At 33.9% G+C, this 263,333-nt stretch overlaps 28 protein-coding genes and 2 long non-coding RNA genes across 64 annotated transcripts; 10 read left to right on the top strand and 20 right to left on the bottom strand.

Annotated features, from left to right (window-relative positions):
• Positions 1–6,667: 6,667 nt before the first annotated feature.
• LOC148237239 (uncharacterized) lies at positions 6,668–19,595 on the bottom strand. The gene is made up of 2 exons (XM_088205448.1): positions 19,373–19,595; positions 6,668–7,259 (listed from the first exon to the last, which is right to left on the bottom strand). Exons 1-2 carry the CDS (start codon positions 19,493–19,495, stop codon positions 6,765–6,767), a joined length of 618 nt encoding a protein of 205 aa, XP_088061574.1. The 5' UTR covers positions 19,496–19,595; the 3' UTR covers positions 6,668–6,764.
• A 1,861-nt stretch (positions 19,596–21,456) lies between these two features.
• On the bottom strand, positions 21,457–29,490 carry Rga (CCR4-NOT transcription complex subunit regena). 3 transcript variants are annotated; one of them, XM_088205445.1, is made up of 8 exons: positions 29,331–29,470; positions 28,956–29,240; positions 27,890–28,052; positions 27,374–27,649; positions 27,096–27,300; positions 26,961–27,023; positions 26,859–26,892; positions 21,457–23,490 (listed from the first exon to the last, which is right to left on the bottom strand). In XM_088205445.1, exons 1-7 carry the CDS (start codon positions 29,331–29,333, stop codon positions 26,889–26,891), a joined length of 999 nt encoding a protein of 332 aa, XP_088061571.1. In that variant the 5' UTR covers positions 29,334–29,470; the 3' UTR covers positions 21,457–23,490; positions 26,859–26,888. The 3 variants fall into 3 exon arrangements, with proteins under 3 accessions (XP_088061571.1, XP_088061569.1, XP_088061570.1); XM_088205443.1 differs by having other exon boundaries at positions 26,859–27,023; positions 29,331–29,490; XM_088205444.1 differs by having other exon boundaries at positions 26,859–27,023; positions 27,905–28,052.
• Positions 29,491–30,962: 1,472 nt separating this feature from the next.
• On the top strand, positions 30,963–32,777 carry Vha26 (V-type proton ATPase subunit Vha26). Its single transcript, XM_088204853.1, has 5 exons — positions 30,963–31,120; positions 31,221–31,396; positions 31,458–31,626; positions 31,698–31,892; positions 31,964–32,777. Exons 1-5 carry the CDS (start codon positions 31,088–31,090, stop codon positions 32,069–32,071), a joined length of 681 nt encoding a protein of 226 aa, XP_088060979.1. The 5' UTR covers positions 30,963–31,087; the 3' UTR covers positions 32,072–32,777.
• A 6,340-nt stretch (positions 32,778–39,117) lies between these two features.
• On the top strand, positions 39,118–74,710 carry unc79 (UNC-79 domain-containing protein). Of its 4 annotated transcripts, none has more exons than XM_088205034.1 (44): positions 39,118–39,398; positions 39,464–39,583; positions 41,284–41,445; positions 41,506–41,676; positions 41,743–41,835; positions 42,589–42,774; positions 42,883–43,115; positions 43,176–43,390; positions 43,479–43,732; positions 43,798–43,987; positions 44,186–44,438; positions 45,679–45,835; positions 45,964–46,109; positions 46,179–46,400; positions 48,224–48,403; positions 54,136–54,575; positions 54,772–54,954; positions 55,373–55,529; positions 55,595–55,796; positions 57,362–57,556; positions 58,378–58,593; positions 60,398–60,677; positions 60,799–61,030; positions 61,096–61,234; positions 61,337–61,629; positions 63,115–63,315; positions 65,192–65,392; positions 66,141–66,313; positions 66,380–66,477; positions 66,540–66,740; positions 67,082–67,375; positions 67,459–67,549; positions 67,611–67,744; positions 68,858–69,082; positions 70,741–70,879; positions 70,959–71,113; positions 71,187–71,527; positions 72,294–72,522; positions 72,587–72,750; positions 72,809–72,984; positions 73,131–73,311; positions 73,426–73,650; positions 74,251–74,373; positions 74,433–74,710. In XM_088205034.1, exons 1-44 carry the CDS (start codon positions 39,344–39,346, stop codon positions 74,652–74,654), a joined length of 8,547 nt encoding a protein of 2,848 aa, XP_088061160.1. In that variant the 5' UTR covers positions 39,118–39,343; the 3' UTR covers positions 74,655–74,710. The 4 variants fall into 4 exon arrangements, with proteins under 4 accessions (XP_088061160.1, XP_088061161.1, XP_088061162.1 ...); XM_088205035.1 differs by having other exon boundaries at positions 39,210–39,398; positions 58,378–58,449; XM_088205036.1 differs by lacking the exon at positions 48,224–48,403 and having other exon boundaries at positions 39,210–39,398; positions 58,378–58,449.
• Positions 74,711–76,259: 1,549 nt separating this feature from the next.
• LOC148237235 (tyrosyl-DNA phosphodiesterase 1-like) lies at positions 76,260–82,381 on the bottom strand. The gene is made up of 11 exons (XM_088205735.1): positions 82,265–82,381; positions 81,158–82,196; positions 80,938–81,090; positions 80,773–80,875; positions 80,586–80,705; positions 80,434–80,529; positions 80,196–80,366; positions 77,180–77,348; positions 76,924–77,114; positions 76,645–76,855; positions 76,260–76,549 (listed from the first exon to the last, which is right to left on the bottom strand). The coding sequence occupies exons 2-11, from the start codon at positions 81,366–81,368 to the stop codon at positions 76,421–76,423; spliced, it is 1,554 nt and encodes a 517-aa protein (XP_088061861.1). The 5' UTR covers positions 81,369–82,196; positions 82,265–82,381; the 3' UTR covers positions 76,260–76,420.
• A 1,665-nt stretch (positions 82,382–84,046) lies between these two features.
• LOC148237234 (tyrosyl-DNA phosphodiesterase 1-like) lies at positions 84,047–88,144 on the bottom strand. Its single transcript, XM_088181796.1, has 10 exons — positions 87,931–88,144; positions 87,245–87,380; positions 85,981–86,083; positions 85,788–85,910; positions 85,630–85,725; positions 85,394–85,564; positions 85,160–85,328; positions 84,905–85,095; positions 84,625–84,835; positions 84,047–84,367 (listed from the first exon to the last, which is right to left on the bottom strand). The coding sequence occupies exons 2-10, from the start codon at positions 87,345–87,347 to the stop codon at positions 84,242–84,244; spliced, it is 1,293 nt and encodes a 430-aa protein (XP_088037922.1). The 5' UTR covers positions 87,348–87,380; positions 87,931–88,144; the 3' UTR covers positions 84,047–84,241.
• A 3,195-nt stretch (positions 88,145–91,339) lies between these two features.
• Positions 91,340–105,164, bottom strand: LOC148237233 (tyrosyl-DNA phosphodiesterase 1-like). Of its 18 annotated transcripts, none has more exons than XR_015808929.1 (24): positions 105,100–105,164; positions 103,662–103,883; positions 103,449–103,584; positions 102,476–102,578; positions 102,282–102,407; positions 102,125–102,220; positions 101,889–102,059; positions 101,655–101,823; positions 101,400–101,590; positions 101,121–101,331; positions 100,714–100,819; positions 98,622–98,759; positions 98,456–98,558; positions 98,265–98,384; positions 98,102–98,197; positions 97,865–98,035; positions 96,656–96,824; positions 96,406–96,593; positions 96,131–96,338; positions 94,280–94,360; positions 92,024–92,121; positions 91,810–91,959; positions 91,639–91,741; positions 91,340–91,466 (listed from the first exon to the last, which is right to left on the bottom strand). XR_015808929.1 is itself a non-coding variant. In XM_088181788.1 (22 exons), the coding sequence occupies exons 5-22, from the start codon at positions 103,549–103,551 to the stop codon at positions 95,833–95,835; spliced, it is 2,616 nt and encodes an 871-aa protein (XP_088037914.1). In that variant the 5' UTR covers positions 103,552–103,584; positions 103,662–103,699; positions 103,797–103,883; positions 104,422–104,505; positions 105,100–105,164; the 3' UTR covers positions 95,702–95,832. The 18 variants fall into 18 exon arrangements, 9 of the variants coding, with proteins under 9 accessions (XP_088037920.1, XP_088037918.1, XP_088037914.1 ...); XR_015808927.1 differs by having other exon boundaries at positions 92,024–92,109; XR_015808930.1 differs by having other exon boundaries at positions 92,024–92,109; positions 103,449–103,581.
• A 1,267-nt stretch (positions 105,165–106,431) lies between these two features.
• On the bottom strand, positions 106,432–111,635 carry gkt (tyrosyl-DNA phosphodiesterase glaikit). The gene is made up of 12 exons (XM_088181795.1): positions 111,467–111,635; positions 109,457–109,567; positions 109,105–109,386; positions 108,860–109,042; positions 108,694–108,796; positions 108,024–108,146; positions 107,867–107,962; positions 107,632–107,802; positions 107,398–107,566; positions 107,061–107,263; positions 106,785–106,995; positions 106,432–106,623 (listed from the first exon to the last, which is right to left on the bottom strand). Exons 1-12 carry the CDS (start codon positions 111,609–111,611, stop codon positions 106,501–106,503), a joined length of 1,920 nt encoding a protein of 639 aa, XP_088037921.1. The 5' UTR covers positions 111,612–111,635; the 3' UTR covers positions 106,432–106,500.
• Positions 111,636–115,138: 3,503 nt separating this feature from the next.
• On the top strand, positions 115,139–121,218 carry SAK (polo like kinase SAK). 3 transcript variants are annotated; one of them, XM_088205866.1, is made up of 11 exons: positions 115,139–115,276; positions 115,346–115,620; positions 115,695–115,839; positions 115,898–115,990; positions 116,055–116,198; positions 116,265–116,467; positions 116,689–117,026; positions 117,096–117,283; positions 117,346–117,595; positions 120,618–120,946; positions 121,009–121,218. In XM_088205866.1, exons 1-11 carry the CDS (start codon positions 115,241–115,243, stop codon positions 121,096–121,098), a joined length of 2,091 nt encoding a protein of 696 aa, XP_088061992.1. In that variant the 5' UTR covers positions 115,139–115,240; the 3' UTR covers positions 121,099–121,218. The 3 variants fall into 3 exon arrangements, with proteins under 3 accessions (XP_088061992.1, XP_088061993.1, XP_088061994.1); XM_088205867.1 differs by lacking the exons at positions 120,618–120,946; positions 121,009–121,218 and adding an exon at positions 118,071–118,948; XM_088205868.1 differs by lacking the exons at positions 115,139–115,276; positions 115,346–115,620 and having other exon boundaries at positions 115,703–115,839; positions 115,885–115,990.
• Positions 121,219–121,925: 707 nt separating this feature from the next.
• On the bottom strand, positions 121,926–125,383 carry M6 (neuronal membrane glycoprotein M6). Of its 2 annotated transcripts, none has more exons than XM_088205870.1 (6): positions 125,286–125,383; positions 124,675–124,834; positions 123,865–124,024; positions 123,213–123,363; positions 122,994–123,142; positions 121,926–122,927 (listed from the first exon to the last, which is right to left on the bottom strand). In XM_088205870.1, exons 1-6 carry the CDS (start codon positions 125,287–125,289, stop codon positions 122,796–122,798), a joined length of 756 nt encoding a protein of 251 aa, XP_088061996.1. In that variant the 5' UTR covers positions 125,290–125,383; the 3' UTR covers positions 121,926–122,795. The 2 variants fall into 2 exon arrangements, with proteins under 2 accessions (XP_088061996.1, XP_088061995.1); XM_088205869.1 differs by lacking the exon at positions 125,286–125,383 and adding an exon at positions 124,909–125,202.
• Positions 125,384–127,602: 2,219 nt separating this feature from the next.
• Positions 127,603–128,374, top strand: mRpL21 (mitochondrial ribosomal protein L21). The gene is made up of 2 exons (XM_088205983.1): positions 127,603–127,750; positions 127,816–128,374. The coding sequence occupies exons 1-2, from the start codon at positions 127,696–127,698 to the stop codon at positions 128,322–128,324; spliced, it is 564 nt and encodes a 187-aa protein (XP_088062109.1). The 5' UTR covers positions 127,603–127,695; the 3' UTR covers positions 128,325–128,374.
• Positions 128,363–129,768, bottom strand: ix (mediator complex subunit intersex). The gene is made up of 4 exons (XM_088205982.1): positions 129,528–129,768; positions 129,409–129,470; positions 129,250–129,334; positions 128,363–128,623 (listed from the first exon to the last, which is right to left on the bottom strand). Exons 1-4 carry the CDS (start codon positions 129,726–129,728, stop codon positions 128,399–128,401), a joined length of 573 nt encoding a protein of 190 aa, XP_088062108.1. The 5' UTR covers positions 129,729–129,768; the 3' UTR covers positions 128,363–128,398.
• Positions 129,769–131,505: 1,737 nt separating this feature from the next.
• On the bottom strand, positions 131,506–135,923 carry LOC148237227 (uncharacterized). Its single transcript, XM_088205454.1, has 6 exons — positions 135,785–135,923; positions 132,522–132,749; positions 132,272–132,462; positions 131,929–132,057; positions 131,738–131,869; positions 131,506–131,673 (listed from the first exon to the last, which is right to left on the bottom strand). Exons 2-6 carry the CDS (start codon positions 132,745–132,747, stop codon positions 131,590–131,592), a joined length of 762 nt encoding a protein of 253 aa, XP_088061580.1. The 5' UTR covers positions 132,748–132,749; positions 135,785–135,923; the 3' UTR covers positions 131,506–131,589.
• Positions 135,924–137,764: 1,841 nt separating this feature from the next.
• LOC148237226 (uncharacterized) lies at positions 137,765–141,314 on the bottom strand. Its single transcript, XM_088206113.1, has 3 exons — positions 141,063–141,314; positions 138,084–138,287; positions 137,765–137,998 (listed from the first exon to the last, which is right to left on the bottom strand). Exons 1-3 carry the CDS (start codon positions 141,138–141,140, stop codon positions 137,924–137,926), a joined length of 357 nt encoding a protein of 118 aa, XP_088062239.1. The 5' UTR covers positions 141,141–141,314; the 3' UTR covers positions 137,765–137,923.
• Positions 141,315–142,931: 1,617 nt separating this feature from the next.
• On the bottom strand, positions 142,932–154,280 carry LOC148237225 (uncharacterized). 3 transcript variants are annotated; one of them, XM_088206110.1, is made up of 6 exons: positions 153,950–154,031; positions 152,674–152,753; positions 147,456–147,639; positions 146,489–146,871; positions 143,746–143,919; positions 142,932–143,679 (listed from the first exon to the last, which is right to left on the bottom strand). In XM_088206110.1, the coding sequence occupies exons 2-6, from the start codon at positions 152,746–152,748 to the stop codon at positions 143,578–143,580; spliced, it is 918 nt and encodes a 305-aa protein (XP_088062236.1). In that variant the 5' UTR covers positions 152,749–152,753; positions 153,950–154,031; the 3' UTR covers positions 142,932–143,577. The 3 variants fall into 3 exon arrangements, with proteins under 3 accessions (XP_088062236.1, XP_088062238.1, XP_088062237.1); XM_088206112.1 differs by having other exon boundaries at positions 146,651–146,871; XM_088206111.1 differs by lacking the exon at positions 153,950–154,031 and adding an exon at positions 154,199–154,280 and having other exon boundaries at positions 143,332–143,679.
• An 806-nt stretch (positions 154,281–155,086) lies between these two features.
• LOC148237224 (uncharacterized) lies at positions 155,087–173,885 on the bottom strand. Of its 2 annotated transcripts, none has more exons than XM_088205878.1 (4): positions 173,826–173,885; positions 158,186–158,305; positions 155,819–155,985; positions 155,087–155,565 (listed from the first exon to the last, which is right to left on the bottom strand). In XM_088205878.1, the coding sequence occupies exons 2-4, from the start codon at positions 158,303–158,305 to the stop codon at positions 155,547–155,549; spliced, it is 306 nt and encodes a 101-aa protein (XP_088062004.1). In that variant the 5' UTR covers positions 173,826–173,885; the 3' UTR covers positions 155,087–155,546. The 2 variants fall into 2 exon arrangements, with proteins under 2 accessions (XP_088062004.1, XP_088062003.1); XM_088205877.1 differs by having other exon boundaries at positions 155,929–155,985.
• Positions 173,886–183,280: 9,395 nt separating this feature from the next.
• Positions 183,281–186,709, bottom strand: LOC148237223 (N-acetylglucosamine-6-sulfatase-like). The gene is made up of 10 exons (XM_088205874.1): positions 186,564–186,709; positions 186,093–186,390; positions 185,969–186,028; positions 185,705–185,911; positions 184,779–184,934; positions 184,531–184,707; positions 184,269–184,470; positions 183,855–184,201; positions 183,535–183,651; positions 183,281–183,467 (listed from the first exon to the last, which is right to left on the bottom strand). Exons 2-10 carry the CDS (start codon positions 186,222–186,224, stop codon positions 183,312–183,314), a joined length of 1,554 nt encoding a protein of 517 aa, XP_088062000.1. The 5' UTR covers positions 186,225–186,390; positions 186,564–186,709; the 3' UTR covers positions 183,281–183,311.
• Positions 186,710–189,957: 3,248 nt separating this feature from the next.
• LOC148237222 (cysteine-rich hydrophobic domain-containing protein 2) lies at positions 189,958–190,826 on the top strand. The gene is made up of 2 exons (XM_088205876.1): positions 189,958–190,206; positions 190,271–190,826. The coding sequence occupies exons 1-2, from the start codon at positions 190,055–190,057 to the stop codon at positions 190,647–190,649; spliced, it is 531 nt and encodes a 176-aa protein (XP_088062002.1). The 5' UTR covers positions 189,958–190,054; the 3' UTR covers positions 190,650–190,826.
• A 4,449-nt stretch (positions 190,827–195,275) lies between these two features.
• On the bottom strand, positions 195,276–197,809 carry l(3)05822 (SH3 domain-containing lethal (3) 05822). The gene is made up of 3 exons (XM_088205873.1): positions 197,274–197,809; positions 195,939–196,121; positions 195,276–195,876 (listed from the first exon to the last, which is right to left on the bottom strand). The coding sequence occupies exons 1-3, from the start codon at positions 197,760–197,762 to the stop codon at positions 195,550–195,552; spliced, it is 999 nt and encodes a 332-aa protein (XP_088061999.1). The 5' UTR covers positions 197,763–197,809; the 3' UTR covers positions 195,276–195,549.
• A 3,481-nt stretch (positions 197,810–201,290) lies between these two features.
• On the top strand, positions 201,291–204,427 carry RpS27 (ribosomal protein S27). The gene is made up of 3 exons (XM_088205872.1): positions 201,291–201,367; positions 201,532–201,751; positions 204,227–204,427. Exons 1-3 carry the CDS (start codon positions 201,362–201,364, stop codon positions 204,253–204,255), a joined length of 255 nt encoding a protein of 84 aa, XP_088061998.1. The 5' UTR covers positions 201,291–201,361; the 3' UTR covers positions 204,256–204,427.
• LOC148237220 (uncharacterized) lies at positions 202,527–203,554 on the top strand. Its single transcript, XR_015812707.1, has 2 exons — positions 202,527–202,617; positions 203,368–203,554. It is a non-coding gene; the product is annotated as an uncharacterized LOC148237220 (long non-coding RNA).
• On the bottom strand, positions 204,418–205,284 carry Rfk (Riboflavin kinase). Its single transcript, XM_088205871.1, has 3 exons — positions 205,005–205,284; positions 204,782–204,933; positions 204,418–204,721 (listed from the first exon to the last, which is right to left on the bottom strand). The coding sequence occupies exons 1-3, from the start codon at positions 205,096–205,098 to the stop codon at positions 204,515–204,517; spliced, it is 453 nt and encodes a 150-aa protein (XP_088061997.1). The 5' UTR covers positions 205,099–205,284; the 3' UTR covers positions 204,418–204,514.
• A 2,493-nt stretch (positions 205,285–207,777) lies between these two features.
• On the bottom strand, positions 207,778–211,404 carry LOC148237217 (uncharacterized). Its single transcript, XR_015812638.1, has 2 exons — positions 210,527–211,404; positions 207,778–210,451 (listed from the first exon to the last, which is right to left on the bottom strand). It is a non-coding gene; the product is annotated as an uncharacterized LOC148237217 (long non-coding RNA).
• Positions 207,806–217,912, top strand: LOC148237216 (uncharacterized). Of its 4 annotated transcripts, none has more exons than XM_088205508.1 (7): positions 207,806–208,286; positions 211,620–211,726; positions 211,792–212,116; positions 212,191–212,421; positions 212,488–212,738; positions 215,427–215,547; positions 215,613–217,912. In XM_088205508.1, exons 1-6 carry the CDS (start codon positions 207,828–207,830, stop codon positions 215,542–215,544), a joined length of 1,491 nt encoding a protein of 496 aa, XP_088061634.1. In that variant the 5' UTR covers positions 207,806–207,827; the 3' UTR covers positions 215,545–215,547; positions 215,613–217,912. The 4 variants fall into 4 exon arrangements, with proteins under 4 accessions (XP_088061634.1, XP_088061635.1, XP_088061632.1 ...); XM_088205509.1 differs by having other exon boundaries at positions 215,595–217,912; XM_088205506.1 differs by having other exon boundaries at positions 212,191–212,738.
• LOC148237215 (uncharacterized) lies at positions 215,562–220,128 on the bottom strand. Its single transcript, XM_088205511.1, has 3 exons — positions 219,910–220,128; positions 216,223–216,371; positions 215,562–215,824 (listed from the first exon to the last, which is right to left on the bottom strand). The coding sequence occupies exons 1-3, from the start codon at positions 220,089–220,091 to the stop codon at positions 215,604–215,606; spliced, it is 552 nt and encodes a 183-aa protein (XP_088061637.1). The 5' UTR covers positions 220,092–220,128; the 3' UTR covers positions 215,562–215,603.
• A 7,238-nt stretch (positions 220,129–227,366) lies between these two features.
• LOC148237214 (uncharacterized) lies at positions 227,367–232,631 on the top strand. Its single transcript, XM_088205505.1, has 9 exons — positions 227,367–227,450; positions 227,568–227,651; positions 227,719–227,814; positions 227,878–229,043; positions 229,103–229,424; positions 229,825–229,997; positions 230,059–230,250; positions 231,696–231,959; positions 232,022–232,631. The coding sequence occupies exons 1-9, from the start codon at positions 227,396–227,398 to the stop codon at positions 232,394–232,396; spliced, it is 2,727 nt and encodes a 908-aa protein (XP_088061631.1). The 5' UTR covers positions 227,367–227,395; the 3' UTR covers positions 232,397–232,631.
• A 1,869-nt stretch (positions 232,632–234,500) lies between these two features.
• LOC148237213 (protein Abitram) lies at positions 234,501–238,452 on the bottom strand. The gene is made up of 2 exons (XM_088205512.1): positions 238,242–238,452; positions 234,501–235,026 (listed from the first exon to the last, which is right to left on the bottom strand). The coding sequence occupies exons 1-2, from the start codon at positions 238,292–238,294 to the stop codon at positions 234,537–234,539; spliced, it is 543 nt and encodes a 180-aa protein (XP_088061638.1). The 5' UTR covers positions 238,295–238,452; the 3' UTR covers positions 234,501–234,536.
• Positions 238,453–239,626: 1,174 nt separating this feature from the next.
• Syx13 (syntaxin 13) lies at positions 239,627–241,648 on the bottom strand. Its single transcript, XM_088205510.1, has 5 exons — positions 241,424–241,648; positions 241,186–241,351; positions 240,833–240,958; positions 240,629–240,767; positions 239,627–240,564 (listed from the first exon to the last, which is right to left on the bottom strand). Exons 1-5 carry the CDS (start codon positions 241,624–241,626, stop codon positions 240,386–240,388), a joined length of 813 nt encoding a protein of 270 aa, XP_088061636.1. The 5' UTR covers positions 241,627–241,648; the 3' UTR covers positions 239,627–240,385.
• A 1,706-nt stretch (positions 241,649–243,354) lies between these two features.
• Positions 243,355–248,124, top strand: LOC148237211 (transcription factor E2F7-like). The gene is made up of 2 exons (XM_088205719.1): positions 243,355–243,972; positions 246,674–248,124. The coding sequence occupies exons 1-2, from the start codon at positions 243,469–243,471 to the stop codon at positions 247,148–247,150; spliced, it is 981 nt and encodes a 326-aa protein (XP_088061845.1). The 5' UTR covers positions 243,355–243,468; the 3' UTR covers positions 247,151–248,124.
• Positions 248,125–250,126: 2,002 nt separating this feature from the next.
• LOC148237210 (uncharacterized) lies at positions 250,127–261,966 on the bottom strand. 4 transcript variants are annotated; one of them, XM_088205730.1, is made up of 7 exons: positions 261,861–261,966; positions 257,387–257,528; positions 257,217–257,321; positions 256,865–257,125; positions 256,310–256,530; positions 254,398–254,482; positions 250,127–250,563 (listed from the first exon to the last, which is right to left on the bottom strand). In XM_088205730.1, the coding sequence occupies exons 2-7, from the start codon at positions 257,516–257,518 to the stop codon at positions 250,327–250,329; spliced, it is 1,041 nt and encodes a 346-aa protein (XP_088061856.1). In that variant the 5' UTR covers positions 257,519–257,528; positions 261,861–261,966; the 3' UTR covers positions 250,127–250,326. The 4 variants fall into 4 exon arrangements, with proteins under 4 accessions (XP_088061856.1, XP_088061858.1, XP_088061857.1 ...); XM_088205732.1 differs by having other exon boundaries at positions 256,871–257,125; XM_088205731.1 differs by lacking the exon at positions 261,861–261,966 and adding an exon at positions 261,838–261,856.
• Between the last annotated feature and the right edge of the window lie 1,367 nt (positions 261,967–263,333).

Here is a 263,333-nt window from a genome sequence, read left to right as displayed (position 1 = left end):
AAAAACTGTTTTATCAGTTTTTTAAAATATCCGCTGTATATATTTATCGGGGTTCTCTTTCTTGAAACTCACGCAGTACATTGCCATGGCTAAAAATGATCATTCATCAACAATTGAGAGAAACAAGACAATATAGTGTAGACCCCTGAGAATCTTTCACGGAACATCATCCCTCCGCCAGCTTCTCCACCACTGCTCGGAGAAAATGATACTCGCCTATCATAGTAACTCGCAATATACGTAATATAATTTAATAAATTATTACCAGTTTCCACCTGCGTCTTACTGGGTACCAAGTCACACCCCTTAAAGTTAATCTTAAATTTTGATTATTATTATAACATTTTTAACTAGTTGACGTCTATAAAAACGGACAATTAAATGTTGCATACATATTGATTAGGACTTTTTGACGTCGGCCTTTATAAAATGAATGGCAAATTTCGGATGTAATGAACAAATAAAAATTGCTGTATACACAGATTCAATGCGGGCTAAATTTTTACCCTCTGATTTGTGCATTGTTATTCACTGACAAAGTTTATTTTTATAACATATATTATGACGTATTGAATATCCTGATGACATCTTCTAGCGGGTCTTAATTGCCTTTATCCATTATTGAAAGCGGCATTTTTGTCTAAACTCGTTCGAAAGGATCGTCATAAAACTTAATAGTAGTGTCATGTAATAAAATTAAACCCTCGCGTAATTTTAAACATTTTTTTTCTATTGTCTTGCCTTTTATGAAATTATTTTTTTATTATTTTAAGTTAAATATCATAAGTTTTAATTAGAAAGATCCCTAGCTAAAGAGAGTTTGGCTCTATGTGGTCAAGTCAAAATCATTTGGAAACAGAGATTTTGTTAGTTAGTCTATTTATTAAAAAAAATACGATCCATTGTTACGTGAATGTGTTCTGAAAATCAATTAGGGAAAGAATTTTGCAAAATCATTTATGAAGTGTAATTATTACAAAGTAGGGATTATATTGATAAGAATACTACTCGATAGCTAAAGGGATTGTCGGGTACATCAACTGAACCACTTATCTATTTATAATTGGACGGAAGGATTAACGTATATCATCATTAAAAGGACCAGTTCCATTCGCTATAAAAGTATTATTTACCGTTGATGAAAAAAGTGGGATTCTGCATTAAAAATTATTATTACGATTATTTTATTATTTCAAGTTAAATATCATAAGTTTTAAGAACTAATAATATAAGTTTGTTACTGGTGTAGTAATTTGAATCATAATAATTCTACATTTTAATTGATATATTGAATAGTAATGAAAATTTAATTTTATAAAAGTAACGTAAAACTCTGTAGTAATGGAAATAGGCCATTTAGGCAAGACAATGGAAAAAAGTTTTTAGAAGTTATGCAAGGGATTAATTTTATTTCATGTCACTACTATTACGTTTTATAAAGAGAGAAGTTTTGAATAATGGAAAAATGTAATTAAATCTAAATATTAAAAAAACAATCACTGACAACCGCTAACTTTTGCTCACCTCCCTGAAAAATAGCTAAAATGACGTCCATTTAAAAAGAATGCTTTAAAATGAGACCGATGGCTAGATCACAAGACTTTCACCAATTGCGAGTACCGGGCGTAAAATAAAATCAATACTATTGACTAACCGTTAAAAATTTGATAGATGTGCTTACTGGAAAGTTGCTCTTGCATGCGGTACTTAAAACAATACTCTCTCTTAGGTAGCAGTTTTTTCAAAATAAGTGCTTTCCTAAGTACACTCGTTGACGCGATTCGAGAGAATCATATCCCAGCATAGCTTGTAAAAATTTTGGAATAAATATAAAATAGATAATATATGCACTGGTATCTGAGTAACTTATTCTGTTCCATTTTTACTAACCAGATCAAAGCAAAATCCTCGAGATGATTATACAAGGCTCACAGTGGCCTCAAGCTTCTCAATTGATTTTGTAGGGTTTATTGCATATATTTTTTCATACGATAATGGAATATGTAGTCCTCTTGAAATAAAACACCCAAATCGGTTACAACTTCTGTGTGATAAAGTACATTATTATCCATTTTATAAACAGTTTTAAGTGACATTTTTGCTTTAGAATTGAATTGAATTGCTAAATGGTTTTTATAATACTCGGTGAAATCTATTTTAAGTTAAAACGGTGAAAAATAGGCACAAAGTGTTCAAATATTGAACATATTGAGAACGATTTAAAAACGATAATAGTATCCCCAGAGAGCCTGCGCCCCTTTAGAGGTACCGCGCTACCATAATACCTTTTACTTTGAACAAGGAATAAAAAACTTTATTTTTTCCCAAGATTAAATAAATAATATATATTTAAATACTACCTTAAAAAATGTTTCTATGTAAACAAATTAACTACCGAGGGTATATCTTCAGCTCGAAAAGTGTGTTAATTTACATCAAAATAGCTGCTTAGTTTTGTAAATAACGTGTGAGTTGTGTAGGATTTTTACGTAGTAAAGCTAAAAATAGCTAAAAGTCACGCAATATTATGCATTACGTATTTTCAGTTAAGTTTCATTGACTTGCTAATTTATGAAATTTGAAGTTTTCGTCACATTTCTTGATAATATAATCAAATTGACGCTTGTTTTTTTATTCATATTGACATATAAAACGTCATAAGTGCTAAATCATCAAGAAAAATTCTTTTTCCTGTATTTTCCGCTTGAGGCGCTGATGAGATAATTAGTTAGCTTGTTTTTTGCTGCAGTGACGTCGCGCGGTTAAAAATATTTACAATATTTTAGTTAAAACTAATATGTTGCAAATAAATTAATTTGTAAAAAAACATACATTATAATTTGCAATATTTTTTGCCTGCCTTTCAACCAAATCCGTAAATTGCCAAACTTCAAAGGTGTCCGTCTTAATATGTGACTTGAATTTATTGACTATTTACAATATCTCAATGATTAAAAGTACTACAGAACTTCCTCTGCCCATATATGCGTTTCTTAAACCAGTAAAAGCTAACGCTGGCGTAAATTGAATTTGCACAAAATTCCATTTATATAAACGTGTTTACAAATGTCTATTCAACTTTGTAACTTTGTATGGTATTCTTAGTATATCTGCATCTAAATTGATGTGATGATCTACCTACGCCATGCATTTTCCAAAAGATGGTTTTTCTGTAAAATTTGTTCAATATTGTAAGACATCACAGGTGGCAGAATCATTTATAGCTGCGTGTTTTAATATAATTCTAGTAGAGAGCAGCTTTTATTATGTTGCAGCTGCGCTACGAAATTCTGTTTTAGGCGATCTTTTTTTTGTATGAAATGTTTTTGATTCGTTATAAATGTATTGCTTAACATATTTCAACATGACAAATAATCAATGTTTCATTCTTGCTTGTGAAGTCATAATCCTCGTATATAAAAACACATGAGTTATGGACTCACTTCTCCAGTCTTAATAAAAATACAAACACAGGCACAATACTAATATTTTTATCAGTTTATATTATCATTTTCATCAATATTGTTTTTACCTTTTTTATCCCATATAATTATTTTTCAGGTAGATTATGTCAATGCTGTTTGTCGATCGACCTCCTCTCACATCGACTCCAGGACTTTTTGCATTGACGGCGAATCCGCATTTGTGCGCAAACTCAGTGTAAAAAATTGAATTCCTGTATATTTTCGCTTTCGGTCCAAATATTTTGCTTAAACCAATTATTTTAGCCGAAATTGACCCAAAAATAACGCTCAAAACTCATCACATGCCCCTGAAGTTTTATCGCGTCAAATGACATTGGCATTCGAGACTGTTTTTGCAGGCGTTTGATTCGCCGGGCTCAACGTGCGCAGACAAGCGTGTCCAATTCCCGTTTCGTGTTTATGTTTTAAATAAAAACACTTTTTTTAATTAAGCCATGGAGCAAAAGAAAAAATGCGATATACGTAAAAAATGTGACTGAGAATTGACTTAAAAAAATCATGTGCAAACTAGTTTGACTACTAGATGCGAATGAACTAAACACATTGTGGAATTTCACACATTTAAATTAATATATAAACAATAGCTCAGAATATATTTATTAGTAGGTTTATTTAATTAGAGGTGAATATTTTATTTTATAATAAATGTGGAGTCGCTTAACCCAGATATGCCCACTGTCCTATGGGTAGGTCACTAAAATCGTGCCATTGTTTTTTACAATTATGACGTTTTTATTACTTTTACATGAGTCAAAACGGGAATGAACTCATAAAAAGGGTCTAATAATAACTGCTAAGCAATAAAAACCGGAATATTGTTAAGTCTAGTGTTGTTTGTCGTCTGGTGAAGTTGTGCTGCTTTTTTTTAATTTGAAAAGAGCATAATTTAACAATGTTTTTAGTATAATTATTGATAATTTAAAAAATGTTATTTTATGTATTTTTATCTTTATTATTTATTTATGATTTTGTATAATAAAACTTAATTTCAAAACTACTAAAATTTTCTAAATTAATATTAATATTAAAATAAATTTAGAATCATCTAAACAATATCAACAAATAATATATATTTTTTTACTTACAATATTTTAAATTATCAATAAAAACATTTGCACTACCAAAACATAAAAAAAGCAGATTAAAAATAAAACGAACGTAGTTCAAATACGACCTCCGTAAATTATTATAGGTTAGTCACGTGCGACTCAATTTTCGAAGCTGCTATTGTTATATCAATAAAGTTGGTAGACCCAAATTGAGGTGGGTGGACTAGTTTTATTTATAATAAGGACTAGCAAAAATATAATTTAACTTATAGGCGCTAGTGAATTTATATACTGCTCTAAAATGTCTATGAAACTCAATTTGACAGTTGCAAAACGTCCATTTTCTGTTCAAACCCATACCTAACCTACACGAATTATGCAAACTCAACTTGACCTAATGAAAATTCTCAAACTAATTATAGTTTTGCATCTTTTATTAGGAAATCATCACTTCTCAGAAGTGAAAAATTCACGTCAAAAGCAATAAAATCGGAACGCTTCCACTGCACTTGCTTATTTGGAATGCAATTACTTAAAAATTATTAGCGAAAAAGTGATTGAGAACCCCTGAATGCAGATAACCACACGCCAACACAATCTGACGAATAATTAACGAGACGGGCGTGTTTGTTGAAGATAAAAATAAATCGTCTGAAATAGTTTGCGAGGGGCTCGGCTCGCAAATCCAATGCGCGTTACTTCATACATTTTTTGGCGATTATATTTTTAATTAGAGGTATAATACGACAATGTTTTCAATCTATGCGTTTCGTTTCTCACGCGATACCTTTGTTAATTCATCGTAATAATTTAGGATATTTTTTCATATTTGTTTATTTTTAACTGTTTCGTCAATGATCTTTGCCCCCTCGTAACTTTAATCTTAAATTTAGTTATTAAACTTATTTTATTATGCGTGATATTGTGTTGATTAGAAAAGTACGTAACAAGTACGCGTAGATTTTATTATTTGTTTTTAAGTGATATTGTATAACATGTTACAAGAGGAACAGAAGGGGAGCTCATACATATTTTCTTTTGAAAAAATGTTATCAAAACTTTTAATTAATAAAAGCTAATTAATCGATATGAAAAATAAAGAAAGAATTTAATCGTAATCAACACGCAATCCACATAAATATGATGCGAGACTCATAAAACCACATATAACTCATGAACGAATTCCTTAGCGTGAGATAATTTTAGTTGTATAAAATTGTATCGTGTTCAAATACTGTAATCCTATCCTATATATCCCGAAAAATTATTCTATTGACACTATTGTTATATATTATAACTCTTTGCTTTCGTAAGTTCAACGAACCCTCATACGCGTTTTGATCCAGCAAGTCTTTTTATGGACTAAGACGATGGACACCCCTTTTCTTACATCTAATTAGCATAATCATATAATTAGGGGAATGTCCTTTGTTCGTCAGCATTCCTACTAATTACTACAAACCATACGGTCAGTCATCCATCTGACGACCCCCCTAAATACCGATTTTCATCGAGTACCCGCGAATATATAACACTATGTATACTGTTTATCAAAAGCATTCATTATACTCTACCATAAAATATTTTAATTTACATATAACATACACTTTAGGTAGAAGCAAAGCTTTGACACTAAACTTTATCTTTCTCCGGAGATGTACACACAGCGTACATGTGTAAATGTGTGAAAATATAAAAAAATAACATTTATTTATTATAATAAAAGTTCTGAAAACGAGTAAAATTAAAAAGCATTGTGCATCAGTACACACTCGTCCTGAGCGACTGCTCTCGAGTTACTGACCTTGACGCCCGGCGCAGAGGCCTCTAGTCATCGACCAGGGAGTTTAAATTCTCGTTTTTTTACAATTAAATAAAATTTTGCATAACTTATGTAAAATTTAAAATAATACAATAGTTAATTTATAAATTTATTTAAAAGCACAAAATCAGTTTAAAAATATATTTTTTAATTTTATTCGCATTTTTAATATTACATAAGTTTTTCACATCTTTGCCATGTTACACCACTTTTTTTTGCTAAGGAAAATTGACGTTTTTGCTAATGATATGCATTTCTGCGAAATACTCGAATTAACTTCAGATGATATTTAATTTTAATAAAAAAATTAAACCGTGCAATGAAATACTGCAGTTGTAAAATCTGAGGATAATATGATATTTCCAAATATAAATTCAAACTCAAAGTAAAGTATTGATAAGCATTAGTTTATATTTTTCTAAAAATGAATACTAATATCGATAATCTAGAATAAAAATACTCACTCCAAACGTGCACACTCCAACCTCCTTTTTCATGCTTTGCTTCAACTGAATTGTTCTGTAGATGAAGATCATCTGGTGGTACGTCAGTTTCTGGCAGCGTTCTCCATCTTTTGAGCAACTCTTTAGTCCTGTCTTTGGTCTTGTCGCAAGCGTGTCTCCAATTCGTAAAGTATTTCCTAGAAGTTTTGGGCGAAGTGTGAATTCCATCTGAAGAGTCCTTCGAGTGCTCCTTGGCCAGTTTTTCTTTGCTCGGCTTGTCTGAGATGTCCACCGTATTCGAAGCGAATCTAACGTCCTTTTCAGGTTTTTGTGGACATTTAATAGAACTGGCCATCGCCTCTTCGCTCTTCGACTTGGAGACGGTCGATAGGGCTCCCGGTTTCTTGCCGTTGTCCTTCGGGGCCGGTTTGCCCCTAGGCGGCTCCTTAGACTCCATGTCCTGAAAGAGATCGATTAAATATTAAGCGTAGGGATTGGATTATTTCGTTGTTGCGCGTTAATTGGGTTAATGGGGTTGAATAATGTAAACTCTGACTCGCCCCATGGGCGCGACCGTAATGACCGAATCGCAGTGAAAATTAAATTTTCATAGCATCGACTATTCCGATGTTGGAATTCTTGATGTGAGATAAATTATTGATATAATATCTCGCTTTGTGCATTATAATGCGTCTTGAGACGACTTCTCTCAGAAAATGTCGCGAAAAACATATAATTTATAGCAGGCCTTAAAATATTCACATCGTGTTTATTATCAATTACTTGCTTAACGAGTGTTTCGCAATATGATCATTTTTTAAAATAAATTTTGACTTGACAAACGAGCGATGTCTTGCAAAACGAGCAATGCGTATTGTATCGCTTTCTTCTCAACTGAGCCAATGATTCTTCTCTCTTTATCTCTCGCTGAGGGATTGTAAAATGGTCCTCTTTAATATGCAAAGAGAACATTTATCCCGAAATAAAAACCTGCAAGTGTGCTAATGCAAGCGGTTATTTCTCCCTATCATAAAAAGAGGCCGGTAGGTGCAGCGGCGCGGCACGGTCATTTCTCTTTTACATAACAGAATTATTGAGAACTTTTAGGTATCATTAGACTTGCCAGAGATAAAGCAAATGTATTCCTTTTATGTTGTGTTACGTCGTGCATATCGTACAGAAATATCGGTTTAAAAAAATATTTCATTTTGTAATACCGAAGGGCAATTTTTGCCCCAATGCCAGTATTAGCGTTATCGCTACTACAGGTATTGCAATCCCTACTTAGAACTATGAAATGACGATGCTCATTGTAAGACATTAACCCAAGTATTTTTATCGGAGTAGGATATCAAAGTAGAATAATATTATACTTTTTAGTTTAAGAGGGCCGAAATATCGGCTCGCTCTACATATGCGAAAAATCACAGGCCGATATTTCGGCGCATATTTTTAAAATTTAATTTAACATATACGATATTTCTGTATACATGTCAACATAAAATAAATATATCTGATTTATCTTAGGCCAATCTAACGGTACCTAGCAGTTCCCAGTTATAGAACAGAGAAATGACCGCGCTTTTTATGATAGGGGTGGCTGGCGAAGTGAAATCAAAAGCAGGTATTGCATACACGAAATTATTTCTTATATTTGTACATTTGTATATCCATTCAGACACATTTTAACCCAAATACTCCATAGAATATGCTTTACTGAACGTTGGTGTTAAGTATTAGCAATAAGTGTCTCAATAATTATTTTTAAATCAAAAACGTATTGGATAAAATTGCGCAAAATATGTTTTTTTTAAAAAAAAAACTTCTTTATTGAAAAATATTCTTAACAGATTCTTATGCTTGCACTACACTCTGGAAGTTGTCAGAATCGAAGTTCAACTGAAGTCGGCCACAAATTTCATATGCCGTCCGGACGGCGGGCGTGAATGACGTACGCACGGCGGCTGCTGTCATGTACAGCTGGCATATTTGCGCGTGATCGAAAATTGTGCCAAATAATCGCAATTTTTAAATTGTCATATTAATAAAATTACGCTACTGATAATTATAAAAGTTTGTGTGGCCACTCACCAATACAATATCATTGAAAACTTTTCGGTCGTAAATATTCAATTTATGCAAAATCTTTGTCGGCTTTTGCAAAATGCCATAAGGCATAAAAATGATACTTCAGAATACGAACACTACATCTTGCAGCGCTCGACATGCGTGTTAACCATAGGACGCCTACGCGCATACTGAAATTGAACCGAGCTACTCGTTCTATCTCAGTTTGCGAAAAACCATATCATTATCTCTCTCACTCTCATCACTTAACACGCGAGAGAGCGAAAGGGGAAGTATCTCACCGCTCGCGCTCGAAAGAGCTGCTCCGACTTTGGTCCGTTTGCCGACAATGTTCGGAAGCGCTCGAAGCTGGCCATGTCGATTGAACTACCCCCACTTTACCTCCCGTTCTCGGTAACCTCGGACAACTTCCGAGAGATTTTAGACCGAAGTAACCCACTATATTCTCCGTCCATGGCCAACGTTGGCCGACTTCCAGAGAGTATAGTGCAGGCATCATGAACCATTTAAAAAAAATTCACCTTGCAATACATTCAATGACAAAAAATACATGTCCAAAATTCAGAACGTTTTGATTTTAAAGAATAGTTTATTGATTTTAAAGTCCAATCCTAATCGCAGTACAATTAACGATTCAATTCATTTAAGGATGACGTAGATATTAAATCAATTGCAAGTAAATTTTCAGAGCTATTTCATTTTGATAATTTGGCTATTGAAAATTAAATTATGACTTTGCGATGTGATATTTCATTAAAAGACAAATCATTGAATAAAGATTGTTACAAATATTTTTGCAATTAAAGAAGAAGATGCTTTGAATATTTGAATTCATGTTTTGTGTCCCCATATTTGTGGGAATCAGCATTTTATTATCTTGATATGATAAAAAATCGAATGAGCCTGACAAACAATCACACAAAATATTATTTAAGATAAGCTTTATCAAATTATTCTTCCGATTTTGATGTGTCAGAAGAAATGAAATATACCAAAATTTGTATTGTATTAGAATAGATAAAATATGCAAATAGATGCTAAATTGTAGATTTCAGTTTTTTTAAGCCCAATTAATTTTACGATAAGAAAAAATAATAACCTACAACAGCAACTCATTTTATTACGTTACAGTTTTAATACAACCACTGGGTCTTTGTCTATTTTTAATGGTTGAAGTAAATTAAAAAGTGAATAGCCAACATTAGTAAACGTAGCACTGAAAGTACCACAGCCCTTTACAACACAGGATCAACTGTTAACTAAACAAAAAGCAAATTGTGAAATAGCCTGCAGCTCGAATACAACTAATGTGCAACGTATTAAATTTAAAATTCACAATATAAAAGTGTTTTGTATTAATAAAAAGTAAATTTATAATTATTAATATTTTTGTTTTGGTATTGCATTTTCTATCTGAGTTATAAACACAACTTTTGGTTGGTAAAAAAATATAATAAATTTATTATTAAAATTTGTGTTGTAAGCATAAAAAAATATTTTTTAGATTTATTATCAGTCTTAATAATAGAATATTAAAAATAGAAGAAATAAAATAACGAATGGATGACAGACAGCAAAATGACAATTGACACTATCTCATTAATGTGTGAAGTTGACAAAATAAAATATCATTATATATGTATGTTTTTAATGTCAAAATGTAATATGTATATATCAAGCGTAAGTTCAAACCTTTCTGAAGGGACAAAGTTTATTAATTATAAATGGAGAGACGTTAATATAATATCATATATACTATATAGTTTGATACAGCTATAGTAATTATACTGATTCGAATTATTTCGTAGATATATTTCGTACATACAAAAAGGATTTTTTAACTTAGGTAAATTTATTTTGCCAAAACACTAGGAAAAAATCTTTTATCATGACCATCATAGTATTTACAAATACGCACAATATAAAATTATTCAAAGTTGTGCAAGAATAAATAGTCCACCAAGGAAGCCATAAAAACCATGACAGAATAATCTGATGAAAAATAGTTCTATTTTTACAATACAATTGTATGTTTTTTAATAACTCACTGAAAAGCAAATGAATATTTGTTATTTTAAAATATTTGAATATTAAATTTTCGAGTGTATTATAATTAAAAATAGAACAAAACAATAAAAAATATTAATGTTTGCTTGAAAATATTTTATTTCTAATTATTTTATTTATTCACTTTTTTATTTATTTATTTATTTATTTCTAATTATTTTATTTATATTTATTCACGTTTCTCGCTACACGCGACTTTTGAAAGCGTAGTTATTAATTATTCTTAACGTCTTCCTATAAAATATACATACGTTTAACTTATGTCTTGTGATGTGAAAAGTTGTTCTATAGGTGGAAATCAAAAATTTACGTGTCACAGTGAAATCAATTCTGAGAAATCGTATCATACAATTGTACGTATTATAAACCTAGTATAAAATTATTATTCTTCTATTGTAACTGAGTCAATATCAGTAGCAAAATGTCAATTTAGTTTGACCGAGTTTGAAATTGGATCGGAACTCGATTAGTCTGTTTATTCGCATGTTGTATGGAAAATGTACATTCATACAGTATAAAATGTTATATGGTATTTTCGCTTTGATTACAGCTCGAAACCTGTATAACTAATTAAAGCTTTTAGCGAGCATTGCATGCTGTTGCGAATTTCGACAATAAAATCTCCATTAAACTTGCCATTTATATTATTAATAATACAGTGTTTTCAAAATTACATTAAAATATTATTAGCTAAAATGTGTTGATAATTATTAGGTTGAATGCAAAAATAATATCGCGACAATTAATCAGATCGTAAAAATATGTATGTAATTTTATGGATTTTAACGGTTTTGATATATTTAGAGGCCACCGCTTTTATTGACTCAATATAAATACCAACATCTATGTATCGCTAATTTTTGAATCGTGATGTAGCTAAGTATAAATTACAAAAGTACATAAATTATTTTTATTTTAAATTATTTTTCGTCGCCGTGGTTCAGCGTAATAAAGTCTTGAAGTTGTCCAAATCTCTAAATTGTGTCAGTTCGGCGTAAGATCCACTGGATTCGAGTTCAGGACTGAACCTAGAAGCGAAGTGGAATAAAAATGATTTTTTATACTGCAATGACACGATAACTTCCGTAGTTTTAATCCCAGCTCTGATAAATATCACGCCTAAATTTGTTTGTTGTCTATATTGACGAATATAAAATAATTTTAAAAATCTAAATTATAATATATTTTTTCAAATGGTACATAAAAAATTGAAAATTTGTAACTCTGACAAAAAATCATAGAGAAAGTTTTTTACTATACATATATATATATATATATATATATATATATATATTAAAATAATATAAAAATCAATTTTATTATTTTAGACCCATCTCATTTCACATTTGTATGAAAAAAACTGATTAAAAAAATATATTGCATATAAATATAGTTCTTTTTTATGTATCCCATTTTCCCCCATTAACTACAGCATGATTATTTTACATTTGCAACTAACTCCGTAATAGTTTCGGACGAAAATATAAAAGGTTGTTTCGTCGGGTATATATGTATATAATATTTATTAAACCTGTTGAGTTCATATGTGGAAATGTTTATGAATGATAAATCGCCATTGCATATTTAACACTCACCAACCAACCGCTCAGACGTTCTAGACTGTTTTATAGTTTAGAGCTGTTCAAATAAACGTCACAATGTAAATAAACAATCGTCATATAGCTTTTTATCGAAATTTAGCACAAGTTACATTAGCGCTAATTGTATTTTCTGTGTAAAGTGCGTTAACTTGTGACGATTGTTTTTTTAGCTAAGCCCTTTTCTGTTTGCGTTTAAATTATTCGCCAACCCTTTGTAGGTAGGTAATCTAAAATTCCACTTAATTTAGTTACAAATTCACGGTTGTTTTTTCACACGGAACCCGCAGCTTCGAATGAAAAAAATTGGGTCAGGACCTCCGTAATTATTCACGAAAGTTCCAATATAGAGCCTTCGCCCGTTTCGACTGCGGTTTACATTTTTCAACTCTCTTCGAACAATTATGTTAAATTTAGTCAAGATGCGTACGTAAATGTACAGTTTGAGGTACGTTCGGTTGATATTTGAGCACCGCATCAATATTTAGCGAAAATGGAGATGAGGCTTAGGCTCTTTGGGACATGTGCCAGGAGGTTCATGAATACTGCATCAGTTTCTCCCCGTCGCGTCGTTTCCCTCCTGTCCTCCTGCATGTTGCGAGTACGTTTTGTCGATACAATTCCACCTGAACACGATCAAAACCGTATTTGGGACAAGTTTTATAGATTTCGAATCAAGTTCTCGATGACTGTGAATTTGACCACAAATATAAGATAATTCAATTTACACGCAACATAAATTTCTTTACAATAACGTATATTTTTTAGCACATGTCAAAATATTTTGTATGATTTATTAATAGCTCAAAATTAATTCTCTACATTATATTATGTGTAATAAGAGACTTGAATGAGAAGGTTGAATATGTTCCGACACACAATGTGAGAAATTCGTAGTAATGAACACATTATTCGAATTTCTAAAGCGAAGATTGTATACTTCAAGTCACCAAAATGCGGCCACGACAATTTGCTACTTAGGCATTTAATTGACTACATACGAAATTGTTTTCGTTCAGTGTAAACATATCTGAAGCGTACCTCAATTTGGATCATTAGCAGCAATTTTTGTTGTAAAGGTTGCGCTTGAAAATATGTGAGAAAAAGCAATGAAATTTTCGTGTTTTGTGGCTAAAAATGTATGATTTTGCAACCAAAATAGATACCGAAAAAGCTAGTAACAGCTTACATATATAAATAATATTATATATATATATATATATATATAGATACAGTGGCGTAGCTAGAGTATGTGCCACCCAGGGCGATCCTTAAAATTGCCGCCCCCCCCCCCACATACATTTTTGCAGGGTCATAAAATCAGCATTTCTTAAAATAATAAATTGGTTATTATTAAGCTCATGTTATTTGTATTTATATATGTTTTAGTACATTCAGGGTTGAGAACCACACTAGACGATCCCATCGCGAATATGCCGCCCCCAAGCAAGTGCCGCCCGGGGCGGCCCCCCCCCCCCATAGCTACGCCACTGTATAGAGAGAGATAAATACAGATGCTGCTATCAGACGGTGGAGTTGAAATGACAGGTCTATGTAGTCTGAACGTCTTTGCGGGAGTGTCAAGTTGAATTATTGTCGGCTGTGATTTGTCAATATGTGTTTTTGTAATAATGCTGAACGATCCGCTGTTATGTTACGTCTCGGTGACCGGATTACTTAATGCGCAATAAAAAATTCCATACAATTTCTGAACATATGTAATTGTTTTATTGTCAAATATATTTTACATTTAATTTAAGTAAAATTTGGTTTAATTATAGAAAATATAAATTACTAATATTGTAAAATATTTTTAAATTAAAATCATATTAACATCTGTTACATATACAGACATTGTTTTTTATATATCTATGTACATATATTACCGTATTGTTAATGTATAATATATACATACATGTGTTCATTAATCAACTATGATTACAATTTTTGCTGTTTCAAATTTTCACTGTGAGTAATTTTTATTTGCGCAATAATCACCGAACCGAATGATAACATTTCATCTCAGAAAAATACAACTTCCCTGAATCTACAGCGAAAAAAAATCAATAATCAAAATAGTTTCGTTATTTAATGAATTTAATCAATAATTAAAAAAAATATATGTAATTAAAAAAACATCAATTTAATTCCAAGATTGTATGAAATTTAATTTGATTAATAATCACTTACATATATATTGTTATAATCTCATTAAAAATGTAAGTGTTCCAGAATAAGACTCGACTTATTTCTGGAGATAATTCATAATCAGATGCCATGTACACTCGGTGTACATCACAGTAATTTTATTTGAAAAAATATCTATTTCAATTAATAAATATATTTTATTACATATATTCAAATGGTTGCCAAATGAGTCATTAAGTTTTTGCATTATTAATTTTCAACATTTTCTAGTTAAGCTGATAGATATTTTACATATCTTCAAGTTTATTAATAAGATAATAATCAGTTCGGAGAATATATTTTTCAAGTGTATGTTGCAACATTAACCCTGCGTTTATAAATTAACAATTACTATAAAAACGTCCGGACGAGCGTTTTTGCTACTACTCAGAGGTATACATATCCGAGTACATTAATTTTAAAAATTCCCGCGGGTCTTTCAAAGGGCGAAAAAGAAAGTAACCCTTTTACGACTCAATAGCGTTCATATTTCATTCGCCGAGTGCTCCAGAATACGGCGCGCTGTGAAATTTTAATAATTCTATCGTTAAACGTTAAATGTATAATGTGAGTATAAAAAAATATTTAGTCAATAAAATGAATTATTTTTTTAATTTGGAGTGTATGCGAATAATCCTTAACAATACCTGCTTCGAGGATGAGGTACAACGTGCTTTTATAAAAGAGCCGGACAGCTGGATCATAATCCTCCTTAGGATTATGATCCAGCTGTCGAGAATAAACCTAACATGTAGTTCCAGCAGCATAGAGCCGCTGCACATCAGTCAGAGACAATTGAGTTTCTTCATGAACAACTCATTTTAAGAAATTCAGATTTTGCTTGGCCTCCCACGCCATTGACTCAAGCAGAAATAAAAAACTTGGGAGACAATATTCGCAAGCAAGACAATGGAATGATACATTATTTCATACATAGCTCTTATAAATCTCAGTTGAGCCGTCCTGCATAATAAATTATACATTATACCATTTTTGAGAGGAAATTCTAAAACTTTTTCTACATTTGTATGAGGTGGGCTTTTTAACATTTGAAAGTTAGTCCATGGGGTAATCGAAATTCGCCAGATAATGTATATTTCGAATGTAGCTCCCATTTTTATTAAGTTTGCAAACCATCTACATAAATCAATAACACTGATTTATATCTCAATCAAAAAGCTATTTATTTTAGCCAAATAGTGATACAAGAAAAAATCAAGTTTATTTTTATCGGTAATATTATTTCCTTATAACAATAAGTTAATTTCATTGCACATTGTAAAAATATGTGCCAGATACACAACACTCATCTACCATGAATAATAGTTCTAGATAAATATATAACGTAAAAATACCAATTACTAACTACGTTTAAAAAGCCTCAATAGCCTATTTATTCTACGGGCTATCTCGGTCGATACTAGGCGTAACTCCGCTTGATACGAGTTCAGTTTAACTCTCGTTTTTTTCCAAGTCGGAAGAGAAATGTCATGGTCTGACTAGTGAAAGTTCCAAATGGAAGATCCCGTTTGACCGAAAATTCCCGATTGAATGCTAGAAAATGCCATTTGCCCTTCCTCTTTTTGATCGTCTGCCATGATTCGAGGAAGAAACAGACCATTATTTTTATAAACTATTAAATATCTAATAATTTTCTTTGCGTAATGATGATTATTAAAAAAATTGTCAATTTGCGCATTACACCTTCGTATTGGCACTGACTGTATCGTTTGTCAGGTTTAATTGCAAAGTGCGCTCTGATTCGCTCGTTAATAAATACTTGTTCTTCGATAGTAGTAAAATAAATAAAGAAATTATTTTTATAAACTTTTAGTGAGTCCTTGCGAATAGATTTGTCGCGACGATCTGGGGGGTCTCGACAGATAAATAATTAAAAATAATAATGAGCAGAATTAAACTTTATAAAATTAAATTTATTACTGCTGCAGCTTAAAAAATTAATTTATTTGCATATTTTAACACAGCACATCAATATTCTGGGTTGAGTTTGAAATATCTTCACTAATCCCTTGATTTACACGGTAGATACATTCCAGATTATATCGCGTAAATCTAAGCATATAACGATTGTACTAAAGCGATCGAATAGTATTCACGTGAATTTTTCAATTGTACTTTTTAACTTAAAACACACTGCATGGGCAGTGGGAGAGGTTCCCGGTGTAGGTTAAGTGCAAGAAGTGTGATTAATCCATGCGATTGTACTTAGCCGCGCTACAAATTATGTTTGATTTGAAGTACATGTACATACAAAAGTTTTTTCCTAACCGCGTAAAACAATCTATAAGTGTACTTTAATCTGTATTATTATTTTATTACTATCCATATGTATAATATATACTCGCAAATATAATTATGAATACCATTATTAGTGGTATTATATTTTTGATCAGGTATCAATTAATTATTTTTGAGTTTTTGTTATGCATTTTAAGTATAATATTTCTCGGATAAGTTGATAAAATATTTTTTTAAACATTCATTATGATCAAACAGTGTGATCAGGTTGAGAATGAGAGTTCATTTTTGGTATTTTGATGAGAATTACCTTGATTGTCGCGGGAAGGCCGTTTTATCGGGCTTCGAAGGACCAGCGAAACACTTTTATTTAATCTTATCTACATGTTTATTAACAAATAGACTCATCCTGTATCCAAACTTTATCAGCACAATAGACCAGTGTCAGATCTTGTGGTTTTTATATTTCTATCGTGACTGGCAGATCGTAATTAGTAATTATTATATAATTATATTAGGTTCTCCCAGATTTTAAGAATCTCACGGATCCATATCGTGATGATAAATAAAATCGAATCAAGTTTTATATATTAGGTATAATAAATATTCGAATAAAGAGCTACTTAAGCTTGTAAAGAATATAATATATATTAATATGTGAATCGATGAGATACCACTATAAAGGCGAAGCGACACTAATAAATTAAATCATGGTCTAGTCTTTTGGGATTCAAAGTATTAATATGTATAGTTGTAAGAGAATATAATACCACGAGATATATTACGTGAGAACATATTGCAGTTGTCACTATTCATGAAAACTGCTTACCACTTTATAGTAATGTTTTTCTCCATATATAATTTCAGTTACAATTTTCTGTTCCCTGATTCGAAAAAATATATAGTAATACGTTTTTGCTCAATTCCAGTTAATTTATTGTAAATATTTTATTTTTGTAAGCTATTTTCACATACAACGTAAATGTAAATTTGCCAAATATAAATATTGCGATATATAGTGAAATTTCAGTATTTTTTTCCACTTGCGTAATTGTACGCAAATCCTCATATTTTGATAAGACGTTTATTTTTACTCACTAAATATAAATAACAACGCACATATTATCGCGCAAACATATTTTTATATCTCAACACATGATTATTATTTAGTTCAAAGTAGAGTTGCCAGAAATATTTGTGTCTACTATCCACTTGTTTAGAAATTAATATGGTTATATATATACATATATACAGTGAGTGGCGATTTAATTGGTTAGCCATGATTAAGGTGGTAGTCTGGCAACACTGACATAGCAGCAGCGACAGCAAGCATTTATTTGGCGAGTACGACAGCCGGCGGTGCCTGGCCCGCCGGCCTCATTACAATCATTCGCAACATAACATGTAAATATAAATTGTAATAAAATCCACTGAAGCAGAAAATCTATAGTCCCCCCCCCCCCCACTCTAATAAAAATGTTATGTTATTTTTAATATAAAAGTAATACATTTTAGAACTATATATTTTATAACGAGTAAGGAATCTTTATTTTATCTATCAATATTGAATCTAATTAAATTTATTCCTCGATAAAAATATTACTAACTTAAAAAAGGGCTCGACATAAAAAGTTTTAGAATCACTGCTTACAATCAACGTATGTTGAAATTTGCCTAATATATCTGAAACATGGAATATCAAAAGAAAATACAGAATCGAACGTGTGCGTCTTAATGGGAAGGATTCATAAAAGATGCATAGAAACGACACATTCAAGTTGTTCTAGCCCCTGTTTCTTTTATACAAAGGGTTCCAAGAGCCCCACAAAATTAACGATGGAGTTTCGGTGAGCAGTCGCCAGAGTTCAACACTATCTTTGAGACGACTAGTGGTCTATGTCATGTAAACTAAGGTATTTTTGCATAATTATTATTAATTTAGCAGCTCGTAGCAATACTGTAGTCACGTTATTTTATATTTCGTTTTATTTCACTTATGGCTTCGATCCATGAAGAGCCAAATGAAGTAGTCTTTAAAACATTTTTAACTCTTGATGAACAGCCAAATTACAGAGTTTATCTTCACAGGAAAACTGGTATTTAATTAGATAGTTTTATTTAAATCACCACTTGAGTAGCACTGGTCTAAGAAATTTTATAACTATTTTCTATAAAAAATATCAGTGTTAGTTATTTCACATTATTATTTTTTTAAAACAATTTACATAAAATATATTTTTAATGATTTTTGGAGTTAGGGAATTGATATTTTATCACCACTGAGTTGACAGCATTCCCAAAAAGTTATACTACCACTGGTTTAGTAGAACTAATACGAAGTTTATTTCCTATGTATGAATTTCGCGATACATACCTTTTTGCCGTGTTTCAGACACGTACGCCCTGCGAAGGCTGTAAAGCCGAACTGTTGATCCTGAGGGGGTAGTAGGCCACTCACCCTCGACTCGGGGAGGGACACATACACTCCCTTCCACATCCTCCCGCGGCGTGTAACTTTTATGATTGCACAAATATATTATGTATACATCTTCACGAATTGCTTGAATATATTTTGTGCACAAATTTGAGCGACGTCGACCTTTAAACGTATAAATAATTAAAAACTTAACGTAATATGTGTTCGCTGGATATTTAAATTTACAGTTGTAGATGATTACATTTTTTGTCGCAAGTAACAAAAAAATTACAATACGATCAGGTAATGGATCGTTTCTGTTGCGTAAAAATGCATCTGCAATCTTTGAAATTTGAAAAAAAATTGCACATCTAAACCGAATTTCAACAATTGTCCCTTCTCATAAGTCAAAAATCCACGTCAAAAGCAGTAAAATTGTGCCGTCGCCGTCGCAATGGGAACGTCCGATGCCGTGCGCTCCCAATTTTTTATAAATAAAAATTTAACTTAATTATTTTTGTTGTTTTCTATATTATATACATTTTTATATGGGCAAAACGAAGGTCATTGTGAAAAAAACATCTTGAGAAAAATTTGATATCTGTCAACTCTGTCAGTACTTCTTCCGCTTATATTCCCCTGAGAGATGAATAGGCTTAGTTTTTATTTGGAACTTGACCTAATGAAAGCTCTAAAACTTTAATTAGGTTAGGTTTGGGTTTGAACAGCAAATGGACGTTTCGCACCTGTCAAAGTGAATCTCATCGACATTTTAGAGCAGCATATAATTTCACTAGCGTATATTAGCAATTAAATTATATTTTCGCTAGTATAAATATATGTATATACTGGTGAAAATGTATTTGAATCTAACTAGTGAATATACAACTATTATAAAAAAAATACGAATTTGCTGCAAGTTGTTTATAAAAATCAACTCAATCGTTTTTAGTTGAATAAATATTCTACTCGATTTGTAGAACTTGAAGATAAAATTATAATTCAGATATAATAAGACATTAAAAAATAATTTTGCTACCGTGTAACGCTTCTACGCATCCTGGTGATCAATGAAAGATTTTGCGTACCATTTATCGTCGTCGTTCAGGTAATATTATTATATTTATTGACAATACGATTACTTAATAATAATAAATTAATAAACAGCAATTGACTGAAATCAAAAATTTACTAAGAGATTTAAGCTGGTGATATGAGAATAAGTTGACGTGAAACGGGAAAAAATACTGATCCGACAACTCACTGAACTCAGGCCATAAAGTGTTTTGAATTTCTGGATACGAATAATCATTTTAAAAAAATATGATGACCAGGCGTTTCAGAGGATGTATGATGTAAGACTTGACATACTGTATTTAAATTTTTAATTATGAAGGATTGAGTTCCTACTGGATTACTACTATACAACAAACCTTAAAGATTGGTAACTATTATGCTGCTGAGGAATTCGGATCTGTTCAAATTCGAAAATTAAATGAAATTGATTGTAAATAAAATAAACCACAAAATACTAGATTAGCTGGAGTGTTAATCTGACATTTTTGTAAATTTCTGTCTTCAAAAGTCAAGTCACTCCACAGAACTAGAATTGTCTGGAGATGAATGCTTTTTTCGTGCTCAATTTTATGTTGCAATGCCACAAGCGTAACATCTAATACGCATCTTAACACCAGTTGATAATAATAAAAATAAAACATCGTCTATGGTAGCTTTTTGAAAGATACGCATAATTTCATCTTCCCAGTAACATCTTAAATCACCTCATGAACGTCATCGCTTTGTTAAATAACAGTTTTTGGGTAAAAATATCTCTCAAGTAGAAGTAAACAATCTTATCAGTTCTCATAGTCGTTTTGTTAAGTGTATTCTTTGTAATTAACATTATCGTTAAAATTTTAAATATGATTATTATTATAGCAAAGTATCGCTGGTCTAATCGGTGTGTTAAAATGTTTGTCGGACTTGAGTCAAAATTAGGCGAAACAAATATAACAAAGGAAGAAATCTCAATAAAACAACAGTTTCTTCCTGACTTCAGTTTATTACATACATCCTGCGATTAGACCTCTAATCAAAAAAATTTCAAATCAGAAGTTCTACTTATAGATCTATTTAAAAAAAATATATATAAGAAAAAAAAGGGTCGAACGGCGGCGGTGCTGCGAGCAAATCGGCCATAAAGTATTTCATGGAATGAATCGGCCCGCCGCTGCGCACCGAGCGCCGCGAAAAGAAAACAAATAGTAACTCAACCTTCGTACGACTTCATATATTACAATGTTCGTTCATTTTTTGTACAAAAATGATATAACAATTTGACATACTCTCTGTACACACGTCTCCGAACCGGAGAAAAACGCATAGCCGCTCCGTAGCCCCGCGCGGCCGCTCCTCGCGCTCCGCGTCCACCCGATCATAATCTCTAAAATAAGTCCAGCAACGTCTCTCACTAATAGATTAAGTCACAATTTCACCGAATAAATAAACAGAGTTAATATCAACGTCGTCACTTTACCACTCGCGATCGGATATGAACTGATCCGCGGGAATGTTAACAGCAACGTCAGATTATTCATAACGAACCAGCATCACAAAAGGATAACACATTAAAAATACACAAATCAGATTCCAGATCTGAGTCGGAAATAATCAGATTTCTTTTGATATATATGTATATACGTCTATAAAAGCCATTCGATCGACGTTTCGCAAACGTCGCCGATACGTTGATACAGGACGGTCGATATTCGCAAACGTTTGACGTTACAAAGTTGTCTTATCGGCTATAATTATCGTCGATTGTTTGCTAGAGGTAGAAATGCCAGGTACAATTTGAAAAGACTCCGAATGTATCGCTAATCCGGTGATAAAATAAATTATCAACCTACGTCCGTCCCTATCGATTGATAAATATTGTTAAAAATCATCTTTCGAATGAAAGAGAAAATATATTTGATATATAACCAAAGAAATAATAAACGGTGTCGGAACTATGTTAAAAAATGTGGAAGAATTAAGAATCAAATGATAATAAGCTTTAAAAGCATTCGGCTAATTTGACTATTAATGTTAAAAATAAATCATGATTTAACGTCTAGTTTTGAATTTTACAATAACTCGAGGAAGAAAGTTTAATTTTCAGGGACGGACGAAAATTGAATATTTTCACACAATCGCTCGGAGGATCTTTGAGCGAAAACAATTATTACGATCCTTCGTTTAGAGCGAACCATAAGCGCCGTTTCAAATCAATCAACATCTCTTACAAATCACAAAAAAATTATACAATATTATCACCGTTCTTTCAATTGGTCAGTGTTGTTTTCGAGACGTAAAAGTATTACAAACAATCGATTTTAAAAAAAATATATATAAAAAACTTATCACCTTATGCGATCAATTTAGAAATTGAAAACTAACTAAGTCATAACATTTAAAACAAGTCAGTCAATCGTCACAAAAAATACTTTTTTTTCATATATATCAATATATATATAATATATGTATGTACACATAAAATTACAATACAATGTAACATTATTATTTTACATTATACATATTGCGTGAATCTTCCGAGTTCTTCAGGTAACGGAGTATCTTCCGATCGCTGTATTAAGAGTACGCACGACACAAAAACGTCTCCAATGGCTTTTATGAGATCTATACCGGCAGACCAGTCGCGAACTATTTTTCTTTCCCAATAACAACACATAAACTAAGTGTAGGAACTACACGATCGTCGAGAGTCGACGCGGCGCACTATAAAACGACCCATCGTCTTCGTTACGACAAACTGTATCACAATAACGCAACGGCCGGGGCTCGGGCGGCGCTGGGGAGGGGGCTACGCGTGGAAGTGCGGAGGCATCTGCGGCCTCCCCTCCAACTTGCTGTAATCTAGATGGAACTCCTTTGCGATTTTGCGCCAACTGTGCGCATCGAAGTAATAGTACGTGCCCCGCTCGTACGTGCTCGTCTTTTCCAACTGAGTGATACCTGGAGCTTGCGTGATCCACACCTTTTCTTCGGTGTGATATCGCCACTCTCGATTATATCTATAAAAAGAAACGACACATTGGTTAACTTCAAAATTCAATAGTAGTAAATTGCATAATTTTAGGTTGCTGCATAAGACGTTAAACAAAGTACCTCATAAATTGATTCCAAAGACCCAAAAAATATTAAATTGTAAATACATAAAACACGAAAACCGTTTATGAAGAAATACAAATTTGGTATAATTTTTTTTACATGTTACGCTGAAAATCCGTGAAATAGGCAAAAAAAATTGCCTAATTCATGAAAAATGAAAGCATACTGCCTTATTGGTGAATTAAGCAAATTATCTGCAAAATCCATGCATTAAGTCAATGAAATAGTAGCGCTCCGGTAGTGCTTTTTGGAACTAAGCTAAGGATGTCATTTTTGACAGTTGCAAAACGTCACGTTTATTGAGGAGTCCAATTTCTTTTTGCTCCTGTAGTGTATGAATAGTATTGTGGTTAAAAATAGTGGTCCATGTAGCATATTGACAGATATATTGTAATTTAATGAAATAAAATAATTATTAAATATAATAACAAGCGTTGGTAAGAACAGTGAACACCCCATGAATAACTCAGCATTGAATCATGGGGTGTACACTGTTCTGACCAATGCTCGCTCGCACTTAAACTGTCCAAAACACTTGTTAATAAAATTTATAGTTCATTTTTGGCAATATAAGTGAAGATGAATGTCACTACAGTTAATGATAGATTTATTCTTATGTAATGAAATGACACCTGGTCTAATTATGAAAAACTCCACTGAAGCGCTATTATTTACTTTTCTCAATGCACAAAATAAGCAAAACAATTCCTGCCTAATTCATGAATAAAGCAATCAACTTTCAATCATATTTATATATATATATATATATATATATATATATATATATATATATATATATATATATATATATATATATATATATATATATCTAACAAGGTTCTTTGTAAAATGGAACACTGAAGTACAGTCTGAAGTATTCTTACAAATTATTATGAAGGACAAAATCAAGGAACATCATTGGGTTGGAAAAGGGAGCTTTTCTTAGTTAAAGAACCTTAGAAATTGAATGAGGATTCAAGTGCCAAGCTGAAAACATTAAAAAAATATTGTATAGATAGTACCACATAAAATTGTCGTTTTTCAGTCAGTTATGTGCAATATTTTACGGTTTCTGATACTTTAAATAAAAAAGGCATTATCCCTTTAATTTTTTTTAAATATGAAGTTAATTTAACTATTGTATATATTTTTTAACACTCAACAGAATGACATCATAACAGTCAGAAACATAAAACGATCCACTAACCAGAGAACAATACAATTACGGTTTGAAAAACTTCGTTCAGGAAATACGAAACTCCAAAATGAGCCTCGAAAACAACCCAAGACTGTTGTTAACAAAGAACAATTAACACTTGACCAACGGGTCGTTTTTCGGAACAGACAGTTCCACGAAAAGTTTGCGCAACACAGAGATATAACAAAACAATATGATAACTTTTGAATTAAAAAACAAGCATTTATCAAATGTTCTGAATTGTATTGGTATAAATGTTAAAATTATTTTATCAATGGTTTTTAATGTGGGTCGCATGAGATCAAAATTAAAATTATGAAATATGTTTTATTTTTAGTATAAAACAATGTTTACAAAGAAACTAAATATCTTGAAACTATTATATATAAAAATAAAATAAAATGCCAGTTTTCAGCATAAATTGATATAATGCTTTGATTTTGTTTCCATGAAAAATGTAATGTATCCGCATTGAACATGAACTAAAGTAAAATTCAACTTTAGTATGATATAAAAGTACCATGTCGCATGTTTTTATGAATCTTTAATGTTCCAATACATTTCTCTGAACAAAGAATAAAACAAATCGTTCCAAATAAAATTTGGTTAGAACTTTAGCATATTTCAGCCTTCCATGGGTTAAAATTTTTATGTTTATAGGTTTGTCACGCCTTAATAATTTACAATCAAATTATACTAGCATTTTGTGTTTAAACAGAGCTCTTAAGCAGTCCTTCACATGGAAGACATTAGAGCCAATAAAATTAAAATTATGCATTGCATAAACATTAATTCATATATGTTGGCACAAAACGCTTTAGTTTTTGCGGGTAGATACTACCAAGCCTGTCATTAAACATCATAAGTCGTAAAAGGTAGTCACTACCTGTCCCATGAATTACCAGCAACAGACAAAGCGGGTAGACTATTTCTCGACCCGTTGGTAGTGTTAAGGACCACGGTAGAAACTAATCTGCAACAACGATTTGAGCTAGGAGTTGACGTAATGATTGTCACACCACCCCGCTGCGATAGGAAAGGTGAAAAAGTTAGACATGTAGGTACTTAGGAAATTTGTATTTTGTGAATTCTCATCTCAAAAATCAGCAAATTTCTCGAGAAAATTGTCACGTCTTTTTTTGTCAAAAATTAAATTTGCACAAATATTTTTAATTGTTTTACAATGGTTGCATTTTTTATGGGTTATTGGGTTTTTGAGTTATTTTTAAAAAGTACCGTAACCGGGAAGTGGTTAAATACTCGAAATGATGAAATTTTTTAATCGAATCGATATTTGTAATGAAAGGTGGATGTTGTATGTCAAGAAAAAGGATTTGGACCAAGCTGACATTATAAAAAAATTGATGGTGGACAGCTAAAGGATTCTTCATTCCTTTTTTAAAACATGGCGAATAATACTGTTGTGAAATTGATATTATGTATAAAAAATTAAGAGAATTCATAAAAATGGATCAATATTATTACACGACAACACTTGACCGGATACATCCAAAATCACAATTAGCAAATCAAATTCTCTAAATTATGAAATTTTGCCGCATCCTCCTTATTCACCAGATTTCTCACCGACGGAGTATCCTTTTCCGTAACTTGAAACAATTCTTATGAAATAAACAGCATATTTAATTTAGAATATATCGCGTTTTTATTTTCACCTACAGATTTGGCAATTATATGTGGTACAACCTGATATTTCTGCAACATTCTTAGAGGTCTTCTGTTGAAGTTGAAAAAATATCTTGCCAAGATTTGAAGAAATTGTGTGGTGTTTTGCTATAATGGTAACCCACAGTAGTAGCACATCCAGAAAAAGTTCCTGCATATATTCATCATCAACTCCCAATCCCGCTGCTCGTCTAAGATGTAATATCGCTTAAAAATCTATAGCTTTTTATTGAAAAACAAATAGGGGAAGAAACCGAGAGATACACAAAATAAAAAAAACATGGAATCACTGATGCCACAATATAGTAATTGAACTCGGAAGTACAAATACTGATTTGCGACAAGGTAACGCGGCTTATGCAGCAACCTAATACTACGATCACTTACAATTCGGAAGCGGCCGCTAACTGCAGAATATCACCTACAAAACAGTAAAATAAATAAAATAGAAGATCCTCTTTATATCGACTCATTTTCAACGGCGCTAACTTTTCTCTGATGGACATGTTTATCATATACTCGGGAGGGACGTGATAATCTATGTCTTGAGGCCTGAGGCGGAAGAAAAGCGCATTAGAGTTGCAATTCCAAGTCGGATTGGATCGATCAATATTCGAATACTACCTGCAAGGTACTTCCGACCACGGACCGGCGAACGTCAGGTACAAGTTGTCCGGGGAGTTTAAATTCAGACCTAGAGTCGTGAGATCTTGACCTAACGCGAGCGACACCAGCTCGGGCTCGGACTCGGCCGCTCTTATGAACGTCAGCAGGCCGATTATTCCGTACTGATTCGGAACCATCGTCGGCGGTATGTTGGTCACCTCTCCTGGAAGAGATTAGATTAAAAATTGTTAATAAAAATTGTCGATACGTATATTGAAAAATAACAGCGGCTTTACCGTCGGGCGACGTCTGCACTCCTTGTCGAGTCTTATCGTTTATGATGTCGGAGATCAGAGGCTGCTGCAGCACGGGGATAGGAGCCGTCGGCGCCATGTTGATGTTGTTGACCGTCTCCAACACGGGCAAGCACGATCCGATGGGGGCTATCGTTCCGCCGCCTATTACGCCCACTCCGGGCGCGTTTCCTCCGCTGGTACCCGGCAACGCGGGAAAGTCCTCCGAGGACATGGTGAACTCGTTCTGTTCGGCGGTAGGTTGTTTCACCATCCCGACTGAAAATCAGATCGGACGGTTACGCCTTCGCTCTCGTTCTTAGCTCCGTCGACGAACAGTGACAAATACGTTACAAACGATAGAAGGTGACACGAAAGACGTAACGAACGAAACACACTGTGTAGTGTTTAATTACTGAGAGTGCGTTTCAATGCGGTATATTGTTTATCGTCGAGCGGAAACGACGGCAATATACTATTTGATAGTGTCGGAGGACAGTGTATACACGAGATAATTACCGTAAGGTTTAGAACCTGGTGGTGGTATGTGATGATGAGGCTGTTCTCCGTGTCCTCTGGCAGTCAGCGACGGAAACTCGCTGGGGTCCAAGAGGGGAGGCGCGCCGTCTCCGTCGCTCGTCCGACCCATCGTCGAACCCGATAGGGCGCCTCTCGCGGATGCCTAAATTGAAACGTCTGTTTATACAAGCGAAAAGAACTACACATGACTCAAAATCTATTTCTTATTTTCTTTATATTTTTGAGAACGGTACGACATTGTCTGTTATCTGTTATATATGGGCTTCGAATAGCATCTCGTTTGGGGTCAAACTAATCGCTACAGAACGATTATAAACATTGGGAAATGTCTAAAAATAAAAATATTACAAATTTCGTAAATAACTGATACAATTCTGGAACTATGTATAATATAATTATTTATAGCTTAACAGCTAATATGTTACAAATTATTACACATAGATCAGTCACTGTAAATAATTTCGTATTTTTCAGGTTAGAATTTAAATCAAACCGTACCGGTCAGAATTTATATTTAATGGTAAGATAGATTTAATAAGGTTGTATTGTCGCCGCTCTGTCGTTATTCCCACTTCGTTTGGCGCTCTGAATACCTTCGCGTCAGGAAAGTCAATTGGGTGGGGGGGGGGGAGGTAGATAGGGGCAGTTGCTTCTACATGATATTACTCATATTTCTTATGAGAATATTAGTCAGTATATTCAAACCGAAGTTTGGTCAATAGGAGGGCACAAAAACAATTATCACTTCTCAGAAGTGAAAAATTCACATCAAAAGCAATAAAATGGTTATTTTATTGCTTTTGATGTGAGTTTTTCACTTCTGAGAAAGGATAATTGTTTTTTACGCTCTCCTATTGGGCAAAATTTGAGATATGCTTCATTCGAGCCATAATATGTTGATAACGAACGGTAGATAGACATCGACGGTACTATTTTAATGCTTTTGACATGGGCCAGAAAAATCCATGTCATTTAATGAAATGGAAATATTAAAAAATGATTACTGATATTTTGAAAATAAATAGTTTATTGTAACCATTTGTACCATAGGGTTGGTGGAGGGCAGCATGGAAGAGGGTACGAGCGACCGCCTGTCGCCGAAAGCCCTCTGCGTGTAGAGCGCCGCCCTAGCCGGGGGCAGAAGAGGCGCGGAAGGGGGCGGCAACGAGGGCGGGGGCGCCGCCACCACTCCGCCCCCGCCGAACCCCGTTCCGCCCCCTCCCCCGCCCACCGAGCCGCCGCCGGAGCGTCCGCCGACGCCGACTCCGCCGCCGACCCCTCCGCCGCCGATGCTGCGCGGAGCTTGCTGGAAGTTCAAGTTTGCCATAACCTGCAACCAATCTGATCTGCTTGATCTGCTCTCGGATCGATCTCCATCGTTCATCGTCCACTGTCCACCGTCCACCTTCCGATCGCTCACCATAGGACGCGCGCGCTGTCACTGACACTCTCAAGGGCGCGTCAAAGACTCCGTCCCCATTCCGACCCGAAGCGCCGACTAGCGGCCGAAAGGGGCGAGGGCGCTGCTGCGGGGACGCCGAAGCGGACGCGAAACCTAGCCGCACGCACCGCCGTCTTATGCGCGCGCAAGCCTACCAACGCTACTGCGGCCCACTTAGCTCTTGGAAGCTAACCGACGAGCTAACGAACCTTGCGCAATTATTCTCTTATTCTCCCCCATTTCCATACTACTGATCATAACGATACAAATATCAAGAGCTTAACCTAACAAAAATAAATTCTATTTCATTTTATAATATTTTTCTACCATCAAAATTGTATACTCGGTAGACAATATTATCGCAAATGAGTAACCTTAATTATTTAATATGTTGTGATCTGACTAACGCTTGTTCACATGCCTACATACTATATGTGAATCTAATATTCAATAACATTTTATACTAGCGGATTCGACAATGCTTCGCTACTGCTAAATTTGATTATAATATTATATATATTAATTAAACAATTAAAATGACATTAATTCAATCGTGTGAAATAATTCATTTTTTTCTTTTTTCTTTTCAATATTGTTATTTAACAAGACACTTTCAATCGAAACATCAGAAAAAATACAAAAACCTTAAAGTGAAAACTATACAAGACATTTAGGAAACTAAATTGTACAAAGGCTAAAAAATCATTATTAGAAGGTGAATTTATAAAAGATTGCATCTTAGATACTGCACAGCTGCAGACAAAAAGAACCTTTTTGAATGCCTAAGTTTATCTGAGAAAAGTATTACAATATGTATCAATAATATTTAATAAAATAAATCATTTTAATTATGAAAAATGGTTGAAACGTTGGATTATTACGCATTATTTTTCTTATAAAAAAGCGATGATATCAGCGATACTGTTCAACTTGCAATATTAATAAGAGGAATAAACGATAAATTTGAAATATTTTAAGAGGTGTTTCGGATTCAGATACATAATAGCTTTCAATACCTATAAGTAAGTATATAAGAAAGTATTTCATATACCTCCTATCGATAGATTTAGTATAAAAAAGTGTAATTGAACGACAGTAAAACGTTTATTTGCCTACGCCATTTGTGTCAGCGATAGAATTATTCGTGAAGATTTTTTCCCCCGAAGATCTTCCTAGATAGTACTCGTAATATTGAACGAAGACGTACTACGTGTAACTTTTGCTCTAGTAATAAAATTACCCGTGTAACGTGTTTTGTTTGACACAGAGCTGTGTTTCAAATGCATAAAGTAATAAAATAGACTACTTTAAGTAATTAAGGTTTAATATTTATAGATAAGCTTTTTATCATTCGTAAAGAAAAAATGTAAAAAAATATATTGTGTTTTATTGCGAACATTTGAGAAACTCCACGTGCTTAACGTCATCGTATGTGAGTACATTAGCAATGACAAAAATGCACAGCACGGCCTAGTTAACGCGAAAGCCATACTAAAACACTAAGTAAGCTATCATAATATTTTATGTATTTATTATAATTAATTAGAAGAAATGAAAAATATTGTAAAAAGTGGACGTTTTACGCAGTGTTAAGACCTTCGCGATCGAAGCGAGTGTCATATGATCTGCGATCAGTCCCGTGACAGCGGAACCAGACTCCCATCGCCGCAGTCGCTTTCGTCGCTTAGCAGCGTCTTCGCCCATTTCCTCGACGAGAACAACAACCGGCCTTCGCCATGGCTCTCAGCGACGCCGACGTCCAGAAGCAGGTCAGTGATCGTCGCCGCGCCGCACCCTCGTCTCTTCGACTTGATCGATTTTCGTATCGTCCAACCAGTTACATCACATCTTATTATTATTCGCTTTCAGATCAAGCACATGATGGCCTTCATCGAACAAGAGGCCAACGAGAAGGCCGAAGAGATCGACGCCAAGGCCGAGGAAGAATTCAACATCGAAAAGGGCCGTCTCGTTCAACAGCAGCGGCTCAAGATCATGGAGTACTACGAGAAGAAAGAGAAACAAGTAGAACTCCAAAAGAAGATGTGAGTTTTACAGTCGTATTCTCTTTGAAAAACAAAAATAATCGCTTTATACCTTTGACAGTCAATCTTCGTACATGTTGAACCAAGCTCGTTTGAAAGTGTTGCGCGTCCGAGAGGAGCACGTGCGATCGGTGCTGGACGGCGCTCGCCACAAACTCTCGAGCGCCGCTACGAACCCCGAAAAGTACGGCACACTCCTTCAGGCTCTGATCGTTCAAGCCTTGTTCCAGGTAATCAATCCTACGTTATTCAATCTTATGTTTATTATCGATTATCATATCGTTTTACTTTTTCCGTTCAGCTGATGGAGAGTCAGGTTTTGATCATCTGCCGAGCCTCGGATGCGCCTCTAGTCGGCGGCCTCTTGCAAGGAGCCAGCGAGCAGTACAAGCAGCAGACTCATCGCGATTGTCATCTCAAGCTGGACGTTGAACAGACTTTGCCGGCCGACAGCTGCGGAGGAGTCGAGCTTTTGTCGGCGAGAGGTCGCATCAAGGTACATATATACACTCGGAGACTTGTCACAAATCTGTCTACTTAACTTTTCAATTTCATTTATTATTTCAGATCTCCAACACTTTGGAGTCTCGATTGGAGATGGTCGCCGAGCAGCTCGTTCCGGAAGTACGCTCAGCTCTATTCGGACGCAATCCCAACCGCAAATTTACCGATTAAACGAACAATAAAAAAACATCCCACACATCATCAGTATTTTCGTTCGTTAATAATTCACTGTTTGCAGTTTTAGCCGTTAGCCAAATCACAGTTAAACGTTAAAACGCATCAAATCACTAACTGTACATAATTTTTGCCCTAGAATATAATTTATTTCAATAACGCTCGGGACGTCTCGATCTTTGTTCGATAACGCCGTTTTAATGTAAATTGTTGAAATATTTATTGTATGTAAATCACGTTATAACATTCCTATATTGTAATTGTTAAAAGTAAAAAAATATATAGTTGTGCTTGTAAAATGTTTTAAAAGTACCGCAACGGTACGCTATATATAGCGTTTAGTAAATCTGAAGTTGTTTTGCGTACAATTGACCATTTAAATCTCTCGCGACGGTCGAACCGGAAAGTAAAACAGCAGCATCTCGTCTCGTAGACACCAAAGTGTGTCAACGATCGTTGTTGAACGCGTAAGCCTCGTTATGTCCGCGAGGACTGCACACGCTTCTTCTCTTTGATCATTTTGCTGACTGCGAGGCGATGTTTTATTTTTTTGTTCGTCGCCGTTGTTCATCGATGCGATCGGTCATTTTATGGCGCAACGTAAACTTCAGCTTTGGCTTTGATGTTAAATTTATAACAAATTGCTCTTGTTTGAAATTGTTGTAAATATGTAGTAATCAAAAATAAAGTTTAAAGATTTAAAGTGTTATTTTATTTATTTATTAAATATGGAAACACTACGTTAAAACTACAGAATAGAAGAAATTAGTTCTATGGTTAAAAGCAGAAATAATTAATATACTAACCAATTGTAGGTTCATGAATCAGTCGGATGTGTTCTTATGTTTCATGTAGTCAAAAGTTTAAGACTAGCACCTACAACGATGTTCATAGTCTGGAATCCCCCCTTATTTATTTTAACTATTAAAAAGATTGTTATCCAATTAAAAATAGACCATTTTCTGTAATAATATTATGGCATGTTTTTTTAGAATCGCCTTTTCTAATTCTAAGCAGAGAGCCGTAAAAGGGGCAAGCATGATCAATCCAGTTAAACTGTTAAATATACGATGGCGAGCTTCGACTTTCAATTTTTTTCTATGTACATTTGAAACTAGATAAATCACAATCTGAAGAATTTTTGTTTCTTATTGGACTGTTTACACGCTAAAAATAAATATCTCTTGTTAAGATGAGGCAGAAAAAAGAACCAATTGCCAGTCTTTAAGTAAAAGTAATAGAAGGCTTACGGCAACAGAAATTTGCTCTGAGTAATGTTGAAAATATCAGTGTCAACCATTCAACGTCGATTACGGGTAGCAAAACTTGATGGAAGCATTGTTAACAAAAAGCTTTTGTTAAGACGAGAAAATAAAAAGAAGTGGTACGACTGGACTATAAGGCGTCGAAATTGAACACTGGAAGATAGGTGCAAAGTTTTATGGTCTGACGAATCAAAATTTGAAATGTTTAGTCAAATCGGAGTGTATTTGTTGGACAAACAGTCAGCGAAAAAATGAGTCCAAACCATATTGTGCAAACTATAAGGCAAAGTGAATGTTAAGTTATGGTGTGGGGCTATTTCTCAGCAGTGGAAGTTAAAAACCTCGTAAAAATAAATGGGACTTGAAAAAATTAAAGCAATTTTAACATAGCAAGTGCTCCCTATGAGCAGATATTTAAACAGTCCATGTTTTATACACGTTTTCAATATTTTTTTGTATAAACAAAAAAATATTGAAAAATATGATTTGGCCACACCAGTCGCCAAATTTAGACGATGAGTTTGATCAGAAAATTCGCCAGCACTCGCTAAATTCCCAAAACGCCCTATAGGAACAATTACAGAGTAAGTGAGCTAACATATCAACTTGAAAAAAATAGTTATTAAAATACAGAAAATAGTTAAAACTGTGTTATCCAATAAGAGTAAATTTTTAGATGAAAAGTCAATTAAATGATTCTTTGCTTCAAAAATATTATTTAAAATTGTAATTTTATGTTTAATGATAAATATATATTTGATCTTTCATATAATCTTGTTTTTTTTTATAATTTATATTTAGAATATCAACAAAAAATAGTTTGGTTTTAAATTTATTCCAGAAAAATACATCAGAAATGACTGCGGGCTTTTAAATTATTTTAAACCGAATTTTGGTCAATAGGAAAGCACAAAAAACAATTATCCCTTCTCAGAAGTCAAAAATCCACGTCAAAAGCAATAAAATCGTGCCGTATATTGCTCTATAGTTGGTCTGCACTTCAATATTACACATATGATAGCTAGCCTTACAGATATTACTACGGATTTTTGATATAAAAAAAGTATTGGCCAAAGTATATTTAAACCGAATTTTGGTTAATAGGAGGGCCCAAAAACAATTATCAGTGATTTTACGATTGGCTTAGAGTTAAAGTGGCATTATGAGAAATGTTACATCAGATAGAAATAAGAAATCATTATTTACCTCAGCGTATTCATCAAAATTAAGCAATTATTTATGTAATGTAAAATTTGGAGATAAAGAAAAACAATCACCAATAGATAAAGCAGTCTTTGCTTACCATACATAATCAAACCTTTCAATCAATATTTCAGATTGAAATGTAATTTTTCTGATTCTTATGGGAAATTTTGGAATAATATAGCAATAAATTAATTATTAAAAGAAGTTCATAGTTCAGAAAAGTATTTATTTAAGTAAATGTGAATATTTGTATATTTTTAAATGTTAATTAATGTTAGGGTTGTTTTAGATTTTACACCTTTTATTGATCTCTTTTATTATTATTTGTGAAATAAATAAAATTGAGAATAAAAAAAAAAAATCTTGAGAAGGTAGGACCTATATATTTCTGGGGCGAGAAGTTTTAAGTTCGCCACGTCCCACATTATACTATATGTACATCATCTAGTCACTTTATAGTTAATGCATATTGAGCTAATGTTGCAAAGGAAGATTCACAACAAATCAATTTATTAGGGCGTGATAATACCTGTGGGGAGAACACGAAGTTATGTCTTTAATATTGTGGGTGTCGATTTATTTGATAGTCGCGAGCTAGTTGACACACTGGCAACACTGTCTAACATAGTGGTGGTGAAAGCAACACTAAGCTTGACGACAGCCGGTGGCGCCTCTCCGACCGGCCCCGTAACATTCAATAACAACCATGTAATCATTTTAAAACTACAATAAATACTATGCGGTCACCATCACTATCTATTAGCCAAAATCTCTTACTTGTAAATATCGTATACGTATTTAGTCACTTAATAATTACATCAAAAAAATTTTACAACATTTTTTTTTACATTTTCTAGATCTACTTGTCCGGCGGAATTTTATTACAGCTTATGCGGACGTGTTAAGCAGAAATGCTTCCGGCAATGACTTTGGAATGGTGTTTGAATATGCATGGAAATTTTGTATGTGCATTGCCAAAGTTTGCGATAAGATGTCGAGGATGCTCGGCATTGTTATGCGGAGCGCGTGTCATTTTAACAATTGATGTGCAATTCGCGTTCTGTACGATACGTCAGTTCGTAGTGTCTTCGAATATGACATTCTTAAAATATTTATTATACGCTGATCTATGTTTTACAATTTTATGTGGAATTATAATTTATAATGCTATCGAAAAATCTGTCCAGATAGATTTATATCCATCTAATTAATATGAAGATAATATATAATAAAAATAAATATGCAATAAAAATTCATTATTTAGAACAATAAATGAATCGCTTTAATTTATGTGATTTGATACACAATAGTTTGGTTTACCTATGCATGTAATTTAAATTTCTGCTAAAACATAGATCGAACACCTATACTAATCCGGCCCTGTATGAGTGAATTATGTCCGTATATGTGTTACACCAATATTGACTCGGTGTTATGGTGTTGAACATGTGTTTGTGTACACAATAAAAAGAATGTGTGAGAATACACGCAAACCCTATTCGCAAAATTAGGGTTGCGTGTGTAAGTCAGAGATTTTCAAGGATGACGTAATAAAAAAAGTTTTCAATGTGACGCGCAACCATATTAAAAAAACATTTTATGAGAAAATATTATTAAATTTCCCGTTACACTGCCAGATGTAATGAAATGTTATTTATTTCGAGAACATATATTTTTATATAATATAAGTTTTTTCATGATAGCGTTTGTTAAAAACGATCTATGAGAATTTAGTACTTAGTATCTAAAATGGCATTAAATGTCCATAAATGTTGTTAATTATATTCCCTAACATATGGCTTTTTCAGATCCATTCATAAAATAATCGGTCAAATAATCTATGCACGATTGCATTGATTTACTACTTAAATTTATATATTATAAGATGTTATACCAAGTTATGAAGAGTGTGAGAAATGATAAATGGCAAAGCTCTTGGGACAACGTTAAAGCTTCATGCTTAATCACGTGATCAAAAGATTAATTACTAAGCGAAATAAGAGCGTTTTGTACTTAAACATGATTTAATGGCTTAGATCATCATGACTCTTTGAAAGTAAAATTATCCGATTATATTTTCCACCTTGACGTTGAAGCTAAAAACATGTCTCAGTGGTCTCTAATCGCGTGTACGCGGTCGCATGTACGCTCTCCAACTAATTTGAAAAAATCAGCAATACTGTTTAAAAATGTTCATGTTGAAATTGTTTTAAACAGTATTGCACAGTATAACTAATAGGAGAGCGCAAAAGACAATTATCTCTTCTCAGAAGTCAAAAATCCACGTCAAAAACAGTACATAAATTGTGCCGTCGCCGTCGCAGTGAAAACGCTCGGTTATTTAGCGTGCATATTAAGACTTTTTACTGCAATATTACAACTTATAATAAGTGAAAATTTAATAAAGCATATCTAAACTGAATTTTGACCAATAGGAGAGCGCAAAACGCTCGTTACCGAGCATTCCCACAGCGACCACGCCGACACGATTTTATTGCTTTTGACATGAATTTTTGACTTCTGAGAAGTGATAATTGTTTTTGCGCCCTCGTATTGATCAAAATTCGGTTTGAATACACTTTGACCAATACTCTCATATTAGAAGTCCATAGTAATATCGGTAAGGATAGCTATCATATTTTTAAAACATTCTGTAACGTCAAAGTGCAGACAAACGAGAAATATTTTGAACTTGACCTAATGAAAGTTTTGAAACTATAATTAGTTTTAGAATTTTATTTCTTTTGAGTCCGAGGTTACAAGGAAAATGGATTCAAATTAATGAAAATTGCAGCTGGGGAATTATCAGCAGCCCTTGAAACACCTATATCATTTCTTAAATTGATTGCAGACGGCGAAAAGTAAAGAAACAATTCGTTTATGAAAGTAGTGATTAACCTGTACATAATATTGAAAAAATTGAATACGTTAATTGTATAGTGGACAAGGCAATCAACGAAATTGAAGTTAGATTTGATAACCTGAAATATCATAGATCATTTTTTTTAAATTTTTGAACATCGTCAATGGTTTAATAAATGTTTCGCCAGGTGTATTGTTGGAAAATTGTAAAAAAAATAAAAACCAAACTCACCTATAATGAATCATCGAATGTTGATGCTGTTGACCTCTGTGAAGAATTAAAGCTACTCTGGAGATTGGTTAAGCCACATTCTTCACCTAAAACTAACAATTGACGATTAGAATTTAAAAGAGATATATCCCAACTGCAATTCGAATACAAGAAATTGTCAATGATTTTGCAAAAATAAACGCAAGAAAAGTTCAATTTCTAAATTTAAATAACATCTTATATATAATTGTTCTAAGCCGCTTCCGGACGCGCACAACTTTAAATGAAACATTCTCCGTTCAATCATCTAGGTATGATCAAAAAATACGGTGAATGAATTTTTATAGCAGCAACTGCTAACGCTACATCCATTTGAAGTAATAAATCCGATAGCCTGATCCATTGAGATAGTCAGTGTCGAGTTTAAACAAGTTGTGCTATTCAGTCGGCTTCCAGAGCCGGAAGGCCGGTTTCACACGTGCCGGATGGATTCGCCCGGTGCCGTGTAGTGGGGGTGGTGTTGTATGGGCTAATACTGACTGATTTCGACCAACGCGTAAGCATTAATTTTTGTTTCAAGTTGCAAAAAAGCTCATGAAATGTTAAAATCAGCAAAATTACCTGCTAATAATATTAGCGCACCACCGAATGGCTGTTCGATCCAATTCAATTGATATTTGTGCGACGATCAATATTTTGTCGTCATGGTTGCGTTGCTATGCAGCAACAACAACAACAAAACAATCACAATTAATATTAAACAATGGAATATCAAAAAATATATTATTTAATCAAATGTGCTTTCGAAATCAGAGCTCAGCTTCGCGTGACTGGCTAAAGGGTTTGTGTTTTATTCAATTTATTGATGAAATAATACATTTATGACTGTTCCTTTATATATTAATGGACCGAAATTACAACCATAATGAAATCCCGACATGGCAATGTATTCAGACGATTCGTTTTGCTCATACATATATTGACATCGATTTGAAAAAAATAATCAATTTGTGGAAAACCCTGAAGCTATTAATTTTTTTAGAATTCAAGAATGATAAACTTTTTCAAAAAACAGTGTCTTGATTGCTTAACTAAGATTTTTCGTCACAAAATTGGAAATAAGCAGCGGACTCGTTTCTACTGATCTCGATATACGAAAACTATGACAACTAGCAATGAAGTATCTTTCCATATGGTTTGAAGCATACTTATGCATTATGATTTCTAATACTTGTGATGATATATCGACACCGGCCTATATTTTTTACCATAGATTTGTTTCCATTTTAATCGAGGAATTTTTTAAAGCATACCAGCTGGAGTGAAATCAGACCTTACCGATTTTTCACTTTCAATTTTCCAAAACCATACTGGTCGATAGTTTCATAAATTGTGAAACTATCTATCGTTATATCATACGTCCTAGTTAGTGTATTTTTTCAAATAGTTTTCTATAATGTAATACGTTTTTATTCTAGTTTGCCACCACTGACCTACGTACACTCGGCGTGACACAATTCGTCTAGGAGCTACAAGTGGTTTTCAGATGGCAGTATTGATTTTCCACGCGCATGTCTCGTTTTCCCGTCTCGCTCCCGGATGCTGGGATGAGCGCGAAAGCACCATCCGATATCGACCCCCTCGAGGGCGCTAGTGTGCGTTCGCGTGTGGATAGGAAGCGACTATTTTCACTTTATTGGCCAGTGCCGGCAGGCCGTTATATAAATGCAAGGCAGTTTCAAGATTCAGCTCATAAACATGGGCACGAGGGCGGCGGCTTGTGAGCGCACGACCTAACCTAACCTACAAAAACGCTACCTTCGCTTACTTATCTCTTTGTTTCAGTCACGGCAAAAATTCGTAGTCTTCACGACTGCCAGCTGAGGCTGCTTCATGGCATACAACCGCTACCTTCGGGGATAGACATCGCCAATACTGTCAAATACTTCTCGCAGACTTTACTGAGTGAGTACCAATCGATAAGTAGTTAATATACGAGATGACCCAAAACAAATTATCATTTTTTTATTTTTTATATTTAATTTAAAACCACAACGAAAAGCATTTTTGATACTTTCAGATATGTCAATATCTATAATACTTTCCGAAAAATAATAGCTGTAATAAATATATAAACTTACAACTAAGCAATGATTCGCGGCCCGGTATCGATCGTTAAGAAAATACAAACTCTAAATAAATATGAAACATAATCTCGTATCCGTTGATGAATCAACACAAAACTATACTTATAACTCCTGACCTAACCTAGCAATATATGTATATTACGTTCACAAAGTTTGAGAAACTGTCGAATGAGGTAGCTGTGACGCAATACGTTTTGATTGCGTCGGAGACAGCATGTCGATTTAAATACACGGTGATTGTTCTGATGAATATATACACAAATACTCACATATATAATTGCAACTATTTAGAATTTTATCGATAAGCATAAATATATTTTTACGTCGTATTTATTGAACGTAATCTCGTGTAAAAAAATAAAAGAGGTTTCCTAACTTTCGTGTAAGGAGTATTTATTTCGATTTATGTTAAATATTATTCTACAATAATATCAATTAGGTTTACGTACAGTTTGTATATCTTAGTCATTGTGCACATCCTCTTTCCGAAGCGGGTTGAACTCTGTACTGTGTTGACTTCGAGTTGACTAGGGTGACGTGAAGAGGGAAGCGGCTGTTTCTTTGATCTTCTCTATCTGCTGTTAGTCTGTCTCCTCTTAAAAGCTCTTAGTTGAAGTTCTTAGTCCTTTACATTCGAGGAGCAATATTTTACACATGGCACCTCCAGAAGAAGATTTAGGGTTCGCCAATTTTTTTTGCGTCGTTTGATACATTTTCAAACCGCAATTAATATTGCACTTTATGATGCAAATCCTCTTGAGATTTGTAATCAAATATTAAACATTAAAAAATCTTAAATGATGTTCCTTATTTTAAACTAGAAATTATCAAGTTATCCCTCAAAGAAAATCTGAAAAAAAACAGTCGAATCGTAACATTGACTATTAGCAGCCTGGCAAACAAAGTTAAACTAAATGCTTACGAGGTCTATATTTATAAAAAAAACATATTAAGAAATCTACCTATAAATTATATGAATATATTTTTAAAAAAAATATTTGATTGTGTATCCATAATACCATGATTTTTTTTTCATGACGCATTGGAGTAACCTGTTATGTCTTGATGGTCCCAATTTAAATAAATAAATAAGTGCAAAAAACCCAAATTATTTGCGATAGAAATAAAACATGTCATATTTATTTATACTAAATAGAATGATTTTAATTTTAAATGAAAAAAATTATATCTGCGCGGCATAATGAAATATATATTATTTGTTATAATATTATTATAAATAAATTATAAAACAAAAGAAACAACATATAAACAACAAATATTACAGCAAGACATCATTCTCGGTTTGATTGCTTATAAGAAAAATTGCATTGTATATTGAAATTTGCAGGTATTATTGAATTTTTATGAACTAGAGTTATGATTGCGTGAATCTGTCAGGTCTGGAGCTAACGCTTCTCAAACTTTTTGTATTTTTATACTTAAAAAAATGGTTCACAATACAATTTAGTGGTGAGTTTCGTTATTTAAAAATCTGTAAATCGATCTAAAAAATTCCAGCTGTCCTGAAAGATGTTCCAAGTTCGCCCCTGGAGATGTTACGTAATCCTGAAAACGATCAAGCCCGGATGAACCTGTATCCAAACCTAGACTATAAAGGATTATATAACGCAATATCTCAACTAGTAGACGTAGCATCTTTAGTTCAATATGGAGTTCAAGGTATGTATTATAATATTGATTTTACGATTCTTTATAATTACATTTACCTTTATATTTCAGCTTTCGGTCAAGCGATCTTACAATGCTTGGGTTGTTTACTTCCTTTCTTAGAATACGACATGATCGATAATTTACCTTATTTAGCAGCGTCGTGCGTGGGAGTCTTACCAGTGGCGTTACATCAAGACATAATTAATTTATTATGCTTTTATATTCTACCCTTTACAATAAGTATGAAAATAATTTTCATCGATTTACTCTTGTTTTATATTTGTTACATCTTGTAATATTATTCAGCTCGACATTACGAAGGAGAAGAAGAAGAATCTCAAGCTTCGCAATCTGTAGCAGCAGTTATTATGATGGTATTTCAATATTCGAGTAATCCAGGTACAATACAATTTAGAATTTTGAATCAGTTTTTGTACAATATCCTTTGTCGTCGACGTACTTTATTTTAGAGTATGTTATTGCTATTTTATTATATACTGCTGTATACGTCACACAGTCTTGTATAGTATTTATGAAATTTGTAAGGTTTATGGCATCTAAAACAAGGGTCAGAAAACTGGGAATAGATTTTACATATTCAAACTCTTTAAAATATCAAAGTATGCGCTATAATATAATGGTCTACCGTTGAGTTGAAGAGCTGCGAAATATGACAGTTTATGGTGCTCCTATTGCTTCGCCTTCTCTTGTAATAATTCGACGGCGTCTTCAGTTCGAAAAAAACTTATTTCGAATGTCAAGCTTTTAAAGCAGGTGGAGTGTAAATTACTTTGCTATCGAATTAAATGACAAAGCATTATATTTATTATGTCTGTTCTTGAAGAATACTATATAAGTCGTTATTATTAGACTGAGCACTCGACATGATATTCATTACTTGCAGAAAAGCATCGATCAGAAGTCTTGAAATGTTCAGTTACTAAAAGTGTTGAGGACATTGTGAGTGACACCAATAGACAATTTAATAGAAAATTACTTTACTTAAATATTTCTGATCTCGCCCTTTATAAGAACAGTTTTGCAACCCCTGATCTAAAACATTGAAACATTAAGTTGATGAAGCTATATGAGCTTCATAGCTCAATGTTCAGAAATATTTTGATTATTATCTATTGCAATTATTTGTTACAGCTCATCATTGTCAGCTTTTAGAATGTCTTATGACAATGAAACAGCAAGTAGTTAAGGACGTGTTATGCGTAATTGCATATGGAACGGCAGGAGCTCGCGCTTCAGCAGCCAAGTTACTCTTCTACCACTGGCCAGCGTTTAACGCAAATCTATTCGATAGAAAAGGGTTACTTTGTAAATTTTCAAGTAAGTATCCAGTTCTCGGGAGCAAATATAATTAGCGATATAATCGGTGTGAACATGAAACATATTTTTGAAGACTAATTTTTAAAGCAACCTTATCATTATCTTTAGATGACTTAACGCCCTTCGTATGCCAACGAGACATGTGTCCAAATTCTGGAAACGCAGAAGCTGCTAAAGTATGTTACGATCATTGCATCAGCGTAACGTTTGCGTCCGATTCGCCACCACCTTTATATCTGTGCATAGAATGTGCCAACGAGATTCACAGAGAGCATCCGAATCAGAGATTTTTCGATATTCTGCATCCCATGCAGCAAGTTTCGATGGTTTGCGAAAACAAGGTATTGCTATAAAAAAATATGCACTTATGAGTCAACACTATATTAATATTATTTTTCAAGAACTGTCGAGCCACCGATAAGTCTGCATTTTCAATATGCTTCTCCAGCGAATGCGCCAGCTATAATGGAAATCATCCGATTCGATATTGTCAGCAATGCCATGCCAATCGACACAACACCAGAAGAGGAGGCGATCATGTCGTTCATAGAAGTCTGCCTCCTGCTTGGCAGATGGACAGTGAGCGGCAGACTTATTTGGTCGAGGCCATTGTCAGGTTAAATATTTTTTTACTAAGCAAACCTTTGTTCTTCTTCTCTAAAAACGCTTTCTCATCACTGTAAATAATTATCATTTAATTCTAGTCTTTTAAAAGAAGCTAAACCTTTGAACGTCGAAGCCGGACAGAAAGAATCGAACGATTCTCCTAAACCTAACATTACTATCAACATGCCGACTGATAACATCTCGGTCGAAGAAAGGCAACTTTTAGGAAGATATGGAGTTTGGTTATTAGTCGGATTATGCACGCCAAGTCAAGATACACCCGTGGATATATTGGGACGACTGATATCCATGTTGTTCCATTGGTTCCATGTCACCGCTTATTCGTACGACGGTAAGCTTAAATAATTTATTAATAAGTTATTTATTTTGCTACATAACTGTATGTTTAACCTGCAGGTCAAGTTGAGAGCACAATAGAAAAACTAAAAACTGATCACGTGTGCGTCTGGTTGAGAGATATTTGCAAAACCCATTACAAAGTTTTAGTATCTTGCCTACTACCGCATCCGCCTGAATACGCTAGAGTCGGAGGACATTGGGATACGCTTGCTTCTCGTACTTCTCATCTTAAAGATGGATTGAACAGGTTATTAATAACTATTACAAACCATGCTACATTCGAGGTATTCCTCTTATTGATGACGTTACGCGCGGGCGGTTTGGCTAAGTAAAATAGTAGATGTTCAAGCAAACGTTGATGTTGTAAAATATGCAGCCCCGCATCTAAAATTTTCATATCGGTTCCGAACATTATATGCTTTTACAAAAATTGCTCAAATTTTAGATTATTCTGTCTCGTGCCGTATGAGATAATAACTACTGAAATATGGGACTATATAATGCCTCACTGGATGGAGGCCATAACCAATGACGTACCAGAGAAAGAACTGCCGGAGTTAAAGATGATTTTGAGCAAAATTTTAGATCCGGATATGAGTCCGTTGGGTTTCGATGTTAAAAAGATGTACCATTTCGTTGCAATTCGATTCGAGAAAACTTCAGCCCGCGTACAGCTCCAAGCGCTGCATTGGTTACAGGTATTTTCTAATTTAATATACTTATTGAAAGGTTCAGACGAATCATTATTTTAAGTAATGTATCGTATGCTAATAGATATTATTTATATCAATACGATTGTTTAAGTAGCAAGTTGGGTAGAATTCTGACGTCTAGCCACTAGACCATTGAAACCTATCCAATCAGCATTATTATTGTCAAAGACAATCTGAAGGGTAAAATCCACCACGTTCTGTAGTAAAAAAAAACATAGAAAGGTGATCTAATATGAACGATATGCGGTCGGTAAGATAATGTGTTAGTCGCAGTGGCGTAGCTAGGGTATGTGTCGCCCGGGACAATCCTTAAAATTGCCGCCGCCCCCCATACATTTTTTTTGCAAAGTCATAAAATCAGCATTTCTTAAAGTAATAAATTGATTATTGTTAAGCTCTCGCTATTCGTAGATTTACATAAATTTTAGTATATTCAGGGTTAAGAACCACATTAGACGATTCCATCGCGAATATGCCACCCCCAAGCAAGTGCCGCCCGGGGCGGCCCACCCCCTCCGCCCCACCATAGCTACGCCACTGGTTAGTCGTGTCTATATTGTGTAAATAGTTCAATAGCGTTGTTCAGGAACAATTACAATGCATGTATTAAGCGCTGATTAAAATCATCGAACTTCCAAGTCCAAACATAGCATCAAAATCGCATCGGTTTAGTTCGCGTCATTATAAATAGGGATAATTTTATTTTTATATTTTATGCGCGCATTTTTATTAACTTTTTTTAAAATATCGCGACTCACTTTGAGGCTTATCTCGTTTCATTAGTCCGCTTACGCCGAGCAAAGTTGTTATACATGTACGTTCCAACTACTTCATTGTTATTCCGACACTCGCAGCGCACGGACGTCTTTAAATTGTTATCGTTATAGATACGTAAATGATAACAATTGATGAATTATTAATTTTGATAGCTATTTCAACATAAAACAAAATAGTAACATTTCTAGTTTCTCTAAATTTGCTTAAAATATATTATAAAGGAGTAATGATAAGTATATTGAACGCATCTTGTACTTAAGAGCAAATTGGTGGTGAACTCAAAGTTGTTATTTCTTTTTCTATTACGAATAATGACGAAATGAATAGACCTCAAAGTGACTCTGTTAAAAGAAACGGAGTATAGTCGTATTCCCTTTATATGTACATATATTCTGACAACTACAAAATCTAAAAATAAAGACACTTAATAAGCCTTGTCATTTTTCAGATACTATCATTGCTTGAAATTATAATACCACTAACTCAACTTTTCGACATGTTCGAATCGGGGGTTCGAGTAATGAAAATTAGTAATTTGGATGAAAAGAAACACTCCAAACATTCGTCCAAAAATGGAAGTGACATTCATAGAACCGGTTCAATATGTAAGTTTTGATTTATAGCTTTTTTATTCAATGATTTGCGAGCTACATTGTCACACGTATGATCAAAGATCGCGCAGTTATCGGTAGATTTGATTACTAATATATATGTACGATCAATTTAAACATAGCTCCTGTCGTCGAGGATGAATCGAGCACTTCAGGATTGTCCGATAATGAAGCTCCAACCTCACGACAGAATACGACGGAGTTCGAAACCGACGGCGAACATAACCTCACTTGCTGTATTTTGATGTTGGATATACTTTTAAAACAGGTTCGGAGATCGGAGCTGTAAAATGATGCGTTTTATTACTTCTAAGCTAAATTGCGTATTTTTTTATAGATGGAGCTCCAAATGTTTGACCAAAACACCACTAGTGGGTGGGTTTCTAAATCTGCCAGTCAGTTACTGGGTCGTACTCTTAGCGTTTTGAGAGAAGGAACTTGCTCTGGAGGTTGCTCGATTCCCGATTGCTCGGCGTGTGAAGCTGCAATCATGTGGCATCAGTTGGCTGTTAGAATTGTGAAGATGATGGCTCCAAATACTCCAGCTCATCCTCCAGACGTAAGCATTTTATGATTCCTACATATACATAAATTACATAATACATCAATTTATATAGTGAATAAGAGATTAAATATACGAGGCCTGGCTATTAATGCATTGAAACAATTCTTAAAATATTATATTTAATGTCATATCAGTTACGTGATTATACAAAATTATCATTCTTCCTTCAATAGCCATATCTCGTAGACCTAAAGATAATAAAAGATTTTGTTGAACTGATGCTTATTATTTAATGTTATCATCCAATATAGTGAGTTTCAATTGGACGTTGCAGTTTGTATTTGGATTTAATATTTGCCGATGTTCCATATTCGTACTTTTTTCTTCGACAGAAAAACTATGCAATTTATCCAGTAATATGCTTTGGTTATTTAAAACTATGCTCCCACATTATAGAAGTTATAATATAGGGCTATAACATATCCGCATTATAAATTAAAAAATAACCCTGAATATCAAAAGTATGTGTTAATTATGCAAGATTCATTCGATGCGCCTAAATGGCACATAGTCTCTAGCTTCTTATTATAATTTCTAACCTAAAAATATTGATGTTGTTCAATGAAATTTTTAACAATTTTCATTTATATTGATATGGATGGTTAAGATTTAAAAAATAAGAATATTACCTCTAATGAAAATTGTCAAAATGGCTCATTCATTGCAATCGTTAGATTAATTTGCATTTTTGTGTTGACCCCTTTAATGTTTTATGTTTCCGTTTTTTACTACCTCATAGTATATTAGTTAAAGTTGAAATGTCGACGGGTTGTGCTAACTCACGGGTCTCCTATAACCGGAGAACCCATCGTCAAACAATATCGATGTGGACTGATCTGTGAAACTTTCATGTTTGCATGTGTATGAGAGCATTGAATATGATTTCCATTGACTGATGCAAACGCATGAATATATAATTATCTACTATGTTATAATATGTGTTTGAGGTATTCGTTTCTGTGATTATAAAACTCCTCTATGACTTCTCTACGACTGTATCTTGTCTGATTCTTGAAAATCTTCTGCGATTTCACATGCATAATAAAACACTGAAATACTTCTGCGATCTAGTATAGTTTTCGAATGGTTTTATAGATATCTTTTAGTGGAAAATAGTAAGTAATATAGTATTCTGTTATACTGTAATTTAAAAAATATATTGCGGACGTCATTTGACCAAAATAATAACACTTTACCGCTGAATCAATTTTTTTTGCAACTATTTTGTCACCAGTTTTTATGCAAATTCACTTTAGTAATACAAAAATAATAATGTATTGTTTTCGATTGTATTGAATTTAATAAGATTTTTTCGAGCAGTTTCGAGCAAAAAATAATGTGTTATGAATGAAATATGATTAATTCACAACACATGATTTAATTTAAAAAATATAAAACACATCTTAAACTGCTCGAATATTGTTGTATTTTATAAAAACAGATAAAAATTATATTTTTTTAAAATTACTTTACATGTAATCTACAATGAAAATTATAACTAACTTCACGCGCTACACAGTAATCTGTGTTTTTATTCAAATAATAAAATATATTAAATTCGACTATTAATTTAACCGTGGATTTTTAATTACAAAATATTTTTTTTATAATAATCTTGAAAGTCGCCATTTATAAAATACAACATAATCTTAAAATTGTTCCAAAAATACAATACATTTTTAAATAAATATTTTTTGGTAATAGATGTGTGGTAATTTATGTTAGTCTTATGCGGCACAATGTCGGTTAGGTTCGTTACATGTGTAAAATGTTTATGCGAATTGTTTGCGTATTTTGTGTCCGGGCGGGTTCACCAGCCCCCGATGGAAGACCTGCCTTCGGAGGGCAGCCACTCGCGCAAGAGCCCTCCCGAGGGGGAACGTGGCGGACGGGGCACAGACAAAGGGGGCGCAGCTGACTCTCTCATCAACATGCCTCTGCCTTTACCCATACCGGAGATTCACTCGGTGGGCGGTGTACTAGTTCACATGCCTCACGTATGTTGATGTATATACACAATATTGCCTTTAGTGCTGTATTAGCAACAAATTAGAGGCGCTTTTTACAAAACATGCATACATACATAACAGTGACATACACACACACATACACACATATATAAATTGCTTTTTTTATACAACATCATACAGATTTTATGTTGTTATGTGAGAGTGTATGTATTTATACAGCTACATAGTCCTGTTATTAATATTGTCAAAAGGCATTTAACGGTTAGGTTTGGGGAGTAAGTAATATTAAATTAATTTACTGTCGATTTTAGTGAAAAGTTTTTTTAAATTGAGTTTCGTGGGGATAACGCTGAAATACAAGATTGTCTAATTTATGTATACTAATGTTTCAAGTTTATAGAATTTTGTCAAAATCTAGTCTGTATCCATATTTCTTTGCTACCTAATTCAGATATGACCACAAATCTGTCGAGATACATCTCGCTTATTTTCTAATATTTCTCGCAATCCCCAAGCGAAGAACTCGTTTGTCACAAATCATGTGATGCATCTCAATGATTTTAGTTGGAATCTTTGAATTATTTCGATGTTAAAAGATTTAAATTCCCTCTTTGAGATATTTTTGTACAGTATTAGTTTATTTCCTAGTGATATCTTCGACTTATTCAAATTATATTTTCTAATAGAATATCTTCGTTTATTAACTTGATGGATATTCATTTATGTTATTTGAGCTGCTTTGACCTTTTAAGTTGTAGTGTGATGCAAGTACAAAATCTAAATGAGTTTCGTACCTTAATCATGCAAGAATCTAATATATAAAAGTGTTAAAAAAAAGTATCGTGTCCTCAAATTTCTTTATATCCTACATAAATGAAATAAAAATAAAAATAAATTACTAAAAAAACTTTTAACGGAGATTTTTGTTTTTTGTATAGCCGCCATTTTGAAACAAGGTGGCGCATCAAGCTGACTCACAAAATTAGTCGAGATTAAAACTATGGCAGTCTAAATGATAAAAAATAAATATAAAAAACACATTTCTTTTAATTATTATTATATTTTCTTTTCTACTTTTTCTATTTCGCCACCATTTTGAAACAAGATGGCGGATCAGGCTGGCTAACACACTTAGTCGAATTAGTGTTTACTAAAGCTATTTTTAAAACTAGATTCACATCCATATGAACAGTATATCTATATCTTGAAAAAATAACAAAAAAATGACAAAAGATGTAAAAAAATCTTTTCATTTCTATTTTAAAACATTTTTTGATATATTTACTTTTTTCTCTAAAGAAATTCAGCTAACAAACTTTAAATATTTACAAGAGCTATTTTTAAATATGTTTCATGCCGATATAATTAAAACAACGGCAGTTATCGTGTCTGCAAAAAAAAACACAAAACATGTTTTTAATTTATCTTTATTCTTCTCTCTAAAAATGTTTTACCTGGGATTTTTGTATAGCCACCTTCATGGCTGGATAGCCACCTTCATGGCTGGCTAGCGAACATAGCTGAGATATTTACAAGAGCTATTTTTTTAACTAGTTTCATGACCATATGATTTAAAGTACATCAGTTATCGCATCTTAAAAAAAAACACAAAAATGTAAAAAAATATATTTTAAAACACTGATCTAGTTAGCTGTTGAGTAAGATTTTTTTAATTAAATTAAATTAAAAGTTATGTTTAAAAAATGCACAAGTTTAAATACAACATCAACACTTATCACAGGACTATGTTATCACTGTATTATTGTTGAAATATATATCGGATTTTGTGGTAAGAATTGTAGAACTGGAAAATCAGTAATGCTTTTAAAATATTCGTTGGGGATATAGATCTGCAGTTCTTCGAACGAACCGCTGCCGCACAAACACAACTCAGAATCATATAACTGACAACAAGAAACTTATAATTTATTATTATTTATATTATTAGATTGGGCATTTTATCGATAAGTTTAATACATACTATGTCACACGCTTCTTTTTATGTAATAAATATAAATATGTATGATAAATAATAATGAAATATTAAAAAATTAAAAACACAAATGGTGGTTCATCCGAACGTATAGTATTAATAAAATGTACATATTGTAAATTTGTATAATTTTTGATGAACCAGCAACAGAATAAATTTAATATGAATAAAAAAAACAGTATAATAAGCATGCTTTTCCTATTAAAAATAGGTGTGCTTTAGAAAAAACTCACTTATTTGTGCTCTATATATATTATTATTTTATCTTCTATGCAAACCTATGACCTTACTTCTCTGGCAATCGATGGAAATTTCCTGTTTTAATTGCTCAATGTAATGTTGTTTTCGTATATTCTATTTCATGCTCCCACAGATACTTCACGTATGTCTGTAATATGTTCTATGTATGAATAGTTTAGATTTTATTTATATTATTTTACTATCCAATTTAGTTCAGATAAGTGTAGACTTTGCTTAATGTTCCTATGTGCACTATTTTATTATTATTTCGTATCTAATCTGATTTCTCTTAGGGAATATATGTAATTATTCACTTGCGTCTTATTAAGTAATATAATGCAAAAATAAGCTGTTCTCACATTCGGTTTTACATTTTAATACTAAATTGTAGCTATGTAAATTATTGCTTCGCTTAAAAATGAAATAAAAAATATTGATAAAATTTATTAATTATACTTAATCTAATATTGAAAAATTAGCCTATAGGGTAATTCATAGCTGCACGGTTTTTAAAAAAAATATTCATATTTATTAGGTTTAGACGCTTAACAGCTAACGTTCCGAGAAAATGTAGTGTATGTCGATTGAGATAAAGACACGGACAGACCGCGTGGGATGATTAATTGTCTTTCAAAAATATCAATAGTAAAAACTTATAAACCGCCTTTTTAACATATATTTAAACATAAATTTTTTAGATCAATTGGATCAATGCGTGCAAATTTTTTATGGTTAGGCGAGAAATGTTGCGCTCCTGCGTCGGTCTGTCCGAGCCTTTAACGTTACAAAAAAAATAAAAAAGAACGACACGTTGAATTGAATTACTTTGATTTCCATTTTTGCATGACCCATGCTGTTGAATTCTCTTCTCGTTTGAGATGATCGATTATAAATTACCCTTCATGGCATGTTCCGTGGCTGTTGAAATATGAGAGAAAGCGAGTATAGAAAACAATCCAGTGAGCTTAGTTTAAAGAATGACCTCTCTCTCGCTCATATAACGACGGCCGCACTTGAACCTGGTATGGCTTCCGAGAGACTCCCTTTTACAAAAAAAAAAAACATAATAAATAAAATTATCCTCTCTAAACGGACCGTAGTATGCATTAAAACATGAGCATTATACTGGATGATGAAATTATGCAAAGTTTAATCAACAAACATAAAGAGAAATAACTCGAAACGGTGTGTGTTTGTAAATATTGTTAAAAATAACTGTTTCAGAGACCCACATGAACATTATGTATATTACACTATAAATAATTTATGTTATACATATTGTGTTACACATGAAAATTACCATCACCCAGTGGTTTGACGTTTTTTGGGGCTTGAATGCAGCATGGATACAGTAGGAAACATTATTAAGGCATTATTTTTGCAGACCGATGAATATAATTGATCAATTAAATCAGACGTTTAATCGTAGAAAATATTCGTCGGTCCGTACGCCTTTGCCATGTTGTCGTGTGAATATATGTTTGAACCAAGTCTAATCTGTACATAATTGTGTGAAAAGCTGATTCTCATTTTACTGAATTAATAATATTTAAATCTTAGATTAACAACTTCTATAAATGTGTAAACACATTTTCGATTCGATGTTGATTTAAAATATATTTTAACAATTCTCATACATTGGACCATAAATGTCTCATTTTAAACATTGTCCCTAAAATAATATTATTTTTATTGGCAACAAATATTGATGAAAAATCTTATTTACTGCCTTTTTATCTTTGGTCTGTCAATTTCAAATTTTAAATAAAGGTAGAAACAACTCCAAAAAGCCTAAAAATGCATGAAACAAGCCAAGAATGTTTGCCATTTCTCTCTTCTCTGTAATCGATATATAGTTTGTTCAAAAAATATCCGACCATAATTTTTCGTGCGTAAGCAAATAAAGCTAGGGAGACGTGGTTTGGTGCTCGTATTAAGGCAATCCTAATGCGCATGTTTGAATTTTTCCTGCCCGCAGAAGCTGTCAGTCGCCGGCAGGAAGTGTAAGGCCAGTTTCACACGTGCCGGATGGATTCACCCGGCACCGGGCCAGCGTCGTGTAGTGGGGATGGTGTTGTATGGGCTAGTACCTACCATTTCAGACGTGCCTGACGAATCCATCCGGCGCCGGCCCGACGCTGCCCATACAACACCACCCCCACTACCGGCCCGGTGCCGGGCAAATCCACCCGGCACGTGTGAAACCGGCCTAAGTGAGCGCTGTCGAATTTTCACTTTTGACAAAATGAAAGAAAAACTTGAACATCGCTATTGCATTAAGTTTTGTTTATAGCTTGGCGATTCCCAAGTGGAAACGATCCGCAAAATTCAACAGGCCTTTGGGAAAGAAGCAATAGACACAGATAAAGAAGTGACACAACCGCTTCAAAGATGGCCGCACATCAGTGGAGAGTGAAGCACGTTCTGGTAAACTATCAACATCCAGAAATAGAATCGTAATTGACCAAGTGGGGATGCAGGATCGTCGAATCACGATCAGAGAACTTGCAACCGTAACGAGCATGACCATTGAATCCGTTCATTTCATTTTGACTATGAATTTGGGCTTTAAGAGAATCTCAGCAGTTCGTGCCCAAGCTGTTAACAATAGAGCGGAAGCAACTCCGTTTGGATATCTCACAGGACATGCTGGAGACTATGAACAATGATCTCAACTTCCTGAACACAGCGATCAATGGCGATGAGTCCTGGGTTTATGGGTACGATCCAGAAACCAAGTAGCAGTCACCACAATGTATGCATTCAGCATCCTTGAGAACAAAAAAGCAAGGCAGGTCTCCAGCAATGTCAAAGTCATCCTGACCGTCTTCTTAGACTCCAGTGGCGTGCTTTATCGCGAGTACGCACCACACGAGCAGGCAATTGGAAGCTCCGTCACGATAACGCACTCGCCCATCTTTCACATTTGATACAGAGTTTCCTGGCCCGTGCTTCGTCAGGTTGCTACGTGTGACTTCTGGCTTTTCTCCAAGCTGATAATGCCCCTGAAAAGGATCATATTTTAATCCAGAAAAGACAGCTGCGTGCCACCTTAAAAGAGGCGTTCCAGCGCTGCTTTCGACAGTGTCAGAACCGTTGCGAGAAGTGTGTGGCAGCCCAAGGAAACTACTATGAAGGAGATTAGTGTAAGATTGTTGTATATGAATACGAGTATTTTTTATGAATAATGGTCGATTATTTTTTGAAACACAGTGGTATATCGACGTATGAAAGCTTTGACGGTTAATACATATCGCAACAGTCCTAGCAGTGTCTTCATTTTTCTCTAATGATAGTCGGATAAAAATGTATACAGTTGATTGACCGTATTTGTTGTTAGAATTCTTCGGCTGAATTATCTCTTCGTAGTTGGGTTTAATTGCATAGTTTACTTGTACATCTCAGAATCAGCTTTGGTAATTTGGTTCAAGCAAACACTCGAACGACAACATTTTGAGCACGCTCACACACTCGGTAACTAGCGACTCTATCGCACCTCACTAATCCGAACCGTTACGCGATACAGATAATGACTGCGACAGTCGAAACGGTTTCCGAACAGCTGGACTTGGCGGCGATAATGCCCGCCGAGAAAGTGGTGTCGGCGGTGGCCAGAGCGGTAACGCTGACGGACACCGACGTGGCCACCGCCACGGTGCAAGTGGCCAAACCCAATCTCGTCGGCGAGAACGACCAGCCCGTGGAGCCAGGCCCCGACGACGACTTGTCCAACTTCTGGCACACGTCCGTCGGCAAGTTTCGCTTCTCGATCGAAGACCTGCCGCAGCAGTTACAGTACATCCACCAGCTGCTGCAAGAGATTCCCGTGACGGACAGGCCCGACATGCTGTATTACTTGCTACAGTGTCTTTACATATTGGTACTGCACGGCGACGCTTTCACCAAGGCCGCCAAGGAGCACCGCGGATTTCTCATTTGGTGTCAAGAGAACTTACTCATCAAAAAGTAAACATCTTCCTTGTTATGAAATTGGCATAAAGACGCGGTATCACTGGACACGAATTATGCTAGGTGATGATGCATGAAAACTGTCACACCAGCATACTCTTTAGCCTCTGCGTCACATCCATCGCCTAACAGAAGTCGCGTCCAGTAAAACCGTGGTTGAATACAATCTAACTCGTGTGTTTCGGCATTCTAGTCTTTGGAGCTCGTGTAACGCTCGTCACTCGCACATTTGCGAAGTGGCAGTTCCGTTACTGCTTCATTGTATAACGCTCGTCGGTGGAGGAGACGTCTTCTGGAGACTAATACAAGAAGAATTCCACAACTCGGATTGGAGAGTTCGTTTCACAGCTGTGGAGCGAGTCACAGTATTAACAAGGTTTATACAACTCAATATAACGTTTATTGGTCACTATGACTTAGCAGGTTTACCCATGCCACTGAAATCTATTGAATAATAGAATTGAGATACATTCCATTCTTGGAGTCCTAACATATTATCTGTTTTATATCTACCAGTATATCATCACATAATTTTCTATGCTTCTGGGATTCTGATGATCTGTCTTCTGTCCTTAAATAACATTAAGCTTTTCGATCGCCTCATGCATGTGCTCGCTACACAAAGTCTGGTCGCTCGAGATCCAATGATATCAATCAAAAAAAGGATATTTACGGCGCCATTAAGAGGTTTTCGTTTTTATTTTTTCGCAGAAAATGTGTAAAAGTATTTATAATATTTTTTTTAAATACAGTGTTGCTATGAAATGAAACTCATTGGCGTTTACTTTTATTAGGTTTATGGATTCCACTCCATTAAAAAACGTGCTTCCACTACAAACAGCGTTGGCTACTGCATTTTGCTATTTGATATCCAGCATGGATGATCCGAACGTATACGTAGCACAAAGAGCTACACTTTACATAGGAACGATTCACGATCACGCTGTAAAGGTAAATATAATGATTCACGTCACATAGTAGTTTCTTTCATCTATGTCGATGTCATATTTTTTCAGTGTTTGATTATGTGCTTGGAAACCCAATTCGACATGGTGATCGTAGATCGTCCGATGATACTGCAATCACTGTACCAGCTGCACAACTCCATGAGCGATCGCAAGCTGTTGACGTGGGAGTTCTTCTTGAACCGATTCGACGCACTGTTCCTCGAAGCTCAAATAAATCTGGAGAAAAACGGCGATATATCGTATTTAAGAGGTATGCAATCCGAGCTAGTTTAACCCTATGATACTTTTTTGGGACGTTTGTACAGTAAATCGTATAAAGTGGCCTTTATGAATCTCTCAGCTTGCTTCTAGAGCATATCTTTGGAAGTAGCCGGTACTGTCCAGTGTGGGAGTACTGTCCACCACACGCTGGAGGCCCGTCACACCAGTGTGAGAGAGCAATATAATAACTCCTTTCGAGGAGCTGGGACTCTCGGATATAGGCAGCAAAGATAGTGTCGACATCGTTCACGAAGTTGCCTAAGTCCTTCGAGACGCACGGACGTTCTTGTGGGTGGAGCTATAACAATGACGATAATGCAAGCTAACGAGAGCCCGATCATAAGCACTCGGAGAATATACGAAGTAAACTAATTAAAAATAAATAGTACTACGGGGAGTGTGGACATCTCTCTGGACGTCAAAAAAAAACAGTAGCCCACTCGATGGGATGGATTGCCTATGTTGGGGATTGCGTGAGCGCAGGCAGTGGTTTTGAACAGACGCAACGTAATTTCAGCTCTATCCAGTGTGGGAGAGTATCATGAACTCCTGGCAAAAGACTCTCGGGGGTAGGCAACGGTCTCGCGGTTTGTCTAAGTTCTTAGTTGACGTCATGGGCGTTCTTGGGAGAAGGAGCTATAACAAGCAACGATAACACAAGCTTAAACTTCCGCTCTCTGGACTATTCTATAACACTTGCATGGTGTATGCGTTGGTATTGTAGGACAAGTGCTAGTTCGGGCGCCTAATTGCATGTGTTGGAACTTGTTCCGGGGCTTCCACCAGCGTAGGCAGTGGTTTTGAAAAGGATGCATAGTAGTCTCAGCTCTGTCCTGATTGGACATTTCCTTTCATCCCTCATCTTTTCTTACGGAAGATTGGTGACATTCTTCTCCGATGGTTCCTTGATGTATATATGACAACTCTAAAACAGAAATGGTAAGCTCAGGTTTTTCTTGTTGTATGATTTGTTTTTTGATGTTGCTCCTTTTTGGCATCGAGATGTCGCAGGTCCTGCTGACGCCGTCTGTGATAATTTGGCATCTCTGATGATACAGAATTATTGAACAAGATCTGCCTCTTAAAAGCCTTGACGTCCAGCCTCTCCCCTTCTGATTTCGTTTCTAGTTTTGGCGTTCTGTTTATCTTTTCTAATACATTATGTAAAGATGGTCGCTGAGTGTGGCGTTCTCCAGAACCTTCCAGCTCAGTACTCGTCCCACTTTGCCTTTGTTCGCAAAGATGACATCGATTACTGACCCGGCTCCTGTCCTCGCAAAAGTAAATCTTTCTGTATTGAGAGCCCGAAGGTCCGACAATCATTTCCGCCAGCATCCTTTCCCGATTTCCACTCTGAAGACTTCGCATAGAAGTAACCGATATGTTCCAGCGGACGCTAGTTTCTAGTCCTTCCTCTAATTTCCCCCAATGAACAATTCGGGGAATAATAACAGCTATATTAATTAAACTTTCACATTAACCATCGACAGAACCCCATACGTCTGCGCAACCGATATGTGCCCAATATATGTTTTACAAATTTGACTTTTTCAGACCTCAGGAACAACGAGTCCGGAAGTGAGATTTTTATGGTAAAATTGAAACGCGCCCACGAAGCCCTGTCGAACTCAGATGGCTCGGGCACCTCATCCGTGAAGACCTTGAGCGCTTCTTTTGGTACAAAGTGGCCATATAAGAGAACAATGTCGGCTCCTGCCACCATGCTGCCGCGCCAAGAGACAAAGCAAGGTAAGTCGCGTCACGTTGCCGAGTCACGCAAATTGTAAAATATACGATATGTAAAGAGTGACTTCACGCTTATCTTTCATATACGGTCGACACTCGTTTAACGACGTCAATGATTAGATTTATGAGTATTCGTTCGAAGGACACGGAAGTGTAAAAATGCAAACTAAACTTTCTTATGTGGGTTTTTTTCTCGTGTGACCTTAATATGAAAGGCCACTTCAAGGGCCACTAAATGAAACACTACTTTTGCTAAATGTATTTTATTCTACATATATTATACGTAGGCTCGCCATCACGTCCGAGCTGAGAGTACAAGAAAGGGCGAGTGGGAGTACCGCTCGAGTTAGGACAAACAGCCTTTGTAATGGTCATTGCCCAAATAAATCATTCATATTTCCTTTTGTTGCTGTTGTGAGAAGCTATTAAAAGCTTGATTTTTCACTCGTTTAAAATCTGTCTTCAAAATTACAGATATTACTCTTTGTTATATTGTAAAGTTGGAATCTTGATAAACGGCAAACGCTCTTTCTCATGACTCCAGCGGCCGCCCGGATTGGACGCGTGTAAGCCTGCATTACGATACAACTTAAAGCAGTATGCTATTTGTTTGTTCTGCGATTAATTGAATTTTAAGCCGGAACAAAGGATTCAAAGCGAGAGTACGGTCTACTTACTCCATCGTATTATTGGATATTGCATGACGTTCAAATCAATATAGGCTTTGGCGCTAAACGAAGGTCGACTGTGTATATACTGTGCTTCATCAATGTTCTTTACATGATTTGGATGTTTAATGTATAACGAGATGATTTTTGGTGTAGAAAAAGAAAAGGTGTACAGCAGGCAATATTCGGCACCGATACTGAAGAGGAAAAGTTCCCGGTTCGGATTGGGTCAGTTGTTAGGCGGTAGCGGGGGCGGGGGCGCGGTTGCCGGGGCTCAACCGGCGCCCGTGACCGCGCTTCCGCCCCCCGCATCTCAATCAGCAAATAATAATGCCACAATTAGTGTATGCCATAGTGCGAGTCGCGCGCAAGGTAGAGTAGTTTCGCTTAGCAGACTTACATTTAAACAAGAGGGAGAGTGTTGTACAGAAGAACGATTTTTGGTTATATTAACAGGTTCATGTTTATTGGGTTTCGTAAATGAATTTTCATATATCCCAAATACTTTTGCCCTTTTGTCATTAACGGAGGACAACATAAAAGATAATATACTCACATTTTATATTTCAGTACAGCAAATGAATTTTTATCAATATGTTTTATTCTTTTCCTAGCTTTTTTTTACTTCAGTTACAACGCTCTCCCCCGTTATATTAATAATAAAAAAAAACACGTGCGTGATTATCAATTTTTATATGTATCTAGAAAAAATATTATTTATTATTAAAACTGATAAACACGCATAATTAATATAAAAGAAAATATATTTAACAAACTAACATAATAATAAAATTGTACATTCTCAGAAATGACACAACTTTTAAGCATGTATATAAACTGTATATATACTGCTTGCAAACAATCTGTCTCGTTATTGAGGCGTATCTTATTTCTTCTTTATTCACTTCTTCAAAAAACAGTTTTCAGCATCTTGAAACAGAGATAAGGAATATTGCAGAAAACTGGTACTATCGTCTTAATTGTGCATCGTATAGATTTACTTTTTCTCAAACTCTGTATATTTGAGCTTTTTTTAACTAAAATTAAAAAGCATGCCTTCAATAAAATATTACAAAATAATTTACTTGCACGTTTTTTATTGAGGTGTTATCTTTAAAGATTATTTTTTGTAATAAAATTGTAAAGATATAAAATGTGTGGCAAAATAAAAAGCACGCTCATCGAGTAAGGTAAAAAACCCCAGTAGTTGACAGTCAAATGTATCGATTACACAAAATAAATCAAGGCTTTTATAAATATATGTTATGTTTGCTTCATCAATTGGACTACCCTGCAATACCTTGCAGTGACAGTTAATCAACAAAGCAATCCCAAAAGGAAGATACCAAGCATACTTTACATACAATGAAGGAATTAAATCGACAGGTCGCAAATGTTCAAGACTCGATGCGGCAATTTTAATCAAATTGACGCACCGAGCGTGAGAATCTTCATCTTACGCTAATAATTTATAAATGTCAAAAGATTAGTAGACCTTTTGTCATAGAGCATTTGAAGTATTAATTGTAAAAGCAATGGATTAGCGCGCATCAGAATATTCAAAGATGCAAGTGCCATTGTGTTTGATGCATAATAATAGTCGTAATAAAATCAACACTCGGACATTGATTCACACTGTGTAATCGGTAACGAGGGCAAAACAGGCGCCAAACAATCATATAATAAAACGCGCGATGCTCCCCCCGTAAAGCAGTCCATTGCAACTAAATTTCCAAGGCGCAAGCTTTTTCGCAAGCAAAAACAAGTCCAACTGTTCCGATTTTTTTGTAGTAAGAAAGAAGTCAACTACATGTGTTTTTACTTTAATTTATTATTAAGTATAATAATTGACATGACAGCGAATCGACAAGTAGCACGTTCAAACTAAATACTAAATAACTCAAGCCATACGTTCTTGTCTTTATGTTGTAATCTTAAATGCTTGATATAATTTTAGCAGCAATTTATATTTCAATTGGCAGACTAAGTTATGCAGCACTAGCATGCTAGTATATTTAATTTTGAGCATTCTATCTATTATTATTTTTACATATTATATACTTACATGTGAAATTTAAATAATGATATAAGACGAATATTTTATTGAATTGTAGACCATTTTTATGAATATTAAAATGTAAATAGACGCAGTTTAATATAGTGATATTTTTAACAGATGGCCAATTGCACGCACTTTTGGGAGGAGGCGGTACTACAGACGACGCTACACTGGCGAGTCTCTTGCCTAGAATCATAGACTTGGACGATGCCGATAGAGAAACAACACATTTACTCGTATTTCTATTGATGCAATTCTTATCGCGTTCTGAACAAGCTCACACTTCTGAAGACAAATACGTGTCTAAAACACAGGCCATAGTACTGAAGCACTTATACTTACTGCTCGGATACAGCTTGAATGACAAAACGTTCCACATTCCACCGAATAAATTACGGTATGTATCGTCTTTGAGGACTCACTGCAGACAAAAACAGAAATGCCAATGGCATAACAAATATGTATATATGTATCTAAAATGGTCGGCGATAAAAACATAAACCATTTCATGTTTTCAGGCAATCGACTGTTTTCAATGTATTTTTGGCAAATCTGCCCCAAGTGTTAGACCAAAACCACGTAATGGGATGGTCGATTATATATCCCGTCATATCCATATTGCTGTATAGTCCTTCGCCTTCTACTTCTATTCCATCGCATTTACAATCTCCACCGTCGTATTCCTTATGGCAGTTTGAGACGCATTCCAGAAGATGTTGGTTGATGTCACTGCTCGTTTTACTCTATAAGGTATTAAATGTGTGCCGTTTAATCATTTGTTCAGTCGACAGGAACTAATACCTACATTTTTGCAGTATCAATATATGCAGCAGCCAATCTGTGGGCAACTTCAGTTTTTGGTAAAGATTGTCATAAATACATTGGATGCTCAACATCACGAATGCAAACGTATACCATCTATGCTCATCATGGCTCAATCGTCGAGATCTAGAGGTAAATTGTGTATAAATTTCAAAATGTTTTAATCAAAAGCTCTGCAAAACGATCCAAAGGAACTTACTTTAAATATAAAAGCCTAATTTTTTTTATCATTAGATATCAGTCAACCGTCACTAGGAGGTGACGTGGAACATCATTCGGGATCCGGAGATCGTTTTGAAACCCCACCGTTGTCTCCCATGTATTCCATGGAGTCGCAAAAATCCGTCACCGGAAAAGTGCATCAAAAGATGGCAAGCTCCGGCATGGAAACGCATTGGGAAGAATCGGTTAAACCGCGAAAATATCATCACTGGAGCGTCGATCAAGAAAGTACGGAATCGGAACTTGTGGCAATACCAGAAACGAGCGATAAGTCCGACAGTACTTTACATGGAAGCACTGCACAGGTATGATATATCTTTAGATACGGCATTTTACACTGTAATCGTATTGTTACTCGTGCTGCTGATTCCATTAAATATATGTAATTGTGTATTGTGTTGTCAAATTCATTAATTGGATCACCATGCAATCCATAAGCATACTTCATAAACGTTCAAAAAGCGTTAAAACCTAAATATTACACTATTAAGTCAAAAACGTCGGCGGGTATCTAATATGCAGATCGGTACCTCGACAATAGACAGCTTAAATTTAATGTATCTATCAGAAATGTAAATGTTATTAACAGAGAATATTTTGCCGCATCTTTATCGGCCGCAAAATTTGTTACTATAAAATAAACAAACCATTACAAATCTTAATAATCGGTCGTTGCACATAAAGTAGGCAAAAACAAAATTCATACAAGCAAAGATTACTTCAAAGACACTTTAACTGGGACTACTATTTTATCAAAAACTAGACTCGCTGAATATGTTTAAACTCGAACTTGAGAGGAAGCTTACCATTCAGACAGAGCATACGAAGAAGCAGCCTCTTCTTTTTTTACATCTAGAATTCAGAGTTGATCCCGTCTTGGAGACGACTGAATTCTTCAGAAGCAGAAACGGGAAGAAACTGGCATATACAAAATATACGTGAAATCTAAATTGGTGAAGAATCAAATCACAACAAACAGCTTTATCTTAAAACAAAAATAAACACCCCTGACACGAAGGTTTAAATCTACAAATAAATATTTAAAAATTATTCTTACGTCATAACTGTTTCTGTGGTATATATCTACAAAAACTGAAGCAAATTGCGCTTAATTTATGGAATTAGAAAGTTATTATATTTTTGCTTCAATTTTTAAAAAAGGATTCGTTGCAGAGTTATTCATGGAGTGTTCACTGTTCTAACTATTGTTCGTTCGCACCTTATCTGTCCAGCAGTGATGCACAAACAATTCGTTTTATGGAACAATTATTTTATATGTTGCTTGCTTAAATTGTCCTCATTTACTATTAAATTTCTGCATGCTATAACATGATTGTCAGATGGATTAGCAAAAATCCGAAAAAATGCTGTAATGCAGTGGAGATGTTAAAAGTTCTAAAAATGGACGCCAGTGAATTTATTTATATATTTATTTTAAATTTGCCTATCATTATTTAACAATGAAAACCGAATGTCAGGTAACACTGGCTCAGATATAAATCGTTTACGTCGCGTCGACGTTTATACCACATAATCAGGAGACTTCCACATAATCAGGAGATTACTTCCACATAATCAGGAGAATCCAAAATAACTTATTTTTTGAGTGCCACTTAATTACTAGCACTCGTGTTTTCAGGAAGTATTTGATAAGTGAGTTTCTGCTGAGTTATTCTCATCTGAATTTTTACAGTTGTGAAAATGAATTGTAATCCACTAATTTTATTGAGCCATCGGCGTAAATGTACGTACATTTACAAAATGTCTAAATAAAATTAACCTTTTTTAAGGGTTCCTTTGATGACGGTACGCATTTAGACGACGTGACGATTAAATCGGAAACGCATCCAGTGAAGAGCAACGCCATTATTCAAGCTTTAGAAGGACCCAAAATTTTGGCCAAACACATGGAAGCTAAGCCGGAGAAAAAGCACAGTGAAAAATTCATGAGCATGAAGCCTCTAAGGTTCCTAACGAGTGACGACGATTCTGTAAGCATCATTTAATATCCCATGTACCCTAAGAGAGAGTTTTATGTTTAGCAAAGAAACAGTTTAAAATAGGATGTGTTAACACTTATACTACTATTTTTCTCCAGCTCACTATGATATTTTTTTCTAAAATTCTGACAATTCGCTAAATATTTTTTTTAAGCTGATGCACCTTTTTCTAAAAATATATCTACTAAATATATCGGCTAAATTCGTAAGCTAGCCTGATTTGCCATCTTGCTTCAATAAGGCGGCTATTAAAAATTCCTAACTTCGTTAAAAAAATCTTAGATATAAAAGTCAAAAAATATAAAAAAAAACGTTTAATATAGATATTAAATTTTAATATTTATTTTTGTCAATTATGTATGTATATAAGTACACAACTATCGTAGTTTCAATCAGATTGCCGTTTAACTTGTTACAATAACAGTTATTAGTATTAGCTCGTTAGCTAGCCTGATCCGCCGTATTTTCATTTTAAAATGGTAGCTATTCAAAACATTAAAAAATTGATAAAACATTAAACAGAGACGTAATTTGAAGGGGGCAGGTAGGGGAATTTGCCCCCCATGAATTTGGCCATAAAAAGGCATGTCACTTAATGAAATACTATGAATTTTAATGAAATCGAAACATAAAAAAACGACCACTGACTGGCCAACCTTTGCCCTTCCCCCTTCTCTCTCCGGAAAAAGCTGAAATGACGTCCCTAATTCTAAACCAGAAATTTTCAGGTTATGTCTCAGAGAAAAACGGAAGAAAACAATCGCGAACCTATCCCAATTTTTTTTAATATGTCATTTCAGTAAAATTATATTGGAATACTGAAATATAATTTATCTGGCATTTACTAGTAAAATTATATGACTATTTATTTACATCGATACATAAATGTTACAGTAAATGTGTATTTTTCGGTGAAGTTATATTTTCAATAGTGAAATCCAAATCTAACCAGTAGACTATATTTCTACTAGAGAAAATATAATTTAACTGATAGGCGCAAATTAAATTATATGTTGATCTAAAATGTCTATGAAACTCAATTTGACAGTTACGAAACGTCCATTTGTTGTTCAAACCCAAACCTAATCTACATTAATTAACCAAACCTAACTTTACCTAATAAAAGTTTATATATTAGATTATATCATTTTTACAGCTACTTGCGATTTCATTACGCTACTTTTTTGCCAGTAAGATTAAATTATCTAATTTATAATTTAAGCACTGTTTTTAATTTTTTCCTTCTAGCATGTGTAATTATTTTTGATATTATTTTACAGATTTTTTATATAATTTACTATAATTATATAATATTAAAGAAATTAAACTTAACTATATTTTAATTACAAACGAAAATTTTACATAATCAGATTTAATCTCAGAAATATAAATAAATATTAAATGTCACACTTAAAATAAAGAAGCATATGCTAACAAAATACATACTTACAAAAAAACAATAAAAAATAATAAATAAACGATATTTTAATGTGAAAAATGTTATAGAAACTAACTTTAAAATAGTCGACAAAAAATTATTGACAGAAACTATAATTAGAGATTCTACTTAAATATAGCTAATAGCCGTCCAAATTTCGAAATTGCATAGCTTGGCTTAACTAGTGCACATTCCTCAGCGATTTTTATTGCACGAACGCCAGCCGAAGCACCGTGAAGGCTTTCAACGCCACATTATCTGCTGCCGTTATGGCGAACAAACGGACCCCCCCCCCCCCCCCACACACACACTTTTCCTGTACTTAATAACACGAGACTTTATAAGTGTTGTAAATTTAATTTTCATATTTTTCTGGCATATATCTTGCTATACAGTAAAATTATTAATTATTTTGTTTGAAAATTCTAGCGTAACGCACCCAGTTGGGGAGTTAAGGAAGGAATTAGGATGATGGTCACTTCTAGTTTGATTTCTGCAACAGATCAGCAGCAATTGAAGCAGATATCTACGTCACAAATAACGGGAAAGGTGGCTACTTTGTGCAAGTCGAATTCAATCCCGCATCCAGAGAAGAATGTTTTACCTCCAGTCAAAGATAAAACTGTTCAGGTTCATATTTTATAATTACGAGACTGAATGCTTATTGCATTACATAATATCAGTTTACTTAGGCAACCAATGAGGGGGGGTAAACGTTTTATAAAATTTTCTGATTTCTTGAAAAGACAAATTTTTTAATACACTTCTCAATAATTCTCCGATTATTCTCATTCAAGATAAAATCATAATCCACATTTACTTTATTAGTAGTTAATAATACATTGATTTTTTTGTTAACTTCTACTCTCGAGGATAAGTTAGCCTTTTTGCTTAGTCGTTCGACCTTAACCCCGCGGGATGGCGATCTAATCGTGGCTCGAAGGACCAGAAAAATGATTCTGATGGTTGTAAACAGTATGTTTTATCATCTACATTATAATACGTGGGCCAGCCCAATCTTTAGCGAGCCCAGCCGTTATGAACGCTATGACTGTTATGGCCAAGAACGACCGGGTGAGAATTCCTGCTCGGCTTTGTCTAAACATCTCTTGGCCATAACGACATTTGTAATGGTCATGCCTCATATAAATCAAAACATTTTTTTATTTTATTCTATTCATTTATTTTTTAGAAAACAGCTTGGTTATATTCTATACAATTTCAATAACTAATTTTATTACATATTTTTTTTCATCTCTATTAATTTGAATATATTTGATTTGGCAACGACATCCTAATTTAAGATAAAGTGTTCCTAGTCTCGCTGATAATACTCGTTCTTTAAACGTATGTATAATATATAAATTAAAATTTTCAGCCGGTGAAATTATTAACTTCTAAATCGATAAGCGAAGTAGTCGAAGAACCAAAAAAACAAGAAATATCTGTGAAACCCACTCATTCTATTCACATAATCGGCGGAAGTGGACAAATACATTGCAATCAAGTGACTCTCAAGCAGTCTGGATACTCTAACTTTAAAGAATCAAAGTAAGTTAAGAATAATATATATTTATAGTTGAAGATAAATGTGGATCGTTATTAATTATTTTGTAGTAAGCAATCCATAAAAATTCAAGAAAAAACTCAAAATAAAAGCAATAATACGAATCAAGGCTCTCCAAGAGCACTGGGAAGGCAGAAAAGGATACTAAGTAAGTAAACATATTTTAGAGAGAACTTATATTCTTTTTCGTATTTTATTGCGTTTTTGTAGCTACAATGGACTCCAACACTTCTACGTCGACTCCTGTAACGGCCGGTAGCTCATCGCCAGATACTGTGCCTTCCCTCAACGGAATGAACGGAGAAGACAATTTCATACCTTGGCATATTGATTTGAGAAATGCGACGAAGCCACTACAAACACCGAACATCGAAAGATTGCTACCAATTGGTTCTTCTGCTAGGACAAATGGTGATTTACAATTTTATTTTGTTATAGTCGCGTTTTCTGTCATTATCAACCGGTCAAAATACCTAGTAATTTTATTTACAGTAAATGTGCATGTGTGTTCATAACCATACTGTTTGCATAGCTCCTCATATTTTTGTTTCATATATAAAAATAATGAGTTAAACAGGATATTACTGCTAATTCACACGACGATTTTTTGTCGTACAATACGGGAACGGTTGACGATTGACAGTTAGTCGGCTTCGAGTTGTCATAGTTGTTTGCGGGAATAATAAGATATGTACATTTAAGTTTCACTTTTAAAGACACTTCCCCGAATTAAATACTTTTGTTTCACTCAGCACCGTCAATGACCAGAGGAAACATACTGAAAAACGAATACAACATTATAGCTGCCTACGCCTCTCCCGAATCGCCTTTGTCTAAAATGGAAGTACTTTCTTGCGGATCGAGCGAACCGCCGTCCAGCGACGGCGGAGAAGCGACTTCTCCACAACCGACACTAGGACATAAAGACACGCACTTTGATATTCCAGCGCCCGAAAGACTATTGCCGATAGGTTCTCACGTAAATAACGTTCCTACGTTTAACGCTTTAGTTGACAGAGTTAGAGAAGCGTTATGCATGCCTCAAGGTAAGTGTATATACATATATAATATATGATATATGAACTTATTCTTGATATTTTTTGGTATTAAACATAAACGAATTTCAAAGAAAGCAACGCGAAAGTGGGAAGACAAGAAGGTAATATGGTGATTAAGCAGGAAGAGTTGACTAGACAGTCCTCTGGAGAAGGATCCTCGAGGTATTACAAAATCAAATGTCTGTGTATTTATATTGCTATTTATACTAAAAATATATTTTAGGTCGCGCGGAACAAGCCCTAGAAGACTAATAAAACAAGTCGCACTTTTGGAATCTCCTCCGATGGCAACTCAGATTGAAACACCAGAAGTTGTAAAAACTCCTCTATCGGCACCGCCGTTGTCCACAACCAGTGGTATTTCAATTTAAATATACTATAAGATTTTTTTTATATCATCACATATGTATATAATAATTGCTATGTGATAGTTATACTTTTAATCTTTCTAAGACTTATCTACAAAAAGTAAATAAGCTTTCTAAGTTGAACTTAATTTACTAAATGGTTTTGTCGCATTTTAAAAATGAGACTCTTTTTAAACTAGATTACACTTTTAAATCCTGTATTTTTACATCACATCCCGAAAGTGAATTTGTGTTTTAATAGCTAGACAAGTAAGGGGACAACTTTTTTTAGGAGGACCTCTTAGGCCGGTTTCACACTTGCCGGGTGGATTTGCCCGGCGCCGTTTAGTGGGGATGGTGTTGTATGGGTTAGTACCTATCATTTCAGACGTGCCGGACAAATCTACCCGGCGCCGGCCCGACGCTGATTGCCGGGTTGTCGCCGGCCGCGCTCACTAAACTGTCCGGCGCCGGGTACCGAGTTGAGTGTGGTGGGGGTAAAACTCAAACATGAACCGGGCCGTTGACAGTGATTGTGGTATCTTGTAATAAAATATAATATATATTCCTCGTGTTTAGGCAATAGCGGAAGAAATAGACCTCGAAATTTTAATTATATTAATGTAATCTCTTTTAATTATCTTAGTAGAATACATACAAAAATAAAAAAATAACGCGAAATGTGTGGAAGGACTTATGTGAAGCCGTTAATCCTAAATTACTGGCACCAGTTGACGGGGTATAGGTCGGGTTGGGAAGAAACCGGCCAGAGACCGGTCACGTGTGAAAGCTTTGTAAACGGCGCCGGCCCGGTGCCGGGTGAATCCATCCGGCATGTGTGAAACCGGCCTTAAGGACCTGCCTATTTAATCTCTCCATTGGGTGACTCAATTGACTAACCCGACATCTTCATAATTCTTTTTCACATTTACCTAAGATTAACAAAGAATTATTGTAAAATACTATTTTGTTAGTAATAAACAAAAATTCGCTCTACGCGGCTAAAATATTTTTATTTTCTTCAAATAAAAAATCGCTAATTTGGTTAGCTTGAACTAGCTCTAAATAACTAGAAATGTTTAGTAGACAAATAAAAATACAATAATAACATTATTTTTTTCAGGCCCGTTTAGAGAGGATCATTCCGGTAATTGGCGACATAGAGTGAAACCTGGCAACCAAAGAACTGGAGGTGGAAGAACAGCCACAAGCACGACATGGGAGGGATATATCAGCAAAGAAGGCAGTGCATATTTGATGGACAGTTTCACTCAAAAGTCTTGCCACGCCCAACCTGAGCTTAGACAAAGTGCCAAAAGAATTGGCGAAGACTGCATGGTCGATAGATGTAAGTGAACATACATACATATATATTGCATGTATGTATATATCACCGATAGCATATAATTTTAAATACATTTCATAATTGATTACAATACACATTCAATTATGTGTATATAATAATTTTAAATCTGATGCCTTTTATAATACATTAATGCCCTCTCCTGAGGGAGTTTTAGTATTCTTACTGATAATACTACGGACTTCTGATATTAAAGTATTAGTTAGTATATACAAACCGAATTTTTGTCACTCGTTACCGAACGTTCCCGCTGCAACGGCACCGACACGATTTTATTGCTTTTGATGTAAATTTTTGACTTCTGAAAAAAATGATAATTGTTTTATGCGCTTTCCTACTAGTCAAAATTCGGTTTAGATGTACTTTATTCGGTTCTCGCTCGTAATATTGGTATAAAAATATTAGCAGTTTTGAAGATGATAGTTCTTAGAGTGTGTTTTTATAGTTTCAAATACTTTTGCATTTAACATATTTTTTTAAATTATACGCATAATTTATTCTAAAGTTCTTTCATAAATAAATTAAGTTCCCACTGCAACGGCGCCGACACGATTTTATTACTTTTGACGTGAATTTTTGAATTCTGAGAAGTGATAATTGTTTTTTTGCAAAATTTGGTTTAGATATGCTTCATTCGATTTTCACTTATTGTAATTTGTAATATTGTTATATAAAGTCTTAATATGAACGCTAGATAACCAAGCGTTTTCTCTGCGACAGCGTTGGCACGGTTTTATTGTTTTTAACGTGTATTTTAGACAGGGATCCCCTTGAATTTGCCCAGAAAAATACATGTCATTTAATGAAATACTGTGAATCTTAATGAAACGGAAATATTAAAAGCACCACTGGCTGGCCATCTTTTGACCCCTATTGGAAAAAGTTGAAATGACGTCCCTGGTTTATTATCGAAATATATGAAAGTGAACGGTGGATGAGGCACCACCGGCCGTTGTCTTCCCGTCGAGGTGCATCAAAATACTGTCATCACGTCAGTGTTACCAGTGCCGTTAAGTTTAAATAAATATACAAATATGCCTTCACAATACCAATATATAACAATAAAAAATACTGAAACTATACTTTAATGAAATATTTAAACAAGATTTGAAATAAATTGAAATACAGAGGAAAACAATAATATACACAAAAACATAGATTAAATACGTAAAACATAAAGTAATTACTTTTAAAAATAAACATTAATTCATTACTTGAATGATATTTATAAATACCCAATTATCTAGCCTAAATTTCCCAAGATACTGCAAATATATTTATGAGCTTATTTTTAAAACTCATAATACATTGAAGAAAAATTCGCATATGCTTCCAGACTGCTAGTTTGTTAATTATTCAAGATTCACTATACCTTCAGATAATATTTTAACGCCTACTGTATGTTTTTGTAAAAATATAGCGTTTTAAATTTAATTTAATTAAATACATTAATATCCTAATAACAAAAGGGTTTCGCGCAGCTGTTTACTTATTGAATGTTTGGCGTGCGATTTAGAGATTTCTCATAGAAAATAGTTTTAAATATCAATCGAGTCAATATCCGTATGTCAGTTTTAAAATCTCAGCCGGAATGTCAGGTTACTTGTATTGGAAATCTTACAATCACTCCGTTAATTTTACAGGTGCAGAGTGTGGCACAATAATGGAAGAATACAGTGACGAAGAATTAGGATTGGGTATTATAGTTTTGGCTACATTTGTCCATCGAGAACCAGCAGCGGCTGCACCATTGTTGCCTGAAATTTTAACAGTAGTTTCCAAGTAAAACAAATTTTATTTTATAATATAATATTTTTAATAAAAATCCACTGATACCCTAAACTATTTATGATTTTCTAAGAATTGCGCAACTTGCCATGTATCCATGGCAAAGCGAGACAAATGTCCATCTTCCCGGTGGAGCTGTTAGCGTCGCTCATCAGTTCCTTAGATGTGTTTTACACCAATTGGCACCGAATGCAGTGTTCGTGCAAATATTTCAGACTAGGGCTCCAGGTATGCATAGATTCTTAAATATACTAAAGCATTCAATCTACAGCAGTTGATAAATATTTATTATAACTTACAGAGAAGCAGAAAATGATATTCTTCAAAAGCATAGCCCAAGCGTTGATCGACTTCAACGAACTGAATCCGACTGGACCGCTGCAATTGTTAACAGAATTCTTAAACTCCAGAAAGACCCTACCTGCCGAGCAGTTGCCGATCATCATTGAAAACATGGCTTGCTACATGGATTGCTTACCTCTGGAAGCTTTAGGACCTGGTTCTTCTTCCGGAGCACTGCTACAGCAGCTCGACACTTTATTCCGTAGGATGGTCTTGATGTTGAGTGTCTTTGAAGAAATAATACCACTGTTGCGAATAATGGTGTCAATATTAAAAGTTCCAGCAATCAATCAGTTCAAGGTAATGTAAAATTTATTATTATTATAATTAATGTATATATTAATTTAAATACATGTGCAGGGCATGCCAACGCACCCTACGCAAAGAAAAAACAATACATATTAACATAATACATAAAAATATATCTACAGAAAAAATTATATTAAATTATATATTTTGTGTTTCAAGCAATATGAATCTTTTAAACAATCTTCCTTACATTCAGGCACTTCTAGAAATACTTTACACGCTCCTCTATTTTGTTGTCAACGAGTACTAATTAAAATCATTAGGACGCCCATATACAAAAACCTTTTTGTGTCAAATATTTCTTCACTTTCATTTATATATTATTTTGTGAATGCATTGTTTACGTATTTGTATGAGACGGAGAAGCGACAATGCTCATTTCAATATTTTTCATCTGTGTCACATTAGGCTAAAAAAATAAATATTTCGGTCCATTTCGCACAAAATAAATAAAATAATAATATACATATATGTAATATCGCAGTAACTGGTTGTCAACTCCTACTGTATGATTGTGTTACTTCAACATGCGTGTATTTTGGATAAAAAGTGGAAGCTGTGACATTCACTGCCTTATTATGAACGCTTCTGCTTTCGAGCAATATATACATTGTCGTTTTTGTAGTTCTAAGCCATAAAGATATCGTTTTCAACAAATAAAATGTACGGTTTTAAAAAATACCAATACCAGTAACCAATACCGGTATTACCAGCATTGCAATCCCCAAACCTAATATCATAAATTATGTACTTCCAGAGCATACTGGATCCGTTCTCGAAGATCGTCAGCTTTTCTATTCAAAACTTTGTATTGCAATACAACTATCTATTGGATTTGAGTTTCTTGTGCAATCGGAGTTTTACTAAAGAACGCGACAAGCTGATGATGTGCAGAATCATCATATTTGAACTCGTTCAGGCGCTCAAATTCAAGACAACTATACCAGATGAAAATTTTTTGATGTTGATTAGTTTTGTTTTACAAGGTACCAACATATACATTTAAAATCTTAAAAGCGTCGATTATTATATGTATTGCATTTTAAACAGACGCCGGGGGAACACTACCGTTGACTTCTACACTAGAAGATACGCTAAAGCTGAACGGTTCTCAGAACAGAGAGTATAGCACTGGTGCATCTGACTGTATGAGACAATACATTGGAGATATACTGGAATTCTTAGCTGACTTTCACACATTAACTAAAATCAAAGTTAGTTAGATTTAAATTTTCTAAAGATTTTGGCAATCAATACGTCGTTTTTTTACAGAGCTACAGCAAAGGATCTACAGTGGGACTAAACGAAGATACTCTAGGCGGAGTATTGAAGAGTGGAATGGCTCAATTTGTAGCCTTAGAAATCACTCGCGGTAATAACAGAGATAATAGAGCTATAGCGAGATACATGCCTTGGCTTTATAATGCACCGTCAGCGCTACAGCAAGGGTACTTTATTTAATCTATTATAATGTTTATGTAGGACAGTTTCACGTTTAATTATCAATAGCATGCGAATACATCCACTATTAGTAGTGGAACTTTTTGTATGAGCACTATAGAAATTGTTGTGAATGTTTGTTTTTAATTTTCAGCCCCCGAGAATTTACAGAATGCGTTTCTCACATAAGAATGTTGTCGTGGCTTCTCGTCGGATCTTTAAGCCATTACGCTCTTCATCCAAAGACGCAAGCAAACCAAACAACTTTTGGAACCCAATTACTTGCACAACCGGTGCCACAGGAAGCTAGTTGCCACATTGCAGATCACATACAAGTAATCCTCCTTTTCTCAATCTGCCTGGCTTAAAACCGCATTGTCAGTTGCCAACTTTGTTGGGTTTTTTTAGCATAAAAATAAATTTTAATCGCTGGATTTGTCACTTTCTAGGTCATAATGGCTGGATTTGCCGAGCAATCTAAAGCGTCCGTTTTACACATGAGTTCCTTGTTCCATGCGTTCATATTATGCCAATTGTGGACCGTGTACTTGGAACAAAGCTCAAATTGCCACCCGCCCAGTTCGGAAGCATATTATGTGACAATGAGTATTCTATTTGACTTTTGGGGGAAAGTCACACCGTGCATCTTGCAGCTCGTCTCGCACTCTAAAGTGGTAAAGATAACACTTACAACAATATTATTGCCACAAAGATAAGATATATATTTTTACTGCTAAATGTATTAGTGATTACAATTTTGGATATAATTTTTATAAATATCTTTACGAAAAGTTATAATGTAAAATACACTACAATATTATCGACGCTACCATACTTATAAATGCAAGAAATAATTTATAGTTCAGCGAACGGATGGTGACGGTTGGCAATGAGACATAGATTGGCCGTTGCTGTAGATGTTGCTATAGCACACGGTAAGGTCGGTGCGAGCGAGTCGTTGCGAACGAGAAATTTGCTCTAGCTTATATATAGTAAGGTCAGTGGAGCGAGTAAGGATGTTGCTGTAAAGGCTAACCAAATAAATCGGCCCCCACAAAAGCATATACATATTAATGTTTCGGCAAATTTTTAGAGCTAGCAATTAACTATAATATTAGATTAACATTTGAAGATAGAAGTAAATATGTAAAATGTAAAAAAGTATAGTTTATATAAAAAAAAATATCTTTATATCTTCATGGCAAAAAATATTATTTTTATTGATAGTGTAATTTTGCTTTAATTTCTAAAATTAATCAATAACTCAATTTAAGCTTGCCGAAACGGTCAACTTGCACTTTTTAAGTTTATTGGAAGCATTGCTGGAATGCAACTCGATGGTATTGAGTAAGCTTTTACCCTTGTGGAGTCCGGTGCTTTTCTCCCACCACATTCAGGTATGTCTATGTGAATTATTAGAAGTAACGTGTGCTTAATTTTATTATTTACTTATCAGCTTCCCGGGCATCTTCAAATGAGGTTACAGACGTGCAGAAATCTACCACCAGGACAATGCTCCCCGCCGCCTTCTCCGCCGTCGGAAACCGATTGTACTCCACCGCCTTTGGCACCACCCATCGCACATTCGATTCTGTTGCGTTGGTTGCAAAGATTGCAATTCAAAATGGCACAAATTGAGCTTCAAAGTTCCAATGTTACCCAGTTCTACTTTGTTTAATTATAATTATTGTCGATGAGGTGTGTAGGATTTCTAATAAACAAAGTATTTCATTAGCGTTAGTTTAATTTTAGGAGATTAGTCCAGGGGCGTCATTTGGACGGGGGGGAGGGGACTTGGGAAAAATATGCATTAAATGACATGCATTTTTCTGGCCGAATTCAAGGGATTCGAATTCAAATTCCCCCAAATGATGTTCCTGTTTAGAATCCACGTCTAAAGCAATAAAATCATGCCGTCGCAATGAAAACCCTCGGTTGTCTAGCATTCATTTTAAAACAATATTATAACCTACTTGAGAATGAAATGAAGCATATTTGAACCTAATTTTGATTCTCGTTTAAGGATCACAACTTATCGCTGTTTGGTTATATATGCTAAAATATTGCAAATATTATTATTTGCTGTTATAATGTCCATAGCACATTATAACTGCGGATAATTTATATTTGTATTTATACTTTTGGAGCGATAGTCGCATTAAATTCACAAGTAAATTATGTATAAAAAAAACTGATTGTCGAATAATTTTTCAAATTATCTATTGTTATCTTGTGCATGACTAATGTATATATTATGGTAAAAGTCAGTGTTCAGCCGTGATTTAAAAAAAATAGGTACATTTTAATTACCAATGTGCAATGCTCAAAAACCATCGTTTTTATACCCCAATTATGTGACACTAATGTGATGTGTGTGTGCATATTTGACAGTTACGAAACGTCCATTTGCTGCCAAACCAAAACCAAATCTGAACAAATATAATGGTTAATTTATTAAGTTAGGTTTTGGTTTGAACATAATAGTCAGAAACGCGCGAATTATGTGATCTTACTGTAACGGGCATGCGCAGTTTGGGTATAAAACCGGTATTTTTGAGCATGGAACACCTGGTAATTAATAAGTATCAAAAATTAGATTTCTTAAAAAATATATTATGCAGATTTCTTAAGGACACGATAACTGCCATTGTTTTAATTATATCGACATGAAACTTATTCTAAAAATAGATTTTGTAAATATTTTAACTAAGATTGTTAGCCAGTCTGATCTGCCATATTGTTTCAAAATGGCGGCTAATTAAAACATGAACAATTTTGTAACTCAACCACTTTATTGGTGCCTTTGCCGGATAAACAATGAGTTGATCATATTTAATCATATTTTGTAGGTTTAATCTTTAATGAATTCAATTGTCGAACTAGACGTTGTTAAACCCCCAGCCGATGTTTGCATAGAAGAAACTTATCTATAACATACTAACTGTGAATTATGTTAGTGAATGTGTATCACAAGTGAAGTTATATTTTTACTCGCGTTTCTTAGGATTAATGCCATGCCATTGTACTATGTATCTACGCACGACCACGCCGGCCAGTCAGCTGTTATTGGGTATTTGTTGTCCACTCGAATAGTTATGAAGCAGCCGAGCAACACAGAGAATTTTAATAACTTTATTGTATAAAAATCACTTGATTTACTATAAACGATTATTCAGGTAGACTGAATACTAATATGATAAAAAAATTGAACAATGAAAGAAAATATTGGTAAAAATTAGATTGATACATAAAATTTATTCGATTGACTAAATATACATACAAATTCAAAGTAAGAGATATTATTATTCTAATAAACACAACTTTCCACTGACATGTGCAAATCCAAATTTTTAGATGATTTATTTATTAATTTTAAGAAAATAATATTGGTATATATAAACTTTTGATTTTATTTTAATATAAATATAATCTTAAAATGATTAACTAGTAATAAAATATATTCCTGGAGAGCCATGGCAAATCGCTCGATGAATAAGGAACGGGTGGGAGATCATATGGCACTGGTAACTTATCTTCATCAAGAATATCGATTGAAAAGGCATTCTTCGAAATCTGGAATACAAACCGATAATTATTGAGTTATTATAAATTTATATCAAATGGCTTACTATATATACTGCTTGAAATATTAACAAAATAGCATTTACCACAAATTTTGGAATAAACAGAACACCGGCTTCGTATGAATTAACTCGTAACGCATTCGATCGTTTAATCGGAACACCCCAACCCGATTTCGATACATTCGCCGATGACAGAAGATAATAAGCGGCTTTCTTCTCATCTGGAGAAATTCTCAAGTAGCTCTTTATGTGTGGCATAGCACTGTTTCTATTCGAATTTACGGCTGACCATTGACTGTGTGAAATTATTTACATGTTCGCCATATTAAAATATAAGAAAAATGTTAAATTTTTCATACTCACTGGAAGAAAGAATTCAACCAAAGTTGCTTACGATGCCTTGAACTACAGTAAGGAAGAAAGAAGCGTTTATTTGATTGCAAACAGTTGTTTATCGATGGATAAATATATTTCAATTTCGGATTTTTGCACAAGAACGATTCCTCTTTGATGATGTTGCAAAAGTTTGACTGAAAATCACCGCATAACCATTGCTGTAAAAGATAACATCGTTATAATTATATAATAGAAGTGTAATCGATAATATATTTTAATATACCGATGGGTCTTTCCCGTAAGATCCGACACTCGACGATTGGACAATCAAATCCCATCGTTCATTTTCCGATTGTGGAATCGCACAATGTTTGGAAAGCAAATCTCCCACTCTTTTCATAGCCCATCTGTTATTTTTATGGATTCCAGGCACCGAACCGATGAAGAAAACGCTGAAATAAGTATTTACCAAACTTTACTGTATAATTTAACACTTTTCAACAATCATTTTTCGCATAGTCTATATCAGTGGTTCCCAAAGTGGTCCCTACGGACCCCCAGAGGTCCCCGGAATCATTCAGGGGGTCCGTGGAAAATTAAAATTGATTTGGGGGTCCCTGAACAACGTCAGGGGTCCGGGCAAGGTTTAATATAAAATAAAGAAATTGTGACACATTTTTATTAATATGGAAGTTAAAATAAATAACAATGAATAAAAAAAATCACAATAATTGTTATTTGCTAAATGTTTGGAAACTGATACGAAATGTGAAACGTTATTTACTGAATTAAAAGATTTTTCGGTGTAAAAGCTATACCCTTGACTAATATCATCTCCGTTGCTACTGACGGTGCTCCGGCAATAGTAGGACGACATTGAGGCATGAGAATGTATTAACGGTACATTGTGTCATTCATCGACTTTATTTGCTCACAAAAAAACTTAGTGAACGTTTGCATGAATCACTACATTATGTCATTAGAGCAGTTAATAAAATCAAAAGGAATGCCTTAAATGAGAGATTATTTGCTCAACTTTGTTTGAAAAACGATGATGACTTATGAGTATAATCGTTTACTATTTAAAACAGAAGTACGTTGGTTATCTAGAAGTGGATGTTTGGATCGCTTCTATTCGCTCTTTGATTCAGTGTTGGAATTCCTGGAGAGTATATAGACTATGATTTGCGTCACAATTTAAATATCCCAAAAAATGACATCGCTTATATGACTGATTTATTTGCCAGATTTAACGAGACTAATTTGAAACTACAAGGTGACACATAAAATGTAATCAAAACTAAAGTGTAATATCTGCGTTTGTTGCAAAACTTTTGCTGTACAAACACAACTAGGGAAGAGGAGAATATTCTCAGTTTCCAATCTTTCAAAATTGCAAAATAGAGATGAAGATTTGTTTGCTTATTGTCAACACTTACCATCGCTTCATTCGGACCTTAACAAAAGATATTCTTCACTTGGATATTCCCGACTGGGTGTTGAACCCTTTTGCAAGTAGTCAAACTCAGAGCACAAATACATATGAATACATACTAATACAGGAGCAACTTATTAAATTATCCACAAATTAGGAGCTGAAACCAATGTTTCAACAAGGATACGACAACATTCTGGTTACAAAAACAGATTCCAATTTTATATCCAGCATTATGGGTTATTGTACAGAAGCTGTTGATTGCTTTTTCGTCTATTTGGTAGAACGTGGATACAAAAATAAAGAAACCGACTAGAAATTAGTACTCGTGGGGATTTGAGGTTGCTATTCACAAACATTGAGCCGGACATAAATACACTCATAACATCTTATCAGGTTCATCCAAGTCATTTAATTATTTTTTTTTATTTTAAAACAAAAGTTATAATTTTAATAAATACTTCTTCAACAAAATGTTTTAGTTATATTTTATTTTTTGTCACCATTTACCATTCAAGATATGAAAGTTAAATTTATAATTTTTCTATTATGCATTTATGTAATTTTTCACCCAGGGTCCGTGGGCAAGTATTGAGTATGAATAGGGGTCCTTGGGCCAAAAGAGTTTGGGAACCAATGGTCTATATAAATAAAAGGCAATGTTCGCATGTGTGTACTCTATAGACTCAAAAACGACTACACCGATTTCGCTGACAATTTCAGAGTTTCTTCTTATTAATGTCGGGAGTGTTTAGAGAGCGATTTGAATGAAATCCGACAGATAATGCTGTTGTTTTTATCGTGTTGTTAGACTCAAACACGCTCCCGATAATTTTGACGTCATATCATGCATGATGTCACATCATCGCCATCAATTTTTCTGTTTTAATATATTTTAATTTAGTATTAAATATTCGCATCCTGTCACATATAACCCATAAATTAATAAGCCTTAGACGCTCGCCACCGTTATAATTATTATTTAAATGTATCTCAAATTACTGATATTGTTCAGACAATGTTTTACATATATTTGTGCATGGCCGAATAAAATTGTGTTACGGCCGTGCGTGGGTTTTTTCTGTGACAGATGTGACAGATGTGCGTCAGCGTAAGGAGCCCGAGAATGTAAACTCTGATAATAAAGCGTTTTAATAGATCGAGACGTTTCTTCGAGAAGAAAAGACGGCCATCTCCAAAGGGGAGAAGTCGCAACAGATATAGTGACATCATATTTAATTTATTTAATTCTCTGATTTAGCAATAGCGAAGCATTGCCAGTTCCTCTAGTTTTTCATAAAAATAACTATATTATTTACAACTTAATAAAAATGCTCTAAATTAGTATTATCAGTGCAAGCGTTACATATAAATAATGACTTTATATTTGTTTATTGTTGAACTATACTTATAGCAGGACTCCAAGTGACTTAAAAAAATTCAAAGCAAAACCACTGCAAAGTTCGCTAGCCAACTTGTTTCAAAATGTTGAAAAATTTTTAATTTTGGAAAAAAGTATAGAGATAAAAATATTAGTCATTTATGTGGGTTTATTGATATTGTCATACTTGTTCTAAAACTAGTTTTTGTATTTACTCGGATAATTTCGTTAGTTGTCATGCTATGCTTATCAGAATTAAAATGGCAGCTTTTAAAAAAATTGTAAATTCGTTTCAATAAAATTATCTAGGTGTAAAAGCATTCAAAAATATAAAAAAATTTTTTTTTTTTAATTTTTAGCCCTGTTTAGTAAAAATCCTAGAGAAAATAATTAAGAAATCTATAATAAAAACTTCTTTTACCAGACAGAATTTTTTACAGTACGTAAGGCGTTGTTAAGATATTTATATTAAACTAAACAAACCTGATTGCGGAGAAATCTGCACGTTTTATCTTGTCTATAAATTTTTTTAAGCAAGGTGTTTTATACTCATTGAAGTATTCCAAGAGAGAAGTTTTAAAGCCGGTAGGGGACTCTCCGGCATTGACGTCAGACGAATCTGTCAAACACGGACACTTAGGACTCATCCATAGACTGAAAATTTAATTTAATCATGCCAATAAATAACATCTTTTATTTTTTTTAACATATAAAATGTCACCTTTGAGTTCTATAATCCCAATCCGCTGCGTATAAATTCGCCGTAGAAACGACAACTCTCAACGAGTCATCTTCATAGCAAAGCACAGAAATTTTTCTAGAAAAAACTTTGAATTTGAACGAGAAGTACAAAATTAATAATTCGCTACTTACGAATGATGTTCAGAACCCGTTGATAAATGTTCGCGATTAACCTCAACATTCGGTATCGTCTCATTTATGAAATTTAAATTTGATTTATGATTACCGTATATTATGGTCAAAGGCTTGTTTCTGCATATTAACAAAAAATATATGTTAAATAATTTTGATAAGGTACTTATAGATATTTAACACTCACATGTATCCGGCGGAATCGTATTTGAGCAAAACCCAATCGATGTCTATCAAATAAGTCATTTGAAGAGACATTTCCAAGGAACCCAAACTTGGATCCAGCAAGTCTGTAAAATAATTAGTTTGATTAATATACAAACCTTTATTAATTATCTAGTTTAAGCAGTACCTGAAAACGTAATAGAAAGTGGTCGTTTAGAAGTGTCCGGAGCTGAAGTAATAGCATTGTAAAAAATATGATAAGGAGCCGATTGTGCATGTTTTTCTGCCATATCCATTTTAGTATATGTATCTTTTTTATATAAATCTAGGGTAGGCTTAGCTGAAAGTAAAAGTTAATTCGACTGATGCGCCAAGTGATTGATTGAATGTGATCGATGACAACTTACGATCGTTTGTAATTGTAACCGTTGGGTTTGTCGACCAAGTATTCGGGTCGCTCATATTTACTTCGATCACAGTGGACAACCTTCGAGGGAGATGATACTTTAACAAATAAACAATAAAATTACAAGTTTCATGTACCACATTCCAACACAAACAATAGCAGCTTTGTATTCGCTCAACACAAACAATAACAGCTTTGTAAGATATTTCCATTAAGCCAGTAGAGGATTAAAGACCTGTAAAATTTGTCATCTGAGTCTAATCTACAGATAAAGAATGCTTTATGAACAATGGTCTTCATTGCAATAATGCCCCAGACTCCTCATTAAAATGAGTCAGACATAGCCGATGAACGTTTTCAGTTGTTCCTACTATAACCATCAGTCATTATAACTCTATATCATGTGACTTAAAACATGCGTAATTCAAGTGGTTATTACACAATTTTCATATTTATTCATTTTCAATTGAATGTGATAGGGTCTCTCTCGCCTTTACTCATTATCATAGTAAACCCCCAATTCATACACTCATTTTCTAATGTGTTTATTAACGTTTTCGTAATGGACATTGTTCATTTTTTCTCCATCTATTCCACTTTGGTTATCGATTGCCTTGTTGAAGACTATTTCCGAACATGGATTGTTCCCATATCTTTGACCTTTACTAATATATGCCGTGCAAAAAAAAGTTGTAAGTCAAAATATGTTGTAACTTTTCTAAAAAATTGCGTTAGAAGGTATCTCCTATATTTTTTAGCCAGCTTAATTTGTTTTTGTCCTCGCAGCGGACACGACTGGCTTCTCAAAATCTTGGCTGCGGCAGCCCCAGGTTACCTAGTGTGCGGTCAGACTAAGGTGATCAAATATCCTCCTTGAACAAAAATTTCTTAAAATGACCTTTTTATTTTTAGTGTCTTCCTTTGATATCAACTGTTAATCAACGAAGCAGACATATTTATTTATTTAGATTAAATTAAGAACAAGTTACCCCAATGCGTCACGATGGCCGAAAACAACACACAAAAAAATGTATATTTAACTAAAATAATACAAAAAAAATAATAAAAAATCATAAAAAAAATAATAAAAAAAATTTGTGATACGAACTAGATCAGCTCCTCGTAGCTAATATTAAAAAGGTCAATGTGTAATGCCAGCGTATTAAGGAGCCGCGTTCTGAGACCCAAAACTGGAATTCCTTGAGAATAGCTGGATTGTAGACGGCACCCTTTAGTAATTTTCAGAAATGCTTAGCGACATACAACTTTCTGCGAAAACTCAGCGAATAGTATGTATATACCTTATGCATGTACATATATTATATATGTACATATATTTTCTCCAATCGTCAATATAACATTACAGTTTTCATTATATTTTCTAATTCATATATTTGAACCTGTAATTCGAATTTCTTTATGAATCAAAATAGTTGATACTTTTATTTTACTAAACGAATTTAAAAGCCAAGATTTAATTTAATCTGATTCGAAATTTTTGTAATAAAATGACTTACATACGAAACGCCCAGTAATCTAAATACCCAATAAACATGATTATTAGTTTCAAATCAAAGACAGTAAAGATAATATGTTTATTTACTTTCTGCGTCGAATTCCCACGAGTAGGGATTCCAATCCCGAGCCAAAATTTTGATCCCGGTATTTCGGTATTACAATTAGTCGATCCCGGGACCAGTCCCGGGATAGTTTTCATGTAGTTTTATAGATAAAAATAATTTAAAATGAATAATACAATATATTTTTACATCTGTTTTTTATAACGTACAATGTATAAAGTACGTATAATTTTAGTATTGGGCTTAAAATAGAAAATAATATAATACAAATAAAAAAATTAAGGTCTTATATATTTATTTGAGAAGATAAAAAATTAACTTTTGACAATGTATGTACATATGTACATTCATAGACACAATTAATGGAAAACATTATTTTGAATAAGACTCACGAAGTAACATCAAAGCATCAAGCGTTTCATTATTTAGCCTTGATCTGATTTTGGTTCCTAAGCAGCCTGCTGCTGAAAAAACACGTTCAGACTCACAGCCTCAAAGATTCACAGATGACGCGTGCAACTCGCGCAAGTTTGTACACGAAATATTACGATTTTGTCAATAATAATTCGATTATGCTTGATAAATCAATCAATCCAAAAAATTCGGGATTATGTTTTATAATCCCGGGACTCATCGGGTATTGAAAATCGTTCGGGATCCCGGGATTCCGGGATCCGGGATCTCGGGATTGGAATCCCTACCCACGAGAGATGAAATTTTGAACTTAGCACAACCTCAACTGTACGCATTAAGGGCAAGAATTGTCAGTGTTGTCAGCTTTACACTTTCATCTCATACCTGGTGCTTTCCCTGTAGCAATTGAGTACTTTTCCTTGATTTTGTTATTGTGTGCAAAACGATAGATGCTATAATATAAGGTGATCAGACGTCTTCCTTTGTCTTCCATTAACAAAAAATTCCAAAATGACCTTTTATGAATCCAGTAGCATTTTCTCCTCCGCAAAAATATCAGAGATGGCATTTGAGCAAACATTTTCGTAATGACCTCTTTTTTAGCTCCCATGGAAACCTGTCCTCCTTTACCTTCAAGGGTTTTAAATACTAATTTCAGCACTGGCCCATTAGTGACCCATAACAGCATACTGTATGTTTCGCATAGTTCACTGTGCGCCGACGAATTGCTTTAGTTTTTTATTATTAAAATTATGACCATCGTGACATGTCATGTTAACTTAACGTGTCACGATTATCAAAAATATAAAATATATTACAATTTACATTATGCAGTGTTTTTCTTCAGCTTAAGCGCCATCTTAATACATATTTTAGAAAAAAAAAACACACAACAGCAATTTAATTTTAATTTTATTTGAATTGTTGGAGCCTATTTACATTTAAATTATGTTATGGCCAAAACTTGGCGGCACTTGGGTAACACTGGCGGACCTTTTTTTCTCTCGACTAGCAATCTTCAGGTTCCCGTTAATCATCTCTAAAAAAAAAACATTACTGCAGCGGCTCATTCTGTGTCTAATTGCCAACCGTCACCATTGCGTCACAAAAGGTGTAAAAGCATGATCATCAGGCGAGTACTGAATTGGTGGAAGATCATAAGGCAATGGCAGCTTATCGTCATCGAGAAGATCGATTGAGAAAAAATCTTTAGAAACCTGAAATATAAATTTATTTTTATATTAGCAATATTATAAATGTGCAAGGTCTTTTTAACTAGTGATTATTAGAAATTCATTCGGAAATTCAATAGCAAAGACCCTCGATAAAATGGCCGTCATGCGCGGATCAAGGTAGCAGGCGAAAGAAAAAACCCTTACTTATCTTCAAAGGGAAATTTAAATTAATTTCATTAATTATATAAAAAAAAATATATTCAATAAAATTGTGTTAAAATTAAATAAATATAACGTACTACAAATTTAGGAATAAAGAGAATTCCGGCTTCGTATGAATTAACCCTTAAATTATTATCCCATTTCATTAGAGTACCCCATGCCGATTTTGACGCATTAGCTGAAGTTAATAGATAATAGGCAGCTCTTTTGGTATCTGGGGAAATTCGCAAGTAGCTCTTCATGTGTGGTAAAGCTCTGGTTCTTCCCGAGTTTACAGCTGACCATTGGCTGAAATAAAGTAGTGTATTTTTTCTCATGTTTTGGTAAGCGTTAATTTTATAAATATTCAATACTCACTACAACAAAGGTTCTAACCAAAGTTGTTCACTGTGCACATCTCTTTTGTACGACATGGAGAAAAACCCATTTGATTCCGAAACGTTTTTAACCGAGGGATATATAAATTTCAGGCTTGGATTTTTCGATGAAATTGAGTTTTTTCCAAAATTAATACAAAAATTGGACATAAAATCACTTAACAACCATAGCTGAAAGATATATCAATATATTAATTTCATATTTCATTAAATAAACGCTTTGATTGAATCTCACCGACGGATTTGACCCGTATTTTCCGACGCCCGTTGACTGAATCACTAGTTCCCATTGCTCGTTTTCCGACTGTGGAATCACACAATACTTAGAAAGCAAATCTCTAATTCTAAGCATTGCCCATTTATTGTCACAATGAAATCCTGGAACTGAAGCGACGAAGAAAACACTGAAATAATATACACTTCGTTAATTAACTTTTACCTTATTATATTTATATGTACTTGAACAAACTTAATGGCCGAGAAATCTGCATGCTTTATCTTGTTCACGAACTTGTTTAAGCAATGCATTTTGTGCGAAAGGAAGTACTCCAAAAGCGAAGATTTAAAACCAGTCGGAGACTCTCCGGCTTCGATGTCCGACGCATCGTCTAAACGCGGACATTTGGGACTCACCCATAGACTGAAACGAAATAAGCTCATTGCCATCTGTGTCATCCTTTATATTTCATACCGATCGAGTATTACCCTTGAGTTCTAAACTCCCAATCTGTTGGAATTAAATTCGCCGTAGAAACGACAACTCTCAAAGATCCATCTTTGTAGCAAAAAATAGACAACTTTCTACAAATATAAAAAATAAACAAATCACAATATCCACAATTTAAAAATAAAATGCTTCTTACGTATGATAGTGTCCATATTTAGTAGGCATTTTTATACGATACACTTCCACATTTGGTTTCCTCTGATTTATTGTAATCATAGGCAAGTCCTTATCACCGTACATTATGGTCAACGGCTTATCCCTGTATGTTTAATTGCAAGAATAATTATATCGATAAATTTAGCACATACCTTTCAATATGAAACACTTACCCATATCCAGCAATATCGTATTCACGTAAAATCCAGTCAATGTCTATCCTAAAAGTTGACTGTAACGACATTTCTAAGGAACCAAAACTGGGATCCAGCAAGTCTGTAAAATAATGTAAATCATTGTAAAATATATTTTTTTGTCCAAGCATTTAGATAATGAAATTCCTAATACTATCTTGCTCTAGCATTTTTTTAAGTTTTATTTATTTAAAATGATATTTTATGTTTATTCACAAATAAAGTTTTGCGTAGAGATGAAAAAATCAATTGGGTGACTCAATCGATTTCCACGTCCAAAGGTTTAAGTAAAACAGTTAGAACAGAACACCAACTTTATCCCACTTAGTTAAAATAAGTATGATAACAAACATTAATCGAAAACATAATTAAAAAATTTCATCAGCCGAGGTCGCAAGAATTAGGTTCAATTTTGTATATACAATAAATCCGCGAAAAAGTTTTTTAAATTATTTTGATTTATATTTAAAAACCTTTTTGACTATTGTATCTTATTCTTTAATAATAAAATAAATATGACTTTTTAACCTCTTTATTTTATATTGTAGTTATGATTTTTATGTGTTTTGAGTAGCTGTTATTTCGGAAAAAAGATGGCGGATTAGGAGGTACTCAAAAATCTATTTTTAGAATAAGTTTTAAGACGATATGATTAAAACTACCATTTTTAAAAACCCACAAAAATATGTAGTTAAATTATTTTAATCCTCTACTTTTTATCTATTTTTGTTGCAATTTTTTAATTTTTTGAATAGCCGTTATTTTAAATAAAATGGCAGATGAACCTGTTTCATTAACTTTGCCGAGATTTTTAATAAGACTATTTTCAGAAAAAGACTGTTGATAAAAAAGACAACGAACTTACAGAAATTTTAAAATTACCAAAAAAAAGATAAGACCTTTTTATGGTTAGTTTTCCAAACACTAAATTGGCAAAAAAAAGTTTAAATCTGGCTAAAAACCATATATTGTCCCTACGACCACTACGAAGCGTCGAGGTTTCCGTTCCGCATATTCGACTATCGGCGGTAGTTAGTGTCACGCTTTAAATGGATTTTACTAATAAATGTCGATACTTAGTGGAAGTGTGATTGGACCTTTTTAATGGGATTTTTTGTATATTTTGTGTAAACTTGTACCCCCGATCCAAAAGTAATCAATAAATTAATAATTTATAATAAATTGTTATTTCCTTGTTTTATAATAATATTTGCACTGTGATAAACTATGTATACGGCTATACCTTGAAAAGTGATGCTCAGCGGATGATCGAGAGTCTTCGGAGATGTTGGTATAGCATTATAAAAAATATGATATGGGGCCGAATTTTTGTGTTTTTCTTCCATATTTATTTTTTATATGACCTTATCGTTGTTCTGCTGAAAATTAAAAAAAAAGGTTTTGTTCTTTATTCACTGTTTTAAATAAACATATACTTTTTAGTATATATTTATACGGATAGATTTGTGCCAGTTTTAATCTGATATATATATCCTATTTTTCATTTCAAAATAAACCACTGATATGTGAAAGTTTAAAAATTGTAGGGTTTCGGAGACAATCAAGAAGCTAATTTTTACATCAAACAAATTTTAACTAAACATATATAATTAATATCATAAACAGAAAGAGAGACTTAATATTATAATTTATTCGTTAATGTAGTTTTATTTTTGCGGATTGTCTTTGGAATATTATTATATAAATTAATCTCAGATATTTGAAACTGTACTTCGAATTTCTTTATCAATCGAAATAGTTGATAATTTAAATTTATTAAATGAATTTAAAAGCCAAGATTTAATTTAATCTGATTCGAAATTTTCGTAATATTATTCCTTACATACGAAACACCCAGTAATCTAAATACCCAATAAACATGATTATTAGTTTCAAATCAAAGACAGTAAAGATAATATTTTTACGTACTTGCTGCGTCGAATTCCCACGAGAGATAAAATTTTGAACTTAACACGATCTCAACTATACGCCTTATGGGCAAGAATAGTCAGTGTTGTCAGCTTTACAATTTCATCTCATACCTGGTGCTTTCCCTGTAACAATTCGGTACTTTTCCTTGATTTTGTTCTTGTGTGCAAAACGATAGATGCTATAATATAAGGTGATCAGACGTCTTCCTGTCTTAAATTAACAAAAAATTCCATAATGACCTTTTATGAGTTTGGTAGCATTTTTTCCTCCCAAAAATATCGGAGATGGCATTTGAGCAAACATTTTCGTAATAACCTATTTTTTTATCAACCATGGAAACCTGTCCTCATTTACTTTCAAGGATTTTAAATGCAAATTTCTGCGATGACCTTTTTTTATTTTAGGTCCCGTAGCAATTTGTTCTTATTTGCCCCCCTCGAACAAAAAAGTGTCCTCCTTTGATATTTTTTTTAATTTCTGCGATGAAAATGATTGAATATATTTTAAATGCCGTAAAATAATAATAGGAATTATTTGAATCGGCTATAGCCGGTTGTTCTTCGTTGCAATGGCAAATTTTTTTTCGAGCTGACGTCGAGCTGTCCGTGTCGACTTCAGTAAAAAGCGGTGTAAGCCGAGATAGTCTCAGCTGATTAGCTGACTTTTGAGGTAGGTCGACGAAAAAACTGATCACTCGTCGACCAACCGGTATTAGTTGGAATCCAAAGTCGAACATCGATATTAACAAAAAGTGATCTAAACCCCAGAAAAAATAAGTTTTTACCGAAAATCTAAACATATTGCGCAATATCATCCTTGTTTTTTTGCGATTTCAGCTCCCTGATTTAGTATCTGTTTTAATGCACTTTTTGTGCAAGAAATTTCAGTATTTAATGTTTAAAATACTATACACGCGTTTATTGCAAGATTAAGATTACAGAAAAAGTTATTCATACAAATTAAGTAGAAGTTGCTGGTTCCAAACCACTAAAAATATGAAACAATACAAATATTATAGTAATAATATAACATTAATGAATTATTGGGTTCAATGCTATTTATAACTATCAATCGAACTGAAGATCTGAAGTTACTGAAAATTATACATTTATAATACGACATTGATATTAATTAAACACTGCTTCTTCACCTTTTGAGTGGTATCGCCGCACACGTATGGGGTCGAAATAGTTATATATTTATAACTTCAGAAATAAAATAAAATTTATATATTATTTTTTTTAATTTGAATAAGTGTTGTTGGGGGAGGTTGAGCCGTTGCAGTAGTATTTTATTGAGAATTATGATGAAGTTACATGTTAGAATATTATTAATATACAGTCAACGAGTAGGAGGCACCAGCCGATGCACTAACTGAAGAAATCAGTGTTACCAAAGCGCCGCCAAGTTTTGGCCATAATAAACTTAAATAAAATATCGTATATTAGTTATATAAAAAATATAGAACCTCTGAATTCATATAAAAAAATTAACGAAAACCAAATATGTTAAATAAATTAACGAAATTTAACAGTAGAAAAGTGTTGAAATAAATTATTAAAACATCCTAATACAATAAAGTAGTAACATGAATCAAACCAATAAAACGCGGAAAATCGCTGAGTTTTCTTATAATTTACTATAAATGTAATAAATAAATAACAACAGAAATAATTAAAGAAAGTACATAAAATTAACTCTCACAGGTGCAGTCTTTTATTTTTTGTCTATAAATTGTTGATAGTGTCCTCTCAGATTTGCAATCGTTCGCTCTTAAAAAGTCCAAAGAACATACATTAATTAGTTCTAGGAGACTTTTCGAGCGAGTCCTTCAAACCTACCTCCCGCGGCACATTTTGAAGTGCATATACAATTGAAGTTTAAATTTCATTTAATGTTTAAATACAAACAACACATTAACAGCAATTTAAAAAGGTGCAAACAAAGATGCGTTTATAATTAAAGACAATATAATAACATTACAATAAATGATATTAGTCATATTAGTGTATTACATGATTTATAAATAGCCATTAAAAATATGTATATGTAGAAACAATAGTTTTAAAGTGCTAAATATGCTAAAAAAGTGAAAATTACTGTCATTTTAATTTAAGAGATGATTTAACCATTTTTTTGTTATATCAGCAATATTTTAGGTGCTTCCCCTATGTAAAGTGTACTTTTGTGAATAACATTAGGTTGTTTTCTTCCCTTAATTATATATTCTTACAAAATAATTATCATGTATGAATTAGAGGAGAAAACATAAATTGTAACAGCATGGTTTCGAGACACCACAAGCAAATAATAAAATAATTTAATGTGTAAGCTGCAACTTTTATCATTAAATATAATTATATTTTTATATATATCGATTATATAAAAAAACGTATACTATGTTTACATAATTAATATAAAATAACAGTGTGTAATTTTTTGATAAAAGTTAGTGTGAAGAACTATCATCCAGTAACAAGCTATGCTAAACGAGCTGTGAAACTTTATTATATAACGTTCTTTTTTTGTTATAGTGCAGCTGCATCTCAAGATTGGATTGTTCTAACTACACTACAGATTGTCAAAATGTATTTTAAAGTTTATGCGAATGCATCTATACTCAGCAGTTAAATCTACACGCAAAACAATTAAATCTTAAATTAAATTAATATGTTTATAATGACAATCATAGCAAATATCGCAATGAGTGTAATAAAAGTAGTTTTAAAACAATTGTTGAAGGATAGTAATCTTATAAAAAGTTAAAATGAGTGACGATATGAACTTCAGCTGTCAATAGCGTACGGTCGGTTGTCTCCCGAAAGATCCGACACTCGACGACTGTACGATCAGATCCCATTGTTCATTTTCCGATTGCGGAATTGCACAATGTTTTGAGAGCAAATCTCCTACTCTAGTCAAAGCCCATTGATCGTCCCAATGATTTCCTGGAATTGAACCAACAAAGAAAACGCTGAAATAAAATTTTTTTTTTATTTTGTATGCCTTATGATAGATATGTACATAAAATATATTAAGGTGAACAAACTTGATTGCTGAAAAATCTGCACATCTTATCTTTTTTATGAACTTTTTTAAACAAGGCATTTTTTAAAGCCCGTAGGCGACTCTCCGGCGTCGGGGTCTAACGAATCCGGCAAAGGCGGACATTCGGGACTCATCCAAAGACTGAAATTTGATAATTACAATCGTTGGCTACTTTTGTATTTTATATCCATAAAATATTACCCCTGAGTTCTATAATTCCAATCGGGTGCATATAAATTCGCCGTAGAAACGACAATTCTTAAAGATCCACTTTCGTAGCAAAAAATAGAGATTTTTCTAAAAAGGACTAGTCAATTAGCATAACAAAGTAATATTATTTATTTTGCAAATTTGTTACTTAGGCATGATGTATTCCAATATCTGAGGGCATCTTTACTCGATATACTTCCACATTTGGTGAGACCTTATTAACAAAATTTAAATCATCGTCAGGAAGACCGTATAAAACGGTCAACGGTGTACAACTGTAACAAAAAACACAGTTTGATCAAGGAAAATAGTTCAGTATAATGAATTACATAATTGTTACTAAAATATATTTTTTTTAATAAAAGAGATGTCATTAAATAACAATTAATTTTATGGTAAAATACATAGGTTTTGAAGATAATCGACAAGTGAAATTTGATCGCTTACCGATATCCAGCTAAAATATATTTGCGAACGAGCCAATTAATATCTAACAAAAAAGTCATCTGAAGAGACATTTCTAAGCAACCCAAACTGCGATCTAGCAAATCTGTAAAATAATTCCTTTTAATAACATTTAAATTTTTATTTTATTACTAAGAAAATATTTGGCGTTACCTGCAAATGTAATAAAAAGTGGTTGATCATAAGTATCCGGAGCTGAAGTTATGGCATTGTAAAATATATGATAAGGAGCTGATCGTGCGTGTCTCTCAGCCATGTTTATTTTATTTTTTTGTTTTTCTTCATTGTCTTGGTTATTGTTAGCTAAAATAAATTAAGTAAATTAAACCAATTCACACAGAGTAGAGTGCAATTGATGACGACTTACAATTATCGAAAGTTTCACCTTCTCGGTCTGCCGACGTAGTACTTTGAGAATCCACGTTTGCATCGCTAATGGTAGTTGACATACTTCTAAAGAAAATACTAAAGTTAAAAATTAATCAGAGGTCTGTGATTTACTTTGATACTAAGCCAATAAAGGGGCTGGGGTGTAAGAATTATTAATAATATGTAAGTCCATTTTGATAGTAATAAATAATTTTCGATGGATTTAATCAGGGTAGTGTTAAATTAAATAGTGCCAGAGCGCTAATTTTGTTTTTCAATGTTTTCTTCTAGTTCTAAGAAATTATTTAATTTTATTAATGGATTCGAAATTCTAAGATAAAAATAGTACTGGAGCGAGCTCTGACTTCAGAAAAGTGTCAGAATGGACCTGCTACACTACTGGTTATAATATATAATATAAGACTTGTGTATATTTTTGTTGCTTACCTAATATATATTACACTAGAGATGTGTGAAGTAAAAAAAGTGAACGATTTTTTTTTATTTTTAACAGATAAACTTTTTTATCTATATTTTAAATAAATATTATCTATACATAGCACGTATTATCTAAATATATATGATATATATCATATAAGCAATATGACAATCACTGATAATGTGTCATTCCAAATTAATTATACAAAACAATACTGTTAACCCTTTGCGGTCCAAAGATTTTTTGAAAAGTTTTGTAGCAGGTCCAAGCCATTTTTAGTGAATTTATTGAAAAATCATGTTTTTGGTAAAAAAAATCAAGAAAACATGGTTTTATAAATTAATAAAAATATTAATTTAATTAAAATTATGTTTATTAACATATTTAGCACAATTTTACCAAAATTAATTTCTATATTGTTTTAAAAAAAAAATTTTTTTGAAGCAATCTCCAGGGTGAAGGCCGGGCTTTCTATCACAAGTATTGCAATAAAATGATATTCTCTTTCTTTTGCCAAGGACATTTCGATCCGAACACGCCAAGCAGTCCTTGTATTTTCCATTATCATAAATTAAATGAGGATTTCTATCCAATCGTTGCTCCTCATTGCAGAAAACGGAATGTAAGGAACAAATGATTGAGACCAAAGATCTTTCATATTCGGAACATTGATTATTCCCATTTTTATTATCACTTTTGAAAAGGCTCTTATTTCCACTTCTGTGGCGTTCTTTCAGTCATGCCAGCAATAATTTTCAGCAATAATTTTCGCTGCACATAAATTTGTCTCTTTTGTGATTTTTTTGAATAGTGTCTCGGTGAAAAAAAGTTCAAAAATTGAAGGAGTCATATTTTGGGTTGAAGTTCTCATCGGCCCCATGTTATTTGTGCCGGTTGTAAATGGTATATTTGGATGATATACGTCTTTATCTGTTATGTCCACCCATGATGATGTATTGGGAATAACCAGTGATGGAATAACAGTTTCATTTTCCATCACTCATAATTCGCATCACACGACGACGTACAACATTTCTCGAAAATACAACTTCGGAATTTGAATCCGTCACAAATGAGGTAGATGTAGATATAAGTGAAGTGGATTGCGACCCAATTAAATTTTCTTCATCAGATAATTCTAATCTTTCTAATTCCTTGTCTAAATGCTCCATATAATCGTCATCACTACTTTCAAATTCATTATTATGATTGGGTTTTTTCGGTCGAATCATTTATTTGGGGTATAAATGAAGAAAATATTTTTTTATAATAATATAAATAAATAATTTATGAACGGACAAAGTGTAAAAAACTTACATAAGATACAAAAATTGCAAGACACGTCATAAAATATATGTTCACAGTATTAGAAAAAAATATTTGCCACACGACCTAAACAGTTTTTGTTTACATTCCAGGCTACAATTCAAATGGCTATTGTTGGTACTAGAGCAGTTTATTACCTTCTAGAACATTCAATGTATGACATAAACAGTATGAAAAAATTAAAAATCCACATAGAATATTTTTAAAAGTAACTTTAAAAAATGTCCACACAGTATGGACAGTGGACCTGCCAGTAAAAAACAGATGTCCAATACGTGTGGACACTGGACCTCAAAGGGTTAAAGTATTTAAATTGCAATTTCTCTTACATAAATTTTGAGAGATTTTTTCAAATCAAGATATTTTTTTAGAAATTTAAATCTTAATCCTAAGAAGAAAAACGCATCTGTTTACTTTTTGTTATTTTAAGTTTATATTATTTGAAGTGAAAATTATTTTCTTTGTGAAATTTATGTAAGGCATTTTTACCAGATTTTGTTGACTAAATGACTGCTAGTTGTGGTCCAAACGCCGGGGATTTGCCCTTGGCCTGTCGAGCCTCACACCAACCTAGTAAAAAAAATGAAATTTTTTAAGATCTTGACCAATTGACCATATTGTTTTAAAATAGCAGCAAATAAAAATTGTTATTTGTAGCTCTGTTAAAAAAAGATTAGAAAAAAGCGTTTTCCTATATTAATAAATATTTAAATAAAAATAAATATTTTTCTACTTTTATATACTGGAATTTACCAGGCGCGGGCGGTGAGATACTTTCCCTACCTCTCGATCGCTCGCGAGTTAAGTGAAGAGAGTGAGTGAGAGGTAAGGGCATGCGATCCGCACGCCTATATCTTTCTCTCTCGACACTTAGCACGCGAGCGATCGAGAGGGAAAGTATCTCACTGACCGAGTCTGGAACTACCTATTCTTTGATGTAATTTTCCTTTTATATTTATAATTCATTTTTAGCCTTTTGATGAGTACCGCCATAGATGGACAATCTTTCAGCTTTGAGGTAGCCCAGATAGTTATATATTTACATATGTATGTAACTGAAGAAATAATAAATAAAAAACAAAATAATTTTTATTTTTAATTATTGTAAATGATTTCTCTAGAATATGTTAGCAATAAATTAAAGAGTACGAAATAAATTACAATAACAAAAAATATTTTATAATAATTTTTAAAAATTATTAAAAGATATAAAAAAAATCCACAAAAGCCGAATAATATATGTATATTAAATATTTAAAAATAAATTATAAACAATCTAATGAACATACTAATACAATATAGTATTAAAATAAACCAAAGCAATAAAACGTTGAGAATCACTAAATTTTTTTCTATAATTTACTATAAACGCAATATATAATAATAATAAATAAATAACAACAGAAATAATTAAGGGAAAATACGTAAAATTAACAAATGTCTATAAATTAACTCTTGATACTCAAAAGGTTAACTAATAAATATTTTTTGTGAAATTTAAGATTAAATTGTCTATTTCAGCGAGCCTGTATAATTCCGAAATAATAAAATTCAGCTATAGAATTACTTCTATAATGGTTGCATTGATATATCTGCACATATTTATAAGTAGTAACATATAGAACAGCCAGTCAAATCGATTGATGATAGATATTTAATAAGTTTTGAAAAGTCGTGTAAGGTGTAAGCAAATATATATATGACTAAATAAATAAAATATTATCGAAGCATATTTTTTTTGAGTTGAAGGACAACTTCTGTCTTGATAGTGCAAAAATATGTATATAATTATATTTATATTTAAAATAAGTATAAGCAACTTATATTATGATTATGGTGCATGTCATTTCAGTCCAACTCGACATAGCAGTTCAACAGGTAAAATATATCAAATCTTGCAATGATAAATTTACATTTTTTTAATACTATCCGCTATTGCAATGCATTACATTTTCGTCAAAAACAATTTTAGGTAGTATAAAAATATTAAAAAAAGATGTATAAGGACTGGAACTAAACAAAGTATACAATAAAACTATCTATCAGTGGAACGAGCTAACGATGTTTCGAAATGATCGAAAAGGTGTATAAACTTGATCCTTCGATGAATAAGGAATCGGTGGAAGATCATAAGGAACTGGTAGTCTATTTTCGTCGCGAGAATCGATTGTGAAAAAATCTTTGGAAACCTGAAATATAAATCCATTTTTGTTTTAATATATCATAAAAACACGTATGGTTGTCAGTGGTACAAATCAATTATTTTACCATTTACTACATATTAAATTTGCAAATTTGTGCTACAAGAAAAATATAAAAATAAACAAGCTTTGAACTTACCACAAATTTAGGAACGAAAAGAACTCCAGCTTCGTATGAAGAAACTGTTATATTATCCCACGATCCACCGCAACCCCACGCCGATTTTGACGCATTAGCTGAAGTTAATAGATAATAGGCAGCTCTCTTAGCATCTGGAGAAATTCTCAAGTAGCTCTTCATATGCGGCAATGCAGTGTTTCTGTCAGAGTTAACAGCTGACCATTGGCTGTAATGAAATCGTTGAAATGTTTGCATGTTTTAGTATACACTGAATATAAAATTATTTAACTCACTGCAGCATAGGTTCTAACCAACGTTGTCGATAGTGCACATCTTCAGCATACGAAACAGCGAAATGCCTGTTTGATTTTAAATAGTTGTCTTTCGATGGATATATAAACTTTAAGTTGGGTTTTATGGATGAATTTACTCTTTCGACAATGGTACAAAAATTTGAAAGAAAATCGCCGCACAACCATCGCTGAAAAATATATCAATATATTAATTTATTTAATTTATCATATGAGCGTATTAAAATCTCACTGATGGATGTCCTCCGTAACTTCCGACACTCGACGATTGAACAATCAGGTCCCATTGTTCGTTTTCCCGTTGCGGAATAGCACAATGTTTGGATAGCAAATCTCCTATTCTAGTCAAAGCCCACCGATCATCTCGATGATTACGCGGAACTGAACCGACAAAGAATACGCTGAAATAAAATAGTTCTCATTAAATTATTTGCTATACAAACAAATCCTAAATTTATATATGTGTACATGCTGCTAAAATCATTTTCATTTTTGTAAAATTGCTATATGTTAAAGTAATCGCTCCAGATTCATGATTTTATGCGATGTTTTAAAGTTGTAAAGATGAAGAATCTCTATCAGTCCGAGAGTGGAGTTCGTGGATGAGTGGCGATGTGACCGAGCGTCAAGTATTTTATACTGCTCCTTAAAGGAATGGGAGAGAAGACCGATTAAGAACCATCAACATTATTGTTTAGTTCCACCTCTTGTTCATACCTCGAAGGTGGCTATTTGTGGGTAATAATGATGACAGATACATACAACACGGATATTCAATTTTGTGTCATTTTTTAATCTTTTTGTGAAATAACCTTACGTGATAGTAAAAAATGGATGTAATTTTTAGAATTAGCACTAAAATTTGTATAACTATTTTAAAAATGTAGTTTTTTATAGGCTGTGAAATTATGACTTTCGAAAGTGTATTGTGAGCAAATTGTCGAGTGTTCCTACGTTACTATTTTGCTTGTGTTTTGTTTAACGGTTTTCATAGCTTTCTAGAGGGTTATTATGAAAATAATAAGTAATTGAAACGATAGAATCAACTCAATCAGTTTTTAACACTATCGATTAAATTATGACAGACAATTTTACAAACGAGACATAAACCTAAAACCACTAGTGAACAATGTTTGATAGAAAAAGGTACATGGATTCGAACATAAACGAGTTCCAGATATTCCAAAAGTCTTGCGTCTTTTAAGTATCTAAATAAAAGCCTAGACAACTAAACCCTTATAGATAACTACACTACAAAAACTGTTACTCACTTTTTATGTCAAATTAAACATTAATTTCAGTATCAAAGTTAGTGTTGTTTGATTTATTGGTACTATCAATAATTGACTTTAATTAATATACATAAAAACACATACAATAAGCACTTGGCTCAAATGAATGTAACATAAAAATAAAATTACTTATGTATAAGTAAACAAACTTGATTGCAGAGAAATCTGTACGTTTTATCTTGTCCGCAAACTTGATAAAACACGGCATTTTATACGTATCCATATAATCCAAAAGAGATTTTTTAAAACCAGTAGGCGACTCTCCGGCTTTGAAGTCCGACGAATCGGCCAAAGGCGGACATTTGGGACTCATCCATAGGCTGAAATTATATAGGTTTGACGATTACAATCGTTAGTATCTCCTATTTCATAATATAAAATATTACCCCTGGGTTCGATACTCCCAATCTTCGGCCTTCAAATTCGCCGTAGAAACCACAATTCTCAAACATCCATCCTCGTAGCAAAAGATAGATATCTTTCTATAATAATTCAACATTTACAGAAACAAGATGATATACAAATATTTTTTTATAAATTGCTGCTTACGAATGATGCGTTCCAAGCTTTGACGGAATTTGTACGCGGCAAACTTCCACGTTCTGTTTCTTAAGATTTAACATATTTACAGGATCGTCATCGCCGTGGACTATCGTCAATGGTTTGTCTCTGTATGATTAACAAAACAAGAATAATTATTTCAACAGTTTCGACGCATCGTTTCAATATTGTATACTTACCCAAATCCGGCAGCATCATATTTAGACAAAAGCCAGACAATATCTAACCGATGAGTTATTTGCAGAGACATTTCTAAGGAGCCCAAATTGTGATCTAGTAAGTCTGTAAAATAATTAATTTGATTAATATTAAAAGTTTTATTACATTATTGAGTTTAGACGATACCTGAAAACGTAATAGAGAGCGGTTGTTTATAAGTATTTGGTGCTGAAGTTACAGCATTGTAAAAGATATGGTAAGGGGCAGAACGTGCATGTTTTTTGGCCATATCCATTTTATTTATTCGATCCAGGTTGTTGTTTTCTGAAAATTTACGTTAGTTCAACCGACGGGTCAAGTATAGAATACAGTTTACGATGACTAACGATTGTTCGATGTTGCGACTGTTCGCTAACAACAAGATATTAAACAAGATATTAGAGTTGCAACAATTTCACTTATAGTATTTAGTAAAAGCACTTGTTGTTGTTTCTATTATAACAACCATTTTGTTTATTTAATTATTAAAATGTTTAACATGTGTAATTTTAAAACAAATATACGTATTATTTTTTATCCTTTTTCCAACGCACTATATAAGATGTAATCATTTAAATACTAAGTATGTTTGTTCAAACAAAACGAATAGTCGCATACGAAACAACATCCGATACCTTCCGAGAATTCGAGACTAATACGAGCACAAACGGCGGTAACTGTCAGTGCTGCCAGCTTTTAAATTCGTCTTATATCTGGTTCTTTCCCTAAAATATAAATAACATTTTCTTCTCCTTGAACTAATATTTCCAAAATGACATTTTTTCAAATCCCGTAGCAATTTCTCTTCCTCAAAAAAATTCGGAGATGGCCTTTGAACAAAATTTTTTGAAATTTTCTTAATAGCTTTCGCACCAATTTGCCTTTCTTAAATAAAAAAATCCAATATAGCATTTTTTAGCATCTTGACAATTTGTCCTTCTTTAACCTCCTCAAACAAAAATTTCCATGATGACCTTATTTTAGCTCCCGAAACAATTTATTCAATTCTATTATGATATTTTTTATTTTTAGTATCCTCTTTTGATATTTTCAAAATTTGTTGATCTAATTGTTAAGAATGTCTGCTCCACGCTCGAGAACCAATAGTTATGAACTCTCCATTATTAAATACATTTTAAATATAAACTTCAGTTGTGAGCGAGCGTTGCTCAGAACACGTAAACCTTGTAAATATTGTTGTTAATTTATATAATTCTCCTTATAAGTAGATTCGCTTACAGAGAATAACCTTAATAACACACGACACTGAAAAACGGTTAATTGCAATTATTAACCGATGTCTGGGAAATAAACAAACGCATGAAAATAATTTATTTTTTAATTTTATAACGTATTTATGTAGCAAAACGTTGTTGCCCGCTTTCATAGCCGTTAGGGCCAAACGTAAATAATATTTCATAACCATTGCTTTCCGAGCGTGAGGTGCTAACAATTGTTCGATAAATTTGTAGATAAATAAAAAATATGTTCAGACTGATAATTTAAAAAAATTATATTAAATTACTTGAATATTTTAAAGATATTAGACAAAGGGGGGGGGGGGGGTGTCGCAGCGACTATAAATAAACCAACAGTCAAGCTTTTAGTTTTGAAAAATATATCAGCTCGCATAAAACAAAGATACACAAATATGTACAAATTAAGTAAAGAAGGGGAGTAAAAGTACTCCAGAAGTTCCCACCCGCTTCGCCTCGATTGCTTTTACCCACTGGCCCATTAATGACCCATAACTACAGCATTCTGTAGCTTTCGCATAGTTCACTGTGCGCCGACGAATTGTTCCACTCCCGTTCTCGACCTAAGCCGTCACTATTAGTTTTTTTTATTATTAAAATTATGACCATCGTGACATGCCATGTTAATTTAATGTGTCACGATTATCAAAAATATAAAATTTATTACAATTTTTAAATACTTACAAATATATACATATTATACATATATACGCATACATACATACAAATACGTTTTGCAATTGAATATGAATGATTGTCATCAATTTAATTTGTCGTATTGACGTGTCACCACAAATTTAATGCTTTAAAACATGTATTTAGTTAATCAGCTGAACAATTATTTAAATTTATTTTATTATTTTATATAGAATGTATAGTAATAAATTTACGAATAATTGTTTTAGTATCTTATAATTAATTTAAGCGAATAGTATATATCGATCGAACAATCTATCTACGTTTAAAACGCTTTGAATTATTACGTATATAAACATGATCATTAGGCGAGTACGGAATTGGTGGAAGATCATAAGGCATTGGCAGCTTATCGTCATCGAGAAGATCGATTGAGAAAAAATCTTTAGAAACCTGAAATATAAATTTATTTTTATATTAGCAATATTATAAACGTGTAAAGTAGTTGTCTTATTAACTAGTGATTATTACAAATTCATTGGGACATGGCTACTAAAACGATCGTTATAGCCAAGATACCCGACAAAATGGTTGTCATGCGAGGGTCAAGGTAGCACGCGAAAGAAAAAAACCCTGACTTATCTTCGACGGAATATTTAAATTAATTTCACTAATTATAATAAAAAAATTAATTAAGTTCGGATAAAAACATATTCAATAAATTTGTGTTAAAAATGAAATAAATATAACGTACTACAAATTTAGGAATAAAGAGAATTCCGGCTTCGTATGAACTAACTCTTATTTTATTTTCCGATCTATCTAGAGTACCCCACGCCATTTTCGACGCATTAGCTGAAGTTAAAAGATAATATGCAGCTCTTTTGGCATCTGGGGAAATTCGTAAGTAGCTCTTCATATGCGGTAAAGCTCTGCTTCTTCCCGAGTTTTCAGCTGACCATTGGCTGAAATAAAATAGTGTATTTTTCTCGTGTTTCGGTAAGCGATAATTTTATAAATATTCAACACTCACTGCAGCATAGGTTCTAACCAAAGTTGTTGACTGTGTACTTTGCTTTCGTACGAAATGGAGAAAAACCCATTCGATTTCGAAAAGTTTCTATCCGAGGGATATATAAATTTCAGGCTTGGATTTTTCGATGAAATTGAGTTTTTCCCAAAAATGTTACAAAAATTTGACATAAAATCACTGAACAACCATAGCTGAAAGATATATCAATATATGAATTTCATATTTCATTAAATAAACGCTATGATTGAATCTCACCGACGGATCTGTCCCGTATTTTCCGATGCCCGTTGACTGAATCACTAGATCCCATTGCTCGTTTTCCGACTGTGGAATCACACAATACTTAGAAAGCAAATCTCTAATTCTAAGCAATGCCCATTTATTGTCACAATGAAATCCTGGAACTGAAGCGACGAAGAAAACACTGAAATAATATACACTTCGTTAATTAACTTTTACCTTATTATATTTATATGTACTTGAACAAACTTAATGGCCGAGAAATCTGCATGCTTTATCTTGTCCACGAACTTGTTTAAGCGATGCATTTTGTGCGTTATGAAGTACTCCAAGAGTGAAGATTTAAAACCAGTCGGAGACTCTCCGGCTTCGATGTCCGACGTATCGTCTAAACGCGGACATTTGGGACTCACCCATAAACTGAAACGAAATAAACTCATTGCCATCTGTGTCATCCTTTATATTTCATACCGATCGAGTATTACCCTTGAGTTCTGAACTCCCAATCTGCTGGAATTAAATTCGCCGTAGAAACGACAACTCTCAAAGATCCATCTTTGTAGCAAAAAATAGACAACTTTCTACAAATATAAAAAATAAACAAATCACAATATCCACAATTTAAAAAAAAATGCTCCTTACGTATGATGGTGTCCATAGTTGTTTGAAGGTGTTTTTATACAATACACTTCTACGTTTGGTTTCCTCTGATTTATTGTAATCATAGGCAAGTCTTTATCACCGTACATTATGGTCAACGGCTTATCCCTGTATGTTTTATTGCAAGAATAATTATATCGATAAATTGAACAGAAACATTTCAATATTACACTCACCCATATCCAGCAATATCGTATTCACGTAAAATCCAGTCAATGTCTATCTTATAAGTTGACTGTAATGACATTTCCAAAGAACCAAAACTGGGATCCAGCAAGTCTGTAAAATAATGTAAGTATATCATTGTAAAAAATATTGTTTTGTTCAAGCATTTAGATAATGAAATTCCTAATAATATCTTGTTCTAGCATTTTTTTTTATATTTCTCTTTCTATGCAGCAGACTTTGTAGCTTTGAAGAGGCATGCGAATATATATCATCTACTACGCTTAATAATCTTGTTTCAAAGCTTCGAAAGGTAATGGGATTAACTTTTCTTGGCTTTTAATTTAATTAATTGCGAAAGTACAAATTTATACCACTTAGTTAAAATAAGTATGATAACAAACATTAATCGAAAACGCAATTACAAAATTTTATCCGGCAAAGGTCGCAGGAATTAAGTACAATTTTATATATACAATAAAACAATGAAAAAGTTTCTTTAATTATTTTTTAAATTTTGATTTGTATTTAAAAACCTTTTTTACTATTGTATTTTATTCTTTAATGAAAAAATAAATACGATTTTTTAACCTCTTTATTTTATACTGTAGTTATGATTTTTATGTGTTTTGAATAGCTGTTATTTCGGAAAAAAGATGGCGGACTAGGAGGTACTCAAAAATCTCATGAACTTAGCCGAGATTTATAATAAGACTATTTTTAGATAAAGGGGGTTGATAAAAAAAACAACGAACTAACAGAAATTTGACCATCGGCGGTAGTTAGCTTCAAGTTAAAGGTAGTTAGTCGATACTTGGTGGTATAGTTTCCATTAGACTTTTTTAATATGATTCTTTGTATATTTTGTGTAAATTTGTACTCCCGACCCAAAAGTAATCAATAAATTAATAATTTATAATAAATTGTTATTTTTTTGTTTTATAATAATATTTGCACTGTGATAAACTATGTATACGGCTATACCTTGAAAAGTGATGCTCAGCGGATGATCGAGAGTCTTCGGAGATGTTGGTATAGCATTATAAAAAATATGATATGGGGCCGAATTTTTGTGTTTTTCTTCCATATTTATTTTTTATATGACCTTATCGTTGTTCTGCTGAAAAATAAAAAAAATGTTTTCGTTCTTTATTCTTTATTTTAAATAAACATATACTTTTTAATATATGTTTATACTCATAGATTTGTGCCAGTTTTAATCTGATATATATTTCCTATTTTTCATTTCAAAGTAAACCATTGATATGTGAAAGTTTAAAAATTGTATTCATATGCATATGAATGGTCAAGTTTTTCCGTGTATGAATTTACCGTTTGCGCAAAACTCTGAACGTCTCAAGATTTTGCGTGCAGTACTGTGTGCGTGATGCTGCGCTTATTAAATTGCCGTTCTCGTGTCTGTCGAAGATAATTTTTGAAAACCTCTTTTGATTTTATTTGCTTATAATATATAATCAAATAGTTTTATTTTATTTTGGTAAAATTCGATTTGATATCGTGACTATTTACAATATTATTTTCAAAAGATCCACCAGACAAAGGCAGTTGATAAATACGTTATAAAATAGATTTGATCTCTTTTAATTTTTTTATTATTCTTTGAAATAACCGCCGTTTTAACACAATGTGGCGGATTATACTGGCTAACAAGCTGTCAATATATATTCGAGTTCGATTTTTTAAGTACAAAATTGTGTATTTTACTAATAAACCACAATTTGTTCCATGTGTTACAAATGCAATTCAGCCATATCATATAAAGTAGTTGCAGCTACAATACAATTCGTATTTGTTCGAAAACAATGCTTCTATATTTATTTATTTAATGCTTGATATAACCGAATTGATATTATTTCTGTTAACATTCTTTCGCGTCAACGCTCTTCGTCGTGCGACGACAGGGAATATTATTATTAGTTTCATAATTTATGCTTACGTATCTTCGTGTGTAAATTTATGAAATTCTAAACCGGGACAGCTGAAAAAGGTCATTTCGGTATTTTTTACATATTGATGAAAGCTAAAAAAAAAGGTCGTCAAATTTTTGTTTTTATCAAATTGTGACGCTGAGGTGTGCTATGTTGAATGACGGGATGCTGGGAGAGCAAAAAATGATCATCTCGGAAATTTTGCGATACCGGAACCGGTGGTATGAAACTGGAACAATCCCGATAAAACCGGAACACATCGGTCTCGGCTTAATCGGGATTGTCCCGGTTTCATGCTATTGGTCCAGGTTTCACAAATCAGAAATGCATTTTTTTAGTTGTCCCGGAGTTCTATAATGCGGTAAGCGTTATAAGTATAAATTTAAGAAACTTCGTAATTACATCATTTTTATGAATAGTAAAATCACCTATGTTAAAATCAATGTAATGCCGGGTACATCATATTTCCTTTATTAATTCGACATAATTTGACCGACATTGTCATTTATTAGGCTTAATTTGAGCAAAAGGCGTCATAAAGCAAAAATACACTATGACTCATCACAGCATTATGGCTAATAATTGACCTCGGACAAATTAGTCCTCGAAGGAGGAATTTGAATATGCGGCGAAGGCATCAAGCAATCGGCCGTCCCTCCGAATGCAATAAGAGGAGTCATTTTTACCTTCTTAAGAAAAGTCGGGAGAATTGCGGTAAGCCTCCGAAATATACGACAGAAGTTTTACTACTATTTCTTACACAATGACACATCTCACGCGCATGCGCAAAAAGCATAAAGCAGGGTTGTCAGTATGGACAAAATTCGATAATATGATCTTATTAAATTAAAATATTATTTATATTTTTAAACTTTCAAGATGTGAATTTGTTTTGTCAGTGAGACGCTCGGTGGATCTGCCTGTTACATATTTTATTGCATAAGTATTTATGTATATTAATATACAGATGACAGTTGATTGTCAAATCCGAAGTAGAGAAGTCGTGGATCTCAGTTGTTCCGAAGGGAGGCAAAAGTTGCCCAGTCAGTGCTCGATTTTTTAATGTTTCTATTTTAATAAACGACATGCCAACTTCAAGGGAGTCCCTGTTTAGAATCTACGGCAAAAGCAATAAAATCGTGCCGTCGCCGTCGCACTACAAACGCTCGACTTTTATAGCAATATTACGACTTACAATAAGTGAGAATTGAATGAAGTATATCTAAACTGAATTTTGACCAATATGAGAGCGTATAAAACAATTATCCTTTCTCAGAAGTAAAAAATCTACGCCAAAAGCAATAAAATCGTAATCGTCGCCGACACGATTTTATTTTATTCCTATGTATTCGATTGTGAATCTACTATAACTTGTTTTCAGTTGTAGTTGTTGAAAATAATTTTAAAACTTTTGTATAAATTAAATATTTAACAAAAATTACGTGCAGTTTTTGATTTCAGGAAACTTTTGATTTTTAACAAAGGTTTTTGGAAACCCATGGAAACCTTAGGGTGACATCACTGGAAAAAGGTTTATATAGATTGATTAGGCTGTGGCCAAACTTTGCCTTGCGAATGCTCATCCATTTTTTATTAGTTTATTTAGCTAATATAGCTAATTATTTAAGCAAATATATTGTGTTGGATTCAGTCCTTTTATGCGAATGAATAAAAATATCTATTTATCGAGCGAAACTATGTTATTTTTTCGACGAGTACAGTACATTGTTTAGTGGTGACAAACGATTATAGTAGTTAAAGCTACGGTGATTAATGTTTATGGTTTTCGAAAGCTTAGAATATACTAATTTTTTTTATTATCGATTATTATAAAGATATATAATTTATAGTAATTAAATTTACCAATGGTTTAGTTACTGTGGCAATTTTAAACATCATGTTCTAAAATAAATCTAGTTAATTCGATAAGATGAAAATTAATTTTATAAAACGGAAACAATCTTAAATGCTGGCATATTTTTTAAGTTTCATTACTTAAATGTAAACAAATAAAACTATTCTTTAAAAACTTTATTTTAATTTATGGTTCAAACTATTTGTAACATAAAAATGTAAAGAAAAAATAATTATCGCAAATAGTCCATAACCCACGGAACATCATTTGACGAGTAAGGAATCGGCGGAAGATCATAAGGTAACGGTAATCTATCTTTATCGAGAATGTCAATCGAAAAGAAATCTTTCGAAACCTGCAATTTGAATAAGCAAATAATTAAGTCAATATGATATGAAATTATATATAAATCTCTAACTAATTTTGTTTCTCTATATATCATTAAAAATTAAGCAAATTTGTTACTTTCTTAAATATGATTCAAATGAAACTAGTATGATTAAAGATAAAACCTACCACAAATTTAGGAATGAATAAAACTCCAGCTTCGTAAGAGTTGACTCTTAGAGCTCCGTTTCCCTTATTTATGCTGCCCCATGCGGACTTAGATACGTTTGCCGAAGTCAAAACGAAATAGGCAGCTTTCGACGCATCCTGAGAAATTCTCAAGTAGCTCTTGATGTGCGGCATAGCCATATTTCTTCCTGAATTCACAGCTGACCATTGGCTGTATTGAAAAAAATAATTGATGTAATATATCGAATGCTATAAAATTAAGTATGATATACTCACTAAAGAAAAGACTTCAACCACGGTTGCTTATCGTTGATAGACTTGGAATAAGGCAAGCAGCCGCCGCCGATTAAATTGTCATGAGACTGTCTTACGTTTGCTAACGACGGGTATATAAATCTCAATTCGGCATTTCTGCTTAAAGGCTCTTTCCCTTTGACTAATTTGCATAAATTGGATTTAAAATCACCGCATAACCATTGCTGAAAAAATATTATTCATATACATACATGTATTGGTTACTAGATCGTCTACTAATGCAAGTGAGCCATGTTTTTGCAGCGTATAAATCGGGAGCGGGGTTTGCGGAGTATAATTAGTATATTAAATATCGTACCAGTGGATTTGCTCCGAAACTTCCAATACTCGACGCTTGAATAATTAAGTCCCATTTTTGGTTTTCTGACTCTGGAATAATGCAATGTTTGGATAACAAATTTCCTAGCCTGGTCAAAGCCCATTGATTGTTAAAATGGCTTCCGGGCACTGAACCGATAAAGAAGACGCTGAAATCAAGACAAATATAGACATCGAATCGATTGCAATCTATCGAGTAACGAAATGAACATACTTGATCGCCGAAAAGTCAGCTTGCTTGACTTTTTCTATGAACTTCATCAAACAAGGCATATTGTAAGTATTGAGGTAGTTCAAGAGTGAACTTTTAAAACCTGTAGGCGACTCTCCAGCGATTATATCAATGGGGTCGCTTAATTTCGGACATTTAGGACTTAGCCACAAACTGAAATATAATTTTTTTATCAATAAGACTATCTGTTTTGATATTGTTTAAGTAAAACACTTGCCCTTGAGTTCGATTTTCCCAATCGTCTATATATAAATTCGCAGTGGATATGACTACTCTCAAAGATCCGTCTTCATAGCATAAAATAGACATTTTTCTATAAAGAACACGCTCAACGTGAGAATTTATATATTCTGAATGCTGAAGAGTTCACTTACGTATGGTGAGTTCCGAACGCTTGGCGCATCTGAACTTGATAAGTTTCTACGTTAGGCTTCTTTTTGTTGACGCTTTTCAAATCGTCAGAGTCGTCGCCGTATAATATCGTCAGTGGTATATTGCTGTAAATGTATCAGATACATTTTAACATTATTTTACCACAGAGATAACTCAATTAGCCTATATGTATTTTAATTATATTTATGTACTTTGGATTTTTTTACAAAATAATTGTCTCAATATCGTCGTTAATATGTTCAGTATGAATTACATAACTCACCTGAATATACTGTCAGATAGGAAATATTTCATGAAGCGAATCATGACATGTTAAAATTTTTACATTTGATTATAATATCGAGCTATTTTAAATTACAAATTTTTAATTATAACATAAAAATTCCATGAAATAGATTTTGTCATTTAATCAAAATGCGAGATAAAATCACCCAGATTAGAGATTGCCAGACTTAAACAATGGCGTTTTTATCAAATCAAATAAACCCGTTCACCGTTCATCAAAGCCGCTCGTATCAAACATATAAATATGTTCGCGAATATCGTTGATTTTGTATTTTAATTATAATACAGACAAGAAATAATATATTGTACGTATTTAATACGAACGTCGATTACATCGTTACCTTCAACTGTATAATATTTACTTACCAGTATCCTGCAAAATAATATTGTGCCAGAAGCCAACCGACGTCTACCATAAAATTGATCTGAAGCGACATTTCTAAATCTCCTAAACTAGGATCGAGTAATTCTGTAAACGAATATATATTTTAAAAATGAAACTACATGCGATATGAAACATTTCAGTATTAACCTTGAAACGTAATCGATAGCGGTTGCTTATGAGTGTCCGGAGCGGAAGTTATAGTCGTGTAGAAAATATGATAAGGAGCTGACTTGGCATGTTTTTCAGCCATAAGACCCCTAGGAGCGACCACGTTGAAGAAATCTTCTATTTTTCTCTTCGGACGTTCGTTTTTGGTGTGGGTTTGCTTAGCTAAAAGTGAAAAACAAATCAATCGCGTTCGAAGTGCAACAAACAAATTTATAATATCTTACCGTTGTTCGAAGTGGAAACATTTCGATTAGACGTAGAGGCACTCGGTGCGTTCATAGTCGCTTTATCGACGGCGGAAGGCGGCAGTGAAGTTTTTGGCTCGACAGCCCTCGGCGTTTCTTTTTTGGGAGGATTAGAATTTTGAACGACTGTCGTCAACGTTGAATATATTTGCGAATCGCGGAGGATACCGAGTTGATCTTCGATGGTGCGGCTTATAAATTTATACTCGGACGGAATAACGAACGGTCCAGATCCGCTGTATTCCGCTAAAATTTTTTCCACTAAAATTATAGCAAGCATATTAACGATACAATCCTTTGATATATACGAAGCGACTAACGAAGATATTACAATGCGGATGACTCAACTGACGAAAGTGACCAATGTTTTTTCTGTAACAATTTTCTTTGTAAGAGCAAACACTTCTGGAATTTGTTTTGGCTATTTTTGCTGCACGACGCCCTGTAATATAAATGTAAATTTTTAGAAAAAAGACCGTAGAATAAAAATACGTTTAGTATATATTGTGAAAAGCATTTTTTTTTACGAAAGAATGTCAGAAGTCGAGTCAAAGGTTTACTCAATAGTACTCAAATACAAGCCGACATTGCCCTAAAGAGTTGCGATTTTTATAGTATGTGTAATAAATCCAAAGGGATTCAGATTTATCTGCATCTAGCATATAAAGAGTTTAAATACCAGCATTTATTTTTTATAAAAAAATATATTTTCACTATTTGTTATGAGATCGATTAATTTGTTCTTTCGTCTTCGTACTTGTCGGTGACACCTGATGTGACCGAAGTTCATAGAATTCGTTTGTCGCAATCTCAGAAAGGCCTTTGTTATTGTATCGTAAATATTTTTAAGCTTATCTTAAAAGCAGACACGCATTCCCCTTTTTGTGAAGATCTTATTTATTATTTTGAACCGTATGATTGTATTACAATATTTTGTATTTAAAGCTGATTTTATTCTGTTAGACTAAGTTTATTTTAATTAAGAAATAAACGTGTTTATTTCAAATTATCGTGAAATATTATGTAATCAGAGACATCATTTCAGCTTTTTACAGGGGGGGGGGGGGTAAAAGTTGGCCAGTCAGTGGTCATTTTTTAAATATTTCTATATCATTAAATGACATGAATTTTTCTGGCCAAATTCAAGGTGGAACAAAACATAACTAAATTTTGACCAATATGAGAGTGCATAAAACAATTTTCTCCTATTCAATAGCCAGCGCCGTTGCAGTGGGAACATTCGTTACCAAACGTTCTCACACGATTTTATTACTTTTGACGTGGATTTTTGACTTCTGGGAAGTGATAATTGTTTTTGCGCCCTCCTATTGACCAAAATTCGGTTTGAATATACTTTGACCGACACTCAGAAGTCCGCAGTAACATCGGTAAGAATTGATATCATATTTTTAAAACATAGTGTAATAAGTGCACACTAACTATGGAGCAAAATGCTAGACGCAACGTTTGTCTGTACTTCTTTTTCACTTTTTTCCCCTGAGAGATGAGTTAGTTTGTATTTTGGACTCGACCTAATGAAAGTTCTATGACTATAATTAGTTTTAGAATTTTTATTAGGTTAGGTTTGGGTTCGAACAGCAAATGAACGTTTCGTAACTGGCAAATTTCAGTTTTTCATAGACATTTTAAAGCAGCATATAATTAAATGTATTTGGACTTCAATAGTAAAAATATAACTGATAAATACATATTTACTGTAACATTTATACATCGCATGTAAATAAATAAGTGCATAAATGTAAGGAAAAGTCATATAATAAAAATATAAATATCTACATGTGAAAATGTATTCCGATATGATTTCACTGAAATGACATATTTTAAAAAATATTTTCAAGATAGGTGCGAGACTTTTTTTAAAAATTTTCTTTGAATGATAACCTAAAAAATTCTGGGAAAAAACATGTGAAAGACCCGAGTTCGAATCCTGATTGACCTTTTGGGTTTTTCAATTTCTATCGTGTCTAAGAGATTAGATTTAGTTTAAAAAAATATAATAGTAATATAAATATAATAGTTAAAAGCTAAATTAGAACTAAGGATACATTTTTGGTGCAAAAGCTAAAGATTTTATACATAAATTCAAACTTAAATTCATATTGACAAAAATGTACGTTAAAAGCAGTGTTTAGCAAATCTGAATCTATATTTATGTTTTAAGCGTTATTAATTATAGAAATAAATAAAATTAAAAAGGCAAGGAAAAACAATAGTTAAAATAATCTTCACTGCATAAGTTAAATTTTGAAATATATATATATATATATTTTAAATACAAATTTAAAACAACGGGGTAAGAAGAAGACTAAAAAATAAGTACTGCGATTCTGTCTCGTGACCGTTTCGTCGTCGCTCAGAGTGTCGTCCGGTGAGTATTCGCTTCCGGAAGTCACATCTTCCTCGTATATCTCCTCGATGTCGTTGTAGTCGTCGCTTTCGCGAGATCGCTTCCCGCCAACGTTCATCTTCCTACTTCCCAGGTCAAACTTAAACGTCAAACGGGACGTGCTATAGTAACGGCGAAGACACGTAGGTTACTATTTGGCCAATTGGTTATTTGTGATCAGTATTTATCCAAAATATATACAAAACACTTGTCTTCATTTAGAATATATTCAATCGCTTAAAAACAATGTTTAAAAATCTATTCGGCTATTTGCCTATATGATATAAAATTTATAGAAATTTTAGTGCACTTAAGCATACTTAATAAGTTGATATGCTTTAACACATTGATTATACTGTAAATTTTAATTTACAATAATAGTTGCATGTTACGTTGCTGTCAGTGTTCCACCTAGCTTGTTTCGTATTTTTTTTCACTTCTATGCTTCCTACTTGTTTATTGATATTAAACTACGTTCAACTTTATACACTGAAATAGCATTACTTAATTTATTACACGATGTGTTTCATCTTCTCGTAGAAGAGTAGAAAACAAAAATATTAACAGCTTAGCGACCGGTATTTATTTGCCGAACTTTGCTTGGTGGCCGGGCGATCTCACGGAAAAATGGCAAACAATTATCTTTTTCAGTAAATTCCCTATAACTTGTAAACCAATTAAGATACTGTATTCAAATTTAATATGTAGCTTCCTTATAATTTTTCACATAAATACCTGTCAAGTACGTCATTTAACCAGTGTTTCTAAACCTGTGGGTCCAATTTGTTTAAAATAATAGTTTCGAAAACAAATTTATATCATTGGCAAACATCTTACAAATGCAAAGTAAGTGAGACTCTTCAATAGATTAGTATTTTTTACCTGATTTTTCATCACTTTTAAAATTTAAAAATAAAAATTTTGATTTGTTATTTCTGGGCCACCGTGTCTAACCATTTGTATGCCCATACTCACGAAATGAATTTACGGTACACTTCACTAAAAATATTTTGCTTATTGCACTTAAATAAATTAAAAGTAACATGTATGCTTTCAATATATTTTATATTCATCATTTTCATTCTTTCCATAATAATAATTTGGTATTATATAGGTGATATAAACAAAAAAGCAAACATAAATTCTCAGAACAGCTTCTTTCTAATTATATTGTATGCTTTTAGCGAAGGCCAACACCCATTTTTAAAAGGTTCATTGTTGACAATTTACTACCTGCACTTGCGATAGATAGATTGGCTCTAATCTTAGGAAAGATATTTTCTACTTCATTTTGTATTGGTTATTTACATGAAACACAAGTTAGATCAGCCCACAATATTCGCATACACTACAAGGTGTTTAGCAATTCACAAAAATATTATGATAATATTTTACTTAGGATATTATTATTAAAAAAAATAGTTTACGATTTTATCTAATGTTATTGTTAATTTATTATTCTTAATCTTATAACAGATCTAAGCACTATATTTTTTACCAGCTTAACGCCCGGTGTTTTTTGCCGAACTTTCTTTAGTGGCCGGGAGATTTCGCGGAATAATAGCAAGAAATTACCTTTTTTAGTAAATTCCCTATAACTTGTAAACCAAATAATATATTTTATCGAAATTTAATTTGTAGCTTCCTTATGATTTTTTGTATAAATATATTGCAATTACGTCATTTAACCAGTGTTTCTAAATCTGTGGGCCGCATAATTAAGTGATATAACGAAAAAAAACTTGTTTACAAATATAATATTTAATATTTACTAAAAATTACAATCAATGTTATTCTAAACGGGTAAATCGCCACTACCTGTCCCGTCTTATCAGCTAACCTTGTGCATACCTTTTAAGAATTCATCTATTAGGGTATATAACACTTTTTTTATTATGGAATTCCCAAATTCGGGAATTCCACACAGATAAAAAAATGCATTTTATAATCGAAGTAATGCAGTATATTTAGTCTCCTCTAAACTATCGGTCGAAACGTATCGCGAAAATTGCTCTTCTCTCTGTGATCTTTTGTGATTGTGATTTTGAATTAAATTTTTTATTTTCAATTACGGCAAAATGGACGAAAGAAATTAAGCCTTTTTGGAAAATTTTGAAGACGCGTTGTCCAACGCCCCCAGTGATTGTGAACATAGTGATATGTGCGAAAGTAATTCTAATTCAAGTGTACGTGAACATAGACCGCGTGTGACAAATTTGCACTCATTCAGTTCATTTTCTTCATAATGACAAATGTTTTTACACGTATCACTCAGTGTAATTAATACGCAGAAAATGGACGCTGAAAAATGTAGTGAGTGCAAATTATTATTTTTTATAAATCGTTTATACAAAAAATTTTAGAAGCATTTAAATCTACATGTTATTAATTTAATTATCACATTTTTAAGCTAATGTGGTGTTCAAAAAAAATCGTGCACTAATCAACGTTGTCAAATTTCAAAAATTCCTTTAATGATTATTTAACTATTTTTGTAAATACGCAATTCACTGTTTTTATTATTATTAACTAACTTTTACTATAAATTATCACTTATTATTAACAACAACAATAAATAAAAATATAATATTCCACAATGCAAAAAATATGTTCACTGTAAGTGGGAGCGGCTTGGAGAACCGTTACCAAACAACACACTAGCCCAAAAATATTAGAATATAACAAACTAAAATAGGCGACGACTCGTTGCATTGCGACGCAGTGGGATAAAACGACTCTTTTTACGAAAAATTAAAGTAAAATATAATTTATTTTATATTTTATATTAGGTAGAAATAGTATACTACCATCTCGCATTATAATATAGGGGTAAACTGTATTGTATCATAGTGTATTTTTAATAAAAGAAGGTTCTCTCAGGACTCGTGGGTGAGTCCTCGGTCGTTAAGCTGTTAATTCTACCGAAAAATACAAAGGTATCGACAAAATACGTGATGAATCATTGCAAAAATAGCGTAATAATAATATAATCTTACATCTGTGTATTTGAAGCAAATTGAGAAGTGAAAAATATTTTAATACACAATACAGAGAGGAAAATAGTGAATTAACAAAAAAAATGTGAGTTTGCAAAGTTATAAGAATAAAAAAAACGTTGAGAATTACAAAAGTTTTTAGCTTTTGGTAAAAGGAATTCGTCTGGCTTTCAATATTGCGAGATTAAGTAATTTATTTATTTTTCTATTACAATTAACAACTCTAATAAAATGCAATGGATGATATTTGTTTGTTCCAAATGAATATATTCACCGGGACCTGAATATAGCAATGGCGAAAGAAGAGATGTAATTTAACCAAAGTCCAATACAGGAAATCACTGAATGGCGACTTGATTGATTAAAATGCACATAGTTTCTTGGAACTTCACTGATGCTCTTTGATTATCAACAGTCTATGAATTTGGACTAAAAAGTGATTTTATGTTGATAGTTTTATTTGATAAAAAGTTCACTAAGTAGTAGAAAATGGGTAATTCTTAGCTGTAGTAACGAAACCTTTATTTTTGATTTTGCATTATTCAACCGGCTGTTTGACACGCAACAAGATGTGTGTTAATGAATTTCCAGAAGAGACGTGTCAATTTTGTTTATAATTGAAATGTAGTGTTTTGAAGAGTGGCAACATTGAAAGGAGCGCGACACTAACGGCTCGGTTCGAAAGTTTGTCAGGGGCCGCGATTCGACCGCCATGGCGGCGAACGCGTCCCTGGGGGAGCGACCTCAGGTAGTAGTTTGTCGTTGTCGTTGTCGTCGCTGTCGCTGCGGTAGCTAAGTTTGCGTTTCTCTTCGGAAGGATTACGAAGTGTTCGAGCTGCTGGGCAAGGGGGGATTTGCGCAGGTGTTCAGAGCGAGATGTCGGCTGACGGGGGCCACGGTGGCGCTCAAGAAGATCGACAAGGCGCTGATGGCGTCCAAGGGCATGGAGAGCCGCGTGCGCCAGGAGGTCGTCATCCACTCCAAGCTCAAGCACCCGGCCGTACTCGAGCTCCTCGCTTTCTTCGAGGACAAGCACTACGTCTACCTGGTGCTGGAGCTGGCTCGCAACGGCGAGCTGGCGCGGTTCTTCAGGTATTGTATTCAGCATATACTCCAGCACAATACTAACTAGTATAATATAATAATAATAATAATTGGCATAATAGACACGAACCCGGAGGCCTCAGCGAAGCCACGGCAGCCAAAATTCTCAGACAGATCGTCGACGGCGTTCTGTATCTTCATTCGCACCGGATAATCCACAGAGACTTGTCTCTCAACAATCTACTGCTCACTGGGGATTTTCAAGTCGTAAGTTGTGTCGCTATTTTGGCACACTTTTTTCATTTCTATTAGAGTTTTGTTTTAGAAAATCGCCGATTTCGGTCTAGCGACGCAGTTGAACGAGCCGGACGAGAAGCACGTCACCATGTGCGGAACTCCTAATTACATATCGCCGGAAGTACGCAATATTACCGTATATATATTATATCCAGTATCCAGTAAATGGCAGTGTGTTCAAACAGGTAGCTTCCAGATCTAACCACGGACTTCCGGCTGATATTTGGGGTATCGGATGTTTGCTGTATACTTTGTTAGTTGGCAAACCTCCGTTTGATACTCGACAAGTAAAGCACACCCTCAACAGAGTGATCCGCGCCGACTATCAGGTATTTCGCTGTATTATCACTAATTTTTAATGATATTTTAAACAATTCAAAACTAAATTTACACAGCTACCGGAAGGTTTGTCCGTCGAAGCGAGGGATCTTTTGGAGAGGACGCTTCGTAAGAATCCGTCCGAGAGAATATCTCTGTACGAGATAACGCAACATCCGTTTTTCAACAAATGGGAATCGCAACGGGCGTTGTCGCAAACCAGAGACTCCGGATTTCATACAACGGTGCACACCGTGCAATCCACTCGACTCAGCAGAAGGTACAATTTCAATTGGCAATCTATTTTTTTTCGTATTATACCTACAAACCACTTTCTCACTCGTACCCATTAAATAATTTTTTATATATTGTATATAATATAATCGGAATTTTCTTTGCCCAATTTTGTGTGTTTTAAAAAAGGGTTTAATGTGAATCTTATATATTTTTCACTCCATTTTTTTTTGACGTCCCTGAATGTATTTAACGAATATTCTATAGCTCTTCGGAAGAGAGGAAATCTGCGAGTTGCGGAAAGATTCTGTCGACCAGTCCAAAAAAATCGACTTCCTTCAACGTCCTAACTGGAATTCAAAACTGTGCTAAATACGAAACCGATTCGCTGTCGTCCAATTACAGCGGAGTCGAAAACGTAGATGAAAAATATCGTTATCTGAGAGGCAGCGATTCGCGTGTGAAAAATGGTGGAAATAGTTCGAATCAGCTCGAAGATATTTTTTCAATCAAACACTCTTATGAATATGGAAACAAGGATCATTATTGCGATCTCGACGCCAATAGAAATTATGTCGATAACGAAAATCATATTTCTGCAAATTGTGAGTAAAATTGAAATAGATTTATTTATCAAATTTAATCAAACGATTAACTTCTATTGTACTTTTTAGCTCCTCAGACGATAGGTGTACCTCCTTTATGCACCGATCGACTGTCTGAAATAACGCATCGGACCCGAAACGTAGAAGTGTCAATACTGCCGGACCGGTCGATCGGCATAAAAATTATAAAGAAGCGAGGACGTCATCGCGAAGAGAGGGTCACGGAAACGTGTTCAATATCGAAAGACGGAATGGAGGTATGGTTTATCGATCGATACGATGGAAATCCGAAGGCGGCAATTGCAGGAAATGTTTGCAGGTCATTGTTCACGCGATCGACGGAGGGAAAGGAGTGCCTTTGGCGTCGCCGTTGCTGTCCTTCGCTCGGACTTCGCAAGAGAGCTTCTCTTATACGAATCTTCCTGAAAAACATTGGAAGAAATACATATACGCAGCTCGCTTCGTCGACTTGGTCAAAGCCCAAACGGCCAAAGTGACGATTTATTCGGAGAAAGCCAAATGCCATATGATGGAAAATGGGACGGATTTCAAAGTGACTTTCTACGATGGTAGGTATCATTGTTAATTTACATATATCTCACAGCATCAACTTCTGCTATTATTCGACAAAGTTAACCACTTCCTGTCATAGAACAATTTTAAAAATGACTCAAAAATGTCTGTCAAAGACTAACCCTTTCCTATGCATCTGTTGTAAAACATTAAGACATTTTTTTTTTAATTTAAATTTACAAATTTTTGTTAGTTCTTTATTTTCCTTTTTGTATTGTATTGAGTATTAGAAAAAAAATTAGGAAATACTTCGATCACCATGATTTTTTTTTTTTATTAGTAAATTGTGTTTCAATTCTTTTTTTTTTTTTAAATACATACAATTATTGTAGCTTATTTTAGTCATACATATTTACATAAACAGTTATTTTATGGATCAATTGCTCAGCAATAAATAATATAAAAAATACATTTGTGTAAGTTTTTGATATATCGGGTGAACACTTACAGCTTTCTTTTATTGCGTTTTAGAATCTTATTCCAAAATTAATAGACAACCAGTTAAACGACCAAGACGGGAGGAGGACATTTATGACAATGATGCCGATTATGGAACAGATAGTGATTATGAAATTATAATTAAAACCGAAAGTGATAGTGACAGTGACATTGATAAAAATGTTATACCTTCTTCTGTATTTCCATCTACTTCAAACAGGTCAATGAATTGTTTAATTACAAGAACCTGGTCAAACTCGCCATTTTAATCTCAGGAGATTCCATTCACAGAAGCACCGGAAATAGGAATGAATATTCAGGGGAATCAACCGATAGATTTTTTCAACTAATTATTTGATAGTTAATTCTACAATATTGTGGTAGAACATACTAATTAATATGCAATAGAAATATTGATTACACGTTGGAGTAATGCATAACAAGTTTAGTTACGACTTCTTCTGCTTATGGGAATCATATGATTAGATCGCCAAAGCGATTACTGGAAGAAGTATTATCTCTTCAATATCACAGCATTTTCACAATTCATGTCTCGTGATATATTCATTTCGATCTTCAACAACAACGAAGAAAATAATACAAGTACAGTAGACTCCCAGAGAACACACTCCCTGTGAGCACTATCCCTGACAACACGCTCCCACTCCCCGAGGTGTATGTATAAACAATAAACACCGCCTATGCGGCAGTCCCTCCGTACTTTTTGTTACTGTTTGTCCCTTGACTTTGCTAGTTGTATTGTGTGACAGGCGAAATGCCACCGCGCTATAACATTCCAGGGATATTCATCAAAATACAGTAAGAAAATATTTATTTTTGTATAGCTATGGAAAAAATTATGATCAAGCAAATCAATGTACACATTTTTTAAATACATTATGTATACACTTTTCAGGGGTTTCAATCATTCTAATTTTTTATAATAAAATTATTTAATTATGTAATACATATCTATTACAAATCTGCTGAATTAAAAAAAAAACAATTAAAAATATGTCAAGCACTATATTATAAAATTCGAGAAGAAATGCAGACAGACAATAAAGAAAATTATCCTGTTATTAATGAAAGTGGTGATGAAATTAAGGTATTAAAAAGGTTTTGATGGAATGTGGTATTAGATGGCTCTGTCAGTAATTAAATGCATAATTACACGATTCAAGACGTTTAACTTTTTTCATTTCTACCATTATTGTTTGTTCTTAATATAATTAATAGGTTTTTATTAATATCCTAAAATAAAACATACTACAGAAAAAGTTTCATAATTTGTATTTACTTTTCATTATTTATTCATTGTAGGCTTACGAATTTTAAAAAAATAACTCATAAAACTGTTGCGTTTGCTTCCTCTGGTTCTCACAAAATCAAGGACATTCTTCGCGTGCGTGTCGCAAAAAGAACGTAGGGCACGTGCTCTTGTTTACGAACTAAAATGGGAAAAAAGTTTGATTTCATTAAATTCACAAAATACAGTTAAAAGAACCTAACCTCAAATTTTGAATGGTCCCCCCTATAATGTAGTATTCCTATAACGAAGTCTCAATCACTAAGCTATAGGGGAACGACTATATATACAGGGAGGGGGGGGGGGCAGTGGATGTAAATAACCAGCATCCAAATCATATTTATAAAGTGAAAAATTGCAAAAAAATTATTCGAAATTCGGGCGATCAATCGATACATTTTTAATTTTTATTTAAATAAAATACAAAGACAAAAAGGTATAAATTATTTTATTGCAGAGTTTGTGTTCCCAACTATTGGATCTCCGTTCCTTTATCTATTAGTTTATGACTACAATTCTCTACGTGACGTGGTGTAAAAAATATGAAATGGTTTTCATTTACATTTTTTGTATTCATTTTCGTTTATACAAGAAAATGCATAATTATGCGAACTGTAAGTCTTTAAATATTATATTTTAGATGTCACTTAAATCTTTGGGGGGGGGGGTGCGTAGCAACTAATAAGCACCTGGGCGCAATTTTTCTCTCAGCGGCCCTGTATATATATATATATATATATACACATCAGTGGCGGTCGGTGAAATATTTTCCCTCAAGCGAACGAGAGGGAAAGTATTTCACCGACCGCCACTGATATACATACACACATATATATGTACCTGTGAAAATGTATTTGAATGTAATTCAACTGAAAAGCCAGTGAAAATATAACTTCACTAGTAATACACATATGCTTGAAATCTTAACAAAATCAACCAGCAATGTGTTCTTTAGTTTTGGCTGTCAATTTTGTTCTCGATATAATTATACCAAAAAATAGAGACCTCTTTACTGAATTCAAGCTTGTTATTCCACTCCTCGTGATGTGTACTGCCATGACATTTAAATTGCACCGGTGAGAGAATGCATCCTTGTAGTACACCTTTATGACTTCAAATGGGGTGTACACTGATACTGATGTATTTTTTGTCACTGTACATACAAAGTCAATTATTTTTACTATTGCAACTGCTTAAAACTATTATTTCTTTGTATTATAGATCTCGGTCAAAATATGGAATTTTTAAATTTTAAAATTAATTTACTTCAGGTGGAAAGATAATCCTTCAAGCCGGAAAGGGCGTGAAGATCTTGGACAGAGACAATCGCGTGTTTTGCGACGTGACGAATCTCAATGAAGAATTGCACGAAATGTATTCTTGTTTTCGGGAGTTGATGAAAAGGTGCCTGGAGTTGGAGTCGGTGCTGAGCGCTCTTCCGAAGAATTCGACGGTCGACTACTTTCCGATCATGGTCGGAGGGAGACCCCAGCATTTGGCCGCGTCGAAGACCGGCGATCCCGCATCGCAGCAGATCACGCCCACGATGCCAAGCGCGAGCTCCATAAACATCGGATCGTTCTGCCACAGCTCGGCCACCGTAAGCGACTCGTATAAAACGAGATAGTGTTTTTTGACTTTAAAACTCTTGTTAAATTACAGAACAGCAACTATTTAACGTCCACCGGGGGATTCGGTCAGCCGAGAACCTTCAATCCGAGCGGAGAAGTGCTCAAAATGCATAAACGATGACTCGATTAAATTCTATAATTGTTGATCTCAATCTTATTTTCAATTGAAAAAATGATATCTGACGATGACGGTATTAAAATTAAATCTACGGACGTAGCTTTATAAATTTATTTAGTTTAAGCGAAGGACTTTTATTTTACGCGCAAGTTTTAACGAGCAGGTCTCTCGGCTCGAAATGAAAGAATCGTTTTGTGCAATCGTTTATATTTAAAAATAATATATATATATATATTCAACGCAAAGATGAATCGAATACAATAAAAAAATTGACTTAAATATACAATCTTATATTCTAAATATTTATATGTATATATTAAAAAAAAATATTTAATAACGTTTGAATTTTCATTCACTTTTACACATATGAAAGATAAATATGAAAAGTCTTACGATTACGAAACATGCAATACGGTGAAAACGAGCGCACGGCGAAGAACTAAGCCGTTACAAAAAGTCTTGTCACATTTCAGTTCTTTATATTGGCACTCGGGAGTACCCAGTCAAATCATATATAATATTACGTAAAAAATTAAACAAAACACAACAACGGAATGTAATATTTTCACAACTAATACTAAATTTATCACAGACGTGACGGAAATTAGACGAACCGAACGGCCGATATACGATATCGTATAAAAACACTCGTGATATGTATACGCGCTAATATGTGAGACAGTCGGCGGTGCTTTTTCGCGTGAACCTTAAAAATATAATCTGAGGCCGGAGACGTCTCGGCGAATAAAAACTATATAACCCATCGCGTTATTGCGAATATGTACGCGTCGAAACGCACCGTTACACCTAAATGCAAAAATATAATCGCGTCTAGTCCGTCGATAACATTTATTGTCAAGATATGATTTCAAATAACAAAATCCAAGGAGTCTGCCGTCACTTTGAGCAAAACTGTTACATTTGTACTTGCGCTTAAATTACGATACGTACGAAACTCGAGCTATATATTTATTAAATCAACATAATCTCGATTATGGCTTTGTTTTCGTCAGTCGGCGATATTTTACATTTTATAAAAAAATAACTATAACATCGTCTAATAAAGATGCGACTTTCGTAGATATATTTATATACTAATAAATTAAAGTATAAAATACAATCTTTAATATAATTTGTTTATAAATAAAGTAGAACGCCGATTATTTATTGAACAAATTTTAGATTCATTAAAATTTCAACACCATCTTAAATCATAAAAAATAATGAACACGCACAATACTAATCAACTAATCAACAAAATCAGTCTCAGTAGGTACTAGGTTTAATTCCCAGCGGTGGAATCGAATTTTATCATAGAAAATCGTTGTGTAATACGATAAACATTTTATCATAAAAACTAATTTTACTGATCGATAATTTCAAAATTTCAACGAATCTGATGCATTATCTGAATAATTGTCGTTCTACTATCCTACGTTTCGAAATAAACACCGACCGAACGAGCACGAGCCATCAAACATTAAACATATCCACCGAACAATCAACATGCACATCTTTTACAATATTAAACTTTTCGCTTTGGAATCCGCTGACATTTTTCCGAACGTGTTTCACACGCAAACCTTAACATTTACTTAGTCGAAATTGTTTCTTTACGCACTATACCATACAATAATAATACTCGACGTGCATACGTGTGCCGAAATAAACGAGCGGCCGTTTTGACGTAATTTCAAAATTTAAAACCGATCCTTGGAGCCTAGGTTATCCGCGTCCAGCTCGCCGAGGTACTGTATTTCCTGCAGCTCTTGGAACTTCTCGTGGTCGCGTATGTGCGCATAGTTGGCCGCCAAGCACATCAGATAGTGAATCTGTAACAATCGGAGCGAATTAGGAGAGTCGAACGGGAGAGATAGAGAGCGTATCTAAATACTGACCAAGCTCAAAATGACCAGAAGACACGAGACGATCGCTAAAATAAACATGACCTCCGCTTTCTCGACGTAGTCTTTGCAGAACATTTTTATGTCATTAGGCTTGCAAATTTTGCGGTCTTCCTCCGGCATGGAAGACGGGAACATAAAATCTGAAACGTTTACGTTATAGTAGAACTATCTAGGAAGAGAGGATATAAACGAAGATTTTATAATACTAACAAAATTGAGTGAAATCGATGCAGCTGGTGAGCCCTTCGACGTTTGGATTCGTACACATCATCCAGAATATCGTGTACAGGAATGTGACGATGACGAGGAAGCACAGCAAAGCGAGCCACAGTAACGACAGTACGTACGTAATGCCCATGAACTGTAAGGAAAATGAATGAATAGCTTTTCATAGCAGGCTATGAGATTCGTGCCGATCTTCCTTTCATTAGTGATTGCTTAATTTACGGCAGAAGGGATATTGTAGTGATAATTATAATGAAAATACATATCCTGTAAAAACTTGTTTTATTGAATCGTTACTGAACTAAAATTGAAACAGAATGAGAAAAGGCTGAAGACGAAACACGAGTTTTACATTTTCATCTTAAATGTAATATTTAATCGGATAGTTGATTTAAACCTTCCCATCCCTAAGAGGGGTACATTTGAACCCCAAAATTGTAGCAGATATAAATTGTTATCTATGAAGGTATAATAAAAAACTATTGAATTAACTTTTCTTCCGGTTCCATTTTCAAGGGTTATTTACCTCAACTTACTCATTCAAATTTTCTCAAAGAACGTATTAGATAGGACATGCAAGAAGTATGGTTATATGAGATATTTTTCAGGACAGTACTAGTCGTATAAATTATATTACCACCGCGCAAGATATCCGTCCGCCGATTCTGGCACGCCACGCACGGTACACTTTATGTCTCGTAGCGCCGGTGGCTAAGCATCCCAAACATAACAATATCAATCCGAGGGCACCCATGCAAGCTCCTACGACGACAAACACCATTTGGACGGCCTCGATCCTGAAATGAATTAGTTTACACAAATAAAAACTTGTATAAGCAAATGCATCAATAGACGAACTTTTAAAATAAAACAAATCTTTATGTGCAAAGTTGAATTAATTTTCAATAAGGCAAAGTTTAAAAAATGGATCTGATTCTAGTCAAATAATTTTCAATATCAAGTTTAATCTAAAATACTCTTGTATACAATATGTAAATGCAATAAAATCTATATTCTAATATGGTTCATCTAAGAAAGTATTGCTCAGGACGAAAGCATTTCGTCACAAAAGTTTTAACTCTTTGTGCCACAATGTGTATATATATCTATCTACGAGCTCAGTGCTGCGTATTTTTAGATTTAACTCAGTCATGTAAAAAATGATTTTTGTGACAATGGTTGTTCTTTAAATAAGGTCTTTAATTTTGTAACTTTATTATATGAAAGAGCACTGTAAACATAAAAGTTGTTAAATTTGTCTTGATCGTGTTGCACAACAGAAAAAAACTATCATGTCAAAATTAAGAGATAATCTGAATTGCATAATTAATTGTTCCTTATTGGAATCTAATACTATTTGCCTCTCATCCTTGTGGGACCTTGCGCTTCTAATTATTCTTATAGGGAAAATAATGTAAATTATTTAGAGAAGAGAGTATTTTCTTACCAAATCAGATTCAATTTGAACACTTGTTTGAACATGAGGATAGAGAGCGTCGCTCCGCGGTACATGGTGACGCAGAACACTCCCACGCCCAAACAGCACATGATGGTGGCGATGAGCGTCGCGTACGGAATCCGAGTCATGCATGATCGGCAAGCGTCCCCTGTGAAACGAAACGAACCAACAAAATAAATAATAAAAAGTAAACTGGGACTGGCGGAGACACCGATGGAGTACCGCATGTTCTGTCTCCTCCGGCTTCGCTGTGCAGCGTGTGGAGAGAGAACCGCGAGCCGAACCTCTGGGACGCGGGCCTGATTATGTCGGCTCTGTTAACGCGACCGGAATTGAGCGGTTGCGTGACGGGATCGTCGCTTTCGAAGTTGGTCTCTAACCTCATTATGATATATACATTCAGTGCATTCGGCAAAAGTGAAAGGTGTAGTGATAATAGGCGTAGGTGACAGGCGCAACAGTTTCGATTCGAAAGGAAACGCCCGACCGCGCGCGCGTCAGTGTGTCGGCACGAGTAAACAAAACGAACGATTCGTTACGCGTCCTCTTATCACACAAAAAAATCGATGAAAACGATAAGGAGCGATAAGATTACTCACCCATAGTGACGGCGATAAACAACAGCTCCGCTGAGACGTGCCGCACCCCCCGTTCGATTTTTTTAAATAATACAATGACAGCTCGAAGCGTCGCTAATAACGGCCATAACAACTTTTATTCTATTTATTCTTGCTTTCTTTTATTCTATTTATTTTTTCTACTTGTGTTCATATATATTTTTTTGTTAAAAGCTTCTTAGATTGAACGATATTTTTTTTATATACCTATTATATTTACATACTATCATGTAGAATAATCTTATCTTTTGGTCTTATATTACATTATTATTGTAACCAGACAACTAAACACATGCATTTGTGCATGTGTAAGTCCGAGGTCGAAGGAGTTCGTTCAGCGAAGATGCTAATGGAGCGAAGAGGTGGTCCGAGGTCGACCTCACTTACGACACTTGGCGGACCTAGACCCAAACACAATCCTAACTCGCCGACTACCATTCACATCCCCACGCATTACCTCAAATCCAGTCCAAACACAATTTAAATTTAACAGTCATCAATAATCAAACACAAAAAAAAACTAGGAACACTAAAAAACATTAGGATCAAGGCGGGACCTCAGAATCGGGTCTGAGTCGCTACACAATTAACTTCCTTTTGTACAGAATCAATCAATATCCTCTTCACACATCAGATGCATTATTCTATCATTAATAACTAATTTGTCAATCCTAAGCATAATCCTAGGCATAATTTGAAGGGCAAATAATCGACTTGCTTGTAGAAGCCAAAAGGGCGAGACAAGAAAATTGCTGTGTTAAAGAAGGTTCGTCAAAACCTACATCGATAGCGTCTAAAATTGAGGGTTTTATTAAATCTAATTCCGTTCGGTATATTTGGCATTTAGAAATTCTGTTCGAAAGGATATATGATAGTTTTATGGGGGTCGATTTAGATTTGTTATGGCCAAAACTGGTCGGCACTTGAGTAGCACTGGCGTGACAGTTTTTATCTACACTGACAATCTTACGCGCATTCGGACGCGTCGTCTCGCGTCCGCCTTTTACAACGTAATCAACTCGTATCATCAATATAATACTACTGCAACGGCTCAATCTGTGTATAGTTGCCACCCGTCACCATTACCGTCCCTATAGTTTAATCATATGAGATTTACTTATATTTAAATTATTCCTAATTAAAATAGATTCGTGTTTGTTAATTCAGGATAAAATTCTAACAGGTGCTTTTTAAATAATGGAGGTTTCATCTAATTATTTAAGAACATTCGATGGCAATTGACGCATTTGGGAAAGAATACTCTATCACGTATGATATTGGTAAATCCATATTTTATAAAAGTGGAATTATATCTTAAATTGAATAAATAAAAAACAAATTTTAGCTAATTAGAAGAAAATAATACAGAAAAATGATAATTACACAATGTAAAAAAACTCATTTAGGCAGTTTTCTTTGGTTTCGTTCCAATAAAACTATTACTTTTTAATGATGTAGAAAAAGAAGATTGGTAGTTTATTTTCAATTTTTAAAAAGTCACCCAAGAATCCAAAGACAGTTTGCTGTTAACTGCATTAGTTCATCGGCATTATTTTTGTGAATGCATTTTTTACGATACATGCGCGTAATAATATTCGTTGTCTAACTTATTTTTGTTGAAGCGGCAATGCTAATGCGGGAGCCTACTTTTGTTATGGCCAAAACTTGGCAGCATATGGGTAAAACCAGCGTGACAGTTATTCTCTCCACTGACAATCTTCCGGATGCGTCGTCTCGCGTCCGCTTTGTAACCATGTAAACAACCATTAAAATTCAATAAAACATTACTGCAGCGGCTAAATCTGTGTTGTCTACGTTATATCCGGCTATAAAAATAAATACATATTTCTGCTTATTTGGCATAAAATAATTTAAAAATATATATATGTAACATCACAGTAGCTGGTTGTCAACTCCCGAGTATGATGTGTTAGTTCAGCGTGCGTGTTTTGGATAAAAATTGGAAACTGTGACGTTCAGTGTTGTATAGGAATATATATTAAACCCCTTATATAGTGGACTGCTTCCCGCAGATTTTGGTCCTCATTCAGGTGTCATATATATTTCCGAATCTTAACTGTAAAGTGCAATATTATTTATCCCGAATTTTATTATAAAATAATCTGTTACGTATTAAATTTGATTGGAAATGGGAGACTGTGTTATCGCTTCATCCCAAGAATGGTATAATTATGACGACTTAAAATATCTGTTGTATTGTTCTCATTTTTTGGTAACGCTCGATTAGTACATCTCGCTTGTCTTTTTTCAATTGAAACTCACTTTAATTTTTTTTAACAACTGTTCATGGTCGAGTATTGTGCTGTCGTTGCCAAACTGTCGCCGGAACGTTTGCTTTTTGATGTAACCTCATCTCGACATTTAGAAAACGATGGCTTTATTCAGTTTAGCCTCAAAAGTTGGAAATGTAATTTCCAGAGGCGCAGGTGAGCGTCGCGTTACCGTCGATTGCCCTTCGTTAACATAACCTATCGTTGATGTACGTTTTCAGGTGCGCTGTTTCCAAAATATAATAGTAGTTTCGCCACAATGTCGCATGAAAATCGAGAGCGATTGGATCCGGAGACCTACGAAGAGCAAGAGATCGAAGCCAAAAAGATAATAGACGACGTGAAATCGTCGATAGCCGAAAGCAGATGTAGGAACTTCGCCATCGTTCACGTTCTGGGCAAACAGAGAAGAGTCACGGACGGAGATCTCGTAATCGTCGAGGGACATTGGCCTCCGTCGCTGGGCGATCAGGTCAACTTCGACAAGGTGCTGCTGGCCGGATCCGAAGACTTCACGCTGATCGGACGTCCCATCGTGCAACCCGGACTGGTGAAAGTCACAGCCACCGTCGTCGGCAAAACGCTCTCTATGACCAGGACGCACTTCAGGAAGAAGCGGAGGAAGCAGTACATGAGGATCGCCTTCATGAGAGCCTTCCAAACGACCGTACGGATAAACCAAGTGAAAATCGGATCCAATCTCAACAGTCCCCGATCGGATAACGAATAGTTAATTTATGTTATTGATGTTACTCGTAATAAATCGAATTTCTAGTATAATATTGAGTTTATTGTATTGAAATATCATTCAGTCGGTGATATGTTTTGGGCGGCGGCCACCAGCGTGTCGTGGATCTCTTTGGCGTAAGCCACTTGCGATCTAGCGGTGACTAAGAATTGGGGATACGTCAGCGAAGGCGGCGCCGTGGGCTCCGGCGGAGGCTGCGGATCGTTTCTAGTGGCCAAAACTGTCAACGGCAAATGCTGCGCAGACCAGTTGGCTTGTTGCAGACACGCCAACGAGTTTTTCTGTAATTATAATAATCTTTTAAAAACATTTGTGCATATATTCACCATCGATTTATCGTACAAAATGTTATCAACATTCAAGCATTATTTTTTTTCGGATTTTTATACATATTATGTTCGAATAAGAGCTTCTTTTGCGTTCATGTAAGTAGTTTGCCTAATTACTTTGCGATATTTGTTACATTATTTTTTTTTATTTATAAAGCCCAATTAAAATGGCATCTTCTTCGAAAAGACCACTATTAGAGTCAGATTCCAATTTTTTGAAAAACCTCATTGAAAGAAAAATAATGAAAAAATGGTACATGAAGATTTTCCGGAGGCTACTGAATTCTTCTATTATATTAAATTCAAAGTATCTTTCATACAGAATGCAACTTGTTGAGGGATAATTTTTAAAATATGGGTCCAAAACAGAAACTCCAACACGTATTAATTTATCAAAATTATGCTATAAAACCTAATACCAGATATTAATATAAATTTTACCTTTATCTCTATCAAAAATAAATAAAACGTTAATACGAGCCTGAAGGGTTAAGCATATTTTTGGGGCGCTTTACTAGCAAAATGTACAAAGGAGTATTATTCTCAGGCACTACTAAATAAACAACAATTTTACTCACCAAATGCAATTCCATTTGGTCGCATATCGAATAGAACTCTTCCATATTCTTATCGAACCTCGGAACTGAGGTGTCGACTCCTTTTCTGAAAAAAATCGAGGAAATACTAATGATATTCAATAATATCGATGCTATACGTACTATGAGTAAAAATCATACTGAGACCCGACATCGACCAAATAGTTTTGGTGTAAAACTTGAGCTGCCGATTTGAAGGTCGTCTAAAGATGAAATTATTGTATATATATTGATCATATCGTTGTAGATAGTCGTTTTACCGTGAGAGATTCTCTCAAAGGTCCCACGAGCGATTTCACTTTTGAAATGTTGTCGAGCTTCTCCAGCGACTGCTGCGCGTGCTGAGGATGCAGGGTATGTTGGGGATGTTGAGGGTGCTGAGGGTGAGGAGGGTGTTGCGGATGTTGAGCATGTTGGGGGTGCTGAGGAGAAGGCTGAAGACCGACAGCGGCGGGATTCATCTTTAATCGCCGCAACGACAACAATACGTCAAATCTTAGTGCTGCCACAGCAAAAAATATTTTTGACGTTTAATCAATATGTATTTGTATGAAAACGATTTAAATACAAGTATTATACATTATAACTGAAAACAGTGTACTATCGTGTTTTCCAAAAAATATGACTAATTTCGAAAATAAAATAAAGTTCTCATTTATTTCTTCTAATATAAATATATTTTTTAAAACAGATAAAACAAGTGCAAAAAGAAAGAGCTATTATCAAGAATTTTACGATTTTCTGCATAGTGAAGATGTTGGATTTCCGAATGTTCAGAAAATGTAAATGTAGCGCATGTGGTTTTTGAGGGCTATTTAATTAAACGACCTTTTTTGGAGTGCGAGAGAGAGAGAGAGAGAGAGTGTATATGTATTGCCAGTTGTTAAAAACCACCCGCTTCTCAAGTTGAGCGGTGGTGTGGCAGCACTGGGAACTGTCAGAACGTGAAAGTGTACGCGTTAACTGTATTTTGTAAATTCTGTCGACGGCAAGAAATAATCATCACTAAAGGCAAGAGAATTTATGTCCTTGAAACCGAAAAATCCGATCCGAAATAAATAAAAGGAACACAATAAACATTATTATTCAAAGGGACAGATTGTAATTACCACGAGACTATCATTAAGACGATTAGAGAAGTTTAAACCTTTTGGTATGCTAGCATTAAAATTCGGTGTAATTCCTTTTTAGTGAATGTAAAATTATTATCTACGAAATAATTTTGAGTGGTCTCTGATCAATTTAACATTTTTTTAGCAACATTGTTTGAAAATGATTTAGTCTGTGCAGCCTGCCACGATGCTATGCAAATAATATTAAACAGTCGATTGAGTCAACACTTTTGTTTAATAAAAAAATTTCAAATTTCAAGCATGAGTTCAAGCGCATGTTGATAGGAAACGTTTCAAGGAAACTGCACAATTATAATTGATTGGTTTGTTTTTTTTCTTCACGTGTGTATTAGACCTCGAAATATTGTTCGCTAGCACACCAATATGAAAAAATAAAATAATATATATAGAAACGAAACAAGTTGAAAACGGGAGTTTTAAAACTGCATTATCTGCTAGAAATAAAGATAAATTATTATAATTTTATACGTTTATATTTTTAAATAAAAACAAAATATCGCGATTTAATTAATTAAATTAACAAAATCTGAGTAATGATTAGTAAAATTTTATTGCTTAAGAGGTGTGTATAAATCATAAAGGGATTTTATTTAACAAGTGCGCAAAATATAATGTATCGCATAGTTCTGGACATATAATATTCTACCGGAACATATATTATTTGTAAATTATTTTGTATATTATTACTTTGGTTGTGAATTGCTCTTTGACAATTTCGATATATATTTTTTGCTAATAAAGAACCATTGGATTTTAAATCATCATACGTCATAGAAAATAACGATATGCCAGCCAAAAATAAAAAACTTTTGCTACCTTTTTGAGACAGATATGTCAAATTTCTAATATATCTTGCCGTGAAGGATGTTAACCAAAAATCCTGATCATTTCTATACGTAGTGAATGACATTAAAAATTTATGCAATATTTTGTAAATATTTTTAAGTTGCCATTAATTTGTGTTAATAAAAAAAGGTTTTTAAAGCGTTTTAACCATCTGTGAAAAACCGTTCGTTAAAATGGGACACCACCGTGAGAAACATTTTAACAGCTTAAGTTGTAAAGTACACGCTATACATCAGAAAAGAATAAAATATCCAAATAATAATAGTTTTATAATTTTATTAACAATAATATATACAAAAGTTACGGAATAAAATATTTACACACCTCGACTTGCATATTCAGCTCATAAACCTATTAGTTTGCTTCCTAAATTATTTAAGCTCGACGTCGTTTTCCTGGTGATCGACTTCAGAAAATCGACTGGAAACTGTAAATTTGCAATAGTTAGAAACTGATATCGATTTTGCATATGTATTATTTTTACGCATTACTTGAACGGCCTGACTCAGCAGATTGGCTACGCTTTCGGATCCGGAGACCAAAGCTCTTCCGACGCCGGCGAATTTATCTCCGTTATTTCCGTATTTTTCCTCTTCTGTGATAGTGTCGACTATCGGTTTTGGCTAAAAAAGTAAAACGGACTTAACTGATGCACTCTATCATCAAGGTTTGAGAAACATACCTGAAAAATTCCCGCGACGAAATTCCCTAAATTTTCCGTTATAGATTTTGTTTTGCTATCCAAGCTTTCAGTTTCTAAAATAGCCGACTCTAATTTTCTCGGACGTTCTTCGAAAATCCCCACTTGAGACTTGAACAAATAAAACATTAATTACTATATTTTACAAATACCAAATTTGTTGACCAAATATTGAAAAAAATAATACTAATTTATTTTAAGCCGACCAATTTGATCTGATGTTAGCATTTTTTAGTGACATCCTAAACTGTGAGCTTTTATTGAATGGCTAGAAAAATCTTGAATTCGTAGCAAGTTTATAATAGATCAGTATCGTATAACGTACTGTATAACTTTGGATTTGATTGGTTGCGCCGCTGAATAAGACGGCATGTTGATTCACAACGCTCTCTGCTCCTTCGGCTATCGTCCTAGCGCCTTCGTCTGCAGTTTTGAGGACTAGAGCGGTCGCTTCGTTTGCTACCTTACCGGCAGAGTTTACGCTGTCTCGTACAAAGGAAGTAGTAGCCGATAGCCCTGAGATAACGAAAGAGCTATAATCTTTACAAAGAACTTGCTAAAAAAATTAAGGTTACCTGAATTCAAAGCGTCTCCGACGGTGACTAAATTATCAGAAACCAAGCCGTTGACGGCCTTAGCATTTTCTATAGCAGTTCGGCTCAGACTGTCTAGATTTTGATTAGCTCTACTGACCACATCCGAGGTGCTGGGTATTTCTAGCTCTATTCTTATGGGTCCGTCCGTCGGAGCTGCGTTTGCTTTGCAGATGACCAAAATCAGGAGAAATCCTTTGAATGTCATGTCTGCAAAAACAAGCAAGCGATAAACGTAAACAAGTTGTTGGCTATTTTTAAATTGTGTTTATTTGCAAACACGATAATGGATTCATCATAAATGAAGCATTGTGAAAAAAACCAGTCCACCGTCTCAGGGTGAACTTCTGTTTTTTAAAGATTTTTTGTAAGCATCAAAACATATTTATTTTATATTGTTAGTAAACATGTATGGATATTAACTTTTCAACGAAACTATAACAATATTTTTTTTTAAATAAGCATAAAAATTCTTAAAAATAGAATTTTATTTATTTATTACAAATCTGACCATCATCACTTAAAGGTTTTATTTTAACATTTCATATACATATATACATCTACAATACATCAACTCAAACATACGCTCATATCTATACACATTATTTAGCAGACGCTAATGTTGAAAGTTTAAAAAAATAATTATGGAACACACTTAAAATAGATAAGGACAATTCCACATAATTTTTTCCATCTCCTCATAGCTATCGCTGAAAATATCCTTGTTGAACGTTGAACAGCTCTTTCAGGAGGATCGTTCTCAAGCGCTGACGCTCCGGCCGCATTGAATAATAATAAGGGACGCGATCACGACTCTCTAGGACACTCTTAAGTTAGCATCTGAAACTCGCTGAGCATTTAAGGATTGTCGACACTATCATTAGAAACTTAAAAAGTACTTCACTGAGCCTAGAAAAAAAGCACTGGTTTACAAATACGAACACAACACGCAATCTCTATTGAACATAGTATGTATTACTACGTATGGAAAACTTGAAATCATATAATTTTTAAACACATGTCAGAAAGTTTCATCGGTAAAAATATATATCTACCGGTGAAAATGTATTCTGATATAATTTCACTGAAATGACAAATATTAAAAAATATTTTAGAGATAGACTTAAGAATACTTTTTTACATTTTTTTTAAGGAGGAGGGGGGGCAAAAGTTGTCCAGTCAGAGGTCGTTTATTTTAATATCTTGCTTTCATTCAGATTCGTAGTATTTTATTAAATGACATGGGGGGGGGGGGGGTAAAGTCCTTACATGCCCCCCCCAATGACGTCTCTGGTTTGATTTTAGTTAATCATCAAGATATCCATCCGTGATATCAGGAAAATTCAGGAAAATCTAATCGGTAATGCTCGGTTGAAATCATTGATTATTATAATTACATAATAATCAATGATTTCGATACAGAATTGAAATTTTAATAAGCACTATGATTCATATGGAATACGAATCTTTAGGATATTAGTCACCGACTTATAGCACAACAGTATTTATAAGATTTATATTTTGACTCCGACTCCGATTCCGATATTTACCAACAACACGACTCCACTCCGACTCAAAAAAGTTTAATTTTATCAGGTATTTTTGGTGTTTTTCTACACGTTTAATATTCATACGCTATACACATTCATTATTACGCAATTAAAAATTCATAAATTTCATAATTTAAAAAAATGCTCGGAGTCGCTCATTATTCACGACTCCGACTCCAACTCCGGCCAAAACACCACGACTCCACGACTCCAACTCCGACTCCACAGCCCTGGTAAAAATGCTTCTATATTATATGAATAATTTATATTTGTTAATAAATTACATCACACTTCTGAAATGTATGTTTTTGTAGAAAATTAAACTATAATATTTTAATTAATACTAAATAGCAAATTATAAGTTTTATTATAAGAATTATCTACAAATTTAATTACATAAATACATACACATAAAATATAATATACAATTGGTAAAAGTGACCTCGAATTTAATTCAATAATATGGTTTCCATTATATCAATAGCGCACTATTTTATAGTTTATTTAGTTTTAATATATTTTTTCACTTTATTATTATATTCTGTACATTATTTTTCCATTACAGTATTTTTTATGAAAAAAATCGTTTATATAAATGTATTTGTTCTTGTTTCTTTCATATTATATTTTTAATTTTAATATACATAAAATGTATTTTACTTTAACTTTTTTTACCAAAAGTTAGTAATTCCGTTAATAGTAATATAAATATATTCAAAAACATTTTAAAGCAAAAGGTAGGTTTTTAATCAATCTTTTTATGTTATGCCTTTAGATTTAATTGAACTTAATGATTTTAATATAATATATATTAACTAATAAAAATGTGATTTAATTTATACTTTTATATATATTATTTTAATATATATTTGCCAATTTTTATATGTGAAAACAGATCGAGAACTTTATTTGCATTAATATTTCAATAGAGTATATGATTACTCAAATGCACAAATCGCGGATTCTCAATATCTTTTCTGTAGTTGAAAAAGATTTATATGTTGATATTCCACTACAGAAATACATAACCAAAAGCTTATTTTATTTTATAAAAGGCTTAGTCATAAATGTATCGTATATTTTATTTACGATATAATTTAAAGTATCAAGATATGTCAAATATAATCTAATATAATAATAAAATTAATAAAACCGCAAAATTTAAATCTGTGTGATAATACAATTGAAAACTTGCACATAATATTTTTAAATTATTGTAATACTAAATTACTAAACAATTCCAATTATTATTACATTATACAAATGAACTTTCATATGTGTAATGTAAAGTGTCATAAGTGTTATATGTTTAAATGAATATATTTTTCATGGTAATAAAGTTAAAAAAGTACATGTTATAAATCAGATTTAACAGATCAGAAAACAGACAAACTATTTCTAATGCACAACTTTAATTTTAAGAATTCATCTTAAATTTAATAATTGCTAACTATTTAAAAAAAAAATACATATCTGAGGTAAAGTTTTGTAATAATTGATGACATTGGCTTACATATTTTCGTATAAAAAATAGAAAACGTTTTTTATACGTACGCTTCAATGTTAAATGAAGCAAAATATTTTTGTACAATTATAAATTTATTACAGAAGATATTAATTACAATTCGGAAACACTAATTCTCGCGCCGATTTTCGTAAATCTAAAGCTTAACCCACATAATAATCACGTAATACCTAGTCACTGTATGATGATTTAAGAGTTGCGTCCTCCGTGGAAATTCCTACAGCACTGAAGTGTTGTGTCACACGAGATAACTCGTAACTGACTTTCACCGAACGTCCCCACTCCGAGGGTACAGGTTGTTTCGAAAACGATTCGATGTTTCGATGCACTCCGATCGAACTAACGAGCGACCTTCGATTGTTGACTATATGTACATATATTTACATTTTTAACACTTTGATTTATATGTGAAGTAAGCGACGAAAAGTAGTGGTGCAGAAAAAGCTCGTATATTATTTGCTGATAGTTCTACATGACCCTTTTTTATTCAATGAAGATTGTGACTGTATTGCAGAGGTATATAATTTTTTCAAGACGGAGACCGAGCTCAGACAGAAAAGACTGCAAAAGCAACCGCTTCCCCCTTCACGTCAGCCATTGATCCAGCTCGTTTCCGGAATCCAAAGTTCTTTAAATCGAAATAAATACCCAACACAAAAGTCAGAATAGATGCATCTCTATAAAATTCCGTAAAAAATGAATGACTTAATTGCAGATTTATTTATTATATTCATTTGTTCTAAATTAAATTAAGACCAGCGTGACCTAACATGTTACTCCAATGCATCACGACGGTAAAAAACAGTACATTGTATTATTACAATACACAAAAAATAATACATATGTTTTAAACGATCATAATAAACCGTACACAAACAGAGGTAGCGCAGTACTGACTTGACCAGTCAAGTTCTGGATATTTCTGTTTAAATATGTTTATATGCATATGGCTTGATTTTTATTTAATTAATTGTCGTTGGTCTAGTAAGTTAAAAGTAATTACAGAATCGATATTGCTTGTGAGGTATGTGTCTTATAAAAGGTATAATTATACTCACAAACGCAGTAAGAATTTTTTATCATTATATATGTACATATTATATATAATGAAGCGATGAAAATTCAATTGAGTCAAGAATTAAAAAGGCAATGACTATCTTTAAATGGTTAGGATTTTAGCACCTGTGTTTACTTATGTGTGGTTAATTGGAAAATGAAACCTAAGAACAATTAAGCGACTTTGCGATTGGGGTGTAGTTATTTTTTTCAAGTACGAAGCCAATGTCGAACGTTTTGGTTGTGCTTGCATAATTATTAATTATACGATAAAAATGCGCGAAAAGTAAATCAATGAAAAATATCAATTGTGCAATTAAAAATAGTGATTTGGTCGCTTAAATAATTCGCATATAATTATTATTATTTAAAACAATTAGTATTTCGTTGTTGAAATTAAACATGAATTGGCCTTCTGAGAAAAAAATCTTTATAATAAATTAAAGGAACCAAAATATTATACAATAAAAGTTAGTTTTGTTCAGAGATACAAAACTTTTTGTAACACTAAATTAAGTATATAAATATATTAGATAACATAAATTATATACAGACAGTTTAAAACGAAAAATTCAGGAATTATATTTACAATGTTAATCGAGCAATAAATATGATTATGATATAAAAAAATCAATAGTTTTGTGGGATGTCCATCCAGCTGCGTGGTTAACGCTGAAGTCACTCAAACAAAAAGTTCAAATTTATAAAAATAATAATTAAAGTTTTAATAATAAGACGATAATACGCAATATATTAATGAAAAAGACAATGTGTCTGATCTGCGTAAAAACCGCTATTGTTATCTACCCCGTGCATAAACGACTTTTAACAAAGTGTGTTCACTTATTCGAGGCATAAATATATTTCGTTAGTCGAATCTGCAAGGGATGCAATTGGCCAACCAATTTCTGCATCTCTGATTTGCCAGATACAACTCTAATATATAATATCTGACATTTGTCAGAGACAATCGCATGCATTGAGAGGAAACTTACCAGTGTTTTCTTGCTTCTATTTTGGCTGCAAAGTCACACCGCTTTTAAAGTTTTATATGAAAATATATTTTTATGTTTAAAAATAAAAAATAACATATAGTTATGTTAAAATTAATTAATTTATTAGATAATTAAGTACACGTCACATTTTTAAATACACTGTTCTGAGGCGCTACAATTTTTCGTTTAGAAATATCACAACTGCACTGTTTTAATTATATATTAAACATATATTTTATAATCAGTACGACGTTAATATTAAGCAGATATTTTCGTTCTCGTTGTCGCAGTATTCAATAGATTCCTGACAGCAGTCAACACTTGGATTGGAATCTGAAAAAATCATAAAAGTATTATTACTTGTGATTAAAATATACTATACTGATGTGGATCGTTTTAATCAGGTACGTAGCTATACCTCAAATATGCTGGTGATGACCCTTGAGAAGTATGAAGAGTCCGAAGGCGTCAATGAGGTAAGTTCCGGCCCTTGGTCAGAATCGGTCGTCTGCTCTTCAGTTTTGCTGGTGGTGGTCGGACTGGAGCTCTGCTTCGACCTGATGGAGGAAGCATCGATGTCTTCCGGAAGCACGGCGTTGAGGTGCACGTCGTCGGCGGTCACCTGAAAGACACGAGGAAGTCTTCCTATTGTGCAACGTTGCATTCGTCAAAAGTGAGAGCTGACCGTTGCGAAATGCCCCTCAGCGACGGGTGCTTTCCAATGCGTCAAATCAAAACAAACAACATTCTCACACATGAAGTGTATACAAAAATAATCGATTAAATATCAATAATAACACTTTTAACTATAAAACTTATTTTATATGTTAAATTATAGGCTTACTTGATCGTATAATTTTACAATTATATTACTCTATTGAAGTTTTTCATGAATGTTTTTTTTATATATATCATCGATTTTATTATAGACTTTAAAACTCATTATTTTTTAATATGTTTACTTTGCCAATAATAAATTATGTTTAATATCATTTTTATGATTTTATTATAGACTGATGCATTTAACTATATATTTATATTGTAGATATTAAGTTAAAAAAGTAAGTATCTGTTTTTTCTATTTAATTTTAACGACTACTTTATTAAAATATATAATTTATACTACCGTAAAAGAGCTGTATAAATTACAAAATAAATATTAAAAAATCAATTTATGACAAATAATTCATCAAAATCAAGTTTAATCTAATTTACGAAATCAATGGCGGATCAGCCTAAAGGCACAAAGCCAAGACAAGAATTGCAGGTATAGTTTTCCAATTTAAAATTAATTAAAATTCTAGCCAGTTAATAAACAAAGACAGATCACAAAAAAAACATACCTTACATACAACACAATTGAATCTATTGGTCAAAAATATTTTAGACAATGAAAGCTTTAGCCAAATTGGCTCACCGAGCGTGAGAAACATAATCTTATGCTATTATGTCATAAAACTTCGGTCAACCTTTTTGTCGTACCAACCGTTTGAGCTTTTTAGAGTACATAAAAATGAATACTTGGTGTGCATACACAAATCTGTTTGCAAAACAACACACCGACAGGTCGAGATGACTTTTTTTATGCCGCATGTGCACGATTCGGTCATAAATCTTAAGAAAATGTGCATCGAATTTTTTTAAATTTCAACGGTGGTTTGAAATTCTGCCAATTGTAGTTAAACCAGTATTTTTTCGTAGCATAAAACGTGGGCGAGCCCTAAATTTCTCTCCGGAGGGGCCATTTGCATAAAATGTTGATACATAGGGGCAAAATACTTTATTTTTTTATTACAAATCTTACCATCAATTGTCAATTATTTAGAACAGTTATGGTGCACACCTAAAATACGAGGTGTGATCAAAAAGTACGGTGAATGAATTTTTATAGCAGCAACTGCTGCCGCTACATTAATTTGAAGTAATAAGTCCGATAGCCTGATCCGTTGAGATAGTCAGTGTCAAGTTTAAATAAGCTGTGACTCGTTAGCCGGCTTCCAGAGGCGGAAGAGTGAGGTTATGTTTACCGTATCTGTCGATTTCGAACAATGCGTTGACTTTAATTTTTGATTTAAGTTGCAAAAAAGTGCCAAATAAGCCATGAAATGTTAAAATCAGTGTATGTCGATGGCAGTGTAAGGTCATTTACATCCCTCGACTTAAATTTAAAAATTAGTGTCTTAAATTTATATATTTTTAAAGCTTCATGTATGAAATATAACTATATGTCCAAATAATTAAAAATTAAGTGTGTCTTTATGATTGCAATTTCGCAAAAACTTCTGTAGAAATTTCAAGAAGTCATCATCATATATGAAAAATCCCACCTACGTATGAAAAAGTTCGTAATAAACTAAACAGTGTATTTCAAAAGATTTGACAGGCGAAAATGTATATAGTACAATTATTTTTTGGAATCTAAAAAGTGATTCGTAAACCTTTTTTAATTTTAAAATAGAAACTAAATACGCTATAAACTGAAATTAAATTATTAAGTCGTGAAATAATATATTGCTTATTTTTAATAACAAGTTCTATAATATTATTATAATTAATAATAAAAATCTTACACTCGATGCAAATAAAAATATTTGTCAATAATTCATTTATCTGCCCTTGTGACCTTAACGTGGATAATGACTCCTAATGAAGTTTAATTTACCACGAACGACCTTCAATCTCGAGTCTAAGCAATTTTTTAAATGACTCTTATCCGACTGAAAAAGGAAGCATTCCAACTGTCCAAAACTCGTTTTAAGTGCGTCATTATCTATCTCATTAGCCGTTTTTTTCTCCAATGACTAACTGACGAACTAAATCGATCTTTTTTGCTCTCGTTTATACTTTGGACTCGCTCTTTGCGTACAAGTGTGTCGTTTCATTTTTTGCATCCTATTGTAACAGTGTTTTCGAGTTTAACTTAACGGTTAAAAGTTCCGCGACTTTCAATTGACATTGTAAGGATTTAATATGTAATTAATCTATTAGGTCAATTCGGTCGTAGCGAGTACTGTACGTCTATAATCAATTGAGTAACACAGCCTTCGATCCGATACAAGTAATTTACACATTCTAAAAAAGCATTTCATTAGGTCGTTTATATATTTAATTAGTATAGAATAGATTTTTAATTATATTAAGCAATGTTTGCGTTTCTAAGCTTTCAAAGTTATTACAAAACTCTAACGTACAATGCCGTTAAAAATATTTAAAATAATAAATAAAATAAAATAAATAATATTGTTGTATTTTGTAAATCAGAACGGGCATTTGCAATTTAAGTATTATAATTTAAAAATATATTTCCCATCAAAATAAAATTAAAATATTAACATATAGTTAGAGTTATTTACTATTATTATTATTATTGTTTATCAATTATTATATAAAAACTCACCACATCTTTAGGTAGGGGAGATGCAATAATCACAGCGATTAGTGAAAATAAAGCAACGAATAAAATCGCCTTGTTCATTTTGGCCTTTTTAAGTTGTATTTAAAAAGAATAAGAAACTAGGACTTATGCAAGCTCTCGGTTGGGTGTCGATTAATTTCCTAATTCGTCGTCGGCGATAGATCTTGGCTTCTCGAAGAACGGCGAAACACTGAGGTTACCGTATACAGAGTGGAATGATCTCAGCGTTTGGTCGCAGGGGTCGTCAACCGCGGGTTGAAATCTCCTTCGAGCCAAACGAACCAAAATAAACAAAACACTCGCAAATCGTTACATAACGATCGCTGATGCGCAAAATAAATTTAATATGCAATGAAGCGGTTTCGAACCTCTTCGGGAGCACGAAAGTCGACTTTTCGTCACCCGCTTCCTTATCTTTGTCCGAGATTGCATTTGGATTATATTGTAGTAACAGTCGAGTTGAGAAACACCTGGCCGCGTTATGGAAAGTTATGTGAGAATTTTGATCGTATTGGCCTTTTACTTTCGTTCGTCACATCGATGACAGTGAAAATAGAAGAAACGCATTGCTGTATAATCGTTCTTACTTTATTATAAAAATACACAATATACGTTAAATAATAAGCACTACATTAAATAACCGGTAAATAAGTCAATAAGTATAAGAAAATGTATGAAATTCTCAGAAGATATTTATTAGATTCGAACGGTCGGTCAAGCGCGAAACCCGTTCTAAAAATTATGTTACATTGAAGAGTTCTTTATATAAAATAATATTATTGTTTCACATTAGTTGTCGATTGCTATGCAGAGTTAGAGAAAATTCTTATTTCGATAAATAGGCAAAATATAGTAAAGCAAATAACTCATTAGTCATAGTTTTTCATATTTGTTTTTTATATATAAATATATAATACAATTATGTATTTATTGTGTTGTATTATTCATTAACTTATTATTTTGTACAGATCAAGAATAGCCCTTTAGTTATCAAAAATTTTATTTCGGAAAATATTAGATATTTAAAATAATGCATTTTTGGACAGTATGTTCTTCAGGTACAAGTTTCTTCAGCAATTTTTAAACATAAAATAAATAAAAGGAGCGGAACATTGCCTTCAAAATCGCCCACTTTTTAAATAGTACTTTCACAATAAACATTATTATTGAAAGGGACAGGTTGTAGTTTTTTGACGCGGTGTCAAAATTTGTTTGCAAATTATTGTCGACTTTATTGCTTTTTGAACGTTTAACAAATATTAGAAATGAGATGAAATATTAAACAAATGTTAATTAGTAGCAGTAAATTTAAGTATTCCATCTAAAAATTCAGATCCTAAGAAAGAAACAAAAAAATAACGAAAAATCAACTACAGCACAAGCTGAATTATATCAATTTAATGTTTTTATAGATTTTATTGTCAGTAATTTGCCAACTGGATTTAATGCAGCAAAATAAATAAATAATATATTCAGTTTCAGGCGGTTATTCCTAAAAGAAAATCTAGAAAAAACAGTCACGTCAAAAGCAATAATATCGTGTCGACGCCGACGCAGTGGGAACGCTCGGTAACGAGCGTTCTATTGCTTTTACCCTTCTTACCCGTTGGGTCCAGGACGTCAGGGCTTCTCAACGACTTGTCAAACAAGCATCTTTTCGTCGATAGTAAAAAAATATCTTGGATGGTGCTCAACTATTTTCCATGAGCAACATAACTGTTTTTATTTCAAATAAATGTTAAATGTGGCGGCGTTCTGACAGTTCCAGTGTTGCCACAGCATAATTATTGTTTTTATAACGGCCATCATGACGCATTCATAATGGTTAAATTTGTAATAAAAAAAAATATAATTAAAAAAGTTTATTTTTAATAATATCAAGAATTATTCAATATTTTAAACTTAACATATGAATATTTTTTTCAATATTGCATTATTTATTAAATTGTCTGGACATCAACATGGAACATCATAAAATATTTTAAAATACATATGTAAAAAGATTATATGATGTTTTATATAATATAATAAAAATAATTCCACGGAAAGTATCTTAGAAAACGGTCTCTAAATCATTGAATGAATTAATTTTGTTATGAGCATCTACAAACATTGAATTGTGTTGTATTATGGCCAAAACATTTTATAAGCGGTATATAGTATAGGAAATAATTAATTTTAATATGTCGCTTCTATCTATTTAAAAATAAATTAAATTTTATTAATGCGGTTTATTATTTAATTTGAATTGTTTTTTATATGGTATTATTATTGCTTTATTATTCATAGATCCACAGATATTTTGCCTATTTATTTATATTTATATATAACTGCATATATTCAAACATAGATGTCGGTAGTATGCTATGAAATTTTTTTTCAATAATAGATGTCGCTAGTATCGCAGTGTCGCTTTAAACTCATACGCTCGGTTGAGCGCGAAAATTTGAATTTTAATATTTTAGATTAATCATATCAAAATTTCAAGCGATACATTTTAAAATACTGTAGAGGTCTTCTCCACGACTAGGTTCGAGGGTTTCGTCTTGGGAATGTTATTCAAAAACTGATTGACAGCACTCAATGTCGAAATTGGAATCTGAAAAAACAATTTTACTATGAAGATCAATCCTATGAAGATTGACCCTTAACTATTGCGACTTACGTTAAATATATCGTTGAAGAACGAGTTTCTATTCTTTCCGTCAGGATCGCTCCCCGACTGTGATGATGTCGGAGAAGAAAACAATTGAGATAAGAAACTTCCGGGGTTATTGAAAGATACTTCCTTGTTAACGGTTGCAGGTTGATCGTTTCTTACTTCTCTATCTTCAGCGGGCTGCAACGAATAATTAAAAGTGTTTAATACGTATCGCATAATATATTAGTAAAATGTTATGTATTTTTAATGAGTTTATATGTGAACATTTATATGTACTATATTATTTTTTTCATTAAGTAAAGCGTAAATGTACAAAAGTACTGCTGTAACATAAAATGCGTTTCAGTACAGAAACAATACGTCAACAATATTCTTTTACATTTATAAAAAACAGAATCGCATTTTGATATATTTTTAATTCATTTAAATCTGAGTCTTTACCATATATAATAAAAAAAAAGACAAACACAAAATAAAAATCATCACAAAAAACTGGTGTTTTCATAATATATTACTGTAATTAGTGTTTTGCTGGAATATAATATAAGTTTTTTGCTACAACCGTTTTATCGTTTTTTGCTGCTACTTGTGGCACATATTATTTCGCTAAATAATCAAGCGTTAAAGAATAGATTTTCAGCTTATAAAATTATTACACTATTAAATAAATAAAATAGAAAAAAGTAAATTTAACATAGGCAAGAAGTAGAAACAAGTTAAACGCGTCGCTTTAATCGTGTTAGTGTCATTTTATTCATGCATAGTACAATCATAATTTATTATTTTTTGTTAAATAAGTGTTGTATGTATAGGATGAAAGATGTTACTAGTGGTGTTATGTTAATGAATGTCAAAGAGGTTATAAAAAAATGTTTACAATTAAATTCAATGGCGGATATTAAATGAGCGTTTATTATAAAAACCAATCCCATTAGATCATTAATAGACCCCACATATCCGTATCTTATGTTATTCCGTCAACCACCTGAATCTATCGTAAATTTAAGTTTTTTTATTATTTTTCCATAATTATTTAATAATAATAATTAATATTAGGGACTGAAAATATTTCTGAGGCTGTCAAAGACGAATACTACGAAAAAACAATGGAATGATTTAATCGACAGATTCGAAAATTTCAAGATGAAAAAAAACTTTTAGTCAAGTTTACGCACCTGCGTGAGAATTTAAATATTACGCTATTAAATCATATATAGTCGGCAGGTCAATAGTATTGTTTATCATACTATTCGATAAAAATAAGTGAGCTTAGCGTGCATAGAAATACACGAATGCAAAACAGGTTGAAATGATTTATTCATGCCGCACATGCACAATTCGTTCATAATTTCAAATTGTCTAATTTTAACGGCGTTTTTAAATTCTGTCAAACGACGTTTGTGGCGTCATAAACGCAACGGTCTCACATAGATCAGTAATGGTCGTAGCAGCAAAAGTGAGTGAGCCCTAAGTTTCCCTCTGCAGGGGTCATGTGTATACAATTTTTTTACCCAGCTCTAACATCTAGTTTGCACTTCAAGTTTCAGACGAAATAGAAGGCAGAAGCAACCGCTTCTTTTTCACGTTAAACCTTGTTGCAGCTGGACATCCCGAATCCAAAGTTTTACTGTTTTTTAGGACGCAAACACGAAAAGAGGGCTTTATGAATATTTAAACTAAAATATATAAACTGTACATGAACATTATTTAAATTGTTACACTATAATTATTAGCAACATACTTTGTCTAAAATACAAACTAATTTAAAAAAAATAGATTTCGCGTAGAAAAATAGTTTTATCTTGCTCACAAAGCAACTAAATTTATCAAATAACAGAAAGCATAAAATATTGTGATAATAAATATTGTAATCTAAATAAGTAGTTAATATAATCGAAAATATTAGTAAAAAGACAGTAAATTTAAGAATATCCGGAGAATACATAGTCTGCAATAAAAAAAGCATTTACTAAAATCGAGCAAAAGTAATTTTAAAATTGGTAATATTCATTATAATTTATGTTATGGTTTTTTTGGTACATGCCCATTAAAAGTTTCTTGGACCAAACCTAACGAAAACTCCCATACGATCTTTCGGAGATGAGACTGCGTGGAAAAAACAAGATATGTACAATTAAAAGCATCTAAATGACTTTACTGGTCCTTCGATCCATGTTTAAACAACTGTATCACGTGTGTTAAGATCACGCGAATTATAGTAAGAAACCGACGATTTTTCTTTAAGAGTAGAAGTTAAACAATATTAAAATTTATTTAAAAACGGCGGTAAACTGCTAGTGATTAATTGCTGGCGATAATTTTTCCGAATCCCTAGAATAGTTTATAATAATATTCGAATATTATTACTACGCGTAAAATTTTGCATTAAATTGTTAAATTTGGACTTTAAAAAGGAAATGAAGCATTTTTATATCATTATAAATAAAAAATGTTTATGTACATTCTTTAATTGTTATTAGAATATATCACTAGCCGTGGATGGTAAAGCCTTTTATACGATTGCATTACATATTTAACTTAAACATTAATCTTTTATTTTTCAAGAACAAGATTAATTATTTGAGTTAATGTTATATTTATTTCAGTCTGGTCTGAAACATGGGACATGGAACTGAAGAATTGTGAATTTTCTTGAATTGAGTGATATGTTTTTATTAGATTAGATTCAGGTATTTGACGAAACAGAATATCCAGGTTCTAATGATAGAAAGAATGCAGTTTTTACCGAAGCTTTCAGATCTGTCAGCTCTCCAGCATCCTGCGGTGCTTTAGCTTGGTCGCGAAGATTGAAAAACTTATCGAACTTAACCGGTCGACCCCTAACTGTGTACGTTTTCTTAATTTTGTTTTCAGTTTCGTGTGGTGGCGGCTTCTCCACTTCGGCTACCTTTTCCGGCTCTTTGTTTCCTCCGACCTTCTCTACGATTTTGAACGACCCTCGATCCGAGACCCCTCCAGCCATGGACGCGCCAGAATTAGCTGACCCTGCCGAGGCCGCTGAGTACAATCCTCCGACGGCTTTGGGTTCATCGCCCGAGGTCAAAGTGCCCCCGAGGCCGGCAACGGCTTTCACGTTACCTCCTGCTGTAGCTCCGGCGTATAGTTGACCTGAAAATAAAATAAAAACAACCCAATCAGAAAGGGTTAACAAAGCCTCAAACGTTACAAGTTATAAATGAGTCCGTCTGCTTTGGAATTAATCTGTTCAATATTAATAAAAGTGAGTTGATATTTTGATGTCTAGGAAAATTTATCGCCCGCAATCCACGGCCAGCAATTAATTACTAGCAATTTACCGCCGCGTTAATTGATCACATAAACAATTTATAGTCTACAAGCGATCTTTAGCAAATTTTACCGTCTAGAAGCAATGAAAAAAAATGGACAACTGTTACAGTGAAGTTATATTTTCAATATTATTAATATAATTTGACTAACTAGGATAGTTAAAATGTTACAAACAATTTAATTATAATTCCACTAGGCAATATCATTAGAACTGTATTTATTTACTGCGCAGGTGGTAAAATAACACCTTTTTGAATTTAAAATGACTAATAAATTATATGTATTGCCTGGCGATAAAATATGCTAGCGATCATTTGCAGGTTATATATATAACTGCTAGTGATTAATTGCTGGCGGTGAATTGCGGGCGATAAATTTTCTGTCGCCCTTATGCTGGTACTCACCTCCGAGTTTTCCGCTTCTCTGCAAAACGCCATTTAATCCAGCGGCCGCTTGTTGACCGAATGGTGTCCCAACTTCGGCGTGCAATCCGCCTCCATTTTCTAAAGCGTTAAGGCCGGCTGCTCCGTGAAAGCCAAAGAAGTTGAATCCCACTTTTCCATCTTTAAAGAAGATCAGCGGTGGTGTCTGCGATTGAAAAAATGATGTAATTTGGAAATATGGTGTGCGAAAAATGATTTCTTCACTTAAAACGAAATACCGTGGGAGACCATTTAACAAAAAATTATAATTAATATTCACGTGTACTTTTTAACGTTTCTTCAAATTATAAATAAATAAAAATTCAGTGATACGCGTGCACTCCAAAAATCAACTGCATGGGCAGTGGGAGAGGTTCCATTTGTAGTTTTAGTGCAAAAAGTTGGAATATGTCATTAACCCACGCGTTTGTATTTACATATTCGCGCTACACGTGTGGAATCAAATATATTTGATTTTGAGTATTAAAAAAAATATGTTTTCTTAAGCAATGTAATTTTAAAATTACCATCATCAAATAAATATATATAATAATTCATGTACTTTTATATTGTATGTATATTATTTATAGCAGTGATTTAACAAGGTTTTAGAAGTAATTTGCAATACTTATTTAATCACTGTTTCCCAAAAATTAGTCACGAAATACGAAAGTTTAGTTTAGTATTATATGCATGTGCTTACTGTAAAATCTTAAGAACTAAAAAAATATATTATTATGACTCATGATTCGACTTTCAATGCAATGACGGCTATACAAAAAAGTCATTAAAACGAACTACATTAAAAAAATTCATTAAAACAAACTGCAGTAAAAAATTAAGAATATATTTTTTTGTCATTAATATGTCATTGAATTTTTTAGGACACGATTACTGCAATACTTTCAATTATATTAACATAAAACTGATTTTATAAATATTTCAGAAAAGTTCGTTAGTCAGCATGTAACTTTATTTAAAAAACGTTTTAAAATTAAAATATATTTTCACATTTTTTGCTTTTTATGTAGACTTCCACAGCGTTTAGAACAATATACATATTATACATATAATGTTTTTTACTTATTATTTTTTCAGTTTTATATGTTAATGTATTACTATCTGGGTACTTCAAAATATAAATATCGACCGCCGTACAGGTACGGCGATACCGCTCAAAGGGTTAATCTGCTATCTTGTTTCAATATGGCGGTATTCAGAACATTAGAAATGGTATCATCGTTTACAAATATAAATTGAAATACAATTAAAATTATATATATATGTATTTTTAATTTCAATTTCATTAAAAAAATCATAGAGAAAAAAATATGAGGTCAAAAATAATTTGTTATATAATAGAAATTTAAAAAAATAGCTTTTTTTAAATATCTTAGATAAGTTTATTAGTCAACTTAATCTGCTATCTTGCTTAAAAATGGTGGCAATTAAAAACATTAAAAAAATTAGAGGATACTGTAAAGAGGTAAAAAATATATTCAATATTTTTAATTACAATTAAATAAAATTTAAAAATAAATACTAAAAAAATGCTTTATATAAAAAAAATCGTAATTCCGTTTAAAAAGCATTAAAATGTTCTTATATATATATATATATATATATATATATATATATATATATATATATATATATATATATATATATATATATATATATATATATATATATATATATATATATATATATAAATAAAAACTTTTTATATGGAATATTACGAAATTTCAGGAAACTTTAAATTTTAACTTCCGCAGTTATGGAAGTTAAAATTTATTTCATAAAAAAATCTTTTAAATATCTTAGCCATGTCCGTCTGAGCCACCATCTTGTTTTAAAATAGCGGCTATTTAAAAAAATAAGTAAGTGTAGATTAATTAAAAAAATCCAATAGAAAAAAAAGCATTAAAAAAATGTTTTTTTCTTGAATGCTTAAAAATTTTACTCTTCTAAATAATAATGATAAATTTATATATATATATATATATATATATATAAAATTTACTACATACATATATAGTAAATTTTATGACTAGTTGTACGAATTGTTGAGGCTTTTTACCTTATTGGTAATCATAATAAATTACATGATTTAATTTAAAACCTACATGTTTATGTTGAAAACGTTAATTTCATAATGCATATGTGTAAAATATAGTGGGAAATTGTTGTATTTTATAATAGCAAACTATTTAAAATAATAAAAAAAAAACATAAAATTAAATTATATCAATTAATTGCATATTCAATTATGTAGTTATTAAAAAAAATATTATACGACTTAGTAATATAATACTATAAAATTATATCGAATACGCACCGATACTGCACAATAAAGCGTTACAAGGCTTAATCATTTATCCATTTTTAAATAATCTTTACGCATAGTATCCTATGAATAATTTAGTAAACCATTGTTTAAATTAATGACCGGTTCTACTTTGTCTTTTAAAAATATGATATCATCAAAGTATTTGGAATATTCATGTTTACCGCAAAGGTTTAACCGTGACTTTAATTATTTATGCGCTTAATAACTATTTATTTCCTGATCGAAGTCGCGAACTACTGAATCGATCTTTGCAAATTGAAATCGAATTATCTCACGACACACGTGTGGAAGGCATTAATGATTTTCATAACAAAACGATGAATATAGAAGCTTTTGTATATGGTTAATGCGTCAGTAGTTAATCTGACCTCGATAATCATGTAAATTAATTACGATTGCGTTCGAATGATGAATTAATTACTATATGATGTATACAACTATATGCTTATTAAGTTATTAAGATTTTATATATTAAGTCTTTAAAATATTTTGACAGACTATACTATAAATATTTAACTTAAGGAATAGCCTTGGTGTTAATGCAAATTCTGATTAAAACAATTATACCAGTGACAGCTTCTCACATTATGGTCGAACATTGTGATAAATTACCGTTTCGAAGAATTTTAATTTTAGCAATAGACGCGAGGTTTTACCGCTTATGAACGTTTGGTTAAAATTAGCTAAATTTAACCGGTGTTAAAATAAATAAATTAAAAACAAATTATTTTATATTGATAATTAACTGAGGTGATTATAATATATGAAAAAAACTTTATAAGTTGAATTTAATTAGTAGCATTTAAATGAGTTTTCAGATGGTTTTAAAAAATAAAAAAATTAAATTTTCAATTGTTTTTTTTTGAAACGCTCATACACAGAATATTTCAAATAAATATGTATATGCCATAAAATCACAGTAATCTCAAAAATCATACTTTGAAAATATGAGCTTTTCGAAACAATAAATCAGGTTTGTTTCTATTTTTTTTAGTAATAATTTATAATTTTATTTATTTACATCAGAGGCTGTGGAATATAAGTACGATGCTAAATCGTAATATTTGTAATTAATGTCGAAAATACAAGTTGAAGTTCACGACTTAACTCATTTATTTTTTTATGAAGCCATTAAGACACATTATCTATCATTAAGCATTTTTGGCTCCTGTACTTTTTACTCTAGGATTCTTTTAACGAAGCTACGAATTAAAAAAATGTTTGTCGCTATATTGAAATAAGCTGGCTAACGAGCTCAGTTCAGAGATTAACAATATATATTTTTTAAATAAGTTTTATATCGATATAATTAAAACTACTGCACTTATCGTGTCCTCTATTTTTTTTTTTAATATTATAAAACATTTTTGCCCTCTTTTACTTTTTTCTCTAAGATTTTAAGTAATTTTGAACAAAAGGCTGATTAGACTGACTAACGAATTCAAACTAGATGTAATATTTAAAGAATCTATTTTAAAATAAATTTCATGTTTATACAGTGGCTATTCGTAGACTCACATAAATTTTAATTTATTCAGGGTTGAGAACCATACTAGACGATTCCATCGCGAATATGCCGCCCCCAAGCATGTGCCGCCTGGGGCGGCCCGCCCCCTCCATCTCCCCATAGCTACGCCGCTGTGTTGATATGATTTAAACTACGGTAGTTATAGTGAATATTTATTAGGAAATATTCGCAATAAATTGTAATATCCTCTCAGAGTAAACAAGCAGTTTGTCGAAAAACATGAAATTACAAAAACCCTATCAAATCACTTAAGCGTTGATCAAAAATATTTTTATTACCTTTTATATGTTTCCTTTTTACTATAAAAATTTTTAAAGGAGTAAAGAATTTTTCTCATTTTTGAATTGCCGCCATTTTAAAATAATATGGCTGTAAAAACGATCCATTTTTACCATGACGATTTTAAAACGCCAGTTATCAGATTCTGAAAAAATCATATAAATGACCCAAGAATGTAAAAAAAATTCTGTTTATAACGTTTTTAACCTCGCTTTTTTTTGAAATTTTGAATACTCGCTATTTTGAAACAAAATGTCGGAAACTGATTTTGAGAATAACTTTCGTGTTAATATGATTTAAACTAGGGCAATTTTTTTGTAACCACACAACAATGTTAAAAAAACAATTTTAATTTAATAATTATTTTAAAATATTCTTACTTTTTTTTTCTACATTTTTTTAAAGAGCTAAAATTCTGTGCTTTTTTAATAGCTGCAATTTTGAAATAAAACTGCGGATCAAGCCGCAACCAACTTAACCGAAATATTTATAAGGTCTATTTATAGAATATGTCTCATATGCATATGATTTAAATCGTGTCCTTAAATCACACATAAATGATTAAAAATTTAGTCAAATTAGTTAAAAATCATATTTTTAACTAATTTGACTATATAAATAGAATATATTATATATTTTATTTATTATTTTTAACCAATATTTTATTTTTAAATTTTCGCAAAAAATTTTTCATAAAAAAAATTAAGTTGCAATAATTAATTTATCTAACGATTAAGCGTTAGGAAGATTAAGAATATGAACGGCGTAAAAGGGTATCAGCGATTTTAAACTACTTTTTGTAACTAATTGATACACTTGAGTCAGTTTTGGAACGAAATTTTCCCTCTGTCTCATTGATATCGAATCAAAATAATAGTGCTAAAAATATTTTTCACGTATGAATAACTCATTTTTGCGAATCCGCGTCCGACCATTGTCTATTAGGCGTAACGAACTATATACGATGCTCGGAAATCATAATGGGAATTCATTACCGGTTTGTCACGATAATGGGATTTTCCACACATAATCCAGTATCTCACCTCTGTGGCCGCAAAAGCCTCAACGAAGACGCTCGAAATAGCAACGATCGCTGCGAATGCTTTGTACATCTTCATGGCCTCTAAAAAAAAAACAAGAAATTCAACCGATATTAAGGAACCCCAACTATCTTATCCAATTTATTTGAGTTAATCGAAAGGCCTTCGCACCGAAGAACCGCATGGTTGCTTCGAAAATCTACGTAATTAATAAATAATTGCAACTTATAACCCTGAACGACCAATTTTTATATTGAACGAATCAGAGTCCAATTACTCCTGTGTGTTTGAATTTTACTTCAACAAATTGCGTCTGATTCTCAGAAATGGATCGCATAAGCAAAAAATTGGAATCGTTCGTTTGGAACATGTAGTCTTTTTATAGTAATTCAATCAAGTGCGAATATTCATGCTTGTATTATATAATGTTATTGTTATACCTATTATAAAAATAATTAGATTAACAATACTGTACAATGCTTTTGAGTTATTTCGTCCAAAGCTATCATAACTCGATTGATATGTTGAATCATCAAATTGCTTTTCATGCTATTAACGTTTCAACGTTTTTCAAAACTTTTACCTTAACAAAATATTTTTAATTACATTTTTATGATTGTTTATAATATACTTTGCTACGTAGTAATAAATTTGAAGCTAAGTTGAATATTTTAATTATTATTGGTGATTATTTTACTAATTGTATTTTTTTTTTTCAATTATTATAATGATAAATCTGTCTTTGTAATAGTCGTAGTACTTTTTGCGACTACTTGTGTTATGGCTTTATGAATTACTTTGCCTGAATTATACTTTATAACATTAGTTAATGAATCATTGTGGCAAAATATTTTAATCAAGTTTAATTCAAGTAAAAATATATATTTGATAGCACAAAATATACATTTTTTTAATGAAAATATTAAGCAATAACATAAACATTACTTTTAAATAATTTTAAAATTTACTATACATCATAGGCTATACCTATTATTATTAAAAATGCAATTAAAAATAGTTTTGAGTTTTCATTCAATAGCAAAAGTGTTGATATAATGAATTATTTTTTGCAACTATCAGTGTAATTTTCTAAATCTATTTATCCTTTATAATAATCTGACTATGAAAGTTCAGAAAGAAGAATTTTAAACTCATACAACGATTTAAATAATTCAACCATAGCCTTAAAATGTTATTGACTCTGCGTTTTATTTTTTTTATTAAACTATTTATTAACTTTTTTGGGGTTTGCAGGCTATCCGACAAATCATAAGCTCACCTGTTATATCCAACTGTCTGTGATACTGTCTCAATCGGTACTGACCGCGAAGGCTATTATGGAATGCTTAAATACGACATCCTACTATTCTGTATTATTACATACATATTTTTATATTTTAACTACATTTATATGATACATAATTGAATAAATTCCAATGACAATAGACTTTATAATAAAAAAATAATATAGTACATCAAGAAGATACGGTTTTATAAAAAAAAGTGCTACAAAATATGAAACACTTACTTGATGTCGGTTGTTGAAAATCGATAACAAAAGCTATAATGACTTTGATCGTTTACGTCTTACTATGAATGTGAACTGTTATTGTTTAACGATCTTCTTAAATTATTTTAATACCGCTTAGAATTAATTTTGGTTCACGAGGAAAAACGCTGACAAATCATCGGTGATTCGATAAACTGGTTTTTAAAAACAATTTTTTGCTTCATTACGCATTAAGTTTGCAGTGCTTCTTTTTTAATATATTTACATTAAGTCAATTGTCATTAATCTTCTATTAAATTCATAATATTTGTTTCTCTGGAATTGAAAAAAAAAAAATTAGCCAAGTTTCGAACCACTTTTTTATAAATTAATTATATTATTTATATTCAATTGATGTTCCATGTTTGTATGGTTAGAATTGTAAATTATCAATTTGCGATAGGAATGTCTTATAGCTTGTACATATTTTTATTTGGCAAAGAATAGCTATTTATAATTATATTATTGCTTATAATTAATAAGTCATATCAACGGTTTAAAGTGTAAAATTGCTAACTAAATATTTGACAACTTTACAGGAGGAACAAGAAACTAAATAGGCATTTTGCAAATAGGAAAATAAAACAATATCTCAAATTTGTAGTGTTTAATTGAAGACAACAATTTTTTGAGCACGTGTATTTCGATTAAAGGTACGAGGTGACGTTATTAGGTCATTTTAAACCAAATTTACACTTTAAGCCTTCGATATATCTTAAGAAACAATCCTTCTTTATGATTCTAAAAATAGTTTAAAACAATTGTATACAAAAACCTTTAATTTATTTATAGTCAAAACACGTCATCAATATCGGACCGAAGAATTCTGTCGAATCATTTCACTTATTCGATAAAAAAAAAACACAATTTTATAATAATATTTTTTTTATTTTCATCTTCAAAAGACAAATTATATAAAAGTATAAAAACTACGTTGTATATTTATATAGTCTAATTAAACATCACATTGTGCATAGTAGAATAAAAAATATATTTATCGTATAAGTCTTCCTCATATTGAAACCAAATTTTCCTTTTAGTTTTATCATATAAAAACTATTTGTACTTTACGATTAAATACTAATTAACTTAAAATATTATTGTTTGTCTTTTATTTCAATAGCGACCGCAGGTACAGTGTCCACGTAGTGGGTGATTATTTTCCGAGACTTATCTCCTCTCCGAAGTGCTTTGGCGTCGTTCCTCGTCTGACGATCGGCCGCCCTCGCCTTCAGCAATTCAGTGCGAGATTTGCGATACTCGGCTCTCTGTTCGCTGGTCTGTTGAATCAACGGTTCAGTCGTTTTAACGAGTGCAGAGACGGCTTTCAATGTAGCGATTGGGATCTACAATAAGTACAAAAGTACGATAAGATATTATAACATTATAAATATCTGTCATAAATAAATATGAACACTTATGTTAGTTGTAAAGAAATAAGATTACGTACCACAATGGATGAAATGGTATATGATACAATGAAAGACAGCGATAATTACAATACCATGCTTGTCATGAAAAAGTAGAATGACGCATGTATGTTAGAGACACGGGATGGAGCGTTGGAGAACACACAAGACAATCTACACCTTTCGTTACCTGGCTATGCAAAGGAGACAACGGGCAGCTTGGTAATTCCAAAGGGCCGTGATGGCGGTGAATACACCGCCTCTGACCGCACTACGCAACGCGACACGGTACCAACTCACGTTAAATATTTCGTCAATCAAATGCGTTGTGGCATATTGTCTTCCGTTCTCCATGGCCTGAAATAAAATAAAATTTATATTATTTAAACCTTTTATCAATAGATTTCGAAAGAGCTTTCGATACAATAGACAGAAGAATAATGTTGAAGAAATTAATTATTATAGGTATAATAATTTTAAGATGGTTTGATAATTATTTATAAAAGAGAAAGCATAAAGTTAAAATAAGTTATGCTTATTCCAAAGAGGAAATAAAATCTTACGGTGTACCACAGGTATAAATTAGGACCATTGTTGCTTATACTTAATCATATAAAAAAAAATTAAAATACAACCGTTTGCGAAGGACACTTTAATTTATTGTTAAAGAAGTTGTAGGTGACTTAAATATTGAACAAAAATATAATTAATTTTTTTAAGTAAGTATACGTTTATTAATTATAAAGATATGTTAGATAATAATATTATAGAAATAGTTGATAATATAAAATATTTGGGAGTAATTGTAGATAATAAAAAAAAAAGAAACATTATAATTATATATTTAAAAAATTAGTAGAAAAATATTAACTAGGATGATAAATATGTGAAGTGTAAAATATTAACTAGGATGATAAATGTTGCAAAATTCACAAAATATGGCAATGAAAGTAGTTTTAAATGAAAATAAATTAACTAGTAAGTTTGATTGGATATTCAAGAAATATTAAAGATGAATGTTTTAGTATTTATATGTAAGTTAGAAAATAATATGTTAGACCAGAGTATTTTAATAAGTATTTAATTAGAAATTAAGATGTACATAAATTTAATACTAGAAATAGAGACAATTTAAGGATAGTTAGTTATAAGATAATATGTACGGAAAAAGGAATATTGTACAGAGGTATGAATTTGTATAATAATGTTTTAATACAATTCGCAAAAATAAAAATGTGGCGGGATTCCTCAATGAAATAAAGAAACACCTTTGTGCGTTGAGAATATTTGTTTAGTGTATAAATAATTAGCTATACTAGTCAATTAAATAATAAATAAATATATTTATTTATTAAGACAGTGATACACAAAATATAATTTCTCTACCCGCCGTTAGATGTCTATAAATAAATTATTAAATTTGAATAACAAATAAATAATGTAAAGCAAAATTTCGCATAATTGAAAATTAAAGAAGATTAAATAATTTTGCTTGTATTATTTTATCTATATTTAATATATAAATGTGTATTAAATTATTTAAAAATTAAATTTTTGCTACTAAATGGTTATAATAAATTTACATACAACGATTGTAAACATATTTTCGTATATAAGAAAAATAATTATTAATATTTAAATTTGTCAATAGAATTCTAAATCTTTTATTTATAGTTGCAATCTAGTTCAAATACAACTTAATATTATTATTGTAATTTTTTTAAGTAAATATATATAGAATTATCTACATTCCGATAGATGTCTCTAAGCAAATAATTAACTATATATTTAATATGTAAATCATAATTAAAAAATTGTATATCAATTAAAAATTACATTTAAAATATTTTTGGAACAAATATAGAATAACGACTAATTTAAGTTAAGTCTTTTAAGAAAATTTCTTAAGAAATATACTTATATCATCGACTACCACCAAGAGATCCTAAAATCAAGTTTAGTCTAAATGTTTCTCTATTATATACATACGTATTTATTTAAATTTATCAATATAATTCTTAATCCTTTATTTATAATTGCAATCTAGTTCAAATACAACTTAATATTATTTTTGTGAAAAATTTATAAGTAAATATATTTAGAATTATCTACATTCCGATAGATGTCTCTAAACAACTAACTATTTATTTAATTTGTAAATCTTATTTTAAAAATCGTATATCAATAAAAAGAATACATTTAAAATATTTTTGGAACAAAGATAGAATAACGATAGCTAAATCTTTTAAGAATTTTTTTCAAGAAATATACTTAAAGATAAAATTTATTAATGAAATTGAAAAACGATCCATACGGAGAATTTATTTCTAAAAAACGAGACTTTTTTGGAGAAAAAACTACTGATATATCTGAATTTAAAATCTCATTTGCTAGCCATATAATCAACTAGGTTTTACTTTTATATAGATAATAATTAAAATATAAAATAAAATATTATATATAGTTACACTTTTCAATACTAGATAGCGTTGATCGATTAATAATTCAGAAAAACATTTTATATTTCAGAAGCTATGCATTCATTATCGATACTCACTTCGAAGTCAGCGCTATCTTTGGAATGAGAAGCCACTCCTGCGAACTGAAGAGCCGCAGTCAGCGCGACGCTCACCAGCATCACCGAAACGAATCTGTTCAAAACTTGCAGGAACTTCATCTGAAACATCACATCGATTCTTCGTGAGAATTTACATTATGCTATAAAAACAATCGATTAATTTATTAATTAAGCACGTTTTCTGTTGCACGCGAACGTGTGAATTTAATTGCGGAAGGGTCGTCCGGATCATATTTACAATACGAAGATGGACTATTGATCGTTAGCGTCTCATAGATAGTACATAGCAAATGCTAATACTTACGCGTTAACATAAAAATAATTCCCAGAATAAAATTGAACAAATTTAACTAATAGTTTTCCCACTTCGGTGTGAATGCTTAAAATATCGAGGAAATGAACGTATTCGATTACTACAACAGTCATTGCTTCACATGATTAATGAAAAATGCGACGATTAACGGTCGAGTGGGATTAGGTTGTTTTTTGCGATCGTTTCGTAAGACGAACGTACGAAAATTACTCTCTAGATTATCGCAACACAAAAAACCGTTATGCAACGAATTTAAACCATTTCGCTGATTAGCCGATTGTGTGTGCCAGAAGGCGGAACGAGAACGTAGAAAGGCGTATTACAAGTATCGATAACAATACGAGTCGATTGCAGATTTTGAACAATACCTCTCGCCTACGACTGTTTTGAAATCTGATGTATCGAACGAAGCGTTAAAAACTCGAACCGAAGCATAGGCGAGTTGTTAAATAATTTGTATGATTATATAAACCAGGTAGCTCTGAAGAGTATATATTTATATATTCAATAACTAACACAATATAGCAAAATAAATGTTAAACATAAAATTTTGGATCAGTTAAAATAATAATTATAAAGTCTATTTTATGCAGGAGAATAATTTAAAAAAGACGACAAATTTGTAACATCTGAGGGATGCGTTGTATACGATAAATATAAGGACGTCTACGCTTTTTCGTTTACTAATTACTTTATCACACAAAAACGAACATTCCTTTTAAAAAAAATATTTTTAAGTAAACTACATAGTGTGAGTTTAAGTAAACTCACAGCTACGTAGACTTTTGCATGTAAATATTTATTAAATAATATTAGCTAATTATTAAAAAATTTTCTGAATATTACAATACTCTAATTCATAACAATTCCAATCGTTCAAGTACATATGTATACTATATTTTATACTACTCTAATCGACATATTTTGCAATTTTTAAAATCACGTTTTATCTGCTTCATTAAACATATTATGTAAGATATGTAGTTGCACAATAGTTTCGGGTGAAGTAATAAAATAATATACAATTAATATATTTCTCATCCTGGATAATGCTGCTATTTTTATTGCTTTCACTAATATCTAAGCATACTATAAATATTTTATACTATCTACAATAGAATAATATATATTATCTAACATACATGTATGGTTCATAATCGTATATTTGGTTATATTTGCATTTAGTTTATACACATTGTTCCTAAATCACCTTTCTATTGTAATTAATTCATTATTTAAATAATCAAGCACTAAATAAATTAAATTAAATATTTGTATTACATATACCTAAGTTATATATGGTGAATGAACTATTGCTCTCTTTAACATTGGTCACAAAGAAACTACTCACAAGAAAATTGGTCACAAATCAACTGCTCACGAGGCGATTGCTCATACAAATATTTCTCACATGAGACATCACTCCCAGTTTTAGGAAATGTAAGTTTTTTAAGAAGAGTTATTCAATTTCAATATTAACAGGACACAAAGAGAAAAAAACAATTGATTGTAATAATATATTAATATTTATTCATTCGCTATTTTTTAAATCTTTTCATCATTTAATTACAAGAAAAATCTCCGGGTTAAGTAATAATGTGGCAATTAAATATTTTTGATTTAAAAATCGAAAGCATATGGATAACTTCGTTATGAAAACGATATGTTTTCAAAAATACATTATAATTTAACCCAGAGATTTTCCTTGTAAAACCGGATAAAAATATTTAAAAAATAGTATTTGAATATTATTTTTTACGCTTATTATGAATAATAGTTATATTGAACTTCACACCTTCACTACACAAAATATGAACGACAGGGATTGTATTGCTTTGTTGAGTGTTGCAAGTGCGGCAGACATTTTAAGCTACTGCTGTGCTGTTGTGCGTATTGCCGCCATTTAATTTTAATAGCGCATCGTAATACATATTTCCGGTAACAGCTTCTATCAGAAAAGGCCAAAAATCAAGGTCACACATATATTTAGTAACGCGTAAAATGAACGTAACAATTAAAATAGTAAAACCCCGATTTAATATAATCGACTAATAGCCGATAATTTTAGTGTTACACTCAAATCCAGATACTTCGATTAATATAATGGCCGAGAACTGTATCGTTGCGACCAACCACCGAAACAAAACGCACCAAGTTGAACGACCGCGCGCGTGCGAGATGATCGATTGCGTCCGATTAATTATATAATTGTGGCAACACTGGAAACGCTTCGACGCGCGCGGATTTCGAATGAAAATTAATACGATTTAGAAACAATGCGTATCGTATAATTGACGTATGAATAATAGGTAATAATAACAGTTTCGACACTAATACCTCCGAGCGGTAATTTTGCCTTTCGGAATAGGCTTCAGTGATACCAATTGAAGCGTGAAAACCGCATCGCCCCAATTGCATTGACTCATACATTTCTATCTTCCTTTTTACGATTATCGTCGGTTTTATTTTTGTAATACGTTTGTAAGATTATTTCACGGCGATATTGAGAGCATACAATTGTATCGTTATTTCCGCCAAACTAGCGCATACTTTTTCTTAAAGGAAAATCGCCGTTTTTAGGGGGGAGAAATCAGAAATTTGCACATGTAAATTGGGTGTAAGAATTTTAATAAAAAAATACAATAAAAAATTTGTTATATTATTAGTTTTAAAATGGGGTTGTATTAATTCTGTTTTGGTTCGAAGCAGGTCATATACTAAAATTGGAATGATTCGTTGGATGTGAATTATTGCTCTTTAATTTAAATACTTTGAACTATAAATTTGATATTTTGTACTATAAACTTTACATCTGTTGACAGTTGCGAAACGTCCATATTCTGTTCAAACCAAAACTTAACCCAAACGAATTAACCAAATTTGAAAAAATATATTTTATAGTGCAAAATATCAAATTTATATTGGAAACTATTTATATAAAGTGCAATTATATAATTCCTCTATTCATTTACATTTAATACTACATGTCATAGAATATAAAGAGCTCGTAACAAACAAACGAAACCGTCGAAATGGTTCGTTTTTTACAAGGGACAGAACAATTGAATACATCTTAACCAAATAATATCAGAAGTCCGTATTATATCGGTAAGGATAGGTAGCATATTTTTAAAATCGTGTAATATCAAAGTGCAGACAAATTATGGAACAATATGCGAGTTGCATCTCTCTGTGATTCTTCTTTCGCTTATTTTCCCCTGAGAGTTAAGTTGGCTTAGTTTGTGTTTTGGAATTGACTTAATGAAAGTTCTAAACTTTCATTAGGTCAAGTTGGGTTTGCTTGATACATGTAGATTTGGCTATTTCATTTCGTTTAAACGAAAGTCTAAAAAAGCATAAAAATATGCATTAGGACTAGGGATTCCAATCCCGGGCCAAAATTTTGATCCCGGGATTTCGGTATTGCAATTAGTCGATCCCGGGATCCCGGGACCAGTCCCGGGATAATTTTTATGTTATTTTATCGATAAAAATAATTTAAAATGAATAATACAATATATTTTTACATCTGTTTTTTATAACGTACAATGTATAAAGTACGTATAATTTTAGTCTTGGACTTAAAATAGAAAATAATATAATAAAAATAAAAAAGGAAAGGTCTTATATATTTATTTGAGAAGAAAAAAATGAACTTTTGACAATGTATGTACATATGTACATTCATAGACACAATTAATGGAAAACATTATTTTGAATAAGACTCACGAAGTAACATCAAAGCATCAAGTGTTTTATCATTTAGCCTTGATCTGATTTTGGTTCCTAAGCAGCCTGCTGCTGAAAAAGCACGTTCAGACTCACAGCTTCAAAGATTCACAGATGACACGTGCAACTCGCGCAAGTTTGTACACGAAATATAACGATGTTGTCGATAATAATTCGATTGTGCTTGATAAATCAACCAATCCGAAAAATTCGGGATTATGTTTTATAATCCCGGGACTCATCGGGTATTGAAAATCGTTCGGGATCCCGGGATCCCGGGATTCGGGATCCCGGGATTGGAATCCCTAATTAGGACATTTACAAAATAATAAATGACCACTGTATTCACCTTTCATTTCTGAGAAAAAAATACAAAAATATTTTCATTGCGCGTTCTATTGCACTCACGTTTTTTGTAGCTAAAATAAATATAAAAAACAATTTATGAAAATTCCTTTTAAAATTTTACAATTCATTTATTTATTCTAGCATTTCCATTTTATAGCAAAATTTCTAAAATTTTGAACTGCGCGGTCAATTAACAGCAATTTTTCTATTTTATTTTTTTTATTTAAACAAATCGCACTGTGTGGCTTAATAGAACTGGATTTTATTTATAATTATAATAAATGAGGGAGAGGTATTAAAACTGTATAAAAAGCGTGTATTCGCGTGTATTCATTCAATTCTATAAAAGGGGAAATGATATTTAATATTTTACATGTTATTATGTTAAATATTAAATATCATTTCTCCTTTTATTTAAAAACAAGATTTTAAAAGGTTACATTGGTCATTTCTCATTTTTAAACACTAGTACTATTTTTAATGATTTGGGGAGAGGATCGAAGCTACGCCACTGCATACGCAGCCCTAATGTTTAGACGGCACCGATGCACGCATAAGTGGGGCGTTTCAAAAGTGGGTTGAGAGGTTGTATGCGGTTGCATTCCTCGGTCAGGAAGTTCAGTGCACTCAGGAGTGCGAGCTCACCGGATGGCCTTGAAGGATGCATTACAAAGCATTCAGCTTACGCCTTTCGAAGGGATAGCTCAATCGGTTAACCCCTCCGAGCGCTAATGGACGACGATTCCGCGGTTGCGCAAAGCCATCTGTCTCCGATTATCCACCACAAATGAGAAAATTGCGGAATTACCATCAATCATACCGCAATTTAATTGTGTTATTAATGTTATTTTATCCTTTCGTTTAAGATTGGCGCGTTTCTTAACGCTGGCAACACACGCGCGCAGTATGGGGAACGTTGCAAAATATAGCTTTACTCTCTTTCATGCGTATGAAATAAAATTAACGCGTCGAAGGTATCCATCGACATTGCTCGTGTAAATATTGACGTTGGGGATTTAATTATTTTTAATTTATTACGCAAACATAACGAGTGCGTGTGAAACGAGCGAACGAACAAAATAGTAAAATTTGCAGAGTTACAAAATTTTGAACGTCCGGCCGTATGAATACTTTATCCAAGTTAGTCAAAAATACCTGTCAATTGTCTTTCTTATTTTTCGAGCACTAAAATACGCGATTCACACGCCAAAAGATCGATTTTTTGAATAAATAATGTTGAATACGTTAACTAAATCAACAACAAAAAACAAAACAATCGGTTTATATGACGTGCATTTCTCATCATCGATAAAATTAATTATGTATGCATGGACGTTTCATATCTTGGGACAAAAATGTCTGATAAACAAACAATTCTTTTCAGTTGTCTATTTTTTTAAATATTCGAATATTTCAATTATAACACATTTTTTTATTTATATGTAAGTATATATAATACATATAATACTATTTTATATTAGCTGAATATGTTTATTATTAGAGCATTTTTACTACCTAATATGTACGACCTAGATAGATTTTTATTAAAAATCACGAAATTTATCAGTAAGATTAGGAAAATCTAGAAATAGTTTGTAATGATCGATCGGAATTTTAACCCTTAGTAGTCCAAAGTTTTATACTTGAATGGAATATTTATTATAATTTAATTGATAATAATTTAAGAAATGTACTAATATCAATCTTATTAGATTATAAAATTTTCATTTTTTATTTGATTATATTATGTAGAGATATTTATATGATAAATGAAATATTTAAAATGCGCTTTATTTATTCAATTTTTTTATTCATTTTATTTATAATATTATCAATTTTAAGATATAATTTTAAATAACTTGAGAAAAAATGTACTGTGGCGACTGTCGACCACCATGAATAGTAACGCACAAAAAATGGCAATTGTCTCATTGTTAATGCCCGTAACCAAGAATGTTCACCATTAACAATGAGACAAACATCATGGCACAAGAGGGATTTCTTTTGACCACACAACACGGGTCGTTAAGAGAATCCCTTTTGTGACTAAACGGTGCGGATGCAATTAATCATCACAACAGCAAACCCTTTCCGTAGAATTCGAAAGTCGGAGCAAGCAAAAACTCGCTTCCAAATATGCAACATCCGATTTCTCGAATTCTACGAAGCGACTCCAGCGATTGGCTAGGAGATCGACGCACAAGCGTGATTGGCCAGCAAGGGTGCATCTCCTAAAATAATATAAGCCCGGACTCCGACGAGGAGACGGCAGTTGATCCGAGTTGATCCGCAGTGGACACAAGACCTTGGCAGAGAGCCCAAGGACAATCCACGAGAGTCAAGCGAGAGTCGAGACGCTGAGGCACGAGACAGAGACCAGTTGCCAGAGAGCGGAATCAGCGGCAAACGACGACCAGCAGCCTTCCTGAGGAACCAGCTACGCGCCCCCACCTGACACTCCTGACACCTGTCGCATGCAGCTTGAGCCATCCTGAGCATCATCAACTGCACGAACTCCGACATCACGAGAAACGTCACGCCATATTCGTCCATTAACAAACTTGTAAATATAAAATAATAAACAGTCTAATAGGATTCGACCAGGAGTCTCATTGGCCGCGAAGTCAACCACCCCTAGGGTTACGCTCCCTAAAGTACAAATGTTATGGACATAGGAGCTGGTAATTAAAAGCAGATGTCCAATACATATAGACAAAAGATTAGTAAGGTTTAATTATATAATAATCACTAATTCCGATCTCCCAGACACAATAGAAATTGAAAAGCAATAATGATTAGTCACCGACTTATACCACTAAACTAGTGTGGTAGTAGTAAATCAGGTTATTAAATCTTTTCCGTGGACAAATTGTAACCAAGTTTAATTCCAGCTAAATTATGATTAGCTAATGTATAAATAAATTATATTGCTGCCCAAAAACTAATCACAGTAGTATATTCGAAAATCAATAACTCTGTTATCTTAAACAAAACTTCTACTGCTAAACATATTTATTTTAGGGAAAAATTTATATAATAGAATATTTGGATAGGTCAAATTCATAGTTTCCACAAATGTCAAAGTGTGTCGCGCTAAAATGAAAGACCTTTAGAAAAGTTCATATTGCAAAAATAGGATTTAAGTGTGCCAAAAAGCTTTACCAAGTTTGATATTAATTGACAGCCTACTTATCTACATTTTAACATAAAAGAGAAAATCGCACGATTAACTTAGTCAAAAGACGCAGGTCGTCGAATTGCGTTTTAGAATCGCAGTAAAACTATCAAGGCTTGCAGAATGGAAAGAGAAGCGTCAAAACATTAACCCAGATAGCGAAGAATAGTCAAAAACCGAAATGGTGTCTGATTATGCTCCTAATGATATTGTAATTGCACTTCGCTTTGACAGTTTTTGGTGACGCTAGTCACGAGTTAGTGAAAGTTTTGTGGGAAAATGTCACATTGGTGAGAATCACTCGGCGAACGACACGTGTACGCGTAAATAAATTATTGATAAAAATCAATAGTACAAAAGGGCTACTTAAATATTGAGATACGCTTAATAATTATTAGACACGATTTCGCTTTTACGAACGTGTCATGGACGTTGCTTTGTTGGGCTGACACGATTTCGGGCTTAGAAACGGTCCTTGCACACATTAAAATTTTTTTTAGGATATACTTTTTAGTTAGATTTTAGTAAATATCAAATAGAATTACTTATTATATTTCTCAATTGATTAAAAAGTTTAGTGCCATCTTTTAAATGCATGATTTAAAAACACTAATTTTACAGTGCCCTTAGTTTTATTTCAATCACTATAGTATTGACAAATATATTTGTGTATTTGACAAAATCAGTATCTATCGATATATCTACAAGGAAAAAATATATGTAAATATATATTTAGCAAAATAAAATAACTTGGTTTTATTTTTAATTTGACGGGTAATGGTTGCAAATATTACTTAAAAAGCAACAATATTATTATGCTTATTTTGTGTAAAATATAGATACATAAATCACTACTATACCAATTAATATTTGTCAGCTCGCGGACAGTAAATGTTTTTCAAACCTAACTATTTGTGGTGAATGATCGCATTGGAATAATCAATGTTTTCCTCTTCATATTTAAGAGGAAAACAAACTAGGTTTCCCACTGTATCGATTACAATATTCTAAATCTCAGATATTAAACATTTAATAGCTTAAAATTAATTATATCTACTAGTACAGACTTTGTTATATAAGATGATTTGCAATTAAATTAATTCAGTAAAACATATGGAACGCTTCAAGTAGTTAATTTTATCGAATTTATTGTATACAATAGCTAATAATGTTTAGAATGGCGTTTGTTTTGTGCGAATTTGCATATAAATTAAATAACTAGAAATAAATAAAATAAATAAAAAAATGATTGTATTGATTTAAATAAAATCTTTGCGTCTTGAAACAGCAAATACAAAACACTAAGACAAACTTCTCAAAAATTTGCAGTGCACATCTGTTTTTGCGATAAGTGCTAAGCGATAATAAAGTGTGGCCCTTTCCAACATTTTATTATGTGCAACGAACGAATTCTGTGAATTTTGGTCATAATAGACACGCCAATAAACACTTTATTTATATTACAATGATTTGAATTATTATGCTCATCTCGTGTGCCTATAGATAAATAAATATTATATGGCCAATTTATATTTATTGTAATGATTAGAAAATGTTTTGAACTTATGGATAGTAGGACACGTTTTATGGCGCTGCGGTCAAATATAATAATTTTACAAATCAAGGCCCCTAACCGGAGATTGTGTCCAATATTATACAATTGGAAGAAATTTTTTTAATATAATTTATCATAATTAGAGTGATGGATATCGCGATTGGTCCATCTGCATAATAAACATTGCGGTTTTTGCATATCGCCAGGAATGTCAATACACTGCATCCTAATTGCATCCTAATTAGCATTATTAACATAACATTATATTATTATATTCATAGAATACATCAAATTATATTCATGGGTTTTAAATTGGTTCAATGAAAAAACATTCTAAAATATTCAAAAGTCAGTAAACAATGTTTACATAACCCTATCAAGGCTATGGAATACTAATCTAAGTAAATATTTATTTAGTCAGTATTTTAATACAGACTGTAAGAATTTATATTAAAGTTATTAGTATAGTGATGATCAGTGTACATATTGAAGGAACTGTTATATTTTGACAGTTGACATAATATAAATTACATCTTTATTATTATGGTTTAGGACCAAATTCTTCGGTTGGTATCATTGTGCCTTATCATCATTGCCAAATGTCAACAAACCAATTTATACTGGCAACAATCGATTCGAGTACCGACCATTTAATATTTATACTGACAATTATTATTAATTCTAATCGTTTCGCCATTTAAATATTTAAATAAAATAACCTAGTTCGACTTTCAGCTTAATGAGTAATGGTCGCAATTTTAATTATTAAGAACTTCATTCAAATCGAATCACATGATATTTTTAAATAACTTTTTCATTTAATAGACGAACTATGACCAAAATTGCCCATTTGCCAATTTTGACGCACGAAGTATGAAATTCTATAATTATGCAAATTTTATGTAAAATATACACATAAATCATTATCATACCAATTAATATTTGTCAGTTCGCAGTCATTTAATATTTTGCGCACTCAAACATTATTTTGGAATTAGCACATATCATAAGCTATGATTGTAACGATTAGAAAATTGATGAAAAGTGGAACGCGTTTAATGGCGTTATGACCAATCGTAACGCCTAGCCGGCGGTTAAATATATAATAATCTATATTATATCTACGATTATAAAAAAAATAATAGCAGTTATCGCAATTAGAGTAAAATATGTAGCGGAAGGACCATCTGCATAATAAGCGTGATTGAGGTTTCGCATCTCGTCAGGGTTGCCAGTGCACATCCTAATTGCGCTCGCCGGTAGCATCTCAATTAGCGGTGGCGCTATTCAAGGCTGGCGCAAACAATCGTATACATTTTAATTAGGACCGTGAATTTGGTTCGCAGAGGCCAATGGCGAACCGGTCGAATTTCCGTTTTTTCTATACGGAAAGCCTACTAGCCTACAACACAGAGACCTTCACACCAACCCAAATTATGTAACAGATAAAACTAGAATTTTTATTTTAGATTCTGTACGATATTTTTAATAATAATACAAATCCGTGATTAGTTTATTCTGTATCTAACTATCAATGAGTGGGTTTACTTAAAATTTAAGACCCCACAAAAATATTATCCAACCCCTCTCCCCACCCATACACACAAAAATAAATAAAATTATTATTTTGGATGTACTATAATTATTATATAAAACAACAAAATGTTATTATTGAAAGAAAAACTTCAAAACTTTACAGTCGAGACAAAAAATGAAGCCTACTCCTGTCATATTGATATATCTTGAAAGTGTCAAATTACAATATCTTATCGACTTATTTTTATTTTTCCTTGATTTTTTACATATGCTGTTTTTATTTATTTTGAACACAAATTGCTTATAAATATTCTTAATACTTTCATTAATTAATATTTTAATAATATATTGCTCAGCTGTAAATAGAAATTAAATGTACTGATCGACAAACGTCACCTGGTGGATTATCTCAATTATAATTATACCTAATTTGTTGGAAGGTATGAATATTGAATATCTTGTTTTTGACATTTACGTGGTAGTAGCTTTTACTAATAATAAAACGCTATTTATCCACATTGCGTTTTACAATTTGTCTAAGCTTGTCTTCAAATAGAGGTCTGAAAGCTCAAACACTAAATAACATTAATAAAAGCAACAATTTTTTTTAATTTGACCATTTATAAAGGTATTAATACAGTGATAAGATCAATATATAGTTCATATTTTGTAATAATTTTAATGCTACAATTGTTATTGCAAAAGAATGCAGATTTTTTTTAAATAGTTCGTATATTTAATTCTAATTGCAACATCGCGTGCAGCTTGTTTAGACTTATTCGACAGTCTTACTCCCGCGGTCTATCTAAAATGACCTCGCGATCAAAGCGTCGTTTTTTAGAAGAATCCTTATATCGATACATGTTTCTTCTTTTTATTCGCGGGCCCTAAGGATCGCCAAAAATATGTATCTATATTAATAACCCAAGACAGTCCATTCACTCAAAACGAAAAATTTAAGCACAGTCTTGCGTGAAGTCTTACATCATACATCATTTAAAACGCTCGCTCGTTATATATTTTTAAATTATAATGCATATTCAGAATCCGGTGAGTCATCGACTCTCGTCATATTATGATATTCTATGTTAAAACCCTTTAACGACGGGTCGGTATTTTTTTCCGCCTCGCGTCATATTATTCTCTTCCGCTTTATCCCTTTTTGTCAATTTCCTGTTTCAAAATATCAGAACATGTAATTCCGCACAAATCCAATTTTTATGTTTATAGAATTCGTTCAAAATATTTGTAACTTTTACATATAAGAGTATATATTTATTCGAATCAGATGTAGTGTTCGACTTTGCTTTATTTACAATCGTATGATTTTAAGCTATTTTTATCTACGATAGCTAAAGTGTACCTTAATTGAAAAATTAAATTTGATTTTTATTCACACTTTCTGAAACTTTAAAAATAAAAATCGATAAATTAAAAATAAAATTAATGCTAAATTAAAAATAATATCGAACAGCAAAAATTCAAATTCAAATTGTGTTCTATCGAATTTTATGTATACACTATATTAGTTTTTAATTTTTATATTTCTATTTTCGTGTGTTTATTTTTTTATACATGTGTTGCGCTATTTTGTCGCTGCGTCCTTTTGTCCGCGCTCTTTTGTTGGGAAGAGAGAGATGACGCATATAGAATAAAAAATACGATGACTACATTTAATTTCGTATTTATATGTTCTTTTATACGAATTACAGTTATGGATGAAATAAATTTTGCATCAAAAACTTTATAAAAACGAAATGTAGTGTTAGTTGAAACGACCAAAGTGTTAAATTGTATTGTAAACAATACAAACATAATGGAAAGTTCATATGAAGAAATAAAATATGAAGTGAAAGATTAGCTGGATAGTGATTTCCAAACGAAAAGGCAAAAAATAATCAAACGACATTTTGATGAATTAAGTTCCGATTATCAATTCCAAAACGATAAGCATATATAATTCAATATTTTTAAATATTATTTTAGTACAAATAAATGAACGTTTTTATTGGAATTCAAATCATTAAAAAATATTTAATTTTTGGAACCTAATAAATTTGTTACATTAAGTTTGTTTAAATTTTTTAACAAAAAATAGAAAGTGTTTTTACTAACTTAATTAACTTTTGCGGGCCTAATTTGTCTAGTTACGTCACTGTTCCGAATCTGGTACATAGCGAATAAAAATAGATTCAAAATATAATTTATTTTTAAGTTATATCATAATCAATCTAAACCATTGTATTGGATAAAATTGAACGGCGTTCCAATATTATATTATGTATTATTTTAATTCACTCGAGGCAAAGTCAAGATTAAAATCAAGATTAGCCAATTCGCGATCGAATCTTTTTGTAAAATAGATTTAAATATCTATATTCAGATTCATTTCAATCAAATTGTCCAAATTCTATGGAAATACAAAGGACTGTTTTTCTCGCTTTTTTTTAATATTGTTTGATTAAATCGTACTATTTCTATAGCCGGCACTGCCTAAAAATACAGTAGTTACAGTATCGATGTAGAAATTTAAGACGTATTGTGTATTTATAAAATTATTTAGTAAAATGTCAACTGTGTAAGTTTAAAAAGTATTTGTTTTAAGAATGTCAATTACATTACAGCACTCTAAAAATACTCTGTGAACCGACCGCAAAACGAAGAAAAGAAATACCATATCCTTCGACCTTCGCGTCCGCTGTTATTTTATATTTGCTCCGATATTTTCCCTCCGGCGATATATAATACGAAAACACTAGGATATTTCACAAGTTCGCCGTTTGCATCGAGGGAGTTCGTTGAGCTCGGCTCACAAAAATTGCGTCGGAGAAAGTGTAGAGAACCTTTCACTAGCGTTTTTCTCTTCGCCCATTATCTCATCTAAATCGGGCGTTGCGCAACGCTAGAGAGTTTCGGTAAATATTACGAGAAGAAAAATGGTCAGCGAACAAAACGGCGCATGCAGTTTTATTCTAACGGCAGACGGAACCTTCGGATGCCATTTTGAAATTACATTTCCTCGCGCAAATTAATCAGTCGCATGCAAACTACAGATCGAAACTAAAAAATGCGGTACGTGGTGTTCGATCCGATAATAATGCAGCGAAAAAAGTAGGTCACAACTAGGACTAATGAAGCTTATCGAGTATTGAAGCTCTGTATAATATTAGCAAGGAAAAAATCATTACAGTTTAGAATCTAATACATATTATATTCACGATCGAAAATTTAATAAACCGGAATGCTCGATAGTTTCTAATATATACTTAAATGTCATAATACACTGATTTCAAGCGTATCGTCAGGTTTGAGTTGGTATCGTTTTTCAACACGGTTGCATTATTAAAATACTTCAAAAAACATTTGCTTTCCTCTAAACATATTTTCTACATAACTAGGATTTAGTTCCCACTTCGAGTCCTGTTTATACTCAACAAGTTTTCCCCCTTTTTTGATAAGACTATATGCGTTCTTTGATATTTATCGTATATCATATGTATGCGTATAAAAGAAGGGATAGTTTTATACGCACTTTACTTTTCTATATTATCTGTTTAAACATAAAAGCTACTTACACACAACAAACATAAGTGTACCTCTTTGCTAATGCGTTAAAAATAAATAATAATCATTTCAAATATAACACTAATATGTCAATGTATAATCAAGAACATATGTCTATATTTAATATTATAGCAATATACCGTAACCAGAACAAAATAATAACTAACCTACAAAGACGACATTTAGGGGCATTTGCCTCCAAATACTATGAATTTTAATGAAATTTAAATATCGGATTTTCACTAAAAAATGTTTAATAAAAACAGTCTCGAATCTATCCCGGAAATATTTTTTTAATACGTCATTACAGTAAAATCATATCAGAATACATTTTCACCAGTAGATATATATTTTTACCAGTGAGAATATAATTTATCTGGTAGGTGCTAGTAAAATTATATGCTATTTAAAAATGTTATAGTGAATTTGTATTTTTCAGCGTAGCAACGTTTTCACTAGTGAAGTCCAAATACATTTTCACTAATATTTATAAATTTCTACTAGCGAAAATATAGTTTACACAATAGATGCTAGTGAAATTATATACTGCTTTAAAATGTTTATGAAACTCAAATTGACAGTACGTGCGCGAAACGTACATTTTTTGTTCAAAACTACGGACTTCGCTATTCCGTCCTTTTAATGGAAAATATATATATTTCGGAAAACATTGAAATGATTCAGTCAAAGTAGAATATCAAACCACATTTGAAGACAAGCGGAGAAAAATTGTAAAATGAAACTTATTCAGTAGATACTACTAGCATGTATGTAAATGTCAATAATCAGCTAAATGAAGAATGTAATGAATCAATTTTCACGGATTTCAAAATCTATCACTGTATTACATTTTCATATAAAAGCAAAATTTAATGAAATATTATTTTACGAAATATGTTTTAACTTCAGTGGAGACTGAAGTAAAATTATAGAAATATTCTCACTACGCAACCACATATGTATGTACTATATAAATATGTATTAAGTTAGTATATTTCATTTAATATTTATGTATTATTTTGATGGCATTAAAAACATAATGTTTTTGCGGGAGGGGGAATATTTGAAGTATAAAACAAACTGAATAAACCGTTTTTTAAATATCAAATTGTATATATAATACAAATGCGTGAAATAATTCATATATTTAAATAAATTCCTTGTTATCCGGGTTTATTTTACTCTTCCGGTTTTTTCATCTCTAATTGCGACCTAGTATTTTATTTTATTATAAAATGCGCTCGACCGGAATCGCCGACATGAATCACGCGATGATAACATTTTTTTTATAATTGTTGTTTGAATTAAAAATTGATAAACGCTTCGACTCGCAAGAGCGCATAGACGAACAAACGAGCGATAATAATTAAAACGATACATTTGATTATAGCTGACTTACGGCGAAATGTGTGTTATGGCCAAAAACGGAAACACTACCTCGTACGACCGCGAACGAAACGACAATGGCGGCGCTCGCGAGCTCTCGTCGCTTTTACGCTATTCCGATCAGCTGTTCGTTGTTTGGAGAGAGCGTTCGTGTGTTTGTTTATTTACGGCTCTTCTACCGTTCGGAAAAATGCATCGCTTGCCGGCAGATTTCAAATTTAACCGATAGTATTCGAATTTGTAACGATTTTTTTCAACGGATTTTTGCCGTCATTTGTAAGAAAAAATATGTGGAATAATTAGCCCACACGCAAACGAACAGGTTTGCCTAAGATAAATCAGTCATTGTTTTAAAAAAATATCCATTACGCGGTGCGCTAAAGCAGCGTTTGCTCAACTCTTTTTTTACTATAGAATAGGGTTACAGCAATTTTGCGTCAAAGGAGTCGATAAAAATGTAGGGACTATTTTTAAAACTTCAATCCTCAATCGATTTAGATCAGTAGTCGACAGACTCAACTTAAATAGGAGTTACGTTCGATATATAAATTAACATGGTTTTTAGTTGCTTTTATACGAATATATTTATAAGCCCCATATTGTAAAGTAAGTCCATAATACACATAAAGGGTCGTCTATAAATGACGTCACACAATTTTTTTAAATATTTTTAACCCCATCTCGCAAAATCTTTCTGCCCCTTTTATTTTTCTCGAAACGACCGTCGATGATATTTATAATAACAATCATGATCGGTATATGATGATAATAATAATAATAAGTATAAGAAGTTTGTCTGTTTTAACTATGTTTTAAAAATATGATAGCTATCCTTTCTGATATTACTATAGACTTCTGATATAAGAGTGTCGGTCAAAGTAATTGAGCGTTCCCACTGCGACGGCGCCAACACGATTTTATTGCTTTTGACGTGGATTTTTGACTTCTGAGAAGGGATAATTGTTTTTTGCGCTCTACTATTGGGCAAAATTTGGTTTAGATATGCTTCGTTCGATTCTTATTCATTGTAGCATGTAATATGAAAGCTAGATAACTGAGCGTTTATACTGCGACGGCGACGACGACGGCGCGATTTTATTGCTTTTGTTGCTTTTTGGATTTTTAACTTCTGAGAGGAAATAATTGTTTTTTGCGATCCTCTTATTGATCAAAATTTGGTTTAGATGTGCTTCGTATGATTCTCATTTATTGTAAGTCGTAATATTATTATAAAAATTCTTAATATGAACGCTGCATTTCCATTGCGACGGCACAATTTTATTTCTTTTGACGTGGATTCTAAACAGGTATTCCCTTGAATTTGGTCAGAAAAATGCATGTCATTTAATGAAATACATATTATGAATCTTAATGAAATGTAAATATTAAAAAACGACCACTGACTGGTGAAATTCCGCGGATAAAGCTGAAATGACGTACCTGGTTAAACTCCTCCCCTTCCGTAATGGTATTATCCTTATTTTTTACTACAGAACTTTCATTCCGAACTTGAACTAAAACTTTGCTTCTGACTGGAATATGTTCAGCCGAACTCGCGCCATGGCCGAAAATCCCGTTTAAAGCAGCCGCTTTCATATTGATCGTCTGGTCTGGTTCACCCAAGCGGTCACTCTGAATCTTCAAGTGTTAAGATGACGACGCAACACCCTGGCAACATTAACCAAGTACGTATATATAAATCATTATTGCATAAATTTGTACGAGCATATTTAATCAAAATAAAAATTTATAAAAAAACGATAATTAAAATAATACAATACTTATCCATTCCAACCTTTGGACTTTTTAAAGTTGAGAATTTTTGCTATCGAAGTGATGTACTACGTATATTCTGTTGCTGTAGTTTTTTCTAGCATCTATAAGTTTTCTGTTATTGTAAATTACTTTTTTTTTACACATCATAACAAAGATTTAATCATTCGATTTATATGTAAAATCATGCACAGAATTAAAATTTATACAGTTGTACCGCAAATAAAGCGTATAAATGTTAATATCGACTATGACAAAGATATGTAAACTTGAAAAAACTGTTGGCAAATTTAAAATCAGCACAGAAATTTCACATGTGAATCGAAATATCTTACATTTATGATAGAGAACGTGTACATCAATATTACGCATACAAGTACCTACTAGGTCACGTACCACAGTTTGAAAAGCGCATATTTCTATTATGAAACTATCGGTACTGATGTGCGGCAAAAAAACATTTACCTTTGAGCACAAAGATGGGTATTTCCTCTCGTGTTTATTACTTCTGTAATTGCAATTTCCGATATTAAAAAAGAAGGGCATGAACGGTAAGCTAAAGATGAAAGAGGAGTTTTTTTCAAACTGGCAACCCTGGTGGTTAAATATTTTATATTGCGAAAGGGCAGTATAGCGAGTGTTCGCGATCACGTAGTCATTGCCGTTCGATGATCTCCGATGTACTTTTCGTTGTTTTTTATTCACTGTCGATTCTTTAATAACGCAAGGTCGAACACAGGGTAATCGGATAATTATTTTTAAGTGTTATATTATTGCGAGGGTATACTTTGCACTTTTATTAAATAAAAACCAATATACAAATATTATCATGTTTATTTTATAACGTTTTATTGTCACATAATTGAATATGATATATAATGTTGTACACGTACAGTGTTATTTTATTAATAAAATACTGTTATAAAAAAATAATCGTTTCAGAACAACTTTCCTAAGCCTAGTTATCAGTATGTTTAAAAAGATTATCACAACGTAGATTACTGCAATATCGTATTTATTAATAATTGAACATTCCGATTGTTATCTCTCGATAAAAACATTTTTTTATTTGTATGATTAATATTGTCGACGTGATCCATATTAACAAGTTGTCAAAATTACCGCTATCTCTTCTTTTAGACTACATTATTTATAAAATAAAGTAATTTAGCAACCCTGAAAAATAAATTGACAGACGGTTGTCGATAGTCAGAATATTAATTCGCATAATGTATAGAACGGCAATATAAAAAATGACATAATTAAATTGAATATTTTATTGCTTCTTTTTTTGTACATATTTGGATATGAAGATAAAATGTATACGAATCAGGAAGTCGTAAAGCTACATTACCGTGCAAGCGACGGAAAATTGCAAGATTAACCAACGCGGCGAAGGTTATTTCTATAGAATAAATATGGAAACTTTCAGCCAGATCTTTGTAAGGCGTAAAAAGGAGATCGTCGTTTAATTTTTATTTTACTGCTATCGAACGTCTTAGAATCGACGGACGTTCATTGTTGTTTGTTTTTTACGACATTCAATCTTAAAAGTGCAACACTCGAGTGTTTTTATTGTACCTAGATAAATTGAATGGAATAATAATAGCGATTTACAGACTCGTCTCGTTTTCTAAGCACATACAGTTATTATATTCGCATTTAGGACAATGCTTCGTCGCGAATATAACATTTTCAATCAAAAAGCGCTTATGAATAGCGACCGTTCTCGTTGACATTGTTTAATAAATAATTATTTAAATTAAACGTTCGAAGACCATTTTCGACGCTTTTAATTTATGTTTTTTTTATTGAAACTTATAATTACAGTGTATTATTAACTTATGTAAGTAAATTCAGTCATAAAATGTTTCGTATTGGACTTTTTACGCGTGAAACGTCAAAAAGTCAAAGTACGTTCTGTGCGCATGCGCATAAAGTTAAATAAAATCATAACATCGTTGTTTACGACCATGTATTTACACGTCGAAAAAATAACGAATAGACAATTTATTCGGTTTTCGCGAAAACAATTAACATTTACAGCAAATAAGTATTTCTGAATTAGTCATACCTTATTATTCTGGCGGAAATAACGCAATTGCGATAAATAAAATGCAATGTTATTTTAGCTTTTTCAGGGGGAGTCAAAAATTAGATTTTATTTGCGCAGATTACCGCCCAATATCGAAATAAGTTCAATATATCGAAAAAGTCAAATGTATTATCGAATGCATACTATATTAAAGATATAAATGATATATAAAAAAATAACTTATTTTGACACATTCTTTAGCATTCCTGGTTTAGGTACTAAAGTACAAACATTTTGTATTAATAAAGTGATACTTAATTTATGTTACGTATCGCAACAAACGCGAAAATGTGCTAATTCTAAGGAAGCGTTAACGGAAGATTAAAAAAACAAAACCTGTTTTTAATATATGGCCAATAACTGAGATATAATGCTCGGACAACATTTAAATTAGCAAAAAATACACTACTTCAAATATAACAAAAAATCGAAGATCTAGGTGTTCTACATTATTCGACAGAATAGATTGTTAAACTATAACATATGTTATAAAAACAAAAAATACCACACGTTCTAATATTTATCATATGTATTTTTCAATTCGTTACGTATTGTATTTTATTGCAGAATCATAACATAAATATGTTGCCGTAATATGTTTTTGTTAGCGTTTGTCATTATAGCGCAAAAAATACATATGTGAGTAAAAAACTTTCACTGGGCCATTCCGAGATCCTTGTTCGACTGATGACTTTTAGTTTAGAGAGCGTCGTCTAATTTACTTCGGTTATGCAACGCCCTCGTTCGTTGCTTTCTTTCGGCCACACAATTAAAAAACGATCATTACAAAACGCACAGCTTCACAATATGAAATTTTACCATTCAGAGTGCACAACATGTACCACGCAAGTTTAACAAATTATATTATACATTGCAATGTATAATAAGAAACTTATTGTCTACTCGCTGCTAGGTTTCTCAGTTATAGACGGCTATGAATCATTTCTGAGTTTTCTAAGAAACGAAAACCCCAAGGAGAGTTCCTGGTAACTAATAAACGTAGTTTCTATATATTGAGACATTTACAAATCAAACTGTATTTTAATAATTTATAATAAAAATAAAAGTTTTATAGTGGAGTGGGGTAGGATCCTATTTTTCGGTAAAATGAGATATTAAAATATGGGACACGGTCAATTGGGCGACGGCGATTGGGTGACGGTCAAATGGGCGATTCAAAATGGGCGACGGACAAATGGGCGATGGTCTTTTGGGCGACGGTCTTTTGGGCGATACAATAATAATGCATTACAAATAAATGTGTAGCAAATCATGATCTTATAATTAATTAAATAATTTACATAATTAAATACATATTAAAATATATATATACATATACGTACATACGAAAATATAAGTAATATTTTTTAGAATAGAATTAAAAGATGAAAACATTATTCGGTCTAAACAAAATATAATATACCTTCATAAGATATAGTATGTATATATTTACTTATCATTTGTGCTTATTTAATCATAAAATATCACTTGAACAGTTTGATTTTTTTCATTCAAGAATTTAAGAGAGTTACCCGATATCATAAAACACTTAAAGCACACGGCTTAAGTCGGTAATTTTATTATAAATACCTACCTGATAAATGTTCTTAGTGGGCCCTTACGCGAATTTTTTTTATGTTTTGAGCCTTGGAAACTACTGTGAGAACAAGCTTTTGGAATTTCCAAAAATCGCATATTTTACAGTTATCTATTTTAAATTAGATAGGATAGGTATATAAAAATGTAATAACACAGAACTAGCGCTGATAAGTGTTTATCGTGGATTTTACCCTTTACGAGATTTTTTTTAGGTTTTGAGACTTATAAATTACTGTGAGAACAATCTTTTGGAATTTCCAAAAATCGCATATTTTACCGTTATCTATTTTAAACTGGATAGAGTGGTTATATATAAATATAATAAGCTAGAACCAGCGCTGATAAGTGTTTATCGTGGATTTTGCCCTTTCCGCGATTTTTTTTATGTTTTGAGCCTTGGAAATTAGTGTGAGAATAAACTTTGGGAATTCACAAAAATCGCATATTTTACAGTTATCTATTTAAAATTAGATAGGGTAGTTATATATAAATATAAAAACCCATAACTAGCGCTCAGTATACTTTAATTTTGACTGAAAACATTCGCAAAAAGTTTCGTTGCGTCTTTGAAAATTATTTTTGTCGTGGTTTTAAAACACTTTGTCACAGTGTCATTGTGTTTTTGGTAAAAAATTCAGTACAGCAAGAAAATAAGAATGTGTCTTTATATTCACATGTGGGTTATATTTTATGTGTTATTTATAGATAATTGTTTTTTATAGATTATTGTTGAGAGCGACTAATTTGAGTTACCACAGTTTATATTCTTCATAAATGGATAATTCAGACATATTAAGTCAAAAAGACAAGAAAAAATATTTTTGAAATGGATATCTTTATGAAAAGAATAGACCAAAGAATTTTTATAAAAGTTTTGAGGTACAATAGAAAAAATATCATAGAATATTTACGTGGTATTGCATATAATTATAATATGAGTTAATAATTTGAAAATAAAATTGTTTTTCATTTAATATACATTTTTGTTTTAATGTATATTTTATTAATATTCAAAATAAAGCAAAGCGTGCAAGTTTTTTTTAATTTCTGTCGCCCATATGACCGTCGCCCAAATAACCATCGCCCAATTGACCGTCGCCCAATTGACCGGAATCGCCCATTTGTCCGTCGCCCAATTGTCGCGTACCGTAAAAAATATAAATAAATATTCGTGCAACAATAAAAAATAGATTCATGAAGATATTTTTGATTATAAAAATGAGTAAAAGTTCGTCATTGACAGTATATAGTGTTTTATTGATCTAAACAGCACATTGTATCATAAATACTTTTGGCCAAAACTAACGAGACTAGTTTCTATCGCAGCTTGTCAAATACTTTTGGAAAATGTAGAAAAACTTTGTTTTAGTTTACAACATAAAAATATTAAAAAGTTAAGTTTCAAATATAAAGTTAAACATTAGGATTTAAACAAAAAGAAACTGTGCAAAACATATTTTTGTTTTAAACCTGTTTTTTCCTATATAATCGGGAAAACCGTTGTAAAACGGCAAAAGATTTCTAGCTCATACAAGAACGTGTTCCTATTGCCAGAGCGCCAATCTTCATCGATATGGGCTTTTCCCTGCACCTTTTATTTATTCGTCATTGTAAGCATTTATTTTATAGATACTTTTCCCTTGTTATTAAAAAAAATTTATGTAATATTTATTTTATTAATTCATTTAGCTAATATAGCTAATTGTTTAAATATAACAACTAAAACTTTTCAAACTTTGCAGTTGACCTAGGAAAATATCTTATCATTCTGAAACAGATGAGAACCCAGCTTAAACATCTACAATAATTACTGAATCCTATCATAAAAATAAAGGTTCATACTTATGAAGAATATACTAAAATAAATGTCATTTAAACTGAAACCAACCAAGAAAAGTAAACTAGTTCTGAGGAAGATGACTGTAATTATTGTTTAAATTATAGTTATATGTAATCCGAGTCAAACGAAGCTTGAATAGCCTTAAGTGTCTGCAAGAAGTGAGTCTATGGCATTGAGGTCTGCATATTATGTAATCAATATCAGCGAGAATGTAAGAATAAAACATATATTTTTTTACCCTATCCAATGTAATAAGTTTAAGTTGTTTGCTTAACTTCTATACGTGATCATAAAATTATATATTAGGTTCCGGCGCGTGAGGTTTTTCTTGTATTTTTGTAATTTATTCGAAAAAAATTGAATAAAATATTCATGAAATAAAAAATAATTGTTTTTAATAGATAAAAACAATATCGTTTTTCATTGAAAATATTTAGTATTTATTGACTCATACTTGATCGCATGTAGGTTTTAATTAATTTTAATTTAGAAAATAAAAATATTTTTCTTAGCTGAAACGGTAAATAAATAATCTAAAAGCAACTGCATATTAAAAATTAACTACTTATTAAATAATAAATGTTACTTTGGCGACGGGAGGTGATGGGTGGCAATAAGATACAGATTGAACCGCTGCAGTAGTATTTTTATTGAATATTATTACAGTAGTTACACGTTTGATATTAAAATGAGTTGCAGTGCGCAGGGCCCACACCGACCATGCGAACCTGCCGAAATCGCCAAGAGAATGTGTGTCACGCCAGTGTTACCAGTGCCGCCAAGTTTTGGCCACAATAAACCTAAATATAAATAAATAAATGGGCCTTACACTACTTATCAAAATAAGAATTGCTTTTTATAAAAGTAATATTCGCAATTTAAAAAATCAAAATAAATAAGTAAGTACCCGGTTTTACCCATGGGTACTTAGAAAAAAGATTACAGCGTTCACTTACAAAATATCTTAAAACACATTATATTTTATGCAAAAGAAATTAATTTTAATGCCTTTTGCAAAAGAAATTAACTTTATTATAAATATAAAATGCAAGACATTTTCACACGTTCTTTTTTGAACAAAAATCTTTTTACCCATTTCTACGTCACTCACCTTGGCTGCTTCATCGCCTACCGAATTCCCCCAGACAGTGGCGTAGCTAGGGTATTTGCCGCCCACGGCGACCCTTAAAATTGCCCCCCCTCCCCCATACATTGAGAACCTAGCATAAGTCGACTATTTCATGGTTTTACCTATCAGTCCATGCAAATTCTGATTCATAAAAGCTTTTTCCATATTTGCAACGTGTTTCTGCAGCGCCCCGCCCCACAGGGGGCCCCGAATATTAAACAAAATTTAATATTTTAAACTGAAAATAAAAATAGAAATCGTTCATGAGTTAAAACATTTTCACTAATATCACAAAAGCAAAATAAAAGTTTAAGAATCATTACAAGTGCACTTTGTTTCTGACAATATGTTCATCTGGAGCAAGTGATAACTGACTTAACACTTCTGAAAATTCTGGTGTCCTAAGCACGTGCTTAGTGGGCTAATGCAACTCCAGCTTTGGGTTCCAAATGGCAAAATCTACATACTATATATTTCATCTTCCTTTTCATTTTTTCTTAGTTTGTTTTCAATGGTTATTTAATCATGATAGTATTTAGAAGTGTAATTGTGACATACATATGAATTTGTGTAAGAATAAAAATCTCATTTGTATTTCTTGTTTTAAAGTAATAAATTATCTTTATTATGCCCAATTAAGATTTTTCTTATAGTGCCAAAAAGCTAACTAAGCATCTGCGTCATTAGATAATGGCCCCATTAGCCTATTTTATGGACCTTAGGTAATCTGAAAACTGCATCCTACGAACAGCAATATATTGGTAAATGTCAGCCGATTCATTCCATTCTCTAAAAAATTCATCCGAAAAAAAGCCAATTCGTTTTGATTCCACAAAAAGTAATTGATCAATGTCTGGCTTTGTGATTTGCGATTTCTAAAAAATGATCACTAGTAAAAAATAAAATGGTTCCATGGACCGCAAAAAATCAGAGAATAATCGTTAATTGATATTTGCACTGAATTAGCAACTGAAAGGACTGCATACTTTTATTAAACGCATTGTATGTGCATAATTTGAATAAAACATTGTATTCTTGAACAGTTTTATTGTGTGACTACATTCTAAGGTAGATTGTACATGTTGCACTCTGCACCTTTGCACTTTGTCATGTGTGCGAGTGTATTTTGATATTTAAATTTGATAGCAGGCATTATTTCGGATATAACATTGCTCAATTGATAAGCGTCATTATCAACGTCGTACGCTTCTTCAAAGCGCTGAAAAAATATTACTCATTTTATTCATATAAATATTAACTAATCAATACAAGCAAAATATATATACCTGAGAATCATTAAATGCACAGTACATAAAATCGATTACAGGATGTAAATGACGGACACAGCTATAAGTGTTGTTTCTAGAGTCTTGACACTTGCAATCGTATTCAGATAAGCAGCCCTATAAACAAAATAGTTACATGTAAGATTATGGCTTTCGTTGGCACTTTATTTCATGAGCTTATTTTTAACGTATCAATCCTACTTTCAGCTATCGATATGGATCTAGTGGACTAATTAGATTCTAATGCCAAATTTTTAAATCAAAATTGTTTATATTTTCATTCAACACATTACATTCACACGTGTTCATCAAAATCTTACGTATAAATCACCAGTTCCAGGGCAATCCTTCGATTTCTCCGACGAACCTTCACCTTGATACTCTATCAATATTTGTCTATCGTAAGTCTCCGACGATAGTAACTCGTTGGTTTCAATAGAAGGTTCGAGGCTTTTGTCTTCACCGTCGAAAATAGGTAAATGCATTCCGTCCATATGATCCGGAGGCTCTACACCGGCTATTTTAAGAATGGTCGGAGCTAAATCTATATTGATAACGGGATGCTTTGTTTGTACGCCTTTTTCTATTCCGGGACCTCTGATCGTCAAGGGAACTTTGATATCGGTGTCGTACGGCTGTCTTTTATCGAACGGTTGAGAAAACTGACCTGAAAATTATTAATAAATCGATAAAAATAAAATAATTCTCGTTTTTAAATACAACTAGATAAATACCTATATGGTAACCATTGTCCGATGTGAAAATGATATAAGTGTTCTTTAAAATATCGTACATTTCTAAGCGTCCGATTACTGCTTCGACCATTTCGTCGACGGCGAGTAAAGTTTGCCATCTTTGACGGTAAACAGAGTCCAGCTTTGGAATCGTCGATTCGGGTAAAGGCGCAGGAGGCCTCCGCAACAACCAGTGCTTACCCTAAAGATAAAACGCGATCGTTATCCGATTCCGATCGTCAGATTTAAAGAAATGTAATACCTTAGCGGGAACGTTGAAATTTGGAGTTCTCGGCGCTTTAACGTCGATAAATTTGGATTCGTGTCTCGGAGCCGGCGTGAAAGGCGCATGAGGAGCCGGAGGCGCCGCGACAATCAGCATAGGATTTTCAAAGTTGTTTGCATTTTGCTTATCGATGAAAATGATAGTTTCGTCCCTCTGAAAGATAGTTAATCGTTATTTCAATGTAAACTTTTACTTTAAATAAAATTTATACTAATAAAACTTACGATAACGTCTGTCAAATATTCTCCATTATTGTACAATTTGGGAATACCGTTTCTCGAAAGCGTGAAATTGTAATATTTCGAGTTTCCGACGAGGCCCCTCCATGTGCCCCAGCCGACTGGAACATGTTCTGGACCGTTTGCCGATTTGCTTCCATACTGAAAATATATATACGTAAGATTACTAATGAATGATTAGAATATTATATTAGTAATTTAATTGCTTAATAATTAACGAGACTTAAATGAAGCGTGATAATTGACTATAGAAAATTATTTGGCGGGGAATAAATTTGATTTTAATTTTTAACTAGACTTATATGGAAAAAGTAAGTGTCGGGTATTAGAATCGAGAAGTGTGATTTATCGGCCAGTGAGATGTTCGGTGGATCGGTGCCTTTCGAAACGAGTCAGCGTGTGTGAAGTCAGAGTTCTTGCGAACCCTTTTATATGTTTCCCGCAAGCAGCTTTAACGAATGGTGAATGGTTCTCTAATGAATTCTCCTATATGCTAGAGTAGCAATCCGTAAATGAGAATATTATATGGTGATTTACAGTCCTTTATAAATAATTTAAAAACTGTCACTGTTTTTTATTACAATATTATCATTTAGTTTGTTATTAATTTTTTTTTAAAATAAACAAAAATTGTTTAGTGTAATTTAACCATTTGAATAGTGAGTTATTTTTTCAGTAATAAGTTTAATTTTTACGTTTTTTTTTAATTTGCTTTATTCAATTTTTTTTAATATTGTTATTTTAATTTATTGTATTATATTTATTTATGAAGCAAATTCAGTTGTTCTCAACATTTTTAAGTATTTTTTTATTTACGTCTCACTTTTATCATAATTTTTAATTATATTATATTTATTGATGAAGCAAATCCAGTGGTTCTCTAAAAACTGAAAGCTTAATTGATAACGAACCTCGTTTAGATATTTTCCAGCATAAAATGTAGCATATTTGGCTTTCTTCTGTAATATAGCAGCGAAAGATTCGGGTTCGAGATTCTTCTGCCACGATTCACTGCTACATCCACCGGCGACTGTATTATTGACCGTTTTGTGATTATGAGGATACATGCCGGTCAAGATGGAAGATCGACTCGGACAACAAATCGGAGCTGCGGCAAACTAAAACGCTCAAAGTTAATAACCGTTCAGAATACGTTGGTTCATAAGTAAACTTACACTGTTGAGGAATGTCATTCCGTTCTTTGCTATCAATTTTTCCGTCATCTTCATGGGCGTCTGCGAGAAACGTTAACATATAATACAGTTTATTTGCACTAAAATAAAAATAATAAATAATTACCATTCCGCCCAGGACGGAGTCTTGATCGTCCGTGATGAACAAGACGACGTTGGGTCTGACGCTCGCGGAGACGAACGCGTCGCGCCAGATTAGAAAGTAAATTACGAAAATAGTTTGGATGCGAGCTAACATTTTAAACTTAATTTAAGCACTAGGTAGAAATTAACGACGGAAAGTCTATTGATGCGTATCACTGGTAGTCGGCTATTGGATAACGTTGGGCATGAACTCCACTCCGATGCACTCCTTAGCTATCACTATTCCGAACGCGAAGAAGCCGACGCTCTTCACGATTGACCTGAAATTTATGGGATCAATTCGTCAATTATCAGCGCCGAGGTTATCGAACGCTTGTTATTATTGCTCAAATTTAGCCGAAACTGACTAATTCGCGATAGCGTGAGCGTATAAGGTAGTAGAGGTTGCCGGGATTAAGTTCAAGGTTTGTAGGTTTTTCAATTAATCGAATACCATTTGAAGCTGTCTCTGTAGAGATCCATAACCATGTCGACAACTCCGCCTTCTGCCATTTCCGAAGATAGAGCGCGAAAAGATTACTGCGACAGCGACGACCTACACCGCAATATAACTTAACCTCAATTATTCGATCTGTCAATGACGACCCGAAATCGAACGGCCATTGCCGTAATTTATATATGTTTTTTAAATATAATAAAATATTAACATACATTGTAAAAAATAAATAAATAAATACATAATATTATTTTGCCCTACAATACAATTTTAGACATCTTTCTATTTAAAAAATAAGTGAATAAAAACTACACAAGATGCTTGCTTCTTTTTCCCTAAAAGTGACAAATATCTTTAATGCAAGTTCTAAGGTTCATGATTTGGAGGTCATTGGAGTTATATTACAGATTGTGAAAAATTCGAGATCAAAACGAAGTTTGGTTGATATGGAATACGGATTTAGCAGGTTGAAGTCCATTTTTTTTTATCTCAGACTACATTTTGAGAGGATGAAAGTCTGTTATTTTGAACCCTCTTCGATTTATACATATTTAATTTAATTTTGAGATCCACAGCCTGTTTTCCAGAGTTGGAAATGCTCAGTAGCGTTGCTTTCAGTACCTGTAAAATTATTTAAAATTATATTACATAAATATATTTTAAATCATTGCTGTTGTATGCTTCTACTATTGTTGTTGTTTGTTTCGAGATCATTGTTCTCTGGTTTACAAGTGGACTTTATATGCACAGATTTTGAAAAGGCGTTCGATAAAATTAATAACGATTTATTTGTGAAAAAATTATCTAAATTCGGGTATTCTAAAGGTCTCATAAAGCTATTCTCAAATTACTTACCCAATAGATATCAGTTCGTCAAGTATGAAAACTATTTTTTCAAAACACAATAAATCGTTAATTTTTTTATAATATGTGGATAAGTTGATTTCCTCGATCTGCAGTCGGATCTTAATTCTTTATGGAAGTTGACTTGCTATAACAGATTGTTTTTTCAGTGTAAAGAAATGTCAAACAACTTCATTCTCAGGGTCCTTAACCCTTAGACCGCCGACCGGTAAATTGTTAATTACTCGCTGTACGCCATGCGTTTTTAGCGATATAATTTTTTGGCTACTTATTCTGTTTAACACATCATTACAGCCAAAATACTCAATTTTTTTATTTTAAAATTATATATGTATGATTAACATGGTTTAAACATTCTAATTATATCAATAAACAAATATTTTTAGTCGTATTGTTGGAAATATGGAGTGAACAAAACTAAATCTATTCGTTGGGCCGCGAGTTGGCTCGCGTACACACACCTACACACACATGAACGCGCGTGGCACTATACAAGCGAACGACAAGCAGGGTCATGCTCACACTGAGACAATTTTAATATATAAATCTGCAACGCATTTTTTCTTCGTCTGACCTACATCCTGTTATAAAAATTTACAAATCGACAACATTTCTTTGATGCATACAAAATCACATATATCGTACACAAAAATAACCCTAATAACCAAACCGTTTGTTTTTGATCAATGGTGTTTGCAATTGGTTGTTGTTGAAGGTTGTCATATTTCTTTATATATAAAAATAATAAATAATAAAACTTAATAGCAAGATACGATGTTACATTTAACTATATATAATAAAATGTATAATTTATAATATATACATATTCTTCTTCTTCTTCCACGGCACTACAACCGGTGATCGGTTTTGGCATTTCCACCTAATTTCTTGTAGGGCTTCTAGATAAAACTTGAGTTTTAGTATGTCTTCCGATATTGTTTGCATTTTTCCTGGTTGTAATATTGCACATTCCAGCTTCCAAAATTGAAGTCCAATCATTTATCTAGATTTCGATCGTCTAGGTCATTATGAATCGGGGCGGATTTATTATTTCTTTGTGATTTTTTCATAACTATTTGGATTTATCCACGTTGGTTGGTTTGCTTCATGATAGAAACCCTCCTCCTTTATCCGGGCTTGGGACCGGCAAGAGTGCAACATATCTACACTCCAGGCGGAATATGTAATATATATTACACACACACACACACATATATATACAATAAATAATAAACTTTTCGACCATCGTGACGCATTGGGGTAACCTGTTAGGTCACGATGGTATTAATTTAATGTAAATAAATAGAACAAGTAAAATAAAATGATTCTACGACAAGGAATCGTTTTTGTTATTATTATTATTATTTAATATTTACCAAGAGTTAATATTGATATTTTATTAATTATATCTTATTTATATTTATTAATAAGTATTTAATAGTAATTATTATTATTATTATTTAATTATTACAAACAATAAAAACCAATCACAAAAACACTTGACAATATTAAAACAGTCGAAATAACGTATAAATGTATTCACAAGTATTTACAAATCACAATTATCATTGAAATATTGATGACATAATTTAATTTCGATTCATAAATTAAAGTATAAAAAAACGAATTTCCGCGATGCGTTTGTGCTAACCCTAAAAGTGGTCTAAATAAGCACGATCGAAACCACGCGCGAAATATAAACGACTAAAATTAAGGCGTGACTTTATAATTATATATACCACTGTTTCATCGCAAATTCTATAAATAAAATCACTGAAATCGTTTACTAGGAACTCAAACTGATTTTTAAAACATATATTGCCAACTTTTACCTTTCCGTTTCTTTAAAAAACGAAGGTTTTAACGAGCGCATCATATCATGCGCTTGGCGTTAGACAGTAGATTTAGTTGCGCATGATATCATGCGCTTGGCGTTGAAAGGATTAATATCTATCTTTACTAAGGATCTATGTGTGAGTTTTGAAACACATAGATCCAAAGTGGCCCGAAAGATCATTTGGATTGGCCACCCCTGCTCTAGTCCATAGCATACTAGAAGCCGACTCTATCGCATTGATTTCAGGCGTAAGGAGTCAATGTAATGTAAATTCCTTCTGTATTTATACTTGAAGGAATATGTGTACTATCTGTTTCTGTTTTCCAGTACTTTCGTCTTAGAAGCGCTAGGATACGTTTCGTTGTCAACACTTTTAGAAATTGCTCAAAGGCATAGTAGACAATCGTTCGGTACTCGTGCAGCTCTAAATGTGGGCTCCGGAAGGTGGTCATTGTTCTCGGTCGCGTCCACTGTTCTATCCTGTAGAGTCTAGGAGTGGAGCACTTGCAAACTCTTCTCTGGCGAAGGCCGCCCAACTGCTCAATACGGGGAGTCGGTTCAGTTCGTACGTGACAATGCACACATGTCTTTTACCATGTCTTTTTTTAATATTTGTAATTTTTTGTCTGCTCGATCACGGATGTTAAATAATAAATGTCATAATCGGGAAGGGAAGGCGTTTGGCGGTTAGGTTGGCGCTCCTGGATGACAGTAGGAAAGAAAGGAAAATAAGCGTATGGTAACACCGGTAAGTGTCGAGTAAGTGTCGTCCGACGATGCGCGAGAAATGATGCTGGCGGACCTCGACGCCATCTACTCGGAGACGGCGGAGGCGGAGGCGGAGGGGGATGGAGACGGGGAAGGCGGGGTGGAGGTAGAAGAGCGCGCGCCTCCGCCCCCCGAGCCGGTGGTGGTTCGGGGCGCCGGCAACATCACGGTGTAAGTTGGTCTGTCGTCGTTTTCCGCACACCCGTTCTCACCACACCCGTTCGCACATGCGCAGGTTCGGACTCAGCAACCGGTTCAGCGCTGAGTTCCCGCCGGGGCTGCAGTCGCGGGTGGCGCCCGAGGAGTTCCAGGCGACGGTGAGCCGCGTGAACGGCGCGCTGAAGAAGACGCTGCCCGTCAACGTCAAGTGGCTGTTCTGCGGCTGCGTGTGCTGCTGCTGCACGTTCGGGTGCTCGCTGTGGCCCGTCGTGTGCCTGAGCAAACGCGTCAAGCACTCGCTGGAGAAGCTGCTCGAGTGGGAGAACACGCACCTCTACGCTAAGCTGGGGCTGCGCTGGAGGCTGACCAAGCAGCAGTGCGACTCCTCGTCGCTCACCGAGTACGTGCTGCTGGTCGAGTTCGTGCCCAAGCTGCCCATCTATCGGCCCGATTAGTTCCTCCGTTGGTTCGGTTCGCGCGTGCGAGACAAAGCGACAAAGCGTCGCCGGCTGTGATTACTCCATGACGAGAACGTCCGCCACCCGCTTCTATTTATAAACCAGATCTTGTACATACATCCCTAGATTTACAAATAATAATTAATTAATAATAAACGGAGAGATTCTTATTTCTATCGTTTCTTTTATTGCTTTAATGTAAATGAATTTTATAGAAAATAATACCAATCAAATAAATGAACATAACAAAAAATATCTTGCAAAAATTATTATTAAAACCTAGTAATGCATCGTAAAACTATTTTATTTGCTCTGCGGAAAAATCAAATACAATCACACGTTCGCAACTTGATTTTTTCACTTAAATCAATTTATTATCAATTAATTTTATATTTTTTATTCAAGGTAATGGATAATATTGACGATGGCCAACTCAAAATGTCAATCGCTTGTGCAACGGACAATACTTAAAATTAAGATTTACCTGAACCAGAAATACAGATTGTCATTTTTCAACTAAACATAAAAAAATAAACAATCTTAGGTCAGAGTCCTGCTGTGAAATAGTGACATTTATGTTTGGTGAAGAAGTAAAGAAGGAAATTTTGAAGATTCCGATATCTGACGACAATTCACAGAAGAATTAATGACATGTTCTGCAAAACTGAAAGAACAGTCGCAGATGAACTCATTAACATGCTCTTTGCATTACGAGTAGACGAATCGACTGATATAAGTGGCAAGGCGCAGCTCTTAGGCTTTGTACGATTTATTAATGAACAAGATGACAAATCAAATTTTATGCTGCAAAAATCTTTTGGACTAATTTGACGCGATAACGTACTTGAATACGTTAAAATTATTTTGGGATTAGTGTCGGTATTTGTACCGACGAGCAGCTTCTATGATGCGATCAGTCAAAGATTTGTGACTAGCGAAAACGAATGTTTAGTATCTTAGGCATCTTACTTCTTCGTACAGAAGCAAGGTAGAGACTTTGTAAAATATCTAAAAAATGATAATTGGTGCAATAATTTGTCTGATATTTTTGCTTACTTTAATATTGCCAATATAAGTATGCAAAGAAACGACAAAAACCAATTTAATTAGATAAAAAATCCGTTTCGTTTCTTCCTACTTCTCCATTTTTACTTTGAATGAAGAACTGAAGTTGCTCTCTATTGTGGATTAAAATCGAAGCTCATTGAAAATACTCCTGAAAAATTCTGGATATCTATTAATCCTTTCAACGCCAAGCGCATGATATGATGCGCAACTAAATCTACTGTCTAACGCCAAGCGCATGATATGATGCGCTCGTTAAAACCTTCGTTTTTTAAAGAAACGGAAAGGTAAAAGTTGGCAATATATGTTTTAAAAATCAGTTTGAGTTCCTAGTAAACGATTTCAGTGATTTTATTTATAGAATTTGCGATGAAACAGTGGTATATATAATTATAAAGTCACGCCTTAATTTTAGTCGTTTGTATTTCGCGCGTGGTTTCGATCGTGCTTATTTAGACCACTTTTAGGGTTAGCACAAACGCATCGCGGAAATTCGTTTTTTTATACTTTAATTTATGAATCGAAATTAAATTATGTCATCAATATTTCAATGATAATTGTGATTTGTAAATACTTGTGAATATATTTATACGTTATTTCGACTGTTTTAATATTGTCAACTGTTTTTGTGATTGGTTTTTATTGTTTGTAATAATTAAATAATAATAATAATAATTACTATTAAATACTTATTAATAAATATAAATAAGATATAATTAATAAAATATCAATATTAACTCTTAGTAAATATTAAATAATAATAATAATAATAACAAAAACGATTCCTTGTCGTAGAATCATTTTATTTTACTTGTTCTATTTATTTACATTAAATTAATACCATCGTGACCTAACAGGTTACCCCAATGCGTCACGATGGTCGAAAAGTTTATTATTTATTGTATATATATGTGTGTGTGTGTGTGTGTAATATATATTACATATTCCGCCTGGAGTGTAGATATGTTGCACTCTTGCCGGTCCCAAGCCCGGATAAAGGAGGAGGGTTTCTATCATGGAGCAAACCAACCAACGTGGATAAATCCAAATAGTTATGAAAAAATTACAAAGAAATAATAAATCCGTCCCGATTCATAATGACCTAGACGATCGAAATCTAGATAAACGATTGGACTTCAATTTTGGAAGCTGGAATGTGCAATATTACTACCAGGAAAAATACAAACAATATCGGAAGAAATACTAAAACTCAAAGATATATCTAGAAGCCCTACAAGAAATTAGGTGGAAATGCCAAAACCGATCACCGGTTGTAGTGCCGTGGAAGAAGAAGAAGAAGAATATGTATATATTATAAATTATACATATAATTATATATAGTTAAATGTAACATCGTATCTTGCTATCAAGTTTTATTATTTATTATTTTTATATATAAAGAAATATGACAACCTTCAACAACAACCAATTGCAAACACCATTGATCAAAAACAAACGGTTTGGTTATTAGGGTTATTTTTGTGTACGATATATGTGATTTTGTATGCATCAAGGAAATCTTGTCGATTTGTAAATTTTTATAACAGGATGTAGGTCAGACGAAGAAAAAATGCGTTGCAGATTTATATATTAAAATTGTCTCAGTGTGAGCATGACCCTGCTTGTCGTTCGCTTGTATAGTGCCGCGCACGTTCATGTGTGTGTAGGTGTGTGTACGCGAGCCAGCTCGCGGACCGACGAATAGATTTTTTTTTGTTCACTCCATATTTCCAACAATACGACTAAAAATGTTTGTTTATTGATATAATTAGAATGTTTAAACCATGTTAATCATACATATATAATTTTAAAATATAAAAATTGAGTATTTTGCCTGTAATGATGTGTTAAACAGAGTAAGTAGCCAAAAAATTATATCGCTAAAAACGCATGGCGTACAGCGAGTAATTAACAATTTACCAGTCGGCGGTCTAAGGGTTAAAGATGAATACACAAGTCTGGTAAAAGAACCACTAAGCACATTATTATTTTCCATGTCATATCTTTGCGAGGCAGGATTTTCAACGATTGTTAATATTAAAACAAAGAAACGCCAGAGCCTGGGAAATTTAGAAAAGGAGATACGAATGGCTTTATCATATATTCGTCCCGATATTGGTGAAATCTGCAAACATCACCAAGCTCGTATACGAGAGTAGTCTGAACAGTTTCAAGTCTCGACACGAAGATGAGGTTACTTGTCAAAAATATTCTGATAATATAATTACGCATGTGTTGAAAGGTACTTGTAAAAATTTCAGTTTAACAGTCGATGTTAGTTTTTTTGTAAAAATGTCATTAAATTCTTGGGTTTGAAAGACAATATGCCTACACAAATTAAAGCTGAGATGCACACTGTTTACGGGGACTCTGCACTATCATTTGCTGCAGTGAAATTTTGGGCAGTTGAATTCGGGACGGCCAAAAACTGCAACCATTACCGATAACATCGGAAATGTTCACCCAATGGTACTAGATGACCGTAGAATCGAGGTTAGAGAAATAGCAGACGCTCTGGGCATCTCGAAAGAACATGTTTGTCATATATTGACTGAAGATTTGGGCATGAAAAAGCTAACCTCGCGTTGGGTGCCACGTTTGCTCACTCTGGACCAAAATCGCATTCGAATGAACACTTCCAAAGGCCTGTTGAAGCAGCTTAAGCAACATAAATTGGGGTTTTGGCGTCGATTAATAACTGTAGATGAAACTTGGATACACCACTACAATTTTGAATCCAAGATACAGTCAAAACAGTGGACTGCGAAGAGTGAATCGGCTCCAAAATAGGCGAAGACTTGAAAAATGAAAAACAATAACGTGAGCATACTACGCATCATTAGTTGACAATATGAGGGCAGATATTGCTGAAAAACGACCACTTTTGAAGAAAAAGAAAGTTTTGTTGCACCAAGACAACGCACCATCTCACACTTCAATAGTCGCCATGGCAAAAATTCACGAATTGGAGTCCGAATTGATTAACCACCCACTGTATTCATCAGATCTGGCTCCCAGCTTCTTTCTTCTACATTTTTTTTACGACATAGATTTTCATTAAACGAAGAGGCCATCACATAACAAGATGCCAACTACTATTTAGACGGATTAGAAATAGAACCGTCGCTGGGAATAGTTTATAGACTGTTGAATAATAAAACTGAAATTGACAAAAAAAATAACACTAAAACAGGGATGGTCAAACCCACGCCTGTGACACAATACTGTTTTTTTTTTCTTGGAGTAATTTTTGCAAACAATGACATTGTTTTTATTACACTCTTGATTAAATATCAGAATTTAGTATTCCTAGACTTCAAAAAAAATTTAGTATCACGGGATTACACATTATCTTTCCTGGTGTAATGCGAAACCGGTAGATATGGATTTCACACTATCGCCGGTGACGTCGGCTCGTGGCACTTTTTATCATTATTCTTGACCCAATTATACCGCAAATTTTATTATCGTACTGTATTGTAAGTTCAAAGCTTGTTCAATTGCTACGCATTATCGTTAACATTGCGAACGATCTCGTAATTTAAATAAAACGACATATTAAAGTAGATATACAATTTAATAATACCGTTGATAATATTTACATGATTTTGTATACAATCGGTTAAATAAAATACATACAAATATACATATATATTATGTTACACGTTATGATAATCAGTACGCGTTTCGGACCGTCGAAGTCCGAAACGAAGGCACCGCCGTTGGTCCCGAAATCGGATCACCTGCATAAATAATTTACACTAAAAGTAGTTTAGGCGCTTTGGAAAGAAGGCGACGGAGCGCGCGCTCCGCAACGTCGCAAGATTGCAGACTACGGGGGTCCCCGAGGCAGATCGGAGGGCGACGAGTCTACGTAGACGGACGGAAATTGGCCGCTCCTGCCTCCGGATTCCCCGCACAGCCAGTCGTCGTTGACCCTGTACAGCAATTTTACCCTAGCGCCGGACTTGAAGTCCAAATCGCCCGCTTCTCCGGACATAAAATCGTACAACGCCGTCGCCCACCATTCCTTCTCCGCTGGGAGCGGTACTTTTACGTCCACAAAGTTGGCCGGAAACATTCCCTCTACGCCGGATCGCAGTTTTCCGAATAGCCATTCGTCGTTGACTTTACGGAGTAATCTGATTTTATCGTCGACCTGTAAAACCAGTCGATCAAGTAGAGTTTTCATTATGTTAAAAACGAGACTAAAATAATTACCCTAAAAGGTAGGTCGTCCGAATGCGATCCTGGAAAGTCGAAGAGTGCGACAGCGTATGGATCTTCGTGTATATATTGTTCGACTTCGAACAGCTCTAGAACTTCCAGATTGGGCGGAGGAGGCGGCGGAGGCACGGTCGGCATCGGAGGAGAACCGTCGCCGGTATCTAGTTCTCTGGAAATCTACCAAAAAATTGTTAAAATACATTGAAAAAATATTTATTATATATACTAAATATTTCGTCACTCAACGCCTGGACAATTTTGCAGCATTGTAATTTTACAATAATAACTAATAAAAGATTTATAAGAAATGATAAAGCTTGTAACGAAAATTTATATGAAAAATTATTGCATAACTTATAAGTTTTCACTTTGCATGTATAGTTTTTTGTTATTACTAACAATAAATTTTATACTATGATAAAGATGATAATTTTCTACAAAATAATACTGAACAATTTATTCAATTAAGAAAAGAAGTATTCATATACAAATAAGAATATTCAAATACTTGAGCAATAATTCGAAATATTATATATACTGTACATCATAAAATATGCTATTGACAATGTTTTCTTTAACTCCTTCCCGGTCTTGTCTGAGTTAACTCTGAAATTTGTATTTTGTAAATTTTCATCTAAAAATCAACATATTTCTTGAAAAAATTGTGTCAAAATAAAGTTTTTCCATACTAGGTCCCTTTTATCACAACTAACGGCGCCGATGACATAATGTTATGCGACACCTATGTGTGATGAGATGCATTTTAACATTTTATTTTACATTTGATGAATCAATTTAAGGCAATAAGAATATGCTATCCTGCATAAAGTTTCGTGTAAATTAGACAAATATATATTGTCTATGTGGTTTAACAGCCATTCGAAGGAATGTGCTAAAATAATTGCATAAAGCCTTTACCCTTTGAGTAGTGAGTTAATTAAATGCCCCCCCCCCCCGTCCCCAAACGACAAATCTAGCGTTCATATTAAAAATGAATCATATCAAAACCAAATTTTGATCGACCAATAGAAGAGCGCAAAAACAAATATCATTTCAAGAAGTGATAATTGTAAATTCGGTTCGCATACACTTGGGCCGGTTTCACACGTGCCTGGCGTCGTGTAGTGGGGGTTGTGTTGTATGGGCAGCGTCAGGCCGGCGCCGGATGGATTCGTCCGGCACGTCTGAAATGGTCAGTACTAGCCCATTACACGGCGCCGGGCGTATCCATCCGGCACGTGTGAAACCGGCCTTAGTCCGTAGTAATGTCGGTAAGGATGGCCAAAATATTTTGTAAAAGTAAAGTTCGTAGATATTGTACAATGATACCTGAGGCGGCTTGGGCCTGACCGGTTTCGCCGGTTTGGCCCTGATGACCGTGGGGGCGCTGCGGATCTGGGGCTTGCAGCGTACGGCGGCACCGTTGCACAGACGATCGGGGAACTCGGCGGCGTCGTAGACGGTGCGAGAGGCGACGGCCCTGCGCAGCGCTCGAGTCGGCGAGAAGGGGTCGGGCGGCGAGTCGGTCCTCGAGTCGGAAAAGGCGTCGAAATCGTCCTCGAAGCCGCTCTCGACGCGCGAAGACGCCGCGGAGCCGAAGCTGTCGACGCTGAGGCCGTCCGCGTTGGAGCGAGAGTGAGAGTGCGGGAGAGGAGCGGGGGAGCCCGGGGGCGACGAGAGGTCGATGAGGAGCGGCGACGTCGAGCGCTGGGGGCGCGGCGGCGGTGGCCGGGGCGGCGGAGGCTTCTTCTTAGGGGGCGGCAATGGCGCCGACCGTAGGGGGACTCTCATGCCCCTGAGCCCCTCCGATCCTGACATTCGGCCGGGTGTTGCCACCGCTCGCGGCCATTATCTACTCTGGAATCACTATAAGCTTAAATTCAATTTGTTCGCGTTATTTCGGAATCGGCATATAACGCAAATATATTCAACAAAAAAACAATGCTTTAAAAATATATTTACATTATATAACATAATCAAAAACAGCAATTAAAAATATAAACAGGGGAAGATACTTGTGTATTGTTACCCTTCACCACCCGTCCGCAAAACTAACACTATTTTTTTTAATTTCAAAAAAATACTAATTAATCATATATGTAAAGATATTTTAATTTACAAGTTGTTTAAAATTATATACAGTTATTATATATCTTTTGTGAAATGCAATAAGGGCTATTATTTGTAAGATGTATATCAATATAAGCTTAAATCATCAAAAACGCGTATTTATTTTGATTTGTTTTAACTCGTTAAGATTATAAATATATAAATAGATCGTCCAGATACGATATAATATTGATATTACGTAATCACTTAATAAAATAAATCGCAAACGCGTAACACATCTTTCTTTTATAATGGCAAACGTATGTTTACAAAAAAGGGTGCTTAACATCGTATATGTACTTGTATTTTTATTAAAATATACGACAGATGTTGCTACAATTCGATTTATTTTTTCAATAGGTGTCTTCGTATCTGAACGAAGGGTAGTAGAATTCAAAGCTGGGCAAAAAACCATTAATTCGTTAATTTGCTAATTAACGAAGCTATTAACTTCTGTTAATTGAAGTAGGTATTTTTTTTAAATAAAAAAAATATTTTATAAAAAATAAAATGCATTTATATAAAAAATAATAATAGAATTACAATATGCTTTTAAACATTTAAATAATAAAAAGTTAAAATGGGAATATTTTTAAAGAACAATGAAATAATATTAAACACAAAGTTAATATAAAAAAGCTAAGAACTAATAACAAAAACGTACAATATATAATTAGGAATTCAGATTAAAAAAAACACAATAGACACTAAAGAAAAAATATAAGCACAAAATAATAAAAAAATAATACCAGAAAGTAAAAAGTCTCACTTTTTTCTCTGCAAAATCTCGTATGAGTTATTTAAAACACAATTCATCACATAACTCATGCTCGATAGCTATCCAGTTAGCATATCCTGATTCATTGTGAATCTTGAATAGTTTTTGATGATTCTTAATTTGGAAAAACTTCTTTCATTATTTACAACTTATATAGGCAGTTATTAAAATTCTAAAGATAATGTTTATATTCGGCCCAAAAGTTAATGCTTTTATGAATTTGAATACCTCCTTTGAAGACATATTTTTTTTAATAACATGCACAAAGTTGACAACCCATCTGGAAGGATTATTGCGTTTTAATTAGTCGTCTCGCATCCGCTTTGTAAACATGTTTTAGAGACTGTGATGATGGCGGGTGGCAATGAGACACAGATTGAGCCGCTGCAGTAGTATATTTATTGACGGTTACGGTGTTTACATGGTTAAAATGGGGCGGACGCGCGACGGCACGCGTCCGAACCCTTACAAGCTTGCCGGAAGAGAGAAAACCGTCACAACAATGCCACTTTAGCGCCAACCAGTTTTGGCCATAACAAATCTATATTGGCCCCCATATGGCTCCGGCCCCTTTGGGGGCCAATATAGATTTGTTATGGCCAAAACTGGTCGGCGCAGAAGTAGCATTGTTGTGACGGTTTTCGCTCTCTCGACCGGCAAGCTTGTAAGGGTTCGGACGCGTGCCGTCGCGCGTCCGCCCCATTCTTGTAATGTAATCACTGTAACCTTAAATAAATATTACTGCAGCGGCTCAATCTGTGTCTCATTGCCACCCGTCACCAACACACCGCTAAAATGTAAACAACTTCATAAAAACATTACTGCAGCGGTTCAATCTGTGTCTAACTGCCATCTGTCAAAAATCACCATCCCGTCGCCAAAAAACTAACTTTAGTTTAGAAAGATATAATGATTCCGATGATTTGGTTCTCGAATTTGAAGCTGTAGAATTTCTCTCGGATAACGAAAATGTGATTGAAATATTCGAATCGAAATCAGATGAAGATTATTGCAATTACGAAGTAAATATTTTTCACATTTAGATTTAAAATTATTATTTATTATAAAAGCAATAATAACAAATTTTCATTATTTATAGTTCATATTACATATGTCAGATTCATTGGAGTGTAATGAAAACACGGAACATTCGTATAATGTAAGTATGATATCAACAATTTGTTATAATAAAAAAATATGACAAATAAATATTATTTTGCAGGGCAGAGAAGTTAATCAAGGAATGAGAGTCATCAAAGACACGACAGCGAAATATAACGGTACTAAAAGAAATATTATCACAGACAATTTTTTCACATCTATTCCTTTAGCTCAATATCTATTACAAAGCGATTTATTTATTACCGGAATAATGAGGGCCAACAAGCCTGATATAAAGAAAGAGTTTTTAAGGGATAAGTTGAAAGAATTGATACTTATGTTTCAAAACAATTTCACACGATTCTGTTGCTCAGTACAAAAGATTTTAACACAGATAGTGAAGGCTGCAAAAATAAACGACAATCTGTGATTAACTTTTATAACAAAACAAAAGGCGGAGTTGATCTAGGAGACAAAATGACTCGTGAATATTCTTGCATACGAGCGACAAGGTGATGGCCTTTCAGAATATTTATGAAGCTCAATGCTATTATGGCTTTCAATGCCTATACGATATTTCGAGTTGCGAATCAACGATTGATGCCATCGAAAGTATTTCATACGCCTCCTATGGGTAAATTTAGTAAGAACGACAGGAGAATGTTTCTTTACATAAAGTTTATGCAAAGAAACTTTACGGTTTATGCCATAAACCGTAAAAGTCTGCGATAGAATTATTCGCGAAGATTTTTGCCCTCGAATATCTTTCTCAGTAGTACTCGTAATATTGGACGAAGACTTACGTGTAACTTTTGTTTTGGTATTAAAATTACGCGTGTATCATGTTTTGTTTGTCACAGAGCTGTGTGCCAAATGCATAAAGTAATAATTTTTTTTTTGTATGTTATGTGTTTATAGATGCAAGTTTTATTTTAAGTAATTCATGTTTAATTCGTATAGATAAGTTTTTTATCATTTCTTTTTGAATAATATTATTTGTAAAGAAAAAATATACTGTGTTTTAATACGTACTAAGTAGGAAATGCGTTTATATGCGTGCATAAGCAATGACAAAAAGGTAGAGCATGGTCTAGTTCCACGTTCGATTAAAAATATTTCGGTCTCTCGATAGTTGAAAGAATTAACGTTTTATGAATGAACGGTGAACTAATAAAATAAATACATATAATTTTCTTTTGGCGCGTAAAGAGAGAATAATTAAACACAATAATAAATTGTAAAAAAAATAAGAAACGGTAAGAACGTAGCGAAAGAGTGATTTAAAAATGTTTTCGTAATTTATAATGCAATTTGGAGCGGGAAAAACGATTCGGCAATCGATCGGTGTTGCCAGCGTCAGTCGTTCCGCGTTCGTCCGTTCGGCGCTGCCCCTCCGCTTCCTTTCGTGTCGAGCCGCGCCGCAGACACCATGCCGGTGAGTGTGAGGGGCGACGGAGAAGGCGCCGGCGATCGAGGGCGCCGGGGGCGAAGTCTCCCGGGCGCTCCTCGTCCGAGGAGCCGATTCCGAGTCGCGCGGTCCTCTTCCGCCGCACACGTGGCTTCGGGGTTATGCTGACTGAAGAGTGCGTGTGTTTTCAGTTGGCCGTGGACCTATTGCACCCGTCTCCCGTCGTCGAGAAGAGGAAGCACAAGCTAAAGCGGCTCGTGCAGCATCCCAACTCGTACTTCATGGACGTCAAGTGCCCCGGCTGCTTCAAGATCACGACCGTCTTCAGCCACGCGCAGACGGCCGTCGAGTGCCCCGGGTGCTCCACCATTCTCTGTCAGCCCACCGGAGGAAGGGCGAGGTTGACCGAAGGTCTATATCACTGCTTCCATTTAACGTCAATTTTAAATTGCAACGTGTGGTGAAATATGTCTCACTGTTGAATACATATGCTCAGAAACGTTCTTTAGATTAGGTGCGAGCGATAACTCGCCATAACTATATGAGATGGTAAAATGTTGACCACTTATGGCCAAATGCCATTGATGTGTTATACATTTTTTGATTACAGATTTTAAATCGTATACATCAATAAATCAATTTATTTTTCGATTAAAATCGATTTCAGATGAAATAAGAAATCAAAATATAAATTGAGTTATGTAACTGCGGTAAAAAAAATAAGCATCACTATTTAAATATTGATTATTAGTACACTAATATCCCAAAGTTTTGCGATAGGTAATAAAACATCAATTTTGTTTAATTGGGACAAAGGACTAACAAAAAATTTAATTAAAGTTGTAGTTCTTTATACATATGAATTATGGAAAAATATTAAGAAAACAAACGAGTTAGGTAAATTAAAATTTAAAAACACTTTCACATACAATTTCTTCGTAGCGAGCCAATACTATTTTTTATACTTGGCTTTGTAGCCATAACCATAAAGAGTCCACGGTTTTAAACACTAGTAAGCCTTTTTCAATTGAGCCGAGTATCGGATTGTACTTCAGTAACGTTTTCCTATCTCGACTGAATGTTGCCATTATTACCATCGATCACCTTCTCGTTTTTGTATAAGAGACAAGTTTCTTCCGGATATCATTAAAATATTTTGTGAATATTACATAATAGAAAAATATGCTATTGATGCTGAACTGTAGATTCTAGATTCCTTAACCCTTCACACAGATTTTCAGTTCCAGGCACGTCATATTTTTTTAATGGAGATAAAGGTAAAATTCATATAAATATTTGATATTAGGTTTTATAGCCAAATTTTGATCAATTAATACTTTGAGAACCACTGGAATGCTTTTTTATTTAGTTCCAATATAAAAAACAACATTTATCATATTTAAATGGTAAATGTAGTTTTTTTTTGTTTTGAAAACATTTTTTTGCTATTCTGGGCAACAATGATTTTCCTTCCCAGTGGTTGTCGAAGTTTTTTTTATTTAAATCGTAATAAATTATTTAATTTCAATAAAAAAATAAAATCAACTTTCAGAAAAAATGTCTTTCTGTTAGTCTACTAAGTAGATTTTCAGAGGGTGTTCTGTGAGTTTCTGTTTTGGACCCATATTTAAAATTTATCCCTCAACAAGTTGCATTATGTATGAAAGATGCTCAATTATTTTCTCGGTATTTTCCTTATCATTGAATTTATAATCGAAGAATTCAGTAAACGCCGGAAAATCTTCATGTACCATTTTTTCATATTTTTTTCTTTCAATGTGAGTTTTTTCAAAAAATTGTCTACTTGGACTTTATAAATAAAAAAAATTATCGTAATAAAAACAATGTAATAAATATCGCAAAGTAATCAGGCAAACTACTTACACGCAAATGTAAAAGAAGATCGCAAATTATAACGCGAAAAAGCTCTTACTCGAACAGATTTCAGTAACGCGCTGACGAACATATGTACAAAAATCCGAAAAAAAAAATTCTTGAAATACTCTAATAAACATCATTATTTATAGGACTTGAATGCAGCTTTAGTTTTAATTAACGCTACAACAAAAGAAAAAATGTAGACTGGTGGATCCCACATATCGAAGAAATAGCTGGCTCAGCTAACAAAGAGAAAACGTACTAGTTTAAAGCTGGCTTTATGTTGCATCAAAAGCGATTCGAGTCGGTATTGTCGTTTCTTTCATATTTGTTCAACACTATCGCAACAATGACACGATTTCGTTGTGGTTACCTTCTTAAAGTTGGGCGATTTATTCATCTTGAAGAAGAGTTTAAAGTCATAATAAAATATCATAGGCAAAGGTATGAGAATTCAATGCGTCATAATGGCGTTAAAATTATACAGTAGGAATGATACATTACTGAATCTATCGTATTGTTAAGATTTAAATTAGAACATGCATATAATTTGGAAATATTTTCGTTTCATAATTTTAATGTAACTTTGAGAATATATGTTTATAGATCCATTATTAATTCATCTTCAAATAGAATTACCAGCTTTTACATCATCGGACTTTTATTATTGAACTTTGGAATCGGCTGAATATATAATATATATGTATATTAATATTGAGTTTGGACATCGATCGCAATATAATTGGTTATTCATCATCATACAATTATTGTCACAAATTACATTACTATTGAATTTTAATCAAGAACAAGAAGTAATTATTTCTTTCTTCATCTTTCAAAGGTGAATCTAATAGAAAAATTTTCACATGAGTAAAGTTCGTTAAAATTGGACTCGTATTATTGCAACTAATTTGTATTGTTTATCATGAAGCGATGTCGTTATCTTAAAATCTATATTACACAACAGTTGTTGTTCTACGATTTAACATTGTATTTTTTTCGTTTCAGGATGTTCGTTCAGAAAAAAGCAACATTAAACACCATCATGCCGGTTTTACTATGTATATTTAATTTTATAAGATGTTGAAATAAAGAAGTCTTTCTTTTCCACTAAACTTAAAGTTTGTTTGATTATGTAACGCTGCACGCATCGACAGACGCCCAAAATTCCATCGTTTATTTAAATAATAAAACTTGTATAAACCGCAACATTTATTTTATTTATATTTCTCTAGATATATAATATATTATATGATAATAAATTTTTCTAAACAATTAAGTACAAATTTGATCCAGTCATTGGAGAAAATATTGGTGGTGTCGGTATGGCGAGTTCTCTTGGTCGTTCAGAGACTCGTCCGCGTCCAATATGTCTCGCTTGATGGCGGCTATCAGTTCGTCCAAGTTGGAGAAGTTCTTTTCGGGGCGTAAGTATTTTGTGACGCACACCTTCAGATCGGCTCCGTAAAAGTCGTCGGAAAATTCGTGCAGAATGTGGGTTTCCTGAAAAGGAGAGTATAGCAATATAAATATGTAAGACCGAAGATAATTAATAGTTTTTACCATTGATTTTTGTCGGTTGTTATAATACGGACACCAGCCGACGTTCATGACCATCTTGTAAACAGGCGACCCGTCGACGGAGGCCCACCCGCAGTACACTCCCGTGTCCAAGGACTCCGGCAACGCGTCCACCACCTCGCGCGAAAAATTGGCTGCGAAAACAAAGACGATCAATCAGGCGAAAGGGAAAGTCGACAGCAGTCGTACGAGAGAAGTTAGATACCCGTCGGACAACCGAGCTGCTTGGAACCCCGGCCGAAACCCTGGACCACCGTTCCGCGGACGAACAGCGGCAGCGCTGCGGAGAAGTTCATCATCGACTGTCACATACTTGAGTCTAGTGTCGCACGTGTCCCTGACGTTCGCAACAAAAAGTTGCATTGCGCTTGCGCGTGTCACCCGTTTAATCATATGTTTGTTGTCAAAATACAAGATTTGCCAGATTTCATAGCGTCGTGCGCATGCGTCGTCTTAACTTTTACTTCGAGCGCAGGTCTACCACCACAATCGCAGGAAATATCGCGCAATCGCGTAAACGCTCGAATTCATTAATTAGATAATATTATTATATTGCAATTTTTAAATTATTGAAAAAGCATATAAATAAACAAAAAATTAAAACTGTTTATTATTAATTACTATTTTACCCATAGGAAATATTGTACTTCATTGGCTTCCAAACTTCATACCTTCGATAGATATCGGTTTTCTCAAATGGACTTATGGCAGATTTTAAAAAGTACACTGCAAAATAGCAAAAAAATTGTTTAATTAAAGGTTAGGCAAAAAATAGCAATAGTAAATAATCATTTTTAGAGGCTTCTAATGGTAAATAGATATTACTAAGTAAATTACCGATTTACCCCACATTGAATTGAAATAAGAAATAAAGTTATGTAACGGCACGTATACTTTAAAAACCATTGCTGTAGTTTATTTAGCGGTTTAGTAAGTAATGTCGATATTTTTTCCATAAAAAATTAATTACAGGAAAACGCAAAAAAATACCATTTTTTTTAAATAAAACAACTTGTGTTATTTCTATGCCTATACATCCATATATATTTTATTTATTTTAATAAATTCTTGATAGTTTTTTAGCGGACTTTATTTACCTATAGTTTATATATGAAGTATATGCGTTGGCGTTGGAAACGTCCACTGGCCGTTGTCTTTCCAATGAGGTCTACCAAAAGTATGTACTATCCGCCAAATTGTGGTCATAATGAATGAATAAATAAATATAAAAATAGGCCCCCGCATAACAAAAAAGTATGCACGCGCTACAAATATAAACGCACTGAACTATAATTTTATAATTATTTTTAAATAATCTTTCGACACTTCTCGAGGCAAGACCAAAAAGATCTCACTGAAATGTTTAAGAAATACATTTATAAAAATTAGTAAGCGATAATGAGGGTTTGCACGTGCAACTGATTTCTCATTAATATCAACTTTAGTGCTACACTCGAGTAAAGCTGAACGGGCTAAATATAGGGGTGGCTGTGGTTCAACAAATACATATTACAAAAATCTGATTAAAACATGTTGGTTAAATCAGATTTTATTTCACATCTTGTACAAATTAAAAGCGACCGAAAGATCATTTCGGTACGCATACGGCCACCCGTTTTCATTGCAGACATCGTATATTTTCGCTAGTAGAAACATTTATCTAATGGTAAAAATATATTGGACTTCGTTAGCGAATATACAACTTCACCGAAAAATCACATTCACAGTATAGTGCTAGACACCCAAGAATGCCGATTGCATTAGTACTAGTGTATCTGTGAATCTGTCAACTTATTGGTTCCTGTAAAAGAATTAGTAAATGCATTGAGCTCTGATTGGTAAGCTCTAGCACAGGATTGGTTAAAATGACATCATCGGGGATAAATGGGCAAAGTCAGTAGCTGATTTGGTAAGGAGCGGAACGGTTGTTTGTTTAGTTTGTGAAATACACGGTGTTCACCAACTAACGAGATGTCGGAGTATAGTAAATTAGGAAGAGGAAGACCATTATCGGGGCAAACAAAAGAAGTTGTTTTAAATTTGTATACATATTTAAAAAAGCTGTATGAAAGCAACGATTCGGTAATTATTTTTAAAATAATACACTAGTCAAAATATTTGTAAATAAAGCAATATGTGTATTTTTAGGTTGTACCTATTATGGACCAGGTAGCCGAAGCGACAAAGCTGTCGGTCAGAAGGATACAAGCAATTGTTCGGGAATTTAAAAATAACGGAACACGTGCGGCTTTAGGTTCTCCGAAAAAACTAGGATTTGTAAAAAAATACTAAAAAATTTGTAAATAATAATACTAAAAAAACAAACACAAAATTAATTAATAACAAAAAATGTAAACATTTTTTAATCACCCGGTGACGCACACTAATGCAATCGGCATTCTTGGGTGTCTAGCACTATAACATTCATTCATCGCATGTATGTATTACTACTTATGGAAAAATTGTAATCATTTAATTTTACTAGTACCTGCCAGATAAATTATATTTTCACTGGTAAAAATACATATCTACCGGTGAAAATGTATTCCGATATGATTTTACGGAAATGATATATTAAAAAAATATTTTCGGGATAGATTTGAGACTGCTTTTTTTAGATTTTTTGAGGGATAGTCTGAAATTTTTTAGGGGGGGGGGGAGTTGGTAGGTTAGTGGTCGTTTCTTAAATATTTCGACTTCATTAAGATTCATAGTATTCATATATGCATTTTTTATGGGCAAATTCAAGGGGAGGAAAATTCCCCCACGTAATAAATATTTTAAATTATAAATAATTAATTTTGGAGGTTGTAGACGCTTTAATATTCGATGGCGACATGGACACGTAATAATTAATAATATTAGCCATAAGTAAAGTAAAGTAAAGCAACATTTGTCGTTATAGTCTCCGTCGTCGTTATCGGTAGTAAAAGCGAAACGCTAGTGTTTGGCTGTGGATCGGTATTGGGCGTCGAGGAGGCGTCCGAGGGTAGAGTCGTCAACACTGGGTCGGGTCGGCCGTCCTGCGATGGCTGCGGCACCGTACGGCGGGGGCCTCCCCGATACGACTCCGCCCCCGTCGCCGCCGCCGCCCCTGCCGCGCGCCCCCTACGTGACGGGCCCCTCGGACCGCACCTACTACCAGCCGGCGCCCGACGCCGAGCATCCTCGCTGGGGCGCCCGTCCGCTCGACCTCAGCCCTCGCCGCCGCCCGCGCCCTCGCCTCCTGCCGCAGCTGACCTATCAGACCCATCAGCCTATCGAGGTGAGCTCGGACGACGGCGAGAGCGAGGAAGGGGGGCCGCGCCCGCGCCGCCGGCGGATCGACCCCTCCGACGCGGGTCCCAGTCGCCCCCCCGCAGACTCCGCCGCCAGGACGCGGTCACCCAGGCGCCCCCGCTGCCCCGCGCTCGACGCGCCCGACCTGCAGCTCGACTGGCTGTCGGACGACGCTTCCGAGGGCGAAGAGGCCGACGCCGACGCCGACGTACGTACATTTTTATTTTTCTTAAGGTCGTTTAGAAATCACAGTCAGTAGGCAGCATTTAACAAAAGCGTATACTCTTTCATGGAGCTAAGGATAAAGGATTCATTTATTCATATATTTTGCGACGAATCTACTTGTGTACTTTTATTACGATACCGTTATGTTGTACTTTATTTGTGAAAAGGTTTCGAGTTTCTTAGAAAACCTTTTATCCTTATCTTTGCGAAAGTGTAGAAATATGTGAAATTGGTATAACTTTCACCATTGACCATCGTATCGATTGTATATATGTCTCAACTTATGTAAATTGTCGAGTATTTTATATAAAAATTATATATTGACTAGTTTTAATGAACTCCGTTTAAATTCACAAGTAAGCTCTGACGAGCGGCTAACTTGTATCTTTTGACTCGATGCTTTTCATGTAAAATATACCACATATTTGTTAACAAATCTACCTTAAAATACAAATCAAATGATCAGAATTTATATCAACTTTTAGTCAAAATAAAAATCACATCATCAGAATAAAAATATAGGACGATCGATCATCTGACCAAAACTGTTAGGTTGGTTAGAACATTGAACACCCCATGAATAACTCTCAACGAAGGTATTCAAAGCGACAAATGAAGCGGGAATAACGACAGAGCGACACTAGGCTCGTTGTGTTGACATCTGATAATGTTGCGAGCCCAACCAAACTTAAGTTGGCCTTAAAACACCTTGATAATGATGATGATAATGAGTTGCCAACATGCCAATGATGGATCGACCAACACAGTTACAGCATAACAACACTATGAGCCTTTATGAACCAAGAAATCGTTAGAAGAGCGTATAGGCCCCATATAGCTCTTTATTTTTCGTAATATTTGTAATAGAATCGTATTTTGTAAATGCTTCTTCGACATCGTCTACAATTATTGTCATAAACCTTGCAATTTCACTGATGTGCCCATTTATTTCTGCAAGCTGTACATTTTTAAATTGTAATCTGAGTTTCTTCATTACCATTTGTCAAGTTTCGCTTCGTTTTCCGGGTAAATTCATAAAAATTATGCTGACTTTATTTTCACTACGTTGCAAAAAATAATCGAAATTATTAAGTGTTATTATTTGAAAGTTGTCTTACAACAATAGCTCAAATTTGACAATTGCTAAATAAATAAAAGGTCACGTCATCTATATGTCTTGCCTACGCGCAGAAGACATGGGTGGTTTTGCAAGAATATTAACTATTACACATTTTGTCAAATATAAATTCGACGTTATAATTACTTATAATTTTCGCTAAATGTAAAATAAATCTATTCGATCTTGTAGCTAACGATTGCATCTAAAACATTATACACTATTTTAGACTTGATTAAAAATATTTCAAAACTAATAGATATTTTGTGATAAACTTTGAACATCAATCCATAGAATGGATTCATCATAGTTATTTATAAAAAAACACCTATATTGCGACCTATAAACAAGAAGAATGTGTTATATTAACCCTTTGACCGCGGCTGGTATATTTGCACGCCATTTCGCATAGTCGCCTCTCGGTTCTTATCGTTTAAAGCTATAATATAAGATGTTTACATATTTTTTTATATTATATTTCGATGTTTTACAAATAAAATAAAATATTAATTACGATCAAAAATACTTTTAACACAAGTTTTGACAAATTATAAAATATTTTTCTTATCGGTGCGGGTTTAACCCTTTTTTCTCTCATCTTCAGCAATGGTGCATTCAAATATATGTAATCTACTGTATCGCATTGTAATTCTAAAACGTTCTAAAGCCGTGCTATTAGTTACCTAAATATGTTTCTTCGTATGTATTTATTGTCTTTTTTTTTATAGAATATCGGTCCACTTTTAGCATTCTGCTGTAGTCTTTGTATCGCTGAAATAGTAGCAAACATTTCCAAGCGTTTCCAACATTTCAAAATCAGAAAAGTCGGAAACGCTAATATTTCATTACTATATTCTTCATCAAGAAAAAAAAGTTTTTATTTCAAAAGTGTTTTAAAAAATCTTTTTTTTACAAAATCAATAATAAAGAAAGTAAATAAAAATAAAATACCTAAAATATATGCAGCTCAGTTTAAATACAAATGTAAATGATGTTTTCTCTATCCTTAATGCAACGAAACTGTATTATGTCTTAGTTGTGTTGCATCAAAGACCAAGAGAAGGCATAATTAAATGCTTATAAAAATAGCATACGTTTGTTTTAACGCATGTTTGAGCATATAATATTGGAAAAAAAATGACATCGAAAAAATCTGTCCCTATGAGCGTTGTGCCGCCTTGCAAAAAAGGGCGATTTTCTTAATGGCATGTATAGATGCCATCCATATTTAAAAAAATATTAAAGAGGTAAAATAAAAATATAAAGGCTGCATTAGAAATAGTTATTGCTCGAGTTTTGCGATTTTAGGATTATATTTAAGAATATCTTTTAGTTCTCAAGTTGTTACAGGGGCCATTTATTACGAAGGTTTTGCAAAATATCTCCACATCGTTTTCGACAGTGAAGCATTCGAATACCCCGGCAATTATTGTTTCGAAATATTTAATATTTTAATTATATCATTATCCCTTTTCATGTTTTCAATATTTACATCCAGCACAGGTTTGTAGATTTTTTTTGTTTGATTTTGAATTTTTTTTATTTTTTATTTCATTTCATTACAATTAAATTACAACTATACCTAATTGTCATGTTTAGTATCTTTAAAAGTTGTTAAGTCGGCTTATCTGATAGATATCTATTAATTCTAAATAAAATTTAATGCTTATTGCTAAATTTATACTATAATATATTGTTGAATGTTAATACATGCTTGCGTATTTTGCGAAGAAATTGTCGTTTTCGTCTTTTTTTAAATGTAATAAACAAGCAGGTCAAATTTCAACTCAAGTTGCCGACATTTATGACCAATTATCGGTTTGACTATTTATATATATTTTGTGTTTCAAACAATAAGAAATGTTTAAATAATCTTCAAATCTTTAAAAATCAAGGCGACTATGTACAAAAACCTTTTTGTACCATTTATTTCTTCACTAGACATTGACTCATTTATTCATTTGATATTGTCCAAAAAAAAAAATTAAATATGCGGGCGGAATTTATTTTATTGTGTCCAGAAGATAAAATAAAAAGTTTCGACATTTACTAAGATTAAATATTTGCGTTTTAGTTTTCTTATAATATTATTTATGTGGAATATTAGTTTTTCTTGATCAGATTTTTCAATGTAGACGGTAGTTTTCAATTAGATATAATGTATAATAATTGTAGTTTTAATAATTTTATCTTTCACAGCCCACGCCGACCGTGGTCGATTTGACTACAGAAGCCGACGAGAACGAGGCTTCCAATGTCCCGAGCGACTCGGCTTCGGGACAATTCTGGGACTCCGTTTCGATCGGGTAATTACTCTCCAATCGCTTCTGGATCGTGTCTTCGTTGCTAATTTAATTATTTCGTTCGGCAGCTTCCGAGTCAACAGACATTGCCTGCTGTGGCCGCAGTGTCCCCGTCCGATCCCGCAGCGTCGGGACCCCGAGCCGTCTCACGTTCGCGCTCGAGCTTCGCTCGTCGAAGGAGAGCGTCTGATCGACGAGGCCGTCGGACCGGTGTTCGACCCGCCGTGTCGGGCCTCGGAGCAGCGGCGTCCCGCTCGGCCCTCGGCGACGAGAAACGCGGCGCCCACCGGGAGAAGGATGCCGCACGATCTCCCGTCCCCGTCTCCGGCGATAGCTCACGTGCAGCCTTATCCGATTCACGAGCAGCTCTGGTTGCGTCAGCAGCGCGCGCAGGTTCGTACGCCGTTGAGCGAACCGACCGCTCGAATTTCTTCTGATCTCGTTTCGTTCGTTCGTCGCTTTTGCAGGAGCTACGCAGGCGCAGCAACTCGAGGAACACCGGAGAGTCTGCTGTTCCGGGAGGATACGGGGACATCGGGCAGTACGCTCCGGGATTGGCGAGGGCTCCCGACGAGTCGGAGAGACTCGCCAGAAACGTTGACGCGTTTCTTTTCCGCAGCTGGGAGCAGAGGGCCGAAAATATGATGGCTTACGTGACGCCGCATCGCCTGCGCATTTCGATACGACCCTCGTTCGCGGTGAGCGAAGTCGACAGGCGCCGGATCGGCAGCGCGTTTTATCACTTACGACCCGCCCTTTCGCAGGAAGAGCTCACCGGTCCTCCGCTGAGGTCTAGAGTGAGCAGGCTGGAGAACATCATGAGGCTGGTAGAGGCGGGCCACGACTTGGGCGTCTTTCCGGGGCCCGTCGCCGGCGCGACCAGGGAGGTCATCGAGGGCAACACTTATGCGCACAAATATCGGCGCCGTCCCGTCAAGAGCGAGACTCCCGACGAAGACTCGCTCGAGAAGTGCACCATATGCTTGAGCATCTTCGAAGACGACTGCGACTGCAGGTAATCGGGGCTCAGCGCTTCGTTATGTCTATTTTTAACCACTTCCCGGTCACTACTTTTTTAAAAATTACTCAAAACTTCTTGCACGGACCCACCCTTTCCTATGCAGCGGTATAGAAATATGCTACTAGCCGTTGTAAAACATTTAAAAATATTTGTACAAATTTAATTTTAACAAAAGAATACTAATATTCTCGAGAAATTGCTGATTTTTGAGATAAGAGTTCACAAAATACAAATTTCTAAGTTAACTCGGAAGTGACCTGGAGGATGCTAAAAATAATATTCATCGGGTTCGAGTTGCCTCGTTGAGTGACTCGAATTGAGAATAATAAGCATTTACATACTTATAAGTTATCAAACGCAATATAGATTTAAACAAAACATAGCTAATTAAATTTTGTCGTTCAAATCTAGTGAAAATTTATTATCCCAATGAGATATTGCTCGAAATTTACAAAAGAATTACAAAACATGCGAATGTAGCAATGTTTTTTTATTCGAAAGCCTCGTTGTGTCGGAGGCAACGCCAATGGCCTAGGTTGTCTGTTCGGCTCATTGACAATATGAGCAGTTATGTGATGACAAACAGCTTATATATTGTAAAATAACTAACTAAGACAGCCCGATAGATACGAAACCACTTCATTTAGCCGTTTTAAGAGAGATACCAATTTGCCCTATCGACCACACTAGATATACTTATAGCTTTCGGTTCAATTACTTTTTCTTTAGTGCACAAGTCTATCAAAAATATGATTCGTTATTTGCCAGCATTATATATCGTAGAAACTATTTTATTATTATTATGTATTATATAAAAAATAAAACATATGCATAGCAGCGGTTTGTGTATTGCGAACCTTGATATCTGTCATTAAATAACCTATATTATTATCTTACCCGACCTCCATCGCTTTGAATGATAGAATTATTTACATAAAGTAAAACTCTTGATTTTTTATAGAGCGCCTAGGACCTATGAATTATTCGAAAATGGAAAAAGTTTTCGAATATCTTCTTAATTTTTTTCGGTTTTAATCAATATTAATTTATTTAACTAATTAGTGCAAAAAATCAATTGTCTGTAAAATAATATTCAATTAAAAATAATTATTGCTTGATAATAATTATTTTAATTAATCGTTAATTACCATCATAATTGTTCAACTTTTTGAATTGTATAAAATATGCATAACACAATGCTGTGCGAATTACTGATCAGCGAGGGCGTCAAAAGGAAATTGTTTAATTTATTATTTTACATACTTTTTGATCAGGGATTTCAGACTTTTCCAGGGTGGAGCAAAACTTAGCTGGTTTGTAAATTTATATATAAAATTACAACCTCTTTTCATGTGAATTTTTTTTATTTCTTATGTTCTGCATCCTCAATGTTGCTACATTTAAAAAAAATGCACGGCAAACGAAAATTTTTTTCAGTAAAATCAAATATGTTTTAATTTAATATTAGATCTATGACAGATAATTATATGATTTAAATTTTTCATAAAAATTCTTGTATTTTTAGTGTATTTTGTTTATATAAAATAATGAGATGCAGTGAATTTTATTTTAACTCAAATACGATTTTTTTTGAGGAGTGTCATTATTTTTAATAATAACAAATGTACCCCAATATGTTTCAAAATAAACAAATACGAAAATTCGTCATGTATTTACACAGTAACGAAATTTGAGAAAATATTATGCACGTGTTCCATGATTCATGATAACGAATGAATCATTCCTATTGTATTGGTTTTGCTGAACGTGCAGTTTTGCTAATGACTAATTCTATGGAGTCATATTCAATCTCAGCAATACGACTCGACTGTTTCAATATTTTTTTTATTTCACAATGTGAAAAAAACATTTATTTTTAAATTAAATAAAGTTTGTGAGAAACAAAATTATCTTAAATACATAACTTTATCGAATTTATGTTCAATAGCTTACTATCTGTTGTATATAATTTTTAAAACAAATTCTATGTACATATAGATCGGAGTCATTTCATAGTTTGTTTGGTGCAGAATTGCATGTAAATTAAATCACCAGAAGTAAGATCAGCTGCGATGCAATTAATTCAGCAATATACATAAGGATCGGATTAACGTTTATTTTGTGCGAATTTTCATATAAATTATATAACTGGAAATAAATTAACCACGATCGAATTATTAAACTGATTGAAATAATTTTTTTGCGCCTTGAAACAATAAATACAAATAACTTAAAATTTCACAAAAATTTGCGACGCACACCTGTTTTTGAGATAAGCATTAAACGATAATAAAGGTGGGCCTTTCCAATATTTCGTTTCTTTCAACGAACTTTGTCATAATAACGCATTATATTCACAAATGTTTTTTTAAAGCATTTTTCTGTTGAGAAGGAGCGTCTCATTATCTCACATTTCGAAGCAAAATAAAGGCATGGATTTTAGAATGGCACTAGTCACTCTGGTATATTGAGAGAAAAAATGACTACCCGTATCGTTCGAGTATACAAATTTTTTTATTCTAAGATATTTTTTGAGATAGCATAAATGAATATTCAATCAATTACTCGAATATTCGTAGTTGAAAATCGGGCAAATAATTCGAATAATTGAATATTAGATTAAGAATCATACACTATAGACGATGCAATCTCTCGACTCGCCTGACGTTCGTTTCGTTTCAGGCGATTGCCGTGCATGCACCTGTTCCACATGGACTGCGTCGATCGGTGGCTGCTCTCCAACAAGCACTGCCCCATATGTCGCGTGGACATAGAGACCCACCTCGACAAGGATTTGTAAAATGTAAAACTGCAAGCTCGGCTAGAGACGTTTATTTTTAAATACAAAAGTCGCACGTATCATTCTAGGATCTCTTCGGACGTCGTGGAGGAGTCGATCGCGTCCCTCTGCAATGACAGGCTCTCGGCCAGAGAGGCTTCTCTGCGCTCGGTCTCCTCGTCGCGCACGCGGCGAAATTGCTCTATCCTCTGGCAGACGGCGTCCGAAGCGACGGCGTTGCCCGACAGATACGACAACTCGGCCGCGATCGTCGCCAGTCTCTCCGCGTCCTCCGCGTAACCTGAAACGTTCCAGTCGCGCGACGATCAGTCGCAGCGCGATCGACGGAGGCTTTTTTGTTCCATTTTACCGCGTTGTAAAGTAAGCACTAGATTTAACGGAATACGCTCGCTCGGATAAAAAAGTAATAATATGTACGATCGGCTGCATACGATCTCGTGTAATTTATGTAAAAATATAGATATTTAGTGTCTGTACATACTGTAAAAATATTTATAAAACTGACTATGAATGTGATATATTATGCGCTATTGTAATAAATGTATGTATATATATCTATAAATATATATATAGAAATGAAAAATGTTAGTTACGAAAGACGAGTTGATCAGGGTGGCCTTCCAGAAAGTGCGGTGACGATATATGTATATGTTTTTAATAAATATTTTTACGACATACTCAACGCTTCTTTCAGTCGATTCTGCAGGTCCAATATCGTGCTCCTCGTCAAGACCATTTCGTCGTAGTACTCCTGCGGCGCGTCGGCGGCCTCTAGCTCCCGCAGCCTCGTCAGTATCGTTATCTCTCGCGACCGAGCTTCTTCCAATCTAAAATAGGGCGATGATATTATCGAAATTGTATATTTCGAATAGGAATATGGAATTGTTTTTGCTCAAATAATAATTTTCGCTTGTGTTTTAAAGTATTAATAATATTGAGTCTCTATTTTAGGCAATGTGACATTAAGACGTTTACCGTTAACATCTTAAAATCGTGAAAATCATCTTGCGATCGCAAACCCGAGAAATGTCATTAGAGTGTGATAGATTATTGTAGATTTTTTAAAGAAATTATCTATGTGCACAAAAGAGCAATTTTTTGTAAAAGTGGCATAGCTCTCGTGTTTTTTTTTATCTATTGTCGATGATTAATGTAATGGGTTAAGAAATAACTTAATATTTATATTAAAAGAATGGAAATTGTTACCAAATAGTTATGTTATCAACGTCCACCGAACTATGCTACAGTTAAATTAAATCATGTTATCCCATCTTTTTAGCAAATTTTACCGATAATAAAAAGACACAAAGTAAAAATTGGTCGACGTCCTATTCATTAGATTCAACGGGACCTATTATATATTTTTTATTATCTGATGGGAGTATTTGTATTTGGATTACCTACAATTATTTGAATATTCTTAATTTAAGATATCGGCGTTGGGTGAAAATTATTATTTGAATAAACGCAGCGCTAATTCTAATACATTATAATAAGGATATCGTCGCTGCAGTTCTGTTTTATTTGTTCGCTCGGATGTAGTCGAATCTCAGACTTCGGAAGTTATGTTTAACAGCTTTCTCTAGTTTTTCGAGCGGACAATGCCGAGAGAAGGCAATCAAACGACTACGTGAACTGTCTGTGCTGCCAATCGAGTCGTCGATAAGACATACAAAACTTAAACCCGTAATTTTTCTTTTATATCTAATAGTTTTCAACTCTCTTTAGTCAAGGAATACGTCATCGATTCAATAGTGATGGTACATTGCGACTGCAACTGTGACTCAAGTCGTTTTTATATATTTTAATTTTATTCAGAATATTATCAACAGGTATTTTTAGTAAAATATTGCAATAAAAAAAGAATAAATAAGGATTGATAATACCGGAAGAATGCTAGAAGCGCCATTATATTTATATTGTTTTTACTAACTACTGAATTTTTATAGAGAACATTATTTTAAAATAAAGCAAAATTCTACGCTAATAAAAATCGCCAATACGACTACTAGGGTTATAACTATTTTTATGTAAGGAAGTTTTTATTTACGTTAATAATCGAATAGGATCAAGAGGATGATATTGAAGTATGTAATAATCGAAAGTGTGATATGGGATAAAAAAAATCCACATCTGAAATTAATTTATTTATTACCAGACACTGGAAAACATTTTCTTGACTTTCTGAATTCTGTGTTAAGAAGTATGCCACGTTTCTTTGCATTTGTAGTGTTTTGTAAACTTTTATAATTTGTGAACATATACAATATTTTGTTTCTATGTAAAAATCATTTACATCATATTTTTTGTAAATATCTGTAATCAATCGTAATGCTTGTCAAATAAAATAAAATTTATGTTTTGGTAATTTTGAAAATTTTATTATATTTTTGTCAATTTATGTTTTAAATAAAGATTTTTCTTTATATTATACCTGCTGTAAGTATATTGTGTCATGGGAAAATGCAGTTTTATATCTGTGCTATAAAGCATGATTAAATGTAAATATGTCACACAGATCAGAGGATAGAATATCTGTTTTTTAGCTATTTATTTATATGGGGAATGGGACAGCTGTAACGGAGGAGTTTTAATCGGTGGTGAAAAATTATTCAAACTTTGATTCACAGGTGAGATACTTCAACAGATCTTGGTAATCGATTTAAAAAAGTTTATTGAATGACAATTTTGGAGAATTCTAATAGAAAATAGGAAGGTCGATTATAATGGTGCATCTCAATTATGTACGGAAAGATAGAGATGTTTATATGGAAAAGTGAACCATAAATAAAATCAGATGCTTTTGAAACGTGGCAATGGACGCCGACAATACGTAATAAGTGCAAAAGTTTCTGATCCACTATTTTTAAGATTCTTATTACATTAAATTCGATTAAATTAAGAAATTGAGTAGTCTTGCGGAGTACCGCAAGGATTTAAGTTGGGTCCGTTGATGTTTGCACAGTATTGAAATATTTTTTTTATTAAATAGTATCATCAATTAAGTACCATATATTGATAACAAGTTAAAAAATATACTACATATAAAGATGATTAAATGTTAAATATATAACTAATAATGCTTTAAAACTCGAGTAAGAAGTCGATTACTAATAAAATATATCCATCTTATAATTCACTGTTGATACTTATATAGATAAAATCTTAAATTGTTGTCATACATTTATTAAGTTCATTCGTATTGATTTTATCACGGTCTAGGAACTGCGATAAATATATTAAAATTATAAATCTATAGCAATTGATCAGTTTTAATCAGGGCTGTGGAGTCGTTAAAAAAAAACACGACTCCGACTCCGACTCCGATTCCGATATTTACCAACAACACGACTTCACTCCGACTCCGACTCCAACTTCGACTCCGACTCAAAAAAGTTTAATTTTATCAGGTATTTTTGGTGTTTTTCTACACGTTTAATATTCATACGCTATACACATTCATTATTACGCAATTAAAAATTCATAAATTTCATAATTTAAAAAATGCTCGGTGTCGCTCATTTTTCACGACTCCGAGTCCGACTCCAACTCCGGCCAAAACACCACGACTCCACGACTCCAACTCCGACTCCGACTCCGACTCCACAGCCCTGGTTTTAATGAATCCTTTTTTACAAGACATTCCAATTTATTTTAATGTAAAATTGATTCAACCTCTTATTGTTCAGAATTCAACTATTGATATAATCTGGATTTTGTTGTCTGCTCTCAGTTATTTATATTTTTTAATAACTAGTAAGTATTAGATCAGTATTTATATTTTGATGATAGTTGGTTGGTATATTTGTCAAATACCGCTAGATAAAAACGTCTTAGAGGAAAGATATTATAATATGTAAAAACTATGCACTGTTCATTAATATCATTTATAAGCAGAAGAAAAGCGTTAATGAGCCGAGATTGGAACCTTGAAGAATTCTGATGTGGCGTATTCAGACGGCTTGTGTTGCGCATATTGAACATGTTGACAACGATTTGAAAAGTATGATTCAAAAATTCATAATAACCACCGTTTCCCTAAATAAATACTGAACATCTTGTTAACAAAATACTGACTTTTGTATTATTTAAAGACTAGTCGTTAAATACATAAATGTTATTCATCATCACTGTCTAGATTAAACGATGGCATCAAAGAGAGTGAACTTCAGTTGCAGCGAAGTGGGTAGGAAGTAATGCAAAAAAAGAGCATGGGAAAAGATAAGAAGTAACGAGGTACGGCGATATGACGATCATAGGTCAGCGACTGGCATCGAGTAAAAAAGCGCGACTGGCAATCGTCCAGACGAGTGGGAATCGCCGCTACCTGTCTTCGGTAATTCAATACTAGTATGAAATAGGGACCTAGCGCCGAGGTCCTGCACGGCCACCGCCAGAACGGTCAGCAGCTGGTCGGCCGCGTTGGCGTTCACCGTGCAGGCCTGCCTGAGCAAGAACTCGTGCTGCAGGGAGGCGTCGAGTCGAGGCGACAGCAGGGCCGCCCCCAGAGCCCCCGCCTTTAGCGCGGCCCTGCAAGCGCGCCGCATGCGTGACGTATCGGCCGACCGAAAAAAACCAAACGGCGCTCGGCTATTCGGGGACTCGGCCGCCACGAGCGCTATTTTTATTTACGACATTTTTATAAATAACGCCCAATTAAATCATGTTAGCGCTATCCGAGTTTTCTATTTATCGTCGCGCAAAAATCATACAGCCGCACAACTTATTACATCAAATTCGATTAAATTAAGTAAACACTGGGATTCAAATTGTACCGATTCACGGAGTACCGCAAGGACTTAAGTTGGGTCCGTTGATGTTTGATGATAATGTGATTATGAAATATTTTTTTATTGAATAGTATCATCAATTAAGTACCATATATTGATAACAGGTTAAAACATATACTACATATAAAGATTATTAAGAAAATTAGGATAAATATTATATTTATTTGTAAAAATAAATTATGGAACTTAATTTTTTAATAAAATATATATATGTAACAAAATGGATGGTATTTCATTAATTATGAAAAATAATATCAATTAAATGGCTTTTAACATTTTGCAGCAGCCGATCCTTTGACACTGACAAACCAGCATTTGACACTTTGAGCACCGTAATCATTGACAGTTGTCTGATTTGCAGTGTTTTATTCACATCTGAATCACTTTGCGCTTCAAAACAGTATAAATAATAAAATTGAACATATACCTAATGCACATTTACATCGATATATAGATTGTTTCGTAAAAAAACGGCCTTGCACAAATACAGCGAGGTTATAAAATTCAGGCAGAAATGGTTCGTTCCGTTCTCAACATTTGCAGCATTTTATGAAGACGTAAACATATGGTAAAAAATATTTGTCGTCTAGAAATGCTGCTATTATAATTATAATTTATAAATCGGAACGGCCTTCCTAAGAGTTCCAGATTACATTCAACCGTAGATAATGAATTATTATCTAATACCCGATCTAAGGTCGGAATAGCGCAGTATGTAACGTCTCAGACTAGTAACCCTGAGGTTGCGGGTTCGAGTCACGTTAGCAGACTCGAATTTTTATTTGTAAAAATGCGCTAGTATTAAAAACCGGCCCCAGCTCCAAAGTGACAAATTATAGTTTATAAATAATATAGTTTTCACCGACACCCAGACGTTCGGTCTGGTGGTAAATATTTACTTGTTACATTATGTACGATTGCCTAACCCAGTTTGTACAGATATACCCCCCAACCTTATAAAAATAAAATCGCATCGAAAATGCAAATTGTATAATATGTAAGACATTACAAAATATGGAAAATACAACTCTGCACTTGTGTGCCCAATAACGAGCTCATGCCACCAAAATTATTTTGGAGTGTTAAAATCCAGGAAGATTTAGAGGATTCACCGGTTCTAAGCGAAGCGCACAATTTGCGCTGACAGAAAAAGCATATGATAACTATAATAATATCGCTGACGCTTTCGCGGAGTATTTTTACTTCGTCTATGACGAATAATCTTTAGCTCCCGATCGCAATTGAAGCAATGCAACTTCACGATCCAGTTTTTGGGAATCTCAAACTACTTTATATTACTTGAATGGTCGCAGTTTTTTATTCGTAGAAATGTGCAAAGGTCTCCAGGGATTAATTATACAGTACGTTATTTGATATATATTTTACGAATCTATCCATAAGCACTTTAGTAGACCAGCAACGCGGTTTTCGTCAGCATCGTTCCGCGGTCATTAGCTTCCCGACGGCACGGGCATATTTCCTCGATACTAAAATTTATACTAGATTTAAAAATAAAACATATCTGAAATTAAGATTCTTCGGTTTCTCACGTGGTTTTGTAAAAATTTAAAAATTTTTAATACGTCATTTCAGTGAAATCATATCATAATTCAATTTAAATGGTAGATATATATTTGTATCAGTGAAAATATAATTTATCTGGCATGTGCTGGTAAAATTATAAGATCTTTACTTTTCCATACATAGTAATTTATACATTTAAAAAAAGTAATAGTTAATGGTAATATATTATAATTTTGGCGCTGAACGGCTACATATAATTAATTCTTGATCTAATTAAAGTTTGGCTATATTTGCAGCCCTGAAAGGATGCCGACATCTGTGCGTATATATGTAGTAAGGATTATATTTAGATACATATGTTTCATATAGTGGGCGTTTTATAAAGATTATGTTCGATATTTCACTTTTTTGTTTTTATATATTATTTACAGATAATAAATCTTTCAGTATGAAAAGTTTAGTTGTTTAATATTTAATTATGCGCTACAACCGCAGTGATGTGTCTTTAATCGTTTTATTAAGGTAGCTTCTTTAAAAAAATCCGGATAGCGTCGAAGCTAATAATAGCCGGCGACGAGAACGCGCGCTTTTTAAATTTACTATTCGCTAATGAAAAAGTCTTCTTCATTTCCAGAAAGGTGTCAAAAAGCTACCTTGACATATAAGAGAGGCTTGAATTGAGTTTTGATCATTCAGCAGTGATTTTGATCTTTAGTAAAATAATAATTAAGAGAGAAATTAGACCAACTCTCACTAACAAAATGACAGTTTGGTAAGCTTTCGAGAGTACTGAAAAACAACATCAAGTTGAATTTAGAATTTTAAAACAAAAAGCAACTCGAAGCAGAAGTTGAATACTACTTTAACGACATACAAAAAGCAGCTTGAAACAATATTAAAGAACTCACACACATGGCAGTAACAAATAACTACAAAATAGAGATAAGAAATGTGGTATATTGAAATAGAGGGGCAAGGATATAATTGCATAAAACCAAAGAGATACAAATATTATAAATAATGAAGCACAACAATTAAAACAAAAAATGAAGAAACTAAAGGAAGATTGAATAAATAATTACCTGAATAATTTAACAGTAGGTAAAATACCTATAAGCCATAAGCCGCTAATCAAAACGATGGAATGTTCGCAATAAAGACATACATCGTGGCTAGGCGTTGAAGACGTTGCCAGTGCTATAAAATTTTTTGCTGCTAAACATGAAACGAGTATCCAACAGCACTTCAACATCGAGGTAACAAGCTCCTCAATGTGGACAACTTGAAAAGACAGCTGAAGAACTGGCCTAGTTATCATTACTGGAACTCATTTACTATTTATAAGTAATTGTTTAGTATAGAGCAGAAAACGCTTGCACGCCAATGGTCAGTCAATTTAAAATATATTAAATAGGGTTAAAATGAAAAATATGAATAAATGTGAAAATGGAACAAAAGACATCTACAGTCTTTCAGTAAAATAATGCATTTTAAGCTGTGTGTTAGAAGTCTATGTCGGCTATTTTACATTTTGTTTTGTTTTTGTAATATTGTTCAGCCGCGTAGTGAGTTTTTTTTACATTTTTTTAAATTATAAATGAGCATTTCAATTCAATAATAACCATTGTCAATGTTTAAATGCTTTTCTTTGAATATTCCAATATTTTCTTTATATATATTTGTCCAGTTTAAAGGTATAAAAAATAAAATGCTGCATAAAAATATTTTGTAAACAATTTAATACGGAAGCGTAACTTACCCCATATACGGGATATATCGGGAGAGATGGTCTAATGCCCGAAATGAAATGTAATCTTCCAAGTCTAATGACGTAATGACATACTAATGAAAATAGAATCGCATACATCAGGGCTGTCAAAAACGCAGCTCGCGCAACAATTTTGTACTGCCCTGTGACTGAGACCTTTAGATTTTAAATTCCATAGATTAAAAAAAAACAATCCATATACATCTTATACGCATATTCTTATAGTATAATATATACCGGTGTTTTTTTAGAAAGTTAATTTCGTCAGATAATTTTTTTAGATAAACAAGTGTTATTTGTGTGCCAAATATCCATACTGTTTTTATTATTCTGGATGCGGTCGTCATGTTACTTAAGGTTGGACGGCTCTGACCTAAGGTTAGATTATCAAAAATAATCTTTTCGATTGTGCCTAAGCGCCCAGGGCCATTTTTATAGGCCAGCGGTCCCGCAAATCATATTTTCAGATCTTTCACGCGCCACAATGTGACTCAATAGCTAAGGATTCAGCTACCTGGCCCTGGATTAATTTAAAGGATAATCTAAAATTTCATAACGTATGTTAACACACTAATAAAAGTTTGCCGAAATAACATTTACATTTTCATTACATAAATAAAATTCGGATAACCTAGAAATAAAAGTCACATAACATCGAATCGATAATATTTTTTTTAATTACGACTCAAACACTACCTCGCAAGGAACTTTTAAGGTTTTTCCAATCAAATGAATAAATCTTTTCATGCAGAAATAACTGACGAAAATTTCGAAGATAGTTACAATAGTGACGCATTGGGGTAACCTGTTAGGTCACGATAGTCTTAATTTAATTGAAATAAATAAATAACAATTGTGGAGTAACTTTTTAGTTATAACTAAAAATATATTCGTGTTCAACGTAAATACTCTTCTACTCTATTAACTACACTGTTCAGAAATCAAAGTCAGTAGACAGATTTTTTTTTGTCTAAAAAGCCGTCGTGTACTTTCAACTATTCCATTGTTTTACTGATTTTGATCATGCAGGAACGTCTTTCTAAATAGGTGCATGTTTTGCAATACTGATTCTTTGTACAGATGCATTATTTTCTGATGTAATGTCCTGCTTTCATAAAAAAGTTTTAACCCAATAAACGTGATTATTCTCATTATTATTGATTTAAAAATTACTGGAAATATTATATATTAGCGATAAATAATTTTAAAAAGGTGTACTTTTGAGAACAGTAGTAGTTCTTTAAATTGTTTTTTATCGTATAATTATTTACCTTCGAAAACGCGTAAACGGACAGACCGCTAAGTTTCGCTATCACGCGAAAACGCGTGAACGGACCGTTAATAAATATTACTATATTTAAATATTGTCAACGATTTTTTTAAATTTCAACTTGATTTTGGTAAAAAACTACTTATTTCTTTGAATTAAATGTTTTTTGGATTGCAAATTTATTAAAAGAAAACTTAGAGGTTTAATATCAACCTCAATATTCAAATAAATATTTTTAATATTAACAGAAAACAAATGAAAAATTCATTCCATATAATAAAAAGCATATGAAATCTCATTTAGGAACTGAAAAATTTAATTGAGAATATGTTGTTTTATTTTGGCTACAACTAAAGATTGTAAGTTCAGAGCTGTTTTGGAAAATCCGAATTTTTTGATTTCTTGAAACTGCAAATCTGAATATACGAATTTTATCCAAATTTTTTTTTAAATCTTTCGCTTTTTAATTAGAGATTTCTTTTTTGAAAATTCATACTTATTAAAAAAAATCAGAAAGTCGGTTATTGCAAAAGTTTTTCACAGTGTTAATAATAAATTATAATATATTCGTGCAATCTTTTAATCATGAGCAATCCCACCTTATGTCCTTTAGTATTTTGTTATTATATTTGCTATTACTATTATTATAACTACTAGTTCTAATATTATATTACATTTCATATTTCCTATTTATTGTTTAAATTAACACTTACATTCCATTTTCCACTCCTCTTGAGAATGGGGGGCTTGAAGGGACCTCATAAGTGGAATAGCCTAGAGCAGTGGTCGTCAACCTGTCCGTATCGCCCACTAGTAGGCGATTCAAGCTTCCACGGCGATGTTTTTTGTCCTGTGTTACAAATATTGTTTTTCCTTCATTAATTGAATCATTGCTACATATCAATTTCGCATGTTAAATTTTAGTACCTATTTTTTTTACAAACCTTTCCTCTTTTTAAAAAATATTTCACACTTGCACTAGATTGAGTAACTGCAACGCTAGTGGGCGGTAGGTAGAAAGAGATTGACGACACCTAGTCTAGAACCTCTCTTTATTTAAATCTGTCTCTGGGCGACGAAGATGCTTGGGTTCGTTATGCCAAACGCGTGCCACTTAATTTATTATCGATTCGCGTTCTGTACGTTACGCTAGTTCGTAGCGTCCTCGAATATGTCGCGAAGTATGTACATCTTATTGTTGGAGAAAATTCAAAGAAAATTTACGATATCTCGACAAAAACGTGTATGTGTCGTATCCATGGTTGTATCCAAGTAACCAAGGCCGGCCCGAGGGGAGGGCTGTACGGGCGGTCGTTAATTACTCCGAAGGTGTGGGGGGGGGGGCAGTTGATTATATTTAATACTGTGTTGAAAGTGTGTATAAACACAAACAGCACCGCCCTACTGGCACAAAAAATCACCTCAGAAATTTTTGTTCGTTTAAAAATGTGATGGATGACCTTTTTTTATCTCCCGCTAAACAAACAAAAATTTCACAGATTACTTATTTTAGCTCTCACATGATTACTGAATGAACAAAAATTTCCGAAACGACATTTTTTAGCTCTCGCAGAATCTCTAAATGAACATTTTTTCGGACCGGCCCCGCTACTACTTTTTTACTTTGCTTTTGTAAGGTAACAACGACAGATAAAGCAAATCTTTCTTGTACTTTATTTTTAAGTCTACAAGTATATTATTTTGGAGTAACTTACCTTATTTTATTGACTCCTGATTTAAATAGAATGAATATAGATCGATTGTATTTCGCAATACTGACTAGATTTAGCTACGTTTACATAGAGTGAACGTGTATTTTCTACGGCAGTTATATTTATACAAAAATTAGATTAGATTCTCAGATACGTGTTTTTTTCACCTCGCAGATACATTTATAGTTAATAAGAAACATATTTCTAGACACTGTGCATTTTTAGCCTATCGGATAAAACAGTCCTGTTGCAATGGCGCAGTGAAGGCCCTCGATCTTCAGGCTATGCTCGATGGGTTTTAGGACTGTTTTTAGAACTCGAATGCCGAGAGCCAAATATTGCAAAATTGCGTTGACGCGGTTCGATCGTGATTCATCGCATCGCCGAGGTCTATTTTAATAGAGAACGTGAACGTTTCGAGAGCGTCTTCGGCGACCCTAACGCGCGGCAACCCTAACGCGAAACGTAGGGCGGGCGACTTTTCGGTCATCGGACGTCGCGGAAAAATTACCGCACGCGAAACTGGGACGACGGAAATAGAAGTTACCAAGATGGGTATTTCGGCGAGGGCTATTTCGGCGTCGGAGCGTAGGGAAGAAGCGCGACGGAAAGTAAAGTAGGGCGGCTAAGGGAGAAGGAGGGCGCGGCATTGACATTGGACGGGGCTCGCGACGGAACGGTCTCGTAGCTGCAGCGAGCGCAGCTTCTCGGCTGACGGCTATTTTTACATCGGGAGCGGAGCCGGCGGCCGGGCGCGCATTCGCGAGCGCACGAGCGAGTCGCCGGGATGGCCCTAAAGCTCCTGCTGCTCTCGGCGGCCTTCTTCTGCCTCTGCCCTCCAGGTCAGTCCTCCGCCTGCTCCCCCTCGGCCCTCTTCCCTTGCTCCTCTCTCCGCCGTTTCGCGTCCCCGCCCTCCGCGCCCGCCCACGCTCTCGTTTCGTAACACTGTCGCCTTTCAGGAATTCGGCCCGACGACCAGCTGCCCTCCGAGTCGCAATGCAGACCCTACATCGAAAAGGCGCTCAAGGGCCTCGAGCGAGCAGGTCAGTCTCTAACTCTCCTCTACGGCTACGACCGTCAACTTCTACTGCCTCCTTTTTCGCGTTTCAGCCGAGTCTAGCGAGGAGCTTCCGGTCCTTCGGATATCCGAGGAGCCCTATGTCGAGCGGTCGAAGAGGGACGTCGACGAAGCGCCACCGGGAGCGGGTGAGTGTCTAGTCCGCTGTTTTTTTTAGCGTTTGCGACGTTTCTAATCTTCGCTTCATTCAGCGGACAGCGGCGAGTCCATCGAAGAACGACCCGTCGCCGAATCGGCTGAGGAGGCAGCGGAAGCGGAGAGCGAGGATGCCGAGATGCAGGGAGACGCTCCGGCGGCCGAGTCCGAGGAAGCCGCCTCGGGAGAGTCCGGGGAGGTCGAGTTAGTCGAAGAGGCAGCCGCGTCCGACGAGACGCAATCCGAAGAAGCGGAGGAAGCTCCGGAAGCCGAAGATGAATCGACCGAACAAGTAGCTCCGGTGGCCGAAGAAGCCTCGGAAGAATCCGAAGAAGAAACCTCGGGAGAAGTCAAAGAAACCGACGAAGACGCTTCGGAAGAAGCGTCGGAAGAAGTCAAGGAAGAGACGGCGGAAGAAGCTTCGGAAGAAGCTTCGGAAGAAGCTTCGGAAGAAGTCAAAGAAGAGACGGCCGAAGAAGCTTCAGAAGAAGTCAAAGAAGAGACGGCGGAAGAAGCTTCGGAAGAAGTCAAGGAAGAGACAGCGGAAGAAGCTTCGGAAGAAGTCAAGGAAGAGACAGCGGAAGAAGCTTCGGAAGAAGATAAAGAAGAAACGGCGGAAGAATCTTCGGAAGAAGCTAAGGAAGAAACGGCGGAAGATGCTTCGGCGGAATCCGAAGAAGCCGAAGGAGAAGAAAACACCGCCGATGCCGAAGAATCCGCGGAGGCAGAGGAAGAAGCCGCCCCCGAAGTAGAGGACGAAGCGGCATCGGAAGCAGAGGAAGAAGAAGCGGCTCCGGAAGTGGAAGAGGAAGCGGCTTCCGAGTCCGAAGAAGAAGCGGCTCCCGAGGTTGAAGAAGAAGCAGCAGTCCGATCCGAAGAAGAAAAAGAAGAGATGCAAGCCGAAGAAGCGGCTTCGTCCGAAGAGGAAGGTGGCTCGAAAGAGGCGGCCGAAGAGACTTCGGAAGAATCGACAGAAGAGGCGTCGAAAGAGGTGGCCGAGGAAGCGACGGAAGAGGCAGTAGAAGAAACCGCAGAAGAGGCGGCAGCTTCCGAGGAAGTCGCCGAGATCGAATCAATTCCGTCCGAAGAGAAAGAAGCCTTAGACGAAATCGTCGAAGTGCAGGAAGCGACCGTCGAGGAGACCGAAGAGGCGCCGGAGGAAGAAGTCGAACCCGAAGCCGCAGAGACCGCGGAAGAATCGCCCGAAGAAGACCTGCTACTGGTGAGCGAACCGCGCTAGTTTTCGCTTTTCACGCGTCTAATCGAATATTATCGTTTCAGGAAATCGAGATTCCCGAGAACCTGCGGTCTCGCGACCACGTCGCCCAGATCCTCCGGCTCGACGCCGACTCCACCGATTCGGAGCGGCTGATCGAAAAGTCGTCCGACGTCACTCTGCGCGAGCTGAAGAAGCTGTACGACGGCGCGATCAAGCCGCTCGAGATCCTGTACAAGTACCGCGACTTGAGCAACAGACACTTTGGCGATCCGGAGATCTTCTCCAAGCCGCTCGTGCTCTTCATGGGCCCGTGGAGCGGCGGCAAGTCGTCGCTCATCAATTACCTCACCGACAACGAGTTCACCGAGTGGTCGCTGAGGACGGGTGAGCCCTTCGCGCATTAGTTTACACCTTCCGAGTGCCATATTTACTAATCGTATATAAAGCAAAAGCCCCGTTTGACACGTTCAACGACGTAAATAAGGGTCTATTAAGTGTTTTATAGTTTTGTTTAATATAAAAAACGTAGCAATATAGTTTGATTAAAACGAGAAGGTGAAATGCATCATTCGTTTTAGTTATTGAGTTTAGTGTTACGTGCGCGTTTATTCGTCATTGGAAACTGCGTTCGCATCGACCCAGTGAGTCTCGATGGAGTGCACTCGGCCCAGTGCTTGTATTCACTCGGCCGAGCGATAAGATTAGCCGTACACTCGGCAGGTGTAAACTGAGCATCGTCTTCGATAGCGTTTCGTCAATTAAACGACTCCTTCGACGTTCGCAGGCGCCGAACCCTCGCCGGCCTACTTCAACATCCTTATGCACGGCAAGGAGCCCGAGGTGCTTGACGGCACTCAGCTCGCGGCCGACTGGACTTTCTCCGGCCTGCAGAAGTTCGGCCAGGGACTCGAGGAGCGCCTCAGAGGACTCAAACTGCCCAGCAAGCTGTTGGAAAGGGTACCGAGTTTGTTTCGTTTTGTATTTTTACCACTAGACTAAACCTTATCGCTCTTCTCAGGTGAACATTGTGGAAATTCCCGGAATCCTGGAAGTTCGCAAGCAAGTGTCGCGCGTATTTCCATTCAACGACGCCTGCCAATGGTTCATCGATCGCGCCGATGTCATCTTCCTCGTATACGATCCCTCTAAACTGGATGTGGGGCCAGAGACCGAAGCCATACTCGACCAGCTCAAAGGAAGAGAAGCCCAGGTGGGTCAATATTTTTACGCTACAATATATTAAGGATGGAATGGCGCAGTCCGTAACGTCTCGGACTAGTAACTTTGAGGTTGCGGGCTTAAGCCCCGGCGACAATAGAATTTTAATGTATAAAAAGAGCTGCGCTATTATTAAAAAAACGGCCCCAGCTGCAGTGGCATCTATTGATTATAAATTATATTACACATGATAATTTTTATATATGTCACCGATTCCCATAATTTGTCTGGTAGTTAATACTTACTTGTAGGTATTTATTATATCTGATTGACTATCTCAGTTGGTATAGATTTACTCCCTTGTAACGCATTGGGCTTACAACAGAATATTTAATGTTACTAAATAAATAACACCTTTTCTTCCACTTGCACAGACGTTTTTCATATATTTTTTCCCATTTTTAACCTCACTTGCTTTATAAATAAAAGTGATTCGTACTTATTTTTTAAAGAAACACAAATATAATGATCTTTTCGGATTTGACTGTTACAGTCCGACCTTCATCGTTTTCAAAAAAGTAAGACCTAATGACGCCGCCTGGCCACAATGTGCACTAGTCACTTTTTGGGCATGTACTATTCTCTCGTGAATCACACAAAGATTCTCCTCATCCCATATGCGCTAATTTTCCTTATTAACATACCCAGAGAAGTGGCAGTGTGCTTAATTAAAGAAGATTTTTTTTGAAAAATCAGTATCAACTTCCTGCTGCTCTAACACCCAATCTGCGTAAGTTCTTCAGTTATCCATGGTTTCTGGGCATCGGTTCTTGTGTTATCTGAATTATATACGGGTGTATGTGCAAGTCTAGATGCATCATAATAAAAAGAATGCCGACGAATCGACAATTTCGGGTCTTCGGCCATACTTTTACTTACAACAGCAATATTCTTGGTTGAACTGGCAGCACGATGACGCACATGCCTTACCCTATCTCCATCACTTCCGGTCTCTTCAAATTTTTTCACTACGCTGCGAATTGTTCGCTCAGTAGGATGATGCAATTGACCATAATCTTCTCGTAAATTTCTATACACAGTTCGTAAAGAATTGTTATTTCTGTAGAACAATTGTACAATTTTAACGCGTTGAGCGGACCTATTTTGTAAATATGTTGTTGCAAACTAAAATTACACTTTGAACATGCGTCATTATTGACAGCTGTCTGATTTAGTGCTGCCAACATAGGAAACTCGAATTGGATATTTCACATTCACAACGTACCTCCTTTAGCCGGTTAATTCGATATTTGTATTATTGTTTTTATGAAACTTCCATCACCAGATAATGCGTTTGCAAAATATCAATCCTTAGGAGGATAAGAATCAAGTCTTGCATCATTTCTGCAAGGATTATTATAATAAAAGTTACTGTCTTTCTCGATTCATAACATTAATTTAAAAAAAATATAATAATAAAATATTACTCTCGCGCAGACGAGGATCCTGCTGAACAAAGGCGACCAGGTAAAGCCCGAAGAACTGATGCGAGTGCAGAGCGCCCTCATTTGGAACATCTCTCCGTTGATGAGCTCCGCGCAACCACCGGTCATGTACACGACATCCCTGTGGTCCATGCCCTACGAAGTCGGCGCGCCGGCTCGTCTGCTCCTATCCCAAGAGAAAGCCTTCCTGAAGGACCTGCGCGTGGCTATCGACAGGCGCGTCGAAAACAAAATCGCCAGCGCCAGGAGATTTGCGGTGAGTGTCGAGTCGCATCTTCGATGTGAAAGTTCTTTTAAATTGCCAATTTTCAATCCCAGGTGCGAGTGAGGAATCACGCAAAGATGGTCGATTGCTACCTGACCACTTACTATAACCACAAGACCATCTTCGCCAACAAGAAGGTGGTGGCCGAGGCGATCGTGGACCACCCCCAGAACTACCACATCTACGAGGGCCTGAGCACGCTGACCAACATCTCCCGCTACGATCTGCCCGATCCCGAGACGTATGCCGACTTCTTCAAGTTGAACCCGTTGTACGAGTTCCAGCAGCTGTCGGCCACGTGCACCTACTTCCGGGGTTGCCCCATCAACCGACTGGACGTGGCAATCGCCTACGACCTGCCCGAGCTGGTGGGCAAGTACAAGAAGACGGTGGAGTCGGCGACGCCCCAAGGCATGCCCAAGAGCTGAAGTCGCACGGAGCGCGACCGCCTCCGTTCGAAATAGCCCAGCCGTTTCTCACAAACTCTAGTCAAAAGTCTGCAAAGAGTCGCCGTCGAACGCTCGCGGGTCGCGCCGTATTTATCTCAGCATTTCTGGCGGAGAACCTCGCCGAGGCGACGCCCCTCGCTTCGTATTATTATTTTTACTCGTTATGTAAATAAATACCTGTTATATTTTGATTTGGATTAAACGATCCACGACATTCTCTCTTTTATTTAATTCACCTTCTTATTTTGCAGCCCAACGGCATGGCAATAGCAGTTTTACCGTTCTTCGAAAGCAATTATGTAATACTCATCGCCCAAAGTCTTTGAATTTTTAACAATATATTACTCTCTGTGATCTTGAGTAATATATTGCAACGTAAAAATGTTTCATTTCTTGACCGTTTTATCTTAAACAAGTAAAACTCTCATTTAATACATAACATATCATTCTATGCATCAGCAGATATATCTGGATGTTAGTTTTCTGATTCAAAAATAATAGTTCTAGTGAAAAATAAAAATTGTTTATTTTAAGACGCAAGCTTTGATCATCTTTCGCCCCCGAGTTTTAATCTGCCAGTGGTTACGTGCATTAGGAGATTGTACCGGATCCTGTATTGTCTTTCTTCTCGTCAGTTCCAAATATAGTCTATTTATTTTCTTCTCTTTCTCGCACAATCGAACTTAAAATTGTTTTACATAATTCAATATAATATTATCAATTTTCCTGTGTGTTTCCGCTAATTATCATAGCATATGGGTTAGTCATCTTTAGTACTTATTAATAATTTTCGTTTATCTCAGACGTCCATATTCAGATGCTTTCTTGCATTAATCATTTTAGGCTATATTCTGATTTCGATGTTATTAAAATATCGTCTGATTTTTACCTCTATGGATACCGTGGTATTTTAGATTACAAAAATATCAGCTTGAGCCAAAAACGTCGGAAGAATGTCGGGAGCCGATTGATTTATTTTGTATTGTTTTTACTAACTTTTTTTAGAGTATTTGCAAGGGAACAAAAGACTACGCTAATAATAAAATTGTCAATGTGAATACCGGGATTACCTAGCTATATATTTTTAGAGTAATATGTATTTAGAGAGCGACGCTTTCTAAAATTTTTAGTCGTTGATAAACTTTATCAAAAAGTATCGAAAGGTTGTCAATTATATGAGCAATATGGTTAGTATTTTCATAAATTAATGATCAGTATTAATAAAACGCGAACAACCATACAATGCTGAATGCACTGCTTTTCATACGATCACCGAAGTTAAGCAGCATTGGGCCTGATCAGTACTAGGATGAATGACCGCTTAGGAGCATCGGGTGTCATTGGACATAATGTGACAAGTTAATCACCAGTTCATCCAAAAAAATTGGGTTCAGAGACTTCATTTCAGCTTTTTTTCAGGAGAGGCAAAAGTTGGCCAGTCAGTGGTTGTTTTTTTAATATTTCCATTTCATTAAATGACATGTATTTTTCTGGCCAAATTCAAGTGTGTCCCTGCTTAGTCCATGTCAAAAGCAATAAAATCATGCCGTCGCTCATATTAAGACTTTTTATAACAATATTACGACTTACACTAAGTGAGAATCAAATGAAGCATATCTAAACCGAATTTGGATCAATAGAAGTGCAAAAAAATTATCGCTTCTCAGAAGTCAAAAACCCACATCAAAAGCAATAAAATCCTGCCTTCTACATCACGATTTTATTGCTTTTGACTTCTGAGAAGTGATAATTGCAAAGATGAAATGTCATACTTTGCCTTTTGAATGTGCCTACTGTAACAAATATGGTACGGTTGATTCATAGCAACTCATTCATAATTTATTTTTTTCCATATTTTTTAGATGAGATTCAGACCTCCTTAATCCCATTAATAATAAAAAGTTATGAAATTCTGATAAAATTAGTTTTAGGTCTAAATGGATTAATTTATTTAGAATTAATTGTAAGGTGATTTGTAGCTAATAAGCAAATACTTACATATTAAGCTTTGTATTTGTTCTGGGCTAGCGAATGGTTTGTCTATAATGTCTCAACGCTTAACGGGATAATAAAATTGAATGTAAAAGGTTAACAATATATTTACAATTTTTATACAATACTACACATCCCTCGCTCTCTCGGCTAAAGCTTCCGAGTACTGCTCGGGCGTCAACAGCTGGCCCTTCTTGGCGTCGCTCTCGGCTATCCGGGCCAGGACGACGGCGACGTAGCCGTCCGAGTCCGGATAGTCTATCAGCAACGACGGGTTGGATGCGAGCGCCTCGTTGATCTCGACGAGCTTCCCCTCAATGCAGCTTGACACCTTGTACTCTCTTCCGCTTTCAGTGACTATCTTGCAGAGCACCGAGTTCTCTTCTAAAGTCTGACCTCCACGTTTGCCTTTCCCCTTGACTACGTTCTTTGTCCTGTCTGCTCGGTCGGTCTGAAAGTCCACTTCGAAGACTTCGTTCTCGGAGAAGAGCGGATGACTGGGAGCCAACGTCACCAGGCATATTCGGTTGGAGTGAAACAACAGCATGTGGTCGTTGCCGGCGGCGTTCTTGACGTCCAAGCAATAGCGGCGAGAGAAGTATCTATCGGTGACTGACCTGTATTTAGGAATATATTCATAAAATTATTTATGTTATATTGTATTAGTAATTCTATGGATGTGAGGCGATGACTTTGAGCGTCGGCCGTTTCAGATTCGGGGGGCAGTTCTTTTATATCTGCGTTTTATACAATCATTCCTCGATTATGCAATAACATTCTTGTAACCAGTCGATTCAAGATTTATGATTAAACCTTTGACTGCGGAAGACACCTATAAAAAATCATAGACTTTTGAACATTATATCGCAATTGTTTCATATATTTTAGGGTTGAAAATTCCTTTAACGGAATATTAAAATCTTTAACTAACGACATCTCTTGATGTTTGCTTAAAAACATTTGTAGATATATTAGAATTAAATATTTTTCAAAAAAATATTGGTGTTTCCAATTCTCGCCACCCAGGTGCTGCCATCGATTTATCATAGAATTGTATGACGTAGGTTTCACGTTCAGTCTGCCGTCAGGACTGACAACAGACTGATCGTGTAATACAGGGCTTCTTAAACTATGGGTGCGACCCCAAATGGGGTCGCGAAATTTTATTGTAAAATATTTAAATACATGAATTTAAATTAAATGTTTTAAATCATATTTTCAAGCTGCTCATTATGATCATATAACTTTTACTCACTGACTTATTCAGCAAATGCAGCAAAAAAACTAGAACCAGAATTGAACGATGTGCTGTTCGTTCAGGATGCTGTTAAGATTATACATTTTATTAAGAGCCATGCCCTTAACAGCCGTCTATTTTCAAATCTCTGTAAGGATACGGATTCCCACTATACAAATTTATTATTACATGCAGAAGTAAGATGGATATCAAAAAGTCAAAGTTTAAAAAGATTATTGTTATTTAAGGATGAAATCGAAATATTTTTAACCGAACAAAAATGTGATCTTGCGGCTTTTTTTCAAAATGACCTATGGCTATCAAAGCTGCGTTATCTGTCAGATATTTTTGAGAAATTAAACGATCTCAACTTGTCTCTTCAAAGAAACAATTGCGATATATTTACTTGAAATGAAACAATTGAAAGTTTTATTAAAAAGATCAACATTTGGAAAAGTAGGGTAGAAAAGGATTCGTTGGAAATGTTTTCCAGTATCGACAATTTATAATCGAGAAAAATCATTGTAAAACTTTTATCGCAAAAATTATTATAGTTCACTTAAAAGCGCTAGAAACACAGTTTCGTAAATATTTTATATCAAATATTGATTTAAAAAAGTTATCTTGGATTCAAAAACCATTTTTTATTGGCTTGAGTGAGATTCATCACCTGCCATATAAAGCTTAAGAGGAATTTGCTGAGCTTTCGAGTGACTCAAACTTAAAACTAAATTTTTCAAAAAAGCCCTTGACTAAATTCTGGATCGGAACTAGAACTGAATTTCCCACAATTTTTGATATGGCATTAAGTGTTCTTCTGCCATTCAACACCATGTATTTATATGAAATTACTTTTTCAGCTTTAACACATATTAAATCCCAATATCGTTCATCGTTAGAAAGTTTTACGTCCAGCAGTGTCAAATATTGAACTAAAATTTAATTTGTTATGCAGTAAAAAACAAGCACATCCGTCTCATTAAAAAACGATTTTCCCTTTAATTTTTGTGTACTTTTAATATATACAAGCGACGATATATTTTGCTCAATATTCTTTTTTATTTATGTTATTGCAAAAAATGCAGTTGTGATGAAAAATAAGGCATATAATTTTTGTAACTATAATAAATACAATTTTACAACTTTTTGCGCAATTTTTTATTTTAGTATGTTTCTAAGCAAATTCTAAAACTATATTTTTTCATATGTATGTAATATGTATATTGTTACATAATCAATAAATCAGCACAAAATATTTATATATCTTTATTTTATATTTATCTGGGGTCACGAAGAAACTCACAATCATAAATGGGGTCGTGAATGAAAAAAGTTTAAGAAGCCCTGGTGTAATACATTCCATCAGTGTGATCTTTCAGTCACCGCTCGGACAGCGATGGAGGTATGCGCCGCCAACTACGAAGCCATTTGAGGCAGAGAAAGATTTTTTATTCACATTAGAATCATTGCTATTCTCTGGGATAAAACCCATAAGAATTATGTAAATAAGTATTATATGACAGAAATAAAGCTTTGGAAAGGTTGTTAATAATCTATAAAAAAAATTAAACCTCTGGCCACCATCGACGATATTAAAAAAATAAACACATTAAGACCAAATTAGCGCGGAGAATTAAAAAAAAATAACGTCTCGAAGATCAGGGGCTAGGGCAGATGATGTTTATACTCCGAAGAGTTGGAACTTTGAATATCTAAGTATGTTATTTTCAAATAAAAACGCTTAAAATATTTAATGCATTTATTAAAACGAATACAACGTAACCTAATAAATGAATACAGTTAAATATTTATTATTAATTCATGCCAATATCCAATATACCCTCGTTATTGAAATAGCGACAAAATTTTTCTCTTATCGTTTTTTCATCATTTGGTGCTAATGGGCTCCAAATCAAGTAATTCATTTCCATATTGTTTTGTGATTTTCCAATTCGATGCCAAATAAAGCCATGGTTGGGTTTTAACCAAATAATTATGTAAATAACAGCAATATTTTTTTCCGCGGAAAACATCCATCAGTCCGCTATCAGTATTTTAACCTACGTATGGCAGACGTTTTTTACAATTTACACCAAATGTTCAAAACATAATCCAACTTTTATGAATTGAAAAGAACTTTAGTTATAAATCGACAAGTTCATTATCTTTTACGAAGTCACAGGATAAGTTTATGTAAAAAGAACTCAATTCTTAATTCATTAAAAACAGTGCCGTGCACGAATGTTGTATGTCAATGACACCTAGTGAATTTTTTACTAATTCATTGGTGCTAGTTAATTATGTCGGCACTATAAAAATTGTTCTGTATTTTGCTACATAATACATTTTAAAATGAAAAACTTGGTTTGTTATCGATAACACACGACAGTTTTAAATTTTAAAACGGTGTTGGCTACAGATGTTTCTGAGAGTGATAAAAGAACGGTTTTTGTCCTTGTCCTTTTTATGAAGTTGATGATTACGTAGTTAGGAAATTTGTGATAATTATTTTGAATAAGCGAAAAAGGGTTGATTTTTTGCAACATAAAACCTTAACCATGGATTAAAACTTTATAAACATTTAAAGAAGTATACCTATAGTCCGAGTCGATCGGCGCCGATTCTAAGATGGAAGGCACTGCGTCCATCTCGCCTAAACCTCCTGCGTCCTCGTACTGTTGAGAATACGCGCCTGGCGCTCCCTGGCGAGACGGTGGTTCTCTTGGCGTTTGTCTTCTCTCTCTTTCTTCGTACAGTTGAGCATCTGCTGGTGAATCTCGGAGCACATGCCGAATATCAACCCTATCTTGTGCTGCGACCGAAAGCGAACTTACGACATCTTGCCAGCCTCGATACCTTTATGTACCTCGGTACAGATATAACGCTCACCTCTTCGTAGCAATCGGTCAGTTTTTTAATGATGATATTGCACTCATCCGTGTGCAGGTTAGGAGCCAAATTCTGGTGCATTGTCAAACTTTGCGGCCGAAACGCGACGATCGTCGGCCAGTTCGGTTTACGTAATATGTAAAATTTCAAACTTTGTGCCAAATAATTATATGTCCCTATTTCATTTATTTTGCATAATTAAATGCCAAATAATAATGTTATTCAATATATTATTCATTTCACCTTATTAAAATTCAAGTCTTTGGCTAAATTAACAGGAATTTCATAAAATATATGTATACACCCAAGAACATCAGTTGGGCAAGAGGGCAGGGGGGGCATTTGTACTCCTTTGAAAAATTCATGTCATTTATTGAAATACTACGAGTATTATTTAAATCGAAATATTGATAAAATTTTAAACACTGGTGCAGATGTGCCATGAACTGCATTCAACTCGGCTTTCGGTGTTTTGTTTTGCAAATGAAAATCGTTTTTCCATTGATCGAAAATAACGAAGGTTGTTTGCTTTAATTGATCGTAAAAATGAAAGGATGCAATGCAAACGACAGACAACTTGACAGTAGTCTATTGACAGATGGTACTTTTCAGAAACAAACTTGTTTCGATATTACTAGTGCCATCTTTTAGTTTTTCTAATGACTTATAGGTATACATTTTTACTAGAGAAAATATTTATCTGGCAGGTGCTAGAATTTTTTTATTATTGCAACTTTTCCATTCGTAGTAATATATAATTTACATGCTATTTTCCTAAAGCCTCCCTACAGCTCGATAACGGAAAATCGATTTTTCTCATTTCTTACTGAGCCGTAGCAATTAATTTATTCAATTATTTTGTATAATTTCTTTCTTTCTTGGCACTTACGACAATTTGTCAGTATTTCTCTATGATCGCGAGTGTTGAAATTTAAAAAAATATTAAGGGAGAACATCATTATTATAAAATATTGTACAGAAAGGCAACGCATGACGCTTCTCGTTCCTTGTAGATATTAACTAATAGTTCCAAGCAATGTGGTAAAAAAATGAGGTGTAATAACAATTTTCGCCGGAGGGAAACTAATATGTAGAGTTGAATAGAAATCCCTTTAATAATTTATTATTCATATATCAATAAAAATGGTGCACGTACATTTATATACATTCAATGCGCAAAATAAACATATTTCTTAAAAATAATCAAACAATATACATCTGTATACATTTATAATATTATCATTTTACAATAGTATAATAATTATTTAAAAGCGGGATCTTTCTCCGTCGAATCCGGATGAGTGCGCGACCGGACCGGAGCTTTAGATACGATCTCGGGTCCGACCGAGACTCGGCTGGAACAGATATAAAAACATAACCGCGCGCGTACGAAATTTTTTCGACTAACCAGACTAACAAAATTATTAAAAAAAACTAGGCATAAAAAATTATATGATAAACTTTTGGCTGACGATTATACACATAACATAGAATGGAATCGATTAAAAATAAAACGTATCGTACGTCAAATAAACGCTAATGTTTGTTCTTCGCGACGATCGTCACAACTCGGGCGATAAACTTTAGGCCCCTAACCCTGCGATGCCAAAACGACGACTAATTTTTGATATGCCCTTCGAAAGTGCGTCCAAACGACAACTTTGCGACCTTCCGTATTACATTAGCGGCGTTCGTACGCATACGAACGTCGCGGTCCCGTTCTACGCGAAGAAACGAACAATACGCAAACTCCCAGAGTCCGACGGGATCTTTACTGCGACGATGCGGACGGACAGATATAAACGATCCGTCCGCTAGTACAATATTCGATCGGACGCTCGTCCGGGTCGTTATCTCTTAAGCGACGTGACGATTATGATGGTCAACACGATGCCGGCGACCAGAGCGATAGTGAGGAGGATCAGCATTTTTCTGCGGAACTTGGCCTGATACCGCGACGCCTTTACCAGCTCCTCCCTACCCGTTTCGACTCTCGCTTCGGCGCCTTCTATGCTGCTCTCGATCGTATCTGAAAAGAGATACGAGTTTCGGTAGGGTTGGATCGTACGGCGAGAGCGTCGACTCGGACTCACCTATTGTGGAACCTTGACAGTTGATTATCGCGCTGAGCTCTTGCATCACTTGGTTGATGTCCAAAACGTTGGATTCTATCTGTCGAACGTACTCTTCCCTCTCTCCCAGCAGTCCGTTGTCGAACTCCAGCATTTGAGCCTGCCAACGGAGCGTAATCAATATTCGTCTGTTCTGTTGAATTTTTGAAAAAGTCGATCGCTCACCTGCGTCTGTTTTAGAGCTAAAAGCCTGACGGTGTCGTCGTCTTCCACGTGAGCGTTTCCTTCGGCCGTAAAATCCGTCATCGGCACCTTCGGTGGCATGTATAACTGCATTTTTTCGGATAATTGCTGAAATGGGTAGTTTTGCATGTAAATTCAGTTTTAAGCATTTCTTGATTCAAGTGTATTAATAAACTCGAGTGTCTTGTATAATTTAAACTATTTTCTTTTGCGTAAAATAATTTAAGATTCCAAACACTAGTAAATTGTGCAGGGGTTTTTTAAAAAATATCAATTGGATAAGGATTGATGTCCTTCATAATTTACATTAAGAATATAAAGAAAAAATAACGGACCTTCTGCACTTGCGAGTACCTGACGACGGACTCGCTGAAATTTTGCGCGAGCTTCTCGAATTGCAACTTCTGCCTCTTGTCGCCCTTCCTGACGATGACTTCGAGGCGACGCAGGTCCCTAGTGGTGGCGCTCACTGTCGCGTTGACGCTCTGCTGGGTCTCCTGCCTGCGACCGAGACAATTGCAACAATAATTTTCATTCGCAAATCGGCGGGTAGTAATAGTATATTATATTCACGCTTGGCTCCGCAGCGCCTCGGTGTCTCTGGGCGAGCCCAGGTGTCGCTCGGTCCTCTCCAGTTGGCGCGAGGCCGCCTGCACGGCCGTCACTCCCGACGCAGCCGCCTCCACCAGCGTGTACAGCTCGGTGGGGCTGAAGCCCTCGCCGGAGGGCTGCAGCGGCGAGGGCCCCGGCCCCGCGGTGCCGTAGTTGCGCGACATCTCGACTGTCAGTCGCCACCCCACGGCTGCCAACCGTCGCGTCGGCGAGAACAAGAAAATCGGCGAAACCCCGATAACGAAAACCTATTGCGTCTTGCCTTTTTTCTACGACTTGACGACATTTTTATTTAAATCCGACGCATTATATTTATTCGGGCATGGCCGACGATTTTGTTATGGTCGACAACTTTACAGAATTATCAAAATCAAAAATACGCCCCTCCCCCAAAGGTAGCAATGTCATAGGTAAAATATGTATTTGTATATGTTCTGCATATTAATCATATTCATAAACGTGTACGTACAAATGCATATATTATACATATATGTATATGAGAGTGAGAAATAGCAAACTCAACGACACATGTATTGGTTTTACAGTTATATTTTTAATTAAAATATTTTCGGAAGGACTGTACTTATTGTATTGCCTTTTAGGAATATTATTTTTAAACAAAGAGGCCAAATGTATTCATTATACAAAGGAAAAAATAATAACAATATTTGTAAGAACAAATAATACAGGAAAAAACATGTATGAAGCAATCGACAATCACTCTGTTTTAATTTACAGCTCTTCTGCTACATGTAGTTTTTTATTTAGATTTTCTAAATTATATTTTTTTTAAATTTTCCTCTCTATTATATGTGTAATTTTATTAAAATTGCTAGCTCTTCCTTATCTAATTACAATTCATCAAAATCATCCTTTGATTGAGAAATATGAATTAATATGCAGCTATTTCATTTGAAATTGGTGTTATTCTGGTTTCTTGTGTAAAGACCAGGCTAAATATACTTTTAACAAGCATTAAGCATGAAAGATTTCACCTTCTTGGTAGACAAATTCTATACGATTCAAAATTTAAAATTATATATATATATATATATATATATATATATATATATATATATATATATATATATATATATATATATATATATATATATATATATATATATATATATATATATATATATATATATATATATATATATATATATATATATATATATATATATATATATATATATATATATATATATATATATATATATATATATATATATATATATATATATATATATATATATATATATATATATATATATATATATATATATATATATATATATATATATATATATATATATATATATATATATATATATATATATATATATATATATATATATATATATATATATATATATATATATATATTGGAATCAGATTCTATTTAAAAAAAATGATTAATGTATTCGACGTATGTAAAATGATTTAAAAGTTTCGACTACGCCCTGATTTAAGCGCTGAAGTAACGAGGCTATATTAGATGGTAGAATTACTTTCACATTAGGATAAGTTAAATCTAATTTCCGTGTAAATTTCTAATCAGTTAAAAAAACCTTTTTGGTACACTGGAAAATTAGATTTTGTTAAGTGATTTCCCGATGCATAGTTACAAAGAAGCAGATTTTACATTTCTATAAACGAACATTTTTCTAAACCTGAGAAACCAGCAATGTACTTGTTTAACCCATTTAGATATATTGTATATTGGATTGACAGGATCCGACGATAGCTCGACAGCTATCGCTTCAAATACAAAAATGTTTACATTGCACTGATCCAAGTGTGTAAACGAACGCGTGACAAATAAAATGTAATAATAGGAAATGCTGTCGTTGTGGCGCGAGATGTCGTTTTTAATTTTGGCCAAAAGCGCATTCGGGGCGGCCAGCCTCGCGCGGCTGTCACCGGCGAACGATGCTCGAGCCCTCGGGCCGCTCGCGAGCGAAGGCCGGTTGAGGACGAAGAGGCGCGCGCTCCTCGTCGGGATGCGCGACGACTACGGTTTCGGCGCGAACGCGATGCACACGCCGAAGCGCTCCGCCCTCGCCGAGGTGACCAACGTGTCGCCCACGGCCAACCTGAAGCTGCTGACGAACGTGGCGCTGCAGTGTCCCTACCAGCGCAAGGAGAAGTCGCTGCAGATCCTCTGCGATCGCTTCCTGGAGCTGTACCCGCTGAGGGGACGCGGCTTCGACGGCGGCCGTCGCCCCGAGATCCACCTGGACGCGACGGCCCAGCGGCTGGGCGTCGAGAAGCGCCGCATCTACGACATCATCAACATCTTGGAGGCGCTGCAGTGCGTGGCCCACCGCCGCAAGAACACGTACGCTTGGCACGGAGGCTCCGACATGGAGCGCTACATCGCCTCGCTCAAGCGGCAGGGCGAGTCCGCCGGCAAGCGCTCCTCTCGCTCCACCGCTCCGCCCAAGCGCCGCTCGCTCGGCAACCTGGCGCAGAGGTTCCTCGTCATGTTCCTCGTCCGCCCGCCGGTAATATTCACTTTTCATTAATAGTCACTTTTCATTGTTTTCATTATACCGTTCGGTGGACCGAAAAGTAATCAAAATTTTTGTTTGCTTGCAGAAAACATTTATTTTTAAATCATCATTATCGTAACCAATGTTCTATTAACCTAAATAGATGGTTATCAGACAGTGCGAAATCTGGTGAATGTGGGGGATGGGGTAAAACTTCCAACTCCCTTATTTTTTCTTGAGTCAATTTTGCAGCAATGATGAAAAATTCTTGGCTTATTATTGACCAAAACGACTAGTTTACTCCAGGTTAAAGCAACTCGTAGTCTATCACTCCAGACAAATCCCTTTTTTATTTTTAGGGCTGGTCGAGGGGTGGAACAGGTACTCGCTAGGAAGAAAGCCATTGTTTTTTCTTACAGGATTATTGTATAGCACCCACTTCTCATCTCCAGTTACAAAACTTCAAAACGGGATCAGGAATGCACAGATCGAGCGCTGTTGCCAAATTTCTTGGTTATGATCTTTTCTCAAACGGCGTAGATGATCCTGGACTGTCGATAACTCTTTTATGATCTGACTCCACCATTGATTTCAGGACATCATCGTCTAATTTTTGAGGTCGTCCTTTTCGAGCAATGTCCTTGAGGTCCTTATTTACATTTTTTTTAAATTATAATGACACTTGATAAGTTTTAAAACATCACCATAAGTATTTTTGATAACTTGTGTTGCTTTGTTAGCCTTCTTTCATTGATCGAACAAAAACAGCATATAATAGCGCAAATGCATCTCATCAATGGTTGGGCTCGACATTCCTTTACCTAAGGGTAAAGTTTTTTTTTAAAAGAAACCATAAATTTACAGTTTTTACTTTAATGTAATGATAAAAACTTGTGCGTTATTACTAGACCGCGTATTGAGATAAACAGATTTGAAAACAAAGTTTTAAAAAATTTTGATTACTTTTCGGTACTCCTAATAATTAATTTTTAAGGGCAGTTGGAAAAGTAAAAACAAATACATGAAAACATCAAAAGCAATAAAATCGTGTCGGCGCCTATAGCCTACAAATATTATTGTTCTTTTGAAAAAAGGGGCTGTAAATTTACAACCATCACTAAAAATCGGAATACAGTTCTCAGACAAAATTTTTATTTATAAAAACAAATGCGCTGTAGTGACATCTATTGGTTATAAATTGCACTGCACATAATAATTTATAATTATTAATTAATATTCTCTGAAAACTCTGCTGGTATTGATTATATCTGATTGACTTATTCAGTTGGTACAGATTTATCTTTATTAAAAATAAAAGATAAATCTGTACCAACTGCCATGGTTTTATTGCTTTTGACGTGAATTTTTCATTCTGAGAAGTGATAATTGTTTTTGCGCCCTCCTATTGACCAAAATTAGATTTAAATACACTTTGATCAGCCCTTTTATATCAGAAATTTATAGTAATATTGGTAAGGATAGCTATCATATTTTTGAAACTAAGGGTAATATCCAAGTGCAGACAAACCACGAAAACTTCTTCTGCTGATTTTCCCCTGAGAGTTGAGCTGGCTCAGTTTATATTTTGGACTTGACGTAATAATTACTTTTACCACTTTAATTATGTAAGGTTTGGGTTAGAACAGCAAATGGACTGTGTCAAATGTGAAATTGAGTTTCATAGACATTTTAGAGCAGAATATAATTTCACTAGCGCCTATTATTTAAATTATATATTTGTTAGTTAAAATATATATTTATTGGTGAATATATATTTGGACTTCACTGGTGAAAATATAACTACTGAAAAATATACATTCACTAACATTTATACATCACATGTAAATGTATATAGTTTTCTCTAGATTTTCTTTGAAGGATAACTGAGAATTTCTGGTTTAGAATTGAAGACGTCATTTGGGAGGGGGGGGGGGGCAGAAGTTGAGAAGTCAATTGTCGTTTTTTTAATATCTCGATTTCATTGTAATTCATAGTATTTCATTGAATGACATAAATTTTTCTGGCCAAATTCAAGGGGGGGGGGGAGGCAAATACCCCCACCTGCCCCCCCATCGACTTCTTTGATAACTTTGCAATGAATCCTATTCTGAAGAAAAATCCGAAGAATTTATCTTACATAAATGCATAAACAATTCGTTTTATGGAACAAAGTATTTATCTTAAAATAATTCCCTGTTAAATAGAACCCTTTAATTATTATCAATCGTCAATCCAAAAATTCGATAAGTTATTAGATTTAGTAAAAGCTCATATAATCGAGACCAATACACAGTTTAGGAATGCTGTCTGCCAAATGTATTTGTAAAAGCAAATTGATCCGTGTAGGAACATCCCTTAAAATGCTCGACGAAAGGGAGCAAAATGACGTTGCCTATATTATGTCGAACAAAAGATCGTTCAGTCATCCGTTGACCTATTCCACCATCACAGATATAAACAAAAATGTCTATTCATTTTTATAGAATGTTCGTCTGTAATCCTCGGGAGAGTTCCACGCAGATGATGGAACGTTATGTGTCCGATTGGCATGCTAGCGAATGCGATTTGAGAGTAGTAAATTCCAGCCATCATCGTATAAACATAAACACGTCTGACACAAAATTGGTCATTTTATGCGCCAACAACCTAACCAAACTCTGCTATACGAATTTATTATTCTACTGTAATAATTTATCGCCCCTTTCGTTTTCAGAATACGCTGGTCAATCTGGAAATGGCCGTGGCGACGCTGATTCAGCCGCCGCAGCGCAAGAACGGGGAGGGCGCCGAGCCGGACAAGTCGGACAGGCTGCTCAAGTCTAAGGTGCGCCGCCTCTACGACATTGCCAACGTGCTCACCTCCGTCGGACTGGTGGAGCGCGTGTCGGCGTCGACGCTCAAGAAGCCCGTGTTTCGCTACGTGGGGCCCTACTGCGGGTTCGAAGATGTTACGCCCGTCTCGTCCGCGATGATGACGCCCGACTCGCTGGTGCTGCGCGGCGAGGCTCCCGCGCGCGCCCTCCCTGTTCGCTCCAAGAGAAAACTGGAGTTCTCGCCTCCGCCACCCTCAGCGCCCACCCCGCCTTCGGCGCCCACACCGCCCTCCACCCCCACCCAGAAAAACAAGAACTGGGACGTGCTCATGCAGGTGGTCGACATGGAGCTGCGCCCCTACGAGAGCCCGCGTTAGTTTTAAGCGATGCGAATATTTTTTTATTTATTTTCGTAAATTAAACATACGTAAATATTAAATCATATATTTATAGAGAAACGAGGACGAAAGGATAAGGACTGAAAAAAATATGTAGTCCTCTGTTTGTATTATTTTAGCGATTATTATACAGTCGGTCCTCAACGAGAGATACGAATATTTTCCGGTCGGACGAAACTCCTTTTAAATCCGCGGAAAAAAGTATATAGACGATATTCTCTTCCACCGGTTACGCTAACAGCGACTTGTTTATTGGCTCGTCGCATTATACTGGCTGAACTGTCAGAGTCTTCATCTTCCATGAAGTGTTGTTTCCGTTTAGCAGTAAGTAATTGATAATTTATCACGAGCTAAGCTCGTATGCGTTATTCCGTACGACAACTTCCGGAAATATTTAGTCTAAACGAAAAGATGCGAAACGAGGCTCGACTGTACTTCTTTTTTTACTGACGTCGTGTCGACGATTGACGATATACGATTTACTCTTAAGATTTTCTCTCTACGACTGTTATCGAAGATTAGAGTTTTATTTATTTTATCAAATTTATCGAATATAATTGAATTTATCGAAACGAAAAGTCTACTTTAGTGCAATAGTGACGCTCGAGCGTTAGGCGCTCGTTTTGTTTTCGTTCTCATGAAATTTGTGTTTTAGCAATTTTTTGTCAGACGCGGTTCGACGCTTCTCCGACGGCGATTTATATGAATATTTTTTAAGGCTGTCGTTTACTGTGAGAGTTTTATACGAAACGTACTTTTATATGAGTTTTTATGGACGAGGGACGGAGCGCCCGTCCGTCTGCAATTTTTCGCTTCTTCGTATGTGCAATGGAAAATTTTATGTTTTAGAGTGACTTTGTTGAATTTTATTCTTATGCATTTTTTTATGACTTGTTTTTTTTGATTATATATTTATATACGATGCATATTATACAATATAAGATTTGAACGAATCGCTCGTGTTTGATTATTTTTCATACTGACATTCTGAGGAATTTCGAAATACGAATGGATTTTATTTTCTACAGTCGGATGCTTCGTTAGAATTATGCGCACGGTAAGAATAAATCTTTTTCAGCTCTCGGTTTCTGTCTTAATTAAATATACTACGTAAAAACTGATCAAACGTTGTTAAGAATATAACCGAGTCTTCGTCTTGTACGATCGTTTTATGCATGCATAGTCATAGCACTATGCATGCATAAAACGATCGCAGCTTCTATTGCGTCCAGTAAAAAAAATTTTTTTAAAGACTAGGAACTTACATTTTCTGAAGAGATGTTTTTCAGATTCAAGTATAATACTCATTTAAGTTACCTTCTACTAAGATGCATTGCAGAGAAAGTGGAGCGTTGGATATGAACGAAATATACCTTACATTTTTTGTAGGAAGTTCTTTCAAAACTCAAGGAATTGTGTCTTAATTTGTTGCATGCTCATTTTCCATTTTATAGAAAGATTGGCTTGATAGATTATGCAGCTTCTTTGATTTTCTTTTTTGTTTCATTTTTGTTCTTATATGCGTTGTTTCTACTTTTAACAAAAATAATTCATAATATAAATATTAAACAATTTTTGTAGCGATCTATATAAAGATAATAATGAGAATTGGACTTTTTCTTATTAGTTCAAGTATTTTATGCCAATTATTGATAATATTTTAGTGCAATTAAATGAACTTTTTGTTGGAATGCAAACAATTAAGATATATTTTAGTTTTTTGGTAACTAATGAAATTGTTAAAATGTCAGATGCGGATATTTTAAAGCAGTGCCAAATATTCAGAAGTGTTTACGGACCAATTAAAATCTTAATTCAACGTTGTCGATAAAAAAGTTTTAAGACTTATTATTTTCAAAATATAATTGTATGGATAGCGAACTCTCTAAAGTGTATACAGATTTCTTATTATTTTTCACTTTCCCAGTACTGTTGCTAATGTGGAATATACATTTAGCAAATTTAAATTAATCAAAGAATATAAAATAGTTTATACTGCTATATTAGCAATTGAGCATGAAGCGCAAAAAGTGTCATTGTAAAACATGATTGGAAAATTTGCAAAGGCAAAGACATTTAAAACCTGCAAGTTCATTAATTTAATTTTTATAAAAAAATAGTATGGGAGGGTGTTTTAGTAACTTTTGCATACGGGCTAAATTTTTCTAATTACGCTACTGCGTAGAGTTGTGATTGCGTCCTTTATTCTTTACTCTTATGGCCAGGACGTCGGCGCTCGAGAACACTTTCTTTAAACGTGCCATCTGGCTTCTCGACGAACTTGCCAGATATAAGGATGTAAATCTATTTTTATTTAAGACTTTCATTCGAGGCCGTATGCTCTTCGTCTATGCGCCAAATCTGCGTGTCTGCACGTCTGCCGTGTCTTCGCGTCTCTGCCCTCTCCTCATTGGAGATCAGTCTTAAGTATTAAAAGTTGCAAAGCTCGCTGACGAATCACAATAATCCAGCAATCTTCCAGACAATTATTGCACTCGTTTCTTAGAACAAAGAAATATGTATGAAAGTGACATTTGCTTGATGGACATCTTTTCGAGGTCGAATTGTGCAACGGGAATATTGTGACCTTACCGTGCTTTTGTCTTCTGGTGATATATTTTTGGTCGGACCGTTTCGCAATAAAGAAATATTCTTTCAATTCATCGTAGAATACTTGCTTGTTATTTATATGAAACATTTTTTCTAGTCGTAACGAGGGCTTTTGTGTGGTCCCATCCTTTACACTATATTGTTTTGTTTCTCTCAATTGTTAATGAATGAGCATTTTTGGTCAATTTGTGTGTTCTCCCATGATTACATCTTTATTTATTATTAAATACTGGGTTCTGGGCTGAGTTTTGGTGTGCTGTGTGTGAGAAATGTTTAGACAAGGGGCACATCGCAGGATTGGCGAGCTTGTTAGACGGGAGAAGGGTCAAATGAGAGTACCGAATGTAAATTTTGAGATTTTTATTTAGAAAAAAATAATTACATATTTACAAAATTGACCTATATGACGCTCGTAGGTGTGGTGTTTGATGTTGACGGTGTGCGGAACAATAAATAGCGGATCGTTCCCCTTATAAATAAATAATGTTTAGTCTAGACCCTCGGCACTGGAGTAGAAAAGTAGAAAAGTCGACCGTCCGCGTCGACTAGATGATGGACGTGATGAGGCGCGCCTTGAAGTTGACTATCCTCTCGGAGGTCTGCGCGATCCTGAGGATCAGGTCCTGGATGAGGTTGGCGATGCCTCTGTTGGCGATGATGAAGAGCCTCGTGACTGGGCCGGGGATTCCCTCCGTGTAGCCGTCTCCCTTAGCGACGTCTCCGTCGGCGGGTGCCGCGTTAGCCTCGTCGCTCTGCTCGGTGCCTCCGGACCCGGCCACCAGCTGCAAAGGGCAACGTCAGTTCCGCAACACTACCTCTAACGTCTACGCTCGATCTACGCTTCAGTGTTTCCCCACCGGCTAAATTAACTACGCGACTTCTCAATTTACCGTTTCGACGAGTGGAAAGTAAATACCTACTGATTACCCTAAATTTAAGTGATAAAAGGTACAAAAGTGACGATCGTGTTAGTCGTGTTAACTTAACGCCTCACAAGTAACATTTTTATTCTTATTAAATTTACATTTTGACAGTATAAATTAGTCGCATGGTCCATGGCCCGACTGTTGCGGTAAAATTGGCGTATTGCATTATAGTAATAACAAAGCTTTTTTCTTTCAGCGGCAGGAAATATTGACTATAAGCGAACGTTTCTATGGCGCATCTGAACTAGAGCGTGAAGAAGTTGCCAAACGGAATTCAAAACGTTGGCCATTTCCCTTTTCGTGATTGATTGATATTGTTCTTTAAACTAATATGTACTATAGTAGCATAATATATAGAAATATTAAGGCTACACTGCCAAATGAGCTTTTATGTTGAATAAAATCGTTATTTATAATAAGCAATCCTAAGTTTTAACTGCCTTAAATTAATTTGTAGCTCTTTAATAGATTTTTTCGCTGTTTATTTTGATGTAATTTTACTGTTCAACTATTGATCGCTTTCTGTTGTTGTTAATGATACAATTTTTGTCGCATATTACAATATGATCAATAAATGGGTCATTTTCATTGCTTAAGAGAAACGCAGAACAGACAGACGTTTTTGCAACGTTTTTTTTATTATATTATATCGTTGTTAATATAATAGAAAAGAACGCGTAAATCGAGACAGAGCGAAAATTGTAATAAAACGATCGAATAGTATTAATATGAATTTTTAACTTATATAAAGTACATGAGAAAAATTTTTAGCGACACGCGCGTACTCCAGAAAGAAACTAAAGACACATTGCATGAGCAGTGAAAGATGTTCCAGACGTAGGTCAAGTGCAAAAAGTGGAAGTAAGCAATTGCGTCTGTACATTGCCGCGCTACACGCGTGGAAGCAAATATGTATGATTTGGAGAATTAAAAAAAAAGTTTTTTCTTAACCGCGTAAAAGTGAAACCATGTAAAAACAAATCAAGATATACATATTTAACCTTCAATTTAAATCAACATATTTAACTAGCGAATGAATGCATTAATTATAAAGTAATTATTTTTTCCATATTAAGTCAAACGAAATATTTTATTAGAAATCATTTTAATGCTTCATGGTTGTCCGCTTTTTGGTGTTTCACAGTGATACTATAATAGATATATTTACCAATCATTCACACTAGGATGGCGATGGCGCGATTTTATATTTTTATTTGAAGTATTGATTGAAGTATATTCAAACCGAATTTTGGTCAATAGGAGAGCGCAAAAACAATTATCACTTCTCAGAAGTCAAAAATTCACGTCAAAAGCAATAAAATCGTGTCGGCGCCGTTGCAGTGGGAGAAGTGATGATTGTTTTTTGCGCTCTCCTTTTGGTCAAAATTATGTTTTGTTGTACTTATTAGAAGTCGTAATATGCTCTCGTAATGTGAATGATCGAGCGTTCACACTACGATGGCACGATTATATTACTTTTGATAATCTGCGTTCTTAACGTTTGACTATGTAGGTCAAGCGTGTTAAAAAAAAATCGAAAACGACTTAAGGAAGATAGTAAAATGCTGTTTGTCGAGGTTATGTTATGCATGCCCTTCATAAAAATATTGTTAAATATGTACTTCACATTGAACGAAAGGCATTCTAAAACGACTAAACTGAATATTTAGAATAAATTACAATTTTAGTAAATCTTTTAGAGAATTACAGTTGAGAAGCGTTTGTGATGGTGCTCCAGCTAAGCTAGGGGCGAAGTCGGGCTTTCAGAAAAAAGTAAAAGAACTTGCTTCTCAAGCAAAGGGAATCCACTGCATGACTAATCAAAATTGTAAATTACATAAATTCTGGAGCCCTCAACACGTGTCTATTTAAAAATCTATGTAAAGATCTAAATGCCGATTACTTGGTTCTTCTTTTCTTGTTGGCAATCGTGTCTTTGATTTGCAAGATGAAATTAAGTTATTCTTCCAAGTCCAAGGAAAACATGACCTCGTGGTTTATTTTATTAATGAACCTTAGTTAAAAAGAGTGGTTTACCTAGCAGACTTATTCGAACAATAAAATAGGCGTAACCTGAAACTTCAAAGAAAGGGAATGAATATTATCATATTTCAAGATAATGTCATAGAATTATTATCTAAACTTAAGAAGTGGCGAAGAATAGTGAATTTAAGAAAATTTCCATGTCTGAGGTGGAGTGCAGATGGATCTGAAGGTGAAATAAACGACAGTTAGAAAAGAAAAGATTATTTAGCATCTGGAATTCCCTGAAAACTAACTCCTACGTCATTTTCCCGAGCTGATAAAAAAGCTGCACAGCTCGAAATCTATTCTGTGTTATATGTAGCTATGTAGCCAACATTCAGATAAATTATTGGATCTGCGGAACGATTCCTTAACTCGTAACATATTTGTTGAAAAAATGCTGTCTCAATTCTGGTGCGATATGTATCACCAATATCCAAAAGTTACCTTTCGAGTTTTACTCCCATTCAGAGTGAATTTTGGAGACCGGATTATTGTGATTATTACTCGTGAAAATGTATTTGTACTTCACTAGTGAAAACTTCACCAAAAATACACATTCACTGTGACGTTTATATTTACATCGCATGTAAATAAATTATGATAAGTATGTAAATGTATATATTACTATTTTACTAGCTCCTGCCAAATAAATTATTATATATGAATATTTACGTTTATATATGTTTATGTTAAATAACCTTGAGTTCTTCAGTTATGGATTATTCTATTATAATTATATCAAAATATAAATTCAGTTTAATAAAAGTGTTACTTGTGTAAATGCTAATTATTTCCCCAGATATATTTTTGACTCGCGTATTTGCGCGTCATCTAGTGCTTAAAATAAATAAAAAATACTGATGCAGAAAAACCATACCTAGTCACATTTCAAACTGTGAATCGATTTTAATAAGTAATAAGTGTGATAAAGTACGTTTCTTCCGCTCCCCGAGTGTCGAGATTTTACTGGGTGAGTCCGGAAACACTGATCTACGCTACTCCGCTGCGGGACTACGGCGTTGCGTCGTCGGATCTTCCGAAAGCGTCCGTTCTAGTGTCGTAGCAATTCTCGAATCATCCGAGGGACTCTTCGTTAGCATTTTTAAACGTAAAGACGTGAACGAACGTAAGGCGAGTTCCTCAACACAGTCGACACACTCCGATTTATGTATAAATCGAAGCGGGTCGATTGATTTGTTCGTATTGATTTGCGCGTTCACATTACAACGGCGATGGCGAGAATTGGATGAATTGGAAAATCGCGTCGTCGCCGCTGCAGTGTGAACGAGCGGTATGAGTAGTTTGCGCACAATAAAGAGTTGCTAGATGTCCCGCGGATTTTCGAGCTTTGCAGTGTCGTAGGGGAGGTGCGATCAAAAAGCGTCGAGAGTATCGATAGTACGGTGCTAGGTGATAGAGGTGGTATAGAGAAAGAGAGAGAGCGTCTGGTCGGCGTCCGTGCGAGTACCGGTCGGGGGGAGGAGGCGTCCTGGGTCGCAGTGTGGGAGGCGGTGATGCCCAACCCGACGGAGTCGGTTCCTGTCAGGATGCGGAAGAAGCGTCCGGCGGCGCGCGCCGCGCCCTCAGCAGGTCGCTGCCGAACAATGCGAGGTCACCACTGGTGGGTTCAACGTCGCCCCCTAGCCTACGCACTCTACTCACCCGGATGATGTCGAAGAGGAAGTTGCCCGAGCCGCCCCCGGAGCCGCTCGAGCCGTCGCCTCCGCCAAGTCCGAAGCTCAGGAAGCTGCAAGCACAAACGGGTCAATCTCTCCGCTTCTCCCTTTTGCTCGCGAACAAGCGAAGAGGGAGAGGCGCGAAATCGTAAGAAAGAACAGAGATGGCCAAAAGTTGATATATGATGACGTTTCCGGGTGGCGGGGTTCTCTTTCGTTTTGCGTACTGATTAAAAAACGCGTCATAATACGACTGTGCAATTGTTTAGCCGTAAAGATTACTTCATAATGTCTCAATCTTTTCAACGCTTGCTTTGACAACAATTCTGTATAATTTATGTCAATATTTTTCGAGTACAATTTAAATGAACAATATATAAAATAATTGTTGGTCAGAACAGTGAACACCCCATGAATAACTCTGCCTTGCATAAATGAACAAACCATTTGTTTTATGGAACAAAATATTTACTTAAATGCACATATTTATAAAAATAATTCCCTGTTAAATCGCATCCGTATTTTTTAACAAAACATTTTTTTCGTTTTTGAAATAATGAAAAAAACTTTACTCGCTAGAAATTAAATTTAACGTTTAATTTTATATATGTTAGTAGCACTGCCGGACAAAATCTATAAAATATTAAAGCCCTACATAAAAGTCAACGCGGAGCTCACGGAGCTGAAAGAGATTGCGACCGGTACTTTACCTAATATACACAGCTGATCTCCCAAAGTTAAGTTCAGTAATAATAGCGACATTTGCGGAGATCGCTTCTCATCAGGATCCATTGAAAGCGTCAGAAAACCTCCAGAGAAACCTTAACAAAATTTAACAGTTGGTAAAAAAATAGAGAATGGAAGCAATGCCACGAAATAATGTTCACATTGAATAAAAAGACCTGCACAAATGTGTCGCTAAATAGTCAATTGTTACAACACAAAGATGAGGTCAGATACCTGGGAGTATATCTGTACAGAAGACTTACATATTTTAACTAAAATGAAACAACTTGGAATTCAACTTCGGGAAATGTACTGGATGATAGGAAGTAATATGTACAACTACAATATGTATAACTCAATAATCAAACCAGTATGAACATACGGGATTCAACTTTGGGGTGGTGCTTCCACCATCGCCATCATATATTCAGATAGTCGACGCGCCTTGGTATGTACGTTATACATAACGACCTCAACATAGAATCCACAAAAGACTACTTATAATAACTCCACTCAAACAAAATGGCAGCTGAACTATTGACTGTAGATATGATGACACCAGACGACTTAAACGATTTAAATCTAACATACCTGACAGACATGACAAATAATAAACGTAAAATAATAAATTGGTGTAAACAAATGAATTAGTATTAAATAAATAAATTTGATTTTAAATAAAAAAGCAGAATTAAAATCAGACAGATCTTGTTGAAAAAAACTGACGATATTAATAAATCATTGTGGCAAACATTGTACAGAGTTGTAGGTAAAACATAGATTCATTGGAAAAAAGCTTAAAGATGATATAAAAAGAGCAAACTAATAAATCAGTAAAATCGTCGTAAAGAGTTAAAGAAAATATTAAACATGAGAATCGAATCGCCCACAAGCCGTAGAGCTAAAAAAAGAAAAATGTATCGTCGGGTCGAGAAGAGGGAAAGAGAACCGGAAACGTCGACGATATGTAAGGGTTTTTAGATCGAGACGATGACTCGTGTTAGTTTAGATGCGAAAGAGAACGCACGTAATTCGTTTACCTTTCGAGCGCAGCTGCAGCTGGTCTGAACGGTGGGATCGATAAGGGGAATAAAATACCGCGTCGGTGGTAAAGTTTAGTTTATTGGCCGTCGCTACAATCTCGCGCCTAACCCGTCTGTCGACGCACGAACCGTTTGTTTCTGTTCTCGTCCGAGGCGTCCGCATCGGCGTCGTCCAGCGAGAGGTCGTCGACGGCGGCGTCGTTTCCGCCGGAAGCGGCGCTCTCCTGGTCGTCGCTAGCCGTCGTCTTCTTGTCGGAGTCGGAGTCGGCGAACTGCACTCTCACCTCGGACTGCTGCGACTCTGCCCCCGACAGAGAGTTCTCGTCGGCGTCGGCTCCTGCGGAAGTCGCCTGAAAAGAGAGCGTAGCGTCAGAGATCGCGGGATCGGAGGCGGAGAAAGAACTACATCACGAAATGGACGATGGTTAGAATGAGTCGTTTCGATCGGCGTTCCAGTCACTGGACGTTCGCCCTGCCGGTGCTCGTCATAGAGCGCTTCGGGATCGATCGTTCGGTTTTAAGTCGGTGTGCATTTACCGTGTCGTCGTCCTCGGAGACTTCGGTCGTGGTAATAGTGACAGAGGGGGATAGAGAAGAAGTCGAAGAAGACGGAGCGGAAGAGAGCGTCGTGCTCGGTATGTCTGTTGTGAATGATGTTTCTGAAGCTGATAGCAGGCTACTTGCTTGGACCTCGTTATCGGCGGGCGAGGCGGTCGAGCCGCTAAATCTACTAGAGACGCTAGAATCGGAGCTTTCGTCCTCGTCGCTGTCGTCGTCGTCGTCGTCCGGAGAGTAAGCCGGCAGAGACACGGAGATCCTGCCGCCGTCGTTGGAGGTCGTGGCGCCCGCCGCGCCTCCTCCCCCTCCGAGGATGCCCGTCAGGAGGCTTCGCCCTACCGTTCGGAACAGTACGCTGACGATCTGCTGTATTTTTTGATCTACTATCTAGAACACAATGACAGCGGTTGTGGCGCCGATCCGAGAAACGCCTCGGGCGTTAGCTAAGTTAGAAAAGGCGCAGGCGTCGCCCTCTTACCTGAGACAACGCCGGGAACAGCTGTCTCAGAATGCCGATGGTCCGCTTGCTCCTCTCGCCCTGCTCCGAGTTGGGGGCGCCCAGGTTCAGCGAGTCGAGGGTCTCCTGCGAGAGGGAGGGCGTCAGTGTCGTCCGCGAGGGCGCTCTTCACTACGTACCTGCGTACGTACCTGTGCAGCGTCCGCCGGAGCTATTATCTCGATGATCTCGGGTCTGTCGTCAGGGACGGGCGCAGGAGCGGCCGCGCATTGAGCGGCTATCGCTACGACGACCAATAAGCACGCTAGTCGGAGTCTAGTCATTGTGGATTTACTGAAAAGTTGGTAAAAGTTAAATTTAAAGTTATTCATAAACTGGGTACGAACTGCCTGATTTTTAACTATGTATACGAATATTTATTTACACTATCGCAAAAGAAATTTGAAAAAATCCTCAAATAAAACAATTTGTATACTAGAGCAACACAGGTAGTCGTTTTTATTTCAATACACCCGAGTGACTAGTGTCGCTCTAAAATCCATGATCCTTTATGCGGTGTTTACTATTACCGAATTCACAGAATTCGTTCGTTGAAAGAAACAAAATGTTGGAAAAGCGCAGCCTTTATTATCGTTTAACGCTTATCTCAAAAACAGGCGTGCGTCGTAAATTTTTGTATTTGCTGTTTCAAAAAGCAAAAGATTTTATTTTAATCAGTTCAGTAATTCGATCATGGTTAATATATTTCCAGTTTTATAATTCATATGAAAATCCGCACAAAACAAAGACCGATATGGATCCGATCCTTATGTGTAACAAATTCTTTCCAAACATTATTAGCTATTGTATTATGTATTTAAAATGTGATTAAGAATTTGACAAACTCATAAGTGGTTCAACACATTGATGTTTTAATTACTTAAAACTTAAAATTACAATGTTTTGGCAAAAGTATTGAAACTGTGTTTGAATACATAAAAGTCTTTGAATGATAACTTTAATCTTTTAAGTGAGATGGTGAGACTAAGATTCATAATATCACGAAGTAAAAAAGTATTTAAAGAAGGCCAGCACAACTATACAAAATAAAATAGAGCATATATTATTAAGTACCAGAATATTGTAAATTTGGAGCTTGAGCAGTTTAGTCAAGGGTTTAAGCAATGTAGAAGCCTGGAACATATTTATTTGATATATAAAATATTTGAATTAATTGGTTTCCAATGAATGATTTGGAGATGCAACATGCAGAATTTCAAAACAGCATCTGGGTTAAAGAGTATGTCGACTTGAGGTCTAATCTTAAGAATCTGGAAAGAAATAGTGCCACTACGAACAAGACAGATGGCTTAATTCACAATTGTTGTCTCTACATACTTTTTGTGAGCCTATTTTCGGCGTTAAATAATAATAGAACCAATAAATAAAATCAACCCACTAATAAAGTTAGTAGTGCTTACTTAAGCTTGAAGTGTAGGAAATACTAACCTTCAACTGAAGATTTAGTATTATAAATTAAATTCAGCAAGAAAAAAGTTACTTTGTAAAGAATTACATGTTTTTGATTTTTTAATAAATATATAATATATAGAAAACATAACTATTTTTTTACTAGGGCTGCAAATATCACAAAATTGTGGATATTTCAAGATGGCACGCGGAGTTAAAGTATTTTTTGTTCAGAAACCGTGAAACATATTAGATATCGTACAAATAAAATAGCAGTTTTAAAAGTTGTTGACTTAATTATGAAATACTATACATTAAAATATACATAGTTCTAATTATGATTCCGATATTAGATTATTCATCATAAGTAATACCGATCAAATCATATACATATATTTATATGGTATCAAAAATCCTTTAATGAAGAGCGATATATAGATAATAGAGAGTAACACAAATGCACATAAACAAAAACAAAACGCAGTTCTTAGGTGTAAGAAGTGTGATAAAAAAGTACGGTGAATGAATTTTTAGAGCAACAGCTGCTGCCGCTACATTCATTTGAAATACTAATTCCGATAGCCTGACCCGTTGAGATAGTCAGTGTCAAGTTTGAATAAGTTGTGACTTCTTAGCCAGCTTTCAGAGCCGGAAGAGTGAGATCGTGTTAATCATTTACATTTCGAACAACGCGTTTACATTAAGTTTTGTCTTAAGTTGCAAAAAAGTACCAAAAAAGCTCATGAAATGTTAAAATCAGTGTATGGCGATAATGTGGTGACTTTGAAGACTGTTTACAAGTGGTATGAGCAATTTAAAAACGGAAATGAGTCGGTTGAAGACGAGCAAGTGTCGGGACGTCTTTTGACCTCAAAAACAGACGAAAAAAGACCGAAAAACTGAACATCTCGTACGGGTCTGTACAAAGTATTTTAAGTGATAATTTGCAAATGATCAAAAAAAAAAAATCAAACGATCCCTGCAACAGTTTTTAGGTGAAACTTTTTTTATACAAAAATGGATATAAAAGTATATTATTTTTCGAATCAGATATAAAAAATTTAATTAACTGTAAAAAATATAGAAAATATATTTTTATTTTTAACTCATTTAAAACATATGGAACATAACCTATTATTTTAAAATACTTCTCTACATTTTGAGAATAAAAATATATCGTAATAACAAATTCTTATAAAACCGATGACCGTAGAAATGCAATACCACTTAGTCATCGGATAAAGTACGTTCGTTCTTATAGCGATCGTGACTAATGTTCGAGAAAGCGCGCTATATTATTCAATAGTTGCATATTTATTTTTTGTCACCGACGACCCGCGTCTTGAAAAACTTGTCATATGTAATTAGTTCACGAGGGTGAACCTGTTTTTACGCGGCACGTATGCGCTATTTTTCAGGATGTAGACAATATAGTCGATAGGTTGACCGTTCACTTGCAATTAACTAGCAAAAAACGACCTAGTTTTTTGGCGACACGTGATTAAATGCAGTCGTTTTTTCGCCGGAGATTAGAATAAACTGAAGGATAGATCGCGGAGAAAAAACTCGTTTTACGATTGCGCATTTGCATGTCCGCAAAGAGTACTTTCGATTTCGACGCTCGCACTGTCGGCCTCGGAAAAATGGTTCGAGTCTCGGCTGAGTGCAAATAGAAAATACACTTTTATTTTCGACGCGGTTCGAGTCTCGGATAAACGTCAATTTGTATGTTTGGATTAAATTATTATAAATCATTATAAATTCAGAGTCGGCATGGTCTTGATATGTCGCAATCTTTTGGATTAATTTTAAGCACCACAAATGTTTTATTCATCGGAAACGATGAGTAGATATTTTAAATTAATATTTATCATTTTATCTAAACATTGTTGACTAATTATTATATTTATCTATGCGTGAAAATTTTGAATACATCAAATGCTATTTTACATGTTCCAACATGAAGTTAAAAATGTTCACTAATTATTTATAAATAAATACGTAATATATCTATTAAAAATATATGTACAAATAGTTTACAACCAGTTTATAAATAATTAAAATAAATAATTTATTTACCCTTAATTTGAATTGCCACTATTAGTAATTTATATCGCACTTGAAATCAAACGCACTTTCATTTTCATCGCGGTTCGAATCTCGGTTAAACGTCACTTTCGATAATGGCCGCAAACGACATTTTGTTTAACTTGCATGTATAATATGTAAATAAACGAGTTCGATCGATCGGAATGCGAGTTGAGAAGAAAAATAAACATTACGTTACGGTCCGAGTCTCGGCTAAGCGTCACTTTCGATTTTATTCGCTAAACTTAATTTATAATTTTCAAATTTAAAATTATTATAAATATTAACGGTCAAATTTGAATTATTCGATAACGAGTTAAAGAAAAATACGACGTTAAGGTTCAAGTCTCTGCTAAACGTCACTTTCATTGGTCACACAAAATGGCGTCTTGTCACTTTAATTATATACATTTTTTAGTTTAGAATATGCAATAAATTATTTCGAACGTAAGCGGTCGCGTTTTATTGTACTATGACGCGGGTTGCTCTATGTAAATAATAATAAACAAACGAGTTTCGGTTGCGCCGCTAGATGTCTCTAGTGTCGCGCTTGCGCAAATTGATAAGAGCGGGTTCGCCGCTACCCCGCGCGTTCTAGTCTCTCGGCGTGAAATTGCGCGCCGGAGTGAAACCGTCCGCATTTTCGCACGCGCCGTATGGAAAATTAATAATTTATAACGCGTTACGTGCGTTTGCGTAACGGCGCGCGAATAACGAATCGCGTAATAACTGGTCGTTTTCCGGAAAAGCGGTTTTTCACGCGGAAGACGTCGACGGCCACCGGGCGACCTTCCGCGGGCCGTCGCTTTCTCGCACCTTTCGCAACTCCCGCGGGCTAGTCGCGCTCGCAGGGCGCAGTTCGAAAGGTTGCGACAAGCCGTCGATTCGAATCGAAAGCGGCAAAAATTACACAAACGGAGCTCGAGGCGTTACGTAAACTGCAACCTGCGCGACGTCCGAAAAGGACGAGATGCAAATTAGAAAGCGGCGAAAAGGCGTTGCGCAATATTACGGCGGGAGAAAGTCGCGGATTACGGCAGAGATTCGGAGAGATTCGAGCCGACCTTGACATTGGGGACGAAAGTAAAAGTCGCACTTCACTCACTGTCCGTTCGCACTGTCACTTACGTAGTTTCGTAACGGTAGAGGAGGTGTTATAATGCGCGCGTTCGCCTCTCGAGCCGAGGACAGTGAATGAGGCTCTCGGCGAGAGATCGGCCTTAGGAGGTTCCCCTCCCCACCCCCGACCGCCGAAATAACCCTTTCTTCGCCGCCGACGCCACCCACTCCGATCGCCTTCAATCGCGCTGAAAAACTCCGTTTCCCAAAACCCCCGATTCGACCGGCTTTTTGCCCAGGGCTTTCGCAAAGCGCTGAGGAAATTCGTTTTCACGAGGTTACCTCGATTTTTTCATTTTCAAACAGTTTCGGTACCTACTTTTTACTCTGTGACAATCTTCACTCGAACGATTTGCAAAATCGTGTTACGAAAAATTGCCAGAAAACTTACAACGACGAGACGTTTTTGATCGGAGTTTGTATTTCGTGTTTTTATTATTCAAATTTATACAGATTTTTTATAAAAAAAATTAGCATAATAAACAAAAATGTAAATCTGTTGGATATTATTATATTTTTTCATTGTTAAAGTCACAATTAAGTCTATAACTTTAAAAATAAAAAGATCAATGCCAAATTGAAAAAACACATTTTTTCTATTCGCTCATTAGGCTCTATACATATAGGCAATAATTATGCTGTATCATTGGTTTTGCATTATACAATCAAATTTAAAATATTTTTTTTTATTAATTTATATGTTAGTTATTTAACATTATTTATATGTTTACTTCACTACTGTTATATTATATTCAAAACTCATTTAAAACTCGATGAAAAATATTACAATATATAGTGACTGAATATGTATTTAATTGCGTACATTATTTGCCAATAGTTTAATTTTAAAATTGAATATAAACTTTAATTTTTCATATCATGAATAGTTGCTTTTTACATGACACATTCTAAACCAAAGCATATACATATTTACATAACTGTTTTTATATAATATGTATTTACATATAAATTAAAAATTAAAAATATGAAAAAAGCTCAATAATAAATGCCGCAAAAAATAAAAGCAACTGTAAAAAAACAACTTTAAGGCGACGGTAAATACATGTAGATTATATACATCGCTAATATAACAAAAAATATGTTTTAAATAAAATATTAGATACATTTTTGAAGCTATTTAAATATAGTATATTTCAAAAATGCATACATTAACTAGGAAATGTATGCACTGTCAAATTACAGTTCACAAAAAAAAATTCGCAGCTAAGAAATTTTGTTTTATATTCATTTCTGAACAGCATGTAAAAACGTTTTTTTGAACCTGCTGCACTGTCGAGTTTCTTTAAAACATTTCATTGCTTCTAGACCATCAAATATTCTAGCGATCATATGTAGGCAATAAATAATTTGCGCGGCGGTAAATTGCTGGCGGTGAATTACGGGCGATCAATTTTTAATAGTGTAAAATAAAGTATACAAGTAACATATATTTCTATCAATAATCAATCATATTTTTTTGGC

Source organism: Plectrocnemia conspersa, unplaced genomic scaffold (assembly GCF_051122295.1).
Source record: "Plectrocnemia conspersa isolate PC_06_02 unplaced genomic scaffold, ASM5112229v1 ptg000002l, whole genome shotgun sequence".
NCBI lineage: Eukaryota > Metazoa > Arthropoda > Insecta > Trichoptera > Polycentropodidae > Plectrocnemia > Plectrocnemia conspersa.
The sequence above is the reverse complement of the archived record's forward strand: the minus strand, read 5'-3'. Positions and strand labels throughout refer to the sequence as shown.

Bases quoted from the DNA above. Each gene is read 5' to 3' on its own strand.
- LOC148237226 (XM_088206113.1), bottom strand. From the start codon at position 141,140: ATGAACAAGGCGATTTTATTCGTTGCTTTATTTTCACTAATCGCTGTG. The intron at 138,288-141,062 runs GTGAGTTTTTAT...CGTGTCTTTCAG, and splicing joins CTCCCCTACCTAAAGATGTG to GTGACCGCCGACGACGTGCA. The intron at 137,999-138,083 runs GTATAGCTACGT...TGATTTTTTCAG, and splicing joins TCATCACCAGCATATTTGAG to ATTCCAATCCAAGTGTTGAC.
- Vha26 (XM_088204853.1), top strand. From the start codon at position 31,088: ATGGCTCTCAGCGACGCCGACGTCCAGAAGCAG. The intron at 31,397-31,457 runs GTGAGTTTTACA...TACCTTTGACAG, and splicing joins GTAGAACTCCAAAAGAAGAT to TCAATCTTCGTACATGTTGA. The intron at 31,627-31,697 runs GTAATCAATCCT...TTTTCCGTTCAG, and splicing joins TCGTTCAAGCCTTGTTCCAG to CTGATGGAGAGTCAGGTTTT.
- LOC148237227 (XM_088205454.1), bottom strand. From the start codon at position 132,747: ATGACATTCAAAGGATTTCTCCTGATTTTGGTCATCTGCAAAGCAAAC. The intron at 132,058-132,271 runs GTACGTTATACG...TATTTGTTCAAG, and splicing joins ATCAAATCCAAAGTTATACA to TCTCAAGTGGGGATTTTCGA. The intron at 131,674-131,737 runs GTAATGCGTAAA...GCAAATTTACAG, and splicing joins TGCTGAGTCAGGCCGTTCAA to TTTCCAGTCGATTTTCTGAA.
- LOC148237211 (XM_088205719.1), top strand. From the start codon at position 243,469: ATGCGCGACGACTACGGTTTCGGCGCGAACGCGATGCACACGCCGAAG. The intron at 243,973-246,673 runs GTAATATTCACT...TTTCGTTTTCAG, and splicing joins TGTTCCTCGTCCGCCCGCCG to AATACGCTGGTCAATCTGGA.
- LOC148237222 (XM_088205876.1), top strand. From the start codon at position 190,055: ATGATGCTGGCGGACCTCGACGCCATCTACTCGGAGACGGCGGAGGCG. The intron at 190,207-190,270 runs GTAAGTTGGTCT...GCACATGCGCAG, and splicing joins GGCGCCGGCAACATCACGGT to GTTCGGACTCAGCAACCGGT.
- Rfk (XM_088205871.1), bottom strand. From the start codon at position 205,098: ATGATGAACTTCTCCGCAGCGCTGCCGCTGTTCGTCCGCGGAACGGTG. The intron at 204,934-205,004 runs GTATCTAACTTC...TTGTTTTCGCAG, and splicing joins GCAGCTCGGTTGTCCGACGG to CCAATTTTTCGCGCGAGGTG. The intron at 204,722-204,781 runs GTAAAAACTATT...TCTCCTTTTCAG, and splicing joins ACAACCGACAAAAATCAATG to GAAACCCACATTCTGCACGA.
- LOC148237233 (XM_088181788.1), bottom strand. From the start codon at position 103,551: ATGGAAGAAAAACACAAAAATTCGGCCCCATATCATATTTTTTATAAT. The intron at 102,060-102,124 runs GTAATACTCGAT...ATTTCGTTTCAG, and splicing joins TGGGAGTTCAGAACTCAAGG to TTTATGGGTGAGTCCCAAAT. The intron at 96,339-96,405 runs GTGAGTTAAATA...ATTTCATTACAG, and splicing joins TGGTTAGAACCTATGCTGCA to CCAATGGTCAGCTGTTAACT.
- LOC148237210 (XM_088205730.1), bottom strand. From the start codon at position 257,518: ATGACTAGACTCCGACTAGCGTGCTTATTGGTCGTCGTAGCGATAGCC. The intron at 257,126-257,216 runs GTAAGAGGGCGA...ATTGTGTTCTAG, and splicing joins TGTTCCCGGCGTTGTCTCAG to ATAGTAGATCAAAAAATACA. The intron at 250,564-254,397 runs GTGAGTAGAGTG...TGCCCTTTGCAG, and splicing joins TCCTCTTCGACATCATCCGG to CTGGTGGCCGGGTCCGGAGG.
- LOC148237215 (XM_088205511.1), bottom strand. From the start codon at position 220,091: ATGCGGCGCGCTTGCAGGGCCGCGCTAAAGGCGGGGGCTCTGGGGGCG. The intron at 216,372-219,909 runs GTCCCTATTTCA...GCCCTATTTTAG, and splicing joins GTGCAGGACCTCGGCGCTAG to ATTGGAAGAAGCTCGGTCGC. The intron at 215,825-216,222 runs GTATGTCGTAAA...GGAACGTTTCAG, and splicing joins TCGACTGAAAGAAGCGTTGA to GTTACGCGGAGGACGCGGAG.
- LOC148237216 (XM_088205506.1), top strand. From the start codon at position 207,828: ATGGCTGCGGCACCGTACGGCGGGGGCCTCCCCGATACGACTCCGCCC. The intron at 211,727-211,791 runs GTAATTACTCTC...TTCGTTCGGCAG, and splicing joins TGGGACTCCGTTTCGATCGG to CTTCCGAGTCAACAGACATT. The intron at 212,739-215,426 runs GTAATCGGGGCT...GTTTCGTTTCAG, and splicing joins GAAGACGACTGCGACTGCAG to GCGATTGCCGTGCATGCACC.
- LOC148237213 (XM_088205512.1), bottom strand. From the start codon at position 238,294: ATGGACGCAGTGCCTTCCATCTTAGAATCGGCGCCGATCGACTCGGAC. The intron at 235,027-238,241 runs GTATACTTCTTT...TCCTAAATACAG, and splicing joins CCGATCGACTCGGACTATAG to GTCAGTCACCGATAGATACT.
- unc79 (XM_088205034.1), top strand. From the start codon at position 39,344: ATGCAAGGCAGTTTCAAGATTCAGCTCATAAACATGGGCACGAGGGCG. The intron at 41,836-42,588 runs GTACAATACAAT...TATTTGTTACAG, and splicing joins TCAATATTCGAGTAATCCAG to CTCATCATTGTCAGCTTTTA. The intron at 42,775-42,882 runs GTAAGTATCCAG...CATTATCTTTAG, and splicing joins GTTACTTTGTAAATTTTCAA to ATGACTTAACGCCCTTCGTA.
- LOC148237225 (XM_088206111.1), bottom strand. From the start codon at position 152,748: ATGAAGATGTACAAAGCATTCGCAGCGATCGTTGCTATTTCGAGCGTC. The intron at 143,920-146,488 runs GTAAAAACTGCA...TATTCGTTGCAG, and splicing joins TGACAGATCTGAAAGCTTCG to CCCGCTGAAGATAGAGAAGT. The intron at 143,680-143,745 runs GTAAGTCGCAAT...TTGTTTTTTCAG, and splicing joins TCTTCAACGATATATTTAAC to ATTCCAATTTCGACATTGAG.
- LOC148237214 (XM_088205505.1), top strand. From the start codon at position 227,396: ATGGCCCTAAAGCTCCTGCTGCTCTCGGCGGCCTTCTTCTGCCTCTGC. The intron at 227,451-227,567 runs GTCAGTCCTCCG...GTCGCCTTTCAG, and splicing joins CTTCTGCCTCTGCCCTCCAG to GAATTCGGCCCGACGACCAG. The intron at 229,425-229,824 runs GTGAGCCCTTCG...CGACGTTCGCAG, and splicing joins CGAGTGGTCGCTGAGGACGG to GCGCCGAACCCTCGCCGGCC.
- mRpL21 (XM_088205983.1), top strand. From the start codon at position 127,696: ATGGCTTTATTCAGTTTAGCCTCAAAAGTTGGAAATGTAATTTCCAGA. The intron at 127,751-127,815 runs GTGAGCGTCGCG...GTACGTTTTCAG, and splicing joins TGTAATTTCCAGAGGCGCAG to GTGCGCTGTTTCCAAAATAT.
- LOC148237239 (XM_088205448.1), bottom strand. From the start codon at position 19,495: ATGTGGAAGGGAGTGTATGTGTCCCTCCCCGAGTCGAGGGTGAGTGGC. The intron at 7,260-19,372 runs GTATGTATCGCG...GATCTCTTTCAG, and splicing joins GTCTGAAACACGGCAAAAAG to GACATGGAGTCTAAGGAGCC.
- M6 (XM_088205869.1), bottom strand. From the start codon at position 125,071: ATGAGGTTAGAGACCAACTTCGAAAGCGACGATCCCGTCACGCAACCG. The intron at 124,835-124,908 runs GTACTCCATCGG...TTCGTTTCACAG, and splicing joins CGGAGGAGACAGAACATGCG to GGGACGCTTGCCGATCATGC. The intron at 123,364-123,864 runs GTAATATAATTT...TTTTCCTTACAG, and splicing joins GACGGATATCTTGCGCGGTG to TTCATGGGCATTACGTACGT.
- LOC148237224 (XM_088205877.1), bottom strand. From the start codon at position 158,305: ATGAAGTTCCTGCAAGTTTTGAACAGATTCGTTTCGGTGATGCTGGTG. The intron at 155,986-158,185 runs GTGAGTATCGAT...ATTTTATTTCAG, and splicing joins AAGATAGCGCTGACTTCGAA to GCCATGGAGAACGGAAGACA. The intron at 155,566-155,928 runs GTGAGTTGGTAC...TACTTATTGTAG, and splicing joins TGATTGACGAAATATTTAAC to ATCCCAATCGCTACATTGAA.
- RpS27 (XM_088205872.1), top strand. The intron at 201,752-204,226 runs GTCTATATCACT...TTTTCGTTTCAG, and splicing joins AAGGGCGAGGTTGACCGAAG to GATGTTCGTTCAGAAAAAAG.
- LOC148237234 (XM_088181796.1), bottom strand. From the start codon at position 87,347: ATGGAAGAAAAACACAAAAATTCGGCCCCATATCATATTTTTTATAAT. The intron at 85,911-85,980 runs GTAAGTGTTTCA...TTAAACATACAG, and splicing joins TACGATATTGCTGGATATGG to GGATAAGCCGTTGACCATAA. The intron at 85,096-85,159 runs GTGAGATTCAAT...TATATCTTTCAG, and splicing joins AATACGGGTCAAATCCGTCG to CTATGGTTGTTAAGTGATTT.
- Rga (XM_088205443.1), bottom strand. The intron at 27,301-27,373 runs GTAAAGCCGCTG...AATCTCTTCCAG, and splicing joins AGTGCAGACGTCGCCCGACG to GAGAGGTGACCAACATACCG. The intron at 27,024-27,095 runs GTAGTATTCGAA...CTTCCGCCTCAG, and splicing joins TGGTCGGAAGTACCTTGCAG to GCCTCAAGACATAGATTATC.
- SAK (XM_088205866.1), top strand. From the start codon at position 115,241: ATGGCGGCGAACGCGTCCCTGGGGGAGCGACCTCAG. The intron at 115,277-115,345 runs GTAGTAGTTTGT...TCTCTTCGGAAG, and splicing joins CCCTGGGGGAGCGACCTCAG to GATTACGAAGTGTTCGAGCT. The intron at 120,947-121,008 runs GTAAGCGACTCG...GTTAAATTACAG, and splicing joins TCTGCCACAGCTCGGCCACC to AACAGCAACTATTTAACGTC.
- ix (XM_088205982.1), bottom strand. From the start codon at position 129,728: ATGAATCCCGCCGCTGTCGGTCTTCAGCCTTCTCCTCAGCACCCCCAA. The intron at 129,471-129,527 runs GTAAAACGACTA...TTTCATCTTTAG, and splicing joins CTTTGAGAGAATCTCTCACG to ACGACCTTCAAATCGGCAGC. The intron at 129,335-129,408 runs GTATGATTTTTA...GATTTTTTTCAG, and splicing joins TTGGTCGATGTCGGGTCTCA to AAAAGGAGTCGACACCTCAG.
- LOC148237235 (XM_088205735.1), bottom strand. From the start codon at position 81,368: ATGGAAATATCTTACAAAGCTGTTATTGTTTGTGTTGAGCGAATACAA. The intron at 80,530-80,585 runs GTAAGTAGCGAA...AGTTTTTTCTAG, and splicing joins ACGGGTTCTGAACATCATTC to AAAAATTTCTGTGCTTTGCT. The intron at 77,349-80,195 runs GTTTGTTTAGTT...TACTTATTTCAG, and splicing joins GCAGATTTCTCCGCAATCAG to CGTTTTCTTCATCGGTTCGG.
- gkt (XM_088181795.1), bottom strand. From the start codon at position 111,611: ATGAACGTTGGCGGGAAGCGATCTCGCGAAAGCGACGACTACAACGAC. The intron at 108,797-108,859 runs GTTAATACTGAA...ATTCGTTTACAG, and splicing joins GCTATCGATTACGTTTCAAG to AATTACTCGATCCTAGTTTA. The intron at 106,996-107,060 runs GTGAGTATATCA...TTTTCAATACAG, and splicing joins TGGTTGAAGTCTTTTCTTTA to CCAATGGTCAGCTGTGAATT.
- Syx13 (XM_088205510.1), bottom strand. From the start codon at position 241,626: ATGTCGCGCAACTACGGCACCGCGGGGCCGGGGCCCTCGCCGCTGCAG. The intron at 240,959-241,185 runs GTCCGTTATTTT...TACCCATTTCAG, and splicing joins GGTACTCGCAAGTGCAGAAG to CAATTATCCGAAAAAATGCA. The intron at 240,768-240,832 runs GTGAGCGATCGA...CTCCGTTGGCAG, and splicing joins TAGCTCTAAAACAGACGCAG to GCTCAAATGCTGGAGTTCGA.
- LOC148237223 (XM_088205874.1), bottom strand. From the start codon at position 186,224: ATGTTAGCTCGCATCCAAACTATTTTCGTAATTTACTTTCTAATCTGG. The intron at 184,935-185,704 runs GTTCGTTATCAA...ATATATTTTCAG, and splicing joins CTGGAAAATATCTAAACGAG to TATGGAAGCAAATCGGCAAA. The intron at 184,202-184,268 runs GTATTTATCTAG...AATAATTTTCAG, and splicing joins GGACAATGGTTACCATATAG to GTCAGTTTTCTCAACCGTTC.